We start from the raw sequence: 246,726 nt of genomic DNA, 5'->3' as shown, positions 1-246,726 counted from the left end.
CATCTCACAGAAGTTGAAATCCTGGCCCTGTTGAAGGGGCCAGGGTGTCACCTGGTATTTCTAGTCTTAACTGATGCTGTGGCACACCTGCCTTGTGCAGAGATCTCCATTTTTTACTGTGACTCTCCTGGTTAACAGTTAGCTGCCGACAGAATTTGGTATCCCAGGCCAATGGAGAACCATTTCAGGCCACATCCTCGCAGCCATCTGGGTTGTTCAGCAACTGAAGGGTGTAAATGTATTTATATGCATATATTGTATTGATTCTAATATAAAACTTCTGATCTAAAGCATTTTGAATTGCTGGATAAAGGGATTTGTTTGAAGGGTGTATAACTAGTTCTTGAAGAGGTACAGCTTCAGAATGTACACAGATTGTGCATTGTGTATAGACTACTCTGGCTTTTCCTCAGCCTCTACTTTTGTATTAAAAATATGACTGAATAAATCCTTGAAATATTAAGGGCCTTCTGCACTGTGATGAAACAGAGATGCGGTTAAAAATGTCTTTAAATTCAGTGGTGAGGGATAAAATAAAAAGACTGCATCTAATCTCTTTTTGCATTTGGAAATATGGAATGTTACTATGCAGTAAAGATATTTTGGTATGAAAATTGTATCATATAGCAAATAGTGATCACTTAATAAATCCACTTACCTTGCAGTCTCTACAGAAATGGAAGAGAAGACAACTTGCTTTTCAACATTTATGTACTAAAGTTTTTTGTATACTGCAGCAAAAGATTTAATTGTTGGTAGATCTTTTATCAACAATTCAAAATGCAATTTTTGTACAAGTCCTGGCTACAGAGCTCTGTTTCTAATTGGTTGCTTGTGTCACAGTGCCAAGACCATGAGCTGGTGTGTAATGCAGTTCGGTTATGTTTGGAATTATGTGCAAAGGGAAGTTTAATTTTTAAATATGCACAAATTAATTTTAAAATCCTTCCATGTAAAATGAAGTTAGAGGCTAGTTGTGGTGGACCTATTTATTGTATGTTTGGAAATAAAAGCCACAGTTTTGCATTTAAACCAGTTATACTTTGGAGCCTTTGGTATGTGACTGTTTTAAAAACAAAGCATAAAAAAATCTATGGCACCCTGCCACCTTTTCTTTGGTCTTTCACTCACAAAGACATAACATTTTTCCAAGGCATTTGAATCTTTTTTCCTTCTCCATATTCCTCCTCTCCCCCATCCTTTGTCCCTAGAAATAATAAACACCTTACAAACCTGTACAGAAATAATTACCCATCCCAGGCCCCATAACAGGGGAGGGATGAGGTTCCACATGAGGTTTCCACATACCCTGAAGGATGGATTCCTTTAGGGAAGCACCACAGCTTGAGCTGGGTGCCTCCAAAGAGGGACTGTGAACACTGCAATTCCTGGGCAGTAAGTAATATAACAGTATATATATAACAGTAATAATTCAGATTAATAATAATAATAAAGTCTGGGGGTCTTTGTGGTGTTTGCTCCTCCATTGCTCAGTGGTCCTTGTCTTACACAGCATCTCATCCTCCCAGTTTGGAATTTGGAATCTTCTAATATTGTTAACTCAGTGACCACAATCCATAGATTTTCTCTTCTTCAGCTATTGATACCTAAGCTGCAGCTTTGCTCTGGCTCTTAAGTTTTCACTGAAAAGCACTACACCCTCACAAAGGGGTTTGTCACCGAAGCAGGGATGGCCTACAGGGCATTTTCCAGCTGGTGGGGCAGGGGATTCCTGTTGGGAACAGGTGACACAGGGTTTTGGCACTGAGCTGTCCTCTGGGCTCTGTCTCCAGCGCCCTGTGAGGGTCCCCAGCCCCTGCAGCTCTTGTGTCCCTTCAGGGGCTGCTGTGCCTCAGAGCAAGTGTCACATACAGGTGTCCTTGACACACACAGTGGTGGCTCTTCAGGCTGGACCAAAGCCCTGCCTCTCTGGGCTGGTGAAGGGCTGCTTGTAAAATCAAACCAGCAGCTCCAGGTTCTGACTTTTCCTCTAAAAAACTCCTCCTCTACCCTCTTCCTATTGTAGACCTCTGAGATCCTGACCCTTCTGCAATGAACTTTTAAGGTTTGAATTGAAGCAGAATCACCACTTCCCCTCATTTTTAAGTGTTTAGAGACGAACCTCTTTATGAGCCATGCCAAGAATTACATCAAGCTCCCTCCATTTTAAGGGAATAAAGGTTTATATCATCATATAGATTGAGGCATCACTTTCACTGATGAGACTGCCCTGGGTGCTGCTTACAGAATTCCCCTTCCCCTTGCCATGGAGCTGCTGACCACAGTGTGCAAAGCCCAGGTGTAGAAGGAGCTGCTCACAAATCCAGTGCTGTGCCCACCAGTGCCATCAGCTCCTGGAGTGACTCATTCCTGAGGAAGCTGCCGTGGATGCTGCGCCACAGAGCTCAGCCTGTGCCTGTGGCAGCAGAAAACGCTGCCTTTCAAGGGTGTGCTGCAGTTCAGTGCTTTAAGAAAAATATTTGTGGGGCTTTCAGTGGTGTAGGCTTTCGTACATTGATTTTAGCCACGCTGAAAGATCTGAACTTATGGCATTCAGAGCAGCACAGCTCAGGGCAGAGCTGCTGGGCAGGGCTGGGTGCTGCCCATGTGCTCTGTCCAGCTCTGTGATCTGTCTGCTGGAAGGCACACTTTAAAAAACTAATTTTCCAGCACAATCAACAATAAAATACACAAAATTAAATAGCTTACCCATTAGTTCTGTTAGGAAGATGAGTTATAAATTAGCAGCAAAACTAATTTTGAGCTGCTCAAAATCAGTGTTAGAAATGAGGCATTAAGCCCTGAAGTGTGTCTGTAGAAAAAGTAGAAGTTTGGGGAAGCTGGAGGATTTTTGGCATTTCAGGATTTGCCCAGCATTCACAGGCATCTCGCCTTGATTGAAAAAAGCAAAAAATGTTGCAACTTCATTCCATACATTTTTCCCTCGTCAGGGCCTGCTTATCCCACCCAGCAGAGCTCTAAGCCAGGCTGGCTGTGCTCTGGCATCCAAGCTGTGCTGTGGGAGGCAATTTAGGAGCTTCCCAGACATATTTCAGTAGAAGGAGCAAAAACTTCTTCTCTTTTGAATCTTCCAGAGTGGATCTGGAAACTTAGACTTGGATCCACAGGGAAGTTTGGGAGTTCACAATTAGTTTGCAAGTAGCTCAGTTTTAGCCAAATTCCTTTTGCTGGCTTAACTGGGGTAGGCATAATCCAGGAAGTCCCATTTTTAAACTATTAAAGCTGATCTTCATTGTCACTAGAGTGCTTTTAAATCCTGCAATAACCTTGCATTTTGAAAAAAAAAATCTTTACAAGATTTATTTTTTTAATTTGTTTTCACTCCATCTTCTGCATATGCAACTAATGGTGGGCTTACAGTATGGTTAGAAATCATTCTGGAGTCTGACTGTTCCCCCTCTTTTTCTTGACTTTTTAAAAAAATATTATAACTAATTAAATTCCACCTTTTAGAATATGCATTGAAAAATTTTCAGTCTTTGATGAGTCTTTGAACTACAATGAAGTTGGTTTGAGGGGTTTTTTTCTGAAGAATGTTTGCAGCATTCCTTCCACAAAGGAATTTGTAATTTCAGTAATTACACTGCTGATTGGAACTTCGGAAAACTTTGTTCTGTGGGTATATTTTCCCTCTAATCCCAGCAGAAGAAAGAGGCATTCCTGCCCAGAACTCCTCTCATTGTCACCTTTTTAAAATCCTAAGCAAATGTCAGGAGCCTGCAGTGTTTGCTTTCCACAAACACAGAGTACAGTGACACGTTCAGTTCATCAGAACTCGGGATGTCACAGCTCAGAGCTCAGAACTCAGGTTAGAAATGGTGAAATTTGGAGCTTTAAATGTGCCGAGGTACAAAGTGATATTAACTCTGCATGCCATTTCCAGAGCACAGACATCGGGTGCCCCTGGTGTCCCCTTTGGGGACACAGTGTGTGCTGGCACTTTGGGACACGGTGTGTGCTGGCACTCTGGGGACACAGTGTGTGCTGGCACCTTTGGGGACACGGTGTGTGCTGGCCTTTGGGGACACGGCGTGTGCTGGCACTCTGGGGACACAGCCTATGCTGTCCCTTTGGTGACACGGTGTGTGCTGGCCTTTGGGGACACAGGCAGTGCTGGCCCTTTGGGGACACAGACAGTGCTGGCTCTTGGTGACACAGGCAGTGCTGGCCCTTGGTGACACAGTGTGCTGGCACCCGGGCAGGCTGCCAGGCCAGAAGCAGGGACAGCGGCAGGGACAGCAGCAGGGACAGCAGCAGGGACAGCAGAGGGACAGCAGCAGGGACAGCAGAGGGACAGCGGCAGTGACAGCAGCAGGGACAGCAGGGACAGCAGAGGGACAGCAGCAGGGACAGCAGCAGTGACAGCAGCAGGGACAGCAGCAGGGACAGCGGCAGTGACAGCAGCAGGGACAGCAGCAGTGACAGCGGCAGGGACAGCAGCAGTGACAGCAGAGGGACAGCGGCAGGGACAGCGGCAGGGACAGCAGCAGGGACAGCAGAGGGACAGCAGCAGGGACAGCAGCAGTGACAGCAGCAGTGACAGCAGAGGGACAGCAGTGACAGCAGCAGTGACAGCGGCAGGGACAGCAGAGGGACAGCAGCAGGGACAGCGGCAGGGACAGCAGAGGGACAGCAGGAAGTGACTCAGGGTGTGAGCGGGCGCCGCTGGCGCTGAACGCGTCAGAGGCGCTTCCGGCACCCCTCGTTTCCCCGAGAGCCACGGGAGGCAGGGCTGTGTTTGTGCCATGAAATGTGCCTGAAAATATTTTGCTACTCTTTGGTTTGTGTCCCTGATCTTTTGTCACTTGAGAGAGCCCAGTTTTGTCTTTGTGGGTACCCCCAATGTGCCAGTTGTGTCCCAATTCCCATGGGGGCTGAAGGGTTGCCAGAACTGCCCAACCTTGAAGCTGAATTGAATTACTTTGCCATTCAAATTTTGCCAGTCTTTTCCCCTGGAATGGTGAATTCGTTATTCCAGACTGGGAATGGGAGTTACAAAGCCCCTCAGTGGTCTAATGCAGCCAGTGCTGACAGGTAGGGAGGGCTCAGCTGGCCCAAAGCACCTGCCCAAATGGAAAAGTCCTGGAAGGTGGAGCCCAGCACCTTTGGAACCCCAGTAGTTCATTTCCCTGCTGAATCACAAGGGCTGAACCCTTTTTTTCCCATTCTGTACCTTGGACAGGGCTGTAAAATCTGCTAATATGGGGGAAGATGACGTATTCACCCTTCTCCCAGAGCAACAGCGCCCAACAGTTTTCCATCCATTCATCCAGTGCTCACAAAAGCAAAGGCAGAGTTGAAAGCCCAGAGGAAAAGAGGGCTCTGATGCATCAGTGAATGTTTTACACACTACAAGTTGCCCCCTAAAGCCCCTCTGCAGGCCTCTGCTTGTCTGAAGGCATAAAAATGGGATTTTAATCTTATAATTGATTTTAATAATGTTTCTTACTAACCTCAACTATTCATTCACCATTTACTGGCAATTTAACATTTTGTGAGTTTATGACTACTAATTAAACCTATTTAATACATGTTTATGAGCTCTGAAAGAATATAAGGGAAACTGGAAATTAATTCAAATCCAGGGTTAACTGAAAAAGTTAATCCTGTTCTGGTATATAGATGGAGTTTCTAGTTTGGCATTGCAGGACTCCCTCCAGGGCCAGGGGAGCTGCAGAGCCACTTTAAAGAGCATTTTTCCAAATGCCCTGCTCCATCTACTGAGTAAGCAGGACAGAGTTCACCCCATGCTAATAGCACCGAGGTATCATCAGCATTACTGAAGTTATTACAGCAACTGTGAAGTCACTGCTGAACAGTTTACTAGATTGAGGGTTGAAGTCTGCCAGTGCTTTACAGTATTCTTAATTCTAAGAAGAGAATATGCACATCATTAAATAATTAACTGACTTCATTTTGGAACACCCAACTTTGTTCGCTGCTTTCAACACATAAAATATCAGCTGCCGTGCTTATCATCTCTTTAAAACAGAAATCCATATAAAATCTCCATATTCAGAATGGCCAGAGCAGCAAATAGATCAGTAACTTGTGCAAAAGTTACTGCCAATGAATAAATGAAGCTGTTGCAGTTGGCAGGGAACCAGCAGGGATTCTCCTGAGTGACAGTGCAGTGCATCCCCTGCGGCACCCAGGCATGCAGGAAGATGGGCAACACTTGAAAGTTTCCATAAAATCTTAAAAGGGCAGGAATTTACACCATTATTCACATCCTGAACTGCACCACTGCTGAGCTTTTACAAGCAGGGTGTGCATGGTGTAAGTGTGGCTGGATGAATCCATGTCCTGTGACAATCAGCTTCAAAAAGCTTCAAAGGGTGATTTATTTCAGCCAGAAATCCATCCCAGAATGAAGCATTCTGCTGCCTACACCCCTGTCACCACAGCAGGCTTCACCAGACAGAAATTAAAACACTTTTATTCTAAACCCCACTCAAAGTCCCCAAATGAAGAAAGGCTCTTCTCGTCACAGCCAGCAGTGGCAAAGCCACAGCTCTCAGCTGATCCACACTGGAGCAGTATGAGGAGAGATGGGGGCAAGGCACATTACAACACACCTGAGACTTGGGAAAGAAGGTTTTTGATTGAAGATTAAGGCCTGGAAGGTCAGTATTTCAGGAGAGCCCACCAGAGTTATCTCCAACCCTGGTTGCAGCTGCAGCATTTACTGTAAGAGACATGACTCTGCAGCAAAATGTAGCAGGGCAAAATTACAAAATTTGACTTCTCAACTAAACAGGAGAAATGTTTTCTAATAATGTGGCCTTATGTCCCTCAAATACAGCAATTTGTCACTTTGCTAAAGAATGTCTGTAGTCTATAGTACCAAGTCAGTAACAAAATGAAGGTAAACTGCATTCAGTTCAAAAAAAAAAAAAGAAAAAAAATTGCATTTAGTTCAACAAACATTACTACCGAAAAATTTCATTTTTAGGTTGTGTGTAGAAAAAATCTGCTTTTTCCTTGGGATTGTTATACACTGTGTGTTTTCATTTGATGACGTGGTCTTCAAAAAGAGGTTGCAGGTGAAAAGGTGACCATGTCTGCAGTCCGGTGACACAGAAAGCTGAGTGAAAAGAAAAATTTAGTTAATTTTTTCCATCCAATAGGAGGTTAATCACTTTGCATATGCTAGCCTAATTTTTATAAATTTTCATTAAAATAATATTTAAAATTTTATTTGAATTTTTTTAGAGGGAAAAAATGGACATAAATATTAAGATAAATGGAAAACATCCCATTGTAAGATTTGACTTACTTCAAATTAGAAATAGCAACATATGGTTTTTAATTAATTTTTCTTTGAGACACCAAGCTGCAGGGTTTGTTCTTTCCCTTACAAGGCTATCCCAGAAAAATATTTTACTTTAACTTTGTACCACCGTTCTTTTTTCTTTTATTCCTTCTTTGTCTACCTCAAACCACTTCTCTTTTTTCTAAACCTTGTGCCTGTATTTTACACATTTCCAATGTGATTTGGCACTGTGATCCCCCCCTCATGTGCTCACTGAAGAAAGCAGAACTGAATTATGAAGGAATGAGCTGTCCAGTCCTTTTAAGTTTTATTTCTGAATTGTCCAGTCTATCATTTCTTATGTACCAGGTTCCCAGACCAGTTATACACCCTGACTGTCCAAGGCAGTAAATAGAATAAAACAGAGCAATGAAAATGTGTCTCAAACTATCTGTCTCCACAACAGCTGCTCAGTTTTATTCTGCACTGAGGAAGGGACCTTGGGTTGAGTATATTCCTCCAAAATACCTTGCTAAAAAACAAAGTGAGGTGACTGAGGTGTTTTATAGCAATGGAGAATGACACAATTTTCCTTCCAGCTTGCATTGCTACAGCAAGAAACACACAAGTGCCAAGGTATCCTTTCTGAAAAAGTCAAAGAGGTTTCAAAGACCAAAATCCAACTCCACATCCAAAAGTTTTACCAGCACCAAGCCATTCCATGAGACCATGAGCTGGAACAGCAGGGAGGAGCATGCTGAACATGCTGAACACACTCCGTGGTTCTCTGGAGTTCTCACTCCCAGAGCAACCCTTACCTTGGTCTGGATCAATGCTTTGCAATCATTAACACTGAATCCATCAAATCCAAAGTCCTCATTATCTTTGACATTTGAATCTTCAAAAATATCAGCCTGGTTCTCTGAAACGTCCTAAAAAACATAATTTGCATTTTATTTATTAATTTGTTTATGCATTTCTCTCTGATTTCAATGCATACAACTTAAAGAGGTTTCCCTCAAATTACAACCACTAGATTTTACTTTCTGAAGCTGCATTTTATCATGTTTCCCTTTGCATTAAAACAATTTTATGCCAGAAATAGTTCTACAGATGATGCCTTATGTTTCAGCTTTTGTATTTTTCAGATTCTGTACTGCATTAATGCATAACTCTGAGCTGTGTATAGAATGCTAGCAAGCTTTCTTCACATTTTGGTCAGACTAAACAATCCTTTTAGGCCTGAGAAACAAGGTCATCAACACAGCTTCAGGCCCAAAAAATATAAACAAAATTAAACTGGGGAGAGAAGCAAACTGGGGGAATGTGGTTTCATTACCTGAAACCAAAATTGGAAAATTAACCTCTGATATGCAAGCAGACCAAACTTATATCCATCTGAGAAAACTGGTGACTGTTGTCAATCTTGGGTTTAGCCTCTGCAAGGCTTTGCACTGCCCAAGGAGTTTCCTTTGAAAGCATTTCAATAAATACCAAATTTATTCTCTAACTCTGTCTAGCCTCTGCTCCAGGTAGCTCCTCAAGGCATCACCTACACACATGAATTTGTGACTTCAATTAATAAAAAACCATTTCCAATTAGTATTAGCCTTAATTAGCACCAAAGCATTGCTGAGAAATGCCTCTTAATCAGTAATGTTAAAAGCAATACAGTTTTCCATAAATAGATAAGAATGATGCAAGTTTAAGCTACCTGAAGAAAGGAACAGAATGGGAGTTTAGCTATGTTAGAGAAATGTCTCCAATTTTCTCCCTGTTAAATTACAATTCTACAAAGTGACTTTTTCAAGTGCAAAACAGGTTTCCACCTTCAGCACCATCCTTCTGTTTGCATATAACTTGCATGAAAAGTCAAATACTCCCCTAAAATCATTACTTTGCCAACCCCATTGCCACAGCATTCAAATAATCAATTGAAATAGTTACTTCTGAAAATTATGTGTGACTAATGAACCCCAGCTAAAAAATTGAATTCCAAACCATCCCTGACACCTGTACCTTCTCAAAACAAGAGATTGTTAAACAGAGACATTTCTATTTGAGATCTTTCAACACTGCTGGTTTGGTTTCAATCCAATTTAAAACATACTCTCCCTCAAGCCTCACAAAACCAGACAGAGGAATAATGTGAGGAAAGGGGAGGCTGAACACACTTTCAGTTTCTTCACAGTAAAATCATCCAGCAATTACTGTAACAGCCTCTCTGATTCAGATCTGATTTTCACTTAACAGAAAGTGAATACAGATATTAGAGGCTGACAGTTTCCTTTCACTCTGTGCAAAAAAAGTAAACAATCCTGCTGCCCACACACCAGGGAGCTGATTCTCCATCTCTACCACCTGAAAGCTGCTTCTCCCTCTCTACCAAAGCTAATAACAGGGAACTGTGCTGGGCAGACTTCACTAAAGACAATTAAAGTGTGATCCTGCGCACGTTTATAGTTACTTACACATGAAGGTGAGAAAACACTAAGCTATTGTCTTTAAAAGTTCCCTGTTAAAAAGAAAACAACCTTGTGACTCACCCAGATCTGGTCCCTCCTGCATCTGCAGGTCCTGCTCACAGAAGATCAGATTCCCAGCCCAGTGTTTATGCTAGCAGAATGGAAAACCATTGTTCAATTACCTTTTGATTTGCATCTACTCCGAGAACGCTCAGGAGGTTTTCTTGGCAATGGGATTTACTCCAGGGATGTCTTGAGCTGGGGGCGTTATCAGAGTCCCTGAGTGCTCTCCATACATTTCCAGAATCCATGCTAGGAAACAAAACACACTTTGAGGTTTCCAGTGAACACATGCAACAGGTATTTTCACTACACACAGCTGTTAACTAACCTTCACCTAACAAGCAAATTGTCTTAAAACTCCTTTACAGTTGTCCAAGCTGCCAGCCCAGGGCGCTAATGAGCTGGCACGACAATTAGTGGGGGCAGTAAGTCAGCAGAAGTGTTTGTTTGTGCTCCTCAGATAAGAGGGGCAGGAGAAGCACATCCCAGAGACTGGCACATGCCAAGGGCTCCCAGTGTTCAGCTGTTTCTGTGAAATGTGGGCAGAGTTCAGCCCTGTCAGCTCTGCACTTTGCCTTCTCTGTCTCTCAAGGCTTTCTCCATCCCACAGGTGACACTTCACCTGTCCCACAAAACAAGGCAAAGGCACTCACTGCTGAAACAGAGAGGAGAGAGCTCCCCTGATGTGGTTCTTTGCATCCTTACACTGCATTCATCACAGATAAAAATTCAGCTGGGCTTTACTTAACTTGCAGTTGTCATTTACCTTAGTTACCCATCACAGCAGATTCAGAAATTTTTGTTTTTACCTAATAGTGCAGTCCTCTTTACAATTATATTTCTCCACAAGTTTGATGCTGATTAAAATATAACACATATGCAGGGAACTTGGCTGAAAGAGTGCCCACATTAAAAGTTTTACCTACATTTCTTCTGAGTCTTAGGACATTTCTCAAGTAGGTCTGACAGTCCTTTCTAGACACAAAGCCTCCAAGTTATGAAAAAACAACTGCAATGCTGTTCAGTAACTACAATACTGCTCTGAAGCTGCTGATCCTTAAAAAACATGGAACAGAGCTAGAAGTGTTCCAGCTGTTGCTGGAGAAAGCTTAGCTAATGATACTAATTGCTATTAACATAGCCCAGGAAAAAGCCAGATGCAGCACAGATTCTGAAGCACATCTGGTTAAACATGAGAAGAAGTTACCAACTGGGAAAACTGAGAGGGGAGGAAAAAAAAGCAAGTTGTTAGTGGAAGCAGCAGCCTCCAGTGATGAAGAAATAAGTGGGATGTGCTGTAAAGAAAGGACAAGCAAACAGGAAGAACAGGCTGCCTGTTGGGTTCTGGCATTCCAGAGGCTTAGTCATAATGAGGCACACCAACAGCAGGAAAAACCCTAAGCAGGAATTTGTAATTTTGATATATTCCCTTCATTGTTTTCCAATGGCTAAGACACCATCCACTTCCTTTAACAACGCACTACAAAACTGGTCAGATCTATACTGAATGCACAGTACTGAAAAGATTTTTAAGTGCACCACTGATTTCTAAATTATGAAACATTGCAATTGATGAGGAGCTTTTCCTTTCCTTTTTTTTTTTTTAACTGTTAATATAAACTCATTACCAGAGTTGATTCTTCAAAAGTTCAGGAATCCAAACATCTTCATTACTTGCATCAAGAACTTGCTCTAAGCTTCTTATGCACTCTCTGGACTGTGGCACAAAGACTTCTGGAAAGCCCAACTTAAATATCTCCTCATAGCTGTGGTCTTCCTAGAAAAAAAAAAAAAAAAGATTTTTATTACATACATCATACAAGCCATCCCTATAGCTCATGAAGGACCTAGTCCAAAGACTGCAATAATTCTAGAGATTGTCTTCTTGGTTTTAGAATTACTATTACTATTACTATTACTATTACTATTACTATTACTATTACTAGTAGAGGGACTGAGCTCATATTTCAGTGTTTTGAGTATTTTGAGTACTTAGAATTAGAGGAAGCAAGAGTCCCAGAGCTTCTGATGATCCTTACTCTTTAACTTCCCAGCATCTTGGTCACAGACTTGCATATTTAACACTTGGAATTCCTCCTTCTGCTCAGCTAATTCAGTCCAGGTCAAATCTGATGTATCAATTCAACAGCTTCTTTTGCCAACTCAGTGTTCAAACACCCCTAATTCAAATGTAACACACCTGCCAAATGCTACAGTTACCAATAAATACTTGCACTGTGCAAGTCTGCAAAAAAGCTGGGGTGAGGATGTTTCTATATCCTTGCTTTGCACCAAACTTTTTCCAGGCTATGATAAAAATCAGAGCCAGATTTAAACCCTTGTTCCTCCTCAAGCAGTGATGAGCAGGTTTGGAGGAATGGCCACAGAACAGGAGGGATCCAGACAGGCTGAGTGGAAGTAAGCGCTACCAAGTGGGGTTATCTGACAACCAAGAAATACATATACAAGGGAGAACATGCATAATTTACATCCTATCCTAGGGGCATGCCATCTGCTTTGGAAGCTGTATCCTTTTATTCCTTCAAGCAAGGAATTACTGCAATTTTCCAAATAAAAGCAAATTAATTGACTTCACCACCCTGCCCAGGGACTGCAATGCAGGAGCAGCAACACTGTGTGTTCAAGAATGGAACCAGTCAGTTTGGGGTTTTTGCCCAGCAATCAACAATTTAGTCTGAAAACCCTAAGCATGGATACTCCATATTTTTGTAGTTTCATTTAATTGTAATTTGAACAGCTGAAATATTTCCACAGTGTCATTACACTGAACTCAGTCAGGTGGGGTGAATACTGAGAGAGTATGGATTTAATCTAAGGATGAATGGGCAAAATCAACAGAGCTGGTAGAGCTTCTGCACCTCTGACCATGCTTCAAGGAACAGAATCTGTGCCCCACGCTGCTCCCTCCTAAGTAAGGCCTTGCTAAAATCCTTCCTGATGATTCAATGCTGGGACATTCAGACACTCCTGGGTAAATTCCTTTGAATCTTGCCCAAAGTGTCACAATGCTTTCAATCAATTTGTAAATTATTTACAAACAGGGATACAACATGGAGGATCCTGGTGGATGCTCAAGAAGCAGAGCTCTGTGAAGTTACATTTGCTAAGGCAGGTATGGTGAGGGAAAAAACCAAACAACTTCCAGGTAGGCACCAAAAGTGAAGTGGGATGGGAGTCAGGGAAAAGCCAGGCAGCTGCTCTTGGCTTTGGGATGGGGGGAGTTACAGCCCCAGGGAAGCACTGAGGGCAGCACAGCTCTGCCTCAGCTGCAGCAGCTCCCTGGAGCCCTGGTGCTGCCCCAACACACATACAGGTCACTGACTTACAGTTTAGCCAAGACGGATCAAGAGATTTTTTTATCACCTTTACTACTGTCTATTTCGGTGAGTGTTTCTGCAACAAAGTTTGGGTATATTTCCATTTATCTTGTGGCTTTGTACTGATTATGAAAAAAAATCAATGTACGAAGTTCACATCAGTACTTTCTGAACAAATCCTCTATATCCTATTATATCAAAATACCCCATGGCTTAAACACATGCACCAGTCCCTCTCTCAAAGGCCAGTGCTTAAAGAGCACATGAAAAACCCTGGAAGTGTTCAATCCTGTAGGCAGAATACCCAGCTACTGCAAGGAAATTAATGATTGTTTCCATCTTAAAGCACATGATTCTGATCCCAACTGATGTAATTTAACTAACTGAAGCAATAAATACTCAAGGTCAGACCTCTGACCTGAGATGATTTCTAGAGGTCCCTTCCAACCCACCTGGCCTTTTTTCTATTGATCATACAGAAGCCAGAGTCCCAGTCCAAAGGCTTTGTGATCTCAAACTAACAACTCAAAAAGCACAAGGATAAAGGACAAGCTACACATGTATCTACACTCCAAGGAATATCCAGCAGCTCTGTGGTTCTTTCTCTACCTTGAGATGAGAAAAGACAACTTGAAACTCTAATCATGGTTAACTTATTTAACTCGTCCTGGACATTTCCTTCTGCCTTTAACAAATGCAAAGTAAAGAAAAGGCAAAAAAAGAAAAGTAAGATTAAGATCTACTGCTTTTGGACAGAAACCAAGCAACCTGCTATATTCCATTTCAGCTTCAGTCATTACAACATTCTCTTTCTCCAACAGAAGGGTTCTTGTCTGCCACTTCCAGCATTACAAAACATTTGAATTCTCTGTTTGTGCACACCAATAACCAGGTATTTTGTGTATCTACATTCAATCAGTGTGGGCAGCTTTTCCCACCTGCATCTTTGTGTTTTTACTAGTAACAGCTCTGCAACAAGTAAAATTCCTAGGCAAAGGGCATGAAATCCTGGCTCCAGGAAAGTCTCAGTTCCCTATGCACACTAAAATTCACCCAACAGACTACAAGCAGTAAGTTACTACAGCTACAGATTAACCCCACGGAAGTCTTAGCTGATTGTTCTCTCTTTTCAAATGTCGTCATTTAGGATGAAAGTAGTAAGAACAAGGAGATTTTGTTCTGTATTAATATGTTCTTTCTGCCCTTTTGTAACTTTCCTTCCCTTTGCTGATGCATGTTTGGTCCACATGGAAACACATTTATCCCCAACAATATATAACCCTTTACCTGAATTTTTTTTTGTGCTGATAAGAATTCATTGCATTACCTACTCAAAATTTTAGCTGTAACATTGTAAGAGTGAATGTTATATCCTATGCTAAAATATGAATTATATTATTTCTACTAATAAGTCTTGTGTGTCACCATCAGACTAAAATTCCAGAAAAACTGTTGATATTATTTAGGGAGTATACTAAATAACAAAAATACATTGGTTTCGCCAATTTCTGACTCAATGATATGTGGGTTTACTTCAATAAGTAATACTTCAATTCTGTGAGACAACTCACAGAATTTCTGTCCACCCTGCTTTTGTCACCCACCTTCCCCATTTGTTGTTTCTTATGCTCTTTCTTGTCTAAATTTTACACTGCATGTCCTTCAGGGCAAGGTTCATGGTGCCTATGTGCTTCCCTGCCTATGTGCCTACTTATTCCTGGTGCCTAGAAGCAAAATAGTGCATTACATTCTTTAAAGCTCTCCAGCAGCACAGCTTAAGTATTTGTCAAACACTGCACAGAAGTTGCTTTTGTTCCATTCGAGGTGGCTGCGACGTGGCTGGACAATTTCTCTGCATGTGCAGATTACCCTGTACAGAGAAGACAGATACAGACCCGGAGGTGTGGGAAGCAGAAACACAAACATTTCTGGTTTTTGGCTTGCTGTGCACACGTACCTCACTGAGAGAGCCCGAAGCCTCCTGCTTGCCATGGCACAGAGATGGCTCCGCACACGCGAGGGCAGCAGAAATGGAAATGCTGCAGCCGCCGCTGCTCAGCCCCACATCAGCTCCACGAGTTATTGCTGAACTCACCAAAACTTCAAGGTTATCACTGAATGTCTCTGATTTGTCTAAGGGCTCCGTGAAGCCTTCAAAATCACCCCAGGATCCGCTGGGTTCTGAGGGACTAAAGCTGCTCTCAGAAAACTCTTCACAACTTCTCCCTTCGCTGTTTGCTGCAGGGAGGCTTTGCTGCGTTGCTTCAAAATTAACAATTTCTTCATTGCTTGTCCTTTCATTCCAGCTACAGCCATTTCCATGGAAAGACACTCCACCTGCCCCAGCTGCCAGGTCTTTTGGAGGCTCACAGTGTGGTGTGTCTGCGTCACCAAGACTTTCTACCGCTGACAAGTTCTGCATCTTTGTCCAAGAGGAGAAAAATATTTTGTTGAAATCTGTACTGCAAAAAGGTTACTGAAGTTCAGCTGCATCAGAAATATGAGTGTTTCCAAAACAAAATCAAATTCTTCATTTCACTCCAAAGAATAACAGCACTGCTGAAAGAAAACAGGATGTCCTTCAGCCTCTCCTCCAGCACTCGGCATGTGCAGTTATTCGGCCTCACTTTCTGTGCAGAGTATTAAGCCTGCAAAGAAAGGATTATAAATAAATACCTCTGTGATAAGGCCTGTGTAGGAATAAAGATAGCTGATAAGGTAGGAGAAAGAATGCCTGCGTTAAAATAAACACATTCCAGCATTATCCACTGAAAATTGCTGTAGGCAAAATTATTTAAAATTTACACAGAACTATCTGCCCAGACCACAAGAAAGCCATTAAATTAGTGAACAATACCCAGCAAATACATAACAGAAGTCGCTGGATTATTAACTCAGAACTGACTGAGCACACTGGAGACAAACTCAAATAACTACAGTCAGCATCCAACACTTTAAAAATATTTTCTGTGACTACTTCATCCACCTCGTGTAAACTCAAATAATGCAAACTCAAATAATGCAAACTGAAATAATGCTATTTCTGCCGGCATGGGCTGCCCCATCCCAACAACTAGAATCCTGTAAAAACACAGGATTTCCAGCTATGTAGGTAACTGAGGCAGATCTAATAAATTCAGTTTGGCATCTTAAACGATACAGACCGTGCTGCATTGGCCGTGTTAGATTAACCCCATCTCCTCAAGCATTTTCCCGAGCTGGTTTGGGGGGCGGGTTAAAGAGCACTCACTAAACGCTCCTCTCCCGACCTGCCGCGGTGTTTAACAGACCCGAATGTGTGTTTGTCCCCGGGTTTCCTTCGGAGGCGGGCCGGGCACGGAGCAGGGGTGCGGCCGGTCCCTGGCCTGCCCCAGGGACACGCTGGAGTCCGGGAGCGACAGGGCGGGGGATGCGCGCCCGGAGCCGCGGGCGCTGCCCCGGGGAGGCGGCTGCTCCTCCCGCGGTGTCACCGGGCCAGGGAGGTGTCACCTGTGCAAGCAGGGAAATGTCACCGCTGCGGGCAGGGAGGTGTCACCGCTGCGGGCAGGGAGGTGTCACCTGTACAAGCAGGGAGATGTCACCGGTGCAAGCAGGGAGGTGACACCAGTGCGGGCAGGGAGATGACACCAGTGCGGGCAGGGAGATGTCACCGGTGCGGGCAGGGAGATGTCACCGGTGCGGGCAGGGAGATGGCACCTGGGCAAGCAGGGGGGTGTCACCTGTGCAGGCACGGAGCAGCCTCTCCACAGCAGCCTCTCCCCGAGCAGCCTCTCCACAGCCGCCCGCAGGCCGCCAGGGGCGGGCCGAGGTGTGCGGGGCGGGCGGCGGGGCCGGCACCGCCCGGGGACAGCCAAGCCCTCCCTCGGTGCCTCCCTGCCCGTGGAGGAGGCTCAGCGCATCCCCCGTGACCGCTGTCAGTCTGTCCGCCCTCGCTCCGCTCCCACCGGGCCTCGCTCGCAGCCGCATCCCCCGGGCTACAGCCCCGGAGGAGGCCGGGGTTCAAACTGGGATGTGAAAAAGAAAAGTATTCGCTCTTTTTTTCCTCCCTCAGCTTCTTGCTGCAGCCTGGCAGGCTAAGGAAGCGCCGTTTGATTGTAGTCGTTCCTGGACGCCTTTCATTTGAGACTAGCTAAAAATTCCCACATAGCTGGAAAGTTCCAGGATACAGATTTTAAAAATCAGGATACAGTCCACTCATTAACAGAACCTCAGGATTAAACAGTAGGAACAGACCAACAACAACCCTCTTCCTCTCTTCTTTTGCCCTCCAGGTATTTGGGTGTCTCTGCTGAGGCTGAGGCCTGATCCCCTCCTGACAGGTAAAGGCAGAAGCTGTGGGTGCAGTGCTGCACATGGGTCACCCCATGGCCTGGTGACCATCCCATCCCATCCCATCCCATTATCCCATCCCATCCCATCCCCAAGCTGGCTGGCTGCTCCCAGGCCTGGGGCTCAGAGGGAATGACACCAAGAAAACTCCTCAGCTCCCTGTCCTCAGGCTGGGTTAAACATCTGGGCAGTCCCAAGGAGCAGGGGACAGTTGTAAAAGCAAGGAAAGAGGTTTTCTGGAGCAAGGCCCAAAGTAAAAAGCTTTTTCTAGGCACTACAGTTCATATGTTTTCCAGCCCAGACACAGACACATGCACTCCTCCCACGCATCTGACTCTCATTCCAGGCTCTGGTGCTTTATCCGAGGGCAAGAGGCTGGATTTGGGAGCCATGCCCAGACGCAGAGCCAAAGAAACTTTATTGGCAACTGCCTGTAAGGGTTTTTTAAATGTGTTTTCTTTCTGCTCCGGAGCGGTTCCTGCCCTCCCGCGGCAGCTCAGGATGTCGGACCGGCCCGGCGGGGCTGACTCAGCCCGAGCGCCGACACCGCCGGGGCCGCGGGCACCCAGGGCTCTCCCTTCGGTGTTCCAGGGAAATCAACATTTTCTTGCAGGGACTGAGATTGTTTTGCTCGGCTTTATGCTTTCACCTGTGTCTTCTCGAAGGAAAGGCCACCAAGAGGCGGCACACAGGCTGAGGTGATGCTCTCCTCCACAGCGCTCAGCACCCGGGGGTGCACTCACCTGTCCTGTGTCACCTGTCCCATCTCACCTGAACCATATCACCTGTCCCTCTCACCTATCCTGTGTCACCTGTCCAATGGAGCTCCATCTCACCTGTCCCATCTCGCCTGTCCCATGGAGATCCATTTCACCTGTTCTATTTCATCTGTCCCATTTCACCTGTCCCATGGAGCTCCATCTCACCTGTCCCATCTCACATGTCCCATCTCACCTGTCCAATGGAGCTCCACCTCACCTGTCCCATCTCACCTGTCCCACCTCACCTGTCCCATGGAGCTCCATCTCACCTGTCCCATCTCACATGTCCCATCTCACCTGTCTCACCTTTGCAGGGATATTCAGGTGCTGATCGGCACCAACACCCTGTGGGCTGTGTGGGTTCTGCAAACCCTGCAGGTTCAAGGTGTGTCTGCAGCACAGCGGAGCTCTGGCAGAGCTGGGCACCTTCAGAAGCTGCCACAGGCCTCTGACACCAGAATGTGGGAACAAAAGGAAACTCCAGCTCCTTCTTGCCAGGGTAGCATCAGGAACTCTGAAGGGCTGGCCAGGCAACGCTGCTGTTTGCTCTCCCCAGCACAGCTCACAGCCCACCTGGGAAAACCCAGCTGCCAGCCCTGGGTCCCTGCAGGGAGCAATCGGCTGCAGCATCTGCTGGGTGTAACCAAGCTGCCTCCTGCTCCCAGGCAAATGCTGCTGAAAACGCACACAGACACAAGAAAAACCTGCACTGGTGTGGTTTGGGGAGGTTTTCATTTCAAAAAGGGTCAGTGTGAAGTAGAGATGTCCTGCAAAGGGGATTTCACCTGCCCCATCTGAGTTCAGCCTCTGGGCTCCGCTGAGTGTGTGACAGCTGCTGCTGGATCACCAGCTCCTGCTTAAATGACACTGGGTTATGTTACAAGCATCACCAATCTTGGATTAAGAATTTTCCCCTCTGAAGTACAGTGGGATAAAATTCCTGTTATCTGTTTGGGGGAAATAAAGAATTTTATAGTTTTGTCAGACCAGGCCTTGTGCATAATTACTGCATTAAATCAATATTTTCTTTTTGAACTATCACCATGGGGGCTTGGTTTATTACTTTTGCTTATTTTTGTTTTGAATAACTCAGTCCTTATTTAAAAGGTAAAGAGGTCAAAAGCTTCAGACATGGACTATAAGCTTATATTCAGACACACAGGTATGCATCTGCCAGAGCAGAACACCGTTACTCAAAAATTCACCACTGCAAACAACTGAATTGACTGAACACTGATCTTTAACTATTATTACTGTTCCTCTCAGCATTCCTGCTGGAAAATCATTAGAGTTTAGTACACGTACTCTAGAATTATTATATTTTTCTTTTTATCCTTTTGAAAAATACCAATTTGCAATGAAAAAATTCAGCATAATAACTGAAAAGTGTTTACTTTCAGGTCAAATCAGCACCATGCTGCTGTATTACAATTTTGTGTTTGCTTATGAAAGACCTGGTCCTGGATTACTGAATTGTGTGGCTCCCTTGTAAATGACCAGGATTGGTTTTTTATGGATTGCTTTTTCCTTCATTCATTTTTTCTTTTGGAAAAAAATATAAGCAAGAGATACCTTTGTATGCAGAATTTTCAGATTTCCTTGGGCTTACTTAATTGAAATTTTAAACAACATTAACTTGCTATTAAAGGACTGAAATATTTTCTTTAATTTGTATTAAATACTTGCATATCTTTTCTTGTAAAAAATAATACATTTATCTGAACTGATATAAAATGTCACTTAGAAAATAGAAGCAAACATGTTTCCAGAAGCAAATAAATAATTTTGAATGACTCAGAATGGCATTTCAATAAATGAGCTGCCTTTTCAGTTAGTGATTGGGGTTTTTTTCATCCTGAGTACCCAGAATTTAGAATGTAGGATGTCACCAATTTTTCAGAATAATACAGAATGCTCAACTTGTTGAAAATCCACTGCAGAGGTCATGTCTAAACACTGATCTAATTGACTATCTGTGGCTTGCATTTGAAGATGGGCTTGATTTTTCCACTGAAGTCCCTCCTGGAGGCACAGAGGGTTTGCCATACCTTCTCCCCTCTTTGCTTTGCTGCTGTTGTGGATGGTTGGAAAGGTTGGTGAATCCATCCTCTTCTTCCTGATTCACACCTGAGAAAAGCAGATCTTCGGGGCACACCTTTCCCCTCCCCAGTGCAGGGTTTGGATTCCCATTTTCCCTGTGGAATAATGCCCTGTGTGCCATCCCAGCGTGGTGGGAGCCTCTGGGAGGAAGGAGCCACCTGCAGCTCTCAGCAGTGCCTGGGCTGTGAGACGAACCAGGATTTTTCCAACAGCAGATGGCAGCTCTCCCTTGTCTCTCTCCTGCACACAGCACATCTGTCAGTGCTCCTGAGCAGGGGAAGTTATCAATCCCCTCCTCACCCCACTCTGTAAAGGCATTGGAGCGCCTGCTTTGTGTGCTGACCACACACAATCCATCCCCCAGGAGCCCTTCACTGGTGGGCTGCCAGTGCAGAAGAGATAAAGAAAGTGATACCCTGTGTAGCAGGTGGAAGGTGTATTTTACATACTTTTCTTGTCTCAGGTGTGAAATACGTGGGAGCTGTAGTCCACCTCTGAAAAAGCAAGATGTGCAAGAGGCATCAGTGCCCTGTGTTCAGTGGCTGCCTTTCCGTGGGTGTTCGCCCATCACTGTGGCTCCAAAGCAAAGCTCACACTTGCTTTGACAGTTACCCTGGTTCTCAGAGGGATTTTGGGGAGCACAAACTGGAGAAAGGGAGTGAAACTCTGTTCCACCCTGGCACTTGATGGAAACATCATCTGCCAAATCCAGTGGGCAGCACCACTTCAGGATCTTCCAGCAATTCACACAGCACATGCGGTGAAAGAAGACTCTCAAAGCAGTCTTGTGGGACTCTCAGAGCCCTCACAAGATCCTAAAGTAGGTTTTATGCCTATATGAAAAAGGGAAGTGTCACAAGCACCTTCCTGTTGGCCAGCATTTGCCTGCCTTCCACTCTGCCACCAGTGACACTGCTGATTTGAAATCCTTTCCTCTCTTCAGCTGCTTTCCCTTCTGTTGTCAGTCCCACTTGCTGAGCCCCTCAATTATTTTATCAGATCTTTTGTTTTGCTATCCCTTTGCCAACTGTTCTCTCTTCTGCCTTCAGCCTCCTGCAAACCCAGAGAGTTGAGGCTTGGGCCACTGATGGAAGTGCTGGTGCTTTTTATCCAGTGAGCAGGACAGGAGAGGGACAAAGGTTTCCTGGGTAGCAGGATAATGTGCTGGTAGAAGCAGGAGATTGCTGATGTTATGGCTGTCTGAGAGCACTGGCCAGCAACAGATTTCAGAGAATAAAGGGGATCCTCTTGAAGTTCCATTACACTGCACTGAGAGCACAGCAGACACTCAGCTGCTATGAGAGCACAACACAGCTCACATGGACTCTGTCACCATGCTGGGGGACCTGGGGAGGTGACAGTGCTTTGATGTGGCTCCAGGGTGCTGTTCCTGGATGCCACAGAAGATTCCTTCAAGGCCACACTGAAACCTCCAGCTCCTGCTTCTCTTAATGCTGTGTTCCTTTTCCTACTTCAATTTCTCTTGCTTTGAGCGTAGTCAAAGCAGAAAAACTAGGAGCATGTATTCTCCTGTGGTACCTTCTCCTGTGGTTCCTTGTTTTGGACACAGGAAAGTGGGCCCTGCACTACCTAAGCCCCATCTTCAAGAAGGGGGTTGTTTAGGTGTAAGACAGTGGGGTGTGGTACCGCACTTGGATTGTATTCAATGCCTCACGCCCACCTACCTATACCTGCTCCTCTATTAAAATTTCCCACTAAGCTGCTGTTCTGTGCTGCTTTTTCTGCTGATCTTTCAAAATCACCACATTTATAGATGAAGTCTCTGCTGCCCACGGAGGTTTTTCAGGTACACAGACATTAATTCACTGGGAGCATGCTTGGCAGTTTCTGCCAGTCCCCTGCAAGCCCTGTAAGCCGAGCCGCGATCGCTGCGGCCTGCAGCTCGCTAATCCTCTGTTTTAATGCCTGATTAGGTCCCAAATCCATCATTGTTAGAGAGATGTGGGTGTGGGGAGGGCAGGAGGATTTCATCCTCTCAGCTGAGAGCTAAGCTGCTGGAGGCTCACCAGCCTGGTGCTGTACCAGTGTATTAATTAGCTTGCCTGGAAATTTCGTCGGTGCTGCTCAGGGAGGTTGTGGGAAGGTCACACAATCCATTAGAAGTGCTGTGCTTCAACCTGAAGTCATTACATTTGACACTTAGCAAATCTCTAGGAAAAAAAAGAATCAAATAAAGCATTAGCATAAAAAAATATTTTAAAAACTCAAGTCCCCACTTCAAGCAGCACGTGAAAGAACACAAAATCATGATAATTAGCATCTTTGTAGCTCCTTAATTACAAGGATCTTGCTTCTGCATTCTGCAAGTGAGCTCTGCAAGGGCTATAAACTTGGTGCATGGTGGTCATCACTGCACTTTGCATGGGGGGAAACACCATTAAAGATGGTTCAAGTTATCTTCCCCTAAAAGAAAACACAAAGTCCCTGATGGATGTCTCCACGTCCCAAACCCTGTGAAATTAAATTGTCAGTAAAGGTGTAATTTTATTGCTTAAAATGTAGCACTGCAGTATGAATGAAAAATACATGCCATCCTCCCAGGCTGAGAGGAGTGGCCAATACCCCAGAGGGCTGTGCAGCCCTTCAGAAAGACCCCAACAGATTGGAGAGATGGGCAGAGAAGAAATTCAACAAATGCTAATTTACTATTTTATGACACTATATTATATTAAAGAATACTAAACTAACTATACTGGAGAACACAGAAAGGATACTTACAGAATGCTAAAAAGATGAAAATGAAAACTTGTGACTCTTTCCAGAGCCTTGACACAGCTTGACCCTGATTGGCCATTGAGTCAAAACAATTCACAGAAACCCAATGAAAAAATCACCTGTTGGTAAACAATCTCCAAACACATTCTGCATGTGAGCACAACACAGGAGAAGCAAATGAGATAAATAAGAAAGGATTTGTTTTCCTTTTTCTCAGAGGCTTCTTAACTTCCCAGGAGAAAATCCTGGGCAAAGGGATTTTTCAGAAAATATGATGTGACACTATGGAGCAAGTGGCAACGGGCACAATCGATGCATGGGAAATTCCCCCCAAACGTGAGAAAAAACTTCTTTACTGTGCAGTGGCCATGCACTGGAACAGATGCCCAGAGAAGGTGGGGAGTCTCTCTCAATGGAGATATTCAAGCACCATCTGGATGCAATCCAATGTGCCATGTGCTCTGGGATGGTCTTGCTTGAGCAGGGAGGTTGGACCAAAATACCCAATCTTACCTGTGATTCTGCAATCCTTGCAAGAAAAAAACCCTGTGGAATTAAATAGCAAAAAGACAGAATTTGTTTGAATTTTGCATATGCGTGTAAAACAGTCACCTGCCTTTCCTACCAGAGAGTGCCACCTTTCCAGCAAAGCAGTATGGCTGCAGAACAGACAGCAGGCAAGAGCTCAGCTGTCACATAAAACAGGTGACAGTTTTTAATCTGAACTGCCTCCTGTACTCCCAAACCCCTGCTCTGCCTGCTTATGCCCCTGGGAGGTGGGAATGTGCAATCTCAAACAGAGCTGGGAGAGCTGAGATGTGTGTCCCAGGGCTGGGACAGGTGACAGATGGCAGCTGGTGAAGCTGCAGTAAGTCCATCACGTTGGGATGCAGGTGAGCCCAAAGCAGCCAGGCAGGCTGCCACAGAACCATCAAATCATACAATATCCTGAAATAAATGGAACCATGGCAATCATTGAGTCCAGCTCCTGTCCTGGGCACAGGAGGACCACAGGAATGAAATCCTGCATGCCTGGGAATGCTGGAAGGGTCTGTGGGAACAAATCCTTCTCTCCCACCTTTGCCAGAACCTTCTTCATGTCACCTTGTCTATCCCTTCCCCTCCCTTCCCCAAACTGTGGTTCACAGTCTGTACCACACCACAATCATTTTAGAGCTGTGCCTGCATCATATGGACTGTATTAAAAACTTACACAAGCCCCTCCTTGAGCTGTGTTTCCAGATGCTCTTTGCAGCATGCAGTTCATAAGCAGTCAGGCTTTAGCCTTGTTTTGCCTGTATTGCACGTGGTAAAAGGAAATACAACCAACTGGATCACAAGGTAGCAGAGAAAACTGTTTAAAACTGTTTAGAACTGATTAAAGCTCCGAGGCTGGAGCTGACAGCCAGGAGCTGGCTGGGCAAAGGCGGCTGCTCCCCACTCCTGTTGGGAACACCACAAATGCAGGGCTGGACAATTCACAGCAAAACCAAAGCAGGGCAGAGGAGGGAGCACAGCCAGGCCCTCCTGCGCTGAGGAGCTATCACAGCTCCAGCTGGAAGAGGGCAGCACGTGTTTTATTTAATGTTTTGTATTACTCCACGCTGAGGCCACATTTCTGAGAGCAAAACAAATGAGCAGCAAAAGCAGGGAACCTCTGCTGCAGCACCTGGCTCTGCCCTGGAAATTCAAAGTTTGGGTCTAGTTCCAAACTCTCCCCAGGTGCCTAAGGACTTGCATTTTAAGATTTAGATTTTGTTCATTTCTATTTATGCTAAAAAAACCCCACCAAAGAGAAAAGGCTTAGCATGCATCTATTAGCAGCTGGCCTCAGCTTTTTATGCTATTGTAAATGAGGTCAGCAGGGCTCTGCAGAATATTATCATAAGGTTGCAATTAGCAATGAGACTTATGCCACACACATTTTACATTAAAGGAAGCAGTTGCAGTAAAAGGCTGTTCAATTCAGACATCAAAGCACACGGTTCATGTCAATTAATAATACAGCAAAATATAAACTTGAGATGCACAGACACACCAATAGTTCATTTTTTAAAAGAAACAACATTTGTTGAGAAGTTCAATCACACTTTATATTAATTTTCCATTTTTGAACATTGTATAAAAGTGCATACATTTATTATTAGCTTGAGTACAGACATGATTTACAAGGGTATGAATGTGTCAGGGAAAATCAGAAGTTATATATGTGTAGGAACATGTCAAGAAAAAGCATTTTGTTAAATAAAATGCTCTTTCAAAGTAAATCTAGTGAGCCATTAAATTTTATGAAATACTTAACCATAAACTAGCCTGTCAGTCTATTCACCAGTTGCTCTTTTCCTATAACCCATTTAGATGTGCTGTTTAGGAGTGGAACCTTGCAGAATAAGGTGACTAGAACACTTCAAATTTTTGAGTTTATTGCTAACATCTGGATGTTGTTCTCCCTACAATCAGTGAGATCAGTTGTCTAGCTATAATTGGAAAAATGATTGGGTCCTCTCTTTTAAAATAATGTCACCAAGGCTTCCATATTTAAATAAATTTATATGGAAGAGATGGCTGGCAAAAATATTGAGAATACAGGGAAGACTGAGCTGAATATATTGTGGTAAGGTTAGTATTTTAGATCTTTGCCTTGTTTAATTTTTAATGTATTCATTTTGCATTTCTATACAGTATCTTTCAACACTGGAAGAACTGGGCTAAATTTAGTTCCAGTTAATGGGAGCTCCTTACTGAGCAAGTGAGGGTTGTGAATTCATTTGACAAGATCTGCATGAAGGGCTGTGGCAGCACAAAGCAACTTCCAGAGAGCCCCAAGGAGAGGCTTGCAAGTCAGAGACATTAGATGAGAAATGCAGGCAGTCTGGATCAGGGGGGCTGCAGGGGCCCTTCCCAGCCATAGCCAGCTCCAGGCTGCTGTTTTCCAGGCTGGAGCCTCGTGGAGCACAGCAGTGCAATTTTCCTCAGCCCCCAGTTGGGACTGATGGTGGATTTTGTGTGTGTGTGTTACAGCATCCTGTTTTCCATACTACCCCACTGGGATGAATTGTGGCAAGAAAATCTCATTGCAGGCCTGCTGAGTATTGGAAGGGACAATATGCTGTGGGAAGAGAAAAGCAGCAAAGAAGAGCCTGTAACATAGGAAAAAGCATCCCAGGTGGTTCCACAGGCTGAAAACAATCCTCAGACACGATTCTGTGAGGGAAATGTTGGCACTGCAAGGGAAATGCCAGTGGTGCAAGGGAAATCCCAGCTTAACCAGGGAGCCCTGGTGGTGGGAGCGCTTGGACCCTCTGGTCCTGTGAGCCACACGCCAAAATCTGCTGCTCTTAGGTGACAAGCATCCAAAGAGCTGGATCCAGCAGCCATCCCTCCATCCCTCCATCCTGCTGATACCCTGAACAAGGCTTGGTCACTGCTGGGCACACTGGCTGGCTCAGCTGGAGCATGTGTGTCTGTTTTGCTCCCCACACTGGGGATTTTGCTAACCCAGCGAGCATGAGCTGCAGTTCTGCACGGGATCTGTGCTCCATCTGCTCAGCAGCAGCATGAGCTGCCGGTGGATCACCCCTGGTGCAAACTGTGATCTGCTGCCCAGGTGTCACCCAGCTCTGCACAGGGACAGAGCCCAGCCATGCCCTGTGTCCCTCAGTGTCAGTCCACCCTGAGGATGGCCTGCAAGAGGCTCTTGCCCTTCTCACCCACTGCCATGAGGGTAAAACACCCATCACTTACCTCTCTTCTCAAACTTAACAGTCCATGAGATGGTTGTACAGCCATGGGCATAAATCGATGTTTTGCACCTCACTCCTCAGACAGCCACACCAGCAGCCTGACATTGGGAGTACTCTGTGTAACCCACTTGTCTCTTTCCTGGTTTTGCTGTTATTTTTACCCTTTTCTTCTACCACATCTCAAAAAAATTCTGCAGTATCTTAGCTAATTTGGCTTCATTTACTGCAACGATTTCGACATTCAGTAAACCAGACCAAAGTACTGATTTAAATGTCTGGTGTATAACGTGGATAGTCTTGAATCAATTACAACCAGTAGAAATTATGTGTGTACAAAAGTGAAGCCTGGTTCTAGCACTATACCCCTTTCTATCTCTATGTTTTCCCCAGGAACTTTCCAGGAAGTTTCCAGTTTCCATGCAGAGACTTTCTCAACAAGACACAGAATCCATGATTTTACACTCTGCTTTCTAGAACCATAAAATCATACAATAACCACGGAAGCTCCTGACACTATAAAAAACGAGGCTCAGCAAGGGCCTTGAGAATACTGTCTGTTCTGTGGCTACAGAGTTTTTTCTCATGTGTTTCAGTAAAACCCTTCCTTCATTTGCTCAGATTTTCTACCAGCATAATCACAAGTTTGGAATAGTTAAAATCAGGAAAAAGATTTGCAAAGTCCATCCTAAAATATTCTTCCCTTCTCTTAGGCAGCAATTTACTCTAATATAACATATGAAATAATTGCATTATATCATAAATTCACATCAAATATTAGTTATTCCAATTGATCCAACAGTTTTCCCCAATTGATCTTTCTGTAATATCAAAATTAATCAAGTAATTTTATAGATTTCCAAGGTGAGATTCTGAATTAATTAATCCAGATTTTTATATTTCTGAGGTGGATTTATAGTGCTAAAGAGTAGGTGTGTGTGTCAGTTTAAATAATCAGACTAAATTATTCACAGTGTATATATAAAGTTGCAAAATATTAATCCTAAAGAAAACACCTTAGAAGAACATTTAATGATTATTTTCCTATTATTTGAGCAGTTTTGAAAGGCATTTTTCATGGGTACAGGGTGTCAAGTGAGAAATATTATGGTGTTTTGCCTTTGGGAGGGATTGTGTTCTTATCTTCCAGCTTTGAGAGGCCTGGGGTGAAATGTCCAAGCTGTTCTGGCTGTGACAGCCACAGAATTCCACTCTGAGTGTGCAAAGATTCCCTCTGAGCTGTTCCTCCCATTACAAGTTGTCTTCAAATAACAGAAACAGCTTGAGGAACCCTCCAGCTGCAGGGCCATGCAATGGTGCCGTGGACAAGCTGCAGAAGAGGACAGGAGCAGAGGAGGAGTGGAAGGCAGCTGATGTGCTTGGACTGGGGAAATTCCGAATTCCGCGTCCCGAATTCCGCGGATTTGCTTTAATCAGTCCCGAGCTCTGCTCAGCTGAGCTGTCCTGAATCCTGGTGTAAGCAATGTGAGGGATGTTTGGTAAGGCTGAGGCAAGGAAGACTTGTTTGCCTGGGCTCTTTCCACAGGCAAGGCAGAGAGAAAAAGGCTTTTCCAGGAGAACAGCTGGGGCTGGGGATGCACTGAATCGATCTCAGGAACAGATGCTGCAAGAGCAATGTCTCTTCCACCAGTCTGTCTGCTCCCTCCAGCTTGCTCTCATACTCACCAGGCTCTCCCATCAGCCAGATCAGCTTTCTAACACTGAACAACAACATTCCCTGGTTTTCTGCTGGGTTTGCTGCCAGGTTGTGGCTGAGCTGGCCATGGGGACCTGACCTCCTCTCTCAGGGTGATGAGCAGAGCTTTAAGTCACTGAGCATCTTCACAGAACTCTGACTTACAGGGTATCACCATAATTCTGCATTACATGTATGTACCTCTATCCATCAATATCTTTATTCACCATAATTCTGCATTACATGTATGTACCTCCAGCTATCAATATCTTTATATATTTATCAATGTAAATATGTACATGTTGAAATTCTAACCATAAAGACACACCCCCCTCCCATATTTGCCTAAGAAGGGGTTACATAAATGCATAAAAAACTACATTGAAGAGCAGTTTGTTTAAAAAGTGTTGTTATGGCTGCAGGGGCTTTTGTGTACAGCTACTTAAAATATGGGCTTGTGCAGGATGAAGTGACAGACAGATTTGTATTTTTGTGTGGTCAGACTGCCACAGGCTCAGCTCTGCTTGCTGGTTATAACCAGGGGCAGCATCGCTCTGATGTCCTGGATGAGCAAGGCTGGAGCTCAACACTCAGCTCTCTTCAGTCAGCTGTGACTCAAGCAACTGCTCTGGAGCTGTTTGTTTGCTTGAGAAAGGAGGTGGATGTGTGTCATTTCCTTGCCTGGACACATAAGCATCATTTTCCTTTCTCTTTTTTTTTTTTTCTTTCTGTTTTGTTTTGGTTTTTTGTGTTTTGTTTTGTTTCGTTTTTTGTTTTTTTTTTTAATGAGACAGCAAATCACTTGCTGCAACACAAACTGCATCAGGAGGCTGAGGCTTCTGAGCATGAAAAGACTGAAGGGACTGAACATTTTAACTGGTCTTCATCTGAAATCCTAAAAATTCCAAGAAGCATCTGAAATGTCAGGGCACTTAAAATTGTTGTCCTTGGATTACACTAGGGTAAAGCAGTCAGAGAGCTTATCAAATCATAAAACTTAATTTGTGAAATGTGGGAGCAGAGTGTGCGGCTGAAGGAACTGCAGCAGAAGTGAGTTCAAGGAAGAGCAAGTGAGTGCTTGGCAGACCTGGAAGGAATATTGTCCATCTCTATGGATGGTTCAGCCTTCCCCATTCTGTGATGCTGTCCCTCAGCTTCCCCAGGAATCAACATGCAGATGCTGTGTGCAGAAACAGACCCCAATCCTGTGAGACCCTCTCTGGTATTTCACATCAGATCTGCCAAAAATGTCTGCCAAAAGTCAATTTGCAATTGTTTCCATAGCTCTGTCTTTATAACGGGGTCATTAATTATCCTCCATGTTGTTTATGAAACAGTTGTAGTGATTTTCAGATTTGGCCTTTCCATGCTGACATCTGTGCTCCAGAGGTACATGCACCGTCCTCTGCTGCCTCTGAGCTCCACCTGGTGCTCAGGTGAGCTCTCTGGAGATGCAAACCCTCCCCCAGTAATCACAGCAGACCAGGGCCTGAAGGTTTTGCTCCAGGAATTTCAGAGGTGAAACATGCCCAAGCTTCTCATTTAAGAGACAGGGATAGGGAGATCAGGATCATACTTGACTGGTTTGGCTAGAAAGCACCTTTCAATCTACAGGAAAGATAGTCTGCCATCACAGCCTTTATAACCTGAAATGCTGATTACATTTCTATGGGGGAGAGCCCATAGCTGTGCCAGCATTGCCATACCTGCTATCCACCATCAGGTGGAAATACTCAAGAGAAGCAAAGAAAATGCGTCAATCATTATCTGGGAGGAAGTGTAGCAGAAACAGAACAACTCCCAAGGGATCTTGGTACACTGTGAGGTAAACACAGCACATCCTTAAATAGATGTGTGAGTCTGTAGTCTGAGCTAAATGATCATTCCCTGTGAGCAAACAGGACAAGGCCTGGATCTGAGCACTGCATCTGGCCATCCTCTTCATTAAGCTGCTGAGGGACACCCTGGCATTCTTGTCTGCCCATGTTCAGAGTTTCCAGGGCCAGCATTTCTCCCTAGACCCCCCTTGGTCTAAGCCACCATGTCCTCAAAGGGATTGTCTCTCCCAGCTTCCACCTGAGAGGTGTTCAAGATGCATTTTGTCAGGAAGAGAGCAAGTGAAAATGTTCATATTAAGGTAATGCCTTCAGAGTCAGGAATCCTGTAGTACAAACCTTGTTCCTGTTCACCTGCTCATGCAGATGATTTTCAGATGTAGTGCATGAACAGTCCCAGAAAGGGGTTAAAAATCAGGCTGGAAATCACTCAGACTGTCCCAAACCTTTGTCAGGGACTGGTGCTGGCTGCCCCCTGCCTTCAATGCTCTGAATACTCCTCATGCAAGAGTGCATACACCTTCCTCAGCATGATGTGTCACATATTTTGAAAGAAAAGAGTGGATTTTATTCCTAAGAAAAAGCCCCTGAGGGGGCTGAGGCCCCTCTCTTGACAGGGTGCAGAATAAGGATCCCAAATGGGTAAAGGCCCAGGCTAACAGCTCCATAAGGTGCTGCATTACTGCCTGTGGGTGAAGTTTATGTAGTGATTTCTGCTCTTCCCCCAGCAACCTGGTGATCCTGGGCAGCACAGGGAGGACTTGCTCCTTGTCTGAGGAGCCCAAGCCCCCAGCACTGATGGTGGATTTCCCTGTGAGCTGTGGGGTTACACTGCTGTGATAATGACACACTGCCACCAGCTCCTGAGCTTGTTGTGCTGCAGGGATGCTGACAGGGCTGGCTGGGTGCAGCCAACACAAACCACAGGTCTGCAGCCCAAACCAAAGTGTGTTTTGCAAACTTAGTGGGAAATGACACAATTTACACACAAAGCACTGTTTGAGCACAAGGAGGAGTTGGGCACTGATTGAGCAAACACACCACTGCTGGCTCATCTCTGTGCTGGTGTTCACAGGGGTCTCAGGTGGAGGGAAGAGATGAGGATCTGACTCCATGTTTCAGAAGGCTTGATTTATTATTTTATGATATATATTATATTAAAACTATACTAAAAGAATAGAAGAAAGGATTTTATCAGAAGGCTAGCTAAGAATAGAAAAGGAAGAAAAACAAAGGCTTGTGACTCACCGAGACAGTCTGGACAGCTGGACTGTGATTGGCCATTAATTAGAAACAACCACATGAGACCAATCACAGATCCACCTGTTGCATTCCACAGCAGCAGATAATCAATGTTTACATTTTGTTCCTGAGGCCTCTTAGCTTCTCAAGAGGAAAAATCCTAAGGAAAGGATTTTCCATAAAACATGTCTGTGACTCATCTCTGTGGCCCATCAGCTCCTCTGTTGGTTACTGAGATGTTAAATGCCCACTGGAACAGCTGGGGCTCCTCAATATTGCCCTTGTTGCCCTAAAACCAGGGTAGGAAGGAGAGATGGCTGGATCACAGAGCACTTGCCTTGTGTTTGTGTCTCACATGTGCCTGAGAAACACAGACCATGCTCTGGCTGATGCTGCACTATTGTACCACTCACAGTGACATTACACTATTCCAAGCAGGCAGTATTTTGCAAAAATCAATAACCATGTTCATTAATAATGGCTAAAACCTTCACAGACTTTTTTTGTCTCAGAGATATCAAAGTACTTGGCAAGCATAGGAATAATTCATGCTCCTATATCCTTGTATTAACTTATTGGAAATATTTATGTAGAAGAAGAAATAGGAACATTTGCTCATTTCCTACCAATGGCAACAGAAAAGATGAGTGAACTTGTGTGGTTTCTTTTCAGAAAAGGCCTAGCACTCCTGGCTTGACTGGATGCGATGCTAGCAATCTATTTTATTTTCTTCTTTGCTGTAACTTCTGTGAGACAAGGCTCCTCCTGGCTCTGTATTTCTGTGCTTTTGATACTCTGCTGGATTAGATTCATTAAGGGAGGTGGCTCAAGATCCCTATCTTCACATTTGGCAGTGTGCTGGAGCTATCAGAAGGAAGAACTCTACCACTGTAGAGAGAAGTCTGTGTATAAAGGCAGAATTAATGAAACTGCTCCAGAATCTTCCACAAGTGTGTGGCACTGTCTCCTTTTCTCTTACCCACCTGTGTAACAGATTCTTTAATTTTACCACTCTGGCATCATAACTGGGGTTCTTATAGATTGGAATGTCAATGAAACAAGCAAATCATGATGTATAAGTGAGATGTTTGTGAAGGTGGAATATTGGCCACTTGTGCTGAATCCCAAAGTCATCATTCAGTAGATCCTGAAATCTGGGCCAGACAAAATTGTTTCTTGTGCACATTTCAGATAAAATGACTGGGCACAGCACACAAAACTATGAACACAGAAGAAAATTGTAAGGAATCATAGATGAGAAATCACAGAAACATTGAAAAATTCAGGTTGAAAGGGACCCCTAGCTGTCATCTAGTTCAGGTCTTTCCTCAAAGCAGGGCCAACTATATGGGTTTCTCTGGACCTTATCTAGGTTTTCACTGTCTTCCAGGATGGAGATTTCCCATCCTCTGCCTTGCCCAGTGCTTGTCAGTGCTCCTAGCAATTCTCCTTAGCAGGTGAGCTTCTCTCTCTCCTGCTTTTGTCCATTGTGTTTTTCCTATTGCTGTGCACCTCCAGGAAAAGCCTGACGGCATCTTCCAGTACCCTGCCACAAGGCAGCTGAAGAGAGCAGGAAAATCACCCTCAGCTTTTGCTTTTTAGGGCTGAACAAGCCCAGTTCCCTGAGTCCATCCCTGTACATCATGTTCTCCAGATTCCCACCCATCCTCTCTGCTGAACCCTCTCATTTTTAGGCCTTTTTGAATCAAGGATAAACAAGTCCAGCTGGGCAGTGACCCACTGTCCAAATTGTGCCCTCCTGGAGAGAACAACAGCACTGAGGTTATTGGGGCATTGTCAGAGCTCCCTGGGCTCCAAAACACTCCTCCAGAACCAGCAATTTCTAAAGCACAGCAGCCTCTGGATCCAAAGTGCTCATGAGTGTGGCTGCCAAAGGAGTTCTTAATTTCTGCTCATTGCAGTTATTGCTACAGGAACATTGCTGGCAAAACATTTTCTCCTGGAGTCTTTCTGGAGCACCTGCTTCACTCTCCATGTGTGCAGGCATCAGCCAGGACAGATGCTCAGGGAGAGAAAGAGCTGAAACCCCAAAGCTCACAGAGCTGACGCCCTTTATCACAGAAGAGGCCACCCAAGTTCTTGTTTTAAGTGAGGAGGCAGGAAAAAGTCTTTGAAGAAGAAGCAGCTTCCTTAAAGTGTTTAATGAAACTCTTTCCAGAGAGAATATTAAAAATGCATGGGTGGAGTGAGAGAGAAAGAATTCTTATTTATGTATAAAGTTACACATGGAGACAATGTCCAAAATAACTGGAAAAAAAAGGGTCTGTGTGTCTGTTTTCCTGAGTTTTGACAGCATGTGTTTAGTATTATGGCTAGTCCATTATAGGAGCCAAAGTTAACATCTTCCAAAGCATAAGGGTTTTTTTGGGTTTTTTAAAGCTCAGTTAAATTCTAGCACTTCAAACCTACTTAAACATTGCAAAATAAAAATCTCTGGAAAGTCTTTATTTAGTTTTCTGTAGTCGAAACAATTATGCAATTGGATAAGCAACCAAGTCAGTTCAAATTTGTGAAATGCTGCATTACAGGGCAGGATGAATTACATTTGATCCTGGAGAAAAAAGCAATATAAGAAATGTAGTGGGGATTTTTCCCCACTAAGAAAGGACAGACACACAGGTCTAGTCTAAAAGAGTTTTGCTGTAGTGTGAGGAAGCAATCCTAGAGATTTAATGGGATGATGCATCATGCACATCTCACAGCACAGAGCTGCCACAGGACAGCTGGTGGCTGCAGAGGGGGGCTTTGGAGGCTGTGCACAGCTCTGGCACCCCAGTGCACAACATTCCAGTCACTGAGGGTGCTCTCTGTGGGTTTTATGTGCCCACAGTGCACATATAATGCACTGTGATGGAGTGAGCAGGCTGCAGGCAGCAAAGGGGAGACAGGAGAAGTTTGTGCCTCCCCATCCTCTTTTCAAGCAACTCATCCATCAGATCAGCAAGATGGTAAAGCACATATGTGCTTCCCAAATGGCTTAAGCCACTTTACAAAAACCTCTTTTTGTTTGCTGAATAAGAGCTTCCACTTTTAAGAAGATCTCTTTAAACCAAGCTGCTGGGAGCTGGGAGCTTCACCTTCCTGAAGGGTGGCTGTGGTGAGCTGGGTCTCTCTCTCTGGGCAACAACAGACAGAACAAGAGGACACAGTCTCCAGCTGCACCAGGGGAGATACAGGCTAGAATTAAGGAGGAAGTATTTTACAGAAAGAGTGGTCAAATACTGGAATCATCTCCCCAGGGAGGTGGTGGAGTCACCATCCCTCGATGTGTTTAAAAAAAGACTGGATGTGGCACTTGGTGCCATGATCTAGTTGAGGTGTTAGAACATGGGTTGGACTCGATGATCCTAAAGGTCTCTTCCAACCTAGAAATTCTGCGATTCTGTGAGTGTGGATGTTCTGTCAGGGGCTTTCTGTGGAGCTGCTGGTAGGAACAGCATAAAAAGGAAGAACTGGTGTTTTAAGGAGTATTTCTTATGTAGGAAAGGGCATAAAGCTAAAAGGGATGATATTTCCCAAAAAATCAGCCCTGTAGGGGGATACAGTATGGGTGAATGAAGATTATAGAATGTAATCTTATGCCCCCACGAGTTGCAGCTGAACCAATTACCAAAGGTTAGGAGCAGGCCTGATCTTAACAGGCCACACCTGTAGCAAATAAGAACAAGTGGTATAAAAGAGTGGATTGGTGGGATCTGGAATCAGATGGTTACTGCAAGGATTGAGAAGAGTTGGTGCTTAGAGGAGTTGCTTACAGAAAACATTGAGGAGGCCTGAAGCTCTGGTGGTATGGAATCCTTGCACTACAATAATAATAGAACTCTTGCTATATAAGACAACAAGTCCTCCCATGTGCTCTCCCTGCTGCTGGCCCCAGCTCTGAGCTGGCTGGCCATGGGACATCCTTGCTGTGGTGCTGTGCTGTCAGAGCTGCCCCTGAGACTCACTGGGAGCAGCAGGGCATGGGCAGGCTCATCTGCTCCTGCTGCTCCTGCCAGGACCAGATTGTCTGCCATGGTCTTCAGTCCAGGACTAACAGATTTGGATTCTTTTTTTCAGGTAGTAATTGCCTAAGCAGATATAATACTCTATGTATTGGCAGATATAATACTCTATGTATTGTTGTCACTGGGTGCATCTTAAGCACTTTTCTCGTCTTAGGGTTTTAAAGACAAGGGTCAGGACAGTGCAGCACTTCATAATGCCCAGAGAAGGGGACCACTGAAAGCAAGAGCTGTGATCCCTTCCAGAAGTCAGCTCTGGCAGGACAAGAAAAGCACAAAGCTGGTGGAGTTTCTCACCTCGTTCCTCCCTCGTCCAAGGACAGTTAATTCCATATGGTTTAAAGCGGAGAAATTGAACAAGAAGCAAAAAGGCCCCTTAATTAAAACCTGAGGGATTCAGCACAGACTCAGTGCCACCCAATGTCAGCCAGAGCTTCCATCCATCCTCAATTTCCTGCAATTTGTTTCATCTCACCAAAACAGTGAGTAACAAATCACCTTCTCAGATAGTACAGAGAGATAGCCATAATTCCAACAGCAATTGGAAACAAAATGTTACTGAGGGCTCCTTGGGTGAAGAGCAGCCCAAGCACAGAGAAGATGAATTCTGGTGGTTTCTTACATGAGCAGAGAAGTTCAGTTTTCTAAGCCAGCAGAATGAGGAAAGCACTGAATTGTTAGCTTGATTGATACTGGCATTGTCCAGGCTGCCAAGTATTTAGCAGCTGATAGCTAATTTGTACAGCTTCTTTTATCTGACTGATCCAGTACATTTTCCAGACTTTAAGGGGAAAACATGGCCAGATCCAATTTCTATATTTTCAGAGAACTGACAGAAGAGACAGGCCCAATTAAACATGGGCACATCTTTTTTCTTCACCTAAGGCCAGGAGAACACAAATCACAGGAAAAGCCATGAATTTTCAATGCTTTTAGAGCTGGATGGATCAGGTAATCCCCATCCAGTGAGCCAAGGAAAAGAGAGGAGAACAAGTTTTCCTACAGATCATCCCTGCAATGGCACAGAGCCATTGTCACAGAGTCATGTCTTCTGTGACAGAGCCACCTCACTGGAGTGTTTGCTTGGGTCCCAGCTTTGGTCCCTGAGTTTTACTGGTTCACACCTTCCTTGCCATTACAGTCTCTCCACCTCACTCTCTAAGTGAAACTCAGAAAGGAAATATTTTTGACAGCCTGCCTGCTCTGCAGGGGTGTTTGGGTTGGTACAATATTAGCTGCTTTCTCTCTTTGAAATATTATAATATTATTAACCCTGCTGTTAGCTGGCCACCATTCTCCAGAGTTACTCAAACTTTGCAGTGGGACCTTGGATACACTTAGGTGCAGTTCCCTTAGGAGGACAAAAGCAGCAGTTCTGTAATTGTCACTGTTTCTCCAGCCCAGCTGCAAATCCCCGCATTCCCCAGGCAGGCAGAGACAACCTCAGATTTAAAAGCCTTACAAGACCTTGTAGATTTGATTAAGTAGGTTAAATAGACACAAAGATGAAATTTACAGAGGCCTTCCTGAGAGGCTGCTCAGTGGATGGGAACAAGAACCTCCTCACTGATTTGATCACTTGAACCCCTCTGTGTTTCAGCAGGCAGAGATGCTGGAGGGAAACCAAATTATCCAAAACTGCTGTGAGGGTCCTGTGAGTGCTCTCCAACACTGAGCTCCTACATGGATTTAGCTAACCTATTATAAATCACTTATTTAAGTTCCAGAACAACATCTCCTTCCTTCACTGATTTCTTAGAAGAGCACAAAGCAGCAAAACCAGCTGGACTCTGACCCTTGGTTGAATTCTCTGCCTTTCCCCTTCTCAGTAAGGATGTCACAAAACCAGCACTCCTCGCTGTGATTGTGCTCCCTAGAGCCTTTCTCAGCCTGGAAGCAAAGCAGATGAGCAGTGGGTTTATTCCATACAAGAGGCACACACACATCTCTCACCCACAGCAGACCCCTCCCAGCAATCTTCCCCATAGGCAAGCCATCAATACAACCACAATTTCTTCCACAAATAAGCTTATGTTGCTAAATATAAATGCCTGCTAGGTCAGAAAGTCCTCTGACAGTTCTCTCTGACAAAGACAAGAAGCAGATTCCTGGGGGAAGAGGTAGGAAATGCAGCACATACTGAGTTACCTGTTCCCTGCTTCACCATTCCAGCCTAGATCCCTGCAACAGTGCTGGGGGAATGGGAATTACAGGGAACATCTGAATTATCTTATTCAAGAGCTCTCAATGGACTTCTTCTCCCCGAGTCTGTTGAAACCTGTGCAGGCTTTTGTCCTCCACAACATCCTGCAGCAATGAGTCACGACTCAGTTATGCATTGTGTGAACAAGTACTTCCCCTTGTTTACTTTAAAATAAATCTGCTACTTGCTCTTTTCACTGGACACCCTTCAGTTCTCATGTATGACAAATAATGCCCTGTTGATCCTCAACCACCTTTTCTTTGTGACCGTAAAACCCTCTTAATTTCCTCCCCTTTAATAATTTCTCATGTTCTTCTCATTTATTGCTATTTTTGCTTTATTGCTATTCAGTGCCTCAATGCCAGGAATCCGAGGCCAGTGCCCTCAATGCAATCCAATATTTTCTGCCTGACCTAATAATGATCCTTATGAAGTGGATCAACTGCTTTATGACTCAAAGGCAAAAGTGCCCATGAGAAATTTAAAAAATCCCCAGGTGTTTCAATTTAGAATGGTTTAGGATGCAGGAAGACCGCTCATCTACTTCAAAAATATTACAATATAATATTTTCTATAATATACCCCTCATCTACTTGAAAATGCACCAGTTCTTGTACCCAATCCATTTTGTTACAGTTGGTTTAGCCACAGCAAAACTGAGCTCAACTGGGTGAATCTTTTCAGCATTGACAGAACTGTGTCTCCTGGCCAAAAAACCCAAACGCCTTGATTTTGTTTTGTACAATAATATATCCTTGCACATATTAGTCCAAAGTACAGCTCAGCAGCATTCAAAGGAGATAACTGATGCCCAGTTCTTACCAACTTGACTCTGCTTGTCTTTGAGTCACACAAATGTAAGATGTTGGATGTTTGAGGTGTGGAAATGCTGCTGAAAGCAGACATGCCTTCTGGAGGGGTAACAGGAGCATCCTTTGGCTCAAGGCTTTGCTGAAATAATGGAATGAACCTCAAACAACACCTGAAGTGGTTTTGGGCTGTACAAAATTAGCTAATTGTCCAACACAGGACAAGGAATTTTTATTAGAACAAGCAAATGCTTGCTATTTTTATTGGCATCTTGTGACCTCTAAATAAGGTGGGACACTCTTCTTGCAAAACAGCTTGACAGTGCAATCTGAAATGAGTATGAGACACAGGACTGACCCCATAGGATGATTAAAAGGAAGGTTATGCCAAAGAAATCTGACAGATGTGCAGAAAAACTGTCTGCCCACAATGCCCCCTATGAGGCAGCTGTTTTAACAAAACTGGTTTTGCACACTGATTAATGTTACTGCCAGGCAGATGAAATCACATGTGTGAAATATGAAAATATTAAATTGTTATGAATAGTGGTAGCTGTAGATGAGCCCTTAAATAGTGTCAGAGGTCAGGCAGTGTAAAGTAATCTCCTAACCCTGATGGCCAGGGACTGACAGACTCCAGGCTTGACGTTTGGTAATGGAATTTATTCTCCATAAGTGATGGATTGAGGTTACATTTCAGCAGCCAGGTCACAGCAGGAAGATAAGGAGATCCAAGGGAATCTGTTATTCATCATGGGTTTATCTCACTGAACCACAGTGTTTTACTCCTAATTTACACCAGTGCAGAGCTGAGCTGAAGGAGCTCACTGCTGCATGAGTGGCTCTGTGAATTAAGTGTGATGTGCTCCACCAGCCAGGCCAACACTGAGTTTTTCTTATGCCAATGTGGGGATTCTCCATGGGGGAACATTTGATACAGGGCTGGAAGGAGGTGCCCAAACAGGTCTCGTGCCCCAAACATGAACTGTAATATTAAAGTGTCACAGACTGACCTATGGCTATGAAAAAAAATCTGTGATGAACCTACAACTCTAACTCTTCAGCAGTGGAAAAAGATGCCATATTGATGTTCTTTCTGCCATAGAGAGATCCCTCAATTCACTGCCTTGGAAAATGCTGCCATCAGGGGGTTTGGTTGATATTTTTTTCTCCCCTTACCTTTTTTGGTGGAGAAAGTAATTTTTCTTCTTTCTGAGTTTGGAAGTTTATGGCCTTTGATCCCCATGTGCACATGGAGCAGTTCAGGGTCAGCTCCTGGGTGAGGAAGGGGTCCAAGCAAGGGATGCCAGCAGAGTGGCTCTGGAGAGCATCACTGCAAACATTTCTGAAGGACACTGAAGATTGCTGCTGCTGTGTCTGGTGAAGAGCCCTGGCAGCCAAGGCAGAGGAGCTCTCCTGCTAGAACCAAAGGGATGGAGCTGTCAGACAACCCTGCTCTACAGCTGCCTGCCCTTGTTCTTTCAGAGAAAAAAAGGGGCCTTTCCCTTGTCACCATCTTATTTTCTGGAAAAACCCCTTTGCTCAGGATTCTTCTCCTTGGAAGCTGAGAAGCCTCAGAGAAAAAGGAAAACAATAATTATCACAGGAGTTGCTTCTCCTGTGTTTTGCTGCTTTGGAATGTGTTTGGACTTTGTTTACCCACAGGTGGTTGCTTCATTGGTTTCATGGGAATTGTTTTGACTTATTGACCAATCAGTGCCAAGCTGTGTCGAGGCTCTGGAAGGAGTCACGAGTTTTCTTTAGTATCTTCTAGCCTTCTGTCTATATCCTTTCTCTATTCTTTAGTATAGTTTTAGTATACTATAATATATAGTGTATTGTATTATATTATATAATATCTATAATATAATATACTATATTATTATGTAATGTAATGTAATGTAATTAATATAATGTAATTAATATAATTAATATAATATAATATAGAATAGCCTTCTAAGAACAGGGAGTCAGATTCATTCCTTCCTGCCACAGGCCACCCTGTAAATACAACATTCCCTTAATTCCTTCTTTTCTTTCTCCTTGTCTGTCTCTCCTACTTCACCATGCTGGAGGCCAAACATAGTTTAGTGTGGGTAGAGTTAATTTTCTCTGTAGTATCTTGTGTGCTTGTGTTCAGCCCTTCTTGCCTGCCAGGGCTGAGACATGCGAAAGGGAAAACCTGCAGTTCCTCTGGCCTCTGCACCCCCACACCCCTTCCAAATCCTCTGGGAGGTTCTGACATCTCCGTCTCACTGCTGGATGAAGCTCCTGCTGTGGGGTGGGATAAGGCATCCCATGCCTCCAACTTATTGGGATAGAGAGCAGGGATGCACAGAGAAGGCTTCAAGAGGCTCATTTTAAAGTTTTTTTTTCTGGGACTTCCGCTGGTATTCACATTCTCTGAATAGAGAGAGAAACATAATTCTCTCTCCCAGGATTTTTCCCGGGAAGGCAGTGAGAAGCACAGAGAGAAGAAGAGAAAACAATTCTTATCTCTATTCACTGCTCCTGTTGTTTCGCACATGTGGAATGCATTATGGAGACTGTTTACCCAAAGTGATTTATCAATTAGGACTGTTTTCTTTCCTTAGCCAATTGGGTCAAAGCTGAGTCCTGACTGTCTCAGCCACGGGTTTTTCTTTAGTATCTCTTTAGCATAATTTTAATATAATAATAATGTAATATAGTATAGTGTATATATAGTATATATATATATATATATTATAATTTTAATATACTATTAATGTCATTTAAAGCAATTGTTCAGCCTTCTGAATCATGGAGTCAGAACACATTTTTCCCTAGCTAGAAGATCACCTGCTTCTACAATACTCCCCTAAATAAGGCAAGTGCTGGCTGAGAGCCCTGCTCCACATGGTGAGAGCCCTGCTCCACATGGGAGCTGAGATCTTGTGCTAAATGGGATGGGAAAGCTTTCACCAGGCTGCACTAAGAGTATTTTCTTCACTTTTGAAAAGCTACTGACCTGTGCAGTTTTGTCACTGGTGGTAGGGGAAGAACAGCCCTCCAGGGGGAGAAAACTTGGACAAACTGGCCCCAAACAGTCAGCACAGGCTGATGGTCAGCTGAAGAGCAGCTCTACAGGGGTTTTTACCCCCCGTAAGTTTGCAGTGGGATGGAGGGGTGGCAGGGTGATGACCAAGCAGAGAGCCTCCAGGAGAGAAGTTTTGCTTTGCCATCACATTGCCAGCATCTCCCCAAGTGCTCCCCTTGTGGTCCCTCATGGAGGCAGCTACACCCAAACCACCACAGGGCTGCACTGGCCAGGATTTAGGTGCATCCTGGGTATGATCAGTATTGGGATTGGGTGCACAGCCCCAGAGAGCCGGGGAGAAGGAGGGTGCTGCACCTCCAGCCAGGTCTGTGCAGACAAGGTGGCCCCACAAACAGCCCCAGTGCTACCCACACAAATTATGGTGAGCTCCCACAAGATCAGACTCCATGCCTGCAGCCTGACACTGTCATCCTGTTTGCTTGCTTACCCTTTCCCTATAAGTCCCAAAGGCAGAGCAGGGAAACATGCTTTTTTCTGGTATGGCCATGCCTGTGTCCTTTCTGAGTAAGCTGACACAGTTCCAGCCTGAGCTTTTTCCATTCTAATGGCTTCAGGTTTAATCATAAAGCACTGCTATAAATAATGGATTGTGAGAGACAACCTCTTCCAGTAAATCCTGCTGTGTCTGCTTGTGTTTGGATGCTGCATTATGCCAAAGTCAGTGCTCAGGAGCTGGTGATTTGGGGAGGGAGGGAGGGAGGTATTCAGCTCTTTGTTGGGCGATGATTAAGGGGCAGTGCTGGGTGATTGGTTTGATCCTCAGAGTGCTCTGGGATAAACCTTGGGCAAAACCAAGTCCAGTAGGAGCTGGATCAGACAGCTGTGTGCTTGATTAATAATGTAAAGGGGATTAAAATTACTCATGAATTCACCTGCAATCTCTGGCAAAGCGGTCATTTGACTGCCAGAGAAACAGGAATATAGCAGGGAACTTCAGTCGTGGATCAAAGATATCCCCTTCCACTTTTACAATGTATTCACAGGGATTTCAGGTGGGATCTGCTAAATGCACAGTGAAAATGTCCATACTGCTTGTGCAGCTGGAGCACACCACTCCTCAGCACCAGGGTGCACAGGATCAGCAGCTGGAGCTTGTCCTTGCTGGGAAATGTCTATTATTAAACCAGCTTCTCTCTGAATGCAGCATCATGATTAGATAAGACCTGAATCAAATTAAAAACAACTCAGAAAATATAGATGGGACTTACATGGCCTCCTTTGAGCAGTACCCTGAGTTTTGATGGATTTAATGTCAAAACTCCTGTGCAATGTACACATCCTACAGCTCCCAGTGTATTACCAAAGAGCTGAAACAAGAGGAGCTCAGCTTGGCAAGACCTGTGTGATGCTGGTGACAAAGAGTGAACCCCAGACACTGTGCAGGGACCCAGAATGAGCCCAGGGTGGACAGGCTATAGGGCTGGGAGCTGCATAGCTGGGCTGTAGCAGTGCTGTTCCTGCAGGAGCATCTTCCAGCCAAGGCAGTGCCTGTCCTGGGGCTCCCTGCTCCCCTCTCAGCGCTGTGTGCTGTTCTGTTCCACCCTGCCAGCCTGCCTGGCTCCCTCACACCTCACTGCACACAAATGCCCTGAATCTCCTCTCCAAAAGCAGCTCAGTGCAGGGCCTCACTCCAAAGGTTTGCTTTTACAGCACCCCACACAGTTAGCCATGGATAATTGGATAAAGTGCTGGAATGCTCTTCCCATGGAGGTGGTGGAATCACCATGTCTGGAAGTGTTTAAAAAAAGTCTGGGCATGGCACTTGGGGCTATAGCCTAGTTGAGGTGTGAGGGCATAGGCTGGACTTGATGATCTTAGAGTCTCTTCCAACCTCATCATTCTGTGATTCCGTGAATTACTGTGTGTCAGTGGACACACAGCACTTTACAAGCCCACCCAGAAATGGACAGATTGGGAAGTCCTGCTGCTCACCAACCTGTTTTAACGACAGTAAATGGCTCTAATGGAATGGCTCTAATGTGAACAACCACATGCTGGCTCTGGGCTGATTCATCACAGCTCCTGAGCTCTCTGTGCCCTGCATGGCTGAAGGCAGCATCACCCCAGCAGGCACAGCCTTGCTCTGGATGGAGACCTGGTCACAGATCCTTTGTTAGTGTGAGGTGCAGCCTGGACCATCCTGCTGCTCAGCATTGGACCATCCTGGACCATCCTGCTGCTCAGCATTGGACCATCCTGGGCCATCCTGGGCCATCCTGCTGCTCAGCATTGGACTATCCTGGGCCATCCTGCTGCTCAGCATTGGACCATCCTGGGCCATCCTGCTGCTCAGCATTGGACCATCCTGGGCCATCCTGCTGCCATGTCCAGACTGGGCTGGAGCCACAGGAAATGCCCCACCCCTGCAAGGCAAGGAATATCTTCTATTTCCAAACACCCCATATCCCACCTCCTTGAGCCAGACCAGCCCACACCCAGGAACATTGTGTGTTACAGGAATCTAGACGGCAAATTATGGTCAGAACCTGAAGTGTTGTCAGTGAGAAGTGCTTTTGAAATAAGAGATTACTTTTCCAATACCACAAGAGCTATGGCTGTTCATTAACTTGCTCAGCATTCTCAATTTGCAAACAAAAACTTTATTCCATTTTGATGCAGAATGAAACATTTCCTGATGTTTCACATTCCTCACTTGTTTAGATTTTTTGTGGCTGCTCCTCCTCCTCCTCTGCTTTTCCATCCTGAGTCCTCCAATCTGGCACTGATGGAACTTGGAGAGGAAGAAAATAAATAAAGAGAATAATTCTATTCTTGTGTTGAAACATGGTTTTACTGGAGATTCAAAGAATTCCTAGGAGAGTGGGAAGGCAAATTTTAAGTTTATAAGTTTTTAAGTTGTTGTAATCACCTTCTGACTAGGACAGCTCCCATTTCCCCCACCTTCCAGACCCAGAGCCTTGCTGAGCCTGCAGTCCTGAGCCTGCTGAGGCTGCTGCAGTGTCCCACACTCCTGCTGCAGCATCCCAGCCTCCAGCCAAGACTGAGAGTGCTGCAGACCCCAGCATTGAACCTTTCAAAGGGCTCCTCTTGCCTTGGAGACACACTGTGCAAATATTCCCCACTTAAAGCGAGTTCTTGGCCTGGCCCTGAAATATTGAGTGGTTATGGCAGAGAAGGAGCCTGTGATGGGTGATCAATTAGAGATGGTAAACATGCTGTCAATGACTGTTCCAGGAAATACAAATTTTTTTTGAGTCATTTTTATGTGAGAACATGAGGAGGGTAATTAGAAAAGCTAACAAGTGTATTCACTTGGAATGAATAACATCTCACTGAGACACACAGGCTTCCCATTAGCAGTGGAACAGAGACATCCTGGAACCCAGATTTTAGAAACAGATGAAGAATAACAAATGCAGGTGATGTAACTGCTGAAAATCAGATTTTTCAAGACATCATTCACCTGTTAGGCTGCTCCTGAGGTGCACACATGTTTGGGATGGCATTTTATTCTCAGATCAAACTGTTCTGGGCTCAGAGAGACTAGAGCCTCAGCTGGCTCAAATCAGCCATATCCCCATCTCCACCCAAAGCCAAGGGAGTGAAGGTATTTCCACCTGTGGAGCATTCCTCAAGAGGTTTATGGAATGATCTTAGGGAGGGCAGAGAGCTGAGAAAGGGCTGTGCAAGAGGAAAGAGCTTCTGACCTGCTGTCCTGACCCTGAAAGTTGTAGTTCGAGAAAAACATTAGTATTAATTTTTTTTATCTCTGTCTATTTTCCCAGCACCAAGAAACAGCAGTTTCACAATGGGCCTCTGAGCCTCATGAAAGTTTCCAGGGGTGTCTGTATCTTCCCTCATCAAGTCTCATGAGCCTCAGACCTTTCCTGAGGGCACAACTCATCTCCTGGAGGCACCTCCTTGCCAATCCCTCAGCCACTGGCTGGAAATCAGGGTGTCCTCAGTGCTGTAAACACTGAGCCTGGGCTGGCAGCAGCATCCAGCAGCAAGGATAGAGTGGGACAGCATTGCCAGCAGCTCACTTGGTCCCAGGGGTGGGTACAAAAGGCAGAGCCCATCCACCCAGGGCTGCCTGCAGGACAGAATTGCCCCTGGGCTGCATCTCACAGGGCCTGGGGGGCTGCTCATCTGTGCATTTCTGTGTGTTAAGTAAGTTGGGGAGTTTGTCAGTGATTGCTACAGTGAAAGCAAGTCAGAAATTATGTGATGTAATGTTCAGACAAATTAAATTATGTAATATTATCCCAGGGAGATTTTCTCTTCTGATTACCCCTGAGCACTCTTGCCCTTATCCTGTCACCCTCTCTCTGGATGCTTCTCTTGCCTCCAGGCCATGTTTTCCTTCAGTCCCTCATTGTGCCAGGTGTGCTGCCTGTGTCCTTCACCCTGGCCTTGCTCTGTGCCATCTTCCATAGCAGCCCTTCCCCAAGGAGCATCATCTCCAAGGTGTGCTCTTCCATTAATCCATTAATGCAGACCCACATGCCATTCCTCACTCTTGCTGTGAGGTTTGTGCTGTGCTTCCCACATGCTCTCCTCCCCTTACCTCCATCCTAGAGGTCTTTTCCAACTTAAATAAATCTATGATTCCTGTGCCCTTGGATGAGCTGACTGCACAAGCCAACCTCTCTGAATCTTTCATTACAATTAGGCAGCAACAGAGCTCCAGAGATGGAAGTTCTGGATCTCCACAGTGACAACCAAGGCTCCTGTGGGCAGGAGCACAGGAGAAGCTGAGGGAGCTGCAGAGCTGCTCCTGGCCAGAGTGGAGCTGTGAGTGGAGCAGCAGGGAGGTTTTCTGTACAGGGTAATGCCTGCAAAGTGTGCTTCACCCACCCTCCCACTTCCAGGCGCTTTGGCTATGAGGTAGTTGTGATAATTTCCTATTTTATTTTATTCATGCTGCCACACATATAACATATATACCCCACTTGGATCAGAGCCTGCTGCCTGCTGGACATGACCCACCCATAGCACACACTCAGAAATGCTAAAGGAAGGTAATAACAACACAAATGTCTTTTTCACCAGTGCAGCTGGGACTGCTCCATGGGAGATGCCAGGACAGTATCCTCTCCATGAAGGGGAAGCTGAGACTGTTAAGGGTCTTGTCCAAAGTCAGGATTCCAATCCAGGGATCCTACACTCCTCTTTGTTGCAGGTCTTTAAACAAAACGGTATGAAACACCTTTTCCTCAATTCTCACCTCCCCAGAATAGCAAGAACCACTTGGAAGTGCCAGGGCACATTTCACACGTTGCCTGCTGAGAGTCTGCAGCCACCCTCCCCTCTGGCCTGGGACCAGGGGATTGTTCCAGGCTGCAGAGAGACTGCGCACGGACAAAAGCCTCTGGCACAGACACACGAGGGTTATTGCAGTTTCAAAAGCCCATATGTGAGTTCTGTTGGCACAATCTGGGCAGGAAATTTCACTAACATGCCAACTTTTCTTTGTAACTTCATCTCTCCTGACAGTGTATGCATGACTCATTCAGACATATCTGTACTCCATACTTCTCCCATTCCTTTTTAATTTATTTGAACTATGTCTCACTCTACTTTCTTCCAGAGAATGCCCTGTCATGTCACCAGTACACAGGAAAAAAGTGACTTTTTTTTTAAGGGGGAAAACTGTATTTTATACTAGTATACTAGTATAATTTTATACTAGTATGTACATATATATATATATATACACACTAGTATACACTAGTATAAAATATACTAGTATACTAATATATATAATATATAATAGTATATTATATATTATTATACTAACTATATATATTAGTATACTATTACTAATATATAATATATACACTAGTATACTAATATATACTATATATATAGTATTATATATATTATTATATATATAGTATATACAATACATATACTATATATATACACCAGTATAATAATAGTGTCAGTTCTTTTTTTTTTTATTATGATGACTGAAATTATCAACAACAACCTTCATGTCAGGGATCACAAAACCAATCAGATTGGAAAAAGCTCTCTACCTCTTTTATAGACATATATACAGATATTCATATATATATATTCATATATACATATATATACACACCTAGTTATTCATTACAATCCCTTCTTTTATATCTTCCTTTTCCTAATAAACACATCTCTATTTTACACCTTTTGGCTCACACTGTGCTTTAGGCATGTATTTCTGTTCTCTTAGGCTCTGGAGCTGTACTGATGGGTGCTGGCTGTGGAGTGTGTTACAGCTAGGCAGTTATTAGCAGCAAATTAAGCAAGGATGGATTCCTCACCCACACATTTCTTGCAGCAACCCAGGTCTGCTTATCTCCCTGGTATGATGATGTGGCAGAGCCCAGGGTGAGCCCTGGCTGTGTCTGTCTGCAGGGCTGAGCAGCAGCTGCCCAAAGTGGCCAGGAGGGATCTCAGAATGTCCCAGATCACAAATGGGGCAACAATTTGGACAGGGGAAGCCCCAGGAGGTCTCAGCAGGGACAGTCACTCCAGAGGTGTTTTATTTACAGCTAGACAAGTGGCTAAAGGTGCACAAGCCTTCCACGGCAGTGTCTTGTCTGGCTGATTGCCAGAGACAGAAAGTTTTGCCATAATAATAATTAGCATCTATTGCCTAATGGCATTTCTTTTGGAGGTGGATGTTGCCTAGGATTTTGCAGGGTTTGGAAAAAGGAATTACAGCTCCTAAATATCCAGCTTAGCCCCTGCTATCAGAAAGATACCTGAGCATCTGACCAAGCCTGGGCATGGAGCTGGGCCAAGGGGATTGAGGTGCAATACCTGGAGATAACTTTCTGCCTTCTTCTGGCCAAGACAGCTCCTGACTCAGTTTCCCCATCCGTAAAGCAGTGCTAATTATATGTTTATTCCCTTTGTGAAATGCTTTGAAGCCTACTCATAGTATGTGTTACCTACAGGGCTGGTAATGGCTATTATAATGAAATTAAAATCAAATTATATATAAATATAAAATTTTATTTATATACATATATATAATTTGCATATACATCATAATTAAATTATAATTAAAACTGGTATTAATTTTTTTCATTACTTCAGACAACATATACAACAATTCCCAATAAGCCAGAAGATTGCAAGTTCGTTCAGTATAGAGCAAAAATGCAATTAATTTCAAGATGGAGTTCTAGTGTAAGGAAACCAACAAAGAAAAGGCTAAATTAAAGAAAAAGTATCAAGGGATTCCAGGGTTTTTAGTACTTTACTGAGCATTAAAGTTATTTAAGCAGAGGTGCTTTTCAACATTTGAATTTTTTCAACGTTGAATTGTTTTGAATTACATAAAAGTAGAATCTGAATTTTGAATTACATAAAAGTAGAAGTAACAGAGTTCCATTCTCTGCATCCAACCTGGAGATCCAGATCTGGTTTTGTCCATTTTTGTCTGTTTTTTCTACTTAAGCTCAGCATTAGTAATTCATAATTCAGACAGATGTGTTGACATTTTGTGAAACTGGCAAAAGGTTTGATTCTTCCTTAATTTAAGTGGCTGTTGGCTGCCAGTCAGAGGGAGCTTTACTCTTTCCCACTGGTTTGCAGTATAAGACCAGTTCAAGCTTTGCATTAATTTGAAAGCTCTTTCCTAAAACTCTAAATTCCAGTAGTTGTTCAATTTAATAAGAAAAAGCTGAACTGACATGTAAGACAGGTTGATTTATTTGTGACTCAAGTTGTCTGGGAACATGATCTCCAAAAAAGAAAAAGAAAAACATTAAAATAATGAAGCAATGTCAGATGCAGGACACAGTTCTCTGGCTGAAGATGGAGTAAGCTGCATTTCCAATTTACCAACACATCAGTCACCTCTATTTCAGAGGAACTGTGACATTCAATGAGTTTTTCTTCCTAACAGGGCACTGGACGTACTACAAAAAATTTGGGTTAGAACCAGAAATGCATTTATCTGCTTAATGCTTAGTTTCCATTAATTTCAGTCAGAATGCAACTTTTGCTTAAAATGTGCAACTCTCTTAGTTTTTTCTTTCTTTTTTTTTTTTTTAATTGCTCTGGCAAGTTCATCAAATCCCACCTTCCAGTGGGCACCTTCACCAAATCCCACCCTCCAGTAGGCACCTTCCCTTCCAAGCCCAGCAAGCCAGTGAAAGGCCACAGTCAGTACTAACAGATTGTGGGACTCCCTTTTTGCAGCCACCCCCTAAATGTCCCCTTAGCAGTGTGTTTTCTAAACCCAGACCCCACCACAATGCCCCTCCAGCTCTGCAGGCCTGGGATTTGTGCAGGAATTGGGCACAGTGAACACTGTGCTGACCATGCTGAGGTCTCTCTGAAATGAAAGCTCTGCAGTTTGTGCCACCCAGGCTCCAGGGCTGAGCCCTTCCCCCCTGCTGGATGTCACCTCAAGGGCCTGGGCAGCAGCAGCAGTACACAAAAAGCCTTCTCCAAGAGCAGACAGAGAGAGCTCAGCTGGGCTTGGCTGCAGCTCTCACGAGTTATTTGGAGAACACTTGTCATGTTTATAGAGATGCCCTCAGCTCACCTGCCTTCACATGCCTCTCATTTCGTGTTGTTATCTTGTTGTATTTCATATTTCTAGAGTCCCATACTGTTGTTATTATATTCTTAAAGTCCATACCTTCTAGCTGGTTTTCTACCAAGCAGCTCTTCTCTGTTGTGCAGTTCTTCGTGGCTTCACTGGGGCTCCTTGATTCAATGACTATGCTCTTCTGCAGCTCTTGGCTGCTTTTCCCACAGTCCTACAGCTCTCAATTGTCCTATCTCTATCACGTCGGGGTCACCAATTGTTGTTATCTTATTGTATTCCTATTTCTAGAGTCCCATACTGTTACAATCATATCTAAAGTCCATACCTTCTAGCTGGTTTTCCACCAAGAAGCTCTTCTCTGCAGTGCAGTTCCTCCTGGCTTCACAGGAACTCCTCCAGGGCTCTCAACCCACCCCCTTTTATCCCAGTAACCTTCACGAGCTGCAGCTGCTGCCCAACTAAGGACTTCACAGCTGTAGCTCATTTAGAATAACTAGGACAGCCACTTATACAATACATATGCTTTACAGGGGCTCCTACTATAATTTCGTGTTCAACACCTGGTGTTCAAAAGGTGCTATGAAATCATACCAGGTCTGAACTCTCAATAAAGACAACACAGCTCCCACAGTCACAGCCTGGAGGTGGCTGCTCCTGCAGGAGAAGCTCCTGACACGTTTTGTCTCTTTGTGCTGAGCCAGCAATCCCCACTGCTCTGTGCTATGTGATTAAATAAATTACTGCTCTGTGGAAACTGTGCCTGCTGCACATCTCCAGCTCAGCAGCAGGGGGAAAACTGGGGCTGATTTAGGCTATCTGCTGCAAGGAGATAAAGCAGCCCCTGCACTTCTCCTGTAGACATGAAAGCTTTGCCACCACCTGTAGTTTATTCCTACTGTGTTGTGGTTGAAGGTGTGATAGCCCCAAATCAAAGCTGGAACTCTCAGCTGTGGATGCTGCAGAGAAAGCAGTGTGTGCCACCCAGTCCCAGTGTATCTAAACAAGCAAGAAAGTCATCAGGAGCAAGGCAGGGCTGCACAGGCTGGGCCTTGAGGCTGCACTGCTGCAGGGTCCTTGGCAGGCACTGACTTAATTCAGTGGGAATCTGTACTTGCCTGTGCAAGAGGAACTTCAGTCTGAGCAATGTCACAGACAACTTTTGTGAAAAATCCTTTACTTGGGATTTTTCCTCCTGAGAAGCTGAGAGGCCTCGGGAACAAAATGTAAAACATTGATTATCTGCTGCTGTGAAATGCAACAGGTGCATCTGTGATTGGCCCATGTTGGTTGTTTGTAATTAATGGCCAATCACAGCTGGCTCGGACTCTGAGACAAGCTTTTGTTATCATTTTTTCTTTCCTGTTCTATTCTTAGCTAGCCTTTGGATGAAACCTTTTCTTCTATTATTTTAGTAAAGTATTAATTTAATATATGTAATAAAATAATAAATCAAGCCTTCTGAAACAGGGAGTCAGATCCTCATCTCTCCCCCAATCCAAAAACCCCTGTGAACACTGTCACAGGGCAACTTGCTGAAGATCACACAGGAAACCTGGGATAAAGTTAGGAACTGATAGAAAATGCCAAATTGTTGGTCAGTGCCTGGACCACAGGGCAATTACCTGACAGTGTTCTTTATTGTGCTTTTAGAGCAATTTCACAGTCGTCCAAGAAAGAGGCAGAGGGTTTGGCCTGGCAACTTTGCTCTGCAAGAATTTTCCCTTTAAAACCTGAAGGTTCCTTCTTTCTCTTATCCCTGAGGGTACCTTGGCAGCCATTAAGCCTGAGTGAGTGCTTCTAGAAATATAGGTAATTAATTTTGCCCTGAGTTGCTTTTTCCCAGCAACAGGTGCTGTTGGAGAGTTTTGCAATGGATCAGGTTGGGGCAACTTCTCTGGGGGAGAAGGCAAGGAGCCTCCTGGGAGATCTGAAGAGCCTCTGGGTTGAGAGAGGATTTTTTGAAGAATAAGCAGAGATTTTTCTCCATAGAGAAAGAGAGTGAGCAGGCAGGAGCCATACTGCAGCAAGACACAGGGGGTAATAACAATTGATAAAGTTGCTTTGTTCTGTTAAAACCTCATTTATTTTGCTGAAACTCACTCAGTAGGAAACATCACTTTGGAGTTTCTCTTTCTCAGCTCCAACTGAGCCCTTCACAGTGCCACCAGGCCACTCAAGATGAGTCCACTCAAGGGACACACCAGGTGTTCCTTTAAGACAGAGAGAGGTTTTGCAAGAACTGGGAGAAATCAAGATTTAGCACACGAGATAAAGGTGGAAGCTGCTTTAATTATAGATCCAGAGCACGTTGCATTAAGGATTGCTCAATGATGAGATGACCACTCAGTCCCCACATAACCTCATTAAAGACTGATAGGCTTGTCTCTTAAAGATGTGCTTTTCCCTGTGCCAGATCTTAAATGGTTCCCTCCCGGTAATGCAGCTGCACCTTTAGCAGACCTTCAGCTTTTTTTAGGGTATTGAAGATGCATAAAAAAATGGATCTGCAATGCTTCAAATCTTGGATCTTAAATGCTGACTGCTTGGCCTGGCCTGGGGAGCAGCTGCTGGGCTCCTAAAGGTGAAGTTAACCAAATGCCAGGATGTTTTCAAGCAGCCAAGCCTGGCAGGCTCAGTAACCAGCCTGGTGAGTGCCACACTGGCAGCCCTGTGTGCTCAAAGCTTGGATTGTGCCTCATGCCTGCACTGCAGCTTGCACTTGCTTTCCCTGGATCTCTCAAGATCTGCAGAATTTTCTGTGGGGGTTGTGAAACCCACCAGGACACAGAAAACTCCAGGGGATGGAGGAGAGGTGATGGAGACTCATCCCAAACAGCACCTGGGTGTTTCTGGCTAACTCTCACTCATCTTGAAATGAGTTTAGGGTGTTTCCTATAGGAGGAAAACTGTCTGTTTTCCTCCTATAGTTTCCTGTAGGAGGAAAACAGTCTTATGCATCTAGAACACTCTCCAGAGTCAATGCCACCTTTTCCATAGATTCCTCCTGTGACTTCAGACATATAAACTACCCTTTCTCTGCCCTTTTCTCAGAAAAAATGAGAATAACAAAATTTGCCTATGATTTGTCTCCCTCTAAAGCTAAGTCAAGAGCACCTCGGCTGAGGCCAATGGATTTGCAAGGATGTAAAAGCAGGTGAAACAAACAGTGTTCAGTCACAAGTCTACTGAGGTTTGAGGTGTTCCTGGCTGTTTTTACACCTCACTGCATGATGTGTATATAATACTTGGTACACTGTGTCACAATCTCAGCTGGAGTCATTAGATGATTCTCTCCTGTAATTAATAAATACTGTTGTCTAAATATGACATGCAACATTTATAACAGCAGAGTATTTTTCATCTGAGAGTCTTAAAACACTCTCAGAACAAACACTGATTTCTGCTTTAGAAATATGTGCTTTTCACTGATCTCATGGAAAGAAAACAGCCCTCCCCCTTGTCTCTCAATCTAGAGAACACAGAGTAAAAAAGCATTTCTATGTCTTTGCATTCCTGCCAAAGTGATTATCAGTGTCTTTAACAATTACAGTATTCTGAAGTGAATCATCAGCCCACATCTCATCTGAGCATCTATTTTTTCCCCATAATCTGCTTTTAGAGGGGTTTTTAACTGCACCAGATTTTTCTTTCCCATTAAAATGCTGTCTGGATGACTGGAAAATAGAATAGCCAGTCCTCACTGCTTAGTTTCCATAGTGAATGTCTGGAGCAAAGGGCTGTGGGATTATTCAATTACTGCAATAATGGCCTTTGACCTGCTAAAAACAATCCAGAAGACAGAATTCATATATTGGATTATTTTTAACATTAATCATATTCTATTTAGAAATCACAGTAGAGCAGCTAGGCTTGAAGAGAAACTGTAAACTACTTGTGTATACTTTATTGAAGGGGTGAAAATTTTTATGCTGCATAGTTGTACAAGTGATGCCTTCAGGGATCTTCTTCCCCTCCCCACATTTCTGTACTTTGCTAAATGTGCTTCAGGCTGCAAAGCCTCCTCCCTGAGCAGTGCATTAATAAATGCAGTGACTGGCGTGATCTGAGCACTCTGTGTCGACATTAAATTGCACATAAAGAAATGTTCTTGATCCTGAAACTGCAGAAGAGAGGGAAAGCAACAACACCTGAGCCCAAACTGGGCATTTCCATGAGCTACAGGAAGAGAGAACAGACTGAAACAAGTGTCCCCCCCTTAACTGTGTCCCCTGTCCACGTGTCATAACCCTCCCCACAACTCCCTTTTTGCAAGATATTACTTTGGAAAAGTAATCTCTGGCCTGGACAAATTCCAGGGAAAACCAACACGTGTGTCACCTCTAGACATGCTCCCTGATGTCCTGAGCCACTGACTGATGCCACAGCACAGCCACGGAAGGAGGAAACACACAGGGCTGGAAAAGGAGATCTATGGGGCCATAAATCAGGATTGGGTTTTAAATTCAAGTACCAGTTGAAAACCACTGATTATTCCTGCAACCTAACACAGGATCAGATGCCCTTGCTGAAATTTGGGGAGGTTTTTATTGGCACCAGAGCTACACCCATAGCAAGGACACACTGAGGACATTGGCAATCGAAATAAACATCTGAAAAAGGAATTCACACAGCAGTAACACTGGCAACACACAGCTTCCCACCCACAAAACACATCTGCTTGGAAACCTGGTGGCTGCAAAGGAGAATCACTCCTTATCAGGAACACCATGGCTGTTTCAAACAGCTTCATCCTCTGTGGGAAGCAGTAGATTTGCGTTTTGGCATGGAGGCAGTGGTACCATGGGCACCAACCTCACAAGGGAGACACTCCCAGTTTGTGGGCTGCATGCTGAGGAGCTCCCACTGTGCTGTAACCATCCCACAGTGTGTTTATCACAGAGGAGGGCCTGGTCCTGCTGGGCTGATGGAGATGAGGGGATGGGAGCCCCTTCCCTGCAGGGAGATCTCCCTCCTGCCAGGTCTGCTCATCCCACAGCACCAAACCCTCCCTGTGCCTCTGCTCCTGCACCACCAGGACTCTGCAGGGGCTGGTGTGGAGCTGCTTCTGTCTCATAACAACAATATTCCCAGTGAAACCTCCCCTTCAGCAGCATGTTTACTGCAGACACACAGCAAAATGAAAACTTTGCTGGTACAAAGGGAGCTCAGCCCTGGGGCTCCTGAACCACGAGGTGTGGGCAAACCCTGCAAATTGCCACTACAGAGCAGTGATATTGTGACTCTGTGGCTGTGCCTTTACACTGGGGCCAAGCACAGTCCATGCTCACTCTGTCCTGGCTCTGCCAGGGCTGGATGACTTTCAGAAATCCCTTTTTTTTTTGATGGTGCTGTGATAAAATTTGAGAGGATGAAGAAAAAAATATTACTTTTTTCCCCTACATGTAAACTAGTGATTTCCTAACATAGGCATGGTGAATAAATCAGGCGTGTGCTCACTCTGACAGCAGGACTGTGGCACCCTGTGACAGTCAGTTATAAATGGCAGAAATTCACACTGGGCAAAAATCAGAAATAATTGTCAGAGCAGGTGGCATGAATGTGCTGAGAGGAAAATCAGATGTTACAAATAAACTGGTACCTGGAGTGAGAGGGGTTCTTAAAGGGGGTCTTGAAAGCTCAGTTCTTCTCTGAGAGCCATCCAGGTCCCTTCCGGACCACTGGGAGCTTCACTGCTGCCTCCTGCTTGGCAGGAATGTGTGTGCACACACGTGTGCTTCTGTGTGGGGCAAGATGCACAGAACTGTTGTCATTATAGTGCAAGGGTTCCATATTGTTAGAGTTTCATACCTCCTTGATATTTTCTTGTAGGCAGCTCCTCCAGGCACTGACTCTTCCTTGTCCTCACAGCAGACAACTGACTCCAGTTCCCACCAACCAACCAATCCACTCTTTTATAACACTCTTTTTATTGGCTACAGGTGTGGCCTGTTAAAATCAGGCCTGTTCCCAATCTCTAATAATTAACCCAGCTGCAACTCTTTAGGGAATAAGATTACTTCCTATACTACCTTTATTTACTTATATTCTATCCCCCTACACATAACACTGCCCCGGTTTATCAGCCAGCCTCTGCTGATAAGGCTCTGTCTGAGGGCAAGGAGGTCTCTGTGGGGGAAAGATTCACCTGATCTGAGGGGACAGCTGCACAGATTTCAGGTTTTGCAAAAGCCGTTTATGCTTTACCTCCCTGAAATGCAATGTAAAAGCAAATCTGAAGCCCAGCACAGCTCACTGCAAGGACAGACTCCAGAGCAGGAAGTGTGAAAGGGAATCTGGAACTCCACATCCTTGCCTGAGGAATTGCCCCACGGGTGTCAGGGGTGCAAGGAATGAGAAAAGCAGCTGGCACTCAGTGCCAGTGGCAGCTGGGACAAAAGGAGTAGGAGCAGACAACACTCACAAACTGGAGCTTCCAGCCCTCCCCAAAACCTTGGGCCCCACAGCAGCAGCTACAAGCTATCCCTCCATCCACATGCTGCTTTCCAAACTCAGCCTGAAAATGGGGCTTCTGTCTCCAGGCTGCCACAGGCCAGGCCTGAGCTGCTGAGCACCACCAACCTGATAGAAAACAGGTTCACAGCTGGCTGGATGTGTCCCTTTAAAGGGATGGCAAACCACTGTGAGTTGCCATCATTTGATGGCAAAAACCTCTGTATTTTGAGTCAGGGGGGTTCCAGCGCCCTGCCTTGGAGCAATGACCTTGCAGCAGCACTGCTGAGCTTTTGGCCATCCAGCTGCTGGAAATGGCACGCAGGAACCTGGAAAGAAATCCATGGCTTCAAGATGGGAGAGGTACAGACAGGTTATGAAAAAGCCAAGCAAGCCCACACTAGCACAGGTTTCTGTAAAAGCAGGGAGAGCTAACCCGCTTCACCATGGAAGTGCTGCTTTTGATAGGGCTCTAATTGGGGATTTTTATTCAGCGTTGACTCTCTTTTATCAACTCCTTGTCTGCATGAGGTTCTTTTAGGCATGGTAAAATGAGATTCATATTACCACATTCCTGCTCCTCCAGGCATTTTCACATCCCTTTTCCCCTCTGCAGATGAAAAGCAGTGCAGCAATAAGTGGCATTTCTGTGGAATATGCTGCCTCCAGACACAGACTGCATGCACAATTACTGCTCCCTATGGGGAAAGCAAGGTGACTGAAGATGTAATGATAACAGCACCTTGCCTTTGCTAGGCTGCTTTGATCCTGGAGGATCTCACAGATTTCCAGAAAACCTTAACCTGAAGCAATAAATCATGTGAACGAGGCAAAACATTTCCGAGATTATTTTTTTAAAACACAAACACCCGGTCATACATGGACAAAGCCCAAGAAGTTCTGTCAGATGTCTCCTGTGACATCTCTGCATAAAAAGAGGGAGAGCGAGTGAAAAATACCCATGGGATAAGAATACACCCAAACATTCTGTATTTTCCTTAAAAACTGAATCTCTTACCTGTGTTTCCTGCAGTTGAGGACATGTGCAGGTAGGGATTACTTTACCCCCTCTGACTGGGGCTGGGCACAACCCAGAGATTTGGAATAAAAACATTTTATTTCTTCAGTGGCTGCAAGGGATTGGAGTTACACCCCTCTAGCTTTGGGAAGACCTGAATGCCCATCTCAGCTCCCAAAAACCCCTTATCCCAAGTATCCTATAGCCTGGAGGTCAGGGAAATTCCCTGTTAAGAGAGGTGTTTGCATTGTACCATGTTGAGAGGGGCTTAGGAATGTCTTCTCTATCCATAAGTACAAGATCTCTGAGATCAGCTGGAGCCACATCCCTCCAAGTTCATGTTCTCAGGGCACAGGCAGACCTGCAGCAGCCCAGAAAGAGAAATTACAGAAAGAGAAATACCTGACAGCAGGGATCATGTTAGGCAAGCCTTGAATGCAAGTGGCATTGCACTTTTGAATGCCTCCATTTCCTTTCCTTATTTAGCTTAAAGACAGGTGATGTCAAATGGGTGCTTTGCAGTCAAGTATCACATTTAGGGATATTCCATGGGAGCAGTTTTAGCTGCAGTAATTCAGAAAACATCATAGCCTGACCACCCAAGTCACTGATCCAATGTAGCTTTTTTAGGAGTGAGCTGTAAAGCACAGCAGGGGGATTTAAGAAAACTTTTGGTGATCTGGCTCTCTTTAAATAATACAATAAATGCAGAGGGCCTGAGAGGGACTATACTTCACAGGCAACTGGAGTTTCTGACCACTGGCTGGCAGTGACAGGACTCACTAACAGACATGCAGAGACACCACATGAAAATTCTGCCATTGACAGAGCTGCAGGTCTGAGAGTTTCCTTTGGTCTCACCCTGTGGAGAGACCAAAGGAAACTTTACTTCCATCACCTAGCTCTCAGCCAGATTTCATTTTCACTTGGTTTTAACCAGACCATTCCTGAGATGGGCTTTGGTTGGTGAAACGTCACTTCCTGAGACAAAGTGAAGTGAGAAAGGAAAACTTAGAAGGTAAGGCAAGATGATTTTGCTTGTTTGCTGTAAGTAGATGGTTTTGCAGGCATGACTAGGAAAGTCTTCCCAAAATCTGCTTTCCTAAGCTGTCCAATGTGCTCTCTGCTGGCTGGCTCACAGACACTTTGCTGGCTCGGTAATGAGCTGTTATAAGTGAGACTCCTGTAAATCAGATGACTCTGGAGTCATTTGATGCTTATATTTGGCCTGCTGAGTCACAAGGACAGGGGTTACATCATGTCAAGCTAATCATGCAAAACGAATTACAGATAGAGCAGAGCTCTGGGGTGTGCTCAGGGTGGCCCTGAGGTGGGGAGCTGGGCAGGCACCATGCTGCCCTCACCCCATTGTCACCATCAGTGGGGCTCTGTCCCTCATTTCTGCTCCTGGCACAACTCCTCCTCCTCCTCTGGTAGGAATATCTCCTTTGAACAGCATTCATTCACAGCAGACCTCTAGAAGGCCCCACCAGATAAGCTCTGGTCACACACCCAGGTTCAGAGCAAGGTCAGACAGGGCGTCCCAGCACAGCCTTACACAGAGGATAATTTTTCTTTAAAACAGAAAAGCCAAATAATTTTATTTTCCAGCATAGTGTTCCCTCTAACAGCCCATCCCTGACCCTGCCTGTTGGCTGTACACTGAGCCAGGGTTCCTCCCTGAGCTTCCTCCTCTTCTGCACCTTCTTGTTCCCAGAGTGGTCCCAGCCTTGCACCCTCTCCTCATCTTCACACCCATGTGCTGGCACTTACCCACTGATAAATGCTGGGCAAACTTAAGACTTCCTAAAGAAAACACCCTTCATTGAAGGGTTTAATGCAGGAGGAAGTATTGGAGTTGATGTTAAATGCTGCCCTGTGCCCACCTCTCCCATCTTTGTACCTTTGGCTGCTCAGAGCTCACACCAAAACCACAGAGACAAGCACAGTGGTAAACAGGCATATTAACACCTTTATTTTTAATAGAGGTGCAGCAGTTCAGAAGAAAGATCATTTCACTCCATTAGGCTTAGGGTAGTCCTGCATCATGAAACAACTCAAAAATCCTGTAAGCTGAACCAGTACAAAAATCCCATAAGCTCACCAAGAAGCAGTGTTTGGATAATGGTACTCTCCTATTCCCCAGTGAAATATTTTGCAAGTTACCTCTCACAGGTCACTCTTTTTCCTTCAGGTTGTAGAAAGCAAAAAAAACCTTAGCATATGCATCAAGGAAAAAATGATGACTTTGATGGTTTAGCAGTCAAGGCACTCACCTAGAAGAAGGGGCACTCTGCTCCAGAAAACCACTTCCTTTTTTTTTATGTGCTAAATATTTAATGCAAAATGTACAGCAAGGTTTGGCAGCCACCTGCTTACCCTGACCACTAAATCACAGTTGGTGCCTCTCTATCTGATCAGGGTTTGAGCTTCTTGCTGCACAGCAGAGCCATTTTCAGGAAATGTGATGGGAATTCCTACAGCTCCCACTGGAATACCTGGTGAGCAAGCGTGGATTTGAATCCCATTACTCAGCAAATGTGGCTCCCCCAGTTCCTGAACCACAGCTCCAGATTCTGTGTAATCACTTAAAAGGAGGAATGGATTAATTCAGATGGAAAAGATTCAGCTCTGGTGAGGTCTGGGCAAGGTGGTGTGTCTGCACCTGCCTTCAGGAGAAGGTCCACACCTGGCTGTAGGTGTCTCCATGCAATCCTGGAAGGGACACTGGCCCCACTGAGGCACAAGTGCTCAGGTATCACCCTGGGCTGGGTGGTGGCACTCCTGGGGCAATGCCAGCCACTGACAGTGAGAAGAAACCAGTGAATGTGCCAGTGGGCACCAGGGGCAGGCAGAGGGCAGGTGGGCAGCAGACCCTGCTGGCTGCTGGAGAGGGCTCTGCTCCAGCCCAGAGTCTCTGGTTGAGCATTCCCGGTCTCTGCAAGGCACAGTGCTGTGCTGAGCCACCCCCAGCTCCCACAGAGCTGCAGGGGTTGGTTATTCCTCAGGGAGTGCATTATCTCTGATGGAACTGCAGCCACCCTCCCTCCCACCAGCTCTTATCCCTCCTCCAGCCATACACATTTCAGTTATGTGACCATTTTCTGTTTGGGATCACATTTTTGTTCACACACAGAGTATTTTCCTAGGGAGACCAGTTCAAGAGCATCACACATTTGATTTTTGTCCCTATTTTCTGGAAAACAGCACAGCCTGCCTGGAAGTGTCAGGCTGTCCAGGGAGAACAGCCCTCCCTATGAGCCCTCACAGCTGGCTGGTTTTCAGAGGTGATGCTGTGCAGATCATGGCCTCTGTTAACATGGGAATGATAAGTGATCCCAAATTTTATGGCAGGTGAAGAGTAGTGGCTGCAGCTGAGTGAAAGCTTTTATATAGTTGAGGTTGATATACCTCACGCAGAAACTTTCAGATACATTTTAATGAAACTTTCAAAGTTATTTTAATAGAACCCTAACTAAGAGTAAGTCCTTGTGTTCTGGTGGCATGGCTGTCCCACCCCTGTCCCTGGCTGAAACTGTGAATCCCTGAGGCAGCAGCCTGAGTCACTCTCATGCTTTCCCTTCACAGAGGTGCCACACATATGAAATAAAGAGCAGCAACTTCCTGCCTTGTTGAGGACCAGGTCAAAACCTCAGCAGGCAACTCAGAACTGCCTCCCTCCTCAGAATTTGCTCTCCCTGCCCTCCTCTGTGAGAAAAAGGGCAAAAATCCCACAGCTATGGCCAGAGGTTGGAGAGGGGATACCTGGGCTTGGAAGGGGCACAGCTCTCACTGCCAGGGAGAGTAGAGTGAGGTCTGCATGAAACCTCCTTCAGGCTTTGTCCTCTTTTGAGCAGGGACAAAACCACTCCCTGCAGCCCTTGGCTGCCCTGAGGTTGGTGTGCAGCACAAGCAAGCAGGAGGGTGAAGCCCCTCACTCACAGAGAGCAGCCACAGCTCCTGCCTCACTCCCTGGGCTCTGGGTGTCGGGACCTCTATTTGGTCAGAGTGACCCCAAGGTACATTGCAAAGTCTCTTTTCCCAGCCCAGCGCTTGAAGAAGGAGTCAGAGCTCTTCACTTCTCGGTCTCAAGGTTGTTTATTGTTCCTTATCCATAAAAAATTTTCTCCTGCCCTGCCAAGGTCCATCGAGCAGGACAGTTCCAGGCACTCTGCCTGCCCCCAGGGCAGGGTTATGTCTTTATACTAAAAACTACGTGTACAATGTTTACAATAACTTCCCAATACCCATCACCTATGTTAGACAGTGAGCTTCTACTCTAAACCAATCCAAAAGTGCCAACATCACAGCAGAAGATGGAGGCCAAGAAGAAGAAAGGAGAAAGGCCCAGTTCCCTCCATCTTGCCCCCTGAACCCCCATACCAAAAACCCCAAAATCTACTTTTCCACCCCGTGATAACTTCACTATTATTCTACCTAAACTGTTGTGGCCTGCTGATCTTCATAAAAGGTTGGTAATTTGCTCCATGGTTCATAATCAAACCCACAGGTGTTTTGGGCTCTGTGCCAGGGCTTCTGAGCCCCCTGGCAGGGGTCCTGGCCATCCTGGGCTGCCAGAGGGATGTTCTGGGCTCCCACATCTGGGAGGCCGAGCCTTTGGTGTGCTCAGATGTCTGATCCTGCTGGAGTCACAGCTCAGCACTGTGACAGAGCCTGCTGAGCTGACAGCAAACAGCTCAGCTGGATGTGATGGAGGCTGCAACACCAACATGGTCCTGCAGCCTCCTGTGTGCCAGTGTGACAGCACTGTCCCTTCTCTGTCCCCAGGCAGAGCTACCGTGCAATGTGAAAGTGCTCTGGTCTCTGGAGGAGAACATCATGTACCCCTTGATCTCCCAAGGACAAGTAACTCTGTCTGCTGGTGCCTGTGGGGACCAGTAGTGCCTGTCTTGGCAGCCCTCACGTGTTGTTCAGGGCAGGTTTCCTGCTCAGATCCAGGAGCTGGAGGACAGCCACAAGTAGGAAGGAGATGAACACGCCCTCTCAGGAAATGATAAAGGCACAGAGCAAATGCTTTTGTTTGTGAAACAGCATCATTTGAAGCACCACAAGAGCCTCTTCCAGAGGCAAAGGCAAAGTGTGGAAATCACAAGCAGCTCCAAGCCCCATGCCAGGCACTGGGTGTCACTGGGTGAGCTGTGCAGGTCAGCTAACACTAGAAAGGATCTTAGTGCATTCTCACTTCTGAATGATGGCCCCTTTGGAAATCCCACTGATAAGGATGGTGATCCATTTGTTATGAACTCTGTAAAAGAATTTTCTTTGTCAAAAAGCCAGCATTGAGGAAGCAGGGGAATGATCCTGGCACGGAGGAAGCTGAGAGAATGAGAGAGAGCAGATGCAACAGAGGCTGATGGAGTGGGAGGCACTGCTCAGGTGACACACAAGTCTGCAGCAGACAGAGAAGACTCACAGCAAAGATGGACTGGGCAGATTTCAGCACTGGGACAACACATGGAACCCTGGGGTTAAAAGGCCTTTTTCATGTGGGAGATTATTTTGTAGAGATGAGTCATGAAAGGCTCACATCAGGCATCAAGCTCTGGAGCACAGCCTCTGGCAACACAGAAAGGAGAGATGCCCACCAGCCAAAGCCTTCTCCCAGCCTGGCCAGAGCCCAGTCCACACACTTTGCTGCTGGGATGAGGGGTGCTTTCATGCAGGGCACAGTGCCTCTTTCCTATTCCCTGGTGCAGCCAATGCTCCCAGGACTCTCACACAGCGAGAGGGCACCTTCAGGCACCTTCTCAGGACATAGAGGGAATTCCTGTTCATCTTCTCACCTTCCAGAAGTGTCCTGCAAACACTGAGCCACTCCATGCAAAGTCAGGTGGCCTCTCCTCAGCTTTGCTCTGTGACAAAAGGGTGACTTGGACATGATCTCCAGGGAAGAGTCTGTGGTTGCAGATTCCAGGTGAGAGCAGGTACTTCTGCAGTTCAGAACTAAGTGTCTGCATCTCTTTGCTACTCTCCTTGGCATTTTCTTCAGGATAACTTAGGGGATTTTCTCCTTGTTGTCCTTGGGGAATCCCACTTTTACATGCTGAGTTCTACCAGAATCTGCACAGGACTCCAATCAGAAGTGGATAGAGAAATGTAAGGGGTAAAGTCCTGAAATACTCAGCCCTGCAGCCTCTAAAATCCTTTCTATCTGGGCACTGCATCTCATCTGGGTGGTTTTTTGCCTGGTTAATGGAGGAGCACTGATCTGACCATTGTGGAGGAAAAGGCCTTCTTGCACTGATATTTTCTCTTCAGCTGGGAAGAGGAGATTGGGAAACAGAGCTATGGAAAATGAGCAGATTTTAGGCAACCAATACCTCTTCATAGCCCAAGGAATGTAACATTGAAAAATGTGTCCTTGTAAAAGGGAAGAAATTTCTCAAATTGGTTTTCTGGTACTCAAATGGTTGAAACAGAAAGAGATAAATGAACTGTCCTCATAACTGGACAAATCAGGGTATGCAGATACTTTCTTGTAAAAATGAAAGCTTTTATATAGTTGAGGTTGATATATCTCACTCAGAAATTTTCAGATACATTTTAATGAAACTTTCAAAGTTATTTTAATAGAACCCTAACTAAGAGTATTTTTTGGGTAAAACACTGAGATATTACACCTGATTTTCTCAAACAGGAAGCCTGAAAGCAAGTGTGTTTTACTAGGAACATCTGTACTGCACTTTAGCATTACCATAGTGTGATGAGAGTGCAGGAGACTTAATCTGGCCCAAGTTTTTCTCACTGAGAATCTCTTCTGCCCAAGCCTTGATCTCTGCCTAGAGACTTGTCAGGAGGAGGCTAAAATCATTCAGCAGAGAGGGGACTCTTCTGGAAGGTACAAAGAGCAATAGTAGAAATTATCCAGGAAAAAAGAAAAAAGGGGAATTTAGGCAATTTGGGCACACAGGGTCCAGCAGCAAAAGCCAATGTCTTTACAAATAATGATCATGAATGGATCAGTCTCTACAGCTCCTCACAGTCCTCAGTCAGCCTGAGACAGATGCTGAACTATATTGAGACATCCGGTGCCTAAATAGCTTTGAACAGCTGGTCAGTAGAGCTTGGCCAAAAGAACAGCTGAGTCAGGACAGCAAAACAGGGCCCTACAGAAATTCACTGGGCACTGCATATTTTCCTCCTTTCCTGCCCCATGGGTATACCAGTGCATGCTCACTTACATGCACCAAATACACATTAAAAAAAGAGAACAAATAGCCATGACAAGATACTTTACAGTCTCAGGAATTCTTGAGTCTGCCCTTAGTCCAGCAAAATGGTGTGGTCCCAAGTTACTAAAGGAAAAGATGTCACAGACATATTTAAAAGGGAGGGATGGGCCTGGGAGGCTGAAGTTGAGAAGGGTATTATTATTTTTTATTTCAGGCAAAATATTCTAATTTTTTTTTAATCTAATTTTTCCCATGTAGAATTATTAGCTCTGCTTGCCTGTAAGAACAATTTCAGACAACTTCTAAACTTGCTTCTAAGTTCTCTGTTCTGTTCTTGCTGTACTGCTTAAAAGTACATGGCAGGACATGGCAGGAATGAGTGACACCCATTTGGCTCCAGGGAACTTTGCTGTCTGACTTTCCCACTTCATTTGTGCCAGAAAAGGTTTGTGCATCTGAGATGAGAGCAGATTTTTACCTTGGGGGAGTGATGAGCTGAATGTTACTGTTGGAGGAGATTGTGCAACTCAGCAGATACCAGATCACAAAAGTGAAGTGGGAAAAGTCACTGGAACTGGTCCATGTCACGTAGACTAAAACCTCCAATCATCTAGAAAGTTATGTAAAACACTCCAGGAAAAAAAGCACAGAGTCACATAAAGAAAACAAGAGAATTGGTAATTCAGGAGATGTTGCAGGACCTTGCAGATCCCAAATAGCTGAACTGGACAGAGTATAAATCCAAGCAGAAGACATCTGGCAAGTAAGAATGGGCACGCTTCAGGAGGCCATGGAAGGGGAGAGGGAAGGCTGAGGAGGGACTAGCTGAGCCTCCTGTTGGACATGGAAATGCAAACATGTTTCCCAGGGCAATGCATCTCCTCTCTGATCCCAACAGATCTCAGTGGAAAAACATCCTGCCACCCATTTTCCATAACTGCCCATGCAATGGCAGCTCCACCTGACCAATAACCAACCACTGAGGGTCAATGGTAAAGAATATGAAGACACTGAGAGCAATAAAGAAGAGAATGAAGAGAGAGGAATCTGGCCCCTCAGAAGAGCAAGTATTAATTTGGATGCAGAGCACACACTGGGATGCACGTAGGAATGGAGCCTGGGGGGTAGCTGTGCAACCTGGAAAGTTCCAGTGCAGAGTGACAGCGACATCCATGCCCATGGGGACAAGGGGGCTGCTCCCAGCTCAGCAATGTGCTGCTGCAGAGCAGCTGAAGGGCTGGGCAGGCACTGCAGGCACACACAACCAGCCCCGCTGGGAGCAGATGCCGGGGCTGAGCCGCCTTCCCCAGCTCCCAGCTTCAAAGGCACGAGCTCTGCTCCCCATGCTCTGCACAAGAATTTGAGGATCAGGGAGGCATTCAGCCTCATTAACCTTTCAGTGGTATGGAAACTGCAGGGCAAAAGGACAGCTGGAATTCTCCCTCTTGTACACACTGACCCAGGGCACAGCCATCTGAACACGCGGGTGTGTGGGGACATGGTGAGGGCTGACATTCTGAGGAACTGCTCAGGATACAGCATGGACCTGCTGGAGGGGCTCCAGAGGAGGCCACAGAACAGATCAGAGGGCTGGAGCACCTGTCCCACAAACCCAGGAGCTGCTCAGCCTGGAGAAGAGAAGGCTCCAGAGAGACCTTACAGAACCTTCCAGGGCTCCAAGAGAGCTGGAGAGGGACTTTTTACAAGGGCATGGGACAAAGGGGAAAGGTTTCAAACTAAAAGATTAGATATTAAGAAGGGGTTTTTGCAATGAAACTGGTGAAATACAGGTTGCCTAGAGAGACAGCAGATGCTCCACCCCTGGAAGTGGTCAAGGTCAGGTTGGGAGGGGCTTTGAACCACCTGATCTATTTGAATATGTTCCTGCTTACTAAAGAGGGGTTGCACTATATGACCTTTAAAGAGCCTTTCCAACCCAAACTATTCTGTGATACCTGTAGGAAGTATATTGCTAGCCCCTTCTTTCTGGCAGTATTCATATTTTTGGCAAGTCTGTGGTGTTGTTGTGAGAATCGAGGAGATCAGGTCTGTGCCCTGAGCTCACCCTGCCATTGTGCTCCTGCAATGCTGCCCTCCTCAAACACCACAGAGGGAACAAGGTGTGCCAGGCCAGAGCCATAAATCCCACTGGAGGAGTCCCACCTGTGAAATGAACTGGGTCACACGTCCAGAGGAGGGAATTTCTAACAAGAAGCTCAGTGAGGTGTTGCTATCCAGGAAGGAAAGACAGGACAGAAACACAAGCTCATTTGAAGAGCCATCTTCACTTGTGCTGCACTGTTTGGATGAGCTGAACTGCAAGGGAAAAGAGTAGTTCAAACAAAACAAGGAGGAATGAATGCAGATAAAGAAATCTGCATCTCTGAACAATTTTGATCTACCCATTATTCGAACTGTCAAGATCCAGAACAGATGTGTTGACTCAGCTTTAACAATGTCAAAGTGCAGCCTCCCTGGCCAGGTTCAGCTGTCCAAATATAGGCAAGTTGTGCTCTCTGAGACAACCAGGATACGCTGCCTTCCCTCTGCAGGCCTCTCTGGAAGGGGACAGGTTTATCCTGGGTGCTGGGTTGGATCTGCCAGCCCCATGCAGATGTCATGAGACCCAAAGGTACCTAGGATGGGCATCAGGTACCTTTGTGTACAGGAGAAAATGGAGAAACTGGACTGAATTCATCTTCCAGGCTCCTTGGGCAGTAATGGAGAGGTGTGTGAGTCTGCAACACCCATCTCTAGAGGAATCTCCCTTCACAGGTACATTTCTCTTTCCAGACACTATTAAAAAATCCTTGAAAATTAACTTGCAATGGTAATGTCCCCCTTGAAAAGCTAAGGACACTTCAGATACTCTCTTCCTTAGTCATGCAAACACCCTTCTCCCAATATCTCACTTTTGGGTCTTTGCAGACTCAGTTGGGAACAAAGAGCCCAGAAATGCCACACCACCAAATTCTGGCAGCCAATGACTGCCTTGTTCTGGAACATTGCTGTATTGGTGGCCTGGTCCCACTCAGCCTGGTCCACTGAAGGGACACAGAGCAGCAAGGTGAACAGCACATGGAAAAGGTTCCCAGACAGGCAGCGTTCCCAAAACCACTCGCACCAGGGACTGCTCCTCCCTCACCACAAATTTTCTGGGCTACGAAATGTCACGAGAAAGGTCTGGTATTGTCTTTTTATCTTATTTTTGTTCACAGCCCCTGAGGGAGCATTAGCACTTTGCAATTGCTTTTGCCTGTTCTTCTGTCATCTGTGGATATTTCCATGACACACTTGCCCTGAGGCCATCAGACTCAGCTGCCAGCCCTGGGGGCATCTCCACCTGGCTGAACTAATGAGCAACGAAGGGAGGACATTTTCAGAGGACAAGAGGCTTGGATTTTACAGGGAAAGGGCGTGATCAGAAAACTGTAGCATTAGCCCCATTCCCAGGTTGGAAATGCTTGCAGAGGGCAGCAGGAAGGCTGGGAAGAGCCCAGGGAGCACAGGCTGAGCTGTGGCCAGCAGGTCTATGTGGCTGTGCAGTTCTAAATCTTTGGTGCCTTCTATCAGCACCCCAGACCTTGTTTCAGCACAGACTGTGGTGACATCTGGGCCATGGGCAAGCAGCTCCTGATTTATGGCATTTCCTTCAGGAAGGGGCTCTCACTTTCCCTTCATCTGCATTTGTGAAGACTCTGAGGGAATGCATTCAGCAAGCAGGAGACACAGAGCTTTCTTAATGGTGTCAAGAAAGGATGTTTTCCAGATCCAATGAAGCTCCATGTTTATGTCTGTGAGGTAAGGAAAATGTGAATCCAAACCCCCACCCTTGCAGAGCAAGCTGAGAACTGAACCCAGACCACCTGCATGCCAGGAGAGTGCTCCATGCACTGGTGTGTTATGGCAAAAGTGGGTACCACCCCTTAACCACTGCAGCTGGAGAAACCCAGACCTGCTACCGTGGATAAATTAAGCTCCAAGGATACCTAACAAAACATCTCTGGAGATGCAGCAGCTCAGCAGGCTCAGGAATCCATTTGGACTGAACTTCTCCTGCAGAGCAGCCCCCTCTGGGCCTGTGTGGGAGAGATTCAATCTTTTGGGAAGCAGAACCGAGGTCCCTCCAGAGGATGTTTGTGTTTAGCACAAGGAGCAGCCCAAGCAGCACAGTGCTGGACTCATTTCTGCACATGTCATGCTTCAAGCTCTGAAACCTCATTTCAATCTAGTCCCCAGCTATGGATCTCCTCCAGGCCCTGCCCTTCTGCTCCCTGTGCTGGACAGTGACACATTGGTGCACTCCTTATCCTGCCCACTTTCGGCATTCTGCAGGAATTCACTACTGACACCAGAAGCAAAAATAAAGCCAACCAAAAATATCTGCCCCAAGAGGTATTTTGGCTTTCTAGGTGCAAACATATGGCTGAAATGAGTAAATAGGGAGATCTTCCAGCTGAGTTGTTCTCCTGTGTGTGCGTGCACATGTGCTTGTGTCTGCATTTTTACTTGAACTGTTGTCATCTTCACTAAATATTTTACTATGCTCAAAAGCATGTCTTTAAAGGGCTTTCAGCAGCAGGGAAGAGCACATGGATTTTTTTATTCCTCTACTGCACTAAGAATAATTCACTTGTCAGATACCACACTGCTCTCCTGATCAGCTGGTTCTGCAAATAGAGAGAAACCACATCCTATGCACACAGAGAATCCCTGAGTCACCACTCTGCCTTCTGATCCATCTTCTCCATGTTTGAACTAGGATAAGCTGGGGCCTTGGACTGGCTCTGCTGCTCAAGGATTTATGCCATCAGGTACAGTTAGCACAATATAAAGGTTAGAGACACAATTAACAAAGTATGGTTGGATTACTACAGTCCTTTGGCTGCAATGGGAGACAGCATGAAGCTTTTATTCTGTAGATATCTAAAGCCATGGGAGCTGAACCCTGGCCTCAGAGGCCCACAGACCTGACTTCTGGTGGAGTCCCCTCTCCTGTGATCTTTGAGGCACCAGTTCCCCACAGAGCTGGTGGGGCCAGGCTAACTGGAGTCATGGGGATTGTGCTCCTCAGGACAAACTGAGGGCTAGGCATAGTCTAAGGTGGATGCCAAGCAGTACAGCCACACTTCTTGCCTTCCTTGCCATAAATGCCAAGGAGGCCAACTCTGGCATGAAGCCTTGAAGTCCCTTCCCACCTTGTGCGCTTCACCAATACCACTGTGATAGCACAGCCAGAAAACAGGGGTGATGGTATGGACACATGCACATTTAGCAGCACTGGTCTATTGGCTCACACTGGCTGCTCTCATCTCTCCTCAGCCTCCAGCAGGATAGGGAAACTTGTCCTGTTGATCTCAGTGGGCACTGGATCAGACCCAGTGCACATTCTTGCACAGCAGCTGGTTTTGGCCCCAGGCTGGTTACATGTGGAATGGGCAGCATGATTTTCCTGTTTTTTAAAGATTACTAATGAAATGTCTGAGCATTGTAATAAGTTCAACACAGAAAATCTATGTATAACTTATATCTTGTTCTTTTTCATTCTTGGTGGTGGTAAGTAGCTGGCCATGAATACAAGTTTGTTTCCAAGATGTGTCCCAAACCCCTTCTTCTGGGGGGTTTAAGAATGTAATTTTAAATATGATGAGTGGGATTCCCTTCTGCTGATTTTGGGGTGGGGGATGTGGGGGGGGTGCATCAGATCTTGCTGACAGGGAGAGGAAAATCCCAGGGTGTGCTCACCCTCCTTGCCTGCTCCCGTGCATCTCCTCAGGGAGGATGCAGAGCACTCCCAGCCCCATGCAGGGCACTCCCAGCCCCATGCCCTGGCTCTCCCCATCCCCAGGAGCCTGCTGGGCTCTCCTGGCAGCGTGGCCTCTCCGCTGGGGCCTGGGGACTGCAGCAGCCAATCGGGCAGCCCTCATCAATCTCCCTGAGTGTGCTCAGACTCTGCGAGGAACATCCTCACTCACCACTCCTCTTCCCTCTCTGCAATGACCTGAACTCCAGCTCTGCAAGCAGCGAGGCATAATGCAATGCAGGGCAGCCCGGAATAATCTGGTTGGCATCCAAGGATGTATATTCACTGAGAGGCTGGGGAGTGTGTCAGCATTTAGTTGCAGTCTAGCTGCACTTTTCCTGCAGCACAGAATCACAAAGTCTCCGTCTCCTCCTCTGGATTGGGACTGATTCTGCACCGGGATCCTCTGAAAAGACAAAGTTTTCCTCTCTTGTTATTGCTGTGCCACCACAATCTACCAAGATGTGTGACTGCTTTCATCTAGTTCTTCCTAACTGGCAAGGATCTCCAGCCAGTGGTGGGCTTACATTTTCTATACTTTTCTGTATTCTGCTTCTGCTTCCCTGCGCTCCGCTTGCTGCGGCTCAGCCTCCCCGGCAAGCCCTGCAGCTGCTGGGGTGTGGCTTTCCCTGATGCTGCATGAATCAGATAAGGAAAAATAGAGTTAAGAAAAGCCTGTCCTTACCTCCTCTAAACTTTCCTGCACATGTTGAAGCTATGCTTAAAGAAGCCTTTGACTTTGTAAACAAATTGAATTCAAGCTGTGTCTAAATGACCTTTTTTTTCGCGTTGCATGCCTTAATTCACGAGCTTGCCCTTCATTTCTCAGAGTAGCAGGATTCCTGCATGATCCACCCGGCATTTACAATGGCTAAAGCTGTGCTGTGCAGTGTATGTTTGCAAATTCAACGTGTCCTGTGCTCTGTACTCGGTCTGTTGGCTGGACAACACGGCACTCTGGAAGAAGGGATTGTTTTCCTGGGTTTCCCTGCAGAGCAGGGGGAAATTAGCAATTAATTTTTTTTAAAAGGGGAAAAGATACACATTTTAATATAAAATATTGCTGAAGCAGAACAGCGGTGACTGGAGGAATGAGTCTAAAGAGTAATGCAAAACAGTGCTTAGCTGGCAGAAGAGTATCAATAAATTACAAATCTACTCTTTAGTTTATGCAGAGATTGACCTATTTTAAAACAAGCAACTTGTAGTCCTAAAGTTGTTCCTACAAAAATGGCAGGAATCTGAAATTTCTACAGTATCTTTTTCTCCCTAAAATATACAAAAAACTATGTTTATCTTCATTCTGCAATAAATTTCCTCGCTATTTATTCTGGTAGAAGTTATAATCTACAAAACACAGTCTGAAAGATTTTGATAGTCTAAAAGTGGAGCACTTTTTTTTTTCTTTAAATGCCTGATTATTACTGTTTTCTTTTGTAAATAGTTTAGGATTATATTTTCTGTAACAATGGAAAGTCAGAAATTGCTTGTCAGACTCTGAGTCCTGTTATTGCCTAAGTTGACTTGTTGGAATCAAGGAGACAACTCAAGGAATAACTCATATCTCTCCATCCAACAAGAGATACATTCTGACTCTCTGCTGGTTACCTGGTGATTAGGTAAACCAACTGAATCACTATAAGGTTATAGCAAATATTTTAGGACTACACTCTGACAGTATTTAAATATGATTTATTCAAAACATATTTGACATTGTTTTGGTGAAAGTATTTTCTTTTATAAATGTGACTTTTCCAGTAGTAGCCTTTTCCTAATGTTTGTCTGCCTGCACAGATTTACTTGTTTAGCAAACAAACTAGTTTTGTGGTTCTTACTACTCTTTCTGTTTACCACATCAGAGACATTCTTGGGACTTCTAGGTGCTACCTAATAGAAACAAATACAACCAGAGCACTAACAGAGCACTCCACCAAGCTAGGCTTTCCTCACCGATTAATGTTTGGGTTGGTTTTTTTCAGGCTTTTTTTTTTGGCTAATTTTGGAACAAAATTCCCCCATGCCATGAATCTGGTTGTTACTTCCATGGTGGCAGTTTTCTGATGGTGTGAAAGGATTCTGTTGGTGTGTAAGAGGAGCATCTCCTGCGTAGGTTCATGCCATGGCACCAACCAGCTCCTGGTGCCCGGGAGGTGCCAAGCAGGATCAGGGCCATGGCACCTACAACAAGATCTGTGCTGGCAAGGGGTGCAGCAGGGAAAGGCGGCTGGATGTGAAATCTGACATGCATCTGCTTTCCAAACAGTTATTGCTGATGTTTCCCGACAATGGGTTATCGACAATGGGTTATCGACAATGGGTTATCGTCCACGGAGCTCAGGGCGTGGTGGGGAGAAGCAGCTGTTTGTCTCAGACAGGTAGGCTGGCTGGCTGCCCAGGCATGTGATACGGGCTTGAGAAAGGAGTATCAGCGTGGTGATGAGGCAGGATCATCTGAGCAAGGGTGGGGAAAACCACACCATGAATCCCACATCAAGCAGAGCGTATTAAATGCCTCGTTTCCTCCCCAGCATGGAAGGGAGGCTGGCTAAAAATAGGCTGGTTTTGTAAGCTCCTGTCTCTGCCGGCTATATTCACTGCTCCTGCTTTAGCTGACTGTCATGATGACACAGGTGAGAAACAGATAAACAAAAATGTGCCAGTTTTCTTTATTAGCCAGGCAAGAACAGGCATGCACTTGGATCTGACATCTGGAGGAGGCTGGGAGTGTCTTGCTATTGTTGATGAACATGAACATGGATAATTTTTGAGTCAGAACAACAAATAAGTAGGAGAAGAGAACATCTCTATCAGCAAACTGTGGCAATTGGCCAAATCCTAAAATATAGAGGTCCTTCTGGCACAAATGTTTTCTAAACCTTTTCTTCGCCTTGTTTTGGGGCATGATCTAAATCCCCAGGAACTAATGGCTGTGAAAGACTCCATTCACTAAGACACTGGAGCACGTGTGTATGGTTTCCTAATTGCCACCAGATTGGAGCAAGGGTCAAAATAAAACACATACCTTAGTCCTTTGCTGAATGGACACCTGGACCCCAAGATTGCTGCTTCTCAGGTGCCATGTTGATCTTTGCATGGTGTGGGAATAACACAGCTGAGATCCTGAGATCAGCTGGAGCTGTAGAAGTCCGTGGTCAGGGCTCCACTGCAAGCTGTGACATCCAGAGTAACACTACAAGTACAGTGACATCCCTTCTCCTCTGTTCTTGTCTGCCATGCCAAAGGCTGCGTGTCCATTCCACCATATGAGCTGCTGAATATGGTCCACAGATTTTGAGGATCTAAACCAAAATGCCAGCTCAGTTGCACTTTTTCTTAGAAATATTTTCTCAAAATGTTTGACTATGAGTTGCAACAGCATCTATTCCAGGCCCATCAAGAGACAGAGACAAAACAAAAGCTGTAGGAGCCAGACTCCCAGCTTGGGTGAAGAACACCCACCCTGGCTCTCAGGAGAAGCTCTGACCTGACACACCAGCCTATTTAATTTTCCCCCCTTTTACTTCATTCAGTGAGTACATTGTTAGAATGACAAGCAGTTTCAGTTTCAGCAAACACTCACTCTCTGCACAGTAATGCTTCCCAATATCTAGTCTTGTTCTACCCATGGTGACACCAAAATAACTGTGGTGCCAGCACAGACTGAAAGGGAATCTGATTCATCTGGCTCTGGCAGAGAGCTCCCTGCCAGCATCCTGAATCAGGCTCAGTAAATTGCATCCCTCTGGCTTCTCTCGGTCTTCCCTCCCTCCTGACTCATCTTCTTCCCTCCAGAGTTTATATTTTTAGTTATTAGTTTCACACTTCTATTTCCAATGGGTACGCACAGGCTCATTGGTGACTTATGAGCACAAGTGGAAAAGAAACATCGGCATGATAGAGCCCCACAGGCAACAAGGCTTTCTTTGTCCATGCCCTGTGCAATGAAGGGTTTGCTGTTCTCCATCAAGCTGCAAGAAATGGGGATGGTATGTACCCACCAGAGGCATAGCACATTGTGTTTGCCACAGCTCCTGATTCATGTGAGGAACGGACATACCCCAGCAGCAAACCAAAACCAGCTGAAAAATGTTGATTTTTCTTTACTGCTGCATTTCAAAACTTCAAGAAGGAAGATCAACAGACATCTCAAGTCTGCTTTGGTAGCGTGCCCCTCCCTGGGCACCAAAGCATGATGCATTTTGCCCAGCAGTTTGGGCACCATCTGTTTCTGTCCAAGGCATCTGGCTGCAGCAGCCTCTTTTGCAGGGCTCTTGTTACTGTGTGAGAGGTGGAGGAATGTGAGCAAAGGCCGGGGAGAGCCCCCACGAGCCAGGGCCTCCAGGGCTGCTGCTATTGCTCCGTGTTCTGCCACCACTGGAGATAAATGACACCCTTGGTTTGAGGTGGGGGCTCGCTGCCAAGACAAACACTCAAACAATCAGCCAGGCTGGGCTTGTCTGCACAGAGGAGTGGTTGCAGAACAGCTCTGGATCCAAGCTTGCAGCACGCATGGTCACCAGTGCCAGTGCCCTGTGCAGATGGACGTTGTGTTTTCCTCCTTTCCGTGTTTCCCATGGCACAGGGCAGAGCACCCTGGTGCCAGCCACAATGCCATCCCCAGCACATCTGTCCTGCAGTGTCTGCCAGAGCAGCCACCACGGGTAACCTGGGTGTGTGGGATGGCTGGGGCTGCATTACTGAGCAGTGGGATATCCCCACGGAGTTTTGGCTGGCAGTGAGGCTGCAGGAAGGTTATTTTTTATTTTCTCCTTGGTCTAACTGAGAGCACACCTTTGGGGATGATGTGGCAGTGCAGGGGGTGCAAAGAAGGGATAAGAAGGTTAATCAGGACCTTCTAGAGCCAGTGTTGATGTGTAAGAAAAGGCACATGGAGCTGGTATTCTATTCTGCATGAGGGAGCTTTCTCCATCCTGGCCAGCCCACGCCTGAGTGCATTCACTGTAGGAAACTCAGGGCCCCAAACTCTCAAACACCAAAGGAATAACTATTTCTCAAGGAAACACCCCTGCCTTTATGGCAACACAGACAATTACATAACTGTGTCCAGTCATGAGACACAGATGAGTTTGAAAATGCCAATAAGGTTCCAATTTTTCTAGCCTTAAGCCTCTGTACTTATTAGTAGTAGATACTACAACTAAATAGTAGTGTCTGTGTACCAAAACTTGCTGGCATAATATTTTGTGTTGAAGCATCTTGAGGGCCATGAGTTGCACAAGTGTAACCTTTCATTCCTGTTTCTGCAGCAGTTTGTTCCCCTGCTAACCCTGCCAGCCCTGTGCTTGCACAGAGCCTCACCACGAGGACAGCAGCCAGGTCTGAGGTTGCACTAATTAGTCCTGGCTGGGCTTCCAGTTTTCTTTAGTACATATTACCATTAGATTTCTATCAGGGTATCTTCCTCTGTCAGAACAGGCTGTACAAAAAAAAAATAAAAAATCTATCTAGTTGTTAGAATTACTGTGGGAGAAATATTAGTAAATTAATGTTAGCAAATTAATTGTAAATTACACAGGTGCATTACACATACACTCTTCTACCTGCATTTAGAATGCAGAGAATATATAAGAGACAAGAAACAAAACTGTTTTATCTGTCTTTCACTGTCATGGGGCTCTCCATCTCACCTCAATACAAACTTTTCTTAATGAAACACACAGCTGAGATTGACCAGCAGACTAGTTCTGTGTGAGAACATGATGCATGCTTATGGGCCAAGAAAATTAAAGGAAACAGCCCTACCACCTTCACCCTTTTTTAGGGCACAAAAGGCAGATGCACTGCACGATCTGGGAAATTTTCCAGGCTTCTATTTTTTTTTTTTTTTAAGTTCATGACACACAGCATGAAGCAGAATCCTTTAAGCTACTGTGGCATCAGATGTGTTTCAGGAAAAGTGCTGGGAATGAGGATGAATGCAGAACAGATCAGGTTCTCCACACTTTCGTTTTCAAGGTCTGGTTTGTGTTGTGGCTAAAGATGTGTGTTTAGTTTGGACTGACAACCAACATCAGTAAATCCCTTTGGGACTCAGCAATAGCATAAAAGGGAAAATCTATCCCCAAATCCTGAGGGACTGGAAGCTTGCTGCCATGGGCTGGAAGGGGAAATGTGATAGCCCCAGTGAAGCCAGTGCCATATGGAGTGGCTTGTCACAGACATCTATATTTCCTCTGACCCTATTCAACAAAACACCAACCCCAAATTTGACACAACTGTGGCACGGCAAAGACTCTGCACCCATTCTGTGGCACCCATTTCCCCAGAGGGATCAACATTCTGGTAAGACATAGACAAGAGACAGGGACTTTTCTTTTTATTTTTTTTCACTCCTATTGCTGATTTTGAGCCAGTAAAATCCATGTGGGGTTTCACCACAGAGCCAGGGGGAACTCTTCATGTGTGCCTTTGAGAACATTGCTGCCTTCTTAGTGCCTCACCCTGCAAATGATAACCCTTGTTTTTATTGGGCTCCTACAGTTAATTAATGGCTGAAAAGCATCTGGAGAAGGTTGAAGTAGGTAAATGATGCAACTTAACTCCCAGTCTGATGATTGGTATCACTGTTCCCAGACTACAATCTCTCTTTGATATTGGAAACAACGGCGAGAAAGGTGCTGATGACGGTGACATTGGGTTTGGCTCTGGCTCCTGGAAGGTGCAGTCATCTCATATCTTATGATCCCAATTACACCAGCAGATTTACTCTGGATTCACACCAGTGCAACTGGAAAAGGGAGCTGGACCACAAAAAGCTTTAGTAAATGGGGATTGCAGCTATGATTGAAAAAACAAAAAGAATTACAAGAAGGTATGGAAAAAGATGGGAAAGGTGGGTCAGCATGGATCTGAAAGAGCTGGATCTGAAGTTGTTGTAGAGAACAGAGAAATCTGTGATCTGGCCCAACAGTCAGCATATCTGAGCCTCCAACAGCTGTTCTCTGTATTACAGAGAAGGGCCAACAATATCATGAGAAGAGAGAAGCATATGAGGAAGAGCAGGAAAAAATATGAGATCTGGAAAGAGCCACACAGATCCACCCATCATCAGAAAGGCAACAGTGGCATTAAAGGGAGGAGGAAGAAAACAGCCTAAGAAAGCTTTGCCATGAATGATCATTAAATGATGTCAAGCAACCTATAAACAGTCTCAGGAAAAAGCTAAATAGCAAAACTTTTTTCTTTCACTCCCTCTCCCTTTGTGTCCTCCCCTAATCCAGAGTGACCTTAGGAAAACAGCACAATAATAGCTGGGCTCCACCTAATTTGGACTGAGGATAACTCACCTCCTCCCTACCCTATTTCTAGTTCTTTGCTTGACTTGTGTCACGTTTGTCTCTTGCACTCTGATCTCTGGTATGTGCCACAGCAGGAGAAGTAGGGAAAGGAGAGATGTTAACCTTTCCCTTGAGAAGCAAAACGTGACTGGTGTGAGGGTGAGCACAGTGCCTTTTCTTGGCCACTGAATAAGGCAAGCAGAGAAAAAAACCTGCCCTTTGCATGTGTCTATCCTGATTTCCAAAGGGGAAAAATAAATAATATTCTCTCATAAAGGAGAATATACTTCTCGCCACCATCAATCCTGCAATTAAACTGAACTTTAGCAAAATATTTGCTGGGTTATGTAATAGGGGCGGATTACAACAGGCTGCCACATGGAAACTGCAGCTTTAACCCCTGGACAAACTGCCTTGTGGTAGGTAAAGATAAGTGACATCATGGAGCTGTAGGAACAGTCAAGCTCAGACAAACCTTTAAACCTTTAAAATACAATTTGATGGTCCATCTGATAGAACAACTCCAAATATCTGAGGCTGCTTTTCTTCCTGATTTTCTTGCCTATACATGGCCTTTCTGTCTTTCTGCTACCTCTGAGCTGTGTCAGAGCAGTTCCCCCAATCCCCAGGTGCCTTTTTCTCAGGCTCCTCACTCATTATGGCTGCTGAGGATGCCTTGGAGGTGTTCCTTTGCACCAGTGTGTTCATTTGTCATCCTTTCTATGTCACAGCCATCCCTCCTGCAGGTGTTGGTGGCTTCCCCTCTGTCACCTGAGCGCAGTGATGTGTGCCAGGAGCAGGAGCACAGATGTGGCAGTTTTGGCTGCAGGGCACTGCAGATAACAAGGTACAAACCCTATTGTGATACAGACCCCGAGCCCCTGTGTCTTTTCTGATGTTCTGTGCATGAGCTGGATGAACCTGCCACAGACAGAGACCACCTTCCCTCCCCAGCACACCTCCAGCACAGGCTTTGAACTCTCTCTAGGCCTGACCAGCTATTATTTGGACAGCACTTACAAACTGGAGAAGCAGAGCATTGTAGCTAATTAGCCGAGCCAGAAAGGCACAAAGGACGCTTGAAACAGAAGAGAAAACAAACAAAGCCTTGGCGAGGACTGAAAGGCGACGCAGGCTGGCTGCAATTGCCGCTCAGCGCAGAGAGGCTCCTCAGGAGGGCTCATAGAGCCATGGGACAGGACAGCACCCTTTGGGAAGGGCTCACACCACGTGAGGCGGGGTTTGGAGCCAGAGCCACCCCTGCTGGCCCCACCCAAGGGCCTGGGTGCATGAATGACCCAAAGCAAAGCACCTCATCCATCCCAGCAAGGACAGACACTGTCAGCAGGACATGGCACCGAACCCTGCCCGCGGCTTCCAGGTAGGAGCTCCCCTCTTGCAGCCCATCCTGCTTCGCTCCCCTGCCTTGCTGCCCATGGGTGTGAGGAGAGGCACCTGGTGCCCTCGAGAAGATGTAGTTTCTGGCTTCCCTGAGCACACACACCACATCAAGACTTTCTACCTGCATGTTAAGTTTCTTCTCTCTATTTTCCCCGGCTGATGGGGTTTGAAAATCTTGTTGGATGTGTGCTAAGGGGATAAACTGGTTTTATTTCCTTTCTGCCTGTTATTGCTGTCATGACAAGCAGAGAAAAGTAGGATACCCCCTACCCTGACAGAGCAACCAAATTGCTACTGGGGCATGTACATTTGCTCTCTTTACAAATGCCTGCAAAACAGAGAGTGGCAAGGAGCTTCTTGAAATGGTTATGCATCATTGAACTTAACTGGCACTCACCCAGACCCCCAGATGGGAGAAGAGGAGCTTTTTCTAAGCCCTTCCCACATTCTTGTGCAAATAGAAAGGATGAATGATCACCATCCCCTGTGCCAGACAGTTTTCTGGGCCAAATTCACACACAAGGGTAGGAAAGCCAAGGGGAACTGAAACTGGTGAAGCTCTCCTTTCCTTCCGCTGCTCGCAGTGACTGCATTTCATATGTTCAAATCCTTCTGGGATTGCTTGGACTGACTTTGTGTAATTATTTTCATCCTTGGATTAAATAGGCCAAATATGTAAGCTGGATCTCAACTTGCTGAGATCTTACTTTACACCATATTTTGTCCCTCTGGCACATATATTACACAGCAGCAGATTGCATTTAAGTAGTTTTTTCAGAATAAAAGTCTGTCTTTGCTTGAGGGTGTAATTTTTCTTGTAATTCTTGCTGTTCTGTCTTGTATGGATACTTCAAAGGATCATGGAAAGGTCCTAAACCAGACATCTACCCATACTGGCTTTCAGTGCACTCAGTCTGGCTGACACCTCTCCAGACTTGGAGCATGCACAGATTTCTCAGCCTAGAGGTTGGGGGGAAGGTGTGACTTGATGCAAAAACCTGCAACTACACCCTTATTTCTACCAACTGTGCTTGTCCTTCATTGCTTGTGATCACTGATGAGAAGGGCAAACTCATGGATGTGCCTAAACCTGAGGGGTAGCCTTGTTTTCAGAATGAGTAGACAATGATGCTTTTTGAAATTAAAGGCAAACGGATGCAAGGGGCTGTGGGACCCCCAGGCAGGAGCAGTGGCTTTGAAATGAACTTTTAATTGCCTTGTGAGATGCCAGTAGGCACAGGAGAAAGGGTGGCCATTCAGTGTGTCATGCTATGGGAGGTCCTGAGTGCCTCCTGTCCAGATGGACAAAGTATTTATGCATTATAAAACATTCAGGGTGTTCCATCTGTCACCAGGTCAGGGTCAGCAGGTACAGCCAAAATTAAAACCAGCATTTTTGATGTGCACCACCTTTCTTTCTGCTGGCAAAGTGCCACCTTAAAAAAAGCTTAAATCTTTCATGAGTGAAAATTACTTGCTCAGCAGTCAGAGATTTCCAGGGAAATAACAATAGTTTTGAAATCACCAGCTGTGGGTGGTGGTTTGTTCAGTCGGTCCTAACTTTTTCTGTGAACATTTGGGGTCTGAAATGGGAATTGTGGTGTTTGGCCATCACTGGATACACCTTGGCTAAAAATCTTACCGCCCAATTACTTCATCTACTATTAGGGGATGCTCAAAATCTTCCTCTGGGCTCTTCCCCATGAACCTGTGTGCTAGAGGATTTGTGAAATGCAGTTGTGGTGAGCAGAAAATGCACAAGGGGCAAATCCTAGCTACACTCCTGTGAGGACTGTTTCCCAGTAGACCCATCTCTCCAACACCCCTTGTTCCACACATTAAATTCCAGCTTCTTCTGCATTGCTGGCATCTGCCTCCAAGAGCTCTGGAGGTTTCCACCACACTTCTTGTTCAGTCCAGGTGAAGATGTTCTCTCCTTGGCTGAGCCTTGACTGGGTCCAACTTGTACCTGAGGTCAATCCCTCCGGCCTGCCACAGTTCTTGCCTGTTGTCTCCCCTCTCCACCTCCACCATCTGCAGGATTGATCCCAAGCAGAGGCTGATGTGCTGCCATCTCCCCTGCCCCAAGGGATGGGTGTTCCTGGCAAGGACATGTTCTGTCCAGAAACAGTGAGGTTTTAGGGGGTGAACAAGCAGGGCAATTGAGTTAAGAAAACACTGCCATGGTTGGGAAGGAAGGGCTGCCTCAGGCTCCTGTCTGTCTCGTGTTGGCTCTCTCTGAAGCACACACCCGATGTTCTCTGCATCTTGGCCCTGCACTGTTCTGCTCTGCTGAGTTCCTGGTTGGTTTGTTCTTCATAAGTGGCTGTTTCTTCATATTAATGGGTGGCCTTGCTGGAAGACTGTAGCTAACATCTGGCAGGGTGACTTTCCTTTTTGCAGCTCCCTGCATGACGACTGTGGGCCTTGAGCTGCAGATTCCCAAACCTGTTCTGGTTCATAGGCACCCCAGGGCTGTTCTGCGGTGCTGCTCTGTTCCAACTTGTTCCCTACTAAAAAAGCCAAAATCTCCTTGAGATTAAAAACGTGTGAACTAAGAAAATAGAAGATTAGTGCTGCACCTGAAATGGATCTCTTTCCCAAGATGTCTTTAAGGTCTCACCAAGACTTCTCCTCTGTGCAGTTACCAAGAACCAGTTCATCCCTGCTCTCACTCTTTGCCTCACAACCCTTGGTCCTCCCCTCTCCAGGTTTACTGGAGGGTTAGGTGGGTGCTAAGATAAATCTTCAAAGCTGTTGCTTGCATCTGCACCCTCCCTCCTGCCTCCATATCAGTGCAGGGAGTTAGGTTTGCAGCTTGGTTGAGATTTAGGCATTTCTGAGGCTGTAAATAAAACACTCTGTGCAATATCCAGGTCGTCTGGATTTGCTGAATTTGCACTGGGCTCACGCTGCTGTTTAGCAGTGAATTGGCTGCCCTGCCTCATCTCTTCCTGAGTATCATGACTCACACTAGAAAACTCCTCTTGGGTTTCTAATGGCTTTATTATGGGGTGTGCACATGCAACATCTTTTTGATGGTCTCAGAGTTTGTGAGAGGTGGCCAGATTTTCACAGAGACCACACACAATATGATAATAAAACTGACTAATTGGGCATTTGGGATGTTTCACTCCTTCATTCCTTTACCAGTTTTAAAGTTTCATTTTGTTGATTGGGGACTTCATGTTGCCTCCAAGGGCTTCTTGTTTTCTGTGGTGCATGATCAGTTTGGAGATGGTTAATGGGTCCTTCATTCCTCACCAAAGGATCTGTAATAAAGGAATAAGTTCAAAATCCAGGAGAGGAAATTAATTATTTTCCCAAGAGAAAAAAAAAATCCATTTTTCTTTGAGTGAGAATTTTATATCTGGATATAAACTGTGTTTCATTGGCTTTTCCCTGTTGAAATTTCAGCAGAACGATGAGAGAAACTTTTCAGCAAGTAGTGAGAGAATAATCAGAACATGCAATCTGCAGCTTTTCTGTTGTGATTCCTTGGCAAAATGGACTACAAAAATATTCTAATGCAAGGAAAGCACAGTCCTAGGCCTCAGCATTATGGATGAGGTTCCAGAATTAGTCTTGGAGCTGAAAATAATGGAAGCAAGGGAGCAGAAAGGTGTTTCTGAGGGAGGAAAACTGAGCACCCTTCTGCAATTGCCCAGCCCTTGCAGCTCCCCCTGCAGCTCTGGGAGGAGAGTGGTGTTCATGTTTCTTACAGAAGTCCCCAATGAGAAGGGCTCAGAAAAGAGAGGGAATGAGAAACCCTCTGGACCCAGCATAGCTGCACATGAGAGGGAATACAAACCAAATAAAATCTGGTTTAATTGCTCTTATTTGGGTTTGCGTGCTAAGCAAAATCTGCTCTGCTCCCTTATCCCCCTGCTCACAAGGGAAGAACAGAATTCCACCTCCCTCTGCCATCTGTGGGAGCTGAAAAGCACCTGGGCAAGCAGACAGGGTGAAGGCTCACCCATGGTGCACGTGCTGTGCCTGGGCATTTTTCAGAACCAAGAGAAAGACAAATGCTGTTGCAAATGAGATAAATTATGAGATAAATTATTATAATTCTGCAGAACTACAGGCCTAACCCAGTGAGGCCCATTTTCCACACAGCATGAATCACTTGCTGGGTATTTGTGCTCACCAGATTCACGTTTTGGTTTCACTCCTCTGGCTTTCCTCATGCAGGTGAGTGATGGATTGTTTGTAACACACCTGTGGTATCAGTGATCTGTGACATCCCTTCAGACAGCCCACAGAGCACCAGAGCCTGTCCTGGGCAGCCACATGGCATTTCCACAATGAAACAGGAGGGGATGGATGCCAGCCTGGCAGCCTCTCCCCTCTGCCACCCGAAATAGCGCTCAGAACTGAGTCACCAGGGAGCCGGAGTAACAACGGTGATTCCTTTATTCCTCTAACAGGGACAACACTCAGCTGTGCTAACAATTACACATGGAAATGGGCTCCAGGCAGTAGTTTATCACTCTGAGCCCTGTCATTGCCCTAAGCAAAAGAAAAAGGCAGCCCGAGGACTGACCCTGTGCTGTTTTCCCTGCAGGACCTGTGCTGTCACACTCAGCATCCTTCTCATCCTTGGGTGCTGCTTAAAGGGTAACTGGCTTCTCTTCTTGCATCCAAAAACCTTCAGTAAGGACTAACAAATCACACCTGAGCAGGTGATGCTTGCAGTTCTGCTTTTCTGTTTCCCTGTCACACCTTCTCCTTTGTCACGTATTTGTTGAATATTTGGAAAAGGAATCGTTTCCTGAAACCAGGATTTAGAGTTTGCAAATACGTAGGGCCAGTGCTGTTTAACTGAACCACTCTCTACATAGGAAGCCATCAGCAGCAGCAGAAGGTGGTGAATCATGTGGCTGCGTGGTGGGAAATTAGAAGCCTCCACAGAGCTGCTTGTGAGGTGTCACATGTGTTTGTGTCCTGAGTCACTCGCGTTACTCAGAGTCATGGGCTGGGACCTGGCACGTGGGTGTGCCCGGGCAAGAGCCCAGGCCAGGCAGGATCCTGCAGCTGCCAGAGGGCCTTGCAGGGAGCTCAGGACCCTGTGGGCAGGAAGGATCACCTGAGTGATACCCTGAGGAAAACTACAGCCTCTGAGTTCCTTGAGCAAGAACTGAACAGTGGCTAAAAAATGCATTTAAAAAATTCCCCATTAACTTCTGTCCTAACCGTTCATCCACAGGATTAACCATTTCAATAAAGGAACTTCTAAGGACACTTTTCCCCATTTTTTAAAAATGAAGGTGTTTAAACTAAGCTAACATAATTAAGCTGACCAAGCATGAGGTGGAAAAGAGAAGAGCTACATCCCTACATCCCCTCTCCCTTCTTTTTTTCCTCTTCTATTTTGTCACTGGTCAATCTAGGTACTTCTTGGGATTCTTTTAATTAATAACATAACTTCTTATTTGAATCAAGACAAAGAAAAAGCTAAACTATCAGTAATTCTTTACTTAGATTTTCAAATCCTTTCATGAACACTGTATAAAGATCTTCAAGATTCAGTTCTACTCCTACTCCCCAAATACATTCAATGCCTTTTTTAAAAGGAAAAATAAAACTAAAATACTTTCATTATTTATAAGCAAACAAAGACTGAAGACACAAGCACTTGTGTGAGATAACAGATTGTGGAAGAACAGGACTCGCTGCTGGCAGTGTTCAGTTTACTGTGATCTCAGAATAAATGCTCTTCTCTTCTCCTGACCCATTTTGGGCTCTTTCTTCTCAGCCTACATTTACAAGGTTTTCATCAGCAACTGAGAGCACTTCTGCTGCCAAAACTCCACAATATATATAATGTCTCCCTGTAAAAAAAAGTGAGCTATTCTCTCTCTCTCTTCATTGATTCCTATCTATTGGCAACTGCAGCCAGAACCAATATAGCACTGTGTGCTGTGCAAGACTGAACAGTGACCTTGTTTGCCATTAGCATCATTGAAAATTAGGAGGAATTAATTATTACACACTGGGTTTCTCCACCCAGCCAAGTGGCTGGCAGCTGAACTCAAAGGCACCAATGCAGGATGGGGAAAGATCTCTTTTAGGGCTCCTTCCTCCACACAGAAATGCTGCCTCATAGCTGAGGGCTTCAGCAGAACCCAAAGGAATCCTATCCATACTTATCAAGCTGATTTTCTCTGCCAGGAGCATCAATCAATGTTTAAATTCAATTTATGGATGCATATTGAGGAGTCTGGCAGTTTCAGTAACATTTTACCTTTCTCTGGCACTGACTGGTGAAAAAGATGACATGATGGATTTCTCACCCCTGTCTGAGGCAGGTTGCTTTTGTTTTCCTCTGCTCTTCAGAGGGAGAAGGTCAGGAATGAAGCATTAAAGGGCTCAACATTGCTGCCATTAAAAGCCACAGGCAATACTATAGCTGACTTCAGTGACAGTAAGCGAATATAAACCAAAATATACATGTGCCATGACCCTTAAAGCTCAAAGATTTCATTCCAGCTATAGGAACTGCACAGGACAAAGCCAGTGAATCACAAATGCATTGTGGAGGGAGCACTCCTTCCCTTACTCCCTCTTGGCTGCTGTTTCCCAGAGTTTTCCTTTCTGGGACACCAGTGAGCCAGTTCGGCTGAGTAAGCTGAAGTACAGAAGTCAGATAATTGTGCTGATTATCTGATTTTACTTGCCCTGTACTTCTGGCATTCCCCTTTCCAAGGGAAGGCTTTTTTTGTGATGGGATGTAGGGCTTTGAGGTGAATTTTGTGTTGTTGGAAAATCAGCCTTAGCTCTGTGAGGAAGCAGGAGACTTACAAACCCCAGATGGAATTAACCTAATGTATTTCCATCTCTCACTGATGTTGTTTACACAGTGCAAGCCAGTCCGGAGTGGTGAATGGTATATTTAAAACGAGGCCCTCTAACATTTGGATCCACCCCATCACTCAACTTAACAGATACTTGATACCAATCGAGTGACTCACTTCATTAAGAAATAAACCCTGCTGTGTTGCTGACATCCTGCAGCAAACACTGAGCCCCATTGTCATCTGCTGAGTCCTCGCTGTGTCCCAGCCCACGCCCTGAAGATGCACGCCGAGTCTCAGCAGCTCTGAGCCCGTTTTTCCAGGGTGCTGTGTGCCAGCCACAGGCACACACAGCACCCCCTGTGTGTGTGAGATCCCCTCCCTTCATCCCCAGCCTCCCTCTGCGCCCCTGCAACACAGGGGCAAAACAGGGTGAGCATTCATCCTCTGGAGGAAAACTGTTTGTTTTATTAGCAAGACAGGAGCTGGTGCTTGCCTGGTCCCCGTTTGAGGGAGTTTCTCTGTTTTTCCCACTCTCCTGGGCTTCTTGCTGCTTGTCAAAGGCAGCATCTGCCAGCTGGTGCCCACCAGGCAGGGCACAGGAACAGGTGCAGGTAATCCAGTAACAGGTGCTAATCCAGAGGGTTTAGGTTAAAACACTGCTAAAAAAGAAGTATCTGTAAGAAATACAGATGTCCAGAGCCACTGCCAGCAAACAGCCCCTTCCTGACTGGGGCTGTGTGGCACAGCCAGGTGCCCAGGTGAGCATTCACACCCTTCCATCGCCCAGAGCAGGGTTAGGGACCCGAAGCCAGAATAAAGGGATTATTTCCGTGCAGATCCCAATTACTCCTTCCGCAAACGTGCTAATCACTGGTGACCACCTCTAAATGCCATGGAAACCCCAGGGCACAGAGTGAGATCATCTGCCAGGACTCTTTTATTTTAAGATCTTTGTTTGAGAACTGTTCTAAGGCTTTGGAGAGAAAGCCAACAAGGGAGGGCTCACCGAAGCATTTCCTCAGCTGGGATGCCATAAACCACACGGGCACCCACAGAATGCAGGAGTTTATGCCATTCCATACAGGGACAGGTAAAAAGGAAAAGGGAAAAAACCCCAGCCTCTAGTGAAGTATCTGAAATGTGTTTTGCTATAGTAGATGAAAAATTCTGCTCTTTTTTCTCTGATTTAATAATTATACTTGGCTTTTATTGATGTCTGGTTTTTATAAGAGATCTTTTTATATTATTCCATATCGGTGGCAATATCCTTCAGCTTCCAATTTGATAGGAAAAAAAGTGTCTTGATCAAATATAACAAATGTCACACAGATGCTTAAAAGTACTCCAGAAATATCTAACTCAGTAAGGGATTGAAAATGGAGAGTTTGTGAATGTTGTATCCATACTTTGACAGTCCTTAGGGCGTTTTCTTCCCTGGATTTCGAAACGAGAAAACTTACTGACTTTGTAATATCCAGAAGTACCAAAACTGTGGAAATAAAAGTGCTTAAGGCAGCATAATGACATCGCAGAAAGAGAAACAGTTTGTTTCAAATAGTTTTTTTTTCCAGGTGCTTGAGCATTACCACCTAGCACAAACAGGTTATTCACGGCAAATTAACACCTATCTTTCCAGCTTGAAGAGCTCCTTTTGTTTTCCTCCTGTCGGCCATTTGTCACTAAGATTCACTTTCCAGGGAGGAGCCCAGGCCTGCTTTTCACACACGACAGGTTTTGAAATAGTAAAATAATAAAGGTCCACGGTCAGGCAGCTCTGAATTCCATTTGAGTGGGGAACTGAGAGCAGCAGAGAGCAGGGAACGAGATGGTTGCGGGGAACATGGAGTAATTATATATACTATATATAATATAGTATATATATTTATATATATACATGAAACTATTACATATGGTATTATGTATAATACTGACTTTTAATTGAAGCCCTGTGCAGCACAGTCTGGAGATGGGTGTCCAACTCAGGCCAGGGGGGTGACAAGCCTGCAGGTGGTGGCTTTGTCCCCTCTGAATGATGTGACAGCCACTGGCAGGGCAGGAGGGCAGCAGCTCCTCTTGGGGTGCCCTGGGTTTTGTGTGATCCTTGCCAATTCCAGCAGTTTTCCCCCAGGTCCGCAGCCTCGGCTGCGCTGCCCCTTGCTCTGGCTGGCTCCTGTTTTTCTGTTTCGTTCTGTCCAAGCTATTTTGGCTGCAGAAGGTCAAAGCCAGCACTGTCAGGGCCAGTGGAAATGCACTTGGGGGACAAAGAGAGATGGAACATATGCCTGAGGACAAAATAAATTAGTTTCCTCTTTCTTCTCCTCCTGGTAGTGAAAGGAGTGCTCTTGGAAATGTCTCATTTTGTTTCATTTCTAAATAATGCTTTCTCTGTTGTTGTTGTTGTTGGGGATTTTTGTTTATGCTGGTTGTAGATCTGCATTTTTAGGCTCCTTTTATTTTTATTTTTATTTTTTCCCCATCAGCAACAATATTAACCACAAAGTGAAAAAAACATGTATTTAGGATCCTGGAAGAGAATATTTGAATTTCTGAAAAGGTTCAACCCTTATTTGGGTTTGTTTGGGTTATTTTGCCATGAATTTGGATTCAGCCAAACTCCATCCCTGGATACTTGGAGTTGACATTTGTTTACCTTCACAAAGCAGAAACCTCTTTCTATACAAAATATTTTCAGTTGCATCTTGGTGTCAGTGCAGGAAGCAGGTAGTGCTGGTAGAACTTGCCACAGGCAGGGAGACACTGGAGCCTCTTTTGAGTAAATTCTCAGATGAAAAGACCAAACTATTTGGAGGACAGACTTCAGTTAAGTTACAAGACACATGAATGACACCCATTCACTTTTTTGGGGGGGAACTCATCTGAATTGACTAACTTCAGAAAGAGGTCTTTGAGTCCAACCCTGAGGTTTCTTAAAAGAGGCAGTGATGGAACCTCATTTCCATACCTGGCTCTCTTTCTCTGTGAGGTTGCATGTCCATTTGCAAATGGAAGAGTTTTATGCAAAAAATGTGGAAGCAAATCAATCAAATTAATGTCTTATGTATTGCAAAAGAGAAGAAATGCAGAGGAAGTTTGTGTGGCTGCCTTAAATACCTTTTCAGTTCAAACTAACTGACTGTGAAATAGATAAATAAATGCATTCCTGTGTCGTAACAAAATGCAGTCATGGGAGACAAAGCATGGGAGATGTCTAAATTGGTGATGATTGTTACATTTTTCTTCCTCTGGGCTAGAACTGAGAGTTGGTGGCCAGATGCTTCCACCCATTCCTTCCTCTCACTGCCAGTCTGATGTTCGGTTCCATCCACTCTTCTGCATCTTGAGTTCACACTGATTTTATCTCTCCCTTCCTTTTTCTTTTTCCTGTGGTTCTTTCTCTTAGCAGCCTATCTTATCTCTCTCTTTCAGCTGGAGGTCCTCAATTTTTTAACTCCTTTCTGAATTGTGCAGACAAGTTTGCTTTCTCTAGCTGATCTCTGCAACCCAGTCTTATCTACTTATGGAAATTCATGGCTTCATAATTTTACCCCAAATATCTGAAGATTCATAACTGTTAAAAAGGAAAAACAATAGAAATGATCACCCTTGCACCCTCCACATTAAACTACAAGGATTTGTGTCCCAGAGCATGCTTTGCTACAATCTCATGGAACATGCTGCCTCTCTCTCTTTGGGTCAAAGAAAACATGTGAACATCCCCGTTGTTTTTAATCTCATTTCTCAATTACTATTAAAGCAGCACACCCTGATGCATAAATCTAACATGAGTCCATGCACAGGGCAGGGTGTGAATAGCACTAATAAAATAAAGCTTGTGTCATTCAGCTGTGTGTTTGCAGATTTACTTGTGAGCAGAGTAGAGAAAACAACGTTGAGAAAACAACAGGGAAGTTGAGAAATGGGGTTAGATACAGGACAGAGAAATGTGAGATACAATGGTGCTTCCTGGCAAGGCAGTTGAGCAGAAAGGAATATTTTTTAATATTGCTGCAGCATAACTCAAAGAGCTTTATCTTTTAATATTTAGATGTCTGTCAAGAAGAGTAAACACAAGGGCTGTTTGGAGTGTTCTCACTGAATAACTCGTGCTGGAATCACCAAATCCCAATTGGTGAATTGGGAGTTTATTGATCTGATAGCATTTTTTCAATGGCTCAGTAGACAAACAGTGGATTTGATAAATATTTAAAAATAAACCAAGTGAGCATTATGAATTCCTGTCAGTCAAATGATGTTGAAATAATTTGACAGTCCCAGAACAGCACCATATTGGCTGAAAAGAGGGGAGATTTTTGGGTTTGAAGTTGTGTGGGGATAAATCTCTGACACAGCAGTTGTCTTCAGTGGAGTCACAGCTGCAGGCAGTGCTCAGACATCCGGGCTTACACCTTCAGTTCCGAGATGAAACTGGAAAAAAGCCACTGACAGTGAACGTGGATTTCCCAATACCATGAAAACCAACATAGTCATTTCTTCCAGGTTTGTGGAAAAACAGTTGGCTTCTCTCAGCTTAGCCAGGGGTTTGTCTCATGTGGGCTTTAAAAATTCTTAAAAGATCAAAACAACGCCCATCCATATATTCAGCAAGGACAGCTGAAATGCAGCACGGGCTGGGGATGGAGCACACTGCAGCTGCTGCTGCCACCCCACAGCCTGTCCCTTTGTCCCTGCTGCTGGCACCACCCTCCCTGGAGCTGGGAGTCACATTTCTGCATCCAATGAGCTCTCCCCACATCAATCCACGATGTAGGCTAGGCTTCTTGTTTTGCATGTCTGTTTCTAAAAATGTGTTTTGTTTGTTCGTCAGGATGTTGTAGGATGGCTCAGAAAGGCTGGACCTTGGTGTAGTCCTAAAGACAGTGCACAGAAATAGGGATGGCAGCAGAGCCAGCCTGAGCCAGCTCTTAGCAAGGTCTTGTTCCCATTCTCAGCCGCCTCAGTTCACTGTGTGCTGTTGACTGCACCTCAGGAGGCCCTTATTGCTTCTGGCACCTCCATCCTGGGGGCAGCTGCAGGAGATCTTGCTTGGAACACAGAACCATGGAATGGGTTTGGCTGGAAGGGACCCTTAAGTCCATCCAGTTCCAAGCCCCCGCCATGGGCAGGGACACCTTCCAGGAGATCAGGTTGCTCCAAACCCCACCCAGCTTGGCCTTCAACACTTCGGGTGCCACCTTCTCACTTCCACTGTGCTAACACTGTCCCATTGCCTCATCTTCCTCCTTCCCAGCTTTACCACCCTGCAGTTTTTAAAACCTCTGCTTTTAACTCTTTATGTGGGTGCCACACTCACAAGATGACAGAGGTTGTGTATGAACTGCATACTGCTTCACAACATATTTATATTAATTATATATGATTATAGATATAGTATATAATCACACAGTATATGTGATTATATATTATTTGTTTTGTATAAATATACAATAGAATCCCATAATAAATAGACACAATTGCTGAAGTGTTATTCAGTTCATGTGCTGAAAAATTGTATATTAATTAAATAAAATTGCATATAGTATTTCTAAATTAAGTTATATCTGTGATCTGTAATTAATATATAATGTATAATTAGATGTAATAATATACTTTAATTGCACAAGTTAAATAATTTGCTTTAGTATAAATACTGTAGATGTGTGACCCTGTTTTCATAAAATGCCTGTTCAGCACCCACATAGGATGGCATCAGAGATACACACTCAGTTCTCCCTCTCAGGTTTTCAAATACCCTCTGTGGAAACCAAGTGAGCCCATTCCAAACTTGGGCCCAGAAACCCAAGATCTGCAAAATTTCAGGTGTCAAAACCTAACCAGAGCCAACAGCAGAAAAACCCCCAGCACAGCATCCGCCTGGACGCAAAACCAGGCTGCTCAGTAAACACAGAGGTTTTCCTTCTCCTTTGGCTGGAGCATTTTTTACCTGTTCTGGGGTGTTGGCAAAGCACCCAGAGCAATTGCAGGGCACTCCCAGGGCTACTTAAGTGTTGTTTGTATTTTACACCCTCTCACCTCACTCCTATTTGACAGAATGCAAACCAGCAGCCAGATGCTTCTGTGAAACACGGAAACCAGGGCTGAAATCTTGCTGTGACTTCTTAAAGCTCCAGGGAGGAGGAGTCAAATGATCAGTGGAATTCCTGGGAGAGGGAGGAATCAGCTGTATTGCAAATTTCTTTCCTTTACATGGGGTGTGTCATGGTTTGACGCTGGCGTATCTGTCTTCAGTAGCTACACCAGGTACCAATATTCAAATATGAGTACCGATTAATTTGACCACAGCATCTCAAAAAACTCACTTGTTTTTCAAAGCAAGACACTGTGAAATAGAAACAGGTGAGAGGAGGGGCTGGGAATCATAACAAACCTGGTTTTGCTGATTTTAAGCCGCTTTCCTCAAGTGTAGAGTATCAGCACACGCTGAACGCAGCACTAAGCACTGGCACTGCCACCTTCCCAGCCACCATAGTGCTTCTTCCCTTGGTCTAAGCACTTCAGCTCAGCATTCTGGGGGCTTTCGGAAAGAACCAAACAGCTGATAAAAGTGACAAGAAAAAAAGAACTTAGAGAGGGCACTAGGAGAGCCTCGAAGCCCGTTTGAGCCGCGCTGTTGTGACAGGCTGCATCCTGCGTGTGTGCACGCCTGCATGAGAATTTACTAATACGTACAACGTTAATTACCCAGCTATGTCCCGGAGCAAGGCTAGGAATGAATTTCAGGAAAAGAGATGTTTGTTTTGCGCGGGCGCCCACATCCCATGTACTCCCAGCGCCGCGGAAATCGCCCCGCATCTCCGCCCTGCGAGCTGCAGAGCCGGGAGCGGACCCGGAGCTCACGGAGCCCCCTGTGCCCGCATCCCTCAGAGCCCCCCGACATGGAAACCCTGACCAGCGCCCAGCCCAGGCTCTGTGCCCTGCTCCCGCCCCGGCTGAAGGCGTACAGCTGTTGCCCGAGCAGAGAAAGGGATTGGGTTTCACAGGCTGTGTAATCCGCGACAGCGCGCTCCCTGCCTTGGGGAGAGCGGCGAGCCTCGCCCCGGCTCAGCCATCCCCTTTCTGCCCGTGAGCAACGCCCCGGTCGACATAGAAGGAAAATTGTTTGCTGAATTTCTGCACAGCCCTCCTTCCAATTGCTGGAGAGAGAGGGGGAGTGAGAAAGAGAGAGAGTTTAAGGCAGGCTCTGCACTGGTGTTCTGGGCTATTTCAACTTCAGGGCAACTTTAGAGAACTTCAGTTATTTTTGGTAAGTTTTTTTCTTACAACCCAAACGTCTCTCTCTCTCTCTTTCTTTCTTTCTATGAAATCTCTGGTGCAGATTGCAAAAGTTTGCAGTAGATGATGGGCTTTTAAAAATGCAGAGAGATGTGGGTGTGAGCATTTCGTGTCCTTTGGTACAGAAACCGGACTTCACAGTTGTAAAGACACAATGTTCCCAGCTGCTGTACTTGATAAGTGAAACCTGAAGATGTTGTGTGTTAAATGACGCTGCTGGGGACCAAGGTGCATCTCACCTGGTGTAAACCTTTGCCCCTTTGCTGTGTATGGGAACAGGTGAGATCAGGGATGAACAAATGTGTTCACCCTGATAAAAAGTTTCTGACCCACGTTTTTACGCAGCGGGTTTCCAGCTTCTAAGCCTCCCAAGGCTTTCAGAGGGATGTTGGTTCTTAGTGTATACACACCCCTCCATTCAGTAATCTCGATTCCAGATCGTGCATGTTGTTTTTCTTACTTCCTCTGTCTGTATACTTAACCCATCGGGACGATCTCAGAGATAGTGAAACTCTTTTGTAGTGCAAAGAGCCAATGCCAATAGTTGCAATGAATTTCAGGGTGCAAAGAGCCATGTTCTTACAGTGACGTTGATTTCTGATGGATATGAGTTTTCTGTTATTTATTGTTATCCTAGATATGTTTGGATTTTATAGTATCTCTGCTTCTATAAGAGGAATACTATTTGTGTGGGTACTAGATCTCAATAGATACTCTTTGCACTACATATATATACTGACTTGGCATTAGGATCTCTGAATGTTCATGGAATTTGAGACTAAGATTAACCTTGAAGCATTCAAAAAGCAGATCCATAACCTTGTCAATAGAAGTTGGGTACTGGAAGTGCTCACTGCAAGGCTGCTGAGGCTAGTTCACAAAGTGCTGGGAAATACACAGGGAAAAATGATTCTGTCCACCTGTCTAGGTTCATCCATGTACCCTGATACCTTTCTGAACATGTGAATACAGATGGTCAGAAGTAGAACTTGTAACTGTAACCACCTGTAGAGAAAATGAAAAGTCCGTTCTCTCAAAACTTTAATGAAAAGAGAGAAAACATTACTCATATGAGACAAAATACCAGAAGTCATTGCGAAAACAAAACAAAAACATTATTCTTTATAATTTATGACACAAAGAGCACAGAAGTTTGGAAGATGACTTGTAAGAGACACTGTACGATCACCTGTTGCATGTATGAGGGAAAAGGTCTGAGTGTTGCCTCGCTCTTTCTTTTACTATAATAAAAATGACAAATTTTGCAGATCTAAGCAAATCAGAAGTAAACCAGCTTACAACAGCCAATTTTCTTCCAAAATCTATCCTAACACAGGTCAAAAATCCAGCATAAAAAAATTGTCAGATGTTTAACGGCACGGGAAAACCTCTAACATCTCAGGATTTGTTGGGTTTTATCAGCCATGTTTAAAAATGATAAGCGTGACTGGAACTTTTAATTGCAGAAAGTGTATAACAATGGAGTTAACAATAACTCTTCAGCAATAAACTGAGAACTATAAATCTGCTCCAGGCACTCCGCGGTGCTGACACGCTCCGCGATGGCCGCAGCTTTTCTGTGCAAGCATGTAGATTTGTTAGCTAAAACTGCATTTTACTATCTTTGGTGTGGCACTCTCGTAAAGTAAACTCTACTATTAGATTATGAGGCTTGTGTAAATCTCTGACTGAAGTCAGTTTGACTCTAGTCAGTGCTCGTAAGCAATCCATTGGGGATGGCTGCCTTCCAAGCTGCTCTGCAGCGGGTGTTAATGGCTTTGCAGTCGGACGGGGCAGCGGGAACTTCTGGCAGTGGCTGGCCAGGGGTTTGGAGATGGCACGTATTCCCTGCTTTTAATTGTCTTGGACTCTCCGTCTGTCTTCACAAAACTATGAGGTCAACGTGCCTCTATTTGCTTTTGGCTGTACTTGAAGCTCATCACTGAAACAAAATCCAGCAGTCTGTAACGCGTGGTTATTGGGGATAGCTGCAGTCTGAGTTAACCTCCTGTTGACTTCAGGGGGTTTAGTGCCCTGTGCTTGGACACACCTTCCTCCAGGAAGCCACACCATGAAGTGAAGCCACACCACAAATGAAACTCCACAGTCGTTTCACTTACGTTGTCACTGCGAGTGAAGGGACCATGTAAACCCCATCAGGGTCATACTGAGATGACATGCCTTCCATGAAGCCACAGGAATGTGCATTTGAAGGTTTGAATCTCCAGATATACTCAGAGATTTGGGTTGTTTTTATTCCTCAAGTTTTCTACTTGGGCAAAAGAAGTAATTTCATCCTGTACAAGTGTAAAACACTGAGGGATTAGAAGAAGATTTTTTCCAGGATTCCTCACGTTCAGAGACCTAAATAATTAGAATACAAGGCAGTATTGAAAGGTGCGAAAGCTTATAATCTGAGTAAATATTTGAGTAAATAGAGTCAATCTAATTTTTTACATCTAGCTGGTTTTGCATTCCATAATGTTGCTTACATTTGGAAAAAGCAAAATATGCCCTGAAACAGGAAAATATGCCCTGAAAAAAACCCAGCGTTTCCTCCTCTGGAAAAACATCTCTCTTGTGTTTGTGGGCTCTGTATTGCAGGTACAGTGTTAGCTGCAATCTGGTTCCCATGAACCAGTAAGGCTGAGAAAAGCCTCACCCTTAACCTTGTTTGGAGTGAGGAGGGGACCTGGCCCTCTGCGCCAGCACAGGCAGACCCAGCAAGGCCGAGCACTTGCTGTCAGGCAGATTGCCATGTCCCTGACCCCCAGTGCACCAACAAACTGTTTTCCTGACAACACCAGCTAACAACTGCTGCCTTCTCTGCTTCCCTTAGGTGTAACATCCCAGCAGGCTTTTCCCCCCACAGCCAAGTGACAGAGCAGGGCTGAGCGATGAAGGGGACTCAGCTCCTGGTGGAGCTAAGATTAAACCCGACCAAAACTAGTTTGCCATCTCTCCACATGCTGCAGAAATCCCTCCTTGTGTCAGGGAAGGTCTTTTGGGTGACCCACAGCTGTGCCTAGCCCCAGTGTGGGAGGGTTATGCCTGCTCCAAGGAAAATTTGCTAAATCCACGTGTTTGCTCGTTTCGCTCCGGATTTCAGAGTCAAGGCTGGAATTCATTATTTTGTATTGGAAAACAAAACCTCAGGCTAGGAGAGGACTGTTCATGTGCTAAATACTTCCTACCAACATGTTTACTTCCTGAAAGGGGACTATAGGTAGCCAAATATCTGAAAGTCACCGCTGATTTACTGCAGAGAGTAAGTCTGCAGTTTTCTGTCAGAGAAGGGGATGACCAAATGTGTAGTCCAGAAGTGAAAATAGTGAGTCCAGAGTGAAGCAAGTCAGAATGTGCTAAGGGTGCTGTGGCATGTAAGTAATAAATAGGCCAAGATAATTGATAGAGGACCCATCAGTAAGGGACAGCAGGTCTGCAAGGGAGAGAGTCCCAGGCCATGGTAACTGCCCAAATCCCAGTAAAATTCCATGGAGCAGGAATGCAAGTGCCTGAAAAAGAGCAGGCACCAAGTCTACTTCATCTGCCTAATAAAGATAGCAGTGTCTTCAGGGGGCAGAATTATCTGTTTTTCAGAAACACAAACAAGGAGATAAGGTTTATATGATTTCCAAGCTTGCTGATAAATACTCGAGGCTCCAAAGCCACAGGAACTGCTCTTCACTGCTGGGCAAATGTTGTTTCTTCTCTGTAGTTAAGAGAACAAACACTACTTGATTTTGATAGCAGTGCTCTGTACCTGACTTTCATAGAGTCAGAGGAGCAGCCCTCTGATTTTAAATACCTTTTACCTGCTCACTGGCCTCCCAGTTCTCTCCCCTTGAACAGTGGTGTGTTCAGGCTCAGACAGCCAGCACTGAAAAGCAAAGGTTTCAAGCTGCACACACTTCTTTCCATTTCTAGCTAAATAGTCTAATAAACTGTTGCAGATATAAAATATTCCACCTTGAAGTGCATCCTGAAAGCTCACACATTTTATTAGTGCAGGCATCCCCACTTTTCCCAGGATTCCCATACTCCATACCAGCCATAGGAAGCAAATGTCATCAGGTTTCCACAGGTCCTCTCTTCATTTACTTGCTGTGTGATTTACTCCAGCTCCCGGACCTTTGACTGTCAGCCAGGCGCAGGGCTCTGCTTTTCCCTCAAGTAAACACATGCAGGAACTTTGCTTTCCTTTTCCTCACATCACTCTTTTTTAATCCAAAGAATTTGCCTCAGCACTATTACTTGAGGGGGGAATTCCAAAATGGGAATTTTTGCCTGAGTAGAAGAAAGGACATGCATGCAGGAGAAAAAATTATTAAAGTTAGCAAATGGTAACTTTTCCACACAGCAAGAGTGGGTTTAACTGATGTTTGCATTGAATTCTGAAGGGGAAGAATGGCTCGGTGGGACTAGGCATCATTATCTTGAAAATTAGTTAGAGATTAGTTAGCTTTTGGTGAACCTCAAAGGAGTTAGCAGCTCTCCCTCAGATCAGAAGATCAGATAAGCATCCAAAAGATTGGGTTTGATTTTTTTTTTATTTGCTTGAAAACTGAGTATGGTAGTATTAGGTAAAGGTTGGGCTTTATGATCTTGGAGGTCTTTTCCACATTTAAAGATCCTGTGATTCTGTGTGTGTGTTTATTGGAAGGTCTGTAAGAGAATAAGATCTGTGAAACTATAATGAGAAAGTTGGTGGTTTCAATTGCTGATGTTTTCCTGATATGAGCTGAGCTTCCCCTATCCCTGCTTCTAAAATCAGCTGAAAGCAAATAATTTGCAAGAACACAAAAATGTCATTAAACATTCCCCAAATATTTTCATATATGTCAGAGCTGATCTGATTTATGCTTCAGTGAAAGGTTGCATTGATTTTTATATGAACTGTGTCCTCACACTCCTTAGGGCTGACTTTTTCACATAATGGGCTTGATTATGAGAAAAAAAATTGTTTGTAGAATGAATAGCTCAGTGCCCAAAGAGTGAGTGAGAACTCATTTTGGAGGCAAACTGGGCATTTTCACATGAGAATGACTACATGCAGCACTTGGTGATGCCATCTTGCTACTCAGGCTTCCCATGAACAGTGATGGGTGGTGTGTTCTTAGGTTTTGCTATCAGTATCCTTTTGGGGGCACGTCTCAGACTAGAAAATGATTGACCATGTAAGTGGTGTAAAACAGACTCTTCACACACAGGTATTTATGAGGGGACATTCCAGTGATCCACAGAGCTGGATGGAGGCAGGGCCCCCACAGGTCTGCTGTGAAAGGAATAAATGCAGTAATGGCACTGTGATCTTATATCTGTATTTGGATTATATGTTCACAGGGGATTTAACCACTGCTTCAGTCAGTCTAAAAGCAATCTGTGAATGAAAGGGTTGGGATAGAGATAGCAGGAGAAATCATGTTTTTCTTCTTAAAATTATCCTTCCTCACAGATTAAAAGGAAGCTTTTGGATAACTGTACTGGGTTATGCCAGGAAAGCTCATCACAGGGATTAGTGCATTAACTACATAATTATAATGTATACATTGCATGCTTCACCAACCAAATACATAAACCTTATTTAGTCTAAATAAACCTTAAAGCCCAAAGAATAAGCCCAGCACTTTCAGATAAGCTCAGGCATGAATGTAATCTCTCCTTAATATACCAGCTTTTTTCTTAGAAAGAAAACAGTGTGGTCAGCGCATGTGACAACAAATCATCCCTGGGTCTCATGGTGAGGAGATCAGAGCAGCCATCAGGAGTCCCTGAGGAGCCCAAGCAAACTGTCCACAGCAGCATTTTCCTGGGAGCTCTGCCCAGTGCTTCCCCCCCTTCTCTCCCTTTCTCACTTGTCTGCTTTTCTCTCTGTGGATAAACAGCCCCAGTCCTGCAGAGCCCCTCACACCCCAACCACATGGCCAGTCTCAGGCCATGGGACCCTTCCCAGAGATCTGGATCATCATTTCCCTGCTGCTGCTGCTGGTGAGCGCAGCAGGATTGGAGTGTGCAGGGTGTGTGGGTGCCTGAGGTGTCCCTGTTCAGGTTCCCTGTTCAGGCTGCTCAGAGGGTATGGGCAAATACAGCATCCCAGACAGGCAGGGTCTCAGCAGCAGCAGGTAGGGAGAATCTGGCAGCAGAAATGTATTTGGAGGGCAGCAGTGTGTTGTCATTCTGGGGCCAGCATGTGTCAGCAGCCTTTACTGCACAACAGTAAGGTGATGTTGTAGTCAAGCCACGGGCTCCAGAGCATGTTGTCACACAAATTCAGAGCTGCCCCTCTCTTGATTAGGAAGGTGCTGCAGTCCCTCTCTGTCAGTAGAACCGTGGCTTTTCCAGGAGAGCAGGGCCTGGTGCAGGGCAGGGAGGGCTGTGGCAGGCAGGTGGCAGAGCAGAGGGGTGGTGGCTCTGCAGGTTGGGTGGTTGCAGGCAGGCAAAAGGTGCAGTGTTAGCAGGGGCATTGGGGGCACTCAGCACTGCAGGTGCTCTGGAACAGAGGGGGTGAAGCACCTGAGTCAGATTAACTTGTTGGATGTGGACCGTATTTGATAGCATGGCTTGGAAAAGAAAACCTGTGGAAAAAAATCTGATCTCTTACTTTCAGTTTTTAGAGCTTTTTTCCCCCCAGAGAAATGTTTGACTTCATACAGCACTCATGAAGGAAGACTGTGACAGGCCAGCCTTGAAGTCCTTTGCAGCTGGTACCTCTGGGATCAGTCTGCTTGGCAGAGGCAATGTTGAGGGAAGATACCTTGGCACAAGGACAGGTCTGGGAGCAGGGGAGCCCCAGCACATCCCCTACCCCAGGCTGCTGCCTCAGCAAGGCTGCCCAAAGGTGCCTGTGATGGAGTTAGGGACAACCCCAGAGCAGGGACAGAAGCAAATGCCATGGAAAGAAAACCAGTGATGTTGGATTATTTTTCAAGAGCACTGAGACAGCAGCCAGCAGGGCCACACACAGACACATCCAGCCACAGGCCAGTGAAAACCAGTGTGGGTGAGACAGCCTCATGCAGCAAAATCCCATGTGGGCAACCACAGCATTTTCCAGCCCAGGAGAAACACCTTGTAGGAGTTCCAGCTCAGGAGAAACACCTTGTAGGAGTTATATCAGATGCTGGTGCCCCAGAGCTGTGTTGCACATCAGCAACAAGACACACTGCAGTGTGTTTGGGGTGTCTCTGCTGACCACTGACCCCATCATCCTCAGCTGGGCTTCATTAATTTATTTGCCCTCCTGTGTGTCTGGAGCTTGTTGCTGGTTCACATTCAGTCCCTGCTCTGAAGGAGGGGTATCAGAGTCAGCAGATCTTCACTCTGAAGGAGGGGGATTGGAGTCAGCAGATCTCCACCCTGGTGCTTGATAGGGAAGCGGCGCTTTTGCAATGATCCCCCAAGTTGTGACATGCACTGGAAACTGGTCCTCTGCCAGCTGTCCTCTGTGCAGGGAGCTGCAGCTGAGCTCAGGTGCTGCATGAACACCTCTGCACTGTCACTCTGTTGTTTCATGGCCTGGACTGACAAAGTTTGGGCCCCATGACAGCATACACAGAAATAGCCCATGGAGCTGGGGCTTTCATTTGCACCAGAGCAGAGGGAGGGCAGAAGAGCCATGAAAACCCATCATGAATGTTTCCCCTCCTCACAAATCCTCCTCTTTCAAATGCCCAGTAAGGGATCTAGGGGGGAGGGAAAACCATCATCCTCTAATCCAGAACAGGAGCTGGCTGTCATACCAGCACAAACAGGCCACGCCAACTCCTCCACTAACTCTGCTCTTGTGAGGAGACAGAGATGGACTGCGATAAGGTTTTGGCTCTCAGACACACTTGGAACCATGGGGAAGGCCAGCCAGAGCCTGTGCATCCAGGGGAATTGCTAAATCAGCACTGACAGATTGCAGCAAGGAGCAATGTCCTTGACCTGGCTGCAATAGCTCTGAGGAGCAGCAGTGACAGCTTCCTGCTTCACAGGGACTTTGCAGGCAGCAGTGGCTCTGGCAGGAGCACAGGCTCAAATCTGTAAAACTAACTGTTGTTGCACAAAAATGGCACAACCCAGCCATGTTTGTCAAGAGCTAGTCCTCATTTATTGCTGCTCAGGGCAGGTTAAGGTCCCCACTGTGTTAGGTGATACACAGCCTCCTGTCCAGGTGTGCCTTGGAGGATTTAGGTTTGTGCCACACAGGTTGAGCAAAATGGAGGTGACAGGAATAAACAGTTCCACAGAGAAAGAAGGGAGGCTTTTTCAAAGTGCATTTTTGTGTGTTTCGTTGTCTAGAAGACCTCAGAAAATGTTGGCGGTAGTAAAGCCCTGCTGCTGGAGCAGAGCTGTGGATGCAGTTACCCAGCAGTGGATTCATGCAGAGCATGTAAGAAGACCATGAGCTCTTTGATCTTGCCATGTGTGGGATCTCCAGCTGCCCTCCCTTCTGCAGAGGAGCAGGAGGCTGCTGCTCTCTGACAGGAGACCTGGATGCAGAATCTGGAGGGTATTTGTTTTCCAGTCAAGAGAAATGAGGGAGTTCAGTGTTTCAGGCAACCTGCAGCTGCTGGAGTTTTTGTTCCCACTGTCATGCCCCTTGAGTTTTTGGGTGAGAGGAGGATGCAACATGAAATGCTGCATTTCTCTTTGAGGATGCAACATGAAATGCTGCATTTCTTTTTAACTTCTGTCCAGCTCCCCTGAAGTTCCTTCAGTAGGCAGAGCAGAATGCTGGAAGTGGAGTTATAGCAACAGCAGCACAACACCTACAACCTCAGTTGGATTTGTATGATGACAGGTAGGAAAAATGGAATGGCATTTACCTTGAGGGTGAGAAAACAGGCAAGTGAGAGTGTGTTTAACTGCTCAGAGGTGGTGTGGACTTACCTTGGGCTGACAGCAGTGAGGATATTTTGCTGACAGGACATGACATATTTGATGGAAGTGAGATTTACATTGCTTTTGGAAAATACATGAACATGGCCTACCACACAGACACCATAGAAAGCTTAATGAGCAATTTTCAAATATTTGGACATTCTGTTCACAAAATAAATTGATGGGAACATTAATTAACATTAATTAGCTATCAGTCTTTTGGCAGACCTGAGTGGCTTCAATGAAAGGAACATCCTGACAGACTTTACTACCTTTCAACGAAATAAAAAGATATAGAAGCTTGTCTTAAATTTATACATACAAAAAGCATCTTGTAGCTTTTTTGGGAGTTTTTGTTCTGTTTAGTTTTGGTTTGTTTTGTTTTTTAATAGTAGTAGCTCAGTTTATTCACAGCTTGGTTAAGTTGCTGTCATGGTTTAACCCCAAATGTCAGCTCAGCCCCACAGAGCCATTCACTCACTCCCTCCCACAGTGGAATGGGGAGAGAATAGGAGGAGTAAAAGTGAAAAAACCTGTGGGCTGAGATAATAACAGCTTAATAGATAAAACAAAATCCACACACAAAAGCAAAGCAAAACAAGGAATTAATTCACAGTTTCCCATTGGCAGGCAGGTGTTCAGCCATCCCCAGGAAATCAGGACTCCCATCACAGACACAGGGGAAGACAAATGCCGTGATACTGAATGTGTCCTTCCCCCTCCTTCTTCTTCCCCCAGCTCTATATGCTGAGCAGATGCCATATGGTCTGGAATATCCTTTGGGTCAGTTGGGGTCAGCTGTCCCAGCTGTGCCCCCTCCCAGCTCCTTTTGCACCCCCACTCTGCTCAATGGTGAGGAGCAGAAAAAGCCTTGACTCTGTGGAAGCACTGCTCAGCAATAACAAAAACATCCCTGAATTATCAACACTGTTTCCAGCACAAATCCAAAACACAGCCCCATACCAGCTACTATGAAAAAAAATTAACTCTGCCTCAGCCAAAACCATCACAGTTAGAAAAACTGTGGTTTTGTAATTAGTGGTTCTTTGCAAAATCATGAAATATATATATGTATGCACAATGCCTGTCTATATAAAAGTAGTATGTGCTTAAATGAGTTTTGCACTGATAGGCTCCTTGGCAAAGAAATCACTTTTAGTTGTCCATTAGGGCTGGATTCAATAGAAATTTTGGCTGACTTTACTGCAAGCCTTGGAAACCATTGGACTATTCAAGACTTAGGCAGTCAGATGCCTGCTTTAATTTCTATTGACAAAGGAAAAGGAGGGATGAGTAAATGTAAAACATTTCCTTCCAGCTAAGAGAGGCAGCATGGTGCAGGGAGGAGGTGGAATCCAGCACATCTGGGTTGAATTTATTGCTGGCTCTGCTGCCAACTTGCTTTGTGACTTTGAGCAAGTAATTTTTTTTTTCACTTTGCTGTCTTACTTTCTGCAGTGTGGGGAGAGCTCGCCTGGTTTCACGTGGTGCTTTGGGCAGGTGGAGGGACTCCTTCGGTGACCATGACCAAGGTGGGGCAGTTGCCAAGCTGGCAGATTAATGAGTGCCAGGCAGTGCTGTCTGTGTGACAGAGGGTGCAAAGGGGCAGCTGTGCCTTTTGAGAGAAGGATGTTCATGAAGTAGCACCATGCCTGCACAAACCTGTGTCCATAAGTGCCAGTAACCAGTGCCTCCTACATCACAGAGTAATTTGGAGCTGAAGCTGGGTTGGCAACCTCTGTCTGTGATCTCCTATTTCATTTTCTACAGCACTCCCAGGGAAGAGCAATTGCTTTGGGGCTAAATCACAGAGAATGAAGTGGCTGTTTTTAAATGGTCTCTGTATTTGTGCTTCCTGCACCCAAAGCTGTTTTCACATTCGCAGTGTGGAGGAAAGAAGGCTGGCAGCTTCCATTTTTTTTTCTTTTTCGTAAGATGCATTTTGTGCCAAATGTGAAGAACTGAGAAAGCATGTGAAAGCCAAGAGAGAGTCATATATGGCCCTCTGCGTGCCACCACGACTGTGGTCCAGCAGTGATACTTGGGCTATTCCCAGAAAATTCCTGCCTATCTCTTATTTGCCTTTGTTCCTCGCTTTATACAGCACTGATGTCTTAGTGCTGCCTGCTGCATCCACCAGTGGAGCTCATGGCTAATCTACAAAATCCTTGCATTTTTTTCTCAAAGCATTTACTCTTACAAGATTGCAGGTGTGATTGCTATGAGCAGTGATGTGTGCTCTGCTGGATTTTGCAAGATGAAATCAAAGCTGACCTCAGCCCATATCACAGTCTGAATTACAAGATTAATGCAATGCAACATGCCATGTATCAGTGGGGCCAAGTGATGTCTTGCTTGAGTAGGCACAGAATGAAATATCAGTACTTCAGGATTTGATCCTGTGGCATTAGATGACCAGCAGGTATCATTTAAGTCCTACTGATTTTTATAAGCTTCCATTTATGGCTTATGATATGTCCTTATGATCCTACTGGTGGGTCAAGATGTCTTTCATGAAACCTTTTGGAAATACCTGAGAGCTTGGGCAGATTTATCTCTCCATGAAGTTGTACAGGAACTCAAGACTCTGTTGAGTATCATGCAGATGATGGAAGAACTTGTCAGGAATAGTGGTCATCATGTGCCTTTATGCAGTGTACAAATCTGAGAATAAAGATGCAGTATTCAAATCTAGAGACAGAGTGATTATTAAAATCAATAGAAAACATTGATGGAGACTGATCTGATCTATACACTCTACTGCAGTATTCCCCTTTATTTTTTTAACCTACAAAGGAGAAAGGTTATTAAGAATAACATGGTAACACAAGTATAAAATTTTCCTGATGTACTGTAGCTTTGTTATAAGCTCTCCTAGTTCAGGTGTCCCTTCAACTGCACTGATTTTCTCCCCTCTGCAGGGTACATAATGTATTCTTCTTCTCACAGTAACATATTTGGCAACAAGAATCAGTCAATTGAACTGGGGTGCAGGACACCTGGGTTCAGCCTCTGCCTGGGTGGGTGATGCAGCCACATCCCCTCTGTGTGTCTGCCTCCCCCTCTGTCCAGCCCCTTCCCCCTTTGTCTCTGTTAGTTTAACAGAAAGCCCTTTGGGGCCAGCACTGCTCTCCATTGTGTATTTGTACAGCATAATGAGGTGCCAGTCTTGGGGCAGGCTCTTGGGAACTACCAAAGCATAAATGGTAATAAAAATTAGTTAAGTGAATACCCGTGTCCTAGGTGTCAAGGCAGGGTGTAAAAATGATCTCCAGTAAAGTGGTCTGAGTGTTTTAAAGTGTGATAGAAAGCTTCTCCAGATTTCAGAGGCTTAAATCCATCTCTTAGCATGCAGCCAGGACTTCCTGCAAAGTTCTCTAGTTGTGCACAGACAACTTGGTGAAGTGAAAGCTGGATTTGAATTGCCGTGGGTTAAAGGCAGTTATTCCCACAGTTCCCATTCCCTAATGTTTTCCACTTATGATGTTCTTCTCTCTTAATGTTCATAGTAGCTTGTGCCAAAAAAGGTGTTTCCTATCATGTTCTCCTCACATTGTGTGTTGGGGTTGAGGGATTTTTTTTATTCCATATTTTCAATCCCCAGAGAGCTAAGGTTAGTCATAAACATGCTTTTGGCTATCAGATTCATGTGTGGTTTGCTATAGCAACAAACAAAAGCATTAGTCAGAAACTGGCATGAAGCTATAAACACATATTTTTTTGTGATATTACCCAGAGTTAGCTGAATTTATCTGGTACACTGTTGCCACACAACTGCATTGTATTTAGACTATAATCCTGGTTGAATAGGAACATCGTAGAAAACCCAAATAATACATTATGGAGAAATAAGCAAATCTTTTAAGTGATGTTGTTAACTGTCTGAAGATCATGGCCAGATTCTACTGTTGCACTGTTATAAATTCAGATGAACACCTTCAGGACACAAATTTAGATCGGAGGCTAAAATCTGAATCTGTGTCTATGGAATAAAAGGGAAATTATAATTTAAAGAAAAATCTTGCTTTTCCTTTGCTGTTTTCACCTCCATAATTCTACAGCAGCAAAATGATTAGAGGTAGGTGTTACCAGACTGCAGTAGGTGGTGTAAATTCACTGCCAGCACTCCTGGAGGACCCTGTGTGCAGCATGGCAGGGAGGGAGCCCTGCTGAGGACAGTGTCTGTCTGTCTGTCTGTGCCTGCACAGCGCTGGGAAGGTGCAGTCTGTGCAGAGCTGGTGTCTGTCCAGCCAGGCTGGGCACGGGAGGAGTGGCTGGTGCAGCAGCTCCGGCTTCCCTGGGGAGCTGGTTGGGTTTGTAAGGCGAGCACTGAAATCCCACAGCTCCCAGTCCCTGAGCCAGCTGGTTTAAAGGTTGCCCTGGAGGCTCTACAGAAGTGGTGATTTTTGCCTAGGCAGAGTAGGCACATTCCTGCTTTATTCCAACCATTTGTCTTCTCATCCCTGCACCTTTTCAGGAACATGAGCCCTGCTCTGTTTTGACAGCTGCATTTAATAAAAAACATATGCATGAAAAATGTGTTTTCCAGTATTCCTGAGCTGGCACTGCTCTGCAAGGAGAACTTAAACTTCCCTAGAAATTGTTCAGATATATTTTCAGATCCCTGTCTTTGAACATGTATGTGTGAAGTGGTCATGACCTTCCCTGCTGCAGAGGTGTGCAGAGTGACATAGCTGTAATATCCTCACCTGCCCAAGTGATAAGAGCAGCAAATCCATCAGAACCTCCTTGTACCAACCAGTCTAGAAGTTGTTCACAGGGCCAGTGGATAAACCTGCAGCAATATGTATTTTGCACATGAGTGCTTGAGCCCTCTGAGAAGTGGCTTTAGAAATTCAGGAACAAGACCTAGCATTGGCTAAGTTGTGTTCCAAAACCAAAGAGTTTTTTTCCTTAACCAACCCGTCAGCAGAAGGATATGCCCCCAGTAGATCCTACGTTTTACCCCTCACTCTGTGCTTTGCTTTGTGTTCTTGAATCTGGGTCCTACACACTTGAGACCCTGGCCCAGGTGTATTTTCAAAACCTTTTGAGATAATTTTTCCACAGTAGATTTCCCTGATGCAGAAGTGTAGAAGGACCTGTTTTTCAGTTAGCAGGACTTCAGGAGGCTTTGAGCAACCTGGTCTAGTGAAAGGTGCCTCTGGCCATAGCAGGGGGTAGGAATGAAATGATCTTTAAGGTCCTTTCTAAACCATTCAGTTATTCCATGATTCTGTGACTTACTCTGGGCTTATGCGTGGGTTTGTCTTTGCCCTTTTCTCATGTGTCTCCTTTTGCATCAAGCCCTGCACTTGATCTCTCTGAAAAGAAGAGCTCTGGGCATTTTAAGGTCAGCAGAGTGCCTTTCTTTTACTCTCTTTTGGTCAAATGGGGGCAGATCTTCATAAGCGTTCAAAGCGGGATTAAGTAGTGTTCAAAGTATTTGCAATGAAGAAAGAAACAAATTCTGCTCTCAGTGTAGTCGCAGAATTCTGTCAACACTGCCCCAACATCACTGTGTAAAGCAAATATTTCAGTCTCTGCTAAAACCCTCTAACATCTCAGCCCACGGAGGACTTTGGGACTGCAGCATTTAAAAATGTCACAGTAAGATGGTGGTGGAGCCTTTTGTTTTAGACGGGATAATTTCACGGTAGCAATCGTTTTCCTTTTCTGGCATTATTGACTGTAAGCTGTGCATAGTACAAGGAATGCAAATCCTCAGGAGAGGGCAGTGGTCTCTGTGCTGCACACAGAGCTCACAGAGAGCTGAACCACTGCTCAGACAGCAGAGTCAGCACAGGCAGTGAAACACCATTAGTTTAAAAATACTCTTTGCAAAGAAAAAAAAAAAAAACTTAAAAATACTTAATACTTAAAAAATATTAAAAATACTCTTTGCAGAAAACCCTACAGATGAACTGAAGGGCCCCTCCAGGTGCCTCCCATTCTTTCCTTTTGCTCAAACTCTTCACAGTTCCACAAATCAAGGTGCTCATTGCTGTTTTTCAGAGTGGGGACAAGCCACTAGATTTTCCTGTTGCACAGATTTAAATGACTCTGAAGAAGCCACCTTGGAGCTGATCTCAAAAACTGTAACTGAAGCTCCAGGATCTTCCTTTTCCTCATACTTTGTATTGGTACAAAGCTCTTTTATTTCAGTGGAGTTCTTGATCTGGCTGAAGAACAAAATGTAATTTACTCTCCCTTATGAATTAGTCTGAATTTAGCACAGCTGTTTATCAAGAAAAACCTTACCATGTGCCTCCAAAAAGAATGCATCCTGTTTTAACTGAGTTACAAGATCCTTAACCTGAGTGTGAACAGACCGTTATGATAAAGCTAGTCATTTCCATTAGATATCATTATTTTTGTATTACAGAGAAGCTCTGGATGTTTGCAAATGCTATGAATCAGTGTTAGGGCTGATAATCAAATCCAAGAAATATTCCTCTTAGTGCTTTCAAACAGCTCCACCCATCTCAATTCATTCAGCAGTTACTACATGGATGAGCCACAGTGCAGTTACTTTCTTGCTATTTTAGTCTTTACCCAGAAAGAAATCCAGAACTGCACTAATGAGTCTTGAAAGAAATGGTTTAAATGGTTTCTCCCTATTGTTTATACTTGTGCCTGTGAAACCTAAAACTGAAAGCTGCTTCCTTAACTAAACCGTGTTTCCCTCTAATCTATTAAGCAAGCCTTTTGATTTGTTATTTTTGGGTGCTAGGAAGTACAGAAATGGAAAAATCAGTACTGAACCATTTAAAAACCACATGCAAGGATTCAATTTTATTTTTTTTCAAAAATGCAATGCAACAAAAGTTTGTCAGCATCAGTTTTTCCTTCTGTAAATTAGTATGCACTTAAAATTCCAATGCTTTGCAGTCTTACATAATTATTTCTAATTTCAAACAATGAAGATTAAGTTAACAGATTTAATTTGTAAAAGAAGACATGTATCAAATGATATATTTAGAAAATACTGGGGCAAGGTATACATCTGTAAGGCAAAGGTGTTCCAAAAAGAGGTAAAAACCAATGGGCTGAAATCACCAGACAACATTTTCAAAAAGAATTTGGTATGTGACCAACTCAATTATTTTGAAATCTGACCTTTTGGTGACTGAAACCCAAGTTTATAGTCCATTTATTCAGGTTTGAATTACACTGATGTGGGCAGAACTAAGCTAATTTATTTATTTATCTGACTCAATGGATTAGTTTGTCTGTAAATGAGATTTTACGCTTTTGTAAACCCACAGTCTGCATCCAGAAATTCTCTCCAATTTTAAAGAGAATCTCCTACCACACAAAAACAAGGAAAAGTGAGCTGTGCCAAATGCTGTTTTGCTACTGTCAGTGTTTATTGACAGAAAAGATTTTTATCTTAACAAAGTGAGGGAACTGTTAACTTTATCTTTGATGTAAAATATTTTCCCATAATAATTTTCTGTCACCTTTATCCCGTATCTCTTGTATTACATATACATTAAGGAATTTAAAAGCTTAAAAAATATTTTCTTCTGTGGTGATTTACATCCAAACAAGATGCCAAGGGAATTTTCTCTCAAGCTGAAAACCTGTTTCCAGAGGCAGATATTTATATAAAACCCCCCATAAAAGGTTGTGGGAAAGCTACCAGGTTTTTTTCTGCATTCCTGTTTTGAGAGGGGCTGTGCCCGGCATACCAAAGGGACAGCCAGAGTAGCATCACTCCATTAATATTGCTGTATCTGGGCACTTGATTGTGCACTGAATTTTATCAGTTGGGTAAGGAGAAATAAAAGTCTTCTAGACCTTTAAGGCCATAAGGATCACAGTACAAACTCTTTCTCTCTATATATGTATGTATGTATGTGTTTATATTTATCTCTAAATACAAACATTTTACTGAGCATTGATTCTGATGGGGATGTTTTTTAAGCAAAGGGTTTGAAGAGCATTTTTAGCAGTTTGGTCTGAAATGTCTGTTTCTGATTTGGAGTGGTAAGTGCCATTTACACAAAGCCTGCATCAGTTTCTTTGGGCTTTTTGCAAAATGTTAGCAGTTCCTCTGTTCTTATCTTAAGACCTATTCTTACAGAACAAATGTGCTTTCTACCAAAACCACTGAGAATTAGCATCTTTCTTCAGTGTGTCAGTACTGGGCTACCTTAAGAGACAGCTTGGTGTTACAACCATTTCTTCTTAAGAAATACTGACTCTGTGGCCAGAGAAATTGAGTCTTGGGGCTGCCAATCAAGCCTACGCAGGCAGAGAGATCATTTTCCATAAATGCATTCATTTGATTCATTTATAAATCTGAGCAGGGCTGTGCTTTGGCAGTGGAACAGGCAATCTGCTCTGGTAGAAGCCTGAATTCTTGGAAGGGTGATTCAGAGAGGAGAAGGAATGTGGCAAAGTTAATTTTTGTGATCCTTATGGGCCTTATCTGCAATAGGCACCCACCTGCCTGTGCATTTGGGTGAGTCATGGTAGGAGCTGAGTTCACAGCTGTCCAACAGGGAAGGGAGCAGGAATCAACTCCTTGCTCTGAGAGGAAGGCAGATGTGCTCTGCATTTCCTTCCCAAGTCTAATTTGTTGTGTAGGTGACGGGGTTTCTTTCAGAGGGGAGAAAACTGCAAGATTTCAATAATCAATATACTGGATAATGAAATAGCTGCAGAGTAGTTCCCACCAGGGTTTCTGAAGCTGATAAGCAAGTGAGAGCTCTTCATTTGCAACACGTTCCTGAAACCCTTCTTAAAACTCACATCATCCAGATGGGCAGTGACACTCCAGGAAATTTTATCTGGGTATCCATACAACTATTTACTATTTACTATTTATCCATGCAACTACTTTACATTTATTCGCACAGTAGCGAATCAATTACAAGTAAAACCAGTATATCCCAGGAGATAAAACTGTTGAGGATCAGAGTGGATTAGACCAGTCTTTATTGCTTTATTTGGCTATGAATTGCTAACTCACTTTCTGTCCAAAAGGGTGGTAAGCAATTTTGGTTCAGTCCAGGAGTTTGGGCACAAATAGCAACAATTGCTAAAAAGTTATTCCCTTCTCTTATCATCTTTGTGAGAACTGGCCCTGCAATCCTGGAAAAATCATAACTTATAATTATCCTGATTCATAATTATTCCATTATCACAATATTATGTAAGAAAACACTGTATGAATTCATGCAGGAAGTAAAGCACAGACTGGAAACCCATTCTGTCACATAAACCTGAGAGAGAGGAAAACTCCTGCCTAACACATGAAGGACAGAGACACGGGGCAGGAAGTTACACCTGCCCTCCATGCAAACAGACTAAATCTGGAGATGATACAAAACTTGTGCTTCTGAGACAGAACCATGGCCTGGGGGAAGCAGCACCAAACCTCTGGTTGCCTGCTGGTACCATGAGCATTTGCCTTTTTCACTCATGTTTTAGCTAGGAAGAGGAGGGACAGACCAGGAGAGCCAAATACAGCTATCAGCCACTGCTGTCTGCTTTTGCTGTCCCTCTAGGACATCCCTCCATTCATGTTCTTGCAATAAACTTTGGTTAAGAGCTTATTTTCGAACTCTCTGTTACTTGTAGGAAAGGTTATTCTGTTTCAGTAAGAGGTGAAATATTAGCCTAATGAAATACTTTAGTTAATATTTTATCCTTGTAACAGAAGAGTTATGTGGATCTGGCCAAACTACATTTCCTATATAGCCAAGTAACCAATAAATGATGATAGCTAGATGAAAGCCATTAACTCGGGATCTGCTAAATTTCAGTTTGACAGCTGGAAAAAAAAAGTCCCCTGTGCTTTTCATGTTAAAATATGACTCAAACTGAGAAGGTCTGTGCAGAGCCCCACCAGAGTGATTTATTTTCCCATTCTGAATTATTCTGTGCTTTCTATTAAGTTTATCTTTACCATCAGAGAAAAGGTAGACCACAGTAAGAATCAAGAACTTCTTTCTTCAGCCTTCCTAAAGTTTTGCTCCTATTGTGAAGTGTGAGCAGGAATGCTTTTAATACTTTTAAATCTGTGGGCAGGGCTTATCAATAAACACACACTCATGGGAAAGCCATTCACTTTTCTTTTCATCTGGGGGCTGTTAGTTTTTGGTTTTATGGTAGTGTTTATATAATTTCTTAGTTGCCAGTGCTCTTACACATCTTTCCTGGTATTAGTCAACCTGTAGAAAATGCTCTATAAAATCCTACAGAGCTCAGTATGGTCTGCAAGGAACCTTAATTCCCGAGACATTTCCCTGCTTGGATGTACTTTGCAGAGAAAAGTACTGTTCCTTATGATAAAAACAAGTGTTAACTTCGTGGACAATCCTCTGGCTGGGCAAGGAGACTCATGATTGTAACTCACATATATATAATGTCTTCAAAAGGTTTTGAGATGAAATGATTTGAAGGCTTTTAATGAAGTACTCTAACAGCCAACAAGGGCAGCTTAACATACCAAGGCAATGAATCAAAACATCTTGTTCATGCCTTGAATGGAAGGAAACTATTCACACACGTTGGTTATTTGGGAGTAGCTGCTCCTTTAGCACGCCTCTGCCCCTGCTTTCGGCTCGCAGGTCGGAGCTGCATTCATCACAGCCCAAGTATGCAGCCCCGGGACAGAGTGCAGCCAAGGGGCATTGCCAAACCAGAGCAAAACAAAGGCAGGAGTGTAGCTTGAACACCGGCCCAGCTGGTTCTGATAGCATCCCGCTGATAACGAGGCCTGTTAAACTCCTTCAGCAGCAAAATCTTTATCTTCATTCCACAGAGCAGCCCTTTGTCTTCATCCCACAGAAATTTCAGGGCTTGCCGGGGAGAGTCCCACTGGCAGCACAGAGCAGAGGGGAAGCACTAAAGGAGGGGTGCTGATGCTCACTTGAACACCTTTTTTTGAGGCAAAACAGCTGCTTTTGCACTGTGGCAGCGTTCCGTGCAGAGCTGACGGGCTGGTTCTTCCAGGTGGAGCTGCTGCGTGCCCCGCTGTGTCTCTGGCAGCGGTTCAAGTGAAGTAACACGGCATTCCAGCCATGGAGGGGCATTCCAGCCACGGAGGGACATTCCATGGAGGGCTGGGAGAGGCAGCTCTCCGTGACAGTGTCCCCATCCATGGCCATGGAGCCTGCTGGATAGAGTGACAGCTGAGTGTCCCCATCCATGGCCATGGAGCTGCCCCATAGAGTGACAGCCGAGTGTCCCCATCCATGGCCATGGAGCCTGCTGGATAGAGTGACAGCTGAGTGTCCCCATCCATGGCCATGGAGCCTGCTGGACAGAGTGACAGCTGAGTGTCCCCATCCATGGCCATGGAGCTGCCCCATAGAGTGACAGCTGAGTGTCCCCATCCATGGCCATGGAGCCTGCTGGACAGAGTGACAGCTGAGTGTCCCCATGCATGGCCATGGAGCTGCCCCATAGAGTGACAGCTGAGTGTCCCCATCCATGGCCATGGAGCTGCCCCATAGAGTGACAGCCGAGTGTCCCCATCCATGGCCATGGAGCCTGCTGGACAGAGTGACAGCTGAGTGTCCCCATGCATGGCCATGGAGCTGCCCCATAGAGTGACAGCTGAGTGTCCCCATCCATGGCCATGGAGCCTGCTGGATAGAGTGACAGCTGAGTGTCCCCATCCATGGCCATGGAGCTGCCCCATAGAGTGACAGCTGAGTGTCCCCATCCATGGCCATGGAGCTGCCCCATAGAGTGACAGCCGAGTGTCCCCATCCATGGCCATGGAGCCTGTTGGACAGAGTGACAGCCAAGTGTCCCCATCCACGGCCATGGAGCCTGTTGGACAGAGTGACAGCCGAGTGTCCCCATCCATGGCCATGGAGCCTTCTGGATAGAGTGACAGCTGAGTGTCCCCATGCATGGCCATGGAGCCTGTTGGACAGAGTGACAGCCGGGTGTCCCCATCCATGGCCATGGAGCCTGCCTGGATAAAGTGACAGCCGAGCATTCCTGCTGCACTCCAGCCGTGCCCCGGAGCCCTGCCCAGCAGTTGCTGTAACTCAGTCCGTGGGATCTTGCAGGACAATGGAATGAATCCAGGTCTCTGGAATGCACTAGGAAATCGCTGTAGAAGATGAAGCTCTTGATTTTTTTTTGCTGGTGGTTTTCCCCAACATCGCTGGAGCTGTTGACTGGAAGTGCCACAAACCTTCTCGAGGTCATGGTGGAGCCTGCACAGGCTGTGCAAGATCCTGTGCTATAACCATGTTTAAACCTCATGGCAGCTTCCTTTAGGAACAAGCATATGCATAGCAAGGTTTATTTGCAGACACTTTCAGATTCTTATCTTTGCAGCTGATGCTTGCAGGATCATTTCCCTCCAGCATTACTTGCTTGGGAGTCAGGTGAGCTTACCTATCTGAAAAAGTGCTCTCGAGAGGCCAAGATTAATGTCAGGCATGTGCATAGTGTTCCTGTTATCAAGTGCTTTCCTGAACTGGGACCTGCAATTTAAAACATTCTAGTCATTCTAAGTATTCCCTATTTCAACTACAAGAACTGAATCAGAAGGAGCTGCAGGACCTCACAGTAGCACTGCTCAGGAGCTGTGAGAGCTCTGAGGGAGGAAAAGGAATCCCAGTAATTGTGATACCTGCAGGAGAGGGAGAACAAGCTGTGGGGGGGAAAGTCAGGCACACCATCCATCTGGAGAGAGGAATTTTGTTTTGGAAACAAGACACTTTCTGGAGAAATGCATTAGCAGTTACCAGCCATTCATGCATGAGGAGTAACAGCCCTGTGTGACAGGGTGCCTGGGGGCAGAGGGACAGACAGACGTGCAGGTACAGGGGCTGATGGCTGCAGGAAGAGAGCTCTGGTACGGGAGCCAGCTGAAGCTGTCCTTGACAGCAGCCATGCACAGCTTTGTTTACAGCAAGACATAAACCCATGAGGGAGCACCATGAAAACTGCTAACCTACACGTATGCAGTCTTTAGTGGGTCAAATACATGCCAACAACAACAATGGCATTAAATTATTACTGCTGTTGTTTGTCTTCCAATTATTCATTCCTCCTTCTCCTTATTAATAATACAAATGAGGTTATGTGTCCAGAGCATGCTTTGCACTGTCAGAAAAGACCTGATCTAAAGATGTCCCAGCCTTGCCCACATGTCAAGGTGTAAGTTTGCTAACTGGCTATGGACTCAGAGTTATTTCCACAACACTGCACAAAGAGAACTGTTGGTTTCTTGTCACAGCTTAGAAATGGTAATTAGCAAATGCCAAAATCCTCATGAAAAAAGGCATAGGTTGTGACAAAGTAATGAAAAGGCATAAGGGTGTGTTATTTTTAATAAGTGAGTGATCAAAGCATAAAAGTTCTCACCTGTGGACAGACATTTATCATGGATCAGGTTTCTGTCTGTTAAGAGAAATTATTTGTTGAAGTAATGTTGAAGTTGATGCAAGGAAAAGTGATATACTTAAAGATGAGAGCAGATCACCTAACTTCACTATTCATATGCAAATATAACTTTAGTACAAAATCTTAAAAAGCAAAAAGCCCAAATCTAAGAACTGCAGAAAAAGGGCTATAGTCTGGAAGCAGAGAAGTTAGGATGATCAGCAAAAGACATTTTTGTTTCTTTTATTAACATCTCTGGTATTTTCATGTACAATTTAATTTTTAAGCATACAGATCACAGGAATTTAATATGCCAGTGTTCCAGTTAAAACTAGGTTTCTCTTTATACAATACATTAAAGCACATTTGATTTAAATTCAATGACACTGTCATACTTGGAATTCATTATATTGTATGAAATGTGATTTTGGAAACTGTTGCCCACTGAATGTGAATACCAAAAAAATAGCCTCTTTTTACTTTTTTCCTTCTGGTTTTGCCCAAACAGTCCATCTGGGTTGCTAGGCTAAAGATAAAATAATTTTAAAATAATTGCATTTTGAAAAGCAGATGCACATTTCAGTCATATGATATGAAAATGATCCAGCCTATATAACTCCTACTGCTTACTTTCAAAAAATTCCCTTGTTCTGAAGTCAGTCCAGTAGCTATTAGAAGTAGTCACTGATGTAAATTCCATCTTGTTTATGAAAACATTTTGAACAAAGCATTGATTGTCCAGGGTCCATAAAAAAAAGTTAAAATCTATAAAATGTTGGCATTGCTACTATTCAGGGCATGAGAATGACATGCATATAAATCATAGTTTATTGGCACAGGCTTTTCTACTCAGAAAGAAAGCTTTGCTGAAGATGTACTGCAGTGCCTCTTTTATAGATTTCTTTTGAAAGTGTTCTGAATCAAGAAATAATCAGAAGTAAATCTTAGTTTACAGTGGGAATCAAGGGCACAGGGAGTCTTTTATGCCATGGGTTAGCTATCATAGAGGGGCAGCCTATGGAGAGTTTGGGGAAATCAGGGTGGATGGAAAAGCCTCAGTGTGAAGCTTTGGGAGAGAAGGTCATCTGTGTGTCTGATGCCCCTCCATGCAGTCTCACCCACCTCTCTGTTAGCCCTGGGGACAGTAATATGTTGGTTGAATTGTTTTAGGAAAAGGCGCTGCTATCACAGTTTAGGAGAGGTGCTGTACTTGCATTGCTCCAGTTCCAGACAGTTAAAGTGTCACTGAAGCTACATCAGAGTAAAACAAGAGTAAACCAGCCTAAGAAGTGCCACAGATGATTCTTTCCTGTTTCTTTTCCAGTAGCAGAATTATTGGCAGCCACCAGGGATCAATGCTGTAGTTACCACTGGAGTGCTGCACTGAAGAGCAAACACTCCAGCAATCCAAGCAATTTTCTGTTAAGTCATTCTGCTGGACTGCAGGGCTTGTGGGTGGGATTCTCCCAAGTGAAAAATATGGCAATGCCACGAGACTTAGTCCTTACTATTTCTTGGAATTTTAGTAACAGCCATAAAATTTATTGTTGGCACCTGAATCTTTAGCAGCGCTAGGCAAATTAAACAATCGAGCATCAATCCTGCAGCTCTTCTCCTCATATGATGCTTATTAAAGTACATTTGGTGAAGTGCTTCATGAATGGATTCCAGAATTTTCAAGCAGAAACGCTTAAAATCAGGTTCATAACTCCATGTCTAAATTTTTTAATATGGTTATGCCAAATTTTCAAATTTTTTAGCTTCTGAAGACTACAAATGCTAGAGCTTTTGAAAAAAAAAATCAAGCTAAATTTCAGGCAGGTCAATAATCTGAGCTAAAATGTGCATTAAGACCATTTTCTAGAACTTGCTAGAATTGTCCATTGTAGGTGTCAGGACTAGTGCTGTGAAGGCTAAAGGATGAATGGTCTGGCAGCCCTGATATGTTCTGGGTTGGTCCTAATTCCCTGGGGCTGGAATGCTGCAGGAGAGCTGATTATGATGCTGTTACATATAGCTAATGTGGATTGCCTTTTATTTTATCAAGTTTGGAAGCCTGACCCACCGACTGTTAGAGGATATTCCCACTGGAAGCACACTGTTTCCATCCATCTTAACAAAGTGGTCCATCGCTGATCACTGGGGCATAACTCTTGCAAAACTTTGCCTGTACTATGTAATTTCATCTTCAAAAAAATCGAGGAAGAAGTAAATGTAGATCAGAAGACTATGAGGAGTGACCAGCAAAATTCCAGCCACTTTAACAAAGGCTTGGCAATGTGTGTAAGTCAGTGATTGCAGACATGACTAAGTTGTGCCATCTTGTCTGCACACAGAATGTGTAATGTCCAGAAATCTTGTGTTCCAGCCCAAGGATTCTCCATTTGAGACAGACAATGAGTTGCACAGTTCTTCTTGTCAGTTGTTTTCTCCAGTTTTTGAGCATATTTTTAAGCCAGAGGATCTGTTTAGGAGAGCCAAAGCTATGTATAGTAATGGCAGCTGCAGAACTGAGAGTTGGGGAGCTAGACAGCCTGATGGCTTGGAAAAAACAAGCATGGAGACAGGAAAGAGACATAGTTATTGGGACAAGCACTTGGGCATGTGTGTGAATAGCTGGTGCATTAGGGAATACGTAGTTCAGCCACACTGTCCTCTACTGGTTAAAGCTGGATCTCTGCAAATGTTCTAATTCATGCTGTTTTCATTCTTTGGTGCCCCGTTTAAAGCGTTTCAAGGGGATCATACATTCAGACAGCCCATCTCCTTCACCTGTACCCTCAATACTTTTAAAAACTAAGAAAACAGTGTCTTTTGTACTGTCAAGGTTCATGATATTTACTCTCCTGTTCTTAAGACCTTTGTCAGAAGTGAGGAGGAGTTTCAATATGGGGGATTTCAATCAATTTAATCCATTGTGAATTAGCAAACTGTTAATTACTGATTCTGCTATTTTAAATAATAAAACAATTCAGGGAGAAACACTTCAGATTCCCTCTGTACGCCTCTCCTTCCCCTTTTCTGGTCTCCAATCCCTTCAAGCCTTCATTGTGGGCTATGCTCAGTCCCTTTGGAAAGCTGGGGCTGGTGCAGGAGACAGGGGTCAGCAGATGGTCAATGCTTTTCTTTTTCTAAAGATATCAGAAATACTCATGTCCAGAAATGTAAAGGCTTTTGTGAAAGAGAAAGACTCCCCATCCTGGAGAAAATGTGGAATTAGAAGTAAACCAGATTGTAACCCCTGCCCATGGCTAGTAGGAAGAAGTAGATGATCTTGAAGGTCCCTTCCAAACCACACCATTGTGTGATGCTGGGAATCTAAATTAAGGCAGGCCTTTCCAGTGGCCTGTGCACAGCCCTGCTGCTGCAGGGGTTTCAGCTTGCAAGCTGACTGCTCTGTGCTCTGTGTGGATCGTGAGGCTCCAACAACCACAACCTGTGTGCTGCTTTCAGGTCCTGGACGGCAGCTGAGACCGGCCGAGGCCCCGGGAGATGCTGATGCCGATGCAGATGCAGATGCAGAGGAGGAAGATTCTGTGAGTTTTATAGAGTTGAATTTTTCTGTGATGACAGTTTGGCAGAGTGGGATCTTAAATATTTTGTTTATGGCTAGGTCTTTCTGGTGGTTTTCCTTCCCATTAAAAATGTTGTATTTTTGCCTGGGACTGTCCTGCCAGCTCAAAACCCCGAAAGATGTTTTAGTGTAAAAGCATCTGCTCTTTGCCATGGCTCATTGGCATAAGTTTGCTACCAAGACTTAGCAAACTATTACATGGCTGTTAACTACAGTAACTTTTCTTTAAGGATTTAGACAGTTTAGGTTCCCTGTTGTCTGACTGGAGAAGGAAGAATGCCAATTGCTTGTCAGCAGAAATTCCTGCTGGGACTTTTGCTTGCTTATAGAGAGCAACAAAGTTTGAAGCCATTGGATGCAAAGTTGAGGTGTGCAAATAGAGCAGGGAAGGGATTTTTTTTTTTTAACTTTTTCAGTTATTACTAATTGATCTGTCTGTTTTCAGTCTGTTCAGTTTGCAGATACACACAATACATAAAGAAAATAAAAATAAGCTTACCACTGGGTTTTGTCTCTCAGAATTCTGTCCCTTGTGGGTTTGAGCGCTTTAACATGACAACTGTATTTGTTCTTGACCTAAAAAACGAGTTATTGGTTATTTTTTATCCACCATCACGAAGGAAAGATTTTTACTCAGAAGGACACTATGGACAGCTAGAGAAACAGTCCTAAAAACAAGTCAGTGTTTAATGGTGAGTGTTCCTTTATCACTGCTCATGTCTTTTCCACAGGTTACTGAAGTGGCAGTAGAAGACATTCGTCCAAGGCCACAAGGATCCTCTCCAGTTTATGAGTATCCCGAAGAAGAAGACTATTTAAAGGCAAGATAATAAATTTTCATGCAGGCATGGCTTTATCAAGTTGATTCAAGAGGCTTTAGCTCCCACAATGCCATAGAATGGGACATGGCTGCAGCCACATTGTCTTCCTGTCCCCATCAAAACTGCATCTCTGTTCATTGATGGATTTATTTTGTGCTGGGCTTCCTGACCATGTTCTTGTTTCTTGGTGAGAAAATGCGTTTGACTTAATTGTGTAAAGGACACAAGACAGAGAGCATAAAGAAATTGTAGTGTTTTTCCTGTTAGAATATATGGCTTGAACCTAATTAATAAGTATTTCAAAATTACCTGTACCTCTTGGTTATTCAAAGTTAGAGATTTAATTAGTCAGCTGTGTTAAGTAGGCAACAGTTTAAAATTCATGCCGAAGCTGAATAAGTAAAAAAAAATTACGTTTACAAAATTGAAAGATGAACAATATACTACATTAGGACACAGAAAGACTCCCAATATCTTAAGACATTTGGTCTCTGACCAAATGCAAATTTTGTTACAATGGTCTCTGATTTAATGCAAATTCTGGTACAATGAAGGGAGGCCTTGGCATCTAATTTACTGCTGGGATTAGTATAGTTAAATAATTCATGTTGTACATGGCTCTTGATCCTGATTTTGCTCTGTGCCATTAAAGTCAGCCTCATTTCTTGCTCTAAACCAGGAATTTTAACTGACTTTTGTTGTACTTAAGATCACCGTGGCTTCTGAACTTGAAATAATTCAAAATTGTTTTTCAGCTTCAAGAAGAAAACAAAAAACTTTCTACAGATAAATCAAAGCAGAGTCATCCACAGGTCAGTCTAAAAGCACTCTGTAGTTTTAGGTATGAGCCCTGTAAATAGTAAAGCTTGTTAAAACGCACGGACATGAACGGGAGGACAGAAGGAAGGACAAATGGGCAAAGAGTCACTTTGGACTTGTTTTGATCAGGAACTTCATGAATGGCCAAGTTGTGGCACGGGCAGGAACATTTATTTGTCCTATTTGTGGTCCTTCCATAATTCTTTTTAGAATTCTTTCTTTAGCCTTCTCTGATTTGAGTGCAGTACAGCATTAGCTCTTATTTTGACTTTTTTCTTTTCTTTTTGGCCCATTGACTTTGAGTGGTTAATATCTTCACAGAAAATACAGTCTTTCAGCCCTAAAAGTTTCCATATGTTTCACATTTTAAAATTATAACCTATTTTCCCAATGACCCTGATTCAACATAACCCTAACACACGTGCTTAATTGTAATTTAGAACAGAATCAAACCCACACTAAGTATATCCTCAATTTTGCATAATCTTTCTTGAGCTATTGAAAATATACCTGAGGAGATTAAAATTTTTATTGTAGAACAACTTAGAACCCTTTAATGCAAATTAATAAAAATTATAAATTCGCATATTTTTCTATCTCTAGGAGACAATGGAAGTGACCCTGAAAACAGAAGTGGAAGCTGGAGCTAGTGGTTTTAGTGTAAAAGGTGGAGGAAATGAAGGAATATTTATTAAAAAAGTACTTAAGGAATCTCCTGCTTCAAAAATATTTAGTCTTAAAGAAGGTAAAGTCTGATTTTTAATTTTTTTTAAATTTTATTCTGCATCTTTAAATAATGAGAATTGTAGCTGTGTGATCTGCCATCTCTTTAGGTATCAGAAATAGTAGATTTTAAACCAACTAATGTTATCTATGAGCTTAACCTGTCCATATTAATAATTTCTGAGATCACTTGCTTGAACAATAATGAAATGTGATGTTTTTTGTATACCATCGAAAAACATCAGTTTTCACTGGAACAGTGGAAAAGACACATAGAAAGTACTATATACAAAACTAAAATGGAAAAAAAATATAAGAAAACACAAAGTAATTAAAATTATGTATTATTCCACTTGCAGGTGATCAGCTTCTAAGTGCTACAATATTTTTTGATAATATCAAATATGAAGATGCACTCAAGATTCTCCAATATTCCGAGCCTTACAGAGTCCAATTCAGCCTCAAAAGAAAAATTTCCGTGCACGAAGATCTGGAACACTCTTCAGCCCAGCACAAAAAGGAAAGGATAGGCCAGGTACATTTCTGATTAGTTTACAAAGTTTGGGTAACATACTACAGTAATGTGCTCTGTGGAAATAGATCATAAAACACACGCTTGTGTCTTCTTAAGACTTATACATGTGTTTAAAGTTACTAGCATGAATATTCATTATTTTAAAAAATCCCACACAATATTTGCAGCTTTTTAAATATCTTGAGTGAGACTATGGATTTTATATAAATCCACAATCTTGTTTTAAGTGGTGAAAATATTCTTTAGTGAGTCAGCATTTTTTAATTGTTGATTGTCCACTGATGGAACAGACTTGGGTAATCTCTGTAATACTTATAATAAATATGTTCCAAAATGTAAAATATCAGTAAAATTTTTAATTCAAAGCTTCTTTGTAAGATTTTTCTATTAAAAAAAATCTGTGTCTAACCACTGATATTTTGACAGACCTCTTCATAGGTTTCGATCAACTTAAAGATCATATTTTCTTCATATACATATACCTATACATATAGATAAATACTATATATAACATATATTTGTACAGGGATAGATAGATAGATAGATAGATAGATAGATAGATAGATACATACATACATACCTGCATACATACATACAGAAACCACTGTTTACTGTAATATTTTGAAAGGAATATCTTCAGAAATCAATAAATTACACTCCATTTGTTTGATGTAATTTCTGCCTGACATTGCATATTTTTATAATCTTCACTATTTTTTTATATAACAAGTAGATACTAGTAATAAAAAGAACATTTTTCTACGTGTTTTAAAGTATGTTTTTTTATTTTCTGTTGCACCTATATTTAGGTTACTGCTAATCTTCTGAATACTATTTGTTCTTTTAGGAAAATGAGCTCAGTGAGAGTATTCCTGAAGAAACACTGCAAGTTTCAGGAAAATCCATTTCAGAAGAAGACAGGGAAACATTAATTGTAAGCCAAAGAGTAGGAAGAAGTAAGAGACCTAAAAAAGATCGATTATCATGGCCAAAATTTCAATCAATCAAAAATAAAAAGATATTAAGGCACAGAAGATCTCATAGTACATCAGATGCATATGAGCCTGCTTTGCAGGATATTTCTCCTACAAGCACGGACACAGAGTCTCAATTTCCACAAGAGGTCCATACCAAAGAGAAAAAAGGAGGCCAAAGGAAGCTGAAGTTCCCTAGCATTGGATTCAGAATGCACAGGTCCAAACCAGAACCACAAGAGAGGCAAAAAAAAGAAATAAAAACGACACTGATCTCCGAAAGAAGCCTGGAAAATCCCGAAATTTTAACTGTTGAATATACCACATCTCCTGCTTATGAAATGAAGACAGGGGAGGGACATGAAACTTTAACAAAAGACTTAAAAGAAATTAAAAATGGCATTCCATCTCATGTAAAACAATGCCCTGAAGTTGAAATAAGCATTAAAAAAGACAAGGAAGCATCATCAAAATTTAATGTACCTGAAGTGCCAGACATAACAACAGAGATACCAAAGCCTAGTTTAGAAACTGCTGATCTGAAAGTGAGCCCAACTAAAAAATCACCACAAGCCTCATCAAAATCCCGACAAAAGAAACAGAAGGGAACAGCAGATAAAAAAGATGGAGAAAGTGGAATTAACATAGACTTGATGGGTCACAGTACTAAAGGAACTGTACAGGTAAAAGGCCTTGAAGTTGGCTCTGCTAAAGTAGAATTACAGACATCTGAAACACTGGAAACAGGAGAAAAACAAGCAGAAGAAGACACACAAATACTAAATATTCAGAAAATAAATTATGGAATTTCAGTGCTCAAAAGAAAAGAGACAGAGACTGACACTACCAAACAGGGAAGTGACGTTCCACAGTCAGTACCAGAAAAAACGGCTGATATGACTTCAGAGGACAGCAAGAATTTCAATGTGAAAACTGCTTTGCCAGATGCACAATCAGACGTATCTACTTGGAAAATACAAATGCCATCATTCAAAGTGGCCAAAGCACCTAAAACAGACATGAAAATAACAAGAGAAGAAAGCAAAGAGGACACAGAAGATAGCATAAAAAAGGAAAGTATGGAGGAAGATGCCATGCCCGCAAATGACAAATCCTTAAACATAGAAATTGAAATGAAGAGAGGAGAAAAAGATATAGAGGGGAAAGAAAGCAAATTCAGACTGCCAAAGTTAAAATTCCCTACATTTACCTGGTCAAATACCAAGGAAGAAACACCCCAACTCGAAGCACAGATAACTGACAGGGAAGTAAATGTGCAAACCCTGGAAAATGTAGGAGGACTTCGAGTAAGTGGACCACCAGAAAAAATTAGGTTACCAAGTGTTCAAACAGAAATAGGAATGTTCACAGGAAAAAACGATGAACACAATATAGTAAGAAAACCTGAAGGCGAGTTGCCAAGTCCGAAAAAACCAACTATAGAATCTTCCCAAATGGAAATAAAACCGGAAGATACAAAAGGAGAAGTACAGATTTCAAAACCAAGTATTGAAATACATAAGTGGGAATTAGATAAAAAATCAAAATCTGAAATTTCAGAAATCACACCATCTAAAACCAAAGCACCAAAGGTGGACATCAGTCTGCCCTCCATCAACGTCACTCTTCCGCAAGCCAGCGTTGACCTGCAGGCGCCTGAGGCCAGCCTTAGTCTTGAAGGAGAAGCCAAAGTCCCAGAGAAGGAGGTCACCAAGACCAAGGACGGCAAGTTCAAGATGCCCAAGTTCGGCATGCCTTCCTTTGGCTGGTCCGGCAGCAGAGAGGCCAAGGGCACCGTGTCTGCCGAGGTGGACATCAGCCTCCCGGAGCCTCAGGTGACGGTGCCTTCCGGAACCGTCGAAGTGGAGGTGACCCTGCCCGCGGCCGATATCCAAGCGCCCGGTGTGGAGGTGACCGTGGAGACGGGCTCGGTAGCAGCAGAGGGTGAGAAAGGCCGATTCAAGATGCCCGACGTCAAGATGCCCAGCGTCAAGCTGCCCAAAGTCAAAGCTCCCCAGGCGCAGGTCAGCCTGCCCAAGGCCGAGGTCTCGCTGCCCAAAGGCCTGGAGGGCGAAGTCGCCCTGCAGGGCCCCGAGGCCGAAGCCAGCCTGGAGGTGGCCGCTGGCAAAGCGGAGGGCGGCGGCATGAAAATACACATGCCCAAAGTCAAGGTGCCCAGCGTGGTCTTCTCCAAGCCCACCATCAAGTCTCCCAAACTGGAGGCAGACGTCAGCCTCCCGCAGGCAGAGCTCAAGGCCACCGACATCACTGTCACGGCCCCCGATGTCAAGCTGCCCTCCGTTGAAGGCTCCCTCGAGCTCCAGGCGCCCGACGTAGATGTCAAAGCTCCCTCCGCCAAGGGCAAGCTGGAGCTGGAAGGCACGGGCCTGAAAGGCAAGCTCAAGATGCCCAAATTTGACAAGCCCAAATTCACAGTCTCCTCCCCCAAGGCCGAGGTGCCCACAGCCGAGGTCAGCCTGCCCAGCGCTGAGGTTGAGCTGCCATCGGCCACCGTGACGGCCTCAGCCGAGGGCACTGGCGTGAAGCTGGAGAAGCCCTCCCTCAAGATGCCCAAAGCTGACATCAAAGCTCCCAAGGTGGACGTCACTCTGCCCTCCGTCGATGTCACTCTTCCGCAAGCCAGCGTTGACCTGCAGGCGCCTGAGGCCAGCCTTAGTCTTGAAGGAGAAGCCAAAGTCCCAGAGAAGGAGGTCACCAAGACCAAGGACGGCAAGTTCAAGATGCCCAAGTTCGGCATGCCTTCCTTTGGCTGGTCCGGCAGCAGAGAGGCCAAGGGCACCGTGTCTGCCGAGGTGGACGTCAGCCTCCCGGAGCCTCAGGTGACGGTGCCTTCCGGAACCGCCGAAGTGGAGGTGACCCTGCCCGCGGCCGATATCCAAGCGCCCGGTGTGGAGGTGACCGTGGAGACGGGCACGGTAGCAGCAGAGGGTGAGAAAGGCCGATTCAAGATGCCCGACGTCAAGATGCCCAGCGTCAAGCTGCCCAAAGTCAAAGCTCCCCAGGCACAGGTCAGCCTGCCCAAGGCCGAGGTCTCGCTGCCCCCCAAAGGCCTGGAGGGCGAAGTCGCCCTGCAGGGCCCCGAGGCCGAAGCCAGCCTGGAGGTGGCCGCTGGCAAAGCGGAGGGCGGCGGCATGAAAATACACATGCCCAAAGTCAAGGTGCCCAGCGTGGTCTTCTCCAAGCCCACCATCAAGTCTCCCAAACTGGAGGCAGACGTCAGCCTCCCGCAGGCAGAGCTCAAGGCCACCGACATCACTGTCACGGCCCCCGATGTCAAGCTGCCCTCCGTTGAAGGCTCCCTCGAGCTCCAGGCGCCCGACGTAGATGTCAAAGCTCCCTCCGCCGAGGGCAAGCTGGAGCTGGAAGGCACGGGCCTGAAAGGCAAGCTCAAGATGCCCAAATTTGACAAGCCCAAATTCACAGTCTCCTCCCCCAAGGCCGAGGTGCCCACAGCCGAGGTCAGCCTGCCCAGCGCTGAGGTTGAGCTGCCATCGGCCACCGTGACGGCCTCAGCCGAGGGCACTGGCGTGAAGCTGGAGAAGCCCTCCCTCAAGATGCCCAAAGCTAACATCAAAGCTCCCAAGGTGGACGTCACTCTGCCCTCCGTCGATGTCACTCTTCCACAAGCCAGCGTCGACCTGCAGGCGCCTGAGGCCAGCCTTAGTCTTGAAGGAGAAGCCAAAGTCCCAGAGAAGGAGGTCACCAAGACCAAGGACGGCAAGTTCAAGATGCCCAAGTTCGGCATGCCTTCCTTTGGCTGGTCCGGCAGCAGAGAGGCCAAGGGCACTGTGGCCGCCGAGGTGGACGTCAGCCTCCCGGAGCCTCAGGTGACGGTGCCTTCCGGAACCGCCGAAGTGGAGGTGACCCTGCCCGCGGCCGATATCCAAGCGCCTGGTGTGGAGGTCACCGTGGAGACGGGCAGGGTAGCAGCCGAGGGTGAGAAAGGCCGATTCAAGATGCCCGACGTCAAGATGCCCAGCGTCAAGCTGCCCAAAGTAAAAGCTCCCCAGGCACAGGTCAGCCTGCCCAAGGCCGAGGTCTCGCTGCCCAAAGGCCTGGAGGGCGAAGTCGCCCTGCAGGGCCCCGAGGCCGAAGCCAGCCTGGAGGTGGCTGCTGGCAAAGCGGAGGGCAGCGGCATGAAAATACACATGCCCAAAGTCAAGGTGCCCAGCGTGGTCTTCTCCAAGCCCACCATCAAGTCTCCCAAACTGGAGGCAGACGTCAGCCTCCCGCAGGCAGAGCTCAAGGCCACCGACATCACTGTCACGGCCCCCGATGTCAAGCTGCCCTCCGTTGAAGGCTCCCTCGAGCTCCAGGCGCCCGACGTAGATGTCAAAGCTCCCTCCGCCGAGGGCAAGCTGGAGCTGGAAGGCACGGGCCTGAAAGGCAAGCTCAAGATGCCCAAATTTGACAAGCCCAAATTCACAGTCTCCTCCCCCAAGGCCGAGGTGCCCACAGCCGAGGTCAGCCTGCCCAGCGCTGAGGTTGAGCTGCCATCGGCCACCGTGACGGCCTCAGCCGAGGGCACTGGCGTGAAGCTGGAGAAGCCCTCCCTCAAGATGCCCAAAGCTGACATCAAAGCTCCCAAGGTGGACGTCACTCTGCCCTCCGTCGATGTCACTCTTCCGCAAGCCAGCGTTGACCTGCAGGCGCCTGAGGCCAGCCTTAGTCTTGAAGGAGAAGCCAAAGTCCCAGAGAAGGAGGTCACCAAGACCAAGGACGGCAAGTTCAAGATGCCCAAGTTCGGCATGCCTTCCTTTGGCTGGTCCAGCAGCAGAGAGGCCAAGGGCACCGTGTCTGCCGAGGTGGACGTCAGCCTCCCGGAGCCTCAGGTGACGGTGCCTTCCGGAACCGCCGAAGTGGAGGTGACCCTGCCCGCGGCCGATATCCAAGCGCCCGGTGTGGAGGTGACCATGGAGACGGGCACGGTAGCAGCCGAGGGTGAGAAAGGCCGATTCAAGATGCCCGACGTCAAGATGCCCAGCGTCAAGCTGCCCAAAGTCAAAGCTCCCCAGGCACAGGTCAGCCTGCCCAAGGCCGAGGTCTCGCTGCCCCCCAAAGGCCTGGAGGGCGAAGTCGCCCTGCAGGGCCCCGAGGCCGAAGCCAGCCTGGAGGTGGCCGCTGGCAAAGCGGAGGGCGGCGGCATGAAAATACACATGCCCAAAGTCAAGGTGCCCAGCGTGGTCTTCTCCAAGCCCACCATCAAGTCTCCCAAACTGGAGGCAGACGTCAGCCTCCTGCAGGCAGAGCTCAAGGCCACCGACATCACTGTCACGGCCCCCGATGTCAAGCTGCCCTCCGTTGAAGGCTCCCTTGAGCTCCAGGCGCCCGACGTAGATGTCAAAGCTCCCTCCGCCGAGGGCAAGCTGGAGCTGGAAGGCACGGGCCTGAAAGGCAAGCTCAAGATGCCCAAATTTGACAAGCCCAAATTCACAGTCTCCTCCCCCAAGGCCGAGGTGCCCACAGCCGAGGTCAGCCTGCCCAGCGCTGAGGTTGAGCTGCCATCGGCCACCGTGACGGCCTCAGCCGAGGGCACTGGCGTGAAGCTGGAGAAGCCCTCCCTCAAGATGCCCAAAGCTGACATCAAAGCTCCCAAGGTGGACGTCACTCTGCCCTCCGTCGATGTCACTCTTCCGCAAGCCAGCGTCGACCTGCAGGCGCCTGAGGCCAGCCTTAGTCTTGAAGGAGAAGCCAAAGTCCCAGAGAAGGAGGTCACCAAGACCAAGGACGGCAAGTTCAAGATGCCCAAGTTCGGCATGCCTTCCTTTGGCTGGTCCAGCAGCAGAGAGGCCAAGGGCACCGTGTCTGCCGAGGTGGACGTCAGCCTCCCGGAGCCTCAGGTGACGGTGCCTTCCGGAACCGCCGAAGTGGAGGTGACCCTGCCCGCGGCCGATATCCAAGCGCCCGGTGTGGAGGTGACCGTGGAGACGGGCACGGTAGCAGCAGAGGGTGAGAAAGGCCGATTCAAGATGCCCGACGTCAAGATGCCCAGCGTCAAGCTGCCCAAAGTCAAAGCTCCCCAGGCACAGGTCAGCCTGCCCAAGGCCGAGGTCTCGCTGCCCAAAGGCCTGGAGGGCGAAGTCGCCCTGCAGGGCCCCGAGGCCGAAGCCAGCCTGGAGGTGGCCGCTGGCAAAGCGGAGGGCGGCGGCATGAAAATACACATGCCCAAAGTCAAGGTGCCCAGCGTGGTCTTCTCCAAGCCCACCATCAAGTCTCCCAAACTGGAGGCAGACGTCAGCCTCCCGCAGGCAGAGCTCAAGGCCACCGACATCACTGTCACGGCCCCCGATGTCAAGCTGCCCTCCGTTGAAGGCTCCCTTGAGCTCCAGGCGCCCGACGTAGATGTCAAAGCTCCCTCCGCCGAGGGCAAGCTGGAGCTGGAAGGCACGGGCCTGAAAGGCAAGCTCAAGATGCCCAAATTTGACAAGCCCAAATTCACAGTCTCCTCCCCCAAGGCCGAGGTGCCCACAGCCGAGGTCAGCCTGCCCAGCGCTGAGGTTGAGCTGCCATCGGCCACAGTGACGGCCTCAGCCGAGGGCACTGGCGTGAAATTGGAGAAGCATTCCCTCAAGATGCCCAAAGCTGACATCAAAGCTCCCAAGGTGGACGTCACTCTGCCCTCCGTCGATGTCACTCTTCCGCAAGCCAGCGTTGACCTGCAGGCGCCTGAGGCCAGCCTTAGTCTTGAAGGAGAAGCCAAAGTCCCAGAGAAGGAGGTCACCAAGACCAAGGACGGCAAGTTCAAGATGCCCAAGTTCGGCATGCCTTCCTTTGGCTGGTCCGGCAGCAGAGAGGCCAAGGGCACTGTAGCCGCCGAGGTGGACGTCAGCCTCCCGGAGCCTCAGGTGACGGTGCCTTCCGGAACCGCCGAAGTGGAGGTGACCCTGCCCGCGGCCGATATCCAAGCGCCCGGTGTGGAGGTGACCGTGGAGACGGGCACGGTAGCAGCCGAGGGTGAGAAAGACCGATTCAAGATGCCCGACGTCAAGATGCCCAGCGTCAAGCTGCCCAAAGTCAAAGCTCCCCAGGCACAGGTCAGCCTGCCCAAGGCCGAGGTCTCGCTGCCCAAAGGCCTGGAGGGCGAAGTCGCCCTGCAGGGCCCCGAGGCCGAAGCCAGCCTGGAGGTGGCCGCTGGCAAAGCGGAGGGCGGCGGCATGAAAATACACATGCCCAAAGTCAAGGTGCCCAGCGTGGTCTTCTCCAAGCCCACCATCAAGTCTCCCAAACTGGAGGCAGACGTCAGCCTCCCGCAGGCAGAGCTCAAGGCCACCGACATCACTGTCACGGCCCCCGATGTCAAGCTGCCCTCCGTTGAAGGCTCCCTCGAGCTCCAGGCGCCCGACGTAGATGTCAAAGCTCCCTCCGCCGAGGGCAAGCTGGAGCTGGAAGGCACGGGCCTGAAAGGCAAGCTCAAGATGCCCAAATTTGACAAGCCCAAATTCACAGTCTCCTCCCCCAAGGCCGAGGTGCCCACAGCCGAGGTCAGCCTGCCCAGCGCTGAGGTTGAGCTGCCATCGGCCACCGTGACGGCCTCAGCCGAGGGCACTGGCGTGAAGCTGGAGAAGCCCTCCCTCAAGATGCCCAAAGCTGACATCAAAGCTCCCAAGGTGGACGTCACTCTGCCCTCCGTCGATGTCACTCTTCCGCAAGCCAGCGTTGACCTGCAGGCGCCTGAGGCCAGCCTTAGTCTTGAAGGAGAAGCCAAAGTCCCAGAGAAGGAGGTCACCAAGACCAAGGACGGCAAGTTCAAGATGCCCAAGTTCGGCATGCCTTCCTTTGGCTGGTCCGGCAGCAGAGAGGCCAAGGGCACCGTGTCTGCCGAGGTGGACGTCAGCCTCCCGGAGCCTCAGGTGACGGTGCCTTCCGGAACCGCCGAAGTGGAGGTGACCCTGCCCGCGGCCGATATCCAAGCGCCCGGTGTGGAGGTGACCGTGGAGACGGGCACGGTAGCAGCCGAGGGTGAGAAAGGCCGATTCAAGATGCCCGACGTCAAGATGCCCAGCGTCAAGCTGCCCAAAGTCAAAGCTCCCCAGGCACAGGTCAGCCTGCCCAAGGCCGAGGTCTCGCTGCCCCCCAAAGGCCTGGAGGGCGAAGTCGCCCTGCAGGGCCCCGAGGCCGAAGCCAGCCTGGAGGTGGCCGCTGGCAAAGCGGAGGGCGGCGGCATGAAAATACACATGCCCAAAGTCAAGGTGCCCAGCATGGTCTTCTCCAAGCCCACCATCAAGTCTCCCAAACTGGAGGCAGACGTCAGCCTCCCGCAGGCAGAGCTCAAGGCCACCGACATCACTGTCACAGTCCCCGATGTCAAGCTGCCCTCCGTTGAAGGCTCCCTCGAGCTCCAGGCGCCCCACGTAGATGTCAAAGCTCCCTCCGCCGAGGGCAAGCTGGAGCTGGAAGGCACGGGCCTGAAAGGCAAGCTCAAGATGCCCAAATTTGACAAGCCCAAATTCACAGTCTCCTCCCCCAAGGCCGAGGTGCCCACAGCCGAGGTCAGCCTGCCCAGCGCTGAGGTTGAGCTGCCATCGGCCACCGTGACGGCCTCAGCCGAGGGCACTGGCGTGAAATTGGAGAAGCATTCCCTCAAGATGCCCAAAGCTGACATCAAAGCTCCCAAGGTGGACGTCACTCTGCCCTCCGTCGATGTCACTCTTCCGCAAGCCAGCGTTGACCTGCAGGCGCCTGAGGCCAGCCTTAGTCTTGAAGGAGAAGCCAAAGTCCCAGAGAAGGAGGTCACCAAGACCAAGGACGGCAAGTTCAAGATGCCCAAGTTCGGCATGCCTTCCTTTGGCTGGTCCGGCAGCAAAGAGGCCAAGGGCACTGTGGCCGACGAGGTGGACGTCAGCCTCCCGGAGCCTCAGGTGACGGTGCCTTCCGGAACCGCCGAAGTGGAGGTGACCCTGCCCGCGGCCGATATCCAAGCGCCCGGTGTGGAGGTGACCGTGGAGACGGGCACGGTAGCAGCAGAGGGTGAGAAAGGCCGATTCAAGATGCCCGACGTCAAGATGCCCAGCGTCAAGCTGCCCAAAGTCAAAGCTCCCCAGGCGCAGGTCAGCCTGCCCAAGGCCGAGGTCTCGCTGCCCAAAGGCCTGGAGGGCGAAGTCGCCCTGCAGGGCCCCGAGGCCGAAGCCAGCCTGGAGGTGGCCGCTGGCAAAGCGGAGGGCGGCGGCATGAAAATACACATGCCCAAAGTCAAGGTGCCCAGCGTGGTCTTCTCCAAGCCCACCATCAAGTCTCCCAAACTGGAGGCAGACGTCAGCCTCCCGCAGGCAGAGCTCAAGGCCACCGACATCACTGTCACGGCCCCCGATGTCAAGCTGCCCTCCGTTGAAGGCTCCCTCGAGCTCCAGGCGCCCGACGTAGATGTCAAAGCTCCCTCCGCCAAGGGCAAGCTGGAGCTGGAAGGCACGGGCCTGAAAGGCAAGCTCAAGATGCCCAAATTTGACAAGCCCAAATTCACAGTCTCCTCCCCCAAGGCTGAGGTGCCCACAGCCGAGGTCAGCCTGCCCAGCGCTGAGGTTGAGCTGCCATCGGCCACCGTGACGGCCTCAGCCGAGGGCACTGGCGTGAAGCTGGAGAAGCCCTCCCTCAAGATGCCCAAAGCTGACATCAAAGCTCCCAAGGTGGACGTCACTCTGCCCTCCGTCGATGTCACTCTTCCGCAAGCCAGCGTCGACCTGCAGGCGCCTGAGGCCAGCCTTAGTCTTGAAGGAGAAGCCAAAGTCCCAGAGAAGGAGGTCACCAAGACCAAGGACGGCAAGTTCAAGATGCCCAAGTTCGGCATGCCTTCCTTTGGCTGGTCCAGCAGCAGAGAGGCCAAGGGCACCGTGTCTGCCGAGGTGGACGTCAGCCTCCCGGAGCCTCAGGTGACGGTGCCTTCCGGAACCGCCGAAGTGGAGGTGACCCTGCCCGCGGCCGATATCCAAGCGCCCGGTGTGGAGGTGACCGTGGAGATGGGCACGGTAGCAGCCGAGGGTGAGAAAGGCCGATTCAAGATGCCCGACGTCAAGATGCCTAGCGTCAAGCTGCCCAAAGTCAAAGCTCCCCAGGCACAGGTCAGCCTGCCCAAGGCCGAGGTCTCACTGCCCAAAGGCCTGGAGGGCGAAGTCGCCCTGCAGGGCCCCGAGGCCGAAGCCAGCCTGGAGGTGGCCGCTGGCAAAGCGGAGGGCGGCGGCATGAAAATACACATGCCCAAAGTCAAGGTGCCCAGCGTGGTCTTCTCCAAGCCCACCATCAAGTCTCCCAAACTGGAGGCAGACGTCAGCCTCCCGCAGGCAGAGCTCAAGGCCACCGACATCACTGTCACGGCCCCCGATGTCAAGCTGCCCTCCGTTGAAGGCTCCCTTGAGCTCCAGGCGCCCGACGTAGATGTCAAAGCTCCCTCCGCCGAGGGCAAGCTGGAGCTGGAAGGCACGGGCCTGAAAGGCAAGCTCAAGATGCCCAAATTTGACAAGCCCAAATTCACAGTCTCCTCCCCCAAGGCCGAGGTGCCCACAGCCGAGGTCAGCCTGCCCAGCGCTGAGGTTGAGCTGCCATCGGCCACCGTGACGGCCTCAGCCGAGGGCACTGGCGTGAAGCTGGAGAAGCCCTCCCTCAAGATGCCCAAAGCTGACATCAAAGCTCCCAAGGTGGACGTCACTCTGCCCTCCGTCGATGTCACTCTTCCGCAAGCCAGCGTTGACCTGCAGGCGCCTGAGGCCAGCCTTAGTCTTGAAGGAGAAGCCAAAGTCCCAGAGAAGGAGGTCACCAAGACCAAGGACGGCAAGTTCAAGATGCCCAAGTTCGGCATGCCTTCCTTTGGCTGGTCCAGCAGCAGAGAGGCCAAGGGCACCGTGTCTGCCGAGGTGGACGTCAGCCTCCCGGAGCCTCAGGTGACGGTGCCTTCCGGAACCGCCGAAGTGGAGGTGACCCTGCCCGCGGCCGATATCCAAGCGCCCGGTGTGGAGGTGACCGTGGAGACGGGCACGGTAGCAGCCGAGGGTGAGAAAGGCCGATTCAAGATGCCCGACGTCAAGATGCCTAGCGTCAAGCTGCCCAAAGTCAAAGCTCCCCAGGCACAGGTCAGCCTGCCCAAGGCCGAGGTCTCGCTGCCCAAAGGCCTGGAGGGCGAAGTCGCCCTGCAGGGCCCCGAGGCCGAAGCCAGCCTGGAGGTGGCCGCTGGCAAAGCAGAGGGCGGCGGCATGAAAATACACATGCCCAAAGTCAAGGTGCCCAGCGTGGTCTTCTCCAAGCCCACCATCAAGTCTCCCAAACTGGAGGCAGACGTCAGCCTCCCGCAGGCAGAGCTCAAGGCCACCGACATCACTGTCACGGCCCCCGATGTCAAGCTGCCCTCCGTTGAAGGCTCCCTTGAGCTCCAGGCGCCCGACGTAGATGTCAAAGCTCCCTCCGCCGAGGGCAAGCTGGAGCTGGAAGGCACGGGCCTGAAAGGCAAGCTCAAGATGCCCAAATTTGACAAGCCCAAATTCACAGTCTCCTCCCCCAAGGCCGAGGTGCCCACAGCCGAGGTCAGCCTGCCCAGCGCTGAGGTTGAGCTGCCATCGGCCACCGTGACGGCCTCAGCCGAGGGCACTGGCGTGAAGCTGGAGAAGCCCTCCCTCAAGATGCCCAAAGCTGACATCAAAGCTCCCAAGGTGGACGTCACTCTGCCCTCCGTCGATGTCACTCTTCCGCAAGCCAGCGTTGACCTGCAGGCGCCTGAGGCCAGCCTTAGTCTTGAAGGAGAAGCCAAAGTCCCAGAGAAGGAGGTCACCAAGACCAAGGACGGCAAGTTCAAGATGCCCAAGTTCGGCATGCCTTCCTTTGGCTGGTCCAGCAGCAGAGAGGCCAAGGGCACCGTGTCTGCCGAGGTGGACGTCAGCCTCCCGGAGCCTCAGGTGACGGTGCCTTCCGGAACCGCCGAAGTGGAGGTGACCCTGCCCGCGGCCGATATCCAAGCGCCCGGTGTGGAGGTGACCGTGGAGACGGGCACGGTAGCAGCAGAGGGTGAGAAAGGCCGATTCAAGATGCCCGACGTCAAGATGCCCAGCGTCAAGCTGCCCAAAGTCAAAGCTCCCCAGGCACAGGTCAGCCTGCCCAAGGCCGAGGTCTCGCTGCCCAAAGGCCTGGAGGGCGAAGTCGCCCTGCAGGGCCCCGAGGCCGAAGCCAGCCTGGAGGTGGCCGCTGGCAAAGCGGAGGGCGGCGGCATGAAAATACACATGCCCAAAGTCAAGGTGCCCAGCGTGGTCTTCTCCAAGCCCACCATCAAGTCTCCCAAACTGGAGGCAGACGTCAGCCTCCCGCAGGCAGAGCTCAAGGCCACCGACATCACTGTCACGGCCCCCGATGTCAAGCTGCCCTCCGTTGAAGGCTCCCTCGAGCTCCAGGCGCCCGACGTAGATGTCAAAGCTCCCTCCGCCGAGGGCAAGCTGGAGCTGGAAGGCACGGGCCTGAAAGGCAAGCTCAAGATGCCCAAATTTGACAAGCCCAAATTCACAGTCTCCTCCCCCAAGGCCGAGGTGCCCACAGCCGAGGTCAGCCTGCCCAGCGCTGAGGTTGAGCTGCCATCGGCCACCGTGACGGCCTCAGCCGAGGGCACTGGCGTGAAGCTGGAGAAGCCCTCCCTCAAGATGCCCAAAGCTGACATCAAAGCTCCCAAGGTGGACGTCACTCTGCCCTCCGTCGATGTCACTCTTCCGCAAGCCAGCGTCGACCTGCAGGCGCCTGAGGCCAGCCTTAGTCTTGAAGGAGAAGCCAAAGTCCCAGAGAAGGAGGTCACCAAGACCAAGGACGGCAAGTTCAAGATGCCCAAGTTCGGCATGCCTTCCTTTGGCTGGTCCAGCAGCAGAGAGGCCAAGGGCACCGTGTCTGCCGAGGTGGACGTCAGCCTCCCGGAGCCTCAGGTGACGGTGCCTTCCGGAACCGCCGAAGTGGAGGTGACCCTGCCCGCGGCCGATATCCAAGCGCCCGGTGTGGAGGTGACCGTGGAGACGGGCACGGTAGCAGCCGAGGGTGAGAAAGGCCGATTCAAGATGCCCGACGTCAAGATGCCTAGCGTCAAGCTGCCCAAAGTCAAAGCTCCCCAGGCACAGGTCAGCCTGCCCAAGGCCGAGGTCTCGCTGCCCAAAGGCCTGGAGGGCGAAGTCGCCCTGCAGGGCCCCGAGGCCGAAGCCAGCCTGGAGGTGGCCGCTGGCAAAGCGGAGGGCGGCGGCATGAAAATACACATGCCCAAAGTCAAGGTGCCCAGCGTGGTCTTCTCCAAGCCCACCATCAAGTCTCCCAAACTGGAGGCAGACGTCAGCCTCCCGCAGGCAGAGCTCAAGGCCACCGACATCACTGTCACGGCCCCCGATGTCAAGCTGCCCTCCGTTGAAGGCTCCCTTGAGCTCCAGGCGCCCGACGTAGATGTCAAAGCTCCCTCCGCCGAGGGCAAGCTGGAGCTGGAAGGCACGGGCCTGAAAGGCAAGCTCAAGATGCCCAAATTTGACAAGCCCAAATTCACAGTCTCCTCCCCCAAGGCCGAGGTGCCCACAGCCGAGGTCAGCCTGCCCAGCGCTGAGGTTGAGCTGCCATCGGCCACCGTGACGGCCTCAGCCGAGGGCACTGGCGTGAAGCTGGAGAAGCCCTCCCTCAAGATGCCCAAAGCTGACATCAAAGCTCCCAAGGTGGACGTCACTCTGCCCTCCGTCGATGTCACTCTTCCGCAAGCCAGCGTTGACCTGCAGGCGCCTGAGGCCAGCCTTAGTCTTGAAGGAGAAGCCAAAGTCCCAGAGAAGGAGGTCACCAAGACCAAGGACGGCAAGTTCAAGATGCCCAAGTTCGGCATGCCTTCCTTTGGCTGGTCCAGCAGCAGAGAGGCCAAGGGCACCGTGTCTGCCGAGGTGGACGTCAGCCTCCCGGAGCCTCAGGTGACGGTGCCTTCCGGAACCGCCGAAGTGGAGGTGACCCTGCCCGCGGCCGATATCCAAGCGCCCGGTGTGGAGGTGACCGTGGAGACGGGCACGGTAGCAGCAGAGGGTGAGAAAGGCCGATTCAAGATGCCCGACGTCAAGATGCCCAGCGTCAAGCTGCCCAAAGTCAAAGCTCCCCAGGCACAGGTCAGCCTGCCCAAGGCCGAGGTCTCGCTGCCCAAAGGCCTGGAGGGCGAAGTCGCCCTGCAGGGCCCCGAGGCCGAAGCCAGCCTGGAGGTGGCCGCTGGCAAAGCGGAGGGCGGCGGCATGAAAATACACATGCCCAAAGTCAAGGTGCCCAGCGTGGTCTTCTCCAAGCCCACCATCAAGTCTCCCAAACTGGAGGCAGACGTCAGCCTCCCGCAGGCAGAGCTCAAGGCCACCGACATCACTGTCACGGCCCCCGATGTCAAGCTGCCCTCCGTTGAAGGCTCCCTCGAGCTCCAGGCGCCCGACGTAGATGTCAAAGCTCCCTCCGCCGAGGGCAAGCTGGAGCTGGAAGGCACGGGCCTGAAAGGCAAGCTCAAGATGCCCAAATTTGACAAGCCCAAATTCACAGTCTCCTCCCCCAAGGCCGAGGTGCCCACAGCCGAGGTCAGCCTGCCCAGCGCTGAGGTTGAGCTGCCATCGGCCACCGTGACGGCCTCAGCCGAGGGCACTGGCGTGAAGCTGGAGAAGCCCTCCCTCAAGATGCCCAAAGCTGACATCAAAGCTCCCAAGGTGGACGTCACTCTGCCCTCCGTCGATGTCACTCTTCCGCAAGCCAGCGTCGACCTGCAGGCGCCTGAGGCCAGCCTTAGTCTTGAAGGAGAAGCCAAAGTCCCAGAGAAGGAGGTCACCAAGACCAAGGACGGCAAGTTCAAGATGCCCAAGTTCGGCATGCCTTCCTTTGGCTGGTCCGGCAGCAGAGAGGCCAAGGGCACCGTGTCTGCCGAGGTGGACGTCAGCCTCCCGGAGCCTCAGGTGACGGTGCCTTCCGGAACCGCCGAAGTGGAGGTGACCCTGCCCGCGGCCGATATCCAAGCGCCCGGTGTGGAGGTGACCGTGGAGACGGGCACGGTAGCAGCCGAGGGTGAGAAAGGCCGATTCAAGATGCCCGACGTCAAGATGCCCAGCGTCAAGCTGCCCAAAGTCAAAGCTCCCCAGGCACAGGTCAGCCTGCCCAAGGCCGAGGTCTCGCTGCCCAAAGGCCTGGAGGGCGAAGTCGCCCTGCAGGGCCCCGAGGCCGAAGCCAGCCTGGAGGTGGCCGCTGGCAAAGCGGAGGGCGGCGGCATGAAAATACACATGCCCAAAGTCAAGGTGCCCAGCGTGGTCTTCTCCAAGCCCACCATCAAGTCTCCCAAACTGGAGGCAGACGTCAGCCTCCCGCAGGCAGAGCTCAAGGCCACCGACATCACTGTCACGGCCCCCGATGTCAAGCTGCCCTCCGTTGAAGGCTCCCTTGAGCTCCAGGCGCCCGACGTAGATGTCAAAGCTCCCTCCGCCGAGGGCAAGCTGGAGCTGGAAGGCACGGGCCTGAAAGGCAAGCTCAAGATGCCCAAATTTGACAAGCCCAAATTCACAGTCTCCTCCCCCAAGGCCGAGGTGCCCACAGCCGAGGTCAGCCTGCCCAGCGCTGAGGTTGAGCTGCCATCGGCCACCGTGACGGCCTCAGCCGAGGGCACTGGCGTGAAGCTGGAGAAGCCCTCCCTCAAGATGCCCAAAGCTGACATCAAAGCTCCCAAGGTGGACGTCACTCTGCCCTCCGTCGATGTCACTCTTCCGCAAGCCAGCGTCGACCTGCAGGCGCCTGAGGCCAGCCTTAGTCTTGAAGGAGAAGCCAAAGTCCCAGAGAAGGAGGTCACCAAGACCAAGGACGGCAAGTTCAAGATGCCCAAGTTTGGCATGCCTTCCTTTGGCTGGTCCAGCAGCAGAGAGGCCAAGGGCACCGTGGCCGCCGAGGTGGACGTCAGCCTCCCAGAGTCTCAAATGACATTGTCCTCGGGACCTGCCATCCTGGATGTAACATTTTCTGAGTCTGAGATCCAAGCACCAAGCTTTGATGTTGCTGTAGATTCTTCTTCTTGTAAAGAGGAGGAAGCTGGTAAATCTAAATCTTCTCTGTTTAAAATGCCTAAAATTTCTCTTTCTAAAAGTTTCAAACCTCATGCACAAAGCCAATCTGGATATGATGTTTCTGTTTCTGAAACTCTTTGTTATCCTTCAACTGAGGAAGCGTCTTCTGTTCCTTCTGAGAGTGTCGAACCTAAACGTTTTTCTGATATTAAGGGGGTTAGTGCATCTAAAAGTACTAAATTCAATGTTCCTAGCATTGGTTTCTCTAAATCTGAAGTGACTTCATCTAAAATTGATCTGGAGTCCTCATTACAAAGGGGGGATATTACTCTTACTAAATACCAAATTAATTTAACCGAATCGGAATCAAAAATAGCACCTCTTGCTGATGAAAATCTTTCAGATTTTGAAATTTTAAATGAAGATGGTTCTGAGGAGCAAGGAGTTTTAAAGCTAGAGGGCAAAACCACATCTGCTGAAATATCTTTGGTTGACACAGAGGTCACAATTAAAATTCCTAAATTCCGAAAACCAAAATTCAGAATTCGATCTAAGGGAAAAGCATCTGAAAGTGACATTGGTTCCATCGTGGAAACTGAACTTTCCAAGGGAAGGATAACATCTGATATGACCGGTCCTGATATTGAAAAACCAGCTCAAATATCTGATGCCCATCTTGGTGTAAAGTTGCATAAGCCTTCACTTGAAGTTGTTCTGGATGCACCAACAATGGATCCAAATCTCTCACCCATGGAGGTTTCCTTGCCGAACTTAGAAGCAGAGATCCATGGCCCAGATTTAGAGTGCAAGGCAGAACAGGAAGTAGTTACAGGAGAAAAGAGCACTGAGGAGAAAGAAAACAAATTTAAATCATCAAAATTCAAACTGCCTTCATTTAGGTGGTCCCCAAAGAAAGAAGCTATTGCTCCTTCTCATGTTGAGGAACATGTGGAAGGACCCACTTTGTCTGGAGACATGGGATCTGAATTAGCTTTTCCTACTCCTGAGAATCAATACCTTCATGAAGAATTTGATACAACAGAAAAAGATGGTGAAAAGGCCAAAACCAAGAAGTCCCAATTTACCATGCCAAAGATCTCATTCCCTAAAATTAAGGGTCAGAAAGTACAGGTCTCTCTGCCTGTAGTGGAAACTGATGTTTCTGGACCCAAACAAGAAAAAGAAGGTGTTTCTGTTCAGAAATCTGAGAAAGGAAGTAGTGGAGAAGTTGCAGGACTGGGAATAAAAGTGCCTAAAGTTACAGTCCCAACTTCAGAATTTTCTAAACCAGAAGCCAAAACTCCCAAAATAGAGATGGATATTAGCATCCCGACAGGTGAGGTCAAAGTTCCTACCTGTGAAGGAGATGATCTGACACTGAAATCAGCTGCTGCCAGTGCCAGCCTCCCCACCTCAGAGATTAAGATGACACCTGAAGGTTCGCTTGAGGTGAAGAGTCCTGACATAAGTATTGAAAGAACATCAAGTGAAATTGCTGTAGGTGATGTAGAGATAAAAGCTGAAGGTTCTGAAGGGAAACCAAAATTGTCTAAATTCCAAATGCCAAAGGTAGGAATTACACTTTCTAAAGGGAAAGGGTCAGAAAAGGATGTTGGTCAATCCAAATCAGAAGTCAAGGTTCCCCAACTAAAAGCAACAGTAGAAATATCTGACATTGCTGTTGAAGGACCAGACTTGAAGGTAGAATGTGGCACAGAAACAAGGACTTACAGTCCTGAAGCCAAAATTACCAAAACTGACAGTAAGACATCAGAGGCTGATGTTCACCTCCCATCAGCTGACATTCCTATTCCAAAAACAGACAGTGATATTCAGGATTCAGATGCAGCAGTAAAGATCAAGGGGGAAATAAAGCAAGATGGAGATGGAGAAGAGAAAGAAGGACATTTCAAAATGCCCAAATTCAAACTTCCATCCTTCAGTTGGTCACCAAAGAAGGAAGCAAGTGTTAAATCTGATTCTGAAGCAAATTTGGAAGACCAAAAGCTTGCTGTCATGTCAAGCAGAATAGACACAGAAGTGAAAGAATCTGCAACTGATGATCAAGGTAGTGGGCCAGACCTTGATCTGGAAATATCTGCAGGAAAAGTTGAACAAAAAAGTCCAGTTAAAAAGCCTCAATTTGTCATGCCTAAAATTTCACTCTCCAAGATCAAGGTTCCAAAATCTCAAAAAGTTGAAGCTGATGCTACTCTTCCTAAAAGAGAAATAGAGGGTGATGATTCTGTTAAGATACCTGATATAGAAAAATGTCATCCTGAAGGGACTGATGAAGGGGCACAAATCAATATAAAACTGGCTGACACTACGGTCCACACTCTGGAGTTTTCCAGAGTAGAAACTGAGGCCTATAAAACTGAAATAACAGTCAGCTCAGCAAAGATTGATGCTTCTTTAACTCCCTCAGAGGGGAGTTTTCAACAGGTTGACTTAAAAATAAGTTCTACCAATGAATGTAACATTCAAAAAACAGGTACTAAGCTCCCCAAAGGAGAAGCTTCAGTTGATTTGAAGAGCCCTGATATATTAACTGAAAGCTCATCAGTTGTGGATGGAAGAAAAGTGAAGCTGGAAGGTCCTGAAGGGAAGATTAAAATCCCCAAATTCCAGAAGGGAAAGTTTGGAATCTCCCGAACAAAAGGGAAAGTCCCAGAGACAGAGATCAGCTCTCCAAAAATAGAAGCTGAGCTGCCCCAACTAAGAACAACAAACGAAATTGCTGACATTGCTGTGGGAGTTCCAGCATCAGAACTTATATCTGATATGTCAGATCCTGGAGTAGTTGATGGTAAGATAAAAACACCCCAAGCTCTGACAGGTGGCATTGAAGATGCAAAAGTAGCCATAAGCACCAAACCAAAGACAGAGGGAGTTAGTGAGAGTCTTGAGGAGAAGGAAATCAAATTAAAAGAACATGAAATAAAAGCTGAAGAAGTTCAGACTGAAGAACATCAAGGATGGTTTAAAATGCCCAAATTCAGAATACCTGGATTTGGCAGGTCATCCTTAAAGGAAAAGAGAAGTGATGCCGATATTGAAAGAAGTATGGAAAAAGCTCAGGCAACTATTCCCTCCGTTAAAGTACAAACTGAAACAAGTGCTCCTGAAAATACCTTCTCATTACCACATGCAGTTGCTGAAATTACTATTGGAAAAGAAGGGATTCAAAAATTAGAAGATTCTGTGAAGAGTTCTAATATTAGCTTGCCAAAGATTGAAGGTGATATTTCGTTATCCACAGAAAGAACAGACAGTAGAGTGAGTATTCCAAAACCTGAAACTTACGCAGATGTAGTTAAGCACAGTGCTGAAGGACATACTTCAGAAATCACAGTGTCTGCAGCAGAATTGTCTAAATCATCTAAATCATACCCAAGCACTTCAGAAACTGACAAAGACAAGAGTTCAACACATAGGTTTCCTTCGTGTACTCTGACATTTCCAGAGCATAAAGGCAAATCACAGGATATAAATGTCCCAAAGGTAGAAAGTTCCATGAAGTTAGAGACATCAGGGGTAGGATGCAAGCCGTCATCAGCTGAAATTACTCTGGATGCAACACAGAAGAGAATAGATGTTAATCTTCCAAAGGAAGAGCTAGATATTCAAAACAAAAAGGCAGCAATTAAAAAAGGAAAGATAAAGGGGGAGGTGAAAATCACAGGAAAAGACGGTGAAGAAAGTCAATTAAAAAGGACTACGTGTGAATGGTCTACAGGAAAAGGATCAGAAGATGGTACTTATGTTACTGCTAAGATGGAAGACCTAAAGATAGAACTTCCAACATTGAAGACGGATGTTAAAATTACAGGAGTAGATCCTGAAATGAAATTTCGAGTGAAGAGTGTTGAAAAGGATGTGTCTGCAGGAGTGGAAGTGCAAGTAGAAGACAGAGCAGAAACAAGTAAAATAAAAGCATACAAGTTTAAGATTCCAAGGTTTGGAATGTTGCATTCTGAAATCAAGGGGTTTGAAGATGATACCGATTTGCCAAAGTCCGAAGCTGATTCAGCACCTAAAAGTGAAAGAGGCACAGCAGAAATGCAGTTACAAAAACCAGAAGGATCAATTGGCCTGAAAAGTCCAGGTCTAGATTGTATAGAAGCATCTGCCAGAGTAACAGGGGAAACAGTGGACCAAACACAAGGTGTTCCAGAAGTAACTGTAAGAATTCCCAAACTAAAAATACCAAGATTCACTTTTAGAACTCCCCCAATTGAGGCTGATGTTTTACTGTCAAAAGTAGTAACAGATCCAAAGGGTTCTAGTACTGACATTGAAATAGTGCAACTGCAAGCAAGCTCTGCTATCCCTGAAGAAACAGCAGGAGCTGTAGAGGGGGGTATTCAAAAAGCAAAAAGCAAAATTATGACACTGACTGAACCTGACATTAAAACAGCCCAAATGACAGCTACCATAGAGTCCTCCCTTTCAAGTGCAGGGCAAGACATTCATTGGTCTTACATAGAGGGCCAAGAAGTAAGTGAAAAAGTAGAACCTGAACATGTTGCTATTGAGCGGTGTGAGATTTACACTGCTGAAATAGTGAAAGAGTCAGAGATTCTGTCATCAGAGGTCAAAACTGCTACTTTGGGATTCTCGTTGCTCAAGGCCAAGTTGCCTGAATCTCACAGTGATTTAGATGTGCAGGTCCAGCAGCCATCTCCAACAGGAGATGCATCAGTGAGAAAACCTACAGGTGCTGGTGAAAGCTTTGGAGTAGCAGCACAGGGAAGTGGCGGTGCTGAGCTTAAACTATCTCACAAACCACACCGTGGGTCTGAAGAATCTAGAGGAAAAGTAAGTCTGTCAAAGTTAAAAACATCTGCTGCTGAAGTAAAGGGTTCCAGTAAACTTGAAGAGAGTTTTCCTGATAAATCACCAGAGGGAATAACTGCAGCTCCTCTCTCTGAAGAAGAAGATGTAGTTGAAGCAGTGGAAGGTGAAGAAAAAGACATAACCAATGAGAAAGAAAAGACTGATAGTAAAAGATCTCCTGGAAGATTTAAATTTTGGCTTCCAAGTATTGGCTTTTCATCTTCTGGGGATGAAACAAGCATAGATGCAAAAGCAGAAATAAAAAAATCAGTTCCAGAAGATGTGAAACCTGCTGACACATCAGATGATTCCTCTAAGCAGGCTGAAAAAGCTGGATGGTTTAGATTTCCCAAGCTTGGTTTCACATCTCCTTCCAAAAAGGCTAAGTCTGTTGACAAAGAAGAGGGGGATCATAAAGAGGGGACACTCTCAGATGAAGATAGCCCAACAGATAAGCCAGATGTGTTTTTTGATGCACAAGAAAGCTTATCACCTAAAGAAATAGGAGAAGGTGAAAAAGCTGAAATTGATGGGGCCTCATCTATTGTGACATCTTCAGCAAGAACTGAACTAATCTTGTTGGAGGAAGAAAAAGATAGTAAATCTAATATTGTTGGAGATACAGCCAAATGAAGGTTGTATTTTCTCAATCCTCAATGAAAACAAAATCATCCACAGAAAAGAATGTTTTCCTAATTTTCTACTTACTGAAAATTAAAAGCCAAGGTTGGTATTCATGTAAACACTTGAACAAATTTTCAAGTACATGGATGTACTAGATTGTACACTAATAAAAATGATTTTTTCATATCTGCCCCAAGGGCAACAATTATGACAGGTGTAGATGATCCCATAGGTTGAGCAAAGTCTGAGTAGATACCAGAACCATGAAAGTAAATAATTGAAAGGCTCAACGATACCAAAAGACTTGTTAAAGAGGCTTCTCAAAACACACCAGTTATGTTTAGATTACAGATTATTTCCAGAATGGGCTCTAAACTAGTATTATGAGAACTATACTTACCTGTTTAGATTTTGGAACTTTCTGATCTACTTTTGCTTTGTTATTAAAATACTTTTTCTTTATTTCAGCTAAGGTAGTATGTATATTCCACAAACATTTTAAAATATAAAATAAAAATTAAATATTAGTGTAGAGAGACTAATACTTTGCCTCTTCCTCTCTTTTCTTTTTTTTATTATTGTGGCAGGTCATATTTAGCCTTACAATAATTTAAAAAAAAAGAACAGCAAAAACCAACAGAATAATTTCAAGACCAAAAAAACATGTAACTAAATCATGTTTGTAAGATACCAAAATAAAACATGCTTACAAAGAATATTATTCAAATGTGGATAAATAAATTTTAATGTATATACTTATGGGATAGTTAAATGCTTAGAAAGATCTGCCACACTGGTGAAATTGCCTCAGAGATTTTCTGGGAAAGGAGGTGTATATAATTATTTGCTCCTTTGTTTATATTAACGCTTCTCTCAAGTGCACTATGAAAACCAGGGTGTGTATGTGACAGCCTTCACATGTACCATTAAAGCACTGTCTGTATTCTTAACTCACAATAAACTCACTATATGAATAGTAACTTGAGTGGCGTGAGTTGCTGGCATTTCTCATTTGGAAAATCCCAACTTAAATTTGTAAAAGTATGCAGGTACTTCATGTACTTAATGACAGCACAGTTCCTTAATGTAAGGGTAATGGAGACTTTTCACTCCAAGTTGAATCATAGAATATGTTAAATCAGAAGGAACCTGTCAGGATCCTTGAATCCCACTCCTGGCCCTGCACAGGACACCCCAAGACTCCCTCCATGGGTGTGAGAGCATTGTCCAAAGGCTGCTTGAACTCTGTCATGCTTGGGGCTGTGACCGCTGCACTGGGGAGTCTGTCCCAGTGCTCAAACACCCTTTAGGTGAAAAATCTTTTCCTAACATCCATCCTAAATCCCTCATGACTCAGCTCCAGACATTTCCTCAGGTCCTTTCACTGGCCATGAGAATGAAGAAGTTGGCACCTGCCCCTCTGCTTCCCCTCATGAGGATTTGAAGGCCACACTGAGCTCTCCCCTCAGTCTCCGCCAGGCTGGACAGACCAAGTGACTTCAGCCATTCCTCATACAGCTTCCCCTCCAGACCCTTCATCATCCCTATGGCCTCCTTTGGACTCTCTCTAATGCCTTTATTTTTGTTGTGGCACCCAAAACTGATCACAGAACTCCAGACAAGGCTGCCCCAGCACAGAGAAGAGCAGGACAATCCTCTCAAATACAAAAACATTTTCCCAGGACACTTTACTCACTAGTTTCCTGAGCAACCTGAAGTCAGCTCTCCTCCTGTCCAGAGTTGAAGTTTTGCTGTTCTTTTTCCTTCTGTTGATATTTTAAACTCAATTTCTCTGTGGCCTCTTTGGCCAAGATGGCTGCAATCACCACTTCAGTCACAAGATTCTCTCTCCAGAATTACAAGGGTAGACATGCTTCATTATGGTAGTTTTCTCATATTTCTCCATGTTCTTCTTAGTACAGGAAGGCAGACACAGCAAAACACTTAGGAAACTGATTGTAAGTGAAGTGCACTTGGCTGTCTAACCATCTGTAGATTAAGATGTTCTTAATTTCTTCATTTCTCCTTGTCACAGAATCACAGAATGTTAAGGGGATAGAAGGAACCTTAAAGATCATCCATCTAACCCCCTGCCATGGTCAGGGATGCCTTCTACTGGCCCAGCTTGCTCAGATCCCAGTCCAGCCTGGCCTTGAACACTGACAGGGATGGGGCAGCCACAGCTGCTCTGGGCACCCTGTGCCAGGGCCTCAGCAGCATCACAGTAAAGAATTTTTCCTTATATTTTATCTAACCCTGCTTCACTTAAAAAACATTTAGAATAGAACAGACCATGATAGAATAGTTAATTGAAAGGGGCCCACAATGATCATTCAGTCCAATTGCTCAACCACTTAAGGGATGATCAAAACATGGAAAAAACATTGAGGTTATTAAGGGCATTGTCCAAATGCTTGTGGCATTGAACACTTCTCAGGACAAGCCTGGTTTAGTGTTTGACCTCTCTCTTGGTACGGAAATATTTCCTAGTGTCGAGTTTGAACCTCCCCATATGCAACTTTGAATTATTCCCACACATCCTAACACTGGATACCAGGAAGAAGGAACTGGTACCTCCCTCTCCACTTCCCCTCTTCAGGAAGCTGCACCACCACAATCCACCCTGCAACTGAAGCTGACTTTTCTGGGCCTCTGCAGAGAGCAGAGGACTGTGAGTCAGTGCCCATGGCCCAAGAGCTATCCCCTAAGGATTGTGGAGATATTAACAACTGTCAAGAAATTAAGTGTAACCCTGATATGGCATAAATGGTAGATGAAAGGTTTTCCCAGTACCTGGATTAAAGCAACAAAGGTATGTTTTATCTGTAACAACTGGGAAAGGAAAATCCTGGGTAATGGCAGGAAAAAATGTGAACAGACAATACTAAAGTTTTGGAAGAAGCTGGTGTCTGAGGTGACTTTGTGGTCATGTCAGTACTCATAACCTCTGGAGCCAACTGGGATCTGTCTTGCTGTCGCCTGCATTGATGTGCACTGTAGGCACAAGGCACTGCACCAAACCAAGAGCTTCCAGAGGTGATCCTGCTGGGGGAGCAGTGCAGCAGCTCCTCCTGAAAGCCACTGCAATAAAGCAGAGCCAGTTCCCACACCTTGTACTCCCTCATCACACAGGTACCTGATGTGAGCTGATCAGAGGAGAGTATCCATGCTCAAGAGCCAAAACAGTGACTTTTTCTAGACATGAATAAACCAATACTGGCAAAAATCTAAACAGCCTACAGTCAGACTAGAAAATTACAGAGTATCCTGAGTCAGAAGGGACTCACAAAGTCCAGCTCCTGACTCTACACAGTACAACCCCAAGAATCACACCACATCTCCAAGAGTGTAGTTCAAATGCTTCTTGATGTGACAACTTTCCTGGGGAGCCTTTTCACTGCCCAACCATCCTCTGGGTTAAGAATCTTTTTCCAATAGCCAATCTGCCCAAAGATGATGCTAATAAATGCCACTGGAGGACCCAGGATACATTTGGTACAGTCCTTAGCTTGGAGAAAGCACAATCTAAACAAAAGAGATAAGTAAGAGATTAATGGATAAGGACTGTTATTAACCCTGTTTCATAAATAGAAAAGAATTGAGACTCAAAGCCTGGTTATAACTTACATGTCTAGTAGAAAACAAATAAATAAGAATCAAGGTGTGAACAGGCTTCAAAAGTCTCACAAGAAACCAGGGAAATACTCCCAAGTTCCTCTTAGATCCAGTTCATTGTATTAATTGTAAACTCCCCCCTCACCTTCCCATATGTAGAGGAAAACCAATAGTGAAGTCAGTAGAGAAAATAGAAGAGCTCTCTCCTAAACATCCATTTTTCTTTTACAAGCCAAACCTTAACCCACCTGAGGTTTATATGGCCATAAGAGAAATTCTGCCACCTTATCCAGAAACTCTGTCCCACTGAACAACTAATCCAGCACTGTCAGATTTGAGCTCCCGAGTAGGAGAGAAGGAAGTTTTAGTCTTCCTCTTGCAATGTCTATCCCTGCCAAATCAGAAAACACAGCTTGGAGTGCCATCTAGAGGAGTGCGCTCCTCTACAGGAAACTGTTTTGTTGGTTGAAAATGTAACGCCTCAGAAAGATTTTCAAGCTAGCTCTTGTTAGGAAATAGGGGATGAGAGCACGAAAAGCACCTGCATGTTCCTCAGTATTTTGGCATGTATGTGAATACTCCCAAAATTTCTGTGATATCTGTACATGTAACTACATGTTTTAGAAAATCTGCCACAGTAACAAGAACATTGATTTGTTATGATGGATAAAACACTCCAAGGAATCTTGGAAAGGTCTGAAGGGATAGCTAAGGAGCAGCCTGGAAAAAAAAAACGGAACATGGCCACAAAGTTAAATCCCAGGCCACAAAGTTAAACCCCAGGCATTTATCTCTAGCAGCTAGCCTCAACACTTAGAAACAGGTAATCTCGAATTTCTTCAACCAGCATTAATCCCTGTGTCTCTAATTTCTAAATGCCTTTAAAAATCTGCCCTTCCTATTGTAGGTGATCGTTATACATGGCTAAAAAGTTAAGGTGGCCAGGAGTTTTTAAAAAATGTTTAAACACATGTAAGCAAACACTGTTAATGGAACTTTTAGGTTGAAATATATAGTTTCTAAAGATAAAATAGCAGAGCAATAATGATCTGTGTCTCTGATGTTTGCTTTAATGTCAGACAGCTTGTCATACAACATTGTATGCATTTCATTAACTCTGCAATGAGGTAATCACACCAAAAAATCAAACATCACACACTGACTGGTGGTTTTGCAGGTAGAGTCAACCATCAGAAATTCTCATGCCACCAGTGTGGATGCCACGAGGAAGTGATTTCTCTGACAAAGACAAAAAGAAGAGAGTTCCTTGATTTGCATGTGAACAAGATTCAAATACATTTTTTTTGTTTCTATTTTAAGTGCACATTTCAATTCACTTCAGATCTAATCCCATTTACAGTCTTTCTGTCCCTGCACATCTTCCAGATTCACCGCATATTGGGAATTCCAGTCTCGCTCAAAAAGATCTTTCATCTGTTCCTGGACAGGTTGTTGCCTTCTTTGCAGGTTGGTTGAATTCTGTTTGATAATTAGTCCCACACCAGCTGTATCAGTGAAGTAATTTTCTGACCAATTGGAAGTCCCTGTGCAATGGAAAAGCAGCTGATTAGAAAACATTCATTTCCCAGTGTTCTGTTTGATCTCTGGGCTTTGTTGATTTGCTCTATGACTGCAAATCTCATTAGGACCAACGAGGCAGCAAAAATCAGGTCAGCTCCTTTTTATGCCAGACCTCAGGTTTTGAAAACTTGCTATTAACTGCAACCCTGAAGGTTCACAACCTTCTGATTCATTACAGCCTGTGACAGAATGCACAAATCGACTCATAAACATGGCAATAAAGTGCAATATTTGAGTATTAAGAGAAGTAAAAGCCAGTGTTTGACATGGGTTTCAGTGTTTGAAGAAAAAAGTCTTTAATTTACTTAATTCTCTTAACTTGTTAAAGGAAAACAAAAGGAGGAGCTGGACTCCTGATCAATAAACCCTCGGGAGCTGTTCTGAGCTTGACATGCAAAGCCTGCTTCTAAACCAGGCAAAGCTGGAAATCCAGCTGCAGACATTGTCTGGGGCTCTCTCCAAATCAAGCACTGTGAACAATGCACATTCTATCACTTACACACTTGTCCTTGTGATTGCCTTAGCCAGAAAAATCTGCCAATTCCAGAAGGTGCTTAGGCATGAAAACAAATCATCTGCGTATCTGCCTTTAAGTATAAAACAGGTTATTAAAGTATTGAAGGCAACTGGAGCTGTAAACCCTCAGCCAGTTGGAAGATGAGGCTATTTGCTGGAGTGTATTGCTGGGAGGATGAGCTGGCTGAAGTGACAGAGCACTTTCATGTCTCCTTTTTTGAGGGTTCCTAATAAAAGAATGAAATGTAAACACCATCCTGGAGCAGCACACAGTTGACATTACTGTTTTCTCATTTCCTTTCCTAGAATCCTGTTCAACAAACAGTGCATGGAATTAATTCCTCCCAGCAGTTTCCTCTTTATTAAAGCACTGTAATGTTATGGACTGGAGCACCAGATATCCCTGTGTTACTGTGAGCACACAGGCTGTGAAATCCCTGCTGTGCTTGTCACAGGCTGTGCACTCAGCCTTGTCACACTCTGCTCCTAATGGCTCACAGTCACATGAAATAATCCCTTACTGAACTTGACCTACATTATTTTCTCTCCTTCATATCTGTTCTTCTTTACCTAGGACAGACTTTGCTTTGTATGGCAAAATGAGGTATTTTTGGTATTGCAGCCGGTCCTATCTCAGCCTCAGTCCAGTAGATCTGGGGATACTGGAAATATTTGGAATAATGGAATACATACCGATGTAGGCTACTTTATCAGTGACCATGTATTTGTTGTGATTCACTCTCCCATGAGGAATGTTTGTGTGATTGAGAACAGGAACAATGAAGAGTTTCTGGAGGGAGAGGAATTAAAAATATTAACACAAATACTAGAGTGAGGAACAGACATCATGATTGGACAGTGCATGTTTTCTATAGTTTCAAAGAATGGAAGAGTGTGGGAAGAACAAAAGAGAACATACTGCACTCTGTCATTGAATAGACCATAGAAGAGGTTTTACTCCTATCCAAGAAAACTAGAAAATAATACTTCCACTATACATAAAACTGGATAAGCAATTAAGATCAGATACAGAAAATGTTTGCCTCACAATGTTCCATTAGTGACACAGCTATTATCATTACAGGGCAGACAATTAAATGCAGTTTTAGGCAGCTGTTTAATAGATTGCATTTACCACTGATTGCTGCTCTTATTTTGTGCGAGAATGGGCTGATCACAGACACAAGGGGTACTGTAGGCAACTATAATGCCTAACTTTTCTGTGTTAACTCTTACCAAAATCTACACTTTCCTTTCTATTTTTTTTTTTTTCTGAAACCCACTCCTTCTTCTGTGGTATTTCTCTGTTGTGATTACTGCATCAAGTTGGGAGCATCCACACCATCCCCACTCCACCTGATGCATTCCAGCCTAATGCCTATGGCCTGTGTGCAATATTTAGTACTCAAGAACAGATCTTTCTGTATAGGCACACGGCAAAGCTCTCAGTTAAAAAAAAATGGTATCAATTAGACTGATTTAACATATTCCATGCAGGAAAAGGCCTCTGAGAGGAGCACTAAGTTATCATATAAACTGTTGCTGCCACAGAGCTCAGCAAAAGCCGCTGCCTGGATAATGTCTCAAGTGCCACAGCCAGGCACATACCTGATATCACTAGTAGCTTGAAATAGCTGCTTCCTCAAAGATTATATATTGGGCCTTATTTTCACAAAACCGGGAAGCAGTCACTGCAAAATCAGACAACCAGCTTCTCTAGAAGCTAACATTTGTACACACAAACAGCAGCTCATTCTCAGAAACCAGTGTGGGGCCATATCCTCAAGCTGCCTGTCCAAAATCAGGGGTTTGTTCCATACCACGTCGACGCTGATGTGGGCGTGTGGGTTGTCGAGGGCACGCAGGGACCTGAGGTAGTGCAGCATGGCTGGGTCGGTGTAGGCCCAGCAGCTGACCAGGAGCCGGACCCGCGCTCGGTGGTTGAAAGCTGCACGTCTCAGGGCATTGTCAATGGCTGGCCAGTACCTGCAGAAAAAGAGGCAAAAAGGGATGTTTTTTAAAAACAGTTCACTAGAAAGCTGTGAAGTTAAGCTGAATCTAGGAGTGATGATGCACAGATGGGGTTTCTGATGTCTAGTAAGTGAAGCACTTGTGGCTTCCCTGGAGGTACAAACAAGGTTTCTGCCTTCTACCAAGTCTGTTCTTTTCACAGAACGTGTTTTGAGACCTCCAGACCCTGCCAAATTGGGGTGAAATTCATCCCAAAGTTTAAAGCTTAGTAAAGTGCCCCTACACAGATACACACAGCGTGGTGCCACTATCCTTATCTCCTTAGGAAACTGAAGATAACAATAGCAACTCCAGGGTAAAGCCAGTTCATACACCACAGAGTAAAAGGGCAGTGCAGAGCCCAGAGGAAAGTCTAAGAACCATTTTGCAGAATATGGCTTTTTCAGGCCCCTGGAGACTGTTTCCAGTGTCTGCAGTGGTCCTGTGCCATCGGCCAGCATGGGCAGACTCCATACCACTCCACTGCTCCTCATTGTGTGTGCCCAATGTAAGGGACACAGCTGTGCTCTCCATGTTCCCTGAACATGGGAAAATCCATTTTCCTGACACTTGTGTTGGCTGTAGCTATGGGGGACATTTTTAACATCCTTCACCCAGCCATACAACACTAAGAGCTGGATAATGTGCATCCCAGGGCTGGTAACTCCAAACACCCACGCGGCGTTTTCACTGCACAGATCCTAACAAATGCTGCACAGAGGGAGAGGGGCATGTTTAGTACAGATTGGAGGGCTGATAACAGAGAGAGGTCCAGCATTTGCTCACAGTCCCATGAGCAATGATGAATTAATTTGCCTAACTTAATCCTTTTGGTCTTATGTACAAAGGCCTGAATTCTCTGATCCTCCCCCATGCATCATCCTATTGCAATCAATGGCCTGGCCACGTGCTCTGAGGCTCAGGCTTGACTTACAGAACCTGAAAAGCTTGGAAAACCATGCTATTTGAAATGCAATTTTTGAATGGTTTCAATTTTTAAAATATATCGGTTTCTAGTTGATTAACACTCAGGCATTAGACAGCAGCTTTGTTTCCTCTGCCTCAGCTGCTGGAGGAACCTAACCTGAACTAATCAGCTTCAATTCATGGCACTACAGCTGGTTGCTGTGGAGATAGCCCCAGGCCCTGTGCCACTTTCCCTGGGCCTTTCAAACCCTTGTTTGCATCTGATCAGCCCAAGATGTCACAAACTGTGGATTAAGCCTTCAGATGAAGAATAAGGAGTATTAATGCACTCAGTCCTAAGGGGCAAAAGAGACTTTCTGGGAACTTATTCTCAGAAAGATGAGTGGGTTCTCAGAAGATGAGAAACCCAGAGACTCAACTGTATTACCTATAAACTGAAATTCCTCTGAGGTGTTTGATTTATTAAAGATATCCTCCAAGTAGAGGTTAGTCTCGAGATTTTGTTTCTTGGACAGTAGAATTATCTGCATCTCTCTATTATCCTAAAATCTTCCCCTAACACACCTTTGCCTCAGCTGAACAACAGAGGCTTTGCACAGTTGTGGCAGAGGGACCCGATGCATGGTATCATTCTGGCTGAATGGCAGCCTAGAGCTTACCCTATTCAACAAGACATCTTGTACATAATTCTTTCACTTGAACTTCTTTCTCAGATCTGGTTGGAAAACTCAGAAATGTTGTGAGCAGATAATTCAGAGCACTTGGTGCACATAACCATCCCAATTCAAGCCTATCTAAGAGGATCTTGGGGCCTTAGTGCTGCCCCATGACTGTGTAACTTTCTGTGCTGCTCAGGTTTGGGTTCTGTGCAGAGCCTGCGCAGTTCTGCTGAGCCTTGGGCAGTCTCTGGACCAGGGCAGTGCTTCAGGCTCAAGGCCAGGCTGGATGGGGCTTTGAGCAGCCTGGTCTAGTGGAAAGGGTCCCTGCCCATGGCACAGGAGGGGAGGAATGAGATGTTCTGTAGCCCAAACCATTCTATGATTCTGTGATTACTCCAGATCACCATTATCACCTTATCTCTGAAGCTGCTGCTGGAACTTAGATGGAATTATTAAAACAAAACAAAAATCCCAAACAGCAACCAAAAAAAAAAACCCTCAACAACAGCAACAATAAAACACCAACCCCCAAACAAACAAAAAACCCAGAAGTTTCTTTTAGAAGCTGTTTCAGCTCTCACTGCAAAAGTCAGGTGAGTCAAGAACCACCCTCTAAACTATTGGTCAAGTGCATCAAGCAAGAAATAGAGCAGGAAGTCAAGACTCTTCAGAAGCAAAGGACAGCAGGAAAGAAAAATGAGAGCAAGAAAGGAGAGCACAGGAATGTTTTCTCTGAAAAATCTGATGTCAGATAAATTTCTGGTGTTCCCTTTCCTCTCTCAATTCATAAAGCTGCTGTGTTGAATTGTGGAGGACACTGGTCTGACTGTCCCTAGTGTGACATGTCACAGCTTTTCTGCTGTGTGTAGAGCACAGGAGGCTGCCCCAGAGCACCAGCAAAGCACACAGGTGTTGGTAATCATCCTTCCTGCAGCACCAGGACTGGAATCACAGAACCCTGGAATTGTCAGGCTCCAGAAAAGACCTTTAAGGTCATCAAGTCTAACTCTCAGCCCAGCAGCAGCACCATGTTCACCGCTAAACCATGTACTCAAGTGCCATAGCCACAGAATTTTTAAAACACTTCCAGGGATGGTGGCTCCACCACTTCCCTGGGTGGTCTGTTCCAATACCTGACAACCCTTTCCATGAATTTCTTTTTCCTGATATCCAATCTAAACCTCCCCTGGCACAACTTGAGGCTGTTTCCTCTCACCCTGTCCCTTGGTACCTGGGAGGCACAGTCTATGGGATGGTTGTGAATGCAGAGCAAAGCCTCTCTCCATTCTGAATATTTCCATTGCAGAAGGAGGGGAATAATATGTTTTGTTTGTTTTTTTCTTTATATAGTACAAGTAGCTGATTTGCTCAGGATTGAAATTGTACCTTTTTGGCTGAATAAAACGGCTGGTAGGGAAATATTCCATAACAGAAACATAGACAAACTCCTGTGCCTGACTGATGATACTGAGTATAGCATGGAGGTCATGGGTGCGACCTTCTGGGCAAAATGCTGGAGGGGAAGCCTGAAAAAAAATAAAAAAAGAAAATGCAGATCAGTGATGTAATTTTTTAATTTTTTTTTTTAAATCTCAGACTGCAACTCATTTATGTTTAGATCTGTCAAGTTTTCACTAAAATATCACAAAGCACTTGAGATGGATCACCATCTTTCCTCATGCCTTCCATATCTGGCTGGGTGAGATATTTATTGATGTATTGAGCCTACAGGTGATTAAAAGAGACCTGCACACTGTTCCTGCCATACAATTTGACAGCTTATGCTGGGCTTACCCCTATCCTTTGAACGTCCCAGAGAAACATAAGGAACAAATTATTATCCACCTGGAACACAAGCAGGACTGCTGAGGAAACTTTCCTGCTCAATCCTTAAACACTTTACAACCTGACGTGTTATTTTCAAACATACTTACAGAAAAATAGGTTTTTGTCAAGATTCCATTAAATTCGACTTCCAGAGGATGATGTTTGTTAATGTCGGTTGAGTAATTAAGAGGCCAAGGGGCTGGGATGGTAGCATTAGGATATCCAACATCCCAGTAGGTACTAAATGTTTTCCAGAGGTCTTGGGCCAAGCAGCTGCAGTTATACATCACAGCACCAAACTCCTTCACCTGCAAAGAGAGCAAGCTGTGTCCCAGCCCCACGAGGAGCCACCTCCAGGGGTTTCTGTAGCGGGATAGAATATAAGAAGATAAAGGTAATATAGAAAGTAATCTAACCCCTAAAGAGCTGCAGCTGAGCTAATTTATTAAAGATTAGTAGGAGGCCTGACTTTAACAGGCCACAGCTGTAGCCAATGAGAAGAAGAGTGCTATAAAAGAGTGGGGTGGTTGTTTGAGGGGGAACTGGAGTCAGTTGGCTGCTGTGAGAAGAAGGAAGAGTCAGTGCCTGGAGGAGCTGCCTATGAGAAGCATCAAGGAGGTACAAAGCCCTGACATTAAGAAGACAACAGTATGGAACCTTTGCAATGTAATGACAGCAGGTTTCTTTGCTGTTTCTTCTGCTCTTACAATATTTTACATCATTATGATTTTTCTCTGTTATCTGCTAGGATATGAATTCTCCCCCAGATTTCTGAATATGCAGCAGCAGACTTTACCTGAGATAAAGATCTCCAGTCCATGTTTGCACTACCAATATATATGTGTTTCATGTCTACTATCCAAAATTTGCTATGCAGCACTCCTCCTGTCAAATGTCCAAAATCAATCTTTTTCACATGAGCCCCTGAAGAAAGATGGAGAGGGCAAAAAAGAGTTTAGGTACAGCATGGAGGTGGTTCCTCAACAGCCAGAACACATCTGCATGTCTGGCTCTTACAGGCAGTAACAACGACCAAAATTCACAAGCACTCATTCCTGGGAACACAGTAACTTGAAAAACAATATGCAGAATGCAAACTTTCAGAAGATCCTAAAGAGCATGGCAACACAGAAAGAAAGCATGAACTAGTGGGCAGATGGTGCTTGTCCTGTGAACCCATGTAAGCGCTACATCAGAACAGGCCTTGGAAACCAGGTTTCCCACAGATGCCTTTTTGCAATACAGAAGCTGTGAGTGGATCACTGAAGGGAAATAATTACCTTTTTCCTCTAAAAGCTCCAGGTCCCTTGATTTTGTAGCCAGAGTTGGTGAGCTTGCTGCAATATACAAAGAGACATTCTGTGCAAGTAACCTCTCAAACCTCTGCAGAATATCTTCACCCTGTGTAGGGGGACACAGTATGGGTAATGTGGAATGTAATCTTGTCCCCCAATGAGTTGCAGCTGGAACCCATTACTAAAGATCAGGAGCAGGCCTGATGATAACAGGCAACACCTGTAGCCAATAAGAACTAGTGGCATAAAAGAGTGGATTGGTGGGAAGAGGAGGGAGAGAAGTCAGAGGAGTTGGATGGCTGCTGCAAGGACCAGGAACAGTCAGTGCTTTGAGGAGATGCCTGCGAGAAACATCGAGGTATGAAACTCTGATGCTATGGAATCCTTGCATCATAATGATAAAATAACTCATGATATATAAGGCAACATATAATGATAATAGAACTGTTGTAATATATACGACAACAAGCCTGTGTGGTGAATTGTTATTTTTTATATTTTGTTACAGAAGGTGTAGTAAGAGATATGCAAGGGCAGTGTTACTAACGGGTACTTCCTTTGAAGAACCCCGGCGCAAGGAAGGTCAGAAATTTCACTTATTTCAGCCTAACTTGACTAAAGGAGGAGAGCTAGAGTGTTGCTTCAGAAGAGCATGGAAAACCTCCCTGGATGTGCAGGAGGAGTTAAGCAATGCCTGGGAGACATCACACAGCCAGCCTGTCCTCTACCACATGGACATGAGGAAAAACAACCACAGACATGCTTGCTGCTGGTTTTACCTTACCTGCTTGGAAGAGGAGTCATTGACACAAATATCCTTCCCAGTGAGAGACCAATAGTAAGAAGCCACATACACTTTTTCTTGGGCTAGATCAAGCAGTTTTGTCCAGGCTTGGTACAAGGGTTTGGCTGCAGTGCTGTTTATCTCGAAGGGTAAGTCATAAGGAACATTTTCCACAAGTTCAAAGCTGCAATGGCAATTTTATGTTGTGAAGCAAGTGGCTGTGACCCCAGCAGGACACCAAGGACCTGTCAGGCTGCACAATTGGCCATGCTGGGTGCCAACCTCCACAGCAAACAAGATGAGCTGGACAAACAGGCTGGCAGTTCTCCTCACCCCTAGTTTTTGTAGCCAGGTTTATATTGCTGTACAGTGACCTCCCAAATTCAGCAGAATGGTTTCTCAGTAGCCATTCTGAGCTTTTTATTTTACTCTGCCTAAGATGTGGAGAAAAGCAAGCCCCCATAGCTGTGTGTTGCTAGGGTACCCTCTTCACCCTAGAGGTGAAGCAGCACAGACATTCCCTGCCCCTCCAGCCTCTGAGAAAGGCTGCTCTGCCAGCTGGTGACACTGCTGCCACAAAAGGAGGGTGGCTGCAGGGGGCAGAGGAGGAATGGAGCTGGGATGAACATTCCAGGCACAGAACTGAGAGCAGAGCTGTGACATTGCCCCTCACAGCAGGCAGCTGCCAATTACCCAGTGCCTAAACAGCATCCCCAAATTAGCACTCCTCCCAAATTAGTGGTGCTTCATCACTTATGATACAGTGAGAAGAGAATAAAACCCATGCTGATATTATCAGTACTGTAGCTATTCCTTCCTCTGGTGATGATTTCTCCATGTGCCGTCTAACCCGACTCACCTGCAGGAGTCATTGCATCTGTTGGTGGTTCCTGGGAGATCCCCATAGAGTCCTTCTTCCTCTGGGAGATCCCTGTACAGTCCTTCCTCCTCCACATTTCTGTAAATGCTGACAATTGCGGCTTTTTCTCCATTACCATCAGCTGTGCTGTCCATGCTCAGGAAGTAAAAAGCCACCAGGACCAGACCAAGCGTCAGAATTGCCCCCAAGATTTGAAACTGGAACAGAACCCACAGAGGCGAAGATTTAAGTGATCGCCAAGGCATTGATGCACCAACCAATGGATGACTGCCTGTGCAGGTGAATAAATCGCAATCTCTGAATGGGAGATCTGCTTGCAGCTACTCCAGACAATGTTCTCAGGGGCAGCACTGAAAGTGAGGAACCGTTCAAGGTCTGCTTGGACAGGTCCCTGAGCAGCCTGGTCCAGTCGAAGATGGCCCTTCTCTCTGCAGGGGATTTGGATTAGATGACCTTTAAAAGGTCCCTTTAAACTCAAATGAGGTGCAGTGAGAAGGACCAGAAGTTGCCAAAATTTTACACATTGAAAACCCCAAAATTGGGGAATCAACATAAACAAAGAGACAGGAGAATAAATTGAAGAAATAAAATGCTAAAAATCAAAAGAGAAAATTCTGAAACTAAGTGAAAACAATAAAAGGCAATGAGATGACACAATGTGCAGGGAAATGGACCAAAGCTTGCCCAGTTGATCCTCATTGAAATGGCAAAATTTCATTCCCTTCCTGAAATTTCATGAAATCTTGAAATCAGAGAATCAAGTGGAACAAACACTCTGGAGAAGAGATATGATCAAGTACAGTGCAATTAGGGGGGGAAAAAAGAATTTGGAATGGTGTTGGTTTATGTGAAGACTGTGATTTTAGTTCCATTTTCTAGTTTAATTTTTTTGTGCCAACATATCAATCCCTTGGTTTTTTCCAAAATTTTGTGATCAATTTGACATTGATCAGCTTTATTTTAGCACAGGACCAATGGATGTTCAACAAAATTTCTACCAAAATCAAAATAAGGAAATTTCTAACACAAGATTAGCTGTGGGATTAAGCCAAGCATTACCATAAAAAGGAAGTTTGTGTTGTCAGGGGAGAAAAAACAGTTCAGAAAGTGTCAGGGGCAGAAAGACATTTTGTGGTTTCTGAACACGTTCTAGTTTTGTCTTAAACCTCCCTTAATTGAAACTACACAAATCTAATTTATCCATGTGCACAGAATTCCCATGTCACTCTAGTATGGTGAGTTAGTTTCATTTCCCTTTTGCTGCATTTTCAATTTTTTTCCTGAATGTAGATGGAAAAAAAAAAAAGTAGCCTGGCTACCTGGTAGCTTCAGCTCTGCAGTCCAGCCACTCACATGCTGAAAATTTTAGCACCAGGCTCTAAATGCTGCCCTGTACCCAGCAGGAAAAGACAACCAGCCACACATGCAGACCTATTTCCCCCCAGTAATTATCATGGCTGGCTCCCCATGGCAATTTGTGGGAGCTGGAACTATCCTGCAGCCTCTGATAGGCACCATGGATTTCAGAGCTGAGCTTCTGAGCCCCCAGGCAGGAGAATTGAGTCTGGGGGTGGTCGTGAGGCCACAGCCATAAATCTGAGCTCCCAAAAGGGCACATGGGGACACCACACAGAAACCACTTGCCTCTGAAAGTTTCTGTTTCAGTTTCTGTGTGGATAAAGCTTCTTGCTTTTAATCTTCTCTGCTTTTCTCAAAATCTACAGTGCTGACAGATTTCAGGCATTGATTTGAATAAAATAATCAACTTTAGGCTATCTAGTTAAATTTTTGCCCTCTAGGCTTGTTCTCCACCCTACCACAAAAAAAAAATAATCTCACCTACTTTTAACAGTTCCCCATTTCATCACATGAACCTGTTAGCAAGACTTAGGTTTTAGAAGTTATTTCTAGGATAAGAAATCTATTTTGCAGTCATATCATGGCTGCCACCATGCTGCACACTGTGATGTCCAGGTACTCTGGCCATCTGAATAAACGAATACATGAATAAACACTGTGCCAGAGGTGGAGGTGAGGCTGTTTGTACAAGTGTGGTTTCCTTGTCCTGAGCCAGACGGAGCTGCAGGATTTATCTCCACATTGCTCCCTCTGGGCAAGGTTTGATCAGTCTACCGGATAAATCAATGAGGGTTTTGTCACTCACTTGTTTACAAATGGGATTGAAACCTACACAGTTTTCTAAAATGGCCAATAAAATAATTCTCAACCTGTTATTTCTTTTCAGAAATGTCAGCACAATCTCAGTCCTTGTAAGCAAATGTGGTGCATCCCAATAATTACCGTTTTGACGTCTTTTTGATTGTTCACGCCTAATTTCATGTTGGAGGACTCATCAAACATCAGGGATGTTTTTAATGCTTTTTTCACAATCTGAAAAACAGAAATGTATGCAAGGGGAAAAATAAAGCTTTATGACAACATTTGTGTACAGCCAATTACAGACAAAAAGTGCAGGTTAGTGCCACTGCTTTACACAGAGCTCTGAGATTTGAGCATGGATGTGTGCATCATCCTCCGGTATTATGGCTCTTGAGTGACATTAACAGATTCCAAAGTGACAGAGAGACGTGTCCCCACTGTTTTCCCCCAGTGCTCTCTACACACAAAAATCCCTGCAGTAAATAATGTGTAAACAGCTGCATCACTGCCTCTTGCAGCCATCCTTCAACACCCACTTTTGTCCTGTTGCAAGAGAACATGTTTGCCAACAAGCAGTAATTAAGTGCAGAAGCAGTGGGTGATGGTGTGCAGAGCATCAGCCTCATCCTGCATGTGACTCTGTCAGGCTTCTGCTCTCTTCCTCTGCCTCTTGTCTTCAATGCCAGCATCTCTTCCAGAAGTGACTCTCTTAAGGGGACAGGGACTAGGCTGAAATACAAACTCCCCTGTTGCAGTCACGGGTGTAGAAAATAAGTTATCTTCTTATCCTTCTCAGGCAGTATTTCTCCAATCTTTTGTTACCACCAGCAGAGGCAACCATAAGAGCAAATACCAAAATATGCCAATATGACAGCAGATGGCCAGACAGGGGGAGTTGGCACTGGCCTATTTTACCTCCTCAAAAACTTGACACATGCCCAGTGGGTCATGAATCATCCCTGCACTGGCAGAGGTGAGTTTACACAACAGGAGCCTGATGACACTTTTCATTCTGAGAAGCAAGAAGCAGATCCTGGGGTACAGCAGATCTCAGAAGGTGCCACCAGATGATACCTCCACCTGTTCAGTCCCTGCATGCCTGCTCTGACCCCCGAGCCCCTGGGCTTTGTGGCCTGGAGGATGAACCTGCTGCAGCGGTTCTGGGTGTGGAGCTGCTCTGTGGGTGGCCACACTCAAACAAGGTTTATGTAGGAAGGATCCTGCCAGGCTTGTCCCATCCATCTTGCCATGTGTCACAGCTGCTGTCACCTGAACTGGGTGGGCTCACAGTGTCTGCCTCCCCCAGCAGCAAAGCAGCATTCCCTGCACCTTCCCTGCTGCTTCCAGCTCCTGCCCACTCCTCCTTTCTGTGTGGATGCTGTGGCTGCAGGGAACAGGCAGGGGTTGGACACAGCCCCAAAGGCTTCCTTGAGTCACAGGAACTGGTGGGGCTGAACCAAAGAGGTGGAGGATGGACGGGAAGACAAGGGAGATGGGTCTGAAACAGTGACTTGGGGAATGCAGAGAGGGATGTGGAAAGGGAGGGCCTGTGGTAAAACAGCAGACAAGAGAGAACGACAAAGATGGAAAAGGTACAAACAGTCCTGCTTAAAAGCATACTGGAGCTGCAGAGAAGAAAGCCCTTTTTCCATTTCAGGGCCTGCTTGTTGTCATCAGCTGCAATCACTGTAGCAGGGCCCACTTCCCAAAGCAGTTTTACTCACACTTTTCACTGTCACTTCCTTTTGCTGCCCCAGGCTCAGCTGCAAGCTTTTCCACTAGAAATAGTTACAAATGCTGGCAGGTACACATCCACTCTGCCAGCCCTGGAGAAATGGAGCGGCTGCCAGCAGTGAAGGACAGTTGGCCATTCCCACAGCTCTGAAATCCCAGTTCATATTTTCAGCACAAAATAAAGACCCACTGCCTTACCCCAAAGAGCTGACAGCCCAAACAGATGGGGGATCTACCCACGACACAGAGAAAGGTGTGACAGCAACACACATGAGAGGAAGTGGTCACATTGCAACCCAGAAATCTTAGTGGGAAGGAAGGGAAGAGAGAGCAAGAGTGAAGATGTGAAAGAGCTGGGTAGAAAGTGAGGCAGAGGTATTTTAAAGGAGGAGAAGAAAGGCATCTGACAAACAGCAGCAGCCCTTCAGGCTGGGCCAGGAGAGCCCACTGAGGCTGCAGGTCACACTGCACAGCTTGTGGCTTTGGCACAGCTGTCCCAATAGCTGGGCTGGCCAGGAACAAGCACCAGGAGTGCTTCTCATCACAGGACTGGAGCTGAGAGGTGTCCCTCTGTCACCCTTGTCCCTCTGGCTCCTTGTCCCTCTGTCACCCTTGTCCCTCTGGCTCCCTTGTCCCTCTGGCTCCTTGTCCCTCTGGCTCCCTTGTCCCTCTGTCACCCTTGTCCCTCTGGCTCCCTTGTCCCTCTGGCTCCTTGTCCCTCTGGCTCCCTTGTCCCTCTGGCTCCCTTGTCCCTCTGGCTCCTTATCCCTCTGGCTCCTTGTCCCTCTGGCTCCCTTGTCCCTCTGGCTCCTGAAGCCCCATGAGGTGACCCAGGCAGTGTCTTGGTAGGAAACTGCAGGTGTCAGTGCTATGAGAGCCACGTGATGGCCTCAGATGGATGGAGCTTACCAGAAGCAACTTGTTTCACTTCTCTTTTTCAGCAACAGTTGCAAAATGTCTTCCAAAAGCAGCGTTTTTCTCAAAATACGAAGGTGAACAGATTTTGTATGTGCTGTGATAGAATTATCTACCATTCTGTTCAAACAAAGCCCTTCCTGATGTTTTTGTCTGGTGATGAGTTGAAGTCCCACCTGCTGTACAGAATTTGTGAGAACTGCTCTAAAACAGTTTAATTTTCAAGAATGGAAACATCACAGAAACAACCAGAATTCCTAAGAAATCTAGTCAGAAATTAACTACAGCTCCCTTGAAGTTTTCAGGGCTCTACCACCTGCCATTTTCAATGACTGAATGAAGTTCATCCAAGAGCAATAAATATAAGCACTACTTAGCATTGCTGCACAGGCTGGGGCACCAGCTGATGCCAGTCTGCTGAGTACCCACAGGACTCTGCTGTTTATAACATTAAGTTTGCTTTCTCCTTGCCTCTGAAATATCTCTTTTCTTCACCAGCAACAAATTGTGTCAGACTTTGAATTCCAAAAACAAGAATGTGATTTTTCACTGTACCAAATCCTCCCCAGGAACTGTCTGAAGATCCTCAGATGAACAAGGTGCATTCATCTCTCCATGACCACCCCCAACTCCCTCAAGATGAAGACAAAGGCACTTACCATCCTGGAAGGTCTCCTCCTGTGTGGATGTCCCCCCTGAATTCTGATGTTACTCCCAGCCTTGTGTACAAAAGGCAACACTCATGCTCTGTCAGCACATTTGTTTAGGGTTCTTCTGGTTTTTTCCCCTCCTGCTGTAGATCACTTCCTCTCAGACACTGAGTCTCACAATGTGTACTGACAGGGTGCTGAGTTATCCTCCAGTTGTTGTGACCCAGTTCTTAAACTCTGGGTCCTGATCTTCACATGTTTGCCATAACTTGCTCTGTTGGATGGCACAGCTCCCACTCAGTGGTGGAAAGTCAGAGTCCACATCAGCATGAGAAGACACTGCTTGGAAGGGCTGCTCAGCTTTGGTGCTGTTAGAAGCCCAAACATGGCTCTATTTTCACTGCACTATTCTTAACCAGAAACTTCATTTTAGGCAAACAAACCTTCCAAAACAAACTCTCTACAAAGTTTTTTTTTGAGAGCACAGTCGTGGTTGGACAAACACAAGGGAGCAAGGCAGCTCCTTTGAAACAATGCAGCCCTCATCTTGAACATGTGGCATTTGGAATTTGCAGTGATGCTGTTCAGGGGTTATATCTGACACTGACTTTGGGGCAGCTTCTAAGAAATTATGCCTTCTATAAAAATCCAAAGGCTGCACCTCAGCCAACACAAATCCTTCTGGGAGTGATGCTGTTTTCCTCCAGGCAGCCACTTGTTCCTACTGAACCCAAGGGTGCAGTTCCCCAGTGCAGTACCAGAGGAAGGATGCTGTAGGGAGTCAGTGGAACACGAAGCTTTAGCACACCTTGTACTAAGCTGCTGAAGAGGGAAAAAATAAGGAGCCAGAGGATAGGTCTGGTACAACAGAAAGAGGGCTTTCCATGGAAAACTGCAAGTGCCATGAGTCCTCTGCTTCCCTCAAGACCAAAACACAAGTGTGAACTCAAAGAAGCCCAAAAAGTAATTAGTGGGCAAATAGGAACCTCTCTGCCCAGCCACCTCACTCCTGAATTTACTGCAGTGCACAGATCACTTACCATGGGAGCCATCCCAAATCTCTGGATTTACAACAGGACTTAAAAACAAAGCAAAAAACAAAGCAAAGGCTGCTGCTGTCCCTGTAGATCCATGTCACAGACATCTTTTATGAAAAAACCTTTCCTTAGGATTTTTCCTCCTGAGGAGCTGAGAGGCCTCAGGAACAAAATGTAAACAATGATTATCTGCTGCTGTGGAATGCAACAGGTGCATCTGTGATTGGTCTCATGTGGTTGTTTCTAATTAATGGCCAATCACAGTCAGCTGGCTCAGACACAGAGCCCAAGCCACAAACCTTTGTTATCATTGTTTCCTATTCTATTCTTAGCTAGCCTTCTGATGAAATCCTTTCTTCTATAATTTTAGTATAGTTTTAATGTAATATATATCATAAAATAATAAATCAAGCCTTCTGAAACATGGAGTCAGATCCTCATCTCTTCCCTCAACCTGAGACCCCTGTGAACGCGGTCACAAATCCGTGTTACAGAAAGCTGGAGGCAGGATCTGCAGCCAGTGAAAAGAGCTCCAGAAAGCCACCCCTGCCAAAGGCCCAAATCACCCCCAGGAAGTGTCCCTGGCTCTCAGATGACTTCAGAGGCTGAGCATTCCAACCAAATATTTCAGCTAAGCTCCCGCTTGTGTGCAGGACTGAAATCCTGGCATGAGCTGTGTCAGTCAGATAAGTCACAAAAGCTCCCACTGAATTCAGGATCAAACCACACAGGGCAGCAGCACCTTTTTACCAAATTCAGGATTCATCATTTATCCCTCCAGTATCACAAGTTCAGTTTAAGAGGGTTGTATCAGAGGAAGAGCAGCTCCCAGGGAAAGGAATGCTCTGTATTTCCCCTCTTTGTCAGCTCTCTAGCCACTTGCAGCACTGATAAATTCCACTGTCCTCCTCCACTCCAGCTTGCACAATCCTGGTTTCCTTCTCCTCTGACCTCACATAGCAGCCCACCCATTCTGCATTTCTCATCTTGCCAGCAGTGTTGTAGCTGTGACAGCTTCAGGATGGAAGAGGTTTTATGGGTAGAATACGGTTCTGTTTGACCAATTCATGCAGCTGGGGGGAGGAAAGGAAACAAAAATAGCAAGTTTTAGAGCAAACAGGAAATTTTATTTCTTCTTCCTCTTCCCCATCTCTCAGACAAGGCTCCTTCCACCAGTTGCTCTGGCTGACTTGCCACCATCCCACACAGAATAAATGCACCTCTTGCTGTATGGTTGGGTGGCACTCTGTGCTTAACATAATCCCTCTAAAAATCATGCCTGGACTTCCAGTTTGCCACAGGGCGCATTAAAAAATACAGTGGAGGAGCTTTTTCTGCCTGTGTGGGAGGTTTGCTAAGAAGAAACTGCCAGTTTAATGCATCCTCATCTGAGAGGTAATTATAGACAAAAACATCAAAACCACTGCAGAGATTACTACAAAACTCCACTTTCTGTTTCATGAGAACGAGGCTGGGCTCCAAATACCAACTGCTGACAGAAGGATGGGAGGCAGGAGTAGTCAAGGTCTGAAAAGAAAAGTGCTCTATTTATACTTTGTACCAGAAGATTGTATACTTAAATTAGCTGGGGAAGGGGGGGGGGGGGGGGGGGGGGGGTGGGGAACCAAAAGAAATTATTTCAGGTTTAGAACTGGGAAGTGATTCAGCTGACAAACCATGGGAAAATTTCAAAGTCTAAAATAAAATTGTGATTTGTTTGGAAGTATTTTTAAAGATTTACTCAGTTTCCACTTTTTAAAATATTCAGTAAATTCACTATGATATCTGATCATGGACTTGAAACATTTAACTTCAAATACATATATATACACACACACACACATATATATATATATATACACACACACACACACACATATATATATATATATATATATATATATATATATATAAACTTATTTGGAATAATTTTATTCAGCCTGAGATTAAATATGCTATGCCTGCCAGCCATGTTTTGTTCAGAAAAAAAATTCAGGGGAAAACAAGTAAAACTGTGATTCATATAACACAAGAGATTGCAGAGTCCTTTGCTGTCTCAGTCTTGTCATTCATCTTTTGCAGCACTCACCCTCCAGTCACACCTGGGAAAGATGACTTGCAGGTATTAGGAAAATACTTCAGTGTGTGCTGTGTTGAATGTATTTTCTACTATAAAAATTATACTCCTCTTATCTCTGTGGTTATTGCTGTTGCTGAAACAAAACCTCACCCAGGCCTCTGGATCTCCTGTTTGGGAAGTGTCTGCAAGTGCCAGGTGGATGCTGTATTTTGTGGGTTTTGGTAGGTGTTTTCCTTCCTGTGATTTGAATGTTGACAGAAGCATTTAGTGTTGAACAAACCCTTTCTGGCACCAACTCTTTTGGCAAGTACAATATTTCCAGTATTTTCTGTTCTGAGGAGAGAAGGGCTTAATCAGGGTAGAGTCCTAATGAGTGCTACTGTCTTATACTCATTGTTCTTGGCTTCTCTTTCTCAGCCCACATCACTCACAGAGCTCAGCAGCCAGCCCACTGCAGTAACTGCACAGGGGAGTGTGCAGGAGTGTGCAGGTGCTCAGAGTCTTTGCAGGGTTGCATCCAAAGGGCTGCACCCCACTGAGGAAAGCAGCACCTCTGCACGCACACTGCTGCCCCAACCAGCCCCATCTCAGCTGAGACCAGCAGGGCTTTGCTCTTTGTTGGGGAAGATGAAACAGGAATACCTTATAAATATGATTGTCTGGCAAAAGATTTTGAGAATATGGAAACTGTAAGGGAGATTGAAATGAAAGCAAGCTTTGAGATCCCTTAGTTACTGAACAACTGGAAAACAATGGTGTGGCTGGCTGAAGGTAATCTCCTTTTGATGAAACAAGACCCTCTGCTTGCAGACAGAGCCAAGGGTCAGAGCAGACCCTACAGCTTGGCAGAAGGGGCCCAAAGCGGAGTTTTTAGGATTTAAAATGTAACACAGTATGGTAATCTAGTGATTCTTATAGGCTGTATGGAAATGCTGTAGGATTTGTATCTCGTACTAGATTGGTTAGTGAGAACCAGAATATTCAACACAGAAGATGATTTATTGTATTGTAACAGGAACTTTGCACTCTTACCCCTTTTACTCTCTTACCCTTTTTACTCCTTTACACTCTCACTCTCTTACCCTCTCATCCTCTCTCCCACTCTCTTCTTTCTTTGCTGCTCTGAGCTGTGGCTGCAGCTCCCAGCAGGGCCCTGCACTTGGCCCTCTGCAATAAACCCCAAATCCCAGCAGGGCCCTGCACCCAGGCCCTTTGCAATAAACCACGAGTTCCATCACCTGGCTGCAGAGATCTCTCATCTCCATCCATCCTGACTGTGCTACCCCCGAAGCTCCTACAGCTTTTCAAAGCCCAAGGATGTCCTTGCTGTCCTGGCTCTCCCACACCACATCTGCAGAACCCAGCAGATGAGGGTCTGCTGCTGGATCTTCACACAACATCCAAAAAAGCCACCTGTCTCCTCCAAAGAATGAAAAGCTTTGTTCTGAGAAAGGATCCTGAAACCCTGCTCAAGGCAAAGCGTTCTGATGTTCCCTGCTGTGCACATGTGGAAAATCAGGCTGTATTTCCCAAAGCAGCTGAGGATGTTGGAGAGCCAGGCTTGCAGCTGAAGGCTCAGCAGGAAGATGCACAGAGGAGATCATTACTTTTCCCATCTATCCTTTATTTTTCAATTCTAGCAGCTTTCATTATGTTGCAAATAGTTTTGGCTGCAGTTCCAACGCCTCTTATGTTTATTCAGTCAAACAGTTAAAAATTAATGAAGTGGGTGCACTATTGATTTCAAAAGGGCCCTTTGCACAGCATCCCAACTCAAACACTGCTCCATACTGTCAGGGAAGCCTGGGGAGAGGCAATATTGTCATGTGCAATGCAGCCCTGCAACACAGAAACCTCTGCAGACACAGCACACAAAGCTGCAGAAGGCTTTTTAAGAGAGACATAAGATTTATTGGTTTTTTAAACACAAAATCCCCCCCTAAAACTTCTCAATGTAAAACATTTCCATATACAAGTATCTGATGGAAAGGTAACCAGGAGATGGAAAATCTCCCAGTGATTCTAGTTAGGGACTAATATTTTCTTCCTCATTCTGTTTTAGTTATTGCTGGCAAGCAATGCCATGTTTTCATCAGCTGCATGTGTTCTGCTTCCTACAGGAGCTGTGCTAATGCAGAGTCCCACGTGGCACCAGGCAGGCTGGGGGAGGCTCAAGGCAGTGCAGAGAAGGAGGAATTAACATTATTTCTGAAGTGCCAGGAAGGATGCAAAGCTCAGACAGAACTGCAGGAGGGAAGGAGGACACTGGTGGAATGAAGGAAAACATCAAAAACTATTTCACAGACACATAAGCTATATATATATATATATATATATATATATATATCTAAAAAAAATAAGCCTAATAATGTCTCTGCAATCACATACCTCTTGGGGAATGATCACTTCCAGGCTGGATTCAACCACCATGTTAATCATGACAATGACATATAACAGCATTAAAAATTAAATAAAGTATCACCATACAATACTGAGATGTGCCACCTCCATGTTAAAGGGACTTAGGGACTTAAACCCCAGAGGTTCTGGGGGAATAAGGGGACTCCTGCTCTTTGGAGAGGGATCTGCCCAGCCATAGGTGTCACAGGACTGATCCAGTCGTGCTCTGAGTCTCCAGTTGCTGACAATTCTGTCATTTTACTGCACTTAACACCAGTGAGAACAGGCAGTTGAAACAATCCGTCCACCAAACACACATCCTCCTCCAAATTAATGCACAAAATGCAGCATCACTGTCACATGATAAAAGAATGATTTATTAGAGCAACTTTATGATAAAATTATATAAAATAACAATTTGGTTTTTTAAAGACATCCACAATATCACCTTGAAACAAAATGTACAGATACTGCCTATAATCCAAACAAAAATAAATTACGGTTCAAAAAAAACACAACAAACCAAAAGTGGAAAGAAATCAGGGCAGAAGAAACAAATCAAAATTATACACAGCATTTCGAGAGGGCGTGGAAAAGAGAAAGTCATTAATTGATTCAAGTTATACAAACGTGTTTCAGCTTTACTCTCAGACAGCTCAGCTTGCATTTGTGTTGCATGCAAATGGAATGATCCAGTGAACAGTTCAGAACAGCAGAATCAGCAGCATAACAACAGCAGAGAGTGAAATAGGCACAATTCAGCACGGGGCACATTGAAAGTGAACAGGTAGTTCTGTCTGGTCTTTGCAAAAGTTATACAGATTTACCAACTTCAAAAATAGCTAGTGTGATCTGCAAAACAAGAAAAAACTAGTAGAGTCTTGCACTTAAATACTTTACACACCTTTTTATCTTTTTCTTTTTGTCTCCTTTTTTGTCAGTAGGCTGTATGTAAACATTCCACTAATTGTACCTTTATTAAAATACTCAAAGATGATGCAGAGGTTCTTTCCTCCTGGAGCATGACCACAACATGACACCACCACAGATCCAGCTGGGTCCTCGCTCCCAAAGCTCCTACACACCCTCACAGGAATTTACATTCACCCCATCAGAACAGAGTAACAGGATTTTACATTTGAAAGCGTCGAACTGAAAAGTTTTCAAGTATAGTGGAAGAGCTGAGGGCTGGGATTTTGGAAGGTGCTCAGGGCATCAAGCACCTGAAGCGTTATGGAAACCCCAAAAGGACCTGAGCACTTGCTTCCCCCAGGACTTCAAAAATCCCACCCTTGGTTACATTGCTTTAGTCAAACACAAAACACACAAAAGCAGTGGCCCAGGAGTGACACACAGGGCAGTGCCAGCCCTGCCAAGCTCAGTGCAGGGCCATCCCCAGCTCACAGGAGCAGCAGGAATCTCGTGCACTGACCCTGGGCCCCCCAGAGACACCCCTACACATGGGGCAGGGTCACACTGGAGTCACACAGGCATGGTTCCATGGCTGCATACAGTACTGCTTGTAAGAACCAACAATCAGCAAAGGAGTGGGTAGCTCTTTGGCTTATCTGGAGCAGACAAGTGCAAACCACAGTGCGGCAGAAGCAGTGAACACAAGAGAAAATATGTTGCGTTTCATCGTTGACTAGCAAAACCTTTTCAAATGCAAAGATGCAAGAATGAGCATTGTCAGGACACAGAAGCATTTTACAGTTTGGCTGAGTCACAAATAAAACAGATCAAGCTGTGCATCCTCCCTGCCTTCACACACTCATTTCCAAATTATCGAGAGACACTGATTGTTGCATCCTCATTAGTCACTTGAAGAGGTACTGTATTTTGCAGGTTGATTTAATTGATGCAAGGTGTCTGTGGGCTTGCTCTCTCTAGCTCAGAACAGAGCAACCAAGGGAGAAAAATCCCTCCCTGATGTGTTCAAGAATCAAAGAAGAATCAAGCAATTTTCAAGTGAAAGTAAACAGAAGTCCCATCAAGGACACATTGCAGAGAAACAGAATACACTTGCGCATAGCCAAGAAGATGTGGAAATAACAAATAATCAGAGAAGTCAGATTTATGTGTTAGTAATTCACTTGTTTCTACAGCAAAACTGAAACTAACAGCAACACCTTATCTGTGAAGGTCCTTTGACTCCTAGTGAGTTGGGGTAGCACCTGGTCAGTTCAAACCCTAACTAAGAAGGGCTTGAAAAATTGTGTTTCATATGTCAGGAATGATACCACCACTTATGATATTCACCAAGGACACAGTCAGGTATTTCAAGAAAAGACAGATCAGAATCAACAACTGAATTAACACATTCAGATAGTGCGTATATTACAGGCAGAACAACATCAAGGGCAAATTCTTTTTATTCTGCATTCATGTATCTGGCAGATTTCTTCATGGAAGGGCATCTCCACACAAGCAGATGAGCTTATAGCCTACTGGAAATCTTGGAAGGATATCTGCACCTACTATTTACCAGCCAGCATCTTGCAGGCTCAAAAATAAACTAATGACGTGTTGACATACTCCCATTTTGGGACTGATCCTGTCTCTGCTGAAATTGATTAAATTTCCTGGTTCCACCAGGAAAGCAATCACCTTCTTCACTAGTAAGGTTAAACACTTTGTGAGCATCCCTATTTATGTAAATTATTTTAACAGGTTCCCACAGTTACAACATCCTAGCAGAAAAGCTCAGGTAACTACTGAAGCTAACTAAGGAATCCACTACTCACCCCAAAATATAGAGTCAGCACACAAGAAGCAGTCAAGCTTGGGAAACCATTTTCACTGGTTAAACTACATACTGTATGAGGGCAAAGTGGAACTCATCTGCTCACCTTTCCCAGTAAATGTATCCTCCACAGCTACAAAAGAATTTCTTTACCTGATTACTGTTTGTTGACCTGGAAGAATGAAAAAGGAATCGATACAAGACAGAAAAAACTGGGAGCAAACACATCTGGAAGAGATCCCCTCAAAACCAAAATTTTTGTTCTTAAAGCAAGAAAAATTGCTTAGTGTTTTGCAGTTTAACACAAAGACAGAATATAAACCCCAACTTTTGTTAAATAAGAAATTGCTCGAACTACTGTACACAATCCTTAGTGTTTCTAGGATTATAATGGACCAAAAATTAAATCCAGAGACAAAAATCCCAAACGTTCCTACACAAGTGCTTGATATTGTTGAATAGTTTCTGAGGAACACCACAATGGTGGCCTTCAAAAGCACTTTTGCATTGAAAAAAAAATTCTTAACAGAATTAGCCATAAAGGTGGAGCTACATTGAAGCCATTATTTTTTCAGTGCTGTCAAGTGATTGCACTAGTTCACAGCAACTGTGTAATTGAGTTTATTCCACGAGCCATTGGAACAGATGGTTTTCTTTGCAATTAGGTAATTGCAAACATCTTAGTCTTTGGCCCAGCCAAGAGCATTTGTAGCTCATTACGAAAAGACTGTATATTTAAATTAAAAAAGAAAAGCAGCTTAAAGACAGCATTTGTACCAAAATCATGAAAATGTGGCAAGCTAAATTTTGCACCTACCCCAAACTTTGGGTCTGAAAGATAATCAAAAATAGTAGGTGTATCGGTAGTCTTTACATTCATACCATTATTAACTTTTATACTTTCCCAAGAGAAAAAAAAAAGGGTTTATTCTGTCTTGTTTTCGTTTTTGGACTGAAAAACAGATGCACAACTTCAGTGTGGCTTCTTTTTTATGACTGCTGAAAGGAAATCTTACACAACTGCAAGTAAGGGTTTCTCTCAGAAACCCATGATATTGCACAATTGTTCTGTTGGATTTGCAAGTTGATTCCAACAGAGTTGTAATGCTTCACTTGTACACTTCAAAAAAATTCAACCAAATAAAACCCAAACAAATATAGTACCAAAAAGGTGTGTTTTTTTTTTTTCAAATTGAGCCTCATTACAACTTAATAGTTATAAACAGGCCAATGCAAGAGCACTTTAGCCTCAGCAGTATTGAATGGAAAATATGCAAAGCCTGTTTTCTTATGGCACACTGGAAGAATAAATAAATGAGTAATTTAGTAAAAATCAGATTGCCTCTGTGCTGAGTATGTGCTGCTCCACAGTGCTAGTCTTGTTTAAAAGGCATACACAGACTTTCCATTCACCCTCACAGCATAGATTTTTCTTTTTTGTGCAACATGTTAGCAATCTAAAGAACTGCTCCACACAAACTGTCCACAAACCACTCATACACAATACTAATGCAACAGTAGATTACAGTATAACAGCAATACAAAATATTGTATCAGATCACATATTTCTCTCCATCTGGAATGAAATTCGAATCTTGCAAGCTAGAAGACCCACAGTTCGATTTCTGAGCGTAGTTCCTCATCTGTGGTAGGGACAAAGTCTCCAGTGTGGACCCAGAATTGTTAGCAGTCCTGACTTTAGTGGCTGTAGATTGTTTAGCAGCAGAAGATGCTTTGTTACTGGCGACTATATCCAAGTTTCCAGTAGGGTCAATGATGGCATTTATGACTAGGGGAAAAATAAAAAAGAGACATAAACTCATTAGCAGCACTCAGCAAAGTTTCCAAACAGAAGTTTGCTACCCTCATTTTGAAAGCAGTAGAACTGTAAGCAGTACTTCTGTTCATCTTAGTCAGGTTATTTTGCTCATTAATACCTTCAGGTCTAAACAGCTTTAACAAGCAAAACCTCTCCCAGACTCAAGAGATGTGGACTCTCAACTTTCTGGTTAAATTGGAAAAGACAAACTAGAGCAGCCAAATGGCAAGCTTTTAGCAGGAGCCCAGAATGATGCCTGGATGTTTTTACATGTCTTTATTACACTTTTAGATGATGCAAGAGCTTGTCTTGTTTTTCCTAGTGCAGAGATCTATGTGCAAAATTCAAGTCCAAAAAGCACAGCTTTACTGGCTGAAAGAGCTGCTAAATACTATTTCATCAGACCAGTCCTGCACCATTTTATCTTATGGGAATATGCTAATTACCACAAAAAAAGCATTTCCATAGCAACAGCTTCTACATTTCAATAGTAAAATTTTTCCTCAAAACAGGCAGTGTAAGATAAATCTCCTGTTAATTCCCTATGCATTCATCAGACAGCACTGTGGTAACAGCCTGAACTTCTGCATCCTTTCTCAGCTTTCACTGACAAATCAGGCCAACAATACTTTATTTTGTGCAACTCTACTGGCATTTGAGAGACAACAGGAACATTTTAGATAACCAACCTTCAAGCTGTTTTTGAACTCGCCTGAGCTCCTTCAGGATAGAACTGATTTCCTAGAAACAAAAGCATCAGAATGGAAAATTAAGCAACAAAGTACTCGACCGACACAGAAATCAAGTCTTACTGCTTCTGCATTATCTGATCAAGAAGATTCAAGGTCAGGCCCAACCTTGCTCATTTACCAGTAAAGCTGTACTGAGGGGCATTTGGTCAGTGCACAGGGAGCCTGCTCTGCACTGTGTCACCAAGAGCTGCTACAGCATTTTCATATTCATAGCCAGAGGGGCTTTTATGAAATGCTACACCTGTACAAACACTCCTCCTTAGCATGAAATACACAAAGATATTTATAAACTCAACTCCTAGACCAGACAGGGTATTTGGCCACATTTATACTGCTGCACAGGTCTAGCACGAGGTTGTTTAGCATTAATCATATTCACTGGGTCTACTACTGCCCTTAAATCCTTACTGACAATCCCCTCCAAGGACAGTGAAAGGCCATGAGAACACAAGCACCATCTTGAGAGGCTGAATCACGTGAGTGAATGCACCCTGAGGTGGATTTTTACTGCCCTAATATCAAACAGTTCCAGGTGAGGAAAACAAACATTCGTGAGGAACACCTGTCTGCAACTGAAGCTGTGGAACCACATGGCAGGTGACCCTCTGGTAAATGTTTAAATGAGGCCTAATGACCCTGAACTTCTACACCTGTTAAAAAACCCAGGCTTTGAAGATCATTTGCAAAGGAACAGGGAAAGGGTTTGGTGAAACAAAACCACAGAAGGAACTCACTCTGTGACACTTCAAACAGTAACAAAATCCAGCAGTTCAACACATGAAAATGGACCAGAAATTCCAGAAATGGATTTGAGAAGGGTCAGACATTGTTGGTTTGGTTTCTTACAAAGCTTTCATGGATCAAGTCTTTAGTATTTCACTTGTTTGCATGGACTTACTTTGTTTGATGTTTTCAGAATTGGCACTTCATTTTCTGAATTGATTTTGGCCTCCATTTCCTCCCAGGTCCTTTCTGAGTTTTGAAACAGAATCCTGTAATACAAAAGTAGAGGAGATCTTAAAATTGCCATCAAAAAACTGCTTGTTTAAAAGACTTAATTATCACAAGATGTGGCAACAAAAGAGATTAGTGGATTAGAAGCTGGATAAAGCAACTTTCAGCTGATTTAGGAACAATCCAAAGTCCTTCCCTCTGATGTCTCTAGAGCAACAACAAACTTTGAAAAGATTTCACAAGCTTGGTAACATATTGCATATTTACAAGAGCCTTGTAAAAAGAGACAATCCACCAGTTTTCTGCTCTATCTTCTGCACAGGCAGCATTTCAAAACCAAGGCATCAACAGGCAAATCCAGCATCCAAATTCCAAAGGCCAAAGATATGAGGAAAAGTGATAGCAAATAATCATATTACCTCTGGTTCACTGCACACACACTATTTCCTACATGTAGATTTCCTGCATCTAGATTACAGAACTTTCAAGACAACAGTACAATATCTTCCACAAGTAGCAAGCCAACAAACTCACCAGCAAGTCAATATTTCAGGCCAGGGATAAGAAGTTACTTACTTCATTTTTTCAGCGAGGTTTTCTGTATTTTCACGGATTGTATGTGATAACTGGGACACTGGGTTCAACATCAGATTGTCAAAGATTACCTAAAATATGAGGACAGATTGGAAAACTTTTAGCAAAAGCAGCATATTACAAAACAGGAATTTTTTGTACAGTAAATCATCCCCACTGAAACATCTTTGTGTGGATGATACTTGAAGTTCAGGGGAGATTAAGATGATGTGAGGCTTTATTGCAGCACTTTGGCAAAAAAGTTAATACCAACTTGTTCAGACTTTTGCTAGAGACAGAGCTGTTTGCAGTAACATAAGCATTTAAGCATTTCTGAAAGAACAGCACTTAGGACTTTCCACACACACAAAAAACCCCAAAAAACCCAAAAGTCAAATCAGAATGCAAGAAGCCCCACAAACAGTTGAAACTACCTAACATGACACATATAAGTTCAAATCACCTTCACAGCCAGGTATCCCACCATGTTATATTCTGATTTAATAAAATACTATCAAACCCCAAATATTCAAGTCCTGTGGCTCAGCAGAGCCTCCAGGCTTCTGCCAGGAAAGCCCACACCAAGCTGGGGGCACTCTGAAGCTGCACCCTTTATCCAGCCTTGGCACTTCTCTACAGGAGAGGAAGGAACTGATTCAAAGCAGCTACAGGACAGGATCAGTTCCAGTGGCTCAGCCCACAGTCCCTGTGTGAGTCACACTCCACCTCCAGACTGGCTGTGCAGGAGCCAGCTCTGCCCCTCTGCCCCCCTGAAGCCTCTGCCCAGCTCTTCCTTCCCACCACAGCAGGCAGGAGCAACAGCCAGTGCTGGATCAGCAGCTTTCTCCTCCTCTTCCTGGCACCATCACCCCTCATCCCAACACCATCCCCAGCCTCCAGTGCAGGCCAGGCTTTCCCAGCCTTTAGCATCACCCCAGTGATTTGCAGGTCACCCTGCATGTAACATGGGAGGGAGCAATGCTCAGACTGCAGCCCAGCTGTGCCACCAGTCACACACCCCTCCCAAGGTCCAGATCCTGCCACTGCTGCTCCACGAGCAGCTCTAACCAGGATGCCAGCTGCAGAACAGTGCCATTAAACTATCAGTGCTTCAGATTTCAAAGTTGAGATGTTTGAGCTCTTCTCTAAGACAGCAGTGAAACAGCCTAAGAAGGCTCTGACACTGAATGTGTGCTCCCAAAAACAGGAGACCAAGCCTCAGGTTTTACTGGCATTTTACACAAGATGGGAAACTTCCAGTCACTACTGGCAAGATGGGTGGTTCTGTTCCTCTGTTTTCTTTTAAAACACTGTTTTATACCCACACATCAGGGCTGCTGAGAAGTGTGGGTTTGGGGTTTTTTTGAGCAGCCTCCTTTGGCAGCTTGCAAAGAACAAGAAGACATACAGCAGCTTAAAACCATGTCATATATAAAGTAAAGAAAAAGGTGGCCTGCCTCCTCACGGTTTCTTGTCCTTGTTTTTCTTGAGGGATCCTCTTCTCTATTATCATTCATATTTTGGTCGAAATCCTTCAGTTCCACTGATCCCGGAGGCACTTTCTGGTAGTTCAGACTTGCTTCTGGAATGTGCTGCACCAACTTGGAAATAATGAGTAATGAGTCATTAAAAATTAGTAGGGAAAGCAGGCTCACAGGCACTCACTGCAGGTATTGCAGATTTAGAGGAACACTGATTCACTTAAGTCTTGTTCAGACAGGTATGGGCTCGTAAGCGAATTATTAGACCCCAATCCTGCAAGTGCCTGCCCACTGGAGTCATACCACAAAACTCTGTGGAGTATTCTACTTTAAAACTTTGAGTCTTGAGCATGTATGGAAAAGTAAATCTTTGTCTTTTTTGAATTTAGCTAAAACTCAAAAGGACCCTGTTTTCCCATATCTTATGTCTTAATACATCAATGCAACATTAAAGACACACTCAAATTAACCAGAAACCATTTAGTAACACATGAAAGAGATGAAAAAGCAATACAAAACCACTAAAAAAGCAAATAATTAACAAGAAGAACAGAAACGACAAGACAGTTACTCTTGTTGGGTTTACTGACAAAACCTTTAAAAGAAGGGGAAGAAAATAACAGTGACAAGACAGATACAAAAATAATGGGATGGAAAGTGCACCTGAGATGGATATGCCAGCCGAAAAGATCTACGAGCAATCTGTGTTAAAACAGAAACAAAGAGATCAATGCTAGTGAATGACTGTGACAGCAAGTATCAAAGAGAACACAGGGTTTGGGGTTATTTGGGGTTGACATTCCCAAAAGCACATTCCTGAGGACCAGCACTTGGTGCCCACCCCCCATCATGCACTGAAGCCCACGGAGATCCTGTCAGCAGCCAGCTCTGCTGAGGTGGCCTCAGGCAGATTCCCAGTTATCCAAACTGGACTGTGCTGAGTGAAATCCAGAGTGCTCTGGGAAAGGGATGAACACCCAGCCCAAGAGGCTCTTTGGCTGGCAAAGCACACAGCTCCTTGTGAGGAAACTGTGTGCCATCCAAGGGCCAGGCTCCCCACACTATGCAGCAGCACTTGGGTTATACACAGGCAGCAGGTGTGAGATATTACAGCACAGGGGCAGAACAGCCAAAATATTTAGCTAATAAGCCTCCTTTCACAAAGGGCAGAAACAGTAAGTTAGGCTGACTGCAGCAGTAAAAGTGTCAGAAGGGAATGAGATATTCCTACAGTGAGCAGGTCTCAGCACAACCAGCTGAAAACAAGGCAAGGACAGCACCTGCTCCACCATCCCAGATTCTGTACATGACCTGTTCTGTTCTCACATTTTCTGTAAGCACTTCCTCTTGTTGTACCAACACTCATACTGAGTACGCTACACAACAATTTAACAAACTTAATCAGGCTGTTCAGGTTTTGTTACATCGTTATCAACTTTTTTTTTTAAAAGACCTGCCAAAAGAATTTTATGCAGGGCTAAAATTTGCAGAAGTAGCCAGTGATTTGGGATGACCCAACCGGACTGTGTTTGCAGCAGCTGAGGTTTAAGTTAGATGGCCAAGTTCTGCAGAAAGCTGGGTCCTACAAAACCTACACATCCCCAAAGCAAGGCATCCCAAACAACCCAAGGCTTTGGTAAACAGGAAATATTAAGGTTTCATCCTTGCTGAACTCTTTTGTTCTGTTTTGTTGTTTTTTTTTTTTAAATTTGCTTAATTTGTAGCAGTACTCAGCTCTGTATTCCAAGAATCTATCTTATCATAAACTATACAGCTGAGCCTAGAAAAACAAAACCACCCCAAACATACACTGGGGAAATGGAAAGCCTCCTTTGCAAACATCCAAGCCAGCACTGAACCTGGCAGAACAGAAAGTGAAGAATAAGGTTTAAATCTAAGGCTCCACCTTAACTTATAAGGAGATACTCCTCATTTAAACTTTAACTAAGCTTCTTAATGAAACTAATTTAAAAAGCAGTTCATTTGAGGCTGAGAAATGCCAACCACACACTGGTCCCAGATGATGTTTCTGGTACAGCATTAAACACTCAAAAGTGATTCCAGTATCAGTACTTATTTTTCCTGCATTTTCCCCCACTTTTTTGGAATAGATATAAATATTTAGTACTAAAATGCAGAATGAAATACAACACTGCATAAGCCATTGCAGCATAAGAGACACCCACACACAGAAAATTTTTCTTATTCACATAATTCCTTCTATCAGATCTTTCAATATATTACTATTATAACCATGGTAGCTATTTCTCACCACATGTCCTTTCCAAGAATATTTAATATAAAGTTGTTTGATAAACACAAAATTCACAGTGCTTAGCATCACACACACTGATCTTCAGAAATTTCCCAGCAGCTTCTCTGCATCAAGCCAAAATTATTAATTCAGCACAGTTTCAACAACACTCAGACTGGGGGAAGCAGGCATGGCAGTGCACTGGTGCTGAATCTGGTCCAGTGCCAAAGATGAGGTGTCTGTTTACTAAACTCACATCAGTTTATACTGTTGGCATTCATAACAAGACCCCCAAGCTGCACTCTTTAGGATTGAAAGCTATTCAGGATCTGGCTCCACATCTCAGCACTGCCAGCAGAAAGCCCTGCTGATGGAACCTGCTCCTGGCTATCAATCATGTCAGGCATCAACACCAATGCACTTTGGCATTTTGGGTGTACTCAAATGGCCTGCCAGATGCTGGCCCTGCTGAAACCATGCTGATATCCACTCCTGCTCAGAGGAAGCCTCATTAGAAGCCTTTAGAGTGTTTTCAGCCACTACCTGAACACACCAAAGGTTATGGCTCCTGATCTGTCTTCACTGATTAATATCAGTGCTTCATCCTTCACACCACTGTAAGATCTCAAAAACTGCTCTGGCAGGGGGCACTGCCAGGAGTTCCCTACAGTGTGACAGTCCTGAATTTGCTCTCCTGACTGTTGTGAGGGACTGGCTGGCATGTCCCACACAGCAGCACTGCAAAGCCACAGTGAAACCCTCATCCAGGTCTGAGCAATCCTGGGTTTGTGATTCTGCTATTCATCACCTGTCATTTTGCACAGAGCAGAAACACTGTTCTCCAGGTGTCCCCCTCTAGCAGCCCCCTCTGTAAGAGCTGAGTTATGGCTGAACCCTTCAGTGGCACCCCAAAAAAAAGCAGGGATGCTGCTCTTCCTCCCCTGCTTTCCTGTAAGCAAGTGGGAGCCCAGTAAAATGTTTCATTTGCAAGTCACAAGTACAGTAGGCATGTCACCTTTACTGCTTGAAAAGAATAATACAAAAGGCAGCCTGGCAGGTGTGGCACTTGGAAGGAAACAAAGCAATAAAACACTTTATCTCAGAGCCTGCAGTTATTGTGAAACATTTGTGCACTTTGGCTCCAAAAGGCCCCAGGACAAACCCCTCCCTGAGCAGGCTGCAGCTGATCTCAGTTTAGCACAACCACAGCCACGCTCGCCTGATCTTCTGGGTATTTCCCTAAACTTGATCTAGTGCTGACCACAGCAGGATCACGGGGCCTCCAAGGACCCTCTTGGCAGAGTAACAGGCTTGGTCTCAGCTTTGAACCCTGCCTAGGATGGGTCTGCAATTCTCACAGCAGTCAAAGACAACACGGGGCCAGGGGAACCATCTGAGCAGCAGAGAGCTGTGTATTTTTTAAGCCCACACTGGCGGTACACAGGAGGGAATTTGGATTTAAACAGTAGCAAAGGCAATTTTGCTTCAGCATCTGAAGCCTCCTGGTGACCTTGCAGCAAAATTTGAGCTGAGCTGGTCCCTGTGCTACAGCACTGGTGAAACAAATTAAGAAATTGCCTCTCCTTCCCAGCCTAGTGTGGACAAACTGAGCTAAGCAGTTTGGGAGGAAGCCACAACTTCACTGAAGGGCTGGGGGACAGCACTTCCCAAGCTACCTGCCTGCCTCCCTGCCCAGCTCCCAGAGTCCTTGCCCTCCTCCATCAATACTCAGATGGAGGGAAGGGATTCCAGCAACACCTGCACAGCATTTCAACAGTCCTGGCAGAAAGGACACAGCAGAAGACAAAAACACAGCTGACACAGAGAGTGCAGCCAGCACACACGGTCAGTGCCTTCTGTGAAACAAAGAGGAAGGCTCTGGCTCCCCAGCACAGCAGCACAACACATCCTCTCCATCCTGTTCCTCAGATGCAAATTTCAGGGACCAGCATCCAAACAGAACCCTTGGGAAATTATATGATTCTGGCTGTGGCAGAGAGGAGAAAATAAAGAGCACCCTAAACAGGCTGCAGATGGTCTTTCTGGTGGTGCTTTTTAGGAAGACAAGGAATGAAGGTTTTCAGTGCTGCAGTTGGTCTTTCTAGTGGGGCTTTTTAGGAGGACAAGGAATGAAGGTTTTTCAGTGCTGCAGCAACTGGGGACGCTGCCCTGGTCTCCCATGTCCCAGGCACTCACTAGCACCGAGGGGCAGAGATGCCAGTGATCCCACCTTACCTCCTCTCTGGCAGATATGGTGGAAGCTGGAGTGTTGGGCACAGAGCTGAGGCAGGGGCTGGGTCCTGTCCCCGAGGAGCTCTGGGAGTCCCCATCTCCAGCAACGTCGTGAATCTCCCGAGCAAGGATGGCCACATCCTTCACCAAGGTCTGGCTGAGCCTGAAGCACGGGCAACGAAGCAGAACCATCAGCACACAGAATGCAACACTCCTCACGTTCATCACATATAAAAAAGGAGCCACAAAAGGTTTGTGGAAACTATAAACTCTGCAGAGGCTAGGGCAAGCAGGGCTTTTTGGGCTGCCTTGGCAGGGTGCTGAGGAACGTTCTAGCTGCATAAAAAGTTAATCTCCTTCCCTCCTGAATCCAGCTTCAAAGTGGAGAACTGATATAAAGCAAATTCTAGTGACTACACATTGCCAGAAAGTAGAGACAATTCATAAAAAAAATTTATGCTATTGCTCCCCCACCTATTCACTCTACTTCTTTCTCTTGTTTGTTTGTTTTCTTAACACAGTACAGTTAATTTTTCTTCCTGGGTCTTGTTTTCCATTAAAAAGTACATACAGGGGAAAAAACTTTTTTTTTTTTTTACTGAAAGAAAAAACCTCAATTCCTCTTGCATTTTCCTTGTGGTCTGTAGACTGAAAATCACAATATGCCTCCACATTCTCCACAAGAGCTGAGGGATTATGAGGATAAGCATGGCATACGTTAGAGGGATCTGGTTTTCAGAAACCAAATCTTGAAACTTCAAGCCCCTTGACAGGTGTCCAGTTAACATTCAGTGTTGGCAGGACCTTGCTCTATCTGCTTTAGAGCTCAAAAACAGTTCCTAAGTCTCTGGATTGTTTGTAGTAGAGCTTTAATAAAACTCCTTCAGACCAGAAGTAGCTGCTGTGGTAATTTTAAGGAAAACTTCCATGAGAAAATATAATCTTACAGCTAGATTCATTTGAAACAACTGTCTTCTTTTAATGAAAAAAACCAAAACAGCCTACCAAAAAAAACACCAAAACACCCCACCCAAGAAAAAACCCCATGTTATTATGGAATATTCCAAGTTGGAAGGCACCCACAAGGGAAACAGGCAATGTGATAAAACTGTCAGTTCATCAAAACATTTCCTTGGAAAGAAAATGCACACTTGAACTAATAAAATGCAGACTGAGCTGCCTGCACAAGGTAACCCCTCTCTGTGCTGGTTTGGATAGAGCTGTCACCAAACACTTCCATTATGTGACTCACTACTGTAAACAAGTGGCATTTTCCCTTTTAACTCTCCCTGACTCCTCTAAACCCCTCCCAGTTAATTCGGGAGCAGCAAGGGAAACCAGAGCTGCAATTAGCAGGCAGACTCTGTGACAGAGCCCTGCCAGACGAGGCTGACGCAACCCTGTATTTATAGCTGCTGAGAGCCCCAGCTCCCCGGTGCTGGGAGTGCTGCTGGGAGGGAAGCTGGCATCTCACACACACACACACACACACACTGTGCAGCACAGGTAGAGCAGCCTGCTTTAAAGGCTGACACACTTTCTAGCAGCTTGACAGCAACTTTCAGCAAGAAAAGCCCTTTCGAGGTGAGCGCGGCAGCGGCGAGGGTGATGTGGCCAAAAGCAGACACAAGGCAGCTTCCTCAGGCAAAAGTATTTCAAGTATGGCCAGTACAATGGAAGACCAGTATTTCTGGAAAGTTGGCATAACACAGTTGCATATTAGAGATGACAAACCTCAAATGCCACTGTTTAAAAAAAGAATCTATTTGCTTTATTGCTGAAGCCCTCCAGGCAACCAACAGACCACCAGTACACAGCAAGCACCGTATCCAGGGACATCAAGCTAAGCAACGATTCATTTATATACAAGGTCTAGACAGGTTCAGATTCAGTTGTGCTAAGCAAAGAGGTTTCTGCCCTGCAGCTATTTCTTACTGCTCCCTGACCAGCTTCAGGCAAAGCAGCTTCAACAGTTTACATATTCAGTCTTTGCTAATCCATTTGACTTCCTCTGCAGAGAATTAAGAGAGTTCACACTAACCACACCATACATACACACGCATACTGTGACTTCCAGCAGAGAGCAGAGTTATGCAGGTATAAACAATTAGATTTCCCACAGCTTGAACAAGAAACAAACCAAGAGACAATGCCCTGCACCATGGCCTTCTGTAGACACAAGGTACAACCAGCACATCCAGGCTGTAAAGGCTCATGAAACCCTTCCAAGTCAATGTTCATATATAAAGGATATGTGGGCACACAAACAACACTACCCCCACACCTGGGTTTGATTTGAACACCAAGGAGAGAACAACCCATTTTCAACTCGTGGGTTAACAGATAAAGCCCCACCTCACCTGGCTATTTCTGCTATCTCTGCTGTTTGAGCAATGAAGCCGTAGGGGTCAGGGTTGTCATCAAAATCTTCATCCTCATCCGTTTCTCTGCCGTTGTGCTTCTGCTTGCCCAGCCCAGAGCCACGTATCCTCGGTGTTTGTGTGGCTGTTGAAGTATGGGAGCGTTTGTGTTTAGGGGAGCTGTGATTTGAGCCATATTCCTCCTCCGAAGTGGAAGTGTAATCTGAACCCTGTGGTCTCCGCCTTGATGCTTATAAAAAATGAATTGGTTTCAGACCGAGGACAGTAGTCAAGAGTAACTACAAAAGGCTGAAAGGTAACACAAAACTAGCCCAAGAGCACAAGGAAAGTAGAGTTTCTGTGCAGATCTTAAGTTAAAATACCACATTTTCTGAGCTTATTTCAAAGTTGAGCCCCTCTATGGCTCCCATTCACTGTACAAATTTGGAGTGGAAAATTCCAATGGAAAATCATAATGACTGTGTTAACACCTCCACTGTAGTAAATTACTACCACAGTCTTGGCTTTCCATGCACAGAAGCTCTGTGTGTAAGTAGCACACATTTCAGACTCCTCATAGTCCCACAGAAGTCCTTTTCTGAAGAGAGCCCAATTTTCAAGCCTGCAGATACCTTTCTAATTAGCTTCAAGTACAAGCAGAAGGAGGGGTTTTGGAGTGAAGAGTAGACTGTTGGTGCTTGGTGTTATTTGCAAGAGTCCACACCCTGTGTTCACCTCCTGCCTCACAATTCACCATTAATGACACTCTACAAGGAAGTGTTCACAGTCAGGACTGGCTCCAAGCCCTGGAGCCAAGTGGAAGCTGCTCACTTTTCCCAACTTGTTCTGCAGATCTGTGGACACCCGGGTCTTCCTTGCATGGGAAATGTCAAGGCGTCCTTGTTTGAAAACTGGGCTCCCAATGTTTGCTGCCTCACTATACTCTCTACAGGTACTGCTTCATTCCCTTCTGTCCACCCCTGGAGAATGAAGACCCACCAAACACAGAACCAGACGAGTTATTTGGAATTACAACACTGAAAAACTTCACTGTGTTACCAAGACAATCCTAACACTGAAACACTACCTGTGAATTAAGTCAGCATCATACACCATACAAACAAAACCAACTAATTTGGTGTGTAAGATGCAGGTAGAAACTATAGATAATTACTGTATAGTGAAAGAAGAATTCCTAGACATTGCTATCTCACCCGTAGCTACAACAATGCCTTGGCTTAGGATATTTATATATGTAATAAAAATAAATTTGCTCATATTCAATTCATAGAGTTGCGTCTCTTTTTTTAATGCAGTTTTAGAATGAAGAGGTCACCCTGTCACTGAACAGCAATTTTAAAATGATGAGACTCATTTTCTATCTCTGTATGCTAAGGGAAATCAGAATCAGCTCCCTCAGTATCATTTAAATTACCCTGAGTAAACAAATTGTGCACACAGAGGAGCATGGGAGACAGGCCTTTAGCTCTCAGAACTGGTAACTTGGGTAATTCTGATCTTATCTGTGACTTTCACAGAAAGCTACTTCAGATGGCCCAACAATATACCGGCATTTCTTGTCTCATGGGCAGACAGTTCATGCTGTTCCTCCACTAGTGAGATTAACTTTCTCCCACTGGGAGAGTTGGAACTCCTGTGGTTAGCTAAACACGAAGAACTCCTGGAATAAATCAGCAACATCTGCCTCCCTATCCCCTAGGCCTGACACTCAAAGCTTTCAAGGGTTGTTGTATCGTGCTAAAAAAAGTCTTGATGGCACAGTGCAAGAGTCCAGTTTCACAACATGTCACTCAGGTTGCAGGAAGGGAGTTCTAGCTGCTGATTTGCTATGTCTACACCAGCATTAGTACAGGAGCATGGATCACACAACAGCAAGCACAATGAAGCTCGAAATACACCAGCGTGTACTCAGAGCTTGCACAAGGTTCACAATCCTATCAAAGAATTAGGAGGTTAGTATTTTAAGAGTGACTAATTCAGAGGAAGGATTAGCATCATCTGCTGCAACTATGGACAAGGAAAGGTGTTAGCATGCTGCTACAGAGGTGTGGAAATCAAAAACCAATTCATTTAAATAAAGAACTGGCCAACACTTATCATTTTTCTCCGAATGATTTGAAGCCTGTGGTCCAAAGGCAGAGGGAGTGCAAAGAGCACCTCCTGTTTGGAAAACTGACCACATTATCTTGCCTTAAATTTGTTTATCAGCATTAACAAGAAGTTAACAATAGCATCATCTCAAAAAAAGACAAGAGCAGAGACTGTACATACTGTTTTAGCTTAATCACATTCTGATTTACATGCATATACAAGTGTGTAAGGAAAAAAATCACTAAAATTAAAGGTGAAGCTGAATGTACTAAAACAATCCAAAACAAGCAGCAAATAACATTTTTAGCATGCAATAAAAATTAATACTGCAAGGGAGATAAATACTCAGCTGTATGAAAATATATTAAAGGACACATCCAGAACTCCAAGACCCCTTACAAAAACATGAAACTGCTGAAAATAGCATTCTACTGAGAAATCCAGCCAAAGGGGTTCTTCCTGTCCCTCTGGCTACCAATCATTCCTAAAATCCTAAGCAAACACATTTGCTTTGCCACATCTGTTGCTTCTCAAGGACTACAGGCATTGTCCTGAACTTAAACCAAAGGTTTCAGGAACAATCTCCCATAATTAATTACCATCCCAAAGTTGTCATCTGAATTGTCCCCACCTCTTAATTGAAGGCTAATTTCAATATGACAAATGCTGATTTTTCAAGGGTCTATTGAGTGCTCAACTATAGGGCAATGTAATTCCTACATTCCTACCTCTGCCTCATGGGAACCCCAACTCTGAACCTGCCTTAGCTGTGGCCAAAGTCAGTGAAAATACATAGAAGTGTCGATCTCATGAGGTAATCAACGTGCAGTGTCCAGCTCTGTATTTGTATTTTCAGGACAACAAGGGAACAGCTTTCACAACACAGGGACATATTTTTTGTTCTTCAGTTTCAGATGCCTTCAAACCTGCCACCTTGGACATCAGCTGTCACCAACACCGTTATAGGCTCTCTAGGAGAAAACTTTGAATTTTACAAGTAAAAGAGCTCAGAATTTTTTGCAGCACTAGAAAGGCATTAAATTCTATCTTTAAAAAAAAATATGGCCAACTGTCAAATGGCAACTGGTTGTTCAAGAAACAAACCACTGGAGTACCTATTTGGAGTATTCTCACAGACATAACCACAATACCATCTCACTGAGTATAAGAGTGCTCTGCTGTCTCCAAATCCACATGAAATCTCAACATCTGCGCTGCTCATAAATGCAGACTTTTGTACTCACCAAGGCAGCACCTCTACTACTGCGATACTAATCGCCGACAACCACGTGCAGCCTGTAGGTCAGAAACAGGGGAAGAGGGGAGAAACATAAAGCAGGAGCACTTACAGGATGACGAGGAGGAATACTTGACACTGCTTGAACGAGTCCTGCTGAAAGGCTGCTTGGCAGAGGCAGCAGCTGCCGTTTTCCTGGCCGCAGCTCTCACCTCCGACACGCCTGTCTTGCGATAGGACTCGGCGCTGCGGCCCGAAAAGCCCGTCCTCGCCTGCGCCGTCTCCGAGTCACTGGGCACTGTGAATGATCCTGCCCGTTTCCTGGGCATGGCCAGGATGTCCAGCCGGGACAGCTTCTTCGTCTCTGTGGGCTGCTTGGTGCCCTGAGCAGTGGCATCAGAGTTGGAGGTTGCTTTGTCAGCATCCACACATTCGTTGTCCGAAGCATCTCCCAGCCGGGCGCGGCGCAGCTTTGAGGCCCTCGTGGGCCGGGGGGTGGATAAACTGTTGGACCGAGTGAGAACCTGCTGGATTTTCTGCACGTTCGAGGTCGTTTTGCTCTGGTCCTCCTTGGTGGGCTGAGTGAAAGGTTTCCTCCTGGGAACAGGCCGGGTTACCGAGTGCTCGTGGTCAGACACAACCGCATCTGGGACTGGCAGGTAGGGTGAGTTTGAACTTCTCTCGTCGTCTGTGAAGTCGAGTGACCCTCGAGTCCCAGCGCTCCGCTTCATCTGGAAGCGTTTGGCAGCCTCTGCTCGGTTGGGTGCCTCTGGTGCTTGTGTTTTCTGCTTCTCTGTCAGCCTGTCCCGAGCGCTGGGCTGCCCACACTGGTCCTGGATGGATGGTGTCGAGGAAGATTTCTCCTTCTGCAAGCTCACAACCGCTTTGCGTTTCGGGGCACTTGCTGGGACGTTTTTGCCGCTCACCAAGCTGACTGTGCTGGCTGTGTCTACATCTGAGTCCCCTGACAAGGAGTCCTCCAGCTGACCAGCAGTTTCTGACGACTCCAGCTGTTGGCTTTGACCAAGCAATTTGGCTTCCAGCGCTGCCAAGGCAGTTTCAGTGTCCTTAAGCAGAAGATGAGTGTCCTGACCAAAGTCCATACGAGTTGACCGAAGAGCCTCTAAATCTTTAAGCAGAGGGTGACTTGAAATATGTGGGAGTTTATTCTGAGGAACACCACTGCTTGATTTATCTTTGGTAAAACTTTCCTGTCTAACAAAAGATGCCGTTTCCTTTCCTGACATGTTTTCTTGATCTTGAGGAAGACTCTGATGAAGGGAAATGACAACTTTTCCAGCCGTGTTTACATAAGCACTGACATCTTTGACCGGTGGCTTTCCAGAAACTGGTGTGCCAGCACACTTGAAGGAAAACTCCGGATCCTTGCTGTCCTTGTCTGCTCGAGCATGGGATATACTCATGGAGAGCTTGGAGGGAACCTCTGCATCATTGCTGTCATCACCAATGTAGAAGGAAGTAGAAACTGGCTCACTCACAGCTCTCACGTGAGAGATCCGGGTGGCTCCTGGCTGCCGACTCTCTGATCTATTGTCTTCCCTCATCTGCTCTAGCATTTTGCTGTTCTCTTTGTATTTCTTGCCTTTTTCCATGCTGAAGCCATCGTCAGATCTGCTGGCATCACTGAGGCTATCCGGATCCAGGTCCTCCTGGATGAAGAGGTGGCTGCTGGAATCGCCACAGGCTTCCACGCAGCCATCCTTCACGATGGTTCTCTTGGTAACCTCTGAATAGGACTCCTGGCACACCAGGACTGCGGGAGTGGGGCTGTCTGATTTATCACTTGGAGGGAGCTGGGGAAGAAGGCGCCTTGTTCTCGAGGGCACAGAGTTTTCTGGTTCTCCAGGTTTTGGGAGCACCCCACTTTCTGAAGAGACTTAAGAGGAAAAGAATCAATTAGTGTAAAACCGTGCCATTTATTTGTTTCTTTGTTTAGGAAGAGATTGATCCTATAAAGCGCAAGTCCACAAAAGCACTCACAAGGTGTGCTTAGAACTAAGGTTTTATGTAATCTGAACATCAGCAGGGCCTGGTTGGTATCTGCTCTCTCAGGTTTATCAATACAGACATTAAACTTGATTCCTTTGCTGAATCACACTGCTCAACACCTTCCCTTCTCAAGGTAGTATGTCAGATTCATTCTCCCATAATACACCCCTCAGTACAAGCACTATGGAGTATAATGACATCGCTGGCATCTAGCATCAATCAGGCCACAGGAATGAGATGAAAAGCCATCAGACATCAGTGATGCAGTGTTTTAAGTGCCATTCAAAACAACATTGCCCATTTGACTAAATAGACTGTGTTTTTCACAGTACAAGTTCTCCTACACTCATATCCCAGAGCAAAGTCCCAGGAGAAAGACTCTGTGATAATCAAGAGGCTCTGAATTAGAGCTCCCTGCCCCAGCTTGTGTGGGCTTATCAGCAGCAACACTAACACTCCACAGAAAGAGTGTTCCTATTTCTCCCATGCTTCTGGCCAGGCCTCCATATCTGATAACACCTTTAAATACCAGGATCACTGGTTATTTGGCTATGGTAATATTACAAGTCCTCCAGGAGTTAGGTATCCTACATGGTGTGAAAACAGTAGCAATGATCTCTGAAACAAAGATTCCTTCTAATCTTTAGTTCCTTCTGATCTTTTAGCTGTCGATGGCAAGAAGGTATGACAAGTAATAACAAGCAAAAAAAAAAGTTGAAAACATTTGCAAAAGCCAACAAAGTGCTTTTCTCCTTTTCTCACACACCAAGAGAACCACAGGGTCTGTAAGGTGTCTTCCAAGTTAGGAAGCTGGAGGTTACCAGACTCCCATCGTTTCTCCCCCACCACATCTAGTTTTCTATGCTGATCTCCACCCTTTAAACTGGCCACTCAACAGCAAATCCCAGAACAGCCTGAATTCTCAGCACAGCCAGACACAGCAGAAGCATCCAAAAATATGCAAGTCAGGAACTAACTCCAAGGCTATGCGCAAAGGGTTCTCATCTGGCATCATATGGCAGTCTAAGGAATCACAGCTTGGGGCTGGTTAACACCCAAAGCCCTTACAAGCTTTCTCCTTCTCAGGTTCCCCCTAGTCATGTCAAACCTAACATTTAAGAACCTCTTGAATAACTCCAAAATGCAAAGCAGAGGCTCTCTCTATCTTCAGTCCACTGGGAACTACTCACTCTGTGCTTCTCATCTCCAACCACTGCAGCAAAAACAGAAAACAAGCTACAGCCAGATGCAGAGATGCCCTTAATTTCTGCTTTTCCGATCATCCTGGTTTAGATTCAGATACCCTCAAACCACAGTGCTGGATGAGACTTACCTACACTTCCATCACCCGGCCCAGAGGCAAATCCAGAGTCAGAGTAACTGTCCGCAAGGCTCGCCCACCTTGACACCCACTTCTGACTCCCCTGAGCTGCTGCAGACATCTACAACAAGGTGGGGAAAATGAGGTCAGAAGGAGGGTTTGGACACAAAATCCCAGCCACAAAATCTCTCCTCTCTCACGGAATCACTCGGTCTGTTTAAAATAGAAATCAAGCTACACATCACATTTACATGCAGACAGAAAACCCATCTACACCTCCACCATTCCAGGAAATCCACCTGGACTGCTCATACCTGTGCCTCAGCCTGAGACCCATTCACAACTTTTGAGGAAAGAGCCTGGAGCAAGGGTGACTTCTGACTAGTGCCATTTTCACTGATTAGATGCTGAGAACTGGCGTCATCTTTTTCACCTTTAATTACTGGTCTAAAGGTTGAAGAGATTCTGGAAAATTCAGGCGATTCAAGAACGCCAAAAACCTGAAAAGATGTTTGCATGGGATTATTAAAATGCAAGGAAACAGAAAAACATTAGCCAAAATCTATGAAAATCTGTGAAACATTAGTCACACACAAACTATGATGCCAAGGGGCCAGAAACACTTGCCAATGCTTCCATGCAAACTATGTAAATTATTTTCTTCTGCACTCCATAGCAGCAGCTTTAAATATACATAATCATAGAATTCCACTCACACCCACCTTTCCTCTCTCCCTCATTATTTAGAGGTGCTGTGTTTAACAGCAGTAACTTTCACTGAAAAGGAGTCCCTTTTCAGCCCAGAGAAATTTAGGATGAGTGTTGGAAAAGCTATTTACCAGCCCATTCATGAAGATTTAGTCAGAGAAAATGGGAAAGCTCCATCCCCAGTGCCTTTCACAGACTGTAGCTGTGAGTGGGCTGAGCAAAGCAGCCCTGCACTGCCACATGATGCACCTCTGAGATGGGTGAATGTTTGAGCTCCTTGCACAGATTCCTCCTGAAGATAAGCAGGCCTTCTATGGGGGGTGATGAAGACTCATGCCTCAGAAGGGCTTGTTCCTCTCACTTGACTGCAAGAAGAGAAGGACACCACCACAGAGGGTGTCGTGGCTGCACGGAGACGGCCATAAAGATCTCCACTCTCACTGCTGTTAAAAAAATGTGCTTGCAATGGTGGAGGAACAAAGAACAGAAACACCTTAGAACCTAGTCCAGAATTCATGTTCTTTCTTCCTGGACAGAAGCACTGAGGTTCAGTTATCAGCTGTTTCACAAGTGGCAGGCCTGCACTGCACCAAGTCTATGGCGCAGCTGGCCCAGAAGCTGGCCAGTTTGTCTGCCAGTTACATGGCTGCCAAGACTACTCCCCAGAAACACTTGTATTTCTGTGGCATTTTCCCTAATATTCCCCACCAGAACAATTAGTCATCTATTGTCAGGACTAGGACCTTGTTGTGACCTAAATGCCATGCCCTGAAAGCTTCCGATCACATTTCAAACAAGATGGAAGGAACAAATGTAATCAAAAACAAAAGAGAGAAGCTAGATCCAGGCTCATAAACACTGTATACAAAGCTCTAAAGCCAGGTTCAATTAAGGCTTCCTTTAAACCTTGCCATCCTCCTGACTACATTTCACTAGATCTTCCTAACAACCTGCCAGTTTTGTTTTCATAATAGACCACAGATGAGAGTTAAACCTGAAAATCAGCCAAACTTTCGTTTGCCCTGCGGTTGGTTAGTTGGGTGGGTTCTTCTTAAGCCTTCCTCATCTGTGGAGTTTATTTTTTATGCAATCATTCACACTGCAAAATCCAAACAAGTACAGATCCATCTGGGATTGCCTGTGCCCTAGATCACACCCTTTGCTATCTCAGCCAGCTGCTGCTTGCCCTGACAGCAAACACTGCCTTTCTAATCAGGCACAGCCAAATACAGAAACATCTGCCACTAAGGCTTGTAAGCACCAGCCCTTGGCATTTCCTGTGGCCTACCATGGGATGATGCATCAGTCATGGGCTGCAGCTCCCACTTTATAACAGTGGGCAGGAGGTGATGCAATGCCAAGGCAGAGGCTTGGGAGCAGTCCTAGAGAGCAGAGCTGCTCCCAACCACAGCTGTCAGCAGGATCAGCCTGATCTTTATTCAGGTGTTGCCTTTCCTCTAAACAGATGGCAAACCCACTCTTTCCCTTTTGCTTCCAAATTCCATTTTTTAAGCAAGCAGCTCTCTGCCGTGGGCATATTTTCCCTTCTTTTACTCTGCAGTTTTTTGTTTGTTTGTAATTTTGTTGTTTTGATGGGATTTCTTAAAGACAGGCATCACTGTTCATTGAGGCCTATCCTTAGCACACATCACCCAGGATGATTTTTCTACCCCTAACTATAATGCCCTGCTGCACTCAATTGCATCCCTTCATGGCAACAGTTAATTTAAGCCCTCCAAGCCTTCAGCCCTCAGCTCACTGGCCAAGCACAGAAAAGCAGCATTTACCTGATCTATCATTTTTCGGGCTTCCTCCACCTCTTTGTCCTGCGACTCTGTCTCAATGGTGTACGTGCCCGTCTCACTTACACTGTCCTCCTCATCATTCCTCCTGCCCTGGGCAGACTTCACCTCTGGAGGTGGAGCAGAGGCAGGCTCTGGTTCTGAGGATATAACCACACGTGGAGCTGTGGGCATGGGCACAGGGGCTGCTTTCTCGGCATTTGGCTTCCCAGACTGAGCAGTCTCACGCAAGTACTCAGCCATAAAATCCTGAGCCATTTTCGACTTCCTCCCAACGCTCCCATAACTTTTGACTCTGGGAGCAGAGGAGGACGAAGAGCTCATCCGATCCTCCGTCTTGTCCCTCTTGAAGGAGCTGGCTCTTTGGGTCCCGCAGGAGCTGTTGCTGGCTTTGCCTGCCTGGGCCGTGAGGTGGGACGGCAGCGCTGAATTTCCCGGCTTCTCCGCCGGCAGCGCGTTCTTGCGCTTTTCCACCTTGCTCTTCATGCCCGGATCCGTGTCGCTCTGGGATGAGTGGGCGCTGTGCGTGAAGGACTGGGAGCGCTTCTTGCGCGGCGTGTCCTCAAAGAACTCGATGACGAAGGCCTGCTTGTTGTGCAGCATCTCGTGGGGGTCGCGCCTCATCTGGCGCTGCAGCCTCGTCTGCTCCGCGGGACGCTCCCCGCCCGCCGCCGGCGCCTCCTTCTCTGCCTTGGGGTCTTCGGTGTCGCTCTGCGTCCCGTCCTCGTGCCTGTTGCCTGGAAACAAGGTATGTGGATTTGACCTTCGTACTCTCAGAGGTTGTGGGCCTGTCATAACCTCCCAGATGAAATTTATAATTGCAGTTACAAGGAAAGCATTCTGTAAGATTAAAAAACTCCAAAGACATCTGTGTGGTACAGGGATTACATCCCCAGCACAAGAAATTAAGAGAAGGCAGCTCTCTCCTGACCCCACTTTTCACCACTGGTTGGATACCAAGTTAATTATTTATTTTTAAAGAATTCAATAAGTACTTTCAGCCTTATTTTTATTTTTATTTAAAAAGAATTCCAGAAGCACTTTCAACCTCATGGATTTCTGATTTTTTTCTGATTCTGGTGGTGATTTGTTTACATACCTAACGTTTTGTTTCTTTACTTTTTCAATTCAAATAAAAATGATGAGATTATTTTGCCATTCTATCCAATTACTGTAGTCCAAGACCACCTCACTGGGTTTTCTCTTTTACAGAGCAGAAATATCTCTGCAGGATCAGGAAATAAAACCCTCACAGTGCATACCATGAAACCAAATCCCCACGATGAAAGACCAGACAGATCACTGCATTACAAGTACATGCATCTCTGAGCACCCAAGTCACCCTCTTCTACAAGGGGAGATAAAACAGAAGCTAACAGAAAAGTGGATTTGCAGGATTCTTTACTCTTCTTGGAGATTTAAGAATCACACCATGACACCCCCATGAGTTACACCATCCTATCAGCAGCCAAGCAAAGGTTAAATCATTAGTTAAGAGCTCACTAAGCTTAAACTAAGTTTATAAATATTTTCATTTATGTTAGCAACAACCATCTTTACAACTGTCTCTATGTATCAGTGCCTGCCTGTCTCTCAGCACCTTAGCTCAGGACTCTCAGAAAGTAAGCTGAAGTAAAACAAAAAGTCAAAAATAAAAAAAAAGTTAAAAGTAAAACAAAAACAAACCTTTTTTTGGAGAAGGAAACAGGTGTGAAGGCACACAACACGATTCAGTCAACGACCAGGAACCTGTCATCGGGAGAACGGGGAAAGAGGTCTCTGCGCTCTAGACTGTAATATGTAGCAAGATATACTGGCTAAAACACCACGTGTTTGAAGGAAAACTGCTCAAACCAACTTGGCAAGTTCTCCAGACTCACGGGTGAAGACCATTTATTACATCAAGTTAACTGCAAAAGATTAGAATTTAATGCAAGGTCCATTCAACCCAGGAGTCAATTCTATGAAGAGTTTGCTAATACACTGATGAAGAAAGCCAGCAAACTTTGCATTGTGCCCTGAGGGCTGATAAGCTTCACCCTTGGAAGGGAAAGTTCTTAAATTAAAGGTCTTGACTAAGAGCTCTGACGGATGCAAAACGGTGAGGACACAAGGAAAACATGCACCATGCTCACAGATGCCCCAGCAGAACATCATGCACATCCCCTCAAGCTGCTAAGACCTGAACACCCTGTAGTCTTGATACTGGACTTTACATTCACCACATTGTTGCTGGAAGTGAATGAATGCTACTTAGATAGCCCCAATGGAGGGCATTTCTGATCCTGGAGACCCAAATCTGGTAGGCAGCCAGCAGCAGCCTCCAAGACACCTTCAACATTAGCCCTGCCAGAAGAACACGTTGCACAGCTATCGTAGATAAATGACACCTGCCAAAGCAGGAGGATCAACTCCTCAGGCCATCAGCACTCCATGTTTTAATCAAATGTCCAGTGTTGATTTCTTTATATGCAAATTGCACCCTGAATTACCTCAGCTTCTTTCCACGTCTTATGGACTGCACAGAGGCAAATGCAGCCAGTCTCTAGTGCTCCTGTGCATCACAACAGCAACAGCTGCCCAGCTCTCAAGTTTTCGCCAAGAGGAAGAGCAAAACCACTGAAGCACATTTCTATCCCTGACAATGTTCTCCAGTAAGTCAACAAAAATCAGTATGACAACAACATAAAAAATCCCAGCACAAACCCTTTCATCACACAGTCACAGTACACTGAAAATAAGACCCTAAATAACGAAACAGGGCACCTCAATGCTGTCCCTTATTGGGAAGAACTAGAACCAAGCAATGGCCAACAAAGTAGTTCAATTTCTATGCCATGTGAAACCCTATAGCTGAATAGAAGACCTTTATGATCCTACAGGGTTCCCAAAAATATGCACCAAAACCAGCAATTTGGAGGTGCAATACATAAAACTCTTCATATTATGATGAGTTTTCGGTTTTTTTTTTGCAAGAAGGTCAAAGCAAATATTCCTTCAAGAGAAAACAAGGCATAGCTCTTATTTAAGTAGGAACTCAAGCACAAGTAGGTCTGGTAGCCTTCAATTTGACTTCATCAGCTCAAGCTGCAGTTCAAAACAATAGCTCTTCCAGAGGCAAGGCAGTGAGAATGCAGGAATCAATGGTCTCCTCCAAGCTGTTCAGTGGATGGCCCAAGAGAGACACCCAAGCAACCATAAATCTTGCAGAATGTATTCCAAGCTGCATCAGAATCATGTAAGTCCCACAAGCTGCTCTAAGAACTGAGCTCCAAACTTCACTTCAGATCTTTGAAAATCCCCCAAGAATTCCTCACAAGTGAGACACTTAACAAGACAGAGGTTCACTAAATCTGACGTTTTTGAGCAGAGCAGGATTTCAGAAAAGCTTTGGGTTAGAAGAAACCTTTTCCTACAAGCACAACAATTTCCTCTACTAGGGATCAGTGTATCTCAACTCTGCCAGTATTGTCTCTGTCAGCACTTTCTGTCATCCAACCAACTGGCTCTGACCGTTACCAGATGATCACACTTAAGGCAGCAGGATAATAATGCTCAGACTCCTGTGGACTACAGTTAAAAAGAAAAGCCATTCCATCAGCTAGGAGTAGCCAAGAGAACCAAATTCACTGAAATATCTGTGTTTATCAGCCTGTCTGACCATATGGAAATTATTTTGGACATTTAAAAACCAAAATCTTTTTTTCAACCAATTACTGCTGAGCTGGCATTATAGATGCAGAGGAGTCACATTAGTGTCCCCAAGCCAACATCACACATGACTTCAGGCCCAGGTGAAGAGCATGCTGGATGCATTCAAAATATCAACAGTCATTAAAGTAATATTCTTCATCTTGCAAATTTGGACCAGAGATAATTAAGTCCAGTTCTCCCTGACAGGAGAATGGTTTTCATATTTTATTATGAAAGGCTGCATTTTGCATGGCCAACAGAGAGCTATGTCCACATGACAAGACAGTTACTCACCTTTGAGCGTCCTTACATGAATTGGCAGGTCACTCTTGGTACTGTAAACATCATCTCCTGCAGACTGCCTTCTCATCAGGCTTGGGTCATTCTGGACAAGCCAGTCAGCCACTTTGCTCTCTGCCGACATCATTTCTGTGTGAGCTGGCTCCTTACTGTAGGGTCTTCTCTGTCTAAGTGAAAATTTTGTTACATGGTCTTTTATCTTTATTTTACCAGGTGTACCATCATCAAATTCAATGGTGAAAGAGGCATGACTCTGTACCACAGGGGCTACCACAGCATCAACATCTTTTGTTGGGATCTCATGGACCTGTGTTTCTGGAGATTTTGATGGCTGCTGAAATTCTTTAGTTGGAATCTCAAAATAACTTGGCTCTCTCCGGAAAGCAAACACAGATTGTTCTTGGGCATCTCTATAGGTAGAAATATTCCCATTCATTTCCTCTTCATGTTGGGTTACCTCTTTTGATCTCTCTACAAAAGTGGGGGAAAAAAAGGATAAAATAGCATTTTTTCAGTACTATTTAATTCACTTGTTTCAACTTCTTGGAAGGGCTACTAATTACAACCCCTTTCTGCTAGAGATTAGATACACTGTGTGTGCATTGAAATAAAACAGTTCTTTGTGCAGTAGAGCACATGCTTGATGGAAACATCAGGTTTACTGCACAAGTGAAAACAAGATGCCTCTTCCATACACACAGATTGACAACAGGAGTGTTAAGACCAAATGGCTCCCAAGGATGATGAGGTGAGAAACAGATACAGGTACACAACTAACTAAAAAAAACTTAGTGATTTACTCCACAACTGCTGTTTCTAATGGTCAAATGTTTCAGGGAAAACATATTAATTCCCCCTTATTCCAGTTTCAGCTGCAGCAACCTACACACAGAAATGTGCAAATACAAGCACAAAAAAAGAAGTAGTAATTACAAGTCTTGAAAGAGGACGGCTTCAAACAGTAAATATCAAAAGCGTGCCAAAATTTTGTGTCCCGTATCTTCTCCCACCCCACCTCACCTCCATTACCTGAGTAATGCTCCTCTTGCCTTCTCTCCTCCTTGTTGTTTGCATCATCTTCCCCCCACCAGGAGGGCTGCCCATAGAGAGGGGTGCGGTAAGTATTCGTTTCTAGGAAGAGGATAAGCAAATATTTTAACACAGACAATACTAACTTACCGGTTCAACTGCACAGCAAAAGGGAGAAAACAGCAGGGCCAGATGAGACCATGAACCTGCTACACCACAGCTGTAACAACAGCAAATTATACATAAAAATATGTTCAGGCTTTTCTTCGTTTCACCCTTTTTCCTTTTTACATTCTATTGCAAGATACTAACTTCACCTCCTTTCATTGTCTTTCATAGCTGTGTTTCCCAGATACTGACTTTTGTCCCTTTCTTGCCTTACTATACACAATAAGTAGAAGATTTTTGGCAGGACAGACTACAAAACACTAACCACAAAACTGTCTTCAACTCACCTGCAACTCAGGTGAAAATCTTTTTTCCTCACCTTCATTGGGAAGACTTTAGCTCTACCCTTTTTGGTCCCACATTCTTCGATGTGTCCAGGCTAGGTATATTTTGCACTATTTACCACTCCCACTGTAAGTGACACACATTCCACAACAGGAAATTTTTGAAGCATTACAAACTTAGGAAAAATAGTAAAACCATCTCCTAACACTTTCATAAAGAAGTAGTAAAGTCTTGCTCTCTACAGCTTATTTATTGTAAACCAAATGAGTTGCTTTGCATTGTCATTGTAGGACAGAGGTTTTTCTCATGGAGAATTTCCTCTAGAAGAGCCAGGATTACATTATTTCTCTGTTCAGTGAGCACTCACTGCAAGATCAGGGCTTCACTGCAACAACTGGCACCCACTCAGTGGAGCTGATCCACTGCTCCTCATTCTGCATCCCACAAAACAAGGCTGTGTTATGGCAGTGCCTTGGGCTGCTGCTGTTTATGCAACAAACAAAAAGAATACACCCAATTTGCCTGTGGTACAGTTAATACTACAGTTTTTTCATAGTTCAAGAGAAGCAAATAAAATAGCTTTTGTTCTTTCATCTAGAGGGGATAGAAACACCAGGATAGGTCAGGGGCTGAGGTTAAGATCCAGCTTTGTTAGGCTGTTTCTGCCTCTGCTCACAGCAGCTGTAGCTGGTCACGTCTTGAAACCCTGGCTCCAGCTCCAGAGCCTTAGCTGGGCTTCTACTGCCAGCTGCTGCTCAGCTTGTGGCTTTCAAGCCACACACTGCTCTGTGCAAAGCAGCTCTCAAACAGCCCTGCAATTTTGCACTCTCTGATTTAGTAGGGACATGACAGAAAGCAGTTGTTTGCATAAGGGAAGTCAGGGGAGGAAGGGGAATTAAATAACTCAAATTTAAAAAGCAGCCTGATTTTATGCTGTTGTTTCTAAAGCTACACAGATCCAGTGGCCACTTCAGATATTTCTGTCCTAGGATCATTCCAGATATATAAGCTCATACACTGACAGTCCACAGGCAAAAATTTTGCTTTACAGATGCAGCCCACAGGCCCTTTTCTAGAGATGTTCTTCGTGTTTCAAAGATAACCACACAGCCTCCCTTCTCACTGAGGATCAAAAGAGGCTGAAAGTATTGCTCTCCTCCCTGCCTAGAGTGCATGGAAGATAAACCATGCTGCTATTACGTGGGTGGCCTTTGAAAGTTCAAAGGAGGAAGCATTTCTCACCATGATAAATTGGAATTGCCAAGCAATGTGTTTCATAACTGATGGGTAAACCACTCATGGCAGGGGGGGAAAAAATAATAAAAAACCTATCCACAAGGTTGTCAGTGAACCCTACTCCAGTGCAGGGTTTGGTTTCTCCTAGGCTCAGAGCTGCTGTCACACAGCCCAGCAGAAACCTACCATCCTCTTTTCATGCTCTAACTTGCCCACTAGACCCCACCCCACCCATGCAGATCTGTTCCACCAGTGTCAGGCACTTTGGGCACAGCATGGATTATTACCCTGTGGCCTGCAGTACAGACCTTAGGGTTGATGGCCAAGAGGCAGCTATCTGGGGGAAGCCCGGGGAGGGAGATCAGCACTTTAACATAAATCCATTAGCAAGAGCCACTGATGTCTGAGGTAATTTGTGCCTAAAGGGATCAACTACCCCATAGATGAAATGCAAAGACCACCTGCACTCCACTGCTGCACAAGCAGCACCTTTCCCAAGGATGGATGCTGTTACTGCTTGCATCTTGCAAGGAGTTGCAGCTCATTAACAGCTCATCTCTCCAGCACATCCCAGCCCCAAAGGGATTCCAAAGGCCCTCTAGTCCAGAAGATGCCAGTCATCTATTCCAAGACAATTGTGTGTCCAGAGGGGCAGAAGAGAGCTAAGAGAGCTCACACTCATCCTGCAGGACAGAAGTCTTCCCAGAAACTGCTCTAAGATCTGTGTCCCATCCGAATACAAACAGACCTTAAAAAAAAAAGCTCCTGCCTTTGCTGGCAAGCAACTTTTCTACTACAGGGAAAAGGCAGCCAGAGGAATAAGTCAGACTTTTGATCAGACCTCTTCTGTTGATGAGGAACTTTGGGATTACAACTGAAGCTGAAGGGAGAAAAGAAAGGATTTATAAAGAATGATGATCCAGTTCCTCTGCTGTCTCAAATTTCCCTGGGCCCTAATGAGTACTTGGAAATTGCCCTAACTGTCCCTCTGACAAAAGCTAGCACAAAGTCAAAACCCCAGCGCAGCTCTAGGAGCACCTAAAAAGAGTGTTCCAGGCTGGCCAGAGTGCACAGATCTGGGGCCCTCAGGTGGAAGATGCTGCACTGCACTCACTGCACAGCAGCAGAAGGTTCCTCATGCCCCATGACACAGAGCTCACATGGCACCACCTGAAATGCCTGTTACAGCATCTGTGACAAAGCTGCACTTCTGTGTGTGTGGCATTTCACTCCTTTCCCAACTTTGCCAATGAACAGGAACTTCATTTTAAAACTGCAAATAGCACAGGTGGAAAGCTGAGGAGTCAGTATCTTGCTATTCAGGGGCACTTTCAATATTTTAAGAGCAATTAATACTTCCCCTGAGCATTCATATTAATTTCCATTTTGAGTAACATTGTCAAGTGACACACTCAGTGTCATTCTTGGCTATTGCTGAAAACAGACAGATCCTGAACCAGAGTAAAATTTCTCTGACTTCAGAAGTGTTGTGGTTTAACCCCAGCCAGCAGCCAAGCTCCACACAGCCACTCACTCACTCTCCCATCAGTGGAATCAGGGAGAGAATCAGAAGGGTAAAAGGTAGAATAGTCATGGATTGAGATACAGAGTTTAGTAAGAAAAGCAAAAGCCATGCACAGAAGCAAAGCCAAACAAGGAGCTCCTTCACCACTTCCCATGGGCAGGCAGGTGCTCAGCCATCTCCAGGAAATCAGGACTCCATTACACATAACAGTGACTTGGGAAGACAAACATCACTCCAAACATCCCCTCCCACTTCCTCCTTCTTCTATACATTATATACTGAGCATGTGATATGATCTGGACTATCCCTGTGGTCCCTCTGGGTCACCTGTCCTGGCTGTGTCTCCTCCCAGGCAGCCCCAATCTCCTCTCCAGCATGGCAGCACAGAGAGCAGAAAGGGCCTTGGCTCTGTGTAAGCCCTGCTCAGCAATAACAAAAACATCTCTGTATTAACAACTCTGTGTTCTGCAAAAATCCAAAACACAGCTCCATACCAGGCACTGGGAAGAGAATTAACTCTACCCCAGCCAAAACCAGCACAAAGAGCTGCATGAATTTGCTGCCCTGCTCATGTCAGAAGCTTCTGTCCCTTCTAATTTGCCAGCACAACTGACACCTCTCCCAGCTCCAGCTCTAACACAACAATATTGTAGAAAAAGGGGAGGGGAGGGGGGAAAAGCATGAGGGGAAGGCAGATAAACAGATGGCTGTGACAGAAGTGGGCCAGGGAGCAGCTACACATGCAGTTGTGCCAGCGGCTTTGCTCCTCACCAGCTGGGATCCATTTTAGGTAGCAACCTCAACCTGGACCTGCAGCATCCAGAGCAGCATGTCTGCCTGTGTCCTGAGACATGCAAAGCACCCTGAAGCCACCTCCTGTCTGCTCTGTTTTAGCGTAAGATGGATGCTCTTGCAAGAGCAGAGAAACTCTGGGCTTGCTCAAGTCAGCAGTGAGGGGAGGAACACCAATGAAAATGAGCTGCTCAGTCATTTTAATGACATGAGACTTCCTCCAATTGATGGCAGCTCGTTACCACCTCTCTCCACTCCGTGCCAGGCTGCCCAGATGGTGCCAATTCATTTAGACATATTTCTTGGCTCATCAATTCAGGCAGGCAGCCCGAAAACCATCCTTTTAGATAACTGAATTGAGGTCAGCACAAGCATTCAGCCAGACAAATACTGAGCTACCAGCGATGCTGTAATGCAGGGAAGACCACTGACATACACGTGTTCTGCTCCTGGATTTCAGTCTTTGGGGCAGTCACTCAAAAGGAAAAATGAAGGCTGTTTTAGCACAGAACAAGGGAAGTCCATTTGCTTAACAGTCTGAAAAACTGTGGCCTGTTAAATTAATACAGAACTATTGATCATCTGAAGGAGAGGCACCAAAAGAGAGAATGAGACGTGCCAATACAAAGGGCGTATTTATGGAGAAGTGAATCACACAGAACACAAGGCCACAACCACAAATGCACTCCAGGTGATGAAAGGCAAAGGAGAAAGACTGTGTTAAAGCTGCTTTCCATCATCAAGCAGGAAGAAGAGCTTTCAAGACAAGCACACAGCTCCCACTAAACAGAGGGGTCTGATTTCCCTTGAAGGTGTCCCCTGTGGTCAGGACAGGACTGAGCACTGTGCTTTGCCTGAATCTTCACAAAACTTCACAATTATGAGAGAGACAGTCAGCAACAGCACATTTCTTTGCTCACAGAAGCACACACAGCTTTGAAGCTTGCTACTGCAAGTCATAACAAAAGCATGAGAAATCCAGCTTCCTTTAAGTCAAACTGTTTTTGATTCATTATTAATAACAATAATGTCCATCTCTAGAAGATGCAGAGTAGGTTTCTTACAGCAGAGGCCTTGGGGAAAAAAAAAAAAAGATGATCTAGCTACAGCATTTTAAAATTAATTCCTTACATCTCTGCTTTTTCACTCCTCTCCAAAATAGAGGATTCAGACCTAGCAGGAATAATCATTAAGCAGTTCTCTGACTCTTTGCTACACAATTTATTTCTTATGTGCATGGTTAATCTGGGCCCTGGTCTTTTCTATCTGCTGTGAACATACACAGATCCCAGGGACTTTCAAATCAGGCTGATGATCACAAATGTACTTGTATCACTTACATGGTCAAATCTTAAACATGCTGCAGTTACCACCACTCTAGTTCAGGCAAAAAAGCAGATCTAAACCATTCCCTTAAATTAAAGGCTAGGGCAGAGCTGTGTGTCTAAATAGCTACTGCCATGATCTCATGGGGAAAGCAGCCAAAGACCATGGAAACCACTTCACAGCTGGGCACAGCTCCCACTGCCTCCATCCATGCTGCCTGCTGACCTCAGCCCTGGACATCAGCAAGACTTTCAAGTTGTCCACTCTGCTGAGAGGACTTCACTAATGACATGGACGCTGACCTGGTGAGCAAACCTATTTCACAGCTAGGAGAAGCTCCTGCAATTGGTCCCACTCCTGCAAGTGATGATGCCCATTTCCCTGCAAGCAGCCTCCACCCCTGGAAACTCAGGCCTGCAGCAGTTATTCAAGGGTTAGTCATCAGATTCAGGATTATCCAGTCCCATCAGGCTGTGGCAGCTTTGAAAAAACAAAAAAATTAAGATCAGCCTAGGATTTAACCATGTGCTGAGAACAGAAGACCACAAAGCAGCTTATCTCATCAAGTACCTCAACTCAGGTAGCAACAGATGGGAATAGGGATTGTGACTGTCTTGAAATCTACTCAGTTCAAGGCTCTACCTGGCTTCCTGATAACTTAAGGCTTTAGACATGAGAGCTAATAGCTATTTTTAGCACTAACTAGCTGAGCTGTGGACACTTTTATTCATATCCATCTCCAAGCTATAGAATTAACCAAGCTCCTTGCTTCAAACATTTCACAGTCTGATGATTTTCTGCTTACAGGCAACATACACCCAAAACTGCAAGTTCAACAGCATAAAGACTGAACTGACTGTTTCCCATCCACTCCCCTGGATTTCTTTATCCTCGGCCCCTCACCTCCTCCCATTTCTAAGCAGCTCTAATTGTTCACATTGTTTTGCTAAACCTCTTCCCTGAAAGCTTGCATTCCCTCTGCCTCTTTTCCACCCGGGCCCTGGGAACCGATCCTTCTAAAGGCTTTTGTCAGCCCAGACCTTGCTTTAATTAGTCAATGCAAATTCCTAAATACCTACAGGCTTAGCAAAACAGCTCTTTCCCTAAAGCCTCTTTCTGCTGCCACTAAGCAAGCCCACTCCCCTTAAGAACACTACAACTCTTCTTTTCACTAATCATTTCAAACTGCTGCCAGTCCTCCCGGCAGCCGAGAGGAACAGTGCATGTGTGCAGCTGAGGACAAGGTGAATTAGTCACCTCGCAGATGAGAAAGGGATCCACTGATCATTCTGCTCACGTGACAGAGATGCTTTTGGGAGAGCCAGGGACTGATTTAATGCTCAGGCCCTTGTTTCCACAGGCTTCAGTCCAATCCAGCAAAATACTTCAAACAAAAAGTCCTGATTTCCTCGATAGTTCAGTGGGGTTAGCAGCATTTCACAGATTTTTTTAGCTCTGCCCATCAGTCCCACTGCACGTGACATACTTCAGTGCTGGTCCCCAGCAAGAACACAGAGCCTGTTTTGCCTCAGACCTCTGGTCTGTGCCCACTGAAGATGACAGAAACAAAATGCAGGTCTGCAAATCACAGGCCAGAAAAACGGGTCACCTTGCTGAAGAGTCACTCCACGTCCTGACTTTGAAGGTGTTCCAAATATCCACTGCTTATGCTATGTAGGTTAAAATCAATGAGAGTGTATTTTGGAAGGTGGCAAGAATAAAAAACTGAGTGTTCATGGAACCAGGCAGCAGCAAACACAAAGTGGTTCCAGTTACTGGCAAAGCTTTCCAAGAGCCTCCTGCCCCTTGAAAGGCAGTGGAGGGCTCTTCCCCCGGTGGGGTTCACCTCTTCTCACCCTCCCCAGTGTCACATCTAATCATCCACAATTCCATCCCTCTACATTCACACTTGTCAGGCTCAGTCCCAAACACAGCCACAGCCAAAGCAACACAAAGAAAGGTTTTCTGGTGCAGAAAATGGGAGTGCTCCCCCATACAGCTGGAGGCAGCAAGGAGACCAGGGAGGAACATTTCACTGTTTTAATGCACTGTGCCAACTTAGGGGGATTTTCAGAAGGACAATACATGGGAGATGATGGTCAGTCAGCCCATTCCAATTAGTTATCATGAAGCCTTAACAGATCTACCCAAAGTTGTACACTTTTCTAGAAAGCTGCCATACCTGTCTCTAGGCAAACTCACCCAAGATGTTTACCTCACTCTTTTGCTTGCCATCCCCTTCCCTCCATTCTCCTCTCTGATTCTTTCTCCAACAGAGTGGGCAACTCCCCCTGCTAAACCCTAAAGCCTTCCAATTGCTCTGCCATCCTGAAGTGACAAAACCACCACTGGTGGTCATGTCACCAGTATGCTTCAGAACCACATTTGCTCCTCCCATGCACCAGCAAGCTCCAGAAAACCATGAACTGATTACCTGACCAGAACTGGGCCAAGAGACCTGTCAGGAGAGCACACACAGGAGGCAGGAATTTGGCTGAATTGGGTGAGACAAGGCTGCTGGGAAGGTCCCAGCAAACCATAATGGGGAACACAGAGAAACCAAATTTGACAAAGCATCTCTAAAGGCAGGCAGCAGTTGTTCACAAAATGGAGGAGAGAAGGAATTTCTCAAATAGAAAAAGTTTGAAGCCGGGGAACAGTGAACCTGAAGCAAACATCTCTCAGTTTGGCAGTCAGCTTCAATCCCACACGTTGGCACGTTAGGAAATACAGCCATTTAAAACCATCCAGGCTTTGTGAAAGAAATGGCTTGCTGCTTCTTTGCCTGCCAGCACCATGCCACAGCAGCTATACATTTCTACTCTGAGTCACCCTCTGTTCAAACACCAGCTCACGATCAGGAAATTAAAAATAGACCAGACAGGTGCCAGAGAACTTACCAAACCTGCTCTGCCCACAGGTTTTCCAGAACACACACAGCGACAAGGCATGTAGGAGCCATCACACCAGCTGATTTTTTTTGAGACTGAATCTCCAAAAACCCAGAGTCTGGAATAATCCAGGAGTTTAGAAAGATGATCCTTCCAGAACTGCTCCCAAATGCAACCCACAAGACTCTACTGTCAGAATCACAACCCAGCACAGGGCTCCAGCTGCACTTTGCTCAGAATCCAGATGAACTGGTTCCCAAGCAGGTACCTGTAATTGCTTTCCTCTCTCCTTTCTCCAGCTTGGCTTGTGGGGACTCTGTGTAGACGCTGTGCTCCATGGGCTGCTCCGCCCTCTTCATGGCCGGGCCTTTGTAGTTCATCTGCAGCTGGCTGGTGTACTTCTCATGCTGCAGAGGCACAAACAGCACTGAAAACCTCTGCCCCACCAACACATCACCCAAAACTCCACTGCAGCTGTGCCCTTCAACAAAAAGCATGCACACCTGGGAAGAAGCTACAGAACAGAAGTACCTCATTTGGAAGCCATTAAGTGAGAATTCTAGTACACAAGAAGGTCACTGTGACTTAGCTCTGCAAAACAACTAATTAGCAAAATCCTTTAAAAACTAGACTGAGAAGAATCAGAGCTCAGGCTATTCTCCACTCAGGATTCAAATCCTGAAATCTCCTTTGTTCTTAAAGGAATATTATAAATTATTTCAGGGCACCCATCTGCATTATCTCAGTTTTTCAGCAAAGGCAATTGGAATCTATTTTAATTATTTTTTCCAAACCCTCTCCCCAGCTAGGAAAGTGATTCTACCTTAAAACAGGTTCCATATTAACACAGTAAATCAGCTATTTAGAAGCTGGTTTATTACAAGTAAATTAATAAAAGGGTGAACCCATCCAGATTATCCCTGAGTAAGTTCAATGAATCATTTGCCCAATTCTAGCTGTTAAATTTCCTATTCTTGCCAAGTCCTAAACATGGAACCAGGGCTAGGAAAGCAGCATCTGCTAGCCAAGAGCTGATGCATGGCACTGATAGCCCAGTCCCACAGCTGAACATTACAGCTTCCTTGCCCAGAGGGGGTTGCTTTTCTGCCTTAGATAAAGGCTTATTCTGCCTTGAATATTTCTTACCTGCTACTGAACAATGTTTTAAAAACACCTCACTCCTAAGAGGACCAACTGCTCAGTAAGTAAAAATTGGGAGCTTGAAGGCAAAAATGAGATGATACCCATGAATAAATTAAGCAAACTTCAGCCTGATTGAGGAGGTGTGGTGGAGCTGGCATAAGTCACCGTGCTCAGAAAAAGACATCTGTGCTCCACTTCTGGGAAGAAAAAAGTTCTGCTGTGCTTCACCCACAAGTTCATGTGCTGGTTATTCTTTAACATGTTACAGCTTTAAGTAACCTTTTATTTCTAGGCAGTCATGAACATACAGAACTTGATCTACATGTTAGCACAGGGATAGGAGATCAGAGTTGAGATAACTGGGAAATGTATCTCTCCTCAAAGGAGGGTTTCATTAAGTCCAAATCCAAGGAGAGCCTCACATATTGAAACATTTCACTGCCATCAAGATTATTTTAATATTTCACTCTGCTTGACCATCACTAGAGTATTTAAAAGGGTTTTTTTTTAAAGTGCACTGCATCCAGCCACTCTTACCTTTAATGCTTCTTCTGGGACTTTGTGTTGAATTTGTTCCAGGACATACATATTCGAATGTACAGAAAATACATTAAGGAAAATACAAAGGACTTGAATGGACAAAGAAATTTAACATTTAGTCACAGAAAGAAAACAGGATCATAAAACCAGAAAGTCTTAAAATACACAGGGTAGTAAAAGCTGCCTGTGCTGCAGCCCAGCATGGTCTTTGCTGTGCACAATCTCATTTACTGGGCAGACCCAGGACAGCTGAGGGGCAGCAGACAGGGGAACCTGAGCAGGAGAAACCTGGAGGAGCACCAGCAACTCTGTGCAGGACCTGGGGGAGCAGCCAGAGCCCCAGCTCAGCTCACACCCTGATCCTCTCCACCTGGCTGGTGGCTTCAGGCAGACCAGCAGCATCCTGGCCAAGATGGGCCAGACTCACATGCTGGGTAAGGGAGCAGCAGAGTTCAGCTCCTGGCTCAAACCCTTGCGACTATGGGGCTCTCTTGCCCTGGCAAGGCCTTTCAGTCACTGCAGTTTTCTACATGAAAAGTAAATCAGGTCATGAGCTGCTGTGACCTCTTAGGGAGGGAGGCATTCACATGGTTGAGCCCAGGCAATAATCCTCAGCAATGCTGTATTAAAAAAAAAAAAAAAAAAAAAAAGAAAAAAGCTGGCATCTGGAATGTCATCATGAACAACCCAATCAGCACAGCAGAAAGCAAAGAGGAGGAAAAAGGAAAGATGGAAAATGTTAGACTAAAAATAAACCCAGTGATACTGGCCCAGCAGGGAAACTCTGCAGAGCCTGTAAGTGAAACTGTAAATGGAAAAGAGAAATGCTCTCATGCAATGGGACACAGTGACTCCAGGACCTCAGGAGATGCTGCCATCCACACCAGGCTGACTGCAGTGTGCACAGAAACCTCTGCTAAACAGAGCGGCACAAAACAGCAAAGCAGAGAAACACCTTATAGCTGCCATAGGCACAGTACATCTCTTTACCCTAAAACCTACAGTCTTTAAAATTTTCCTGTTGAGGGCAATAAATTCTACAACTCATAAGTATAATCATTCATTTCATTTGAATATCCATGAAAGGCCGCAGGACTAAATACTTAAACTCAGCTGCTCCTTGCTGAGAATTGTTTTCTGTAAAAAGTTTAAACTGGTATTGCAGCCACTAAAACCCACCCATGCTCCAGGCACTGATTTTTGCCTTTCCAGGACTGGAGTTCACAGCAAGTCTTCTCTGCATTTCTTCACACACCAAGAGACCAGAACATCCACAAGCAGCTACATTAAAAAACCAAACATTTGCAAAGTCAAGAAAAGCTTCAACTGAGGTTGCCTGTAAAAGATTTCATCACATGTGCAGCAAGACAACACCTTTAATGACAGGATCCCAAAGGAGAGTGACCAAGACCCAAATTATGATCCAGGGCCCAGAAAACTCTCTTTTCCTGCAGATCCAGAATGGCACACACAAGTTTAAGCAATCCTGGTGGCAACAGTGAGTGCTCCTGCACTGTCACTGCTGAGAGCTGAAGTACCAGATCCCTGGGAGACCAGCAAGGCTAAAGGTTTGGAGGATTTCAAGGGCTAAAGCATGGCCAAGCACAAATGGATTATCATGGGGACAGCAAAAGGCGGAAGAATGTGGCCTTGGGGTCAAGGATGCACAAGAGTTTTCCAGCCAAACATTTTCCCCCACCAAATGGTAAAACTTAGTCTCTGCCTCTATTCTCAGAAATGTCTGGACTGTTTTAATTGACATCTCCCCAGAAAAGAAAAAAAAAAACCCCTGGAGAAGACACTTGCTACTTCTAAATTCAGCTTGAGTGGGCAAAGTTTGGCAGATAGAAGCAACTGAAAAAAAAATGAAAAAAGTATTAGATTACATGAAAAGACAGCAATAGGAGCCTCTACTTAGCACAATTGCTCTTCAGGCTCAGAAAGGCATGTCAACATCTATTCTTATAGCCAGCCATACTGCCACATCAGGGTAAAAAAGCAAAGGGATGAAAGCAAAGGTGTTTTAGCAGACACTGGCAGGATTTGTGGTCTGTAAATAAAGCAATAACTGCAACCTAGCTTCCCTTGCTAGAGGTGAAATGTGCAATTGCTAAAGATTTACTCCTGCATTTTACGGCAGAACCAATTTGCACAGGCAAACTTTAATCAATACACAGTCAAGGTCTGGCCACAAGCTCCACAGCTAAATGTTGAAGGCTGAAGGCCTGAAAATTGTCTGAAAGAAAGCATCTGGGTGAAATGACGAATAAAACAAGGCAAATTGAATGAAAAAAAAAAAATAAATAGGAAGATATTAGTTCATACAAAAATATATGAACTATGTTTGCTCCCAGCTGGTACCACCCAAATAAAAAGAAAAAAACACAACCCTTCCTTAGGAGGAAGAGACTGAAGAGGCATTTCCACAGTCAGCACTGCCAGTGCAGAGCCTGATCCAAAGTCCAGGCATCTGAAAAAGCAGGCATCATGATTAATGTGCTCTGAATCAGGTTGATGGTGGAGAAACACGAGCTCATGAGGCTCCAAAGGCTCCAAGAGGCAAAACAAACACCTTACTCAGGAGACACAATTAGCCCTGGTACCTCTCCATGCAGCCAGCAGCACAAAACCCAAGCAGAGCCTGGGTCCCCATGCTCTCCAGAAAGGATATCGTAGCCGAAGCGAATGACATCGTTCAGTTTCAGGGTGATGTACTTCTGGTCAGGAATCCTCACATCATTGACAAACGTCTGCAGGACAGAAACACAGGAATGGGCTTGGACTGAGGGTACCAGGGTGGTGGATCTCAGAGGGATGGTGCTCCTGGAGGGCATCCATGTCCACACTCTTACTCAGAGTGTGCCAGCACCAAGGCAGGAGCTAGGAGCTAAGTTCCCTGGAAAAACCAACACCAGCAAGTAGCTCCCATGGGCAAGTCAGAGCACCCCAATTATGCTTCAAAGCAAGGTGCTGTCAAGGGACCTTTAGGGAGATTTCCTTTGCACCTAGTGCAAATGCAATTTCAGTCCCTGACCTTAGCAGGTAAATGAGGTGCCTGAAGTTAGGAACTTCAAATGCTCTTGGTTCTCCTACATCTGTCTCAACCAGCAAACGGTTGCAACTCATGCCCTTAATTACTGAGTTAGGAATCAGCTTTCTGCTGGATGGCAAACTGTCAGCCCCAAGGCCTGATAATTCAACAAGCAAAGCCTATCACAGAGGAAGGGGAAATGAAAATGCACAGGGAAATGGGAAAAAAATTTGAAGCAGCATCACCATGACACCTGAGGCCACTCTGTCCGAGATAACCAAACCCCTCGTGCTAAAATTTCACCCACCCCTTTTCCCATGCTCCAGGCAGTTAACTGAGGCTGAAAGGAACTAACATCCTTCTAAAGGTGCAAGACATGTATTTCACAGCTGTGAATAAATGTCTTTGATGTCTGAGATTCCTGAGGGGACCCACTATGAACAAAATTCTCCCAGACCAACTGAGGATCAAATCAAGCAAGAACGGACATCTTTCACAAATAAACCCATGTACTTTTGCAATCAGCTGGGCCAAACAAAAATAAGAAGGGGCCGAACCCACTCCAACAGCTGGATTTGAGGCAGTCAGACACCAGGAGTTACCCTGCTTGGCAAAGTGGGATTCACCCAGCCTCTCAGACCAGGAACCTGCTGCTGGGGCTTTGTGCCACTAATGCAAATGCAGCTGAGGAAACAAAACTAAACTACAAAATGAATTTACATGTTTTCGTGACTGCAGCACAGTCTTTTCCTTCTGTCTTCTCACCTCAGCCAAGCCAAACATGCATGATAAGACCTAGTATTAACCACAGAGGAAAAATAAATGGTAGAGCAGGAAACTAAAATCTCAGCAGACAACAGCCCCCAGTTTCCTGGCAATTTACAGAGGAGCTGGGAAACAGGCCTGTAATTTCAGAATAAAAACAGTGAAGCTAGTTAAAAGGCACAGAATTCCAATTTGCATTGAAGTTTTTAATATTTAAAAAACCCACAACAGTCACATCTGGAACAGGAACAATTGTTTGCTGAATTTTCTTCAAGAAGTCTGCAAGAGCCCATTTTGATAGTTAACTATTTGTCCATGTTTACTTGAGATTAAGTAACTTCAGTAAAATTCTTAATCTGGATAAAAATGCTACCCTTAAAAACAAAAACCTCTGAATAGAGACAGCAGAATTACCTGAACATTATAATAAAAACAATATAAAACACTTTGACAATTAATATAAACCAGATTATCCAGCAAAGCCATATAATGCATTGCTGACTACTCAAATACAAAATAAAAGGAAATTCTGAAAATGGATTTAAAATCAAGCTGCTCAAAAGTGATTTCTCTAGTTTCAGGGGGGAAAACAAGGTTTTGTGACAATTTTCAAATAAAGGTATGTTTCTTGCATGCAAAATTTGTTTTGGCCACAACAGATTTTTTCAAGAGAAGTGTTTGATCAGCTGCAGAAACAGGCACTGCTGCAACTCCCTTTTACTCCACGGCCTCTTAAGCATAAGTTTACTATTAAAATAATGTAAATTCTTATGCTTCAGCATGTGAAGATAGAACATAATTAGTAGTACAAGTACTCCCTCCCTTGCTAGCAGAATCTTTAGCTGCTGTTTTGCCACCATGAGTTAAATACCACAGCTTTTGAACCAGGGATCCAGCTAGAGTCCAGACCAGTTACTGGAAATATTCCCATTTCAGCAGGGCTCCGTGCCTTCAGCTATTAGGCTGAGAAGGATTAGCACTCATTTTTGCTGCGTTCAGATGCCAGAGCAGGCAGAATGGTTGAGGGCTGCTTTAGCCACTGTTTTTGTACAAGTTTCTGGGCTCATCTTGTGGTTTTGTGGCTGTGATGGTGGAGGGCTTCTATGTCCAAAACAATGAAACAATGGCTGCAGTAAAACCCCCACTGGGAAGACAATTATGTGAATCTAGCTTAGGCCTGCTCCAGCAGAGGAACAGCACCACTTGTATGAAGAAACCACCGAAACAGAGGCATGCTATGACATTTGGACATTTTTAACAACAATGGTGTATTTAAATATCACAGAATTCAGGTGTCTAACACCTGAATAAGTTGAAGCAGAGCAAGGGTTAAGATTCAGTCAGGCTCAGTTCCTGCTTCTGTGCTCACAGTATTCCTCCGTCTTCATGCAAACCAGGTTCAAGGCAGGCAAAAAAGCAATTTTTATTATTAAAAAAAAAAAAAAGAGGTGGTTTTAAGTAGTTTCTCCCCAATGAAATTAAATGTCTCATCACCCCATAAATCACTCCATGCACTGACAATGAAACCACCAAAAGGTCACCCTGCTCATGCTGAACAGCTGCTCCAGAATCTCCACCAGTTTAAAGTTAACATCCCCAACACGAAACTGAATTTATTTCCTCCCCTTTTGCAAGAGGCTTTATAATTTCTGTGAGCCCTGAAGCATTCTGCAAGGACACCAGCAGAGAGGGGGAAAAAGCAATACAACATTCACCAAAGCTTTCCCCTCCCAAGATGAGATGCTACACGACCTCCACCTCAGGCCTTGCAAATAATGATGCATGTTTGGCTTAACTCGTGCCAACAGCTGCAGTGACCCAAAAGGGTCTGAGAGCAGGACTGAGTGAGCACATGAGAGCCTGCAGACTCAGCACAGCACCAGGCCAGCCCTGCCAGCTGGGAGCTTTGGTACTTACCCCGTTTAAGCTGCCGAGATCCTTCACCCAGTGCTCATCCTTGTCCTTGTCATAGTTGATGACGGCGTGCTGCTTATCCACGCTGCGGGACTGGCAACGGGAGCACAAAACGAGACACTGGTCACCAGAGCAACACTGAGACAGCAAACTGCCCTCATGGGGGTAGGGGGACAGCAGGGAAAGCAGGGAGGATTAAATACTATTTACTGCTCTAAATAATGGAAGGATAAGCTGTAAATGCTTCCATGGTTGTTTGCAGTTTAAAGACAATACACTGTTTTCACGGAGAAGGGAAAGAAAAAGTATTTTAAAAAATTGCTGAAGGCTGTCAAGACTATGCCACAATTTCAATAAATTATATCAATACACACTGAACAAAATCAGTCAAACTGAAAGCCTGGGGGCCAGGATCTGAGCCAGCATCAGCTAGAAGATCTCAATTTTTCAACTGCTGAGGCCAATGGCCTCAACACTAGGGATGCTCCTACTTGGGATCATTTCTTCCTACTTTTCAAAGAGAAAAAAAAAAACATTCTCTTGAGTTACAAACCAAACTTGTTCCCAAAAATTTATACTGTTCCCAGGATTATGTCCTGGAATTGATTTAAATTTTAGGATGTGTTTCAAGCTAGAGAGAGGTTAGTAAACCAGGAATGAGAAAGAAAGCAACCCCAAGAAAATTTAAATTGTAAACTGGGTTTGAGTACACTGAACTTAACAGTGATCTAGTGCCACTGGCTTTGTCACAATGCACAAGTAATGCACCTTATCTTCAAAACAGAGTGTGACACTTGAGCAGGCATCATGTCAGACTTCTGAAAGAAGTGCTAGGACAAGAACTATGAATAATTTTGAAATATGGTGTGTTTCAGCTATAAAGACACCAGACTGTCTGTTTTTAGACCTGCTGCCTCTCGTAACTTGAATCCTTGCTGCAGTTGACCTCAGGCAGACACTGGAAGCAGTCACCCCATCAGCACGTACACACAGCACTGAGACCTCCCTGGTACCTCAGGCCAGGGGAGGGGAGAGCAGGGAGACCAGCCAGGCTCCAAGTCAGCTAATCCTCATCCTCCTGGGCACCAACCAACAAGTTCTTGCTGGAAATCCTTTCCTTTTGCCAAGTATAGACACACAGACACACTGGTTTCCACAGCACCGCTCCCAGCAAGCCATTATCTGGCTTCTTGCAAGCATGCAGAGGCAAAGATTCCTTGGTGAAAACAAAAGAGGCTTTTTTCACACAAAGTGCTACTATTTGCAGGAATTTCTTCTGGCTCTGCCAATATCAAATGCATGGGAAGTACCACAACACCTGAGAAATGGGATCACCTTCCCCTGCAGAGCATCCATCAGCCCAGGAGACACATCCTCCAGAATAACCCTCAAGTACCAATATAAAGCAGGCACATACCTGGCCAGAAGATTACCCTTCCACCTTGCAACGTCCCTCAGACTATTCATGACATGTCACCCCAAGCAGAGGCAGCAAGTGACTCCCTGCCTCCAGCTCCCTCACAAATACAGCTATCCACATGCTGCTGGACTTCCAAGGAAGCACTTCATGCTTTGCTGCCCAACTGATGCTGCTCATGCAGCAATCACCCCCCAAAGGCACAAACAGAGGTGGGACAGGCAGAGACAATGTGGCTGGGGACACCCCACCTGTGCCTCTGCTGAGCGCTAAACAGGAGAAGCAACACAGAGGGGCACACACGGGGGGCACACACAAACCCCTCACCCCCATGCCATCCCCACACCTGATGTTTGAGCCCTGACCTCACGGCAGGGCAGATGTTAAGCATTTGCAGTGAAGGCACTGCTTCTCTCTCCTATTATCCACACCAGATGCAGCTCCTCAGCCCATTTTCAATAACCCAAGTGGCTGTGGCAGGTGTGTGCAGTGCAAGGTAAGGATGGTCCAGGTGAGCACAGCTGAGGGACACTGCCCAGGCCCTGTACCTCAGCATATGGCTCTGAGGACAGCAGTGTCTCCATCCTCAGGTACCACAGCAGCTGATGCTCCACAAGCTGGGGTTGTTCCTGATCTGTCACATGGTCCCTCACACCCTTTGGAGGATGTGAGCCCAGAGCCTGTCCCCACAGCAGTCTGGCTGTTTGAGCACTGTATGGACAGGGCTCCTGGAGGGATCACCACACCTCACCTACACAGCAGAGTGTCACAGACATCTTCTCATTAAAATCCTTTCGTTAGGATTTTTCCTGCTGAAGCTGAGAAGTTTCAGCAACAAAGTGTAAACAATGGTTATCTGCTGCTGTGGAATGCAACAGGTAGATCCGTGATTGGTCTCCTGTGGATGTTTGGATTTACTGACCACTCAAAGCAGAGCTGGGTTTTGCTCTCTGCTGAGACACAGCCCTTTGTTTTTCACTCTTTTCTATTCTTAGCTTAGCTAGCCTTCTGAGAACTTTTCTTTCTATTTCTTTTTAGTATAGTCATAATGTAATATATATATATCATAAAATAATAAATCAAGCCTTCTGAACATGGATTCAATATTCTCGTCTCTCTCTCTCACCCTGAAGACCCTTGTGACCACTGTCACAGCAGAGGGGGACGACCATCCCCTGTCCCTGTCCATGGGCATTTGTGTGCTGTGCTTCATGCCACTGGAGTCAAAGACAACCCAGCACAGGCAACCATGCAAAGCCTGCCCAGCACAGACATGGTCTGTCATCCCTGTGATCCCTCTGCTGCTCAAAATTGTGGATGCCACTGTTCCCAATGAGATACAAGGGAATGCTGATAAACTGGTGCAGCAGTGTTTGCTTTAGCTTTTTACAGCACATCATGGAGGCTCATTTAAAGATTAACAGATTCTAAAGGCAGAACAAACCATTTAGCTCCCTTCCAAGGGCAGAAAGGTTTCCAGCCCAAAAAGTTAACCCAGACAAAAAATTGGGGCAGATCTGGTATCTGATTTTAAATGGACCACAGGTCACTTAAAAAGAAGTTTATTTCTGGGAACCAGCTGTCTCCAAAAAATTCAATTTGCCCTGCATCTGACCCTGGTGTAACTGAGCACAGCCCTTGGTCTGCTGTGTTCTACAACAGCTGACTTCAGCCACTCAGGGGTCCCCAATCAGATGGGGGTCATCTCAGGGGAGCAGACATGTATTCCTGCAATATGATATTCCCCTCCATAAATGCAGAAAGAGGTCACCTTGTTTTCCAAGGAAGTTTCAGCTGTGTTCAAGAAAGCCCACGGCAAAAAGAGTCAAAACAACAAGCAAAATCTGACCCACAGTCTCCATGCAACCTCTCAGCATCTCTTTAAGAGCACATCAGGAACAAGGCAAACTGTAATGCATATTGCACTTCTGTGAAATTTCATGCTTTTGTGGAGAAGAGAGGAATTTTCTTAGTTTTGTTTACGCTAAGCCAGCAAACATCACAGGAACTGGCGGCAGGCGTTCCTAAGGGCCTATCTCCAAGGAAACTCAACTCAAAGTAACTAAAATCACACCTTATTTATTTTGATGCAGACTTGCCAAAGGTCACTCTTACTTGAGAACTGAGGTGTGGTTTATTTCAACATCAGTCACATTTAACATAAACTGCTCTTGTGTGCAGTGCCAGCAGCAACTCAGCGGCTGACGGTGCTCAGAGAGGAGCAGGCTTCCTCAATCCCACTTCCCAAGAGGAGACCAACCAGTTTCCATGCTGGCAACAGCTGAGAGCCCAGGGACAGTCACTTCAGCCCAGCAGGCCAGTGGTTTCTAAGGAGTGACCTGCTGAATCACAGAAAGTGATTTAAGAAGCCTGAGTCAACACATGGGAGCTGCCCATGGGTGCAGAGCTCCCAGCCATCTGCAACTTCACTGGAAAGATTTTAGGCATCTATAAATTGAAAGACTGCAATTAAGTTCACTGAGTCACTAACATAAAAGGACTTCTAGCCTAAATGCACACGTGCACCAAATACTGAGTCTTGCTTAATGATTAGCCACGACGTCCACAACCAAAGGCAAGACTGGTCCGTCAGGAGCAGACACAGGGGTCCAAAAAAAAACCAAAACAAAACAACAGAATTTCCAATAAAGTGTTAATAAGAAACCTCAATTACTTATATCCAGATGTCAAAAGCAAAAATAACCAGTACATCCTTGCAGTTAATCTGTTTCACCAGAAAAGCACTTGTGATCAGGTGAGCAGCAGTCCTGAGCTATGGGGGAGAGATGCAAACAACCAAACCAGAGCTGGAGCAGCTCAGGGGAGGTTGAGAAGGGGAAAAGAAGGAAGAGAGGTATCATTCTCTTAAGCAGTGGTGATCTTCAAGCAAGAAACAAGGCTACACTCCAAGAGGCTGGACATGAAAGAAGCACATAGCATTCTCACCATGTCCCAACACTGGACCTGTTATCAAATGAAAACAACTCTCAGGAAAACACGTGTGCTTTTCTGATTAAGAATATTTACACTTCTCTGCAAGGAGAACATGGGCACTGATTTGTTACTACACTCAGCCTTCATCCAGGGCTGGAATTTCCAGACATTCAAATCACTTCCTAATATAAGGTTGTGTTGCTTTTCTGTCATACTACCTACCATGCATCATGTTTTAAATACCTAGCAGACAAAATGCACACACAGCATATAACTGAGGATGGAGGTACTTTATATTTAGCTCTTCCTTCTTCCATGATCATGTTAAGCAGATGGTACAAAACACAGGAATGGTACCTGGGGGTCTGCCAGTCCCACAGTGGTACCAACACCCTGGATCATCAGTTTCCAATCAGCCATAAAAGCAGGCAGCTCCCTTGTGATTCTCAAAACTGCACACATCATCAAATCAGCAAAATCAGCCTCAAAAGCTTGCAGGAATCTCCACAGAGGCACAAATCACACTGTGGCTACGTGTGCTGCACACATCCAACAGCTTTGTGGTTGGGGAAGGGTCTGATGCAGAGAACAGGGATCTCAGGATGAAAGCATGAGCTGCAGAGATGCCAAGCAAAATCCACAAGGCACAAAGACCTGCTCAGGAAGGCAGGAGGAGAAATAGAGCCAGACAGCCTGTGTTTCCCCACAGGGCCAGGGAGCAGACACAGCTCAGCTGTCTGTGCAGATACAGATGCTACTATTTTTCTCAGGAGAATTACCATGGGTGAAAATCTACCGGTTGGGGCTGAGATTTGGACCTCAGCCCTGCCAGTGCCGTGAGGCATCGTGGCACTGGAGATAAAATAAACAAACATGAGCGGTTTCCCTGTTCCTCACTGCAGTCTGCTGTGCACTTCTGGCACAAAGTAACTGCAGCGTTCTGGTGGCAGCATGCAATAAAACAGTTGCTCAAATACTTTCCATAGTGAACAGGTTACATTTCTGCCAGTACTGTGCTCTGCACAAGTGTCCCAGTAAGGAAATATAAACCTCTGCTGGTGTCCCACTTTAGAATGGAGACAGACAAAACCAAATTAAAAAAAAACAAAAAACAAAACAAAACCCCAAAACAAACAAAAAACCTAACAACAGCAAAAAAATCCAAACAACCCAACAAAACAACAACAAAAATCAGTTTCCAGGCACGCTGGCCTGAAATGTGAATTTTGCTCCTCAAAAGTAAACATATGCTGGATAACATTTAATGACAGATGTGAACACCTCTTTCAGGAGGGGTGCTGGGTCACAGATGGGTCCTTCTTTTTCACCACAAAGCATTTCACAGCGTTGTGTGCACCGGCCCCTCCAGTACTTTTCCAGAATATCAGCGAATGCTCCATCCTGCCCCAGGCTGGTTGCAAGTGTGTCACCCCTGTGGCAGCCTGATGGCTCCCAGGGGCAGGTGCTGCCAGCTTCTAATGACTCTGCCTAAGCAGACAAATCTCTTCAGCAAGTGCAGCCACCTCATCCTGGGGCTGGACTCTCTTTACAGCTCCCAGGCTGCAGAGGCTCCTGCCCTCAGCTCTGCTGCAGCCAAAATCATGGGCTTTGCAGATCTGTGGCTGAACCAGGGCTGAATATTCAAGCAAAAAATAAGGCACTGAACAAAAGAGAGAAATCCCCCAGGAAAATGAAACTGTAATCCCCACAGCTTGGCAAAGGGATTTGGAAGCTGGCACGGTTCCCATAAAAACTTAACCCATTACTTTGGGGTAAAATGGGTTTTTGCTCACTGGTTCCCCATTCCCAAAGTGAAGTGGTTCAGGTGACCCAGGGTCAGATCCTGACCACAGGCAGGGAGCACGCTGCCCACAGATGCACTGGCTTTTCCTTTGTTTTACATGGCCACCCAGGAGGAATGGAAAAGCATCATTTTAGGTGGGACACAAGCCTGAACTTTTATAGTGCAGCTGAGCTGCTACTGCCTGGATCAGGTGGATCATGCAAGGAAGATACATCTCCCTTTTTTCCCTGCCCACTCCAGAGTGGGACAAACCCTCTCTTGGCAGTCCAGGCTTCCAGCACCTTGTCAGCTGCATGAAGCCCTCTTGAACCCTAATAACCTCCTGCCTTCAGTGCCAGCATCACCTCTCTCCCTACTCTGCCTCCAGCAATGAACTCCCCTCCCAGGTCTGCCAGTCTTGATATGCCTCCAGCCTCCTACACCCAAGTGCCACCAGGCATCCTAACCTCCTCCCATCAACTGCACATTAACAGAACACAATGGCACAAGGAAGAGCCAAAACAACAACTCTAGGCCTGGAAATACAGGATGTGCATCCTTCCTCCCACAGCTGCTGTCCCAGCGCAGCACCTTCCCAAGGCTAGATCCATTCCCTTCTGAAAGACACCTCCTTTGTAACACCTAATGAATGACTCTTGGCAATTCCCAGCACCCAGGGACTAACTTAGGTGCTTGTTCACACCCTCTAGATAACTACAGCAAAACAGCACAGGTAGGGAATCTCCCCATCCCAACTACAGCCTCCCACTTCCACCCTACACTGCCATGGGGAAGGAGGTCCACACACAAAAACCAGCAAAGAATCCTCATGGTTTCTTCTGGGAGCTCCCAGTGCTGGAAATACATGAGCAATGGAGGGATACAACTTCTGTACTGTGGTGAATCCACCTAGAAGGACCAGGAAAAAGATCATCTACCAAGTTCTCACCATCTGCTTCTTCCCGACATAACGCTGCAGACAACCACACCTATTCACCCTTGTTTATGTATGCACTTCCTAAACTACACAGGAGAGACATGGTATTATCAAGTATGGCCCAGGGAAGGCAGGATACATCAGGTCAATGAAACCTTAATTTGACCAGATGTCATGCACAGGCAGGGCTCATCTTTGCACTCTGTTATTTGTGGAGCACGCCGTGCACCCTGCATACCAGACACAGAACAGATCCTGCGGGAAAACATACCCGGGAACGGCACAATAACAGATTGCATCTTCATGCCTGTGTACACAGGGGCAGAGCACGATTACACAGGCAGCCTTCACACTAGTGTGTTGCAACTGCTCTGCAGTTATAAACACTTGACTTAGCAGCCATAGGAACGCTCCTTCAGTGCCTAGAATGCTTGTAATTCCCTGTCTTTTTAACAAAGATGGAAACGCAGTATTGTTACCTTCGTGTGATTCACCACAGTGAACTCGTGTGTCCAGCTCACAAGGCCCTAGCACCTGAACTGACTAATCGGTATCACAAGCAGCACTGGTCCCATCTGGAGCAGTGACAGATGCTTGGCTAGGAGCTTTCACAGCTCTCTTCTGACACCAGAATAATAAACAGCAAGTCTTGACCCATCTCAGGCCTAAGGGCGATGCTGCTCAGCAGCCACATCCTGTAATGCCCGTTTTGCCCACACTGAGAGGCTTCTGCCCTATGTGCACCACCCTCTCCACTTCTCCAGGTCCTGCTGCTCCTCCTCTCACTCTGCACAATCAGAATCCTCACTTGTACTCGTTGTACTTCCTCACTTGGCCAAACCTTCACCACTTGGTGTAGCTCTATAGAGTAGAAATCGAACCACTACATGCAAAGATCTGACCTGTGGCTTCCTGAAACCCAGGTGAAGAGGTTGAGCAAGCATTCTGGAAGTATCATTGCACTCTTGGCTTCTTCTTGCCCTTTCCACGACAGCTGCTTTGACCACTGAGTCAGGATGCCAGGTTAGGTGTACCCTGATTTAATCCAGCACAGCTGCTGTTACATCTACACCCCAGCCTTGTGAATACCTGCATCCAGTTTCTCTTTACCCACCTGTGACACTTCTCCATTCCATCCCCTTGCCAACCTCACTCCCAGATGAAATTACTTAAGGCAGTACTATCAAATAAGTCCCTGCTGGCCACATTCAAACTCCAGATTTTATTCAAAGGTTTGGAACTTGGTCAAACACATTTAGATTATTGATTAAGGGAAAAAAACCAAACAAACCCACCACTCCAACCTAGCCATTCACTCTTGAAAATCTTCACTGACCCAGCTCTACTACAATGCCAGAACTTTAAAGAACAGGCTAAATATACTTTTAAATAATTGACCTGAAGAAAACAGCATTTTTCTGAGTTGCTCACAGCCAAGACCAAAGAAGGGAGATAAATTATTGCATCCAGAACATACTAAATAAAACAGATGCCTGGAAAATAAACTCTCATCCCAAACAGCTACAAAGTTTAGCAGAGTTATAAGCAATTGCAAACAGTGTCACCTGATAGGAAATGTCAAGCTGTCTCAAAAGACATACAGGATAAAGGCACAAAACAGAAAGCACCATGCTGCCTGCACCTACTCCTGCTATAACTCACACTCATGTACAAACTCACATGCCCAGAGCATCACTCTAGAGGGGGGGAAATAATCAGGGGAGCACTGGTTAAACATTTCTATTTCCCAAATTTTCCAGTAAACATCACTCAAACAAAACCAGGGAAATCATGACACTGCTTTCCATTCTGTAAATATTTACATTTAGCAAAAATGCAAAAAAATGTTTTGTTTAGGAGCAGCGGGGAATGTTTTAATGGTTAAGTGACATTTTTGAGTTAGCAAAATGTTTGTCCCCTGAGTACCCATCACATTAAGCAAGTTATCAAAGCTGATAAAAATGGCAGCTGCATTTCCCAAAAGAAGGATGTGGGGGGAGGGAAAAAATTATTTTCTTCAGGATGGTCCCAAAATTCTTTTTTTATTTTTAAAAAAGTAGATCTTTTCAGACCATTACTTCCTACCACCCCTAAGTTTCACATTAAAAACCCACAGCAGAGCAAGTTACTGAAGGGCCAGATTTCCACACTCCTGTAGTTTGCTGACTGTTACCTGAAGGAAGCAGCAAGGCTGTTGAAGAAATCAAGCATTTTTCTTAGAAAAAGGGCAGAATTTAGTTCTTGGCTCTGGCAGCAACACTGCATGCCAAGCTACAGCTCCACTTCATGGCATTTTCACCCATGCATTAACATTCAAACCCAATGTAAATCTCACATTTACTTGTGCTAGAAGCTTTAGAGAGCTGCAAAAACATTTAAAATATTTCTAATCCTCTTAGTAGGTATAGAAGATATCAAGGTAGATTATGTTTCCCCACTATCAGACCTACTGTAAGATTAAAGACTTTGGGTTTTTCTTCACCTCTTTGTTAATCAGAAAGCAAATCCACTACTTGTATTAAGAAATAAGAAAACCAGACAAAACTAAAGCTTAATTGCTTGGTGAGAAATCCATCCTTTTTTGCTCTTTAGAGATCTGATACCTTGAGACAGCACATTCTAAGAAAATATCAATAGACAAGACACTTCTAAAACAGTAAATTGAGAAAGGAAAGACTGCAGATCTCCAGGACAAGAATTATCTCTGTGCTGTGTGTTTGAGCACCATGCTACACGTGGTCTCAACAGGGAACCACAAACCATATCACTATGAAATCAATGAGCAGTAACAGCCTTAGAGATGAAAAAACACTGACCAGGTCACCCAATCACTGCCAGTCTGTCCCCAGCTGTGCACTTTAAAGGATTAAATGCCAGTATCTTGAAATATATATGGAAAATAACCATGCAGTGAATATACAGTTTCAGGGTCAGTACCACAGAAATACTACAAGGTGCAAACAACTGCCACAAGAGCTCTGTCCATCTGCTCTGATAACTGCCCTGCTTCTTAAGCTTCCCCCAAGACAAATGATTGTGCCAGTCTGCACAATGATTTTGTGACATGGACAGTCACAGTAGGGAAAAAGTCTATTTTTAGATCTCATCCTCCATCTGCTCACATACAATTCTGCTTGGATATGAAGTCTCTCTGCTCAGTTTCTCTTCTGCACTCAGTCTTACTACAAACATCTCATTTGGAGCCCCAGGTAGCTCTGGAAAACATCTTCATAAACAAATGGCTAGGAAAAGAATGTGCTGTGCTGTTCAAAACAAGACCTTACATGTGAGCCTAGAAAAAGCTTTATTACAGGAGATAGCAGACCAGTATGTTTATAAAGGGTCACATGTAGCTCACCCCATGAACACAAGCTGCTGGCTTTTACAGACAATCCAGAGCTTTCACTCTGGTGAAATAATGGAAACCTCTTTTAATACCACCCACCACCTATGAACCCCCAGATCCAACCATTTCACAGATATTCCTGGCCCCTCTAGGAATTCCATTTACCTTGTAGAAAAGTGCATGGCACAGGAAGAGCTTCACAAGGCTGGGTACTCCACAAGCAACACTGACAAGCCAGCTCAGGCTTGCAAAGAAGCATGAAATGCTCTGGTTGGTATGGAGTGGCTCACAATCCATGACATCCAGTTAACCCCACAAGCAACCAGAGAAACAAGCTGAGCATTTTTAGCATAACAGGTATTTGGGTACTTTTATTTTAGAGTGCACAGCCTGAGACATGGCTGTCAGAGTACTGAAAGCTGACAGTAAGAAAAATGCACAACAACCCTCAAGTTTCTCCATAAGATATTTAGATGGGCAACCTAAAACTCAGACCACTTCTGGAAACCAGGGCCACTGTGTGTTTTCTCCCTCCAAGTCATGAGAGAAGATGCCAATCAGGTTCCTGAGCAGCTAAATGCACAAGTACAGCAAATATCAGGACATTTTTAATGTCTCACCTTTACATGCCTCAGCAGCCAGACATGTAGAAACATGAAATAAGAGATAGTGTGATTCATGGGAGAACCCAAACAAATGATGTGCTGTGGAACAGGAGTCCCAGCTCTACCACTGCAGCACAGCTGTGCACTCACTGCCAGCATGCAGAGCAGGACAAACACTGCAAGCTCTCCTCTTGTGGACACTGACACTTTACTACAGCTAGACAGCACCTTGTCCTTCAACCACACCTTGTACAAGAACTTGTACCTCTCTAAACAGGCCTCCTACTGACATATCATACAAAATCCCTGCAGCAACTACAAACACAGCCTCCTACATCAGCACAGCATTTAGGGCATACCTGTGATCAGGTCAGCAGTGGAAATTATGAGGAGGGAGTCTCCATTGTGCAGGCAGCTTCCTAATTTCGCCACAAGCAGGAACATTTGCCACGAGCCAACATTTGCCCACAAAGGGGCAAAAGGGGGACAGGCAGGTGCAATAGAACATTTTTTGTACACTTAAGTACTCATAGTATGGGTTCAGCAGAATCACTAATTTAATTCTGAGCTTCTACAAATTCCTGAGCTAAACTGCTCCTGTCAAAAGCTCTTTGCAAGATTCCAGCCCCATTCGTCTGGAGTGACATCTACTACATTATGCTGTCAAACACCAGACCACAGTCAACACTTCAGACATGCTGGATCAGGTCCAGCACAGGCACATGCTGGTATGGCAAGATCTAACAGAAGCTGAAAGTTTGCCCAAGTAACACAATTACTTTGGGAAGAGGTCACCAGCCTACTCAGCCTACCAATACATCAGTGTATTCTACCATGATAAAAACACCTGAGAAATACCAGCATAAATAATTTAATCAAACCTAAAGGGAAAAACAGGTAAACAAAAAACCCTGCCTGCATTCAAATCACATGTAAACAGCACATGTGTTAAAAGCCAAAAAAAAACCAGCAGCATAATCACAGATCAGGACAGAATGGAATGTCTTTGTTTACTGCTTCTAGTAGCATCAAGACAGTTAATCTATTTGATTAATCTCCCACCACTACAGATCCTATCCCTCTGATGACATGGCAATTTGAAAACCTCACTCGTGCTGTCACAAACATGAAGTCTTCAGGGGGAACACAGACTCAGGATAAAAAGAGGAGGCTCCTTTTAAAAGGTGCCACTTGAAAGCATCAAATATCTCTACAGATCCTCAGCATTACATACACATCTACTGCATCTTCAGAAGAAATAATTACAAAAAAAATAAAGCCATGTTACCTGGAGCATCAGTTCACAGTCATCTCTCCCAACAAATATCATCTCCCGAGGGAGCCGGTGGCGAATGCCAGTGCTGCTCACCAAGAACCACGAAGTCACGCTCATTTTGGCGCTTGGCACTTAACCTTTATACATCCTAAACACAAAAAAACCCCACAAGACACAGTTAGCTATTAACGAAGTGTGCAAGTACAAGAGTGTGTAGCTGCCGTTCCCAAATTTCCCTCTACCGTCGGACCCAACGCTGCCTCATGCACTTGTGATCCTATCTTAAATCTCTGGTGACAACAAGCAGTTGTGAAGCGTCTGCCAGGACCTGCTGCCCATGTGTAGGAGCTTTGCAGCCCTGGGAATATTCCCATGGCAAAGTAAGACTAAGGATCTGCAGAAAGGAATGTTTAAAAAATTGAAGCATCCAGCTTGAATCCAATGAATGAAATTATGAAATATGGTGGAGGGGAAAAGAGAGAAAACAACAAAGGTCTCCTTTCCAGAACATTTCCAGAACATTTTCCAGAACCACTACCACAGTGCTACACAGCCTGAGCCTCCCCCATCACCAGAGACGTGGACCAGCACATCAGCGAGGTGACATAACGTGGCTCCTCTAACCTTTCTCAGCGCATTCCCAGGAGCGCTTACACCAGCGCTAGGAGGGAGGAGACCAACCTCCCCATCGCTCATCCCACTTCCACACTGATGTAAGTTGGGAGCCACAAATCCTTCCCTCCTTCCTTCCTTCCTTCCTCCCCCGCTGCACGGCCGCTCCAAACACCGACCCGCTCTCCAGGTCGGGGAGCCCAGGCTGCGATGGGTTCCCAGCGGGGCTCGGTGCGGAGGGGCGGCATTGCTGAGCGGCGTGCGGCACTCACCGGCCGCTCTCCCGGCCACACCTGTTTGTTGTCGCTGCTCCTGCGGCCTCCCCGCCTGCCTCTCCCACGACATCCCATTTTCCCCTGCCTGGCTGAAGGAAGGGGCATTCACGGCACACGCCAGGCTCTCGCCTTCCCCTCACCCACCTCCCGGGCTCCCAGCTGCATTCCTAAGCGCACCGGGGCAAGGAGATCTCCATTTTCCCCGGGCTGCGCGGCGCTGCCCGGCCCGACCGCCGCCTCAGCGGCCTCGGGCGCTCAGGTGGGGATGGGTGCCTTCCGCGGGGACCGGGCACAGCCCGCACGGCCCCCGCCGCCTCCCCGCCGCTCCGGGAGCCGCCGCTCCGCGCTGCCGCGCCCGTGTCACGACACACGAGCGGCCCCACACACCGCGGCCCCGACAAAGCGCCCGGGAAGGGGAGCCGGGAGCCGCCGGCACAGCCCTTTGTGTGCCGGCTCCGCGGCCCCCCGGCCCCTGCCCGCCCGCCCGTCCTACCTGCTGCGGCCCTCGGCGCGGTGGCAGCCGGGCACCGCGCCCCGCCAGCCGGCTCTGCCTGCCCCGCGGGCCGCTCCCGGCGCCCGCCCCGCTCCGCCCCCGCGCCGCAGGTTCCCGACGTCAGGAGGCGGCTCCAGCCCTGCCGGGCCCGGCCGGGGGAGGCGGCGGTGCCGCCGCGGGTCCCGCACCCGGCCCGAGGGGCACCTGGGCGGAAGGTGCTGGCCTGGCTTTGGGTCCTGTCATCGCTGCAGCGACACAACCGTGGCCTGGGTGGGGTTGGAAGGGCCGTAAAGGTCATTTACCTTAAAGGTCATCTACCTTAAAGGTCATTACCTTGCCACCGTGAGCGGGGATGCCAACCACCACACCAGGTTGCTCAAAGGCGTATCCAGCCTGGCGTTGAACATCTCCAGGGATGGGGCATCCGCAGCTTCTCCAGGAAGCCTGTGCCAGTGCCGTGCCCTGGTTCAGGGCTCTCAGAGGGGCTCAGTGAATGCCAGCAGAGCCTCTGGCACCTCACTGGCCAGGGCAGCCATCCCTGACCTGGGAAGGTCCAACATGCAGGCTTGGTGCCATGGGGCTGGAGATGCTGCCTCTGTGAGATACCAGGACCAGACCCAACACCAGCCCAAGGGAGGTCCAGCACCAGCCTCTTCTCCCACACAAGTCCCAGCACCAGCTGCTTCTCCAGCCCAAATCCCAGCCCAGCCTCTCCAGCCACCCAAGTGAGCCTCAGCACCAGTCTCTCTCACTCTCCAGCCAGCTGCAGGTTGGCATCCATCTCCACATACCCTCCTAACTCTTGCAGGGCAGTTCCTAAATGCAGTTGGCAGGACTTGAGCATATAACCATGGAATAAGAGCTCGAAATGGGTGCTGTGAAAGGACATGCCATTTTATGAGTTCTTTTCAGTTGTAGGTAACTAGAAAATTCTGAAGAACTGTAAGTGCCGTGAGTGATGACAACTTTTTCTCCCATTGTGAGGAGCACTGAATATCTTGGCAGAGCTTTCTCAAGAGAGCCCAGCTCCTGCAGATGTCAGTGGAGCTGCAAAGAGCAGCAGCTGAACACTGGTTCTCTGGCTCCAGCTGACACAGGCTGCTAAAGGAAGACTATAGGGAGACCCCAAGTTCCTAGTGATGTTTTCCCAGGCTCATATTCCAGCTGGAAAGACAGCTTTGTTTTTATACACTGTGCAGTTGGGTTTGAGAATTGTTTATCAGTCACCTGCAAGAACTTTTCTTGGTCTATTCAGTGTTGTGTACATTGGAATTTTGGCTCAGGATGTAATCTTAATAAAGTCTGATGGCACAGAAATCACAGTTCTGGCACATATCTTGCAGAGGGTGGCCCTTTAGCCACATCACTTTGTGGGCTCACTCCTGATTTATGCTTTTGCTGCAAGGCTGAGGAGCCAGGAAGGGCAAAGTGAACTGCAGCAGGACTGTAAGGATGGAAGGAAAACAGCATTTCTTCCTTTTCCTCCTCTTTCTGAAGAGCAGTAGGACTTTGTTATCATTTAATTAATGCTATTATTGCCTTCCTTAAATCAACATTTGACTTCTTTCTTGGCAGATACGTCATGCCCCAGAGTGATTTCAGGGTATCATTATCTTCAAAGTCTTGGAAGCTGGCTGAGCTGCAGCATCTGTGTTTTATTGAGGTGCTCTTGGTCTCTGCTTGGAGCAGAGCACCACACCCTTGCAGCATGCCATGTCCCTCAGACACCAGGCAGGAGGATGGAGGGAGCAGCTGCCACTGCCAGGGCACTTTGAAGGCTTTTATGCTGAGGGCTGACATGAAGTAATAGAAATCCTTAATAAATAAAAATGGGTTTCTGCCCTATTTTGCCAGCTCATCCCATCATTGAATGATGTTTTATTATTGATTTAACTGACCTGTAGCTTAAGTTTTTATATGTATTATTCACTTGTTTCTGAACTACGTCTCTTTACTGGAGAGGCTGCTCTATGAACTGATCTGTAGAGCATCTCTAAACTCCTCAAAGGAAGTAGGATAATTTACTTCTTTATACAAGCCTGCCATCTAGGCAAATCTTTGTTATAAGTTGCTATAAAAAGGTTCATGTTTGCTTTAGTCTCTCTTTAAGCCCAGTTTTACCATGCATTTATCCATGTGTATTTATTTGAGCAGTCAGTCAGAACTTCAGTGTTTATAGGGAAGGAAAAAAGTCCCTGTTCCCACCAGGTGTCTTCTGGCCTGGCTGAAGATGAAGTTTGGGCCAGTACCCTGGGTTTGGCTGAATGCTGCATTGCAGCCTCTTTATTTTTCTCCAGTGATCTAAAAGGAATAAAAAAGATAATTAGTGATGTCTTTCCTTGTCCTCTCTCCTCACCCCTCCAAAAAGAGTGTGTGGGCAGCATATCCTGGTGCTACACTGTCATCTTTAAATCACACTCAGAGCATGTGTCCATGGGGAAAACAAGCTGTTGCACTGCTGTACTTTGAGTTTTACATTTTTTTTCATCTTGAAACAAGCCCTTTTGGCAGGCAGTGTGGCCCTTGGGCTGCTCAAGCCCCCAGGCTAGCCAAACACACAACTGTCTTGGAAAATAGAACCCCATAAAAATGACATAAAAGCACTTCTTCCTGCTGGGAGGAGGAAAGTTTAGGGAAAGTCCTCACAAAGTTGGATGTAGCAGCAGCACCATGTGCTCACACTAAATTTGGGGCATATGTTTATCATGTAAATATCTCTACATTCATCTAGAGCATTGTCACCTTCAGCTACAGGGGACATGCTCACAGCTGTGTTAGCCTTCATGGCCCAGGTGGCAGCAGGTTGACTGCTCTGTACATTGTGCAGAGTAATGACCAGTCCCTGTCCCAGAGCACTCATATTCCCCCTAAACAAGGACATTGAGGGCGAGGTAAAATGTCCAGGCAGAAGAATAACAGGTCACAGGGCAATCTGTACCCAGAGCTGTTGAATCAGGTCCTCTGCTCCACTGAAATACTTTGTCTGACATCCTGAACCCACAGCTTGGAGCAGAACCACTTCAGATCCCTGCTTCAAAACAAAGATCCCACCATCCCCAAAGGAGCTGAGCTAAATCAAATTCTTGCTGGCAGGCTCTGATGTGAAGGAGATTTTTGACAGAGTTGCCAAACAAGAGCTGCATCGTGCTGCAGAGGAGGCTTCTGTTCCATAGCCTGATCCAGATGTCCTGTTTGGCCTCCCCTCTGAAGGGCAGTTTCCCTGTCCATGAGCTAGATATAAACATGGTGAGCACCTTGTAAATGAAGGTGTGCAGGACTGCTAAGTGAACGTGGCCTGATTAACTCTTTGCAGGCTGGCTGAAATCCAGTGTGCACAGCTGCAAACATACACCGTGTGTATGCACACACATCCAGCCTGCAAACATACACAGTGTGTATGCACACACATTCATGAGTGCAAGTGCAGCTCGTGAATTCCTGACTGCTTTGCATCCAGGGGCTATAGAAGCAGTTGTCAGTCACTGTTCCCCGAGATTATTTCATTTGTTCTTTGTTAACTCACTTTGAGAAGCATCAGCAGAGGTTCACAAGTAGGTCACGCAGGGTTTCTTAACCACTTCTTCATTCAAATGGATTCCGCTCCTCAGTGATTACTTTCTTTCCCAGAAAACCGAAATTGGAACCACGCCAGCTCTTTGAGCCCTGCCGCAGGGAGATGTGTGCCTGCAGCATTCTCACTTCAGGTCAGGATTTCTGCCTGGATTTTTGCTGTAACCAGGAAAGATCTGTGGGCTGTCACAAGAGAATGCTGCAGGTCTGGACCTGTGTTCTTCACACAGCTAATGGTGCTGTTGGCTGCCAGCAGAAAGGGCAGCACTGAGCCCTTTCCTATGGAGCTGAAACCAAAGCTTTTCATCACTGGTTCTGGGTATCAGCATGAGCAGGATCAGCATAAAATGCAAATAATCCCCCTTCTGAATATGCACCTTCTAAATGTCATTTCAAAAACATTTCCCTTGAGTTTTGTTTGGGGTTTTTTTGTTTGTTTGTTCATTTCTTGCTGATTGATGATTTTTAAATGACTAAAAATAATTATTTTTAAATGGATGTTTATCTTAATTTTAGTTAGCTTGGTGTAGGAACCTTGCTTGTTGAGTTCGCACCAACAAAAGCAATCTGCCCCTCCTCTCTGTCTAAGCACCAATCCTTCACTCTGCCCAGTACCTCAGCTGTGCTGGTTGCCAACATTCCCCTCTCCTGTATAGCCAGGAACAGGCCCCAGCCCTGCCCAGTCAACTGGAAAACAATAAGAGCATTCATGTGCGTGGTTATTCCCTGGCATAAATGTTTGCAGAGATACAGTCTGACTGGGACAGGCTTCTGTCGTTTGGATTGGTTCTACAAGATGGCTTTTTGCAATATTTGTGTTTTTAACCTGTTTATGAACCAGCTATAGGGACAGATTCTTAGCTGGAATGTGGTAGCATTGCCCAAAACAGCTTTAGTTTGGCATCTTTGTTTTACACCAGCTGGAGAATTTTACTTGTATTTTTTTTTACCCACAGCATAGTCCTACATACCAAGATTAAATTTAATTTTACTACTATGGAATTTACTAAAATAAAACCCCATTTGTGTTAACACTTCTTTTCAGAATGTGCAGTATGGCCTTCTCCAGTGATCCTCTTTTATTCCCCTGCTAACCCACAAAAAATATCCTATTTTTATTATGGAGAGGAATTTGTACAACTATTTTTAATTTATGATCCTCATAACTTGTGGCAGGGGAGCAGGAAGAATTATCAGTGCAATAAAAGAATGGAGCTGGTTTAGTGTGAGCATTGTCAGAATGTCTCATCTAGGATCTGTGTGGTATAAAACTTCGCTGAAAGAATTAAAACATACGCTTAAGTGAGCTCGTTTTAGGGGGGTTTAATTAGTAAAAGCTCGGCAATGCTGATGTCGTGCTGTCTGATGAGATTAGGTCAGATTATACAGAGTTGTGTGGTGTGGCATCTTAAATGGGAATCACCTTATGGCAAGTCGGAGCCATTTCAATATCACATTTAAAGAAATAGCTTCTCAGGGAAAGTTGATTGGTTTCATAAGAGAAGCAGCAGGGTTTTGAGGCCTCCTGTGTGGGAGAATGGGAACAACAGGCAGCCTGAGATTGTCTCTATTTCAGGGTTTTTTTCCCCTCTTATTCGTTCAATTAATTTTCATATATGTGTGTATTTCTTAAGAGAAAGGTTGCAAGCCTACTTGAACAGAAAAATGATTTCACATGGCCTGGAGAACCCAACACAACACACATGGCCAGAGGGCTGTACTTTGCCCTCCCAACCATGAACAAATTCTTTCTCCTCTTCCTCTGTGGCTGTTATTACAATGCTAAGGCAGGAATATTTGGTTGAATGCCAGAAATGCAGGATTTCCTTAAGCAGTTTTGCTGCAGTAACCTCCTCTATTTATTTTCCTTCCTCTTCCCTAGCACTCCAGTCATGCGCTTGCACATTTTCAGACCTGGCCCAAGCTTTGTTTTGCAAGTACATTCATTGCAGGCTCTGTTCCATGCAGGGGATCCTCTGCTACCCTTTCCCAAGGGTCCACTTAGTCAGAAGATTCTTAATAAAATTTCTCCCATTGGTTCAATTTTCTGCATTTTTAGGAAAATCCTCTTCATATTTTGTTCAGTGGGGCTGTTTGATTAAAATTCATGAGGATTATAAAAATCCTAGTTCAAAATGAAATTTAGGTTTACACCGAAGAAAACCAACATTGTTATTCAACAGGATCTCACTGATTTATGAACTATTGAAGGTTGCTCCTTGCCTAAGAGACTTGTTAAGACAAGACTTGGAGACTCAGCAATAGGTAAATGAGAACTTCTGGAAAAGAAGTAATTTCTGTATGATTTGAGCAAATTCATGCATTTTACTGGAAATCCAAGACCAATAAACTTATTTTGCTGATGTTATAAAGAACATTTTAGGTAACAGTAAAGCTTCATCTCTAAAGCAATCATTATTATTGCCACTGTAAACAAGTGTTTGCTCTGCTCACTGACACTAGATCATCTGGTTTAATGAAAATGTCAGTTCTGCTTGAAACTATCTTCTTGGTTTCTTGCATTATCATTTTTGCCTGCAAGATGAAAAGCTTTGATGAAATATCTAATAGGTACATGTAAAAAAATATAGTTCTTTAAATTGAAGAATATGTCTGAAGAATATCCAGTGTAGTGGCAAAGGCCTTTCAGGAAGAGGAGGTTCATAATTTGCTGCCCTGCAGGGAATAATTTATTGAATCACTTGGAGATTCACATATTTTCTGCCCTGTGAAGTTAAAGCCATACTCCACTGTGTTGATCTTTAGTGATGCTCTTTCTTCACTTGAAAAGGGTGGAAGAATGCTGTGAATGTGGAAGAAAAGGTCAGCAGTGTCAGGAGGAGCCAGCCCACTTTGATGGGGTCAACTGTAGGGGCAGCTTTGGCAATTTATAGCACACAAGCCATCAGCTGGAGATTGATATGCTTGTTAGGCATTTTATGAGAGCTCATCAGAATAATATTTATTTCTTTTGGGAAAACAGTTGTATTACCAGCACCACTGGAGAATAAAAGCCACGAGCAGGAGACCAACAGAGCAGCATTTTTGAGATGTAGTAGTGGCTTCATTACATGCTGGTTCTTAAAAGCTTCAGGATACTTTAGAATAATCTTCTTTAGTCAGCAGGTGCATGAACTGCCATGTGTTCCACATTCATTAAACCATCTTAAAACTCTGAAAAAAATGCACATTTTCTGACTGCACACACAGAGCTCGTGGCTGTCCTTACTGCAGGGTCTGTGAGTAGAAGCTCCATTCATTTCAGGTAAACAGAGTGATCATGACTGAAACAAGCTCTCAGGTAAGCTGGGCACAGATCTCTGTGTCATTGCAACACTCCTGGCAAAGCTCAGGTTCCTGGGTATTTCCATGCTGGTGAAATTAATTCCCAAAAATGAGTTGTGGGAGGTTGAGAGAGTTGATTGAGGAAGGCTAAGTGACATTTGAACAAAAAAGAGAGGTACCACAGTCTTGATTATCTGCCAAACATGAAGCAACTGTTCACTTCCTAAACACACAGGCTGCTTTGTTTAAATTGTCCAGAAGAGACTCAGAATGCCTCTCACCTCTACTAAGTTTCACCACCTTGCACAATTTTTTTGAGATTAATAAAATTCTGGGCCCTTTCAATACCTCTGCCTATAGGATGGTGCTTGCTGGGGGATAATGGCACCATACAACTCCCTTTGTTAATAATCAGCTTCAGTGTTTGGGCTTGAATTGCATGTTCTGCAGGAAAAGCTTTAGCAGAAACACCTCTGAACTGACCACATCTGGCCACTGCAGGCAGAAGGACCATGTTGTATCTTTCTGGCCAGATCTAATATCAGGGGGTGCAGGAGCTCTCAGAGGAGGGTCCAGTCACCAGCTTTGACTGATGCCTCTCCTTTCCCTGGGAGGGCAGAGCAGATCTGTGCAGGTTCCTCCTTTTTTCAAAGACCCTGGCAGTGGTTCCAGAGAGAAAAGGAGGTAGATAACACCAGCAAGCAAGGATTTTCTCCAGGAAAACACAGTGACTGCCACACCAGTCAGTGCTGGTCACACCTGCCCACAGGCTGGGTGCTTAGGGATGAGAACAGATTATACTGCTAAATCTCACTAAAGGATTTTAGACATCTTTTTTTTTTTTTTTGTCTGGGACATACATAATAGGTTCTGCATCACATCAGTGGGCACAACACAGCCCATCCCCATCTCAGTCATGCCTACCCTCATCCTGCCTTTGCCACTAGCTGCTACAAGTCAGATTTCTGCTCTTGGAATCTTGAGGAAACACCCTGGAGCTTTCCCCCCACACACCATGAGTTAACTTTGAATGCAGAAATATCCATTAGCACTGTATTTTATCTTAATTTCTCATTCATTCCCATGGGTTACTTTCCCTACTCTGCAAGGGACATTTCTCAGTAGCTGGGCCTGCATATGCATCATGTTGGAGAACAGAGGAGCCAGCACAGCAGAGAGATGCCATGAAGAGGTTTTCCAAGTGGTGTGGTTGGGACAGGCTCATCAGCAAAACTCAAGTGCAAAAGAAAATGCAAAGAGAAAAAGAGAAATCCTGAGGACAGTACACACAGGTCTTGTATGAGACTGAGGCAGCAAAAATAGGTGGGAAATAAAAAATTTTCCCACTTTACAGCTTTGCCTCTGGTCTTTGGTTTCCAAGTAGACTGCAACCATTTTTAATCAGGGACTGTCATAAATAATGTTTTTGTACTATGCATTGAGCTTCTCAGCACTCCTCCAGTATAAATAACCATTCAACAGAAGCTGGTGTATACCTGGCAAGGCTGTATATCAGATCTCTTTAAGAGCCAAGGTAAATCAGAGATAATGTCTTACAGGAGTTTATCTAAGATAATAAACTGAGGAGGGGAGAGAATTGGTGAAAATAGTTAAGGCTGATGACATGGTCTATAATTTCATTAAGGTTGATGACATGGTCTATAATTTCTTTCTTTGTTGGACTGGTAATAGCTGAGAAAAATGATCACATTTATAACAAGTTGTCTTATTAGTGCAAGGAGAAGATGAAAAGGAAATCCTGCAGTGTGTGGTTTGACTGGTCCTGTGATGTGTTGTTGAGCCATAAGCTGATTGCTGGGGACACGTCTGGACAAGGAGAGGAGCTGAGGTTAACACACTCTGCAGAGAGCTCTGACAGTGCCCTCTGAGCTCAGCAAACCCTATGCAAATGTCTTGTGCACGTCTTTCAAGGGAGGAAAATAAGCAATACAATACTGTACTGTGACACAAAAGGACTTTCGAAACTTCCAGTTAATACTTGAAAGCATTTTGAACTCTGCCTAGAGCGTTGGCCAATAATTTGCCGGGTTACTTTGTTCCACCCTGCAGGATAAAGGATCATGCACAAGTATGGCTTAGACTTCCTTGCCCCTACAGATCTGCCTTTGCAAACAGAAATAGGCACAAGGAATGGCATTTCCTGCTTTAAGTACAAAAAATTAAAAAAACCTTCCAAACCAACCAACCATCCATCCAAAAAAAAAAAACAAAACAAAAAAAACCCACTAAAATACCCAAACCCCAACCAACCCTCTCAAACAGCTATAGTTTAAAACATTTTATATTTCCTTACAGAAAAGGGATGCAGTTGGAGGACCAGAGGGATTGTATCAGTCCTAGTGCCCACTGAGCCCTTTGCACAGGGAATAGCAGGAGAGGTTTTGTGCTGATGGGGAGCTCCCACAGCAGCAGGAGCTTGAGCCCAAGAGTGCCCAGGAGGAGAGAAGTGTCCCTGATGTAACAGAACCCACAGGAAGGTGTTTCAGTCCCTGCACAGCCCTGGCCACAGGTTAGTCACAGACTTGGATGACAACAGTGATGTCACTGGCCATTGGGCACTTCTTACAGTGCACTTTTGGAGCTCTCTGCCATTTCTGTGCTATCACAGTTCAGCAATTTTCTTCCCTCTCTGAGCTACAGCTGGTTAATTCTTTAACATTAGAAACACTTAGAAAGGATTGCACATAGAGGCCAGCTTTTAAAAACATTATATGAAAGATGCTTGCTGTAGGAAAATAAATTTAAGAATGCCATTGGCTTAATAAAAGTACCGTGCTGCCTTTCAGACTAATTTAAAACTTGAATTGTAGCCATTTTTAGCTTTAACAAAATCAATAAGGCCAATTGGTATGCTGTGTCAGTCATTGCCTGTTTTAATCTTTTAAGTAATTTTGGCAGCCAATAGCATCTGGGGAGTTGAGTTCACCCCTGAAGATCCTCTAGGATTTTAGTGGGATTTTCATATTGCTGCAGTCTTGAACAATCAAGTCCTAAATCGGTCACAAGTGCATTAAATAGAGCAGGGCAATAAGCTGGCATTTGGCTCTGGTTTACATTTAAGATGGTGCTCACTTCAAAAACACTTGAACCACGTGGTGGAAATGGTAAAATTGTTGATGATGATGTGAAAAGGACTGAGGTGTTCAATAAATATTTTTGTTCTGAATTTGGAAACAAGAAGAATCATACACAAATGTCATGAGGACAACACACTTTCCATCCCATTAGTAACCAAGGAGGCTATTAAACAGCATTACTAGAGATAAACATTATTACCTTAACAGGTCCAGGCAACTGTCATCTTCAGAACTGAAATTAATTGGCTCAAAGGATCTTTGACCCACTCCCACTTAATCTTGGAGGACTGCAAATGTTTTAGAGGACTGGTGAAATGCTGCATTTTGGGTAAATTATTAAAAAAATCACCAGGGCAGTGTAAGTAATTCTAAGCCACCCCGCCAGCCATTCTGGGCAAAGTAAGGAAATATTATTATAGAAGTCAGCAATAAAGAATGTCAGTGGATATAGTAGGGGTCAGCACAATTTACAGGAAAAAGGCTTGTGAAAGAAGCTTCATTTTGTCTTTTCCATAAATTATTTGCCTGGTTGATAACAGCTTTAAACTGATATAAGATAGTTGCCTTTTGCAGATTGCTTTATTGTTTGCAATAATTATCACAGTAAGTGATAGCATTAAGGCAGGTGAATTAAGTGACAAACTGGCAAGTCTTAAGTGAAATACAGGCCTCAGTAAAGACTTGGCAAGAAGCAGAATGAACCAGGTTTGGATACTGCAGCCAGCATCACCCTGCTGGTTATTCTAGGGTGTGTGGTTTCTGTAAAACTGACTCCTGCTGAAAACAGGGGATGTCTTGGTTTGTAGGGGTGCCAGCTGAAGCCAGTTTTGTACCACTGCCTTCCCTGCTACTGGCTATTAAAAAATATCATTGTATAACTGGGCTGCAGCTGTTCCCTCAGGGTTTAGGAAATGCAGAGTGGAGCAGGACAGGAGCTCAGCCCTGGGGGCTCTCTCTGGGCTGTGGCAGAAGGGATGAGAGCTGGTCAGACAGAGAAGCAAGCTGATCTGAACTGCTCCACTCTTGAGCCCCTGCAGAGCCCCCAGATATCCCTGCAACCCTCTCAGCTCAGGAAATCCCTCTCTGGCTGGGTTTGGGTCATGTCCTCCTGTGCATTGCTTCTGGAAACTTCCCAGCCCTCTGTGCCTCTTCATAGACCCACCAGAGTGCAAGGGGCTCGGCACATGGGATTCTGGTTTTCAGTCATTTAGCACATCTGAGTGTGTGGCATTCACATTCTCTGAACGTGATTCCTTCGCCCAGGGTTTTTCTCCTGGGAAGCTGAAAGGCAGCGAGAGGCCTCAGAGAAAAGAAAAACAATTCTTATCTCGTTTGCTTCTCCTGTGTTGTGCTCATGTGGAATGAGTTTGGAGATTGTTTACCCACAGGTGATTGTTCCATTGGACTCCAGTGTGAGTTGTTTTGACTCTTTGGCCAATTGGGGCCAAGCTGTATCAGAACTCTGGAAAGTCACGAGTTTTTATTATTATTTTTTAGCATTCAGTATCTTTTCTGTATTCTTTAGGATAGTATGGTATAGTATTCTTTTTTGTAATACAGTATAATAAAGTAATAAATTAGCCTTCTGATAACATGGAGTCTTCCTCATCATTCCTTTCTTCATCAGTGGCCGTGCATTTACAATATGAATATTTACAATTCAGGACATATTCATCTGTGCCCTAAATGGTTTTCTTAGTGTAAGAATAAAAAGCTGAGAAGTAAACCTGAAGATGCTGACAGCTTTACACAGCACAGTTTCACATCCTTGAGAACACACACTCCAAATTCCTCTTCTGAGGAGGAAGAAGGGCAGGAAAATCTTTGAACACCCTCATCTAGTAGGAACAGATCCCTCAAAATCTCCTTGTGTTAGCTGAGGCTGTGACCATGTCCATTTATTCAGCTCTGTGTAATTATTGCTCTTGCCTTTTGGTGATTATTTTACTATCCATGAAGAATTATAAAGCCGTTAACCTGGAAGAGAAAAAGACAAAAGCCTGGGCATGTGAGAAAGACTTTGAACACCAAATTCACTCACCAGCTAGAAACCAAAGTGCGTGTTCAGAAAGTCAATTAACAAAAAGTCTGTCTCAAGGCAACTTCTGCTTACTACTAATGGATATCATGAAAATTCATAAACTCACTGCTCCCAATGGGAGGATTTGCTGACTGGAGACTGCTGTGTGGGACCACATCTCTCTTTTCCTTTGCGATGGGAAGGTGGGGGATGGCCAGAAAAGCCCCTCATCCATGTGCAGGGGTAAATTCCTGATGAGTTGAGCAAGGAAAGTTTTCACATGGTGTGTTGTTGTCTGTCAGGAACACACATCACCCTGTGCTCAGACAAAGGTTTAAACTGCAGCCTTTGCTATTTGAAGAAAAACTGAAAGTTCTTGACCCAGAATCAGCACTGCCAGCTGCAGTTGAGGCAGCACTTTCACTTTGCTGCAGATGGGAAGCAGGAAGGTCCAGACTGCAGGAGCTCAGGGACCTGCTCCCACTGAGGGCAGCCATGGGCACGCAGAGCCTGTGTGTGATGAGACCCAGGAGCTCACAGGTGCTCTGGAAAGTGATGGCTTTCCTGTTAATGGCTGTATCCTGGGCCTCCCTGGCCACAAAGTGAATTCCTGGAGGAAAATGCAAAAATCCCTATTTGCCCTGGGTGCAGCCTGGCTGCCAGAGCCTTCCTGAGGTGTGTGTGGTTTCCCTCTTCTAAACAGCCTTTGGTGAATCTGCCCAGCCTCTCCTTAAACTCACAATAATTTTTATCACTGCAATATCAATTGCACCAAAGGGATATAAGGCACATGGGGTCATGTCCTGCCTTCCTTCACCAGGGCACAGCAGGCTCCCTGACACCAGCAGAGGCAGAGGGGATTTAGGACATTGTATTGGAAGGGCTCAGTGCATTTGGAAGCTGCACAGAGCTATAGATCAGCTTGCACAGGATTTTTCCTCAGGCCCCTCTGCAATTACTGTGATTTCTTGGCTCTGAGCTTTAGTGATTCACCTGAGTGGAGTCATGCACAAGGCAGTGACTCTGGAGGGCTTCCCACCACAATTGGTGTGCTCAGCAAGGCCATCAGCTGAATACAAGGGATCTTGCAACTGCTAAGCCTTCTGGGGTAGGGGGGAAAAGACTTAAAAGAGATTAAGTAATTGCCTGCACTAATCAGAACCATAGATTTTACAAGTCAGTCTTGGCTCAGTTGCTGGAGAAAAGCAGCTTCTGGACTTGGAGGGAGATGGCATAGCTAGAAGGCTGGTTTTGGGAGACAGGGCTGGGTGTTGGGAGGGTAGGATGGATTTCCTAAAAATGACAGAAGCCAAAGAGCCAAAAAGCAACACAGAATTGGCTTCAGAGCCTATCTTCCTGCAGCAGGCATGGGGCAAAGAGTATAGGCTGGGTGAATGAGTAAAAGCCTGGTTAGAAAGACAGAAGAGAAGGCAGAGAGATACCATGAGGCACCAGGGGCAGCATCACTGGGGTCTAGGGAGGAACCTGGCAGTCAGTGCTGCAGAAAACAGAGAGTGGAAGAATACACAGCATTCCTCAGCACCCAATCCAGTGCTCATTCCAACCAGGAGCTAAGCTGCTGCTATTTTCAGCAAGGCATGATGAACAGGGAAGGGGGTGCAAGGCTTTGCATAATTTCAGCAATACCTCCCCTCACTACTGCCATGCAGAAGTTCTACTATCCAGAGCATTATTAAGAGGGTTTTTATTCACCAAATGACACACCATGTGGCCCCACCTGTGTCTGTTCATGCTCTCTGTTTGTTGCAGTGCTTGTACTGTCCATACCATCCCTCTGAGGCCACTGCCAGCACAAACTGGATGTTGCTGGTGTACTGTCAAGGATTGCAGTAGGTTACTCAGAGAACACAGGAGCAAGGCAGGGCAGGAAGTGAGCAATCAGCCCTGCAAGCCCATGGGCAGATGTCCACACAGGCATTCCAACCACCCCAGCTGCAGAAGGGAGGGCATCAGTCAACAAAACTTGTCAACCTGCAATTCAGCACCTTGAATGGGCAAAATCCTTGGTGGCATTAACATTTCTGGTTTGACTTTCAAGATCTGTGTTGCTTGAACTTGTTTATCTTGTGTTTAGCTCTATGATCTGATTAAATCACAAGTCACCAAAAAAAGTAAGCTCAAAATTTTGGGGTATGCCCAGCAGTTCTCTTTAAGGTGTTAGAGCAGAATAGGATAGTTCCAGTTGGAAGGGATCTGCAATGATTATCCTGTCCAGCATCAAAATTTACATCAATAAAAAGCTGTGCCTGTTCTCAAAGCCACCTGCCCTGTCTAGTAGATGTGCTCAGCTCCTCCCACAGAGGACTAGACTGAGCAGAACATCCCAGGAGAAGTCTCACCCACCTCTGTTCTATGGCCTTTGTCCTGCCTTCTGTCTGCTGGAAATCCATCCCCACCTGTTCCATCCTAGGAGTGGACACACCCTGTCAAGGCCATGGCAGGGCTGCATCTCAGTCCTGCTCTCAGTGGAGGCACTGATGTGTTCTCCTTCCCAGTCATTCCCAGATGGCAGAAACTCTGTTATCACTCCATGAGCTCCTGCTCACAGCAAATGAATTTCCTCCCTTTCTCCTACTTTTTCCATCTGAGCTTTACTGGGACACCGCATCTCCCCTGGGAATGATTTTCCAGTCTTCTTGTGGAGTGGCTCCAGCAGCTTCTCCCAAGGCTTTCCCTGCTACTCACATTGTCCTGGACATTTTTTTACCTCACCACAAGGTTTCTACCACTTCCCATCTGAGGGCATAATTTCCCAAATTGTAATTTATCAATTGCTCTGAGAGGCCAGGCAAGTAGTGGATGGATGAAGTAGATCTTATCTGGAAGATCAGTTCTCTTATCAAAGGAAGCTAACAGGTTAGGCTGGCATGGTGGACTTTGGGTAAGCTCTGCTGGATCTTATCTCATTTTCTGTTTGCTCCCATGTTGGATAAGTACAACAATTCCCTTATCCCTTCAAAGCTTCTTCCAAAGCCTTTCATCCCACTGAGGTGAGATTACTCCAACCTGTGTCTGTCCTGATCTCACCCTTCCTCTCTGCTTCTTCCAAATTTGTGCACAGATGGTGTGTGACATGTCCTACTATGTGAGCTTCTCCAGGCCAGAGCATGTGTGGTTTCACTGCAAGCTTTTAGCAAACAGCAACAACCAAAACCAACCCAAACATCCCATAGCAGGATGGTTCCAGCACTTCAATAAGGAGAGGAAAGATGAGGGATCAGGGAGTGTAGGGACACCACAAGGGCTAGCAGTGTGAAACTGAAGGAAAGGTAGATTTAGATTAAATATCAGCAAGAAATTCTTTACTGTGAGGATGGTGAGGCCCTGGCACAGGTTGCTCAGAAAGGTTGTGAGTTCCCCATCCCTGGGAGTGTTCAAAGCCAGGCTGAGCAATTTGGTCTGGTGGAAGTGTCCCTGCCCATGGCAAGGGTTTGGAACTGGATGATCTTTAAGGTCATTCCAACCCAAACCAATCTGTGATTCTGTGATTCCGAGGTGCAGCGAGGTGGGGAAGGCAAGCATGGCCTCATTTCTCCTGTTCAGGCTTTGGAAGGTAACACTCTGTCATTGGCCATGTGTCCACCCAGCTGCAATAATTATACTGCTCCCCATCATCTTTTACATGCACACTCAGCATAATTAGTTTATCCCCTCCTGAGGCAGTGAAATTAAACTTGTTTTTTCCATTTTACAGCACAAAAAATAAGGCACCGGGGGACTAGATCTGTGTCATATAATACCATAATAGCATAAATACACATAATAGCCATGTAATGATTATTTTAAAATCTTTAGTCACACTCTTCATTATTTATCCAGCCTCCTATCTACTGGAGATGCATCCCCTTACACCCTAGGAGTGGAGCATGGCAGCTGCTGGATCTCAGTTAATGGAAGCACACTTTTTACAGTGCAGTGAAAATCAAAATGTGGTTTTGGTTGCTCAGTGCACAAAAATTGCTTACTGCTACCAAAAATATCAAGTAGATTTTCACAGAATAAGAAAAAAAAAAAACAAACCAAAACCCAGAGCCTCAAAGGTGGTTTCACATACCTTTTTTAGCAAAATACATTTGCCCTTACAGAAACTACTGTAATTTTAAAGTGCATAATACACATTTTAAATGATTTTAAGGTATCTGCCTACAGCAAATCTTTCAATTTTTGTATACCTGTCCACATTTAACATGATGAAATGGTTGGCACTTGGTTTCACAGGCTCAGCCCACGGGGTTTTGGTGCTGTCAGCTCCTGCTGCAGTGGGGCCAAGCATCCCTGTCTGTGTTTGCATTCCCTCCCTCCTGCTGCCTTTCACCACCACCTCGGAGCTGCGTTTTCGCTGCTCTGCTCCGCCGATGCAGTTTTTGGAGGCGAGGTGTGAGTATTCCCTTCCATCCACACTAGAGGATGCTCTTGGGTCAGCAGTGAGAGGCGAGCGCCTCTCTCCCTCCTCAATCCGCGCAGCTCCGAGGCTCACAGACTATTCCGAGGCTTAGCCAAGGCTTAGGCGGCGTTTCAAGGCTTAAAAAGATAAGAAGAAAACGTTCCCACGTACAAAAGTGTAATGCAAGTGACAAAGTAGCGACAAAAACTACTTACCCTGCTTTTGCAATGCTTTTGCTGCTCAGTATACGTTTAAAACCAGCATGCAGGCAGGCAGGGACTTTGATAAGGCAAATAATTGTTTGCTGGTTGTTGTTGGTTTTTTTTTCAGTCACCTATTTGTGATACATTACATGGGACATAAGAGAAGGCTCCAGGGAGACCCTCCAGTACCTAAAGGAGAATTCAGGGCAGCTGGAGAGGGGCAAGTAGTGGCTGGACAAGGGGAATGGCTTTAGACTGAAAGAGGGCAGGTGTAGATGAGATATTAGGAAGAAAATTGTCACTGTGGGAGTGGTGAGGCCCTGGCACAGGTTGGCCAGAGCAGCTGTGGCTGGAATGCTCCAGGCCAGGCTGGATGGGGCTCTGAGCAGCCTGGTCTGGTGGAAGTGTCCCTGCCCATGGAGGGGGTTTGGAACTGGATGATCTTTAAAGTCCCTTCCAACCCAAACCATTCTGTGATTCTGTGATTTTTACACCAAATAAAGGGCATATTAAAGGATACTTATAAATCCTTATGTTCCTTTATTGTAGACAACAAGGAAGGAAATGAGGAAATTTGGGTTGTTATGCATTTCCCCAGCACTGTGCAAATGCACCCACCCCACCACAGCACCCATCTCCCAACAGGCTCAGTGAATATTCTCAATTTCAGCCCCTCCCACTGGAACAAGGGAATTTCTGCAGATGTTTGTGTTTGTACCAAACACTTGTTTATAATGGCAATAGTCTCTTGCTTTGCCATGGTTTTATTTTTCTGGTTTGATAGACTTCCTCTAAAATCCCCCTTTTCTGCAAACTGCCTCATTTTGCAGGATGAAACTCATTGTGGCACACAGGAACAAATCCAGTCTAACAAAACACCTGGGTGCATGTTGAGACTGTCCAGTGAGATCCAAACTAACAATAAAAATGGATTTTAAATGAAGGGCTTGATATTTCAGGGGAAGTTGGAAAACCCAGGGGGGACTTTTTCGGTTTTTAAAAATGGTCCTGGCATTCTCAAAACAAAAGTGAAAGAAAACCCAACCATTCAAAAGCACATTAATTTCAACACAGTGTGACTACAGGAGGCTGTGCCCATCAGAACTATACTGAAACTCCATCTCAGGTGGCTCTTCAGGGGCCCAGCACCTGCAAGGCTGCAGCCAGGAGAAACCTTTCCCAGGAAGAAGGATTCCTCCAGCCCATCCAGCCCATCCAGCAGAGTTTATTTCATGCACAAAACTTCCTGTGGTTTGCTCCTGTCAGAAGGGAAGGAGCATTTTGACCTCTCCCACAGCACAAAGTCACCCATCAGCTGGAGGGATGAGGAAAGCCACTAATGCCTTTGCTGCCCACATATGAAATCATCCAGCCCCAAAGTGCTGGTGTGGCCCCGAGGAGGAAGGTAACAAGCTGTACCACTGCTGAAACTCCTCTGGTGGGGAAGTTTGGGCTGCTGGGTGAGCTGGTGGTGGGTGGGAGAAACAATTATGAAAGCAGGTTAGCAGCATAACTGGTAATTGTGATGCTCACACTTGAGGCTGACTGCAGGTTGCAATTCAAGACCTTGCTGCAGGCCAGAGAGCATCTTAATCAGTCAAACTGAAGCTAAAACTTCTGCTCTGAACTCCAGACCCCTCTTTCAAATTTGAACCTTTTTCCTTGGAAAATCTGCTTTCCATATAAATCCCCAGACACCCTTTCCTCCCCCCAAAGACATGTGAAATGTTTGGCCTAAGCAGCTCCATGTGGTAACAAATCCCAAAGGCTAATTGTGTGGAAAAGCATTTCCT

The 246,726-nt window shown here is 45.4% G+C and overlaps 4 protein-coding genes across 5 annotated transcripts; 1 reads left to right on the top strand and 3 right to left on the bottom strand.

Annotated features, from left to right (window-relative positions):
• Positions 1–6,538: 6,538 nt before the first annotated feature.
• On the bottom strand, positions 6,539–15,564 carry CLBA1 (clathrin binding box of aftiphilin containing 1). The gene is made up of 5 exons (XM_054286937.1): positions 15,100–15,564; positions 11,433–11,581; positions 9,924–10,053; positions 8,095–8,208; positions 6,539–7,108 (listed from the first exon to the last, which is right to left on the bottom strand). Exons 1-5 carry the CDS (start codon positions 15,562–15,564, stop codon positions 6,941–6,943), a joined length of 1,026 nt encoding a protein of 341 aa, XP_054142912.1. The 3' UTR covers positions 6,539–6,940.
• Positions 15,565–16,808: 1,244 nt separating this feature from the next.
• Positions 16,809–144,719, top strand: LOC128943777 (protein AHNAK2-like). The gene is made up of 8 exons (XM_054286688.1): positions 16,809–17,166; positions 17,818–17,904; positions 119,152–119,234; positions 120,004–120,093; positions 120,849–120,905; positions 121,516–121,657; positions 121,995–122,170; positions 123,018–144,719. The coding sequence occupies exons 1-8, from the start codon at positions 16,809–16,811 to the stop codon at positions 144,615–144,617; spliced, it is 22,593 nt and encodes a 7,530-aa protein (XP_054142663.1). The 3' UTR covers positions 144,618–144,719.
• A 4,577-nt stretch (positions 144,720–149,296) lies between these two features.
• Positions 149,297–164,230, bottom strand: PLD4 (phospholipase D family member 4). Its single transcript, XM_054286785.1, has 11 exons — positions 164,171–164,230; positions 161,004–161,093; positions 158,682–158,899; positions 157,823–158,006; positions 157,024–157,144; positions 156,540–156,667; positions 155,851–156,051; positions 155,303–155,442; positions 152,141–152,306; positions 151,014–151,110; positions 149,297–149,767 (listed from the first exon to the last, which is right to left on the bottom strand). The coding sequence occupies exons 1-11, from the start codon at positions 164,171–164,173 to the stop codon at positions 149,568–149,570; spliced, it is 1,548 nt and encodes a 515-aa protein (XP_054142760.1). The 5' UTR covers positions 164,174–164,230; the 3' UTR covers positions 149,297–149,567.
• Positions 164,231–173,232: 9,002 nt separating this feature from the next.
• On the bottom strand, positions 173,233–228,424 carry CEP170B (centrosomal protein 170B). 2 transcript variants are annotated; one of them, XM_054286705.1, is made up of 20 exons: positions 228,353–228,424; positions 226,985–227,120; positions 214,678–214,767; positions 211,636–211,714; positions 208,962–209,020; positions 207,550–207,688; positions 199,059–199,160; positions 198,024–198,500; positions 194,022–194,773; positions 191,841–192,026; positions 191,539–191,647; positions 188,308–190,092; positions 184,847–185,096; positions 182,490–182,649; positions 178,664–178,702; positions 177,977–178,120; positions 176,523–176,611; positions 175,891–175,984; positions 174,930–174,981; positions 173,233–174,210 (listed from the first exon to the last, which is right to left on the bottom strand). In XM_054286705.1, exons 2-20 carry the CDS (start codon positions 227,087–227,089, stop codon positions 173,975–173,977), a joined length of 4,947 nt encoding a protein of 1,648 aa, XP_054142680.1. In that variant the 5' UTR covers positions 227,090–227,120; positions 228,353–228,424; the 3' UTR covers positions 173,233–173,974. The 2 variants fall into 2 exon arrangements, with proteins under 2 accessions (XP_054142680.1, XP_054142679.1); XM_054286704.1 differs by lacking the exons at positions 178,664–178,702; positions 211,636–211,714; positions 214,678–214,767; positions 226,985–227,120; positions 228,353–228,424 and adding an exon at positions 195,723–195,785 and having other exon boundaries at positions 208,962–209,015.
• Between the last annotated feature and the right edge of the window lie 18,302 nt (positions 228,425–246,726).

The sequence above is a fragment of the Melozone crissalis genome, unplaced genomic scaffold (genome assembly GCF_028551555.1).
Source record: "Melozone crissalis strain CALT ecotype California unplaced genomic scaffold, PUWL_Pcris_2 ptg000056l_1, whole genome shotgun sequence".
Taxonomy (NCBI): domain Eukaryota; kingdom Metazoa; phylum Chordata; class Aves; order Passeriformes; family Passerellidae; genus Melozone; species Melozone crissalis.
Note: the sequence above shows the minus strand (reverse complement) of the source record. Positions and strands in the feature narration are given on the sequence as shown.

Coding starts and splice junctions, on each gene's coding strand:
- CEP170B (XM_054286705.1), bottom strand. CDS start 227,089: ATGAGCGTGACTTCGTGGTTCTTGGTGAGCAGCACTGGCATTCGCCAC. Junction 199,161..207,549: donor AGAGAGGAAAGCAATTACAG/GTACCTGCTTGG, acceptor TCCTCTTCCTAG/AAACGAATACTTACCGCACC. Junction 190,093..191,538: donor GCCGGGTGATGGAAGTGTAG/GTAAGTCTCATC, acceptor TTTCCTCTTAAG/TCTCTTCAGAAAGTGGGGTG.
- LOC128943777 (XM_054286688.1), top strand. CDS start 16,809: ATGTCACCGGTGCGGGCAGGGAGATGGCACCTGGGCAAGCAGGGGGGT. Junction 17,167..17,817: donor CTGGGATGTGAAAAAGAAAA/GTATTCGCTCTT, acceptor CTCTCATTCCAG/GCTCTGGTGCTTTATCCGAG. Junction 17,905..119,151: donor AACTTTATTGGCAACTGCCT/GTAAGGGTTTTT, acceptor TGCTGCTTTCAG/GTCCTGGACGGCAGCTGAGA.
- CLBA1 (XM_054286937.1), bottom strand. CDS start 15,564: ATGCAGAACTTGTCAGCGGTAGAAAGTCTTGGTGACGCAGACACACCA. Junction 11,582..15,099: donor CTTCGGGCTCTCTCAGTGAG/GTACGTGTGCAC, acceptor TTTTTTTTCTAG/GAAGACCACAGCTATGAGGA. Junction 7,109..8,094: donor AAGCATTGATCCAGACCAAG/GTAAGGGTTGCT, acceptor CTTTTCACTCAG/CTTTCTGTGTCACCGGACTG.
- PLD4 (XM_054286785.1), bottom strand. Junction 158,900..161,003: donor ATCAAAAAGACGTCAAAACG/GTAATTATTGGG, acceptor GTTCTGTTCCAG/TTTCAAATCTTGGGGGCAAT. Junction 151,111..152,140: donor CCCACATCAGCGTCGACGTG/GTATGGAACAAA, acceptor CTCTCCCTCCAG/AAACTCTTCATTGTTCCTGT.